Here is a 288,358-nt window from a genome sequence, read left to right on the forward strand (position 1 = left end):
TCAAGTACACTAGCAGATGCCCAAAGTGATAATGCATAGAAGAAAAAATCTCTAATCTCTCGAATCTCTCCCAATGAGCGTTCTCTATCTTCAAAACTATGGCCATTCCTCGCAAGCCAAATACACCACATAAGACATAGGGGAGCCATCTTCCCAGTGGCAGCAATTTGATGATTACCCTGGATACCTCTCCAACAAGCTAGAAGACCCACCACCCTCCTAGGCATCACCTAGGCAATACCAATCCCATCAAAGATATCATCCCATAGGACCTTTGCCACTTCACAATTGAGAAGTAGGTGATCCAGGTATTCTCCATTCCTTTTACACACATGCACCAATTGATAGTGATGAAACCACGCTTTCTCAAATTATCCGTTGTCAAGATTTTCTCAAGACCTTTTTCTATGAGTAATAAAGCTTCAATAACACTGCAAAAGGTGCATCCAGGTATACAGTGTATACAAGAGATTCACCTATCTAGAAATAGAAAAAGATATGAAAGTCATAGTAAGCTGGCCAATAAAAGTCAATAGATGTTGTACAAAGGAAAAGGTTAATAAAAAATAAAGTTTTGAGTTCCTCTCCATCTGCTCATGTTTCTCAAAATTCTAGTCATTTCTTTCCCTCCAAATACACCATACCAGGCAAGTAGAGCCATCTTCCACTGCTACAATTTGTGAGCTTCTTTCTAACCCTCGTTCACAGTTTAAGAAAAAAAAAATCTAGTAATGGCCCAAATCCAACCAATCTGTCTAAAAAAGGTCACTACACAGCACTAGCCATCTCGAAAAGAATAAAAGATGGGCAACAAACTCCCCACTCCTTTTATGCATTAAACATTAATCATTCACCACAACGTGTCTTCTCCTCCACACTAATCAGTCATTATGCTCCTTAATGCTCTTCTCACAATTCTCTAAGCTTCAATCATTCTGCTCCCTCCAAATGCACACATTAGGCAAATCAGAATCATTTTTTTAAATTCGCACTATGCTTTCTGTCGAACTGACCTTTCTTACAGTTCAAAAAGATCCCCAGTGTCGAGATACGACCTAATCTGACCCAAGACAAACCTAATCTGACCCAAGAAAAACAGGTGAAGTCCTGATTTTGCCCTTGCCTTTCAGAGACCTGATTTCCAGACAATGAAGGCTAGATTTCTGACTTTGAGCATCTTCCTTCACCCCTTAACCCCTCCCTGCCTGGCAGTGATTTTTGTACAAAAAATGCCAAGAGGTTCTGCCATCACCATATAGAGACCAGATTGGATCAGGTCGGTGTTATCTTATGTAACTATTTTAATTTTTTTTTTTTTTTTATCAGTAAAAGATAGATATTATATATATGGATGAAAAAGGTATAGCTCTTGTACACATGAAGTATACATAAGTGCTCCTAAATACATTCTAAGAACAATAAATTAAAGATAAGAAATCTTGAATATTGTCCCCATGCAAAACAATAGTGGAAAACCAACACATTAGAGTGTGGAGAAAAAAATTCTTCAACTCGGTCATTGTGCGTTCCTTATCTTCAAAGCAACTCGCATTCCTTTCCATCCAAGTACACCACATAATGCACAAGGGAATCATCTTCCACACTGCTGCCACTTGTTGACAACCTTGCAACTTTGTCCAACAACCCAACAAATCCACCACCCTCAAAGGCATAACCCAAGCAACATCAACCCTTTGAAAGATCTCATCCCACAACACCCTTGTTACCTCGCAGTGTAATAAGAGATGGTCCATGAATCTCCATTCTTTTTACACATGTAGCACCAATCCACCAATACACAACCTCTCTTCCTCAAATTGTCCGTGGTCAATATCTTCCCAAGAGCAACATTCCAAATAAAAAAAGCTACTTTAGAAGGCACACGAGCTCTCCAAATATTCTTCCATGGGAACGGAATATTGTCAAGATGCTATAATATGCCTTGACTGTACATATCTTGTGATTATTAGACCTCCACTTCAAGCTATCTCGTTGTGCCATAGGAATCTCCGTAGAATATAATAAGCTGAAAAAAATTGAGACGCTAGGTAATTCTCAATCATGGAAATCCCTATTAAACAGAATATTCCATTGGTGCGTACCATGAGAAAATAACCGCACATCCGCCATTGAAGCCTCCCTATTAGCTGCAATACGGTATAGAGCCGGAAAAACCCTTTCCAATGCCCATTTTCCACACCACACATCTCGCCAAAATCTGATTCGATTGCCCTCACCAACTACAAAACGAATTTGATTTGCAAAGTATGGCCACCCCTTCCTTATATACTTCCATAATCCCACACCATACCCCTCTCTCACTTCATTAGAGCACCAACCACCCAGCCCAATACCATATCTAGCATCAATAGTATCCTTCCACAATGATCTCCCCTGCAAATGATATCTCCAAAGCCATTTTCCTAGTAAAGCTTTATTAAAAGTTCTCAAGTTACACACACCCAACCCCCCATTCACAACTGAGCCACATACAGTCTTCCAACTCACCAAATGAAATTGTTTCTCCTCCCCCATGCCTCCCCATAAGAACACCCTAAAGAGTTTCTCCATTCTGTTCACCACCCCTACAGGCATAGGAAACAAAGATAAAAAATAAGTGGAAAAGTTAGTGAGAGTATTCTTGATAAGAGTGAGACGGCCCCCTTTTGATAAATACACTCGTTTCCAGCCATCCAACCTATTCTCTATCTTCTCCACTTATCTGGGAAATATCCAGGCCTTCCGTTGGGAGCAACTTTCAAGAATAGAATTATTTTAATCTGTGCAAGAACTCATTTGTTGGTGAGGTTTCAGACTGTATTAGTGAAATGACAAGCCTTGAGATTTTAGACCTTTTGGCCAATGAATTTACTGGTCAAGTTTTAAGTTCTATAGGAAAGAAACCTCCAGAAGCTTGCCGGAGTCTATGGTTGATTGTGCAAACCTTGTGGCGTCAGATCTCAGCCATAATTTTTCTTTTTGATTGATGGAAGATCTTTCGGCATGGATTTACAAATCTGAATACAATAAGTTTTGATTTCAAAGGATGAACTAGGTGGGAGCATGAATACTCCTTTATCTTCATCATTTGGGAGCTCACGTGGACAACTTGAAATCTTGGATTTGTCCCACATGCCCTTTTGCTCGCTTTACAATGAAAGGATAACATTTTGCATTATATGTCAACTTCTACTAAAAAAAATTCAGCAACCCACAACGGCTTTGATAGCTAAATTGGCTGTGAACTGTCTGAATGCACTTGCTTGTGATTGTATTTTGATTTTATTTTACAGCAAATGACAACAATGATAGGCATAAGAAAAGTTAACATTAAGGCTATCTAGTTAACCCATATCAATCAGGCAAGTTAATTAACCTGGTGACTTCCTGGTGTCAAGTTGCACACAACTTGAAATACATCATCGCGTCCCTCCACCGGAGACATAGGTATACTTCCTGACCACCTGTTTAGATGATAAACCCAATAAAAACCCCTACCACAGATCCAATATATCTACTTAAAAAACTACAAACAGAAAAAGGAAGATATACTAGTCACCAAGGATAAGAAAAATTTGTTAGTTTTTTATGAAGCAAAAAGAATGTTAGATATCGTCACACGAATAATTCAGATCTGGGTAGTAACATCAAGATCAAAATATGATAATCTTAGCGTCCCACCCGGTGAAAGAACCGCAAAGTGACACGCTTCTTCCCCCATAACGCCACACGAATAACCAGGGAATCAAAACTGGTACCGAAACTGCACTGTTATCATGCCCCCTGTCCGGAACAGGACCGAACATTTCCACCAAAATCTGTATAAAACCGCACGAAACCAGGCCACGAAATGCAAGGTCCAACACCTCCCACTTGATTATCCACCCAATTCGACCACCATAACCATATATCACAAAATTTACGAACCCTCCGATAATCACACCTCAAGTTTAAATCTTTTCTTTTTCAACAGGGATCCTCCACAACTGAGCAGAGGACCCCTTAAGACTTACACATTCAGAGCCTACCAAATCAAAACCAAGCCATGCAAAACCCTATTTCAGCAACCAAACCACCAATCCCCAATCACAGCCTTCAACCCAAAAGTACTGAAAATCCCACCACCAGCTCCGCAAGTTCTACATGCAGCAACCACAAAATCCAACACCTGATAATCCCAGCATTTCTTAACCAGTCATAAAGCTCCACGAGTAAAAAAAAAACCAAATTTCCACACAAAATAAGCCAAAAAAAAAGATTCGAATCTCGGTTGAGCTATGATCTTCACCCAAAACGAATAATTCCCCACCAAATGAATTCGGGAACCCCAAAATTTGAATCTTGGAGGAGAATTAAAAACGCAAGGAAGTTGTTTCTTGTGTAATTGAAAGGAACTCGAGAGGGCTCAAAAAGTGTGACCCAGAGGAAGAAAACCTCAAGGTGTCAGAAAAACAGAGAGGGTGTGTGACATTGTTGGATCCTCAATGGTCTTGTGGGCTCTGAGCAAAGAATCTCTGTGTGCGCGCGTGAGGAGGAGGGGGGAGAGTGAGCAAATGATGATAATAATTAATAATTACAGCAAAATCGTGAGGGTGAAGTGAGAAGAGAAGAGAGGCGTCGTCGTTTTGGGCTCCCCAGAATCCAGGAAAGCTCCTTACCTTTCTGAAAAGTAATTATAGCGACAATTCCACAGCTGAAGCGACCTGACTCGACGTCATATTCTTTGCGGTAACGCTGCTGGGAAGAATCGTACCAAAGAGACTTTTAACGTCGGTTTTTAAGTTGTTGCTCAACTTCGTCATTGCATATATAATTTTTGAGATCTATGAATAATGAATATCCAGAAAAAAACTTTAAACATTTTTTATAAGAAAATAAAATAAACATATATAATATAAGCAAAGAGATGCTTAAAATTACGGATGCATTTGCTTAGCATTGATTTTTCTTTCAAGCTATTTCGTTTCAATTTTAGACAAGGTGGGATGAAAAATTTATAAATAATAATAAAATAATTAAAATATTTTATAAATTTTTAATAAATGTTATAGAAAAACTTAAATGAAAATATTATAAAATAAATATAATTTTTTATCATAATTTTTATTTTGAGATTTAAAAATTTGAATTATTTTTTATATTTTATTTATAAATCTAATAAAATTATAATGATTAATTAATAATTGAATAAAATTTTAAATTTAAATTTAAATAATATTAGAGTCATTTAAATTTAGAGATGAGTTGAGATAGTTTGTGAATAGTAGAATAAAAATTAAATTATTTATTATATTTTGTGTGAGAATTTAGAAAAATTATTTTGAGATTTAAAAAAAAATAAATTATTTATTATATTTTGTATGAAAATTTAAAAAAATTATAATAATAAGATAAAATGAATTGATGTGAATTTTAAATTTAAATAAAATTTTAAATATTAAAATGAGATAAGATGTTATAAAATGAGCTTAATAAAATGAGGTAAAAGGAAAAACTAGCCCACGTTTGTTTGTCCTTAGTTACGTTTTGTGACAAAGAAAAATTAATAAAATAATAATAATAATAATAATAATAATAATAATAATAATAATAGGGGAGGTGGGTGAAAAGGGAAGGCTAAGCAAGAACCTAAACATAGACGTAGAAGCTAGACCCGATGTGTAGGAGTTTATTAGGATGGACGGTGAGGATGTGATGCGCTGGGGGTCCCTGGAATCATGGCCATTTAATGGTGGACCCCGGGGTAAATCGTGATTCCCGGCAGCTCCATCACGATAGGAAGAGAGAGAGAGAGAGAGAGAAATAGGTGATGATGATATTGGGGTTTATTTTTTGGACAATGCCTGAGGGCTCCGCTGGAATTCTAGTATTTTCATGTAGATTTTTAAAGTTATTTTTCATATAGATTTTTTTAATATTTTTAAATATTTTTAAATAATTTTAAAAAATAAAATAAATTTAAAATATCATTAGAAACACTTTTTTAATTAGAAAGTAAAAAATAATCATTAAAAAATACTTCTTAAAAAAGAATCATTAAAAAATACTTCATTAATCATAAAGTAAAATAATAATCATAAAATAATAATTTTTTTATTTTACTTCATGATTAATAAAATATTTTTTAATAATATTGTGATTTTTTTTAAATATTTAAAAGTGTTAAAAAGATCTATATAAAAAATAATTTAAAAAAAAATACATAAAAATACATGCTAAAGCTCCAACAGAAGACCCTGGTGAGAGCTCTAGCATTATTCTTATTTTTTCTGTCTATTTTTTAACTACAAGCAAAAGGGTTTCAGCTTTTTACAAAAATAATAATAATAATAATTAGAAACAAAGGAAGTAAAACTAGAAGGACAAAAATATTCTCAATTTTCATTTGCTAGGTTAAGTTTGGATATTGAGCTCATCTCAAATTATTTGAGCTGATTTATGAATAATAAAGTTTAGATGGTTTTAATTTTTTTTAAAAAGTTAAAAAAGTAGTGAATCTTATCAATAATTAATTTGAGATAAATTGAAGTAATCGTAACTTCCAATGGTTAATAATCTTATACTTTGTTTGGATATTACTCTTAGAGGAAGATTTGGATAGTGAGTCAAAATGAGATGAGTTGAGATGAAAGTTGAATAAAATATTGTTAAAATATTATTTTTTTAATATTAAAATTATTTTGAGATTTGAAAAAGTTGAATTGTTTAGTATATTTTGTACGAGAATTTAAAAAAATTGTAATGATTATATGAAATGAAGTGATATAAGTTAAAAGACTTTTGTATCCAAACTTCTCTTTAATATCCAAATAGAGTGTAAGATGCATGTTGTCAACTTATTTAGTGATTAATATATCTTATAAAAAATATTTAAAATTTTTTCTGCGTATTCATAGATTTGAAAATTATATATGCAATGATGAAGTTGATGCTATCACAAGATCACCTCAACTCCGGTTCCGCTCGGGATTACAGACTGAAAATTTTAGTCTATCATTTTTTCAGATCGGACCAAACTAATTACCCCTAAAGACCAAACCGAACCGTTAGCTATAGGTTCAGTTGGTTCAATTCGGTCCATTATGAGTTAGGAATATCTTTTTTCTAATTTTCTTTTTTTGGTAGATAAATTAATTAAATTAGTAAAATCAAAACTAAGTGAGCTCTTTAATGTTACCTAACTAACTAGTTAATAAAATAATTAATTACAATTATATTTATGATATTAATAGTTACTAACTTAGTTCTGTAGTAGAATATGTATCTACATATAATAAACTATATTATCATATGATTTATTGTATGATATATTAATTAATTGATAACATATATTATTTTACATTTTATGTAGTCTATGGTGATAGATTAGAGAAAATTACATAATTAACTTATACAATTATTATATAAATAATATATTATATATTCAAAATAATTTAAAAACTTATATGTAAATGATTCGGTTGATTTCGGTACGGTCCAATCCAAAAAAGTCACACTTCGAGACTAGACAGAAATTCAAATTTTGGAAATACTATAGACTGAGACCGAGTAGGAATGAATTTAGTCCAATTCGAACTGAGAAATTTTTACCCCTATTTAAGAGTATCCCAAATCATTTATAATAATAATAAAATAATTTATAAATAATAATGAATTAGTCGTAAATAATAAGTTGTTTATAAATAATAATAAACTAATTGAGAAGATGACAAATATATTTACAAACACAACCTAAAAAATTATATAAAAAAAATTAATTAATTAATAATTAAAATAAGTTGGCAACGTGCATCCGAGTGTGTGAAAATGTCTGTTTCATCACAAGCAATGATTTGATATATAAAAATACAAAAAATCTATTAACTTCTTACTATTCACACAACTTCTACACTTCATATTATTTTTAATTTTTAATTTTTTTTCTTTTATTAAATATTTATTATATGAATAATAAATAAAAAATTTGAAATAATTTAAAAAGAATAAACTCAAAAAAAAATTTAAAAAAAATATTAAAAATTTAAAAAATTTAAAAAAATGTAGAGCGTAAAGTGTGATGAAAGTTGTGTAGCAAAGCTCGTAAAAATATATTGGTGTAAAATGTCACTTTGTATTGGAAGGATTTTCAAGCAATTTGGTCGGGTTGTTAGTGAACAAGAAAAGACTCCTGATTAATGCCCCTTTGTACGAAATTCTAATCTCATGATTAGATACCAAAAAGAAATATATATTTTTTTGGCCTCAGAGTCTTGTCTATTCCACAATCATTAGTGAAAACAATGGTGGGCTTTGTATGGCATTCACCATTTTTGATTCACCAACAAGCGTCTTTGTGACTAGCAATGGGACATTTTCTTAGGAAATCTTGTAAAAATATAAAAAAAAAAAAAATTCTTAATATATAATTATTTTAATTTTATTATTAAGCCATGTACAACAAATTTTTTTTTTCCTTTCATTTTATAACAAAAAGGTACACATAATATAGGAGCCACTTTCCCTTTTATTTTCTGCACCCCCAAACAAGTTGATAGTGCCTTTGGATTTTGCAAGTATGCACATACACACCCCCGCTTAAAAGAAAAAAAAAAATCATGACTTTTCATGGGAAAACTCAGAAGTCTTGTTGCTTTCTTCAACTTGGGAACACTATAATCAATGGTACAATGAAAATGTTTATATATACATCTTTAATTTCTTCCCAAGTACCATGTAAAGTTCTTGTCTAATTCATTGCTTTTCCTGTGCATAGACCTTTTCTTTCCACTCATTTCCTTTATCAAAAGCTCTGTACTCAATTACAACCACGATAATTTGTGACAAACCAGTAGAGATTAACAGGAATTACAGTCCCACTCAGAAAGAGAGAGAGAGAGAGAGAGTTGACTTCATTTGTATGTATGCAGCAGCACGATATTATTTCAGCTTCTCCTCAGAAAATCATATGCAATGGCAATATATCACTCTCATTCCCTTGCACAGGTCCAGAAAATAGATTAGGCATCTGGTACTTCAATTCTGCTGAATTTAAGGACCCTTTTAATGGAAAAGATACCCTCTTCGTTGCCTGTTTCTGCAAGTAGTAGTTCAGCAACTGCGAGGCTTCCTTTCATTGCAGCAAAATTTACTTCTTGAGCCTGCAAGAATTTTCATTTAAGGACCTGTTTGGTTTCAGAAATGGTTTCATCTCATCTCATATCATCATTACAATTTTTTCAAATTTCCACACAAAATATAATGAACAATTTAACTTTTTTAAATCTCAAAATAATAATAATATTAAAAAATAATATTCTAATAATATTTCATTCAACTCATCTAAAATAATCTCATATCCTCTCATCTCATCTCACAATAATAATATTATGTCATCCAAATGTCACTGATCTTCTAGCATGCACTGAATTAGCAGTCATTAATCCTTCGGTTGCAACTTTCAATCAATGCATGGTTATTTAAGTTATCCACATCAGAGGCAGATGATGATGGAGATTCTGGATTCAGCTGAAGAATACAGAAGCATACAAAAGTAAATGAAATATCAATAGAAAATTCATTTTAATGATTGAAATCATAAGCATTACATACCCAAGTTTTGAAATAAGAAGAACTCAAAACCCTCAATTCCTTAACAAATGACTGCACTTTTATGATTGAAAAAATATGGGATAACTTCAACACTTTAAAAGGGTTTTCTCTCTACAACTGTGAGGTTGAGAGAGTGAAGTAGAAAACAGAATAGGAATGAAAGTTGCATCGAAAACAGAGGAAGAATTGGATAAAACTGATTTGCTCAGATTACACTCAATAATCACACTACAAATAGACTACTCCAACCAAGAAATAAACTCCCACGCTTTAGAAACCACTTACCCCCAACCAATAAACAATTTGGACAACAAAGTAACTAAAAACTCCAAATTAATAGGATTCCACTCTCATACATCTCTGTAAATCTTGTTTAGCTGCAATAATGGGGAATCAACACCATACCCAGCTTTGTCCTCTGCATATGTAAGTAGTAACATGGCTGCATATATGCCTTTTTATTCAATTGACTACATTCTTGATGACAGATTTGTGCCTTCAAATGCTGCATGTACTATACAGTATGGAAGACCATGAATATATATTAATCAATCTGTAACGTACATAGCTAATCTAAGGTGGTGATCAGAGACACTGATCATAAATCCGCCTGAGTTGTTTAGCCACATCAGTGATTGTTGGTCTATCTTCTCGTTTGTTGGAGAGGCAACTCAGGGCAAGGTTTGCAAAAGTTAGAAACTGCTGCTGATCAACACTTTCTTCCAACAATTCCGGATCTACAATTTCAATCAACCGTTCATGTTCATATTCGGCCTTCACGCAGCGTAGTATATGGCCTTCATTGTACCTGGTATTTTCTGTATTCAACATCCATCCTGCCAAAAGCACAAGTAGAATTCTACCAAAATAATACACATCATCCTTCTGAGTAAAGTTGCCTGTAAGAGAATAGTCAGGTGCAATAAAACCAATTCTCGAGCGTACAACACTATCGGTTGCATGCAACTGACCTTCAGGAATAGGTAAAGAGAGCGAGAAATCAATCAACTTGGGAACATTATTCTCATCCAACATAATGTGGGACGACTGAATATCCCTGTGTACAAAGGGCATGGATAATGCAGTATGGAGATATGCAACTGCATTTGCTATTCCCATTGCAATCCTTAACCTACCCTTCCATGGTATCGGTTGATAAGGCTCGACTCGATCACAAATGCACGCTTTGAGACTCTTGTGCCCTACATATTCATACACTAGAGTCGGCCATTGGGTTTCTAGGCAGCATCCTAGGAGCTTTAGAACATTTTTGTGAATACTCATATTTGATCCAATTACAACGTCTTTAAAAATGTCCTCATATCTAGTAAAAGGCCAGTGATCGTCATCAAATTTTTTAACTGAAACTAAGCGGCCTTCCAGGCAACCCTTGTAATATTCAAAACCACCTGCACGCAGAAAAAGCTGACGTTTGTCATAGTTTTTTGTTGCTATGCTGAGCTCCATGGCAGAGAAGAAACGTATAGGATTGCATTTCCCGTTGAAAAGGGTGATACGCTCCTCTAACAACATTCTTCCATTCTTCATAAATGGCGTCTCCTCTGTGTCTTTCCTGATCTTCAGCTTCAAACATGCATTCATCTTGCTTGTCCGCCAAACCCCGGCCTTAGAATACAGATAGGAAAGAATTTGCACACAGGTTATGGGGAGATAAAAATTATATGGAGATGCTTAATCTGTCTTTAAATGAAGATATTGCAGAATTTAGAGTTTGGAACCAGTAATCTGCAACCATGTAAATTAAGCATGACTCACAAGAACTTGAAACATATTAACTTACCTACGAATCCAGAGACGTGAGAGAGATGGAGATAGCCGTAGCTAGAACCGGTGAAGCTGAAGCATAACAAACTTAAACGATAATGGCGAAGCAGTACTAGGCAATTTTCGAGTTTTATTATCATATTTAATACTAACCAAACCTTTAAATTATAATGACCAAGCTGGAAACTGGGAAGATTCATAGCAATTACTTGGATATTCTCTTCAACTTCGCCCTTTTAATATGTTGACCCAAATCCAATACGCCTGCCTTAATGGACCTCACCTGCCTGAGAATTAAACCAAAACATAACAAGTGTGCAAACAGGTCAAAATTTGTGGTCCAACTTCAGTGTCACTTTTCTTCTCTGGTAGTGAATTTTATCTGTCGGTCTCTGCTGACGGCTCAATGGGTAGGCAATCTAGGCCCCACCTTGAGTAGGCCTCGTAATAAAAAAGATATATATTATTACTCTCAAAATAGATTTAAAAAAAAAATATTGATTAGCATAATAGATGGAGGAAATACTTTAAATGATAAAATTTTATTTAAAAAACTAGTAAATGTAGAAGTTTTACTAAAAAAAAAATGAGTTTTTTTTAAGTACAAGCAGTTTGGCGTAACAAACCACGTACCGATATTGAAATGACTTTTTTTTATTAAAAATAAAAACAAAAGAAGAAAAATTTTAAGAGAATAATGTATTATGTCTCACAAAAATTATTTACGTCTCAATTTACACTGTTTCATTAAATATATGCCTTATATGTCAGTATCGGTGTGCAGTTTAATACACAAACTCGCTTACAAGAAGATTTTTCCAAAAACATATTACCCAAAATGTATAAAATTGTCAAACAACGATGAAATTTGAATAAAAGTGACAAAATAATGCTGTAATATTACTCTCCAATATTTTCTAAGATATAATGTGTAAGTTGATATGGATGGCCTTTATTTGTTTTCAAAATTAAGTATTAAAAGAAGTATTATATATGAATAGGAGATAATATTCCAATTACATAAAAATTAGATTCTCCTTCTGTTTATAGATATTATTAAGCAAATCAATAATAATAGTTGTTTTGCATCTAAAAGAAATTAAGTCCAATTTTTAATAAAATTTCATCATTTTAAATCTAAATATTATTATTATTATTTTTAAATTAAATTAAAGTCTCGTATTAATTGCTATATTGAGCCGCCCAGGTCTCATTTGATCTCTTATGTGGCGCCCCAATAATGACTTCACATGCTCTTTCGTCATGGCGTGCAAATGCGGGCAATTTTTGCCACTAGATCTTCTGTATATTGTCCGTGTGCAAGAGTCGAATAAAACCCAAGTTGGCACAATGTATTGTCAATGTCTGTGGATCTCTCCAAAGGAAATCAATCATTGGATCGAGTTTGATGCCAATTAGCTTTCCGCAATAAAATTTCAATCGACAGTGTGAAAAGAGAGAGGAGTGATCATGAAGTTTGTTGGTCTTGTCTGATGAAAAATCAACACTTCCACATGATAAGTTAGACGTTCCCAAAGGTGAATGAATTGTGTACATTAAAAAGATAGTAGCGAGTGAATCTGTAGTTTTGTCTTATGCTTTGGGCTGTTTATAATTGTTAGGGATAGTTGACACTCTGCCACAGAATTGAGAGCAAATGAAGAAGGAGATTGATCAAAGGAGAACTATGCAGTACACCTACAGAAGACTCTAGAACAATTCTGCAGAATGGAAACAGTGAGGTGTTATGAGAATATTCTTGTAATCAGAATTATATTCTATGAAAGACGTGTCATATATGTGGAGAGTATTCTGTTGTGAAAATCATCTATATAAACATTGTAAAAAGGCATGATTGTGCAGAGAATAAATATATGAATTATGAAAGTGACCCTTTGAGGCATTTCATCAAACACCTTGTCTATCACTTACGATTTCATTTCAACATGGTATCCAGAGCCCAATAAGATTCACGTTGTCCCTTTACAGAAAATGGACTCGTCCATTTCGCCCGAAAATTCAACCTATAACCCATCCCCCATTGTCAATACATCTATCATCAACTCTGCCAACCATTTCGTTACCATTAAACTTACCATAGACAATTATTTGCTGTGGAAAGTTCAAATGGTTCATTTTCTCAAAGGAAATCAGTTGTTCAGTCATGTGCATGGCTCTTCTGTTATGCCTTCTCCCATGATTGACGACAACCACAATCCAAAATACACAAAATGGAGTTTGCTAGATCAACTTATTATTTATGCTATTAATTCTTCTTTGTCTGAAGATGTGTTGGCATAGGTACTTGAGTGTACATGTCAAAACCCCAAGAAAAGTGGCTTATGGCCAAGCTGCCCATGTCTTGGCCATGTCATTGACATGCTAGGACAGCCCCCTGACAGACCCACATGCGCGCCATGGCCCATGTCGTGACACGCACATGAGGCCCAACGAGGTTAGTGGCTGGCGCAGCCCATCATGTGCATGCCCAGCGAGGTCATAGAGGTTAGTGACCGCAACTACACTCCAAAATCTTAGACTTCAATTTGTAAGCCTAAATCAGTAGGTGGTTTAGGAATCAGATTAACTGTCAATTTTAATAAAGCTCTTTTGAGCAAGCTGGTCTGGCACCTGATCTGTGGTGAAAAAAGCATTTGGAAAGAAACTTTGACCAAAAAATATTTGAACAACTCTAATTGGCAAGCTGTCACAGCAAAACCAACTGACTCCAGATTCTAGAAAAGCTTGATCAAACAAAAAGATTTCATAATTTCAAGCATTTGCTTTCAAATAAACAATGGGGTGGCTACTAAAGTATGGACTGATCCATGGATTTCTACTTTAAACCCTTCAGTTCCAACACCAGAGTCTCCTAATATAATGCAAGATCCTAAGCCGAGAGTTGCAAAACTTATTTTAAAAGAACCTAGGAGATGGAACACAATTCTTCTCCATGCTCTCTTCTCCCACAATTCTATTTCATAAATCCATAAAATCCATCTTACACAATATCAGTTTCATAACCAGCAAGACATTCCAAGATGGAAACACCATTCCCCGGGCAAATTCTCAGTAAAGTCAGGTTATGCTACAATCACTCTGCAATCAAATGCTAATAATGCTAACCATCCTTCCCTTGTTTGGAAAAAGCTATGGTCCTTGAAAATGCAGGATAGTCTCAAGTTATTTCTCTAGAAAGTACTGAATGATATCCTGCCTACTAAGTCCTCACTTAGTAAATGTATATCACTCATAGATGATAAAAATATTTGCACTCTTTGCCAGTTGGAACTAGAAAACACTGAGCACCTCTTTCTAAATTGTCCTTTTTCAAGAATCTTATAGAGATAATCCCCCTGGCCTCTGGACACCTCTCTCTTCCTGCAACAAGGCATAAAAAACAGGATCAATATAATTATGAATCCAACTTGTCATCTGAATATCTCAGACATTGAAACACAAAAATTTTAAATTTTTTCTATATTGGCAATGGACAGCATCTGGTTCATTGGGAACCAAGTAATCCACAAGAATAACAGTCTAACAATAGATCAGTTTGTCAAAAAGTTCGTTGTCACTTACAAAGAGCATTGCAAAGCATGAGAATGTAAATCAACAGAATCTACCCCCATGTGGATCCTACCTGAATCAGAAGATACTTTCTCCATTACTTTTGATGTAACAGTTAGAAAGGAAGGCAACACTTCAGCTGCAATTTGCAGACCCAGTAGTGGATCTATACAATTTGTGATAAACAGATTTATATGCAATACTGATCCTAATCAATGGGAGGCAATGTTAGCTTACATTAGAGTCCAAGAAGCACATTCATAAGAGATAATAATTTAAAAAAAAAAATCATCATAAAAGGTGACTTCTCAAATGCCATCAAAAGTATCACACATCCTCAAAAGACGAGCAATTGGGAAACTGAAGGAATAGCAAGAGATACCAGATTTCTTCTCAGAGATTTTGAAGAATGGAGAGTAGTAAAGATACATTGATGCGCGCATTCCATTGTGCAATGGGCACATTCTAATAATGAGTTTGGAAAAATCCCTCTTTATTAAAATCTCATCTTGTCTATTAGAGTTTGAAAGGACTCTCCTCCAATAAGTACATGATCAGTATGATATTGTATTTGGATAGCTTACTTATTATTGTACTGAACTTTTGCTTTTAGTAATGAAGTATATATGTTGAGAAAAGAAGACAAACACAAGTCTCCACAAAGTCGTGAAACCATGTATGAGTTTGACGGCTGCCTAGTGTCTGATGGTCAAAGTAGATGACCTAATGGCAGGAGAGCCGGCAACTGAAGCCCCATTGAACAACGGTCGTACCTATAATAGTCCTAAGGTAGCAAAATTCTTTGTCAGGTAAAGTTCCAGCCCGTATGAAAGGCCTAGCGATATGAGTGCTGTTTCGGAGAAAGGTTGGGTGAAATAGACATATCTATGAAGATGTGGACTACCTAAACTTGGACAAAAAAATCCTATGAAGCTTCACTATTTGCAGGGATTGGCTTTAGGCATTTCCTGCTCAACTTAGGTGGAGAAAGAAGAAAGAGGAATCTTATGTAAATACAATGTAATAAGGTTTGATCCTATTCATTAGGATCCCATAAATATTCCAGTCCAAAACTAGAAACTTTGAAATAATTGATATTATTTTAGATCGGATAAAGTCATGAATTCTACGAAGATTTTTATGAAAGTCTTTCATTTGCTTCTCTTCAATAGAAGTTTTATTTTTCCATAATGTATCCTAACTTTTGGTCTAATTCTTCTTCTACTAATCGATTCAACATCTAATAAAAAAAATATATACATTGGTTATATTTCATCTCTTCAACAAGTTTAATAATGAGCATAACGACCCGATTGTTTTGATGGAGAGAACACCTATGATTAGCTTTTCTAGAAACTTTTGAAGTAACAATTTCAGCAAAATCGATGTTTATAATTATAATTCGTAAAATTAAGGTCTTGTTTGGCAACATAACATATTTTAAGCATTCTCAAATGTTTCATTCCCAATTATCACTCTAACACAAAATATTTTCAATTTCAGATTTTAACCTTTTCATTTAAGTTGATGTTAAGTTACTTCCCAAATGTACCCCCAAAATGGCCCTAGTGCATTTTGTTTTTTTTTAAGGTATTGTCTGGATAGTGAGTTGAGATAAGATGAGTTGAGATGAAAGTTGAATAAAATATTGTTAGAATATTATTTTTTAATATTATTATTATTTTGAGATTTGAAACAATTAAATTGTTTATTATATTTTGTGTGAGAATTTGAAAAAATTATAATAATGAGATAAGATGAAAAAAGATGAGACGAAACATATCTTGTATCCAAATGGAGAACATGTTAAAAAAAACATGTACAAATTCAGTAATGATATTTTTTTAAAACATTTTAAAGAAAACCAAAATACACTAGGACACATTTGAAGAATAATCAAACATTTTCATTTCGTCTGATCATTAGCTAATGAGAAATGTTATTTATCATTCTTATACCTTATATCAACATGTGATTTATTATTTTTATTTTTATATTTAAATACATATATTTATACATATCAATATGTTGTGTTTAAATAAAAAAATGACAATGATAAATAATACGTTGACGTGTGATGTGATGTAAGAGATAAGTAAAACTTTTCTTAGCTAATTATTAATTATTCACCCAATAATTCTTCCCATATCACTTGACATAAAATACGGTGGAAAAAAAAAAAAGATAAGAGGAGCGTGAAAAAGTAAAAGCAATCCCAGGAAAAATCTCTGAAGCTGAAAAGTTTCTTCAGTAATCAATCGGTTCATCGGTAAAAAAAATTGGTTCACTCCTCAAGAGCTGGTATGTTCCTTTGTTGCTACTCCATTGCTACCATTACCACCATTTGTTTCCCATTCGGTTTCCGAGAAACGGTAGGAAAAGAAAATCATTTAATCAAATCGAGACGGAAAATAGCATTTTAGACATGTACAATTATCTTTATGTTAAAACACTCCTATTACTTGTTAGATGTTTTTTTTTATGTGTCAGACTCATCCACGTCTCAGATTTCATCTCTCTCCACAATCTCTTTTATCGAACCCACACTCTCTCATCAGGCTCAAGCTCTCTCTCCCACCGAATCCTCTCTCTTTTTCTCTCTCTCTCTCTCTCTCTAAATTGGTTGGTTTGATTCTCACTTTGTTTTTTCCATCAAATTTTCTACGCAAACTACACGCAAAGGCAGAAAACACGAAGAATCCTGAGTCGGCTTTTGTGTTTTTATATTTATTGATGAATCTAGTTTGGTGTGGAATTTGTAAATCGGCTGATGAGAAAATTCTCTAAAAAAAAAAAAGCACATGTTAGATCACTAACATTGGATTAGCTATCCAAAAGATAAAATTTAGCTAATATGTTGCTTTTTAGTTTTTGGCTAATTACTCAAAACTTGTACTCTATATTGGATTAGCTCATTCTTCATAATGATAAAATATAATTATTTTTTATTTTTATTTTTAATGCAATTTTTTTTATTAATTTAAATATATTTTCTTTTCATTTTGATAATCTTCAACAATATCCAACAATCATTTTTATTTTCACAATCTAACAATATGTACAATTAGCATCTCTAGTTGAGCAACAAATTGTGTTACTTTTATTTTTCATTTTCACAATCCAACAACATAGTTGCTGCCCAAAATTATCACAAAACTCTTTTTTTTTTTTTTTTTTTAAGTAAGAAACTATTATCACAGAAGACATTTTGTCCACATATAACAATAGCATATGGTTGCTGCCAACATGGTTGCTGCTCACATATTATCACAAAATATACATGAGCGTATAGTTGTTGCCCAAAATGTCCAAACAAAAACAGCTATACATATGTCTCAAAGAAAACCAACAGCCTAATTCAACCAGTAAAAGTAAACAAACAAAACCAGCAGCCTAGCTGGAAACTGTAAGACCAAAGTTTACATGCTTATTCATCTAAAAGAACAGAGCAGAAAACATGCACTTATGACATGTTAATCATCAAACTCAAATACTGCCAACAAATTTCATATAAAGAATTTCACCCAAGAACATGAGACATTAAGAGTAAGAGAGAGAAAACTCACTTGTGAGAAGGGCCTTCGGTTTGAGAATGTGGGCAACGGGGACGAGTTGGCGACGAAGTTGTCTATGGCAACAAGGACTTATCTTGGACGGAGTTGTTTATGGCGACGGGGACAAGCTGGGGAGAAAAAGCACAAAAGGAGGGAAGAACATTCACGAGCTGCGGGAAAGAAACGAATGAAGTAGGTTTTCCATGAAATAATAAAAAACACATATGACTTTGCTACAGTGGAAGTCATATTTGACTTCTGTGATGGATTTATTGTAGCTCATATGGTGGATGACTTTAATTTGACTAATCCAATGTCACTCAATTATTGATAATATTAGCTAAATTAATAGCTACATTAGCATTTGGCTAGAACAATGCCAGTGCTCTTAAGATTGTTTGAGTGAGGAATTTGCTTTCCTTACAACTCTGTTCAGTCTTTCAGAGAGAAAGAAATCAATTCATTGGCACCACATCTTATATAGTGGGATGAAAATAGGATGAAAGTGTAATATATAGAATTTTCCATTTCTTTTATATTGCTTCTGTTATGGTCTATGACATAGGTTAAAAAATACAAAGCTGCTAATCAAAGAGCAATACAAGCACTAGAGAAGGTATTGTGCAAAAATTACCCCAATTTTTTTCCTTCCTAATTTGGGGCTCATGATTGTTGCTTTAAGATAAATTATTCTGTTGTTGCTGATTGATTTACTAATTTTTATTAAAGTATGGGGGAACGCTTATGGAAGTTGATATCGATGGGTCTTTGTCATATCCCACACCTCCAATTAACTCAAAAGATACTGGTAAACACTCATTTTGAGAATCACAGTTTTTGTCATTTGCTCGTTGAATTGAGTGTCTCAATGATGTGTGTGTGTGTGTGTGTGTGTTTTTTTATTTTTTCCGGTTTATATTTCTAATTAACCTATCTTTTCAATGCTTCCATTCTTTTCATGTTAGTTGACAAGCATTCTCGTTTAAAACCCCCTAATATTGAGGAAAAGCAATATATGAGAGTGTTCTATGAGAATAAACTTCAAAAAGTTTGTAACAACTTCCACTTTCCTTATAAAATTCAGGTATTGTTTCTTTTCTCTCCCCCACAAAATCAGTGCAAAACTATAGGTAATGACGGGCTTTTCAAATTTCTAGAATCGATTAATGTTTTGCAGGCAACTGCTCTTATATATTTCAAAAGATTTTATCTTCAATAGTCAGTCATGGAACATCATCCCAAAAACATCATGTAAGATTATTTTCGATATTCATTGTAGCTTTTTGTTGGCCACATGATGTGCATGAAGACATATCGCTTCAAAGTATGGTTGTAACCGTGATCAATTATAAAAAAAACATTTGCACATAGTTGGAAATTGTGCACTTCTAGAATTGCTTGGCTTGGTAAATTGTTTGCGGATAGCTCTCAATTGTGACAATATTTATGATGTTAGGTCCTTGTGCTCAGGTTAACATGCATTTACGCAGCTTGTAAGATAAAAGAAAATCACGTTTCAGCCGAGGAGCTTGGTAAGGGGATATCGCAGGATCATCAATTGATTCCCAATAATGAGATGATAGTTTATCAGGCATGAATGTGCCGTGCATTTTAGTGTTTATTCTTTATTGTTTTTCCTTTTCTTTGTCGACGCACATGCGTTTCCTTTGCAGAAGTTTAGACCTTGATCTTAATTCTTTATTTCTGCAGAGTTTAGAATTTGATCTTATTGTGTATGCGTCGTATCGCTTAATTGATGGTTTTGTCAATGAGATGGAGATAAGTTGATTAGTCCATTCATTATGTTGATTTATTGTTTTGGTGATTGGTACCTCTCAAAGAAATATGTTTTGATGATTGTACAAGAAAGCTCATTTGTGGGTTTGCGTGTGTGTTTGTTTAATAAAACTTTAGCTTTTATTCTGTCACAGTTCCTTATTTCTGTTTCTGGTTTCTGGTCTCACTGTGATATTACATTTATTTATCTATCTTGCATATTCTGTGTTGTAATTTGTAACAATTGGTGTTGCTTCCTAGGAAATCTGTCAAGCAAAAGATGATCAACTTCACATGCTAAAGGTGAATTGCTTATATGCTATTTAATCTTTATAACCGTCTATCCATCTTGGTTGCTCTCTGATCCTTGTACTCTTGATCATATGAGTCCTATGCCATTTATGCTCAAATTGAAACTTGAAAAAAAATCTTCACAAAGATGACGAGTAATTTTAATGTCTTTAAGATAGCTAGTTGTGCATGTGCTACATCGTAGTGTATGATTATGACTCCTAGCAGATGTTATTTGGCACTATAGTTCCTGTTGATGATGGTTATGATTCACTTACATTTTCTCACATGGAGGTTCAACTACCTTTTCCTACATCTATTTATCCATTTGCTGCTTTAATGTTTTGCAGGCATTACATGAAACTGTAAGGATGGAAGTTGACAAAATCATGCTTACTGATGCACCTCTTATATTCCGTCCTGGGCAGTCACCAATAACATGATTTATAGAACTTTACGAATCTGTAAAAAATCCATGATAACTTTAATCCTTTTAGGTTACTTATTTTGTTGAGCATCTCTCACATCTTTGGTTCCTATTACTAATTAAAATCTCACTAAATTCAGATCAGATCCCCTCTCCCTTCTGTTTTTAATTACCTTGGTTGACTCTCTCCTATACTTTGCTGGGCTAGGTTGCGGGTTGATCTTGTAATCTATTTTTTCATTAGAATATTAACATTGTTTATTATTTATATGATGCAACTGGCATTGGCTACTTTGCGTAGTTCAAATGAGGTGCACAAAGTTGTCGACTTTGAGAGGTCTAAACCTACATTAGTCTTGCCTCAATATTATGACTAATGTTTTTGCAATACTTCTTTTGTATTTGGTAGGCAAACCATGGTTGTATTTGTTTGCCAAACAATTCTACTGTTTGTGAAAGGGAGGGATCTAGGGATCTCTAGTTGTTGGCCAGGAAAGGAAATTCACATATATTGCCTACAATAATGATTTAGTCACTTAAACTTGCATGCTTCTTTGCAGATACCTGAGGAACATTCTCTCTTGCCAGAGTTCTGCACACACCATTTCATAGCTCATTGAATCACTAAATGCACTAGATACTTGGGTAAAAGTTTGTTTACTTCTTGCAATCTGAATATGACTAGGATGATTTCTTGAACATACTTTGCTGGTTGCCTGCTCAAGGGCATGGGAAGATAAGATTCTGTGCAAGGGATATGTAATTCTAAATTAATGGATGTAATTCAATAGGAAAATGCTACTATGCCTACTAATTTATACCACTCACTTTGTCCTCTTGCTTTTGGTGCAACATGGCTTATTAAAAAAATTTTAAAAATTTATATTCAAAACAAAATGGCGCCCGAAAATACAAAAAGATTAATACTAAAACTCTAGATTCCTTCTACCCTTTTTATGTTTGTGTTTATAATTTTTTTAATAAGCACGTGGCATCACATTGCCTCGTTAAGGAGGCAAAATGAGTAGTATAAATTAGGGAATATAATAGCATTGTCCAATTCAATATTAGATGGAGAAATGTGGTTGTTTCTGTTAGGCGTTATGGTTACTGGTCTACTCTTCTCGTGGCTATGCATACAGGTAAGGAGATACAAGTTCCCGTCAGAAAAAGATTTGAAGCACATTAACCGGAAATTGAAATCTTGTTGGGGTCTTGGCCCACACGACGAGTAGTTTCTAACACTCTTTATTTTACAAAGAAATAAAATTGTTAGTCTAATCCCCTGGCTTATTATTTTCGTACCAAAATCCCTATGTGACTGCTTGGCAGAGTAAGAAATGGGAGAAGAAATCAAAGCACAAATCAAAGAAGAGTTCAAATGAAACGCAACATGTTGCTTCTCTTGCTGAATCGTATGCTCTGCCCTGTTTGATTGAGTTGTTCTTTTGGGTTTTGCTCCACTTTGGTTTTGTTCGGACTGAATTTATTTTCTGATTTCAGGTAATGTTTAAGATCATTTCTAATCGCCACTAGTTCTTGAGAGAGGTGATCGGAATTATCACTGCTAGTCCAGTCGCTAGGGTTGGCCCTTGGCTGCTGGATACCACTGGAATTTGGTCCATGGTTGGGCACTTTTTTTTTTTTCTTCCTTATAAATTTATTTTTTAATTGTTAATTTTATAAAATTGTGTTTTGAGTGTGTGGACTGTGGGTTAGTTTATTCAACTTATCATGAAAAATTGAAAAGACCTGTGTGACAACTTTTGGTTGGAATGTATACAATTGTTTTTACGGTATATCTTATCTTAAGATTAGGGTTAATTTGGGAACACAAATATTTTCATATTTTTCCTTCTAAAATATTATTCAAGTACAAAATATTTTTTTAATTTAAAATTTTTAATTTAATCATTATTTATTGATTACAATTTTTTCAAACTCCTAGATATAATACAAAAAATAATATAATTTTTTCAAATGTTAAACTAAAAATTATATTAAAAACTTATATTTATTTATTTTTCTCATTTTCTAAATCTTAATAAAATATATTAATTTAAACTATTTCATTATTATTTATAAATTACTCCACCACTCTATTTACAAATAATAAGAGTAATTGTAAATATCCAAACGAAAATATGAATAAGAAAGTATCCTGCATGCTTTTTTGCTATTTTAAAAAGTATTAATTAAATACATTTCTTTTTGTTTTGTTTTCTCATGAGCAGTCTCATTTCACAATTTGATAAACTGAAGCCGATGTTAGTATTATTAATATGAGAAATTTTATACATAAGCTTCACATCTTATATATTATTTAAAAAATATATGATTTTATTTTTTTATCTTTATATTTTAATTTAATATAAAATATGAAGATAAAAAAATAAAATTACATATTTTTAAATAGTGTATAAGAGTGTAAGACTTCTGTATAGTATAATTCTATTAATATATAGCTAAACATTGTCTAAAATAGAATAATACCTTTTCTAAAAACTCAATGGATTAAATATTCAAAAATTCTATTTACAGTAAAAAAAATTTCTATTTAAGAGTGACGAAACATTACTCTTAAATATTAATTCAGTAATTTTGTAAAATAAGTGATACTTGGCCGGCTAAAAAGGAAATGAAAAAGAAAAGAAAACTACGAGCATAAATACAGCGGTACAGAACAGCTTAGAACGGCGTCGATTCTTCTAAAACCCAAGAGGCACCAGAAGAACTTCGAAGAGGTGAAAAGCTTCGTCAATGGCGTACTTGCTCTCCGTAAGCTTCTCTACGCCTCTCTGTAATCCACGAATCCAACTTCAGGTAAAAAAAGTTAATAATACCCTTTGGTACCGAAGCATCCTTTCTAAAGTTCCTCTCTCAGACCCCTTTTTGGTTACTGAGAAAATGTCAGGAAAGAAATCTTTCGAGTCTACAAGGAAAAAAGAAAAGAAAGGACAAACTTTTCAATGTATCGAGTGGTAAAAGGCCTGCTTGCCAAAAAAAAAGAATTAACCCAAGTTACAGCTACATTACTTTGCTGGGTTGGGTTTTTTTTTCCCCTTGAAACCGATGTCAAACAAACATACTCGGAATTTTGCCTTTTTATTTTCTTCACATTTTCTCGGGAACCGAATGGGTGGAAAGAATGAGAACCGACTCATTCGGAATTTCGGATGGTGTATTTATTTCTGGGCTCTTTTCTAATGCTTATTGTAGTTATAGATTTCAATCTCTCTGCCTCCTTCCCCAAATGTATCAAAAAAAAAAAAAAAGATATCAATCTCTCTGTAATTTTTCTTGATTAGACTACGTAGTTGACGCGGCAGAATTTTGCTTTCGGGAGTTTCATGTTTGATTAGACTACGGAAAACTTTCTAATTCACGAAAAGTCTAAATGATTTACTCAAGTATGTGTTTTACGATTCAGTTTCTATATCCACATGCTTCGGCTCCTTTCTGCTAGATTTGTGCCGTGGGTTTCTCCTTTTCCTTTTTAGCATATCCTCTGAGAAAATATGTAAGAGTGAGCCATGGATTTATCACATTTAAATCTTAAACGTGAATGCCATTGAGTCTTGCATAAGAAAATTTTCATGTTATTTGTTTTCTGTTTTATGAAGTTGGTGGTGGATCACAAACATTTGGTTTGCATGACCTTCACACAGTAAATCACACTGGATCACAAAATGTCAAATACCAAGATTGGCGTTTTCTATCACCAGTTATGATTCGTCTGCCATTTGTGTGTGTCGGGGCGGTTGACATTTTGTTTTCAGAAAGTTCTTAATATTGCTGCTTAGACACATTGTTGCTTGATGTTTTCTTAGTGGCATAATGTTTATTTGGTATTGTATGCTTATTGTTTGTTGGGACTTGCCTCCAGGAAGTACAGCCAAGGAGATTATCTCCTGGTAGACTCTCAAGACAAGCAAATGCCAGAACAGGTTTGCTTTTCCTTTCTCCTTGCGTTCTGTATATTGAAGCCATTAAAGAATGATTGTTACTTGGTTTTAGTTTTCATCATGTTCAAACCATAGCCGGTGACTGTTAAGATATAAAATAATAAAATCTACATTTTCATATCAGCTTAAGCTTTTGGAACAAAGGGTGATTTCACATGGTATCAAACCAGAGGTCTTGAGTTCAAACCTTTACTTTACACTCTATTCCATTTAATTAAATATTCCACTTGTTGGGCCTACTCATTGAGGGGAAGTCTGGTCCACAAGTGAGAGAGAGTGTTAAGATATAAAATAATAAAATCTACCTCTTCCCATCAGTTTAAGCTTTTGGGACAAGTGGCGATTTCACAATGACTCATGTTTAGTATTGGATGTAGTCAACCCAACCCCAGGTTAGGATGAATCGGTTGGCCATGTGTTGAAAGCACAATTTGTTTGCATAAAATCTGCGTGCACACGTGTGTTGGTTGATAATAGTTTCCCTTATGAAGACATGCACGTTTCTCAGTACTGGAACGTGTGTTGGTTGATAAAAGTTTCCATTACAAAGACTGCACATTTCTTAGTAATGGAACAAGGTGACTATTTTGAACAAAAATCTTAAGATCCAACTTAGGTTGGATTACAACATCTAAAAGCTTAAGCTTCTAAACCATAAATTGTGACAGGATTTTGTTTTCCCAGTGCAAGCCCTACATTAAGTCTAGAAACTTCAGCCCAAGTTTGCCCGCTTGTTGAGGAAGTAAAAATTCTTTCTAGTTAATTGCAAACCCAAGTCCATGTCTTGATTGAATGAGTTCTTGTGAATAATAAAAAAAAAAACATGCAATGCAATTGAAATCAATGACAGAAAGTGTATGGTTTTCTATTTTATTAAATCCTAAAATTGATGACTTATTATTGGTAGGGGAACCAATTTTGAGTTGCAAAGATATTAAAATTGGATTTATTTAGATGCTATAAGCCACAATGTGTAGGATATTTAAATAGAACATTTGAACAACCTTCTCTGTGCTTGTACTTTTGAGCTGAGAGTATCAATCACATTTGCAGCTCCAAAGCTTCTTGCCACGTGCAATGCAAATAGCGGCATTTTGTCTGTGAGTTGGAGTCATCGCCATCATTTAGTGACACCCTCAAGATATGTCTCTGAAATTACTTCCTATCCTTGTAATGTAGGTTATTGTACCCATATGGTGATGGCTGGTTATTGGGTTGGACCTGATCCTGATGATGGTTGGGGCTTTGTTGAAGCTTTTGTCAATCAAACCTTTTGATTTTTGGTTTATTTTGCTTACCTTACTAGATGAATGTCAAATGTGGAATGTTAGGTCATGATGCATGCTACTCTACTCTGGTACACGAAGCACTGCACTGTTACACCATTAAAGAAAATTGTGGTCAAAGATTAGTAGAACTAGCATAGCTTTAGCTATTTAAGTACCTTCAACTGTAACTCACCAGCTTGCAAATATCAGCAAGAGGTATTAGGAGGTGCACTCACAAATTGACCAAAGGATTGGCACCTTATTTAATCTGCTTGATTTAGGCATGCATCCAAGTAATGTATAGGAATATCTTCTAGTTCAAATTAAGAGTATCTGCCATTTCACTGTGGAGTTCATGTGAATCACGACGAGCATGTACCTACACTTGCCACGCCAACACCGCCACGATTAGGTTGCTATGAGCTGCCCTTTTCCATTTCTGCTTTCTTGTTTGCTATGAACCTCAATCAAGTGAGCTAATTTGTACTGTTTAGGTCAAAGTCGTGCCCGGTGCTACTAATAATGGTAATTTCCGAATTATCTTTTGTATCTTTTTGTAGGAGCAAAGTAGTAGCCAAGCTTTTTCTTGACAGCCCTCATGTGGCTCATCGGAGCTGCTCAGTAGGGGCACAGTAAATGGACAGATTAATGTTACTAATAGACAGAATTTCGGAGTTTTCAAGAAAACAAATTTCAAAATCATTATTATTTCTCCCCCCAAGAAAGGAAAACTGCATGTGGATGCATATATGTTGCATTCAAGGCAACTACGATGGAGCTATTACTATACATCCATGATCAGGAGGATGGAAGTAGAGCCAGAGTCAGAATTCTCCTTTAGGTCAAAGCTTCAATGAGCTCGTCCCAAGCAAATCCTGAAATCTATAATAGAAAATGTAAGGTATTTTGTATATTTTCAGTTTATCAAATTTCAACGAATTTAAAGGCCATGGAGAAACATGTAAAGGTAGAGAGGAGGAATAGATTGTTAGGGGAAATTACCAAATTATCTTAGGCAACGATGTTCGATGAGTATTTAGGCCGTAAAGGAATGGCTGATCGAGGTTGGGGTAGGTTTTGGGTTTGAATTTCTGTTATAAAGAAAGGAAAGAGTGAGGTTGATAGCAAAAACAAGACTGAAGTCGTCTTCTTCCTATGCATGAGATCATATATGCTCTGTGAGACTTGGAATGCTCGGATGCAAAAGGTCAATTTATGCAAAAATTGGGCGTTCACTCTCTCCTGCAAGCTCTGATCACCCAATTTTCTCAAGTTATATTCATTTCCATCTGGTCAAGGTTTAGTTCATGATACTTATTTGCAAATTGCAAGCATTGAGTTAAAGCTCATGTACTAACTGATGATCATAAAAAGGTAGTGAATGATATCCCATATTATTATATATATTGAGAAGTTATTTTTCTATAAAATGATTCTAAGAGGCTCTAATTGTAACATTAACTAGTCTGGCCGCCCTCAGTCTAATTTTCAGCTAGGTACATTTGAAAGCCTATTCTATGATCTCACCGATACCATAGATAATTAGATGTACAATTCGCCACCAACTGAAAGTAATTGGGATTAGGGGTGAACCAAAAAAACTGGAAAATTGATTGAACCAGACCGAATCGATGGGTTCCATCTGGTTTGTAACCGGTCCGGTACCCATTTTTATGTTTTGAAAATTGGTTTAAACCAAATTGGACCGGTGTATATTTATATTTATATATTTAATTTTTTATATTATATAATATATATTATATGCTAAATTACTAATTAATATAACATTTGAGGAAAGTTAGACAATTTATACTAGCATAATTAGACATTAACTATACTATTTTAATCTTATTATTCAAGTTTATTAATCTCACTAATAAGTTATACGCTACTTATATCATACTAGTATAATAATATTAATGAATTAGTAATTGTTAATAATAAATATTAAATTCTAATAATTAAGTTTAGTATTGAAATAATTATAATATTAAATTTATATAGTGCCACATGTATAGTAAACTGAAAATTGGACAGAAATCGAAAAAATTGAAAATTTTAATTTTTGTGATGAATCGGTCCATATTGATTCTTAAATTTTCAAAATATGTATATACTGATTCGGCTTCAAAATTTGTCTAAAACTAGACTAAACTGAATCAGTTAGACCACTAATTGGGATATCTTTTTGAAGTGAGATTGCAACCCTCTCTCATTTGTTCGAAGGTTCTAACTCGTTTGTAATAATACCCTTAATTTAGGCTCTTTACTTGCTAGGTCGATCCAGAACTCTCAAGTGGTGGGGATCAAACCCTTGGGCCTTACAGGCTCTCGATCTGCTTGCTAAAGCCAATCGAATAAAACCATTGATATTTATGACATAATGATCGATCCAAAATTTTAAAAAATCATTATTGATCTTGATGGTACGTACCCTTGATGTAGCTCAATGAAACTAGCTAGTAACATATAATATAACCTCAACATCATTATTCAACCAATATTTATAATAGACGTAAGTCAACATACAAATGATTTTAACATACTCATAAGTTGAAGCTTGATTAAGCTGCCAGACTACATTGTCATATCCAAGTAATTTCCGAGCTAAGAACTCAGTCATGATAATAGATAGGCTGCAAGCTGTTTAATTGATCGATGCTGGCTGACAAGGGAAGAAAAGATTAATATTATTTTTGAATTCTTCGTCATCTAATTTGCAATCAATTATCATATTCGGAAGTGGGATGTTATAATCACCAATCCTCCCACCTAATCATCGATTATACGTACCTTTTCTCTGATTAAGTAGTCTTCTTCTTGTCCAGTTTATCACATCATGAGTAGCGATGGTATATATATTAATGTTCAAGCGTACAATTAAAAATGTTCAGCTTGAAATTGCAATTATCATGAATTAAGGAAGTAACTGCATGCGCGCATGGTGGTGATTATGGAATTAAGCTTTAATTGCACGCATCAGTTTCATACTAATTGTTTACAACCTAGTCATGTTTTTACCAGCTTAATTGGTCTATATTTATATTTTAGCTAGATAAGTTCCTGAACCATTTAGGGTTTATAGATGAACGATCATTAGGGTCTTAATCGAAATATTTGATGATTTAGAAGATCAATGAAGCCTTTTTAATTTCGTAGGGTATCATGGTATATACATATATATATAGATCGAAAGCGCTCGTTAGCCTACCTTATAGATCACCATATCCATCCATCTAGTAAACATTGACTGATCTAAGACTTATATCCATGCAACTGATCTATATATCACAGGTGATTTAATAGCAAATATAAGATATCACAATCCTCTCACTCAAATCTCTGATATTGTTCTAGCTTGCATGTGCAGATATATTAATAGGTTAGCTCCGATGCTAGGCTATTTGTTATGACCCTAGCTAGGAATTAATACATGCATGACTAGTCACATCGATCACATTCTATATCAAAAAATCATTTATATAAGTCAGATTCACCAAGCTGTAAACAACTATATATTTCATGTTATTAGGGTACCTAGCTAGCTAGCTAATTCTTGCAATTTGCAACAAACTTATTTTTCTTACAAATGGCTGCACTCATATATATGACAACCCATGAGCCATTTGCCCCCCTAGCTCCCTGGAAAATGAGTGCAATATATAATTGTGATGCAACAGTATCGATTTATCATAGTTTAATGAGATTCACTGTTGCCAAAGTGCCATGTTTGCACTCGATAATTAGCTAGCCATCTGTGTGAGCAGGTTATGAAGTTCGATACCGCAAATCCATGGTCGGAGTCCATGGAAGCAACGCTTATCCGAAATATATCATTCAATCAAGGAAATCGTTGAATAGTACTACTGCCTGCTTATTGTAGCTTGTCCCAATATCTTTGAGGTTTTCGAAATTATTCTATCAAGAAAACCATCAGATTGTACTGCATGCATTGGTATATATAATTAGTCCTAAATTTTGAACTTTTCAAAATTGTCCTAGTTGAACAAACCATGAAACAATCCTAGCTAGCTGCTTTGGTTTAAATGGCGGGACATGACTAGCAACACCATAAAACAAGACTGACTCAATTTGTGCATATATATAAATATATATAGTTGGTCCAAAAGTACTATATATTGAGGTTTCTGAAGTACTTATTCTATCAAGATAAGCATCATCACATGATGCTGCATGCAGTACTACTGATATAGTTGGTTTCGAGGTAATTTTCAGCTTTTGTATAACATATATATATAGCATCATATATATATGCGCTCTCCCTTTAATCTTTCATGCTCATTTTTGAGACAATTTCTCTCTATATTGGGAAACATATAAAGTAGTGGGAGGTCCTTGATCCATACCTTTCGTACCAAACATAATTAGTGGAAGTTTTCAAACCTATTGAATTAAGCGCGTCTTTGAGTTAGTCTTTTGAAAATGAGAGGGAAAAGAATATATATAGCAGATCATGATAGTTGAGAAGTGGTCCCAAGAGCATGTTGTACACAGAAATCCTAGCTAGGCTGCTGCATGCATGTCGAAACCCTAACTCTTACAAAATTTAAATCTTATTAGTAGCACTTTACAGCCAACTTTTTATGGGAAAATTACCCTAATCCATTTGCTGAGAGTAAAATATATATAAGCATGCCAGAGAACTTGTATATATCATGTTCACGACAAATCATGTTATGTAAAGCCACGTGATGATTGTGGTCCCTGCTTCTAGGGTTACCAAAATCCGAAACCTAGTATATATATATATATATAGTCAATGATCTTTAGCTACATGATATTATATATATATATTTGCTGTAAACATTTGTAAGGATCAATTAAAGTTTACTTCGAGGTTAGTTAAAGATGGATCATGCTGATCATCAGAATTACTAATATTATTGTGATCTTAGATGTTTGAATATCAGCTGAAAACTTTCACTTTTCATGATTCTCTTTTCCCTTCTGAAATTGGTCTTGAAGAATGCTCACACACACACAGACACATATAATATTTATGGGAATGAAGAAGTAATTGCACGTACGTACATACAGAGAGTTTAGTTTTGGTTCTTGACCTCTTTTGTGATCAACTGCGCAGATCAGCGCTTGGATTAATTGGCATTATAATCTTCATTAATGAAGATTTGAGTATTGGTTTCGATGTTCGGGAAATATATATATATATATATATATATATATATAGAATTACAAAATATATAGAATGACAAGAATAGGGAGAGCGGCCAATTGTACATGATGAGTACTACTATTACACTCATGATCTGCATGCTGATGTTTAATTCAATGCAGATATTAATTGTATGTCAGTGATTATAATTATTATTATTATATATATGGTTATTAATTTCACGGACACAGCCTAATTAAATTTCTTGATCTTTGTCGATAATTGATCTGCAGGAATATTATTGATCAAAGTTACGTACGGAAATTAGAAGTTAAAAATCATGTATAATCGACCTGCAGTACTAGTAATGTATATAAGTACGTAATATGATTTAAAAATTTCAAGTACTCTTATATATACATGAGCGCCTGCAGCTTGGTGCCAAATTATATATGTTCGTCGTAATATCTCATTTACCTGCATACTGTTCTTCATGATAATTTAATGATCGGCCTTAAGTGCTCTAAATGAAAAATTTTCGAGAATTAGTTCCCCATCAAATAATGTAATTAAGATTCCTCTTTAATTTTATGCTATGCTATGCTATCATGAACTTAACTAATAATTAAGCCAACTTTTTTGTCTCATCAAGTACTCAGAAGCTGGTGTAGTACTGATCCTTTAGAAATTGTCTTCATTAATTTACTGCATGCCCTGTAAACTATATATGCTAGCTCGAGCACATATGCATTCAATGACCGAACACATGAACAACAACAACAACAACAAAAAGTGTATATATATGTGCGCGCGCGCGCGCGCATTCAAAATCAAGAACTGGTTAGAACTATATATAATATATATGCGGTCAGAAAATTAGGATGATGATCTGCATCTCATGCATGTATACTCCGCAATGAGCAAGCTAGCAGAACTATATATATATAGATATTGATGATGACCAGCTTCTACAGATGTTCTAATTAAATTACCATGATCTTAACATTAAGATCTGCCATATATGAACTGAAAATTAAAGTCCAAGAAAAACTACATATATTATTGTTGACCACGGCCTTCTACGGAAGTTCGATCCCCTCCTTTACCAAAACAAAAAAGGAACGAAATATGGAAGAGGAAACATTTAAGTGGCAGCAGAAACATTGATGCAAATTTACCTCAGACTACGTACCCAAGTATAACTATATTATATGAAGTATGTATTGAAGAAAGATACAAATGATCTTTCACATTTTGGCTTCAACCTCTCATGCCTCCATTACTGATATATCATAATATTCATCACCATCATAGAGCAGTAGATCAAACATTAGTTCAAGTCGAAGCAGCTTCTGCTTGAGAGTGGTCACCCTTCTCATCAATAGCTCTAAACTCTAATGGAGCATGAGGATCTTCATGAGTTTGCTTACCAAGTTGGTCATTTCTATAATTTGATTCTTCAAGCTGCTTGTCTTGAGAACTGTTAATTCCTTTGTTTTGGTTAGCTTTCTGCCTTTCAGCCTCCCTATATTTATATAAGTACCGTACAATGGCCTCAGCGTAGTTATCAAACCCTAGAGTACTCAGAGCCCAACAGATGTCATCCCCATTGACAGTCTTGCGATTCTCCTTGTGACACTTGTCAGATGCCTCAGCAGTAACAAAACTTATGAATTCTGTTGCACATTCTTGCATGGTTTGTTTGCCCTCCTTGGAAATCTTCGTTGTTGCGGGAAGGATCTGCTTCATGATCCGACCCACGTTTGCAATTGGCAGCAACCTCTCTTGCTGATCATCATCCATTTCTGAACTTAAAATGATGAAGATCAAACTTGATTTTCTCGAACAAAGGCACGTATGTTGCTCTTCGACGGCCAGCGCGCAGCTCAATTTATATATATACATAGATGTTAGTATGCATCCATGTATTATATATATCTATACGTGCACAAAGCATGGTAGTACTTAATTCCATTTTGTATCCCCAAACTACCTGTTTACAGTGTGTAATAATATCCTAAACAGAGCCGCTTTGGGACTTCCCGGCCAGTTGTTTTTGGGCAAAAAAAAGCCCTCCAACCAGGTGGGTCCACGTGAGAAAAATGAGAGTAGCACAATACATTGGTTTGCAGGTGATTAAATCATTCAATAGCAAAACAGCACCCCCTCCACCTTTTTCCCCACTAAAACTCTTCCCCAACCTTCCCCACTGCACAGACCACTCCACGACGATTCACTACCGAAATCGGCCATCTCCACCACCACGATTAGAAATATTTAGCAGCATGAGTACATGGGATTTGAAAACATCTGCACATACGAAGCAACTTGAAAGTTCTTGCTCGACTTCCTCATTCTCAGATTTTTAGACGACATTTAATTCTACCTGACCTTTAAAATTCTTTCCATGCTCAAGAATCAATTGGACCTTAATGCTGAACATTTTCATCTTTTTCAGCTCCATTCTTTTCTATTCTGTATTTTACAAATTTTCAAGATTGTTGGAAAGATGGTGCTCACTTTTCTACACCCATTGATCTAGTTCTGAAATTCGTCAAACCGTAGAAACAGAAATAATTGTATAAAGCGTTAACACCCTTGCACTTGGGTCTAGGCTTGAAGCACCCATTTTTTAAGAATTTATATTTTGAAAGTCGAACCAACCATATTGCCGCAGGGTTTTGAAATCTTAATTTCGTTGATTGGATAGGCAAATTGTCAAGGCCAACCATAAGTTCTTGACACTAGCAACTTTTTGTAATTTTTCATGAGCGTTGAAGATTAGCCTCTAGATGCATGTCATGTCAAAGGAGAAATACAGAGGAATTTGTTTCATTTTAGTCGTGTTCTATGCCGTCGAGCGCGAGCTCCTTCGAGAGGCAGTTGTCGTGTTCTTTGCCATCGAAAATGAGTGGGGTGTCGTCGAGTTGAGTAATGCTAGAGAGAAGTTATTGTAGCAGTGTACATTTTGTACTCATTATATGACTGTTTTTAATTCTCTACTTCTTTTTTTTAGACTTGTGAGATATGTGGTTTATATGATGCCACATCATATATGCAAAATGATTACTCCCAACAGTAGCTTCTATCTATATTTATTCTGTCGAGTTTGGGTTAGGATGGAGTGGGGTGAGGATAAATTTGGGTTCGAATAGGAAGAAAGCAAGAGATGGGTTGCTGTTCGGATGTAGGTAAATACATGGTAATGGCTATAAAAATGCTTAAGTGGCAAGCTTCTATTGGAGGGTTGGTTTTCTTCTAACAATAGAGGGGCTGATCTCCAGGTTTTCTCTATCCTAAAATATAAAAAGTTGTGATGTGAATCCTAAACAATTAGTAGGTACTTCCACTAATCAAAGTTTTGAATTTTGTACCATACATGTCACTACCGCCAAAATATACTATTTCTGTGGTAGCCGATATAGAGAATGATATAATTTTTAATCGATCAGAATTTCGATCGTTTCGGTCTGTACCGATCGATATTTTAATCATTACTTTTTTTTTTTTCATTTTTTCAAACTGTAAGTTTATTTTTGACCATTCAATTCAAACCAGACTATTTATAATTTATATATATTTATATATAATTTATTCATATACAAGACTATTAAATTAACTAGTGATTGTAGAAGATCTATATAGTACCTTCGATCTAATTGCCAGAGATTAAGGCTTCGTTTGGATGACAAACATCTCTCAATTCATCTCAACTCATCATTACAATTTTTTCAAATCCTAACATAAAATATAATAAACAATTCAACTTTTTCAAATCTTAAAATAATAATAATATTAAAAAATAATATTTTAATAATATTTTATCATCTCAACTCAACTCAACTCAACTCACTTCAACATTCAAACGCAACCTAACTAAGCCATATCTGAATTTTGAATTCACCAAAAGTACCCTAGAAAACCGTACCCATGATTTATAGTACGTACGAATATAATAATGGTCCCCTCCCACCTCCCCCCACCCCAGTAAGACGGGCCTTATAATCTCATGTAAATCTAGTTAATGGTATTAATTAGTATATATATTAATGTCAATATGTAGTAATTTAACACTATTCAAATGAGTGGACGACATTAATTGTGCACGTTCAAAGTTTTGTTTGGTTCCAACCGATCAAGCATTACCTAAAAATAAATTATTATAATAGATTTTTTCTAATTAATTATGTTCGATCGTGCTTTAGGTTCATGATATATCATTTTAATTACATGATCGATCATCATCTGCAAATCTTTGTGTTAAATTATAGCATACATGATTTTTTAAAGCAGGTTTCAAGCATCATCTCCATATAAAAGGATCCTGATAGATGCAAGATTCTTGAAGTCTTTCCAGGATATATAAAATATTTTGAGATGTATAATTTATTTTGGTGTCTCCTCTCTTTCATTGCATGCCCATTTGTTCAACTTCAATTTACTGAGATTCCCTTCACTTCCTTTTATACGATTGCACAGATGGCTGGCTGGCATGTATTCTTTTCCATCTCTCCGATTAATTGCTTTGTTTGCATTTAAAATTAATCTCAACTCATATCTAAATCCAAATCACTGAACAAGTAAGATCATATAAATTTACAGCTTGAAAGTTGAAACGTACAATGTAAAGACATCAAATTTATACTTACAAATACACTACTGCATATTTATATATATCACACCAACCCAGGATGGTTCCAACCGCAAGTACTGTACCTGCTTTTGTTTCTTGGGTAAAAAGCAACCTAATTAATCAGGCACCATGAGAATCTGTTTGTGATGAACTTTTTGGATCTTATTCCGGGATGGCAGGAAGTGATGATCATGGGCATGCTTAATACTTTTTTCTGCTAAGTTTGAGCATGCTCACAGGGAAACCAATTCTATTACAGACACTTTTTTTTTAACAAAAGGATGGGAGCAAGATCAGGTTCTTCAAAGATCTGCATGTTATGGTGGAATTGGAGTCTACCTTCTCTGGTAAAGGGTCACTTGAAACTTAATTTGGAGTAGGCAAGCTGTGCACATTTGATGCAAATCAAGAAAAGTTTTCATAAAGTTTTTTGGTTTTGTTGATACTGATCACTGAAATAGTAGTTGAGTTTAAAAAGAGAATGGTACTCTATATGCATATATACTACCCAAATGGTTTCTTAAAACAATGTGATATTCTTCCCATTCAAGCCCAACCCTGTACATGGTGAATAAAGCCCAAGAAGTATGCTATTATGCTATGCAGGCGACATGGTTACTAACCTTCTACTATTTATTTACTATTTTTTTTATATTTGATTTTTATTTTTGATTTTACTTAATGGTTAAGAAAGTGATTATTAGTACAATTATATATTTTTTTTAATTTTTTCTTAATGATTAAGAATGTTAAAAAAATACTTAAAAAAATGATAAAAAAATAAAAAATTTCAAATACACTGCAAGTAGTAAATGAGTAATAAGTAGGTAGTAACTCTATCACTACCCATCCCCTAAATCTACAAAAACAGATGATATTGCCATTTCCTATTGGTTAAAGCTAAAAAAATATTGGAAGCTCCAAAGGAAATCCTGGGCCTCCTCAGGTAAGCCTTGGTCTCACAAAGTTGGTATCCATTATATCGGGTAAAATCATAGGACGTCCTTCACTTAAATCATGGCCTATTCAGTTCTTTTTCATGAACATCAAGAAAGATGTACCTCTAGCTAGGTACCTTGTGAAGCTTGTCATCATGTGACAGAATAGGAATGGCTTGCCAAAAAATGACATACAGATAGACCGGGCCGACATATAGAATGGCACATAGAGCTGGTAAGTGAGGAAACATACTTATGGGTTTGAAAATTACATATGATGCATTTGGGCATTCCTAGAGGCTGCAATGTGTAAAGCCGAGACGGCCTCACTCGAACGAACAGTCGAGCAGGACGGCATTTGGTTGAATGCAGAAAGTACAAATTCTTTGATGGAAGTCTGTCGCATGGAGATGCATGCCCACTATGCATCTGGATATGCTACCAATTCATAGTTCATACATAAAAAAAAAAAATGGGAAAACTGCCTGGAAGAGAGATTTGCATTCTTCACAAGAATGGGATTTCAGCTTATATTGATGAGAATATGGGACTACTTCTGGTGTGATTCAATGCCCTTTGTAATTGCTACAGCTGTTGCATGTGGAAAGGTGACTCAAGGTTCAAGAAGATCAAACGAATCAGCTATCAGCGTAGTGAGGGGACAATTTTTTTTTTTTTTTTTATCTAAGTAGATCTACGTGTCGTCATTTCAATTCCCAGTCAGAATAAAACAACATTGAATTTTGGCAAACAAAGAGTACTACTGTGGATCACATTTGTGAGATTTTCTTTTTTCTTTTACAGTGTATCAAGTCCACAAACAAGATTGGGGTTACAAACATGTATTTTAACAACATCAGGTCAATGCATGTTACAAATTAGAAAGCAAGAAACGTAATCTGATTAAATGGCTCTTGGTGGTTTCTCTAACACTGCAGAGAGATAGACCTCATCCTTTGATTTGGGACCAACAACCCACTTGTGCTTCTTGTATCTGAACTGCAGAAACATGTACATGTAATCATCTAGATCTTTTCTAGTGCAAAAGAACCTGTCAATCCATAGCAGCCCTCCTGGCCGCAAAACCCGATCCCAATCAAACAGGATGAAATCCATTAACAGCAGGTCAATCCAGCCATCCATAAATCCAGTTGTATGAATCAAATCCATTGTATTATCGAAGAATGGAAGGCGTTGGTTCAATGTCATATGCAGAGGGATTAAACCTCTAAGTGCAATCATCTCGTTGAAAGGAGCCCCAAGGTTTAAAGCAGTTGAGACAATCGTGACATTGTGTTCTCTCATCCTTGCAGCAAAGGTCCCTGTACCAATACCAAAGTCAAGACCTATCCTCATCTCCCCAGGCTTGATTGCCAAAACATCAGATATCAAAAAATCTACTGGAAGTGAGCTATTAGTCACCCATTTTAGCTTTTCCTTCTCCATTTCAAAACACCCAACACACTTAGAATAACCCCGCTTGGGGTTCTTGCTCGACAAGCACTCAAAGTTCCTGCACTGGTAATTGCTCCACCTTACATTTCTGTCATCTGGTAATCTCCATAAAGACTCATTGATTGGATACGGTTTTTGGTAAAGCTTGGAGGCCCGTGTCAAGCACCGTCTTCTAGGCAAAGGATCACAACCATTGACCATAAGCCTCTGAGCTAAGTTCCAATCATCTTTGCAATAAGAACCAATGTCATAATCCATATACTCTTCCAGTTCTTTCTTAAATAAGACGCATGCATGCCCAATCGTGTTGTGTATCCTCTCTGACCCATATATGTTAATCTTCCCAAGTTTATTCTCTTTTGGGGTTATGTACTTCCTAATCTCCTCAATCACAAAAGTATTAATCAAAGGTTCCTCCTTCATCGTCGAGTTCCTAATCCCTTCAACTTTCGGCAGCCGAATCTGTCTAAGAGCAATGTGAGCCTTGTAAAGAGGTCCAATAACTTCCTCTTCCAAATACTTCTTATACTCAAATCTAGTGATATTATTTCTAAACAAGTCCGCTTTGTTTCTCTCCATTTGTTTTACTTTCAACTCGAGCTTTTCTTGCAAGCTTTCCATCCTATTCAGTACTTCACCGACTCGATCAGACAATGCTTTTATGTCAAAACCATCATCATAATCATCCTTCATGCCAGAAAATTTCCGGCACATATCTTCATAGGGTGAGAAAAATCCGGCTGAGTAGAACCTAATGAGACTCGATATGCTTACAATTATAACAAGCCCTCCCAGTACAATCTGAAGCCAGCCCATTATTCTGGCTAACCTAAATTTTGGAAAGCAGCATAACTTTCCCATTTTTAATAATGCACAATGCGAGGCAGTTTTCCTCTCACCAAATGCTAATGTTGCCCTTTCTCTGTTCAGATTTTCGACCTAATCAAAAGCCAATATTCATGCATCATTAATGTTCCTAAATTTAACAATCAAAATATACAGCATACAATCATGCTCTGTTTGTTCCCCCAAGAAATTAAGGGGAAGTATAAGATCTTTTTTTTTTTTTTTTAGATCTTAGACAATATATCATTCTTGACCCCTGAAAGGAAAACTCATTCAACTGAGATTAATACAGTATTTGACTTTGCTGCATAAGGCATAAGGTTCAAACTTTTACTTTCTTTTTGTTTGTTCCCATCAATCAAAGAAAAGGCAAAGACAAGAACAAAGAAAACGAAGTTGAATTTAAACTACATCACAAAGGTTAAAACAAAGCCAACGTTCATAATCAAATATCAAACATACCCAGACAACGATCTGCAGAAACACGCATCAAATGAAGCTGAATCACTCTTTCTCTGCATCTTCAACCGATAAAGCTAGCTCACCGCTTTTCTTAACAAGTATGAACAAAAGGCCCCTTCTATTACTCGAAAGTTCAAAAGCAGTCCGACCTTTCATCCCCATAAGGCGTCAAATACTCTCGAGAATTTCCCTCACTATTCTTTCATATATACTCTAATCCTTTTTCTTATTAGAAACCCTTTTGACTGAAAATTTAAAAAATAATAATAATAATAAGAATTCTTTTTTAAAAATAAATAATAAAAAAAAAACTTCATAAAGATTCCACATTCACCACGATACAGATCTAAATCTAGAGCTGGAAAATATTTACAAAAAATTTTGTTGGGTTTAATTTAATTGAATAAACAGGTTGCTTATTGGTGAAGTCATGAAGAGGGATTAAAAAAATGCACGAATCTCGTTCCGATCAATTATAAATTATATACTAGTGAATTCAGAAATCTAATATAGTTCAATTTAATATATTATGAATGAGCGTTGACCGTTGGAGTGAACGCAATTTGGACGCAGTCGGCAAGGGATCACGAGCTCCAATTCTTCCCACCCTTAAAGACTATTCCACTTTCGACAGTAAACAAAGCTTGTTTTCTCATCACCATCCTCTCCTCTTCACGTCCACTTGAACTTGTATCTTTTTCTTATGGAGTTTCACCAAATTATTCATTTCAACTTTCAATAGTTAAGATTTAATTGACTCAATACAATGAAATATCTTGGCAACTCTATAAAGTTTTATTATAATCTACTAAAATAATTCAAAGGATCAAACTAGTCAACGGCCTTACAATTCTGACGATATTTATCCGTATACCTTATGAATAAATAGGAAAGAATATATTAGGAACAAAGGCATGTGGAAACTCTACAATATTATTTGGGATAGTAAAATGAATTGATTTACGATCAACATAGGTATTTGGATGCGTAATAGAATCACATGCTTTTGAAATGTAGACTCTTTTTGGTATCTTTGAAACCCCAGAAAAAAGAAAAGGAAAGAAAAAAAAAAAAAGCAATATTGAGTCAAGAACGTTACAGTGTTAAGGTAAAGTGACAACCTTTTTCGTCGGTAAATTCTAAAGACAATGGTATTTATGATAGAAGAATACGATGATCATAAATCCAAACACCTTGGCACTTACAAAAGCAAACCCAAGAGTTGGAAACGAATTAAAAACTTCTGAAAATCCTTAAAAAAAATCAAAACAGAGGACTTGGTACTTGGTGCCACTTATAAACCTTGATAGAATTCAAATCACGTCGCGTTTAGATATTGAGATGAATTGAGTTGAAATGTAAATAATAATATTTTATAAGTTTCATTGAGATGAGTTTAACTAAGTTTACATACAATCTCTAAATGGAGACTGTTCATGCAAGTCCATATAGTTATGTTTAAAAAATAATTAAAATTATAATAATATTATTTTTAAAATAATTTTTATTTTATTTTATTTCTATTCATCAATGAGACTGTAAATACAGTCTCCTACTCAAGATTGTAAAATTAATTTTTTAAATTAAAATATATGAAGTAAGTTGAGATGTGTTTAATTTTTTTTATAAAAAATTAAAAAAATAGTGAGTCATCTTGAATGATTAATTTGAGATGAGTTGAGTTGGGTCTAACAACCAAGGACAGCTAAGTGTGATACTTTTCCCTAACATGCAAGAGAGGACTTTTAGCATACAACCATTTTTATTTTTAGTTTGAAATATAGTTTTCAAAGTCTTTGTTTTCAATCACTTGACAGATAGGGCAGGTCAAGGACCCTGTTTTCGGCCTCTTCAGAGGCAATGAAAGGCCTTTATTCATTCCAGAGTTTATTCAAGGAATCAGCCAATAGATTTAAGAAAAGAAAAGGTAGAAAAAATCTTCTAAAAAAGATAAAAAGAAGGATAAGCTCAAGTTGAAAAGTAATGTATGATGATTTCATAAATTGAAGTCAGCCTAACATGATAGTTTCAAGCTTTCGAAGAGGTAATTAGGGGCCTTCTCCACTTCTAATTTATGCTGCTGTCAAAAGTTTCATGCAAGTTTGGCTTTATTTGAAGTACTTTGCACAATGCTGTTTACTATGGTTCGTTTGGTTCCTTAACTCATCTCAATTTATCATTATAACTTTTTTAAATTTCAATACAAAATATAATAAACAATTTAATTTTTTCAAATCCTAAAATAATAATAATATTAAAATATAATATTCTAACAATATTTTATCATCTCAACTCAATTCACTTCAACATCTAAACACAACCTTGTATTCAGTATTCACTCTCTTTTTCTTTCGAGACTTATTAGGTGCAAGCAGTTTAGCATACTAAATTGCTTACTAATACTGACATAATTTTTTATTGAAAAGAAAAATAAAAGAAGAAAAATTTTTAGAAAAAAAGAAAATCTTTTATCTCAAGAAAATCATTCCCATCTCAATTATCACTATTTCATTAAATGAATGCCTTACATGTCAGTATTGATGTCCGGTTTGGTGCACAAACTCGCTTACAAGAAGACTTTTCCTTTTCTTTTACATTTATTTTAATTTTTTATAAATGGATGCAGAAAATTCTTCAAGAGTGGATATAGCAGCTCCTACATGGATTTTCCATATGCTATCTTTGTGGTGCATGGTGCTTGATTTTCTGGGTTTCTGGGTCTGAATCCGTGGATGCAAGTCATTCCATTTATGGCTGACTCGTATTTTATTTACAATAAAATTTAATTTTAAACTTATTCTATATATCACCACCTCTTAAGAACATACACCAAATCATCCACTTTCAAAACTCTTTTTTTCTATTCTTGGACAAATATAAGAATAATATTGAAGATCAAAATGATTTTTATCACTATGTATTCAGGATTACGAAAGGTGAAAAGATAAAAAGATGAGAATGCTTCTACTTCTAGTTTATTTGTTGAATGCCGTCCAATTTCTGTGTGCCTGCGTGTGCAAATTAGAGATCCTTATCTCTCCTTAAATATCTGTTTTAACTCCAAACCTAATAGCAAGATATCCTTTTGATTAACGTTTTTCTTAGATAAATACAGTACTATGTGCAGTTTCTTTAGTCACAAAATGATTATATAAAAATAAATCTACAAACTGATATGACTTGACGTGGTATATTAAATTATAAAATTATTTTTATTATAAAATAAATCTAATGGATTTCATATCAATTTGTAGATTTATTTCGTATAATCTCTTTATGTCTGTAACAATTCTCTTATATTCCATGACCATACTGCAAGTCTGGTTCTTTGCAAGTTAATGACACCCATATCTCCTTTCTTCCTTGCTTCATACCAAAGGAGTGAACATAGTTCTACTGTTGATAGCAATTCCTTTTCCAAGATCACAGTATTTTTGGCCTATTGGCAAGCTACTGTTGTCAAGGAACAGGGCACCTTGAATTGTCATATAATTAAAAACAAAAACAAAACTTTATTGATGGGTGATACAAATTCAATGGTTCAAGCTTAGAAGTCAAAAGTTCTGCTGTATTTAAATTTTTTTAAAAGAGAAATATTATTTTTCAACTTAAATTTTATTTAAGTGAATTTAAGTAATTAAAAAAAAAAACTGATGTGTCATACTTTAAGTGGATTTTTTTATTTAAATGGTTAACTTATATAACCATTTAAAATATGCCGCATCAATTAATGTAATTAAAGATAATAAAATAAAAGACGAGCCGTATTTTTCTTTTTAAAATTAAATACTATAACTGTACATTATTTATGCATTTGACAAGTAACATTGAGACCTCAGGGCTCGTTTGTTTTCAGAGATAAGATGAGATGAGATCAGATGAGATGAGATTAAAGTTAAAAAGTTGAATAAAATATTGTTAAAATATATTTTTTAATATTATTGTTGTTTTGGGATTTGAAAAAGTTGAATTGTTTATTTTATTTTGTGTGGAGATTTGGAAAAGTTGTAATGATGAAGTGAGATGAGATGAGATGTTTTTGGAAAACAAACAAGGCTAATACAAATAAATCACACAAAATACTTCAAAAAAAAAAAAAGAATAACAAGATGTAATGAAACTTAAGATATCATTGGACCAATAAACCTAAAAATCTGTAAGGTTATAAACAGAGATCATCATAAGTGATTCCTCTAAACCACTAATCCATTTAGTTCTTTTAGCTTCTATGGGCATCCGAGAATCTCCAAGCATTCGATATTGCACCGAGTAGTCCTCATTTCGATGAGGATCCCTCGGAAATAGCCACTAAACGATAATGGGATTGGAACATAAGAGGTCTCTATCCACACTAAATTCAATGGGTCTTGGGCTCAGAAAAAAATATTCAATGGGTCTGAAAATCTTTATATGTAAAAGGTCTGCCTTTTGATCCTTTTCTTTCACCCAAGCCTAGTTAGTTGCAAGATATAAAGAGACTTTTTTTTTTTTTAATTTATTTTCTGAGCCTGTAAGCCATAAGGAAAACCATTTACTCTCCCTATGGACGGACTTGGTATGTAGAGAAAGAAACTTTGGTTCGTATAATTCCTTCTCTCTCTCCCTCCCTTTGGCCCCGTCAATTCAACTTCACACCCATCAAAACTTGGCTCTCTCTCTTCAACCAGGTACTCTCTCTGTCTCTCTCTACCTCGTTCTTCTTTTAGAGCGTGCTTGGTACTTGTTTGGATGTGTTTCGTGGTAAAGTTTATAGTTGTTGCTAATCAATGCATAACATGGAAACCCATTTGCCCAGGCTTTGTTTCTCACGTGGGCTTTTGATATTTCAAGCTCTTCCATGGAGGTTAGTGAATGCTTAATCTCTCTGTATCTTTGCTTGACTGCACTACTGTTTATCTTTTGTGATCTTACTCTAGGCATTGGTATTGTTTTTTCATGCGTGTAATGTGTAAATGTTAGTTAATTTTTTTTGGGATCAATGATAATTGATGATACAAACTTTTGGTTCTCAATGGTCGGTTTTGATGTTATCAGGTTTATTGTGATTTGTTTAGTTTTCAAACTTTGCATGAAGGTACTTGTTTGGTTTCAGTATTCCGTTTTTTATTATTTTCTATTTTTATATGCTTTGATTCAGCTGCTAAACATGCTCAATCGTTTTTTATGTTGAAATCTTGTAAGAAGTGGATCTGGGGTTGATTATTTTGTTTTGTGGTGGCCTTGAAATTCGCTGCTACGTATGTTTTCCCTTCTTATTCTTCTTCTTAAAATTATTTTCTGTGCCTTGAGTTCACTTATTTAGAATGTGTCTCTAACAGGGTGATCACTATATGCATGTCTCTTCACAATACCATTGATGGGGCTTTGTGTAAGAGTTTGATTCGTGAATTTATTGGGGGCTCAGGAAAATTGATTGTCCTTGCAATATTGGTTTTTTTAAATTGATAACTCCCTCTAGTTGGTTGGGAAAGGGAGACCATTTACTTCTATGCTATCAAAAGGCATGATTATGGGTGCTTGAAGCAAAGAAAGAAGGATCATGAGAAATGACAATATGAAAGAGCATTTTAAAGTTTATATGATTAAGATATTTAGCTTTGACACAGAAGTGAATATCAGGCATTTTACGGTCTATATATTAGAGTGTACATGTTGAGATTATATTGTCTTGACTTCTCCCACTCATTTCCAAAAGACATTTTTCCACTTTTGGGATTGTAGAAGATAGAATTAGCAAAGTTTCACCCTTTGAAAACTGCCAGAAATTTGTTGAGGATGGTAGAAAATATAGTAGGCAAAGTTTGTCACATTGTCCATGGTGTCCTTTGTAATTGACCTTTGTATGAAGTTTATTTTTATCACTTTTACAGTAATTTATTTAAAAAAAAACTAAGGCCGTAGGACTATATCAGTTTTGTTTGTTTTCTTCATAGATTAATTGGTTAATGGTATTATGAAAAAGAAAATTTTGTGTATTAATATATCATAGACAATACTTTTCTAAATTGAAGAATTCTGTGCGTGTGTGTGTGCTTGCGCTGTCTGTTACAGAACTTTCATCATTTCAAAAACTTGGTTTTTAAATTATTTATGTATGCAATTACTTCCTTGTCTATGATCTGACACCCTCAGGCAAGAATTCTCAAACCCACTAAATTATCATTGGAACATTGTGCTTTCTGTTGTTGGGCACATCACTTGTGTTCCTATTTGTATGCTTGTAGTCCAAATTGTTTGTATTGGATTCATCAGTCTCCTTTTTCTTTGTTTTATGTGTAGCAGATGGAGTCAGTTCATCTGGATGATGCTGGTAATTGCATTGAAGAAACATCCGACAAGCAGTTATTTCCTCCAAGTTCTCCAGATAGAAGTGATATTTTTGGGGATCCACACTTGAGTACACGCGTTGGCGATGATTACCAAGCAGAAATTCCTTCCTTGCTAATGGAATATAAGCGTCTTCAGCCTCTAATGAACCCTGCTGATTCAGGAGTCATGGTTGATGTTTCTCAGTCCTTTCAAATGGGTTTACCAATCCCAATCATGTGGCTTCAGGAAGTGAATAATAATGAAGATGAAACAAGGGAGTTTATTAGTCATCATGATGAGGAGGTTAACCCAAACAGGCCAGTCGGATCAACAAATAGAAAAAAGATAAATATTAAGTTGAAGAAGAAAGGTTCAGCAATCAATACTGACCACTTGAATATTGGGTTGGACAATGAAAAGGAATCAGCAAGTGCAAATATTGAAAACATCATTTCAGGGAAAACAAGCATAGTTGGACTACAACAAAGCAAACGATATTCTCCAGTTCCAGGTTTAAAATGTGACCCCTGGAGTGATGCTGATGTTAATAGTTTCCTCCTTGGTTTATATATATTTGGGAAGAATTTTGTTACAATAAAGAGATTTCTAGGGAAAAAAGAGATGGGAGAAATATTGTCATTCTACTATGGAAAATTTTATGGTTCTGATCACTACCGTAGATGGTATGATTCCCGGAAGGTTAGAAGTAGAAAATGCGTGACCGGACGGAAAATATTTACAGGATGGAGACTGCAGATGTTGTTATCCCGTTTGCTTCCCCATGTCCCAGAGGAATCTCAAAATACTTTGCTGGAGGTACTTCAATTTCTCTTCTATATATGTAAATCTTCAGTTTCCAGTATAATAGTACTTTGATCAAAAGTGAAATACAATGCTAAAATGCTTATAATTGAGATCAACTTTCTTCCCAATTTCTCAATGATTTTATGCATGCTAAAGTTAAGGAAGGATTCCTTGACATGGTGAGATGGCATCTGAATTTGAAACCTCATTCTATGTATCAGATCATAATTCCATCCTCTTGTTAATACATGGTGTGGTTCTGAAATGTAATTTCAGCTTTCTTAACCTGATGGTTTCTAGGAAAAATAAGCTTCCCCAGAATGTGTAATTAGCTATCCTTGTTTGTAATGGCTGTAACCATTCAAAGTTGTTCACCTCAGCTTCTATGATGATAGGGGCTAGAACCTCTATATGATGTGTCTGCACCAGCAATATTCATATCTGATTATATTATTAAAAAAGCGTAGTTGGATCTTTGTTGCAGACAGACTGCTTTTCCAATTACCTTGATTATATCTTGTATGCAGCTATATACTTTGTCATTTGTTTGACAGAGAACTATTATGCCCTTCAATCCTCACGTCCTTGTGACCTATAGGGATCCAAGTCATTTGCGGAGGGAAGAACTTCCATTGAAGAATATGTCTTCTATTTGAAGTCGGCTGTTGAAATCCACACTCTTGTAGAAGCTGTAGGTATTGGTAAGGGGAAGGATGATCTCACAGGCCTTGCCATGGATCCTGGAAAGACCAATAAAATATTTCAAGTTTGTCCTAGCCTACCAACTGGCAAAGCTTGTTCCTCTCTTACACCCAAAGACATATTAAAGTTTTTGACTGGAGGCTTCCGGTTGAGCAAAGCCCGGTGTAATGATATTTTCTGGGAAGCTGTTTGGCCTCGTTTGCTCGCAAGAGGATGGCATTCTGAGCAACCTAAGAATCAGGGTTATGTGAGTTCACAGCAGTATCTTGTTTTTCTTATACCAGGTGTTAATAAGTTCTCAAGGAGGAAACTTGTGAAGGGAGACCACTACTTTGATTCTGTCAGTGATGTTTTGAGTAAAGTGGCATCTGAACCAAAACTTCTTGAGCTTGAAGCTGAAGAAGCTACACTCAAGAGCAGTGATGAGGATGGGTGTGTTCAAGAAGTGGCATCAGACCCAGATGATCCATCCAACCATCAGCGCCATTGTTACCTTAAACCACGAGTTACTGGTACTCCAAATCCTATGAAGTTCACAGTTGTTGATACTAGTTCAGTCCAAGGAGGAAAATCATCCAATGTGAGAGACCTCAGACATTTACCAATTGAACCCAAAATTACTTCCAATGTCACTAATCATTTTAAGGAGTCAATGCATGAGTATGAACTATATGCTGCTCATATGCCATTGGATTTTGATAAAGATACAAGTAAGCTTAACCACAGTATGGGTACAGTTTATAAAAGTGGTCCAAATGGCGTGAAGTTCACTGTTGTTGATACCAGCTTGCTTTATGGAGAAGAATCATCCAAGCTGAGAAAACTTAGATATTTACCAGTTGAATTTAGAAGTACTTCTGAGCGCCCCAGACTTTTGAGAGAAACTGAAGGGATCTCCTCTGAGGATTCACTGAATGCACGTGAGCTCGATGCTGCTGACATGCTGTTGAACTGTGGAAAGAATATTGTATCTGATAGTGAGTACACAGACCGAAAGGTAATGACTGATATTTCAGATACTAATGCAAACAAAATCATGGTTAGCGACCAGGATGAGAAGGCCACTATGTCTGATGACAGGCACCTTAAAATGACTATCAAGCACCAGTTTAGTCGGAGAGTAAAACCTGGTAATTTAAATTATGCATCTCCTGCCATGAAAAGGAGAAAATTAACTGTTTGTGCTCAAAAGACAAACCACATTGTCGAGGACTTATTGGAAGGCATGGAGTCAAATCGAACAGGACTCTGTTTGCCATTGAGTTCACCAGATGCAGGCAAGAATGTCGGTTCTCAAGTGGGTCCTAAAGAGAAAGTGTCTTCGATTACTTCTTCACCTAAAGGCAGTTTGGATGAGGAGACTGGTGGAGGCTTTCTCATTAGTAATTCTTCTGGCATGGACATGTCCTGTGGGGAGAATGAGAAACATCAACCTCAGCCACCACTTGACCTGAACCTGCCCATGGCTCCACTGACATCTGAAATGGGTGAAGCATTAATAATGGAAGTGGAAGACATCAATGGTAAAAATGCTGATAGTTCATGCTTTCTATCTAAGACAATGGATCTGGTTCCTGACACCTTGAGAACCTCTATGGATCTCGATAATGTAGAACAGCAGCCTAATATGATCCCCAGGAGGCATAGCACCAGAAAACGACCCCCGAGCATCAGAGCATTGGAAGCTCTTGCAAATGGGTATTTAGGCATCCAAAGGAGGCAAAAGGGCACAGAATTTCGATCACTGGAAAATGCATTCTCTCGTCCTTCCCACAATGCCCGAGGCAGAGTCAAAGTAACCTCAAATTGTGGTAGCTCAAGTACCAAGACTAATGAAATGGAAGAAAATGAAGTGAATGAAGCCTGTGATGTTACTCTTGATCGTATTGAAAAAAGAGTTGCTGTCAGTATTGGAACGCAAGCAAGTTGCCAAGATTCTAGTGATAACTAGGGAGCTTTGGGACATGCTAATTAGATCACACCAACTTGCCATATATGTGAAAAGATCAGCAACCAGAATGGAGGTTGAATTGCACACTTTCCATTGGCAGTTTCAAGGGGACTCTTACAGATTGAGTTTCTGTGTCTTCTCAGTTGAGCATAATCCTGTGTTGAATGGAACCCATTGTGATGAATGCACTCTTCTTGTGATTCTTGAGATGTTCACTTTTAAAGTACTGAAATTTTCTGTGATTTTACTTTTATGTCAGGACACATTCGGTTTTCCCTAATGCTTATTTGAAAAAATAATGATATATACAACCTCCCCTCCTTTTGGGGTATTCACTAATAGTGCACAGTAACTATATCGGGCTGGCAAGGGCCAAGTCTGTTGGGATTTTTATAATTTGCTTGTAGTATTGTTTATTTGCTCTGATTTACTAAAGCGTTGTATGGAAATCTGTGTTTGCTTTGCTTGAATGCATGGTCATAAATCGAATGGCATTGCATGAAAAGCAACCATGATTCATAAATTCCTTTGTAACCTGATATTATGTGTTACCTCTCTTCCACTTCAAATTCTGGAGTTCAGATACAAATTCTATGGAATCTAAATCCGGCTTGAGCTAGCTTTTGTGAGCAGAAAAGTTCAGTGAGGTTGGGCTACATCCACTCGTACCCATTAACTGAATAAGTTGGGTCTGATTTTTTTGCAGTCCGATTTCATTTGGTCCACAAAGTACTGGAGAACTATGTAACTGTAGCAAGCCATGAGAGTCACAGGCTTTCTTAATTTAGGTCAAGAGCCGAATCTTGGGCTCACATTTTTTAGAATCTATATTTCCAATCACACTTCACTTATCAAACAAACTATTTTAGATTGAGAAATGATACAAGAAATTCTTACATCATACACGTCTACTTAATTAATATGTGATTTGTCATTTTTATCTTACTATTTAAACGAACACTTATTTAAGCATTAAGATATAAGAACAAAAATGAGAAATCAAATCTTAATTAGGTGGAAGTGTGTAGTGTAAAACTTCTGTGAAGAATTTTTCTTTCAGATTATATACCAAATTTGAGCCGTTCCCTTCCTTCATTCTCCAAAAATAAAATAAAATAAAATAAAAATCCCCTAGTCTTAGGAGTCATTTCCTCAAATTAGATTCTAAATTTGCCGGAAATTTAGGAAATCATGGTATTTCTTTTTGTTTTGAGTGCGGATGAGTGTGTTAAAGCTCTAGCAGTCATCACAATAATAGAAAGCTTCATGATTTGTTTACAGGTAAGTGGGGTCGGGGGATTTGAGTAATTTGAGCCTATATCCATACAGGGAACTAGTGATCAAGATGCTATCATATCAGGTCAAAGCTGGAGTACCATTAACCACATAAATTAATAGTAAAAATAATATTTTAGGGTTCAATTCCATATGCTAGCTTAAGCTTTTGCATGTCACTTTTGGATTTGTGAAAGACATACATGCTAATTAATGAGTTTGGTTGATCATGTATGGTAGAAGTTCAAACATGCTAGGGAATTTCATGATCTAAGCTTAGGTGTTAATGTTGATTCTCAAATTGAGAAATTAGAAAATAATTAGAGTTTTTGGGTTATCCGATACCCCAAAATACTATATCAAGACCTTAATTACTTCGATTACTAGTGATTCCGACCTCACGCAAACGAGTTGGGAGATTAACTCCCAACAACAGTTGTACATGAAAATGTTACAACACACATCTATTAATATAAACAAGATTGAATAGTTAGTATAACATAATTGGGACATAAATTCATATACTTAAAACACTTTTGCAATAAATATAGTGTCCCAATACTCCATATCTCGCACCACGAATATCCTCTCAAGTCTTCATGGAAGAACTCTAATGCATAGAGTTCTATAAATTCTGACCATCCATTTAAAACATGAGGAAACAAATAAAAGGTCAAGATGTTATTCACTAACATTGACCAGTAAAAATTCTAAAAAGATCATAACTAATAAAAATAAAAAGGTGGCAGACTATCCTTTTCTGAATATTGATTAGCCATCTCTAAAGGCCGGTGGATGCATGGGGCGGTCGACCCAGGCTGAGCACCCTGTTTGGGAGGGTGGCTAGCTAGTCTCTGCAATGGGTGGATCGAGCCACCCCTTTCTCGGTGGTTCTATGTATGGCCACCCATGCAAAGTGTTAAAACACATCCCAAGGGTACTGTTGGTTCTTCACCCACCCATGCAGGGTGATGATGAGTGCACTAGGTAGGGTTATTCTCCAATTAATCTCGCGGGGCCTGGTGACAAGAAACGTTCTCCATACTCCCTGATTGCCCATGGGACTGAACCCGATGGGCCGACCATTTCAAACCAGGTTGTGGGGGGTGGCTGACCACACTTCCAATGGTGGTGATCGAACTAACCCTTTGTTATATGAAGTCATGATCATACACGCATAACCTTTCTTATAATTTATTTAACTACTATATTTTAAAATGATAGTATTTATATAAAGTGATGTTATTTCTATATTTATTATAAAAATAAATAATGGTAAAAATAATTACATATATATTTATTATTTTCCTTTAAACAAAGGGTCATCTATAAAACGCTCCGCTGATCATTTTATCTTATATTTTAATCATCATCACAAGTCAAGGATCTACAAAACTTTAGGCACTAGAGTTCTCCAACTCTAGGGGTACTACTCCTAGTTAATTAATGATTCCTATATATATATATATATATATCTAAGCCTTAAAAACCAAGGGTGCAGGAATATATATTAGTTACAAATTAATGATCCTGAAGGTACATTTCAAGGTTAGTCCACATCAACAATGTCAAGAGATCTAACCTTTTCCTTGGGAACAAAGATTGAAACATTTCCAGGAAATTTCAGGGGAAAAAGGTTGCCCCTGATCATAGTAGTGTCATTTTTTTCTATGCTTGTTAACAAAGTGATTGACAGTTTTTTTTTTTTTTAATCTGTGGCTCCTCCATCAATTGTAGCTAGCTAGCTTCAATTGGGACCCATTTTCTCTCACTAATATAATGACATTAATAATCCAGCTAGCTTGTCTTTCACGGGAAATAACAGTACCTTGTCAACCATATTATATATATATATATATATATATATATGATGAGGAATGTTATATACTATCATTTATTATTTATTTTTATATTATATATTTTTAACTTTTTTATAAAGTGTGTGATATTTTTATAGGATGTGAAAATATTTTTTATAAGATATAAGGTATTAGATGGTAAATAATAACTGATAAAAAGAATTTTTTACATGCATGTAATCCTTTTGCTTGCTTGCAAAATACGGTTACTGTGTACGTAAGACGCTCCTTCCTATATTTTAATTAATTTCGATCTATTTGATACATGATGATTGTACCAGAAATGTCTCCTTTTCTCTCATGCATGCATGCATGGGTTATGAAATTTCCCATGCTTTCTATGTTCTCGATCTCCACTTTTTGGAATTTAAAACCTGCGCGGCCAGTACTTGATCGATAATTATATAAATTATATTCTAAGCAAAATGTTATGTGTTTCTTTTCAAATAATACTTGTTAAAGATTCAATCATTAATCTAAAAATTATATAATTGTTGGATATTAATTTGGTCACTACAAGAAAAATAAATTTTTGTGATTAATTTATTACAACTAAAAGACTATTCACAACTAATTTTAATTACAAATAGTCATTTTACTAGAATTCATTAGTCGTAAATAAGAAGTTTTCTTATAGTGGATTAAGCATTTAACACTCAAGATCATAACAGTATTATATTGTACTAGATATAATTTTAAGGTATATAAATTCTACGTATTCTTTTTTAAAAAAGTGAATCTTACTATTACAAAATAGGTTTTTTCATATACGTTTCACATTTATCTAATTTTTTTAATCAGAATATGTGAGACTTCATGTGTACTCTAAAATTGGATAAATCAATTGATCCCTTAAAGGATCACATGCGGCCTTGTATCATTCCAGTACTGTATGACATGATTAGAATCTTGGGATCTCTTTAATTCGATCGAAAGTAATTGATAATTTCTTACCGATCTCTTGTATGATTAATATTAACCATGGAGTGATCATAAAGCTAACCTTTTCACATGTGGAAAGACAGACAAATACAAAAGCCCCTAGCTTGTCAACTTTCTAGCAGATTTATGATCAGCATGATGCATGCTTTAATTAAACAAAAGGTTTGTTTTCCTTTTCCTTTACTTTTTCTCCTTTTCCTTTTGAAAGAGGGAGGTAATTAAGAAGCTGTAGTATATATATATAGGAAGACGATCTCTTTGTACAGTCCTCTCCCTGCAGTACATGATCTGGCCAATGAAATATATTTTATAAGAAACACATTAAACAAACAAATTAAGGGCACTAATTTCATGTCTTATAGATGATCTAGAGAATCAGAAGTACTAATAATCTATGCAAGGGATCAGGTCGATTGATTATGGAGTACTCCATTATCACCTTTAGACCAATATCTAAACTAGATTGAAAAAAAACAACTCTAACCATTTTATATTTTATGTGCATGTATGTTTACCCTTAAGTACTTGCAGTACTCGATCTACATATAAGACATTTCAGGTTCATATATAGCTCTTACATACATACATACATACATATATATATATATAATATGTGTATGTGTCAGTATGTATGTATGCAACCAGCAGTACTTAGACTACAGCTAGCATGCATCGATCTCCACATGATGAGCTCATGAATGGTGAATTAATGAATCTTTCTGCTTTTGATCCGGCCAAAAGAAATAATCATTTTGCTTTTAGTTAAATGATTGAAGATTGTCTTTGATCATGATGTTACCTTTCCTTCAATATTATATATATATAGCGAATATAATGTTATCTATTGAGAGAGAGATCAGAGAGAGAGAACTACAAATTTACCGGCGGCCGGCTGGGTTGAACGTACAATTAAAATCACCAACCGTTCTCTGTTTAAAACTCCCAGCTTGCGAAAAGTTTATAATGTGCATGCATGCATATATATATATATATATATATATATATATATATCCCATAATTTTCTATCAAATGATCATGACTATATATATATATATATATATATATGCAGGACAATGAAAATCACATTGAGTAGTACGTACGAATAAACTAATTAATTACTTCTTAATTGAAAAGTTTAGCTACCATCATTGCCAATGCAGAATACAACACACAAATTAATTACGTACTTTAATTCACTCTCTCAACACAGTTAATTAAAAAGGTTAGCTATCTATATATATCTACCTAATTTCTTTCCCTTTTTTTTTTCTACTTAGCTAATTAATTTGTCATATATATTTCGCACCATTAATAATGATTAAAACCCATCTATATAGTGTGTATATATATATATATATTTGAAGGTAGATATATCAATCAGTGGTATATAGTCATTTGTGTCGTTAAGCAATTGGCTTGAACGATATTACGTAACCTAGCTACTTGTTTAGGACAATATTGTTTTTGTTCCCTTCTGTTTAATTGATCGATTTAAAATTCAGCTATTTAATTAATTAATTATCTGGAAACGAAGACGGTCGGTCCATATGTGCTTCTCCAAGCAACAAAACTACAAAAAAAAGTGAAGTCTTTGCAACGATCGAGTACTTGACCATGCATATGATGTTTGACATAATAATTCTCCTTTCTGTCCCCTTGTTGTTTCCTATATATATATATATATCGATCGGCTATAATTATCCTTACAACTTTCATTAATTAATTGTTTATTCCAATTAATATAGTCATGTACGTACACGCGATGTAGGGACAAGAACATGCATGGATATAATCAAAGACTTTTTCAAATATTTATATATATATATACTGCATGGAACAGGGCGCGCAAGTAGTACTTGACAATTTCTTTACTATTAATATACCGACCGATCGTGCATGTGTGTGTGTATCTAAGAAAATAGCACAGGCGCCAAGTTTCGAAGAATGATATTTGACCAATTAATTAATGACACGTACAAGATTTTGGCAAGTTGCATGGCACATCATTTTACTAAACCGATCGATCGACTTTAATTTTGCTTTAATTTCACAGGTTTTGGGTGCTTTTTTATTTAATCCAGCTGATCTTGAAAATTAATTAAAGTGAAGTTATTCATGTCATGATCTCGAAGTACTTGTACATCAAAGGTATAATGCAAATTTTGTTTTGGTAAGATGAAGATCAGTTCATAACGTCATACAAAATAAAGAGAGAAGAGTACTAGGTATAATGCAATTAAATGCATGGTCCGGCCATCGCATGAGCTACAAACTACTCGATTAATTGACTAATGGAAAATTAATTTATTTAAAGGGTATATTTTTAATAGATGATCTCTCATGATCTTATTGCATGATCAGTAGTACTGATCTAGTACATGAGATGGAAACTTCATTTAATACTATTGGTACGAACGTAGAAACTAGTCATTCTGACTACTGATTGATCCATTTCTTTACGAATTATCAATATTGAATATATATTTAAATTTTGAAGAAAGAGGCACCCAATATCGATACTTTTGTGGCGTCATACATGAGATAATTAATTAGAAACGAAATGGGTAGGGTTCATTAAAAAGACCATTTCAACTGCTAATTCGATCACTTTAATTAAACGTACAGTATTAATTTGAGATTTCGTTGCATGCAAAATGGAAGGGAAAAAAAATACAAATATCATGACTTGTTGAAGAAAATTGTACAGATACAGTAATTTGAAAAATAAGTACTACGACTTTGAGGCGTGTAGAATACTATATATCTTTAAGGTGATAATTGCCTCCACTCGAAAGAGTTTGCTACTAGATTACATGCAATTCACCTCTAGGATGCAACAAAGTCACCAACTGCAGATAGCAATTCTAAAGGTTTTCCTTCAGAGTTTCTCCACAAAATTCATGTGTAAGTGAATGAAAATATATGAGATAATAGAATTAATAAATTCATGGGTCTCATTCTCTATTTATAGAGAATGAAGTGGCACCATGTGAAAGGTCACAACTCTTAACTTGTGACTTGTCAACTGGCAATTACTGGTTTAAAGAGCATGATGTTTCATTTAAAGATCAAAGGGTATGAACCTAGCCTAGTGGTAAGCACGCGCCTCCATTGGGATGGGAGGGCAATGATTCGAGTCTCCAGAAGTGTCTTTTCAATTAAATTTATTTTTGAAACATTGCATCCTATCAAAGTGTTTATTCGGACCAAGTGGTGTGACTATTTGGCATTGTCCATGTGCAAGCACCAAAATGTTGTGATTGTTTGGCTCATGTGCAAGGCTTTGCCGGCTTAAGCATTGTGTCTGTCCAAGTCCAACAGTACTTCATAAAATAAATCAAATTGCACTTGTGGAGTTTCAAACTCCTTCCTTTTCATTTGAAACAATACACAATTATCACTGAACCAATACATCTCTTTGAAATAATGATTCACGTAAATAAATAATAACTCACATTCAATAAATTCATATATTTAATATCACAATCTATAATAAATATAACATGACTTGATCAGTAGTTGTTTTCTGAGCAAAGATCGATCAAGGTACGTGTGAAATCACCACTTATCCCAAAAGTTTAAGCTAATGAGAAGAGGTAGATTTTATTATTTTATATCTTGACACTCCCCCTCACTTGTGGGCCATACTTCTCTCAATGAGCGGGCCCAACAAGTGAAATATTTAATTAAATGGGATAGAGTGTAGAGTCAGGGTTCGAACTCAGGACCTCTGCTCTGATACCATGTAGAAAAAATAACACTGCTATTTTTCAATATAAAATCACCACTTGTCTCAAAAATTTAAGCTGATGGGTAGAGGTTGATTTTATTATTTTATATCTTAACAGTATGTACATGGTTGTTGAAACGATGTTTTGAAGTTAAGAAACCCAATGCTTAGGATAGAAATAAGAACGTTTTCTATGGACTAAGCTGGGCGCCGTCGGCATCAACAGCTATGTTTTCACTAATTGCATGCTTTATATATATGCATGTTGTTGAAATCGTGATCAAATACAAGATATATGCTGAGTCATGACGTACGTTATATGGATTATATTATCAAAGATAACCCCTTGCTCACCCCCTCATGACATGCATATAGCATGTACAATATTATTATTATTATTATTATTGAGTACCCGAAAAGATTATTAATTAAGCGCGTTCTCTCGTTAATTATATAATTAAGTGATCCAATTAACAATTAAATTAGTAGGTAGAAGAATCCATGCCAACTCTGAGAAAGATATGCAACCCCAATATTAATAAACCCAAATTAGTTCGATAAGCCTGCTGATCGATCGGGATGATCATAAAGGGTGGACTTTTCTTGCCACCAATTAAAATTAAGAAGAAAACCTGATCAGGTCATGATCTGATCTACTTAATTAGTTTGTTTTATCAAGTCGATTAATGCTACCGGCTAATAGAGTATATATATATAATAACAACTTTTGAGTCTAACTAGATCAGCTCATGTACGGGCCGGGGTAATATTTTTTCGGCGAGAGCGTTCCGTGGCATCAACTGAGTATTTCCCACCAGCGTGGCTCTTGGAAAAAGAACTTCAAATGGGCGTATCTTTTGTAGTGAGGATTTATCTAACAAATAGAAAGGGAGGAAATGGAGAATGCACATAACTAAATCAACAAGGGATGAGTATATTATTTTCAATAAGAGTAGATCCGACCGGCCATAATGGTCCCCACAATGAACATCTCAGATCTTACGAGTGAAGTTCAATGTTTTGAATACCGTACCGGTTAGAATGATCGGAATTTACCTTTTCGGAACAATAACCGGCACGGGGGAGGTAGGTGTTTCGTACTGGGTCAAATATCGATCATTTCGGTACGTTTCAATCAATACCGGTCGATTTTTAGTATGCCGGACGAAATTTATATTCCGGTCCAAGAAGTGAGAACCAGGGGCATGGTTGTGGTATTTTTGTACTTAATGTAAAAATTTTGATTTTTTCATAATTTTTTCTTCAATTCTCACATCTGAAGATTATTTTCTTAATTTTTTAATCACATTTTCTCGAGGACTAAAAATCAAATCCCTACTCCCTAGGCGCCGATTATGTATGCTAAAGTGGAAGGACTTGATAGGGTCACGAGGGTTACCTAAATCAGAAGGGATCAATCAAATGGTGTAGAACTCAAAATTGGGCCCAACAAAAAAAAAAAACTTAAATTGGGTGTCCAGATCATATCAAATCATTATTTCTCATCCAACTTTTCTAGGGATCAAACGGTGATATACTTGTAGTCTTGTTTCCACTAACATTAGCAAATAGCTAGTAAATTGACTTTGCTAGCAATTTTTCAGTGCTTTCTAAAGTTTCTCAATGAAGAAAAACAAAAGATTCACGGCTGAATTTTTGGTGGGGGTGTCAATGAGTGAGTATTGTCTTGTCTTATTGATGAAGATGAGTGATTATTTTTTTTAATAGTTAGATTAAGAACTTAAAAGTATTATTGCGTTTTATAAATATGTACATATTTTTAAGACTTGCATTGATGTTATTTTAAAATATAATTTATATATATAATTAATTAATTTATATATAGACTATAATTAATTAATCTATATATAGACTATCTCAAAATGATATCGATATTAAAATATTTTGTACCAGTATCTTAAATGGTCATCGAACGTTATTCAAAACTTAATTTGGTAAAGATACAATTGAATCTATATTGAATCTAACCTTAATCATCTCGTCTGTCCTAAAAGTTTGATTTCAAACCCCATGGCTTCCACACCAATGATATTCATGATATATAGAGCCTCATTAATACGTCTTATCAATGATCTCATTTTTCATATATATACAAGTGGGTGGGGAGTTTCGAATTCAAGTTTTTCATTTCGAAAATTGGGTCATACGTCATCAGACCTGGCACATTTGGTTGATATATATATATATATATATATGATAAATGACTCGAAGCAAATTATTATAATTACATGCATATACGTACGCACGAGAATCACAAATATTATTGATCAATTATGAGACCCATGCAAAAACAAGAAAAAGACTAAAAGGAATTATATATACGCACACAACAAATTAAGAAATTGGGGCAAACTAATTATAAGCTGGCTATAAATATATATATATATATATATATATATATATATATACAAATATATATCCAAAAAAATGGAAAAGAAGAAAAGATGATCATGTGCAATATTATTATTTTGTAATTTACGCGGAACATACATGATTAACTAATCTTTGCACCTCAAGGGAAAGGAAAAAGCAAAGAGATCAGTACATCATGACTCTTTTTGTTGTGCTCGATCGATCATACCGAGAAGGCCGCCAGCTTTCACATGATTAATACATGGCCATGCATGCATCTTCCTAGAATGTGGCATGCACCCATAAAGTCCAATAACCATGCACACTTCCTGCGTACGTACTACCTACGTACAGTACTACTACTATCATGTATCGCAGAGAGACATTAATGGCCGTCTGAGCTGTACGTGTTTAACCATTCAATTTCTTGCATGCATGGTATTAATTATCATGCACATGCAAATTAAACTCGCAGTACCGGTTTAATTTGAGTTATACATGGTACGTGTATACTATATATCTTTTTTTTTTACTTTTATAAACGAGGGTGTTTGGGTTAGCTTACGTATACTTTGACTAATCTCACGGATCTTAAAGTTAACAACCTGGCGAATTTCTAGTAGCTCTAAAGAGACTCGAACTAGTGACCATTAAAGAGCAAACGCAAGGCCATACCAACTGTGCTACCCCTCAAGGTTAAGTGTATACTATATATCTTCTTATTTCTTTCATTTTAATTGGTCTAATATATATTATATATACATATATCAATCTTTATTATTAATTTGAAAAAAAAAACGAAAATCAGTTTATAAATTATATGCAATTTAATATTGTCATGTAATCACAGGAAGATAGAACTAATTAGCTAGATGAGAGTGTAGATATGCATTTTCATATTATTTCATGTGAAGTCATCACTTATTCTAAAATTTTAAATTAATTGAAAAAAGATAAATTTCATATTTTATATTATATATATATAGCACTCCTGGCCCACGTGTGCTGGCCAGACTCCCGGCTCCACACATAAAATTTTAATTAATTGGTCGGGATGAAGTATAGAATCAATGCTCAAATTTAGAAGCAATGCTCAAATTTATCCATGACTTCTGTTGTGATGTCAAATGAAATATTGTCTTAAAAACCTAAATTGAAAAAAAAAATTTAATTAATTAATTATTTATTTATATTATACCCTTTACATTTTATTACCATTCTTGTTTATGTCTCACAACTTGGTTGGGTTTTTCCTTCTTTTGTTTTCTTTTTTCTCTGTTACTATTGGCTTGGAAAGCTGTGGGAATTAAGTTGTTTCGAAGAGGACAACGTTTATGCAGATAGACATAGACGTACGTGTGGTTATGGTATGTTAGGCAAAGAGCATGTTTCAGGACGAAATGTGTGAGATGAGCTAGCTAGCTAGCTAGGCAAATTAGGCTAGCTAGCTAGTACCTAATTAATTATTAATTAAACTGAGTTGAAAATATACATTTTGTGTATTAATTTATGAAGCACACGTAATGGCTTCAGATTCTATTAAGAAACTTGGACTTATAAATATTCACATGTCACGAATTCCGTTCAAAATTGATGAATGGGTGTCATCCTTTACACCCCACACAATATATGATTTGTCATTTTTATTTTTTTATTTAAATTCATATATATTGATGTATAAATATATATATATATTTAAATAAAAAAATAAATTATATATTGATTGATATATAGTGTAGAAATGATAGAAAAATATTTATCTTATGAGAAATTATATTTATAGTCGTGAATGTATAAGTATCGTACAGTCGCTTTGAAAAAAGTGAATAAATATAGGATTCACATGAAAAGAAATTAATTTTTTATAAATAAATTCTACTTTTTTTTAAAATAACTACATGACATTTATCCATTTCATAATTATACATAACATTACTCTTTATATTATATTACTGGAGGCCATACACATGAATGCCCATAGTTTTTTTTAAAATACTCAAAAATGCCCCCCACCTGGGAAGTTGCTCCCTCGTTCCACGTGAATAGTGGAATTATTGTATTATTGTCGGGTCCTTTTCGAGAAGGATTCGATCAGTGCCCGTCCGTGACAGAGAAGGGTGTTTTGGTCAACTAACACAATGGCAGTTTTGGTATTTTGAGTTCTCATGAGTGGTATTCCTGGAACAAATTAGTTGCTTTTTATAATAACGTCGGCAGAAAAAGGAAGCCTTCAACTAGACGGTCTTCTCCGCCAGCCATGTCTCAAATAAATCAAATTGCGGGAACACAAAAATATTAGGGAGTCAAAATTCAAATGAAATCTGAAATTTAAAAATATAACAAAATCACCAAAAAAAAAAAAACATTTTGAAGGGAAACCTTTTATTTTTAGTATTTTGATGTAAGATTGTTAATCAATTTTTAAATTTATTATTGTAAAAAGTTGAATAATGATACAAGTATAATATTTTAGAGGGTACTATTAATGTGCCCGAGAGGAATGATGGAGAGGATCTGTCAATCCTCCCAGGCATCTTAGCATTTTCTTGATATTTTTTTTAATCTTTTATACAATTATGTAATTAAGTATATTTTTATAAAATGATATTATTTTTATAAATTATTTTATAAAAATATCTCTCGTTTAAAACAGGATTGTGAAAATAGTTGTTTATGTCATTTTCCTTTGAAAGTTTACATAAAGTAACACATATGACAAATACTACATTAAAGTTCCGTTTGGATTTAGAAAGTATTTCATCTTATTTTATTATTACAATTTTCTCAAATTTTCACACAAATATAATAAAGAATTCAACTTTTTCAAATTTTAAAATATTAATAATATTAAAAAATAATATTCTAACAATATTTTTTTAACTTTTATCTAGAACCATCTCATATCATCTGTGAATCCAAACTAGTCCTAATTCGTTCGATAAAATAAGATATAGGGTGAAGTATATATATAGCATAACTCTTGAATGATTCTTCCTCGATCTTCACTCTTTGCACCATATATGTTTCTGTTTGGTAGGAATTATATATTTATATTTATATATATATTTGTTTTAAAGAGGTAAAACAATAGCTAGCCGGCCTATCCCTCTGTCCCATTAGAAAGTTGACGTTGTTTTTATACATGATAATTCATCTGCTTATGATCAATACATAACGTTAAATTATCAAGGCAATTCTAGAAGTTAATTTCATTATTTCTGTAAAAACTAGAGGCATTTCATGTCTCACGTTTCTGACGTATATATAATATTAATCTTCCTGCATGCATGTCTTAATCCAACAATTCAAGGCGCCGGGATATCTTTAATTTAGAGGTGTCAAATCGTATTAACGGGTTGTATTCGTGTCGTGTCAAGGTATGTACATTATACTTAATGGGTTGATACAAACACGACCCGTTAAGAATTTCGTGTCAAAATTCTAAATCCGAACACGACACGGTAAGATACCGGGTTGACACGACACGACCCGTTATAATCCGTTAATGAAAAATAAATAAATTGACACGACGCAACACGACACGACCTGTTCCATTTCAACCCGTTTACGTTAATGGGTTGAACAGACACGATACGACACGACACGACCCGTTTGACTTAATTGATTTTATATAAATATTTAAATATAAATAATATCTATAAAAAATGAAAAACTAACTATAAGTCTAAAATTACAATCCAAACAAATATGATCCACACAATTTATAATAATATTCATTATTAAAATTACATTTCAAATATAATAAACAAAATATACAATGTAAATATATTAATGTACAATCTCAAATATAATAAAAAATTAAAAACACAGATTTAAACAAATTTAGAACTTGAAAAATGAAGTGGAGCGCCCTCCTTAGTCCTTACCCTTTAGGTCTAAGGGTATAAATGTAAATTTAATTTTCTTAACGGGTCATAACGGGTTGACCCGTTAGTGACCCGTTAAGCAATCGTGTCTTAACGGATCAACCCGTTTTGATTCGAAACCGTTAAGGCTAAACCCTAATCCGCTTTTATCGTGTCGTGTTCGTATTGGGTTAATGGGTCGTGACTCGTGTCACATATTACCACCCCTAATCTTTATTGAGTGTTTAATTTTTTTTTTTCCCAAGATAATTGAATTCTAATTTTACTAAAAAAAACTAATATTGCATTTGCAGCCAATATTTTCTAGGAAAAATAAATATTTATAACCGCGCTCAAAAAAACAGTACAAATTGGGGCATACTTGTAGTATATTATATAATCTTACCTATTAATTAATTAAATAATTGGTATGTAATTTTTTGACATTTTTTTTGCTAGGCTCCTTAATTTTTTGATTAAGAGCTAGTTCGGGTAGTGGAGTATTAAGGTCTAGTTTTACTATTATTTCTTATTTTATTATTATTTTTTATGTATTTTTTATTAATATTTATTGTTATTTAATATTATATTATTATTTTTTTATTATTATTTATAAAATATTTGAGATTATCTTACTATCCAAACGTAATCTAAATCATTTTAGATATTCAGGTTTTGAATTTAATTCAAAATGATACACGTGGCAATTCTATTAATTTGTATCGACATGGCACCCTGTGATCAGAGCGCGCACTAGACCCATGAATGATCTGAAAGTACAAATTTGAATCAAAATCATTTACAACAGTCGACTCAGATACCTAAAAGCGCCATGCATGCACCTTCCTAAAACAAAGGGATCTTTTTCCTAAAAGATCGCAAATTCGAGGGACAACATTAATGTATTTAATCTTTAGCTTCATTGGGGAAACCTAAAAGAACTAAAGATCATGAATCATGAATCATCATTGAGGCAATGATCAAATTATAAAGAGACAATATTTGAGGACATTAAAGGTTCCAAGACATGATTTTAATAAATCAACATAATTTGGCAACATTAATCAAACTTAGGTTTTAAACTATTATTAATTAATTTGGAGCTTAATAAATTAATTAGTGAAACATGAAATATTCTTACCAAATCTTAAATGTTAAAGAACATTAATTTGTAGCATTTTCTTTTCGGAACATATAGGTATAAACTGAGTTGTACTTACATCAAATAATTAAAAAATCACTGAATTTTCACTCTCTAATTGGGTTTTCAATTTTTGAACTAGAAAACTTTCATTTGGCAATGGATGCGGCTAGCGGGGCACCGCTAGCCAACCTTATCGTTGGGCATATCACTAGTAGAATTTTTTTTTTTTTTGGTGGTTTTCTTTTAAATATTTTTTTTAACATTCTTCACTAATAGTTATTTCCTTAATAATTAAGTAAAAAAAATTAAAATTTATGAACAGTAATTAGACTGAGAGTACAAACTCATGGGACCATTTAGCATTTTCCTTTTGCAATTAGCTGGTGCTCTAGAGAAGTACTTGCTTCCTCCAAAGATTTCAAAGTCTAATTTGGAAAGTAGTTGATCATGTAGTTCTGAAAAATGGGCATAGTAAAAAATGGACGAATGAAATCTATTTATTTATTCACCAAAATCAATTTCTTCTATTCATTTATTCATTAAAATACTAAATTTTTCATTGAGCTAAAATATATCCATCGTCTATTCATTTATTCATCAATATCGTTCTCATGATCATGACCTCCCCATGGCTATATTTGGTTTGCTTGATCATGCTTAGACTTCATTTTATTAACTAATTAAGCATAACTTGCTCGAGCGGAATGATGAAAACAAAAAAGAAAAAAAAAAATTAGTAAAAAGAGAAAAAGGGCAATTTCTTTAAAAACCTCAAAAGATAGGGGCATATATATAATTCTACATCCCACAGTAACTTAAAAGAAAAAAAAAACCATATTATATATTCATGATTGCGATACAAGGCCAAAGAAGACCAGGTTCTTAATTTGTGTTCTTCTTCCTCCAGTAGAACTAGCTAGCTAGGAACTCTCTGATCCACGAACAGAAATGAAGGAGAATTTCCTGGTTTTTGTCTTCCTCTAGTTCCAACAAATCCCATCTTTCCTGTTTCAATTGCTTGTTTTGTTTATTAGTTTATTGGTTGATAAACAGTCAAGCTTCCTCCTGTTGAGCACCGGCCAAGAACATTAATAGAAAGAGAGAGAGAGAGAGAGAGAGAAACAAGAGAGAGGTTGCAAAAGGAGAAAGAAAGAAGACAAAAATTTTGAATAATATCCAATCTCTTTTCATATTTTTTCTTCCTTCAATGTCGAATACCACAGGTGGTGAGGGTGGGAGCTTCACTACTTCAGGTAATACTGGTGGTGGAGAAGAAGTTCAACAACAAAGAGATCAGCAGCTGAGCGCAGATCATCACTTCAATGGTTCCTCTACTACTAAACAGCAGCAACCTCCATCTCATGTTAAGAAGAAAAGAAACCTACCCGGAACTCCAGGTTATAAATTTCATCTAGTTTATGGAATTACTAATTTGATCATGACTCATATCATCATATCTTGATTTTGAGTATTTCATCTTAATTTCCTCTCCCCTCTCTCTCTCTCTCTCTCTCTCTCTCTCTCTCTCTCTCTCTCTGTGCATGGTGATCTTTTTGCACCGACAGCCATTTGATTCAAATCAATCAATTGGATTTGAAGTGTTGGCCTGGTTTGTTGAAATCAACTGTGATGTTGTAGATCAAATGGGAAAGAAACAAGAGCGTTCCTTGGCTTTTACATGCTCATGAGTCCAGCATGATTTTAATAACTGGACATGTTCTTCAACGTTTGTTTTTCAGTTTTTCTTTAATTTCCTTTTGTAATATTTATTTGGCTTTAGATTTTCCAAAAAAACTCGATCTTTCAGTAATTTGATCCTTTGAATTTCTAGATCATCTTCCATTAAAAAAAATGATTAGATGGGTTTAATTCATAGAATAAAAACAAAAACAAAAACATCAAGCTGCCGTTCTTCATGGCCTGCTGTCACATGCTGCTATTTTGGCATGTGCTTAAATTTCTTGATCATGCGTCTATATTAATTTCTTAGTGAAAGGACCAAAATAAAGACTAATTTGGAGGAAAATTTAATTCAGTTCAAGTAGCCATAAAGGCATGGGTTTTCCCATTTTCTTTTTGTGTAATGAAAATGGTGAATTATTGATGTGTAATGAAGTAGTTGGAAGGGATTCTTCAATTATTGGAGAGCTTGGGATTAGTACAATCATTGTAGTGGACTGTTGGCTTGCCTTGGCCGCCCTCCTCCTTTTTCGATCTTTATCTTGGTTTTGACTGTTTGATGAGGTAAAGAACATCTGAACATCCTTAATTACTACAAAAAAAAAGTGATGATCTGTAGGTTGAAGGTTCCTCTCTCTCTCTCTCTCTCTCTCTCTCTCTCTCTCTCCTCTCAAAGATTCTCTTGTTTCCACCGACCGATCGAGTGCCCAAAATATTAGCTTTGAAGGAGGATTATTTTGTTTCAAACATTGCTTTTTCGTGTCTTGTCATTGTGTAGTACTCTACACTCATATTTTGGTTCATGTGTACGTGTCTAAGCATTCATTTGAAAAAAGAGATGAAAATATAATTAATCACTTCAAAAATACAGAAATTAATTAAATGTTTCTTTGAAAAAAGAAAAAACATTATAATTCGAGTTTAATGCGTTACATACTTATAATAATTTGTACAAAATCTCTCTCTGTATATATATATATATATATGTATATACAGATCCAACAGCTGAAGTCATCTCTCTATCACCAAAGACCCTTATGGCTACAAATAGATTTGTTTGTGAAATTTGCAAAAAGGGGTTCCAAAGGGACCAAAACCTTCAACTGCATCGGCGAGGCCATAATCTGCCATGGAAGCTTAAGCAAAGAACGAGCAATGAAATCAGAAAGCGAGTGTATGTTTGCCCAGAAACTTCATGTGTGCATCACAACCCGGCTCGTGCATTAGGTGATCTTACTGGCATTAAAAAGCATTTTAGTAGAAAACATGGGGAGAAAAAATGGAAATGTGAGAAGTGCTCCAAGAAGTATGCAGTGCAGTCTGATTGGAAAGCTCATTCAAAGACCTGTGGAACTAGGGAATACAAATGTGACTGTGGCACCATCTTCTCCAGGTTTTGATTGTCAATTTATTCATCCATCTAAGACCTCTTTTTCGAGTTCTACTAATTAATACAACTTGTTTTAAGATTCATTACAATTTTAAAACAAGTTAAAACATTAATGTCTCGTTTGTTTTCGAATATGAGATGAGATGAATTGAAATAAAAATTAAAAATTAAATAAAATATTATTAAAATATATTTTTTTAATATTAGATGAGATGAGACGAAAATGATTGTAAAAACAAATCAAGCATAATAGTACTTTATTATATGGTACAATAGCGGATGCAAAAACCTTTTATGTTAATAATGTGTTTGGTATGTCAATAAAAAAAAAAAAAAAAACTTGCAAATTGATTTCCCCTTTTTTGGGTATGGTCGCATATTGATATATGAAGATTATTGTCTAGAGAATACAGTTTTTTTTTCCCTCATCATGAATGATCAATGAGATAATCATGTTCAAAAAGTGCTAGCAGCTTTAGTTGAAATCTTTGTTAATTTGACTAAATGCCCTAAATAAAGTTGTTTAGTTGATCGAAGTCCTTATCTTTCGTTTCTTTAATTGACATGGATCGACACTCGTTGCAATAAAATATACAACTTTATAGAACCTTGATTGCTCAATTAAGGGGGGAAAAATTAAAGGAATTCACTAAAATAAGTATATGTCAAATCTCTCTCTCTCTCTCTCTCTCTCTCTCTCTCTGATCATCTTATTACTTCTCTAAAATTATTATGCAGGAGAGATAGCTTCATCACTCACAGAGCCTTCTGTGATGCCCTATCTGAAGAAAACAACAAAGTAAAGCAAGTATTATTGTCCAACACTCGACCAAATCTACAAGCTGTCCAGGTCTCGGAGCTCATGTCCTCAGTACCCATGATCAACAACATTAATCCAAACCCATCAAGTACTACTGGAACATCCGGATTCGACCCATCTGCCGATACTAAATCTCCATTGTTGCTGCCCCAAGAACTCATGACTTTCCCTACAAAGCCCTTGAACATGACTAGTACTGCTGGAAGCCTCTTTAGCAGTCCCAGAAGCATTTCTTCTCCCCCAGCTTCCTCCCTTCATGAGCCCAAAACGAGTTCTTCTTCAACCATTTTTAAGGGAACTGGACACCAATTAGGTGGCTCACCCCACATGTCCGCTACAGCATTGTTGCAGAAAGCTGCTCAAATGGGCGCAACCGTGAGTAATAGTGGCATGAACAGTAGTACATTGATGCAGAATAACTTTGTTACAAGCATGGCCCCGGCATCGTTTGATCAATCATTTGTAAACCAGTTCATCCAAAAAGGCCAACAAGAAATCTCATCACATGAGTTTCTCAACGCAAATCGCATGCTTGATAACTTGGGAATTATGAGCAATATGGGAATGCTAAGCAATCTCGTTGATCAAAACAATCCATTGATGAAGAACGTAAAGCAAGACATGAACAGCAACAGTAATACCGGATTGCATGGTGGAAACTCAAATGCAGGGTTCAGTACTAGTACTAGAGCATCCGTAAGAGAAGGTAATGGGAGTAGTAGTACTGGGGATATGATGACCGTGGATTTCTTGGGGATCGGAGGAGCAGCAAGACATGGGAGTTTTTATGAACAACAGCAACAAGAAATGGCTTTTGAAGACGGAAATATTGGTCAAAGAATTGATCAGGGATTGAGTCACTTTCATGAGCAACGAACATTGATAGAAAAAACCATGTGGGAGGTTTGACAATATGAATTCTTTTTTTTTTTTTTCCAACTTTCTTGATCATCAACACCTAGTACTCCCTTCTTGCAAAAGGCTTTCTAGCTAGCAAGCAGTCCATGATCATGTAATGAATATTTTCCATATATTTTCTAATTCCCTTGTAACTTTGGTGCCGAAGTGACGTACTTGCGGCCATGCATGAAAAGAAACCAAAAGTGTCTTTGCTAAAGAGTGAGGCATATTGGACGTATCTTAGCTGTCTTTCTTAAAACGCATTTGCAAGGAACAATTGATAGTTTTGAAATTCACAAGTCTCTTGGGGTTGATCATGCGCGCGAGGTCTACGATCGAGCGTTAATCTTGGACTACATGCATTAATTTCTTTCTTTTATCTTTTCAGAGTATATATATCTTCATCCATGCAATAAGGAAAAAGTTAAAACTCAACGCATTTGGAGTACTACTACGCCTCAATGCAGGATTGCGAAAAGCGGAACGTTTCCATATATATATATATATATATATATATATATATATATATATATATATATATATATATACACATATGATATACAGAAATGCTAGGGACAACCGTCCCTGCGTCCCGAAGGGGGAACATCCCGTACGCGAAAGGAGGGAAAATCAAAACAAAAAATAAAGAACTGGATAACTCACGCAGAAGCAAAATAAAGAGCTGGGCGAATTGAGAGTTGGACTAAAATTGCTAAAAACTCTGTAAAACCAAACTGCTAAAAACTCCGAATAAAATTCTCGAACTCACACCGAACTCTGAACTCTATTGGCTCTTTTTATAGAAGCGAAAAGCATGAGGCTTCGTCCGAGTGCAAGTAAAAATGTCTCTAAGGCAAGCCAACTTTTCTTTTCATTGTTTTCCGATTTTATTCCTTTCTTTTCCTTTAAGGCAAGCCAACTAAATAATATATTTCCGGTATCGGGGATGAGCAAGACGTTGATATATGGCAAAAATGAAGGCATAAATGAACTAACCGTATAGATGCCGATTGCAGAGGCGAGCCCAAACCCCAGCCAGTGCAGCTAAACCTTTCTCTTCCTCCTAAACTTAATACCTTTAGAGCAATTTCAAAGTCCAAAAAGTCGAGCCCCCTTCTAATACTAACCCAGTAGCCTCTACTTGAGTCCTTTATCTCAACTTTTCTCTATTAACTTTTCTCTCCCAACCAAACGAACCTCAGCCAAGACGACACACACAAAAAGAGATATGGAATTTAGAGGGTAGGAGATGATGAAGAAAGTACTTGGATGAAAGATCAACTTATCTCTCATTGTTTGGTGAAAAAGCCAATGTAGAGTTTGACAAAATTAGAGATGCCCTCAGATTCTCTTTTCTCACAATCACCCACGACTATCAAAATTGTTGTCCCTCTCATGGTGGTGGTTTGCAGTGGCTTAAAATTGGAAAGCCTAGTGCTCTGTTTTTTGGTGCAAAAACAGGGGTCTCTTGGATGTCCAATGTTGACCCATACCTCTTACCCCTTCGATTCCTTCCCCCTACCCCTTTTCCCCCCAAAGGAAGTATTGTACGAGAATAAGGAACTTTCCAAGATAGAAAATTGTGTATAGAATTTTTGGACATGCTTGAAGTCCTGTTGGCTGAGAGAAGAGTAGATAAATCGTTGGCAGCCTTGGAGGAAACAGAAAGTATAGCAGAAGAAGCCAAAAAGAGGCAAACATTGAGCCAAACCAATCTGCTATCTCCTGTCCTTTTGAGACTCTTTAGGCCCTGCGTTGAACAGGCATTAAACACCAACTTAAAAGAATTGAATAGAGCAGCTTTGCACTTGCTGCCATAGATGATTGGTCACTTGCGTTTCCAGTTGCTGGTATGCATTTGGGCTCAACTGCATCTCTTGGTAGTACTATGAATGCATCCCAGCCAAAGCTTTCAGTCAGTACTCAGAGATTCAATTTAATGGTCCAAGTGATTGTTCCTTGCAAGAAGAGCCACTTTATACGTTGTTAATCTGGGGGAAATGGAGATTCAGAGAAGGAAAGGTGAGGAAGAAATCGAAGGAAAGAAAAAACCAAAAAGGGAAAGAAGAAATGAAGGGGATTCGGTTTACATCAAGACGACGTCGTTTTCGTTTTGCCACGTGGATGCCGATGCCGCAGCGGGGACGCAACACGGTTGTATATAGACTTTTTGTTTTCAAAATATCATTTGTCTAAAAAATTGAAGCGGATGAAAAAAAAAAAGATTTATTTATTTGTATTATATTCTTAACATTCTTCGGTCCTCACATGTGGCCCAAACTCTCTCTCATTTAGTAGACCCAATATGTGAAATATTTAATTAAATAAAAAAAATATAGAGTCAAAGTTCGAATTTAAGACATCTGCTCTGATACCATGTGAAATCATTACTAATTATTCCAAAAGTTTAAGCTAATGCATGAGAAGAGGTCGACTTATATAATGCGACGAAAATGATCATTTTCTATCAAAATGAGTCTATTATTGGTCAAAATAATCCGTCACAAATTATCATTTTTCTTATAGCTAGCATGCGTGCAACTCAAACTTATATATATCTTTCAGTTTTCAATATAAACCATATGTCAAGATCCTTTGAACCAAATAGCATAATAAGGTACGTTCTGGTCTCCAAACAAGAGAAACAGGTTCGAACCCCTGCCCACCCCTATATAAAAAAAAATGTGATTTGAATTCATTCGATAGTTTAAAATCATGTAGTGTGATAAAAATCCGATTATAGGTTAAGATCGGAAAAATTTTACGACAAAAATAACTAATTTCTTAGGACTAAGAACTTGGTCTAGAAAACACATTTTTGACGTACTTGTAGTGATCAGAGTAAAAACATAAGTTTAAAGAAAATTGGAAAAAAAAAGAATTGGGGGTTTGTTTGAGAGGACACGTACGCTATAGTACTCCTAGCCAGAACTCTGAACCAAAAACAATGACGTCCACCAAAACTAGATAAGCTTTATCTCGGAGTGAAAAAGCAAGGCATTATCTGTATATCTCTAAAAGCATTTTGCACCATCGAAAAAATTCAGCCACTTCACAAATTTATTTTCTTCTGAAATTCTTGGCCTGATTAAACTACTCTCAATTTCCCACAGAATGACTAAATAATTCAAATCGTGCATCATGACACACTGCTCGTAGTACTGGTTTTTGTGATACTCAACCACATAAATCCATTATTTGTGTTTTTACACGACAACGATCGAGGAAAAACACATGCTATGTACATATAATGAGCTATTCCGGTCCCAGCCAAACAAGAAAAGCAAGATATGGCACTGCAAAACTACTACTACCATGCATTCAAAAAGGTGCATTTTCACCGGGTTTTTATGACACACTCCTCCGGTGACCAGAAAGAGAGTGTTCAAGAGGTGACAACCCGGCCGACTGGTGGAAGGTCTCCGGCTGAACAATTTGCACCGCTAGCAACGACGTTTGGTCGGCGGCTGGTAGTCGGCGTTGGGTCAGCCTCCCTAGTGGCTCTTGGTGCAAATTTTGGTGGGGTAACAAGTTTTCTTCTCGGATTATCGCCGGAAACTGGGAGGGATCTGAAGCTAGATGTGGTTTATCCTATCGGAGGGTACAATCGTTACATTCAGACAAATGAAGGATTTGGTTAGTGAATTGTACTCTTACAATTAATGTTGTCAAGATTCTTCTTTTGGGTCTTTCTTTTGTTCCCTTGAAGCCAAAAAAACTTTTCCATAATTTTTCTTAAAAATAAAATAAAATAAAAAGAGGACGAAAAATAGAAAAAGAAAATGGCATTCAGATCATGAATGTCCACTCCCTAAAAAGGGCTTATCAATATGATATTAATATGAGTGGACAATATTCCTGGTCTTTGATCGATCTAAATGGTATTATTAGAGATTCCTTATTATATATGAAAAAAGTGCATGTGTATATGTGCATATATATATATATATATATATATATATATATATATATATACAGAGATTAAAATCTGTCAAAAATATGTTGAACTATACATGCAGCTAATGTGAGTTGTTAAAGTGATCTTATAGATCAAGTACTGATATATGCTTCTCTAATTTCGTATTTGTTGTTGCAAAATAAACAGAATTCCTGTACCCAGCAAAATGGGTTGGGGATCAGACACTGTTATATCGAGCACTGGAGAGATTGGAAAGAGAACTTGACACGCCCACGACCGTCAACACTGCCAAGTCCAATAATCGGCGGCGGAGTGTTAGTGAACCGGTCGTTGCATTTGGTCCGCCTGGTACAACCGGTGAGCTCAATGTTAGTGTCATTGTGTCGCCAGTTCCTCAAGACTTCTCGTGAGTACTTCTATACATGTCTACATATATATGATTATGATTTCCTAGTCCTTTTTAGTACAACTTGCTAGTTAATTAGAACTACATTTTCAAATCAAGCCCCAAGTAAAGGTTCTAAAGTGACCCGACCCCATGATTAATTTGGAACATTTCTTTGTAGAATTGAAGCTTTTGGAGGACCAAAAGAAGTGGGAGAAGCAGTGGTTCGGAGCATTACAGGGTCAGGCAGACGCCCTGACGTTAAAGGGACATTGATAGAATCAACTTTGAGAGAGGATCCTGTAAAGAATGTCAAATACTACGAGCTGGAATTCAGAGTTGAGAGCCCCTCATTTCAGCGGCATAATCTTGCAGTTTGTTGCTCTCGTGGTGGTAGGCTATTCACACTAAACGCTCAGGCACCAGAATCTGCATGGTCAAGGGTGGAATCAGACTTCCACACAATGGCTCATTCATTTAGTATTACTGAAACTGCACCTGTTGCAGAGTTTAATTGACCAAACACTGAGACAAAGTTGCATTGCATTTTTCCTTAACAAGGCTATACTTTTTATACTGTCTTCATTGCCTATACCTTTCCATTCTAGAAAGTGACAGACATCTCAGAATTTCAGATAAAGTTAATCCTATATAAGATTTTAATACTGCATCTAACTAAAATTGGAGAGAATGTCAAAACAAACTTAGAAACAAACAGTTCGGGAATGTGATGCGACTCCTAACACACTGATTTAATACGATAGTTCGCATGCATTTATTAATATATACTGCAATGGTTTTCATTAAAGGAGGCATGCAGCATTGTCTATAATCAAAAAGCACCATTGTAAGCGCGAGTCAAAAATTACATATTAACAACACATGATTTAGAGCTGTGACTCCCTATTATAAAACACTAGAATTCTTATACCTAATTACTGTACAGAAATTCAAGCACAAGTTATCTGTCTTCCCTTAACCATCTTTTCCAAGTTCTCTGAAACCATTGCAGTCAAATTAGGATCTTCAAATCCAAGCTCTGCACCAAGTCTGTCATTGACAGAAAAAAGAATACGCATTTCAGCATTTATAAAAAAGGATGGACGGAAAAGATAGCCAGGTTGGGGGGGTCGGGGTGGGGGTGGGGGTGGAGGAGGAGGGGGTAACTGATCAACAAGATAAGAAAATTAAGATGAGATTTGCTTACTTTGGATCCAGGACCAATTTCTGAACTTCTTTAATGGCTGAACTTGCGGCATAAAGTGATATTTTTCCTACCTGTCTCAGAAGCCAACACAAAATGAGAACGTTTACTAAAAATAAACAGAACAAGAATGGTTCAATAGAAAATGGGAAAAAAACAAAACATATGAACAGTATCAAGGTATAAAACTAAAATATAAAGACTGAGATGAAGAAGGAAGGAACTGAATACTTCTAGGGAAAATTTCCTTTGTCTGACCTCCAACACCTGTAGTTTTGCCTCATGGTCATTTGGAAGACAGCGGATTTCCTCAGCCAACCTCACAGCCTCTCCCAGACTTTCAGGGGATAAGAAATCGAGGCCCAACTGAACAGTGGACTGCAAATTTTAAGAGGGAAGAACGTCAATATAATGTTACAAACAAATCCAATTTCACTGGACATCTGGAGCAGCCTCACTAAAAAATAATCTGGAATAGCTTTTCTAAAACTTACAACATATTTTTTTTTTTTATAAGTAAGAAACTTTATTGAATGAAACTAGATGAAGCCCATGTACACAGGAAGTATACAAAAGAAGCACCTAATTACATTCTAGAAACCTGAAAAGAAAACAAAAACCCATGAGCATTTCCTCCCTTAAGAACAATAGCCGAAAACCACTGCAGCAAAGAAGACAAACAATTTCCAGATATCCTCAACAGTTCGCTCCTTGTCGTTGAAGCACCTCTCATTCCTTTCTAACCATAAACACCACATAATACACAAAGGAATCATCCTCCACGCCGCTGCCAACTGAGAGCTTCTGTGCCGCCTATTCCAACATGCTAGTAGATCCACCACTCTCATTGACATAACCCAACTCAACCCAGATCTACTAAGAACCCCATCCCATAACTCCCTAGCCACCTCACAATGTAGGAGTAAATGATCAATCAATTCACCATTTTTCTTACACATGAAGCACCACTCCATAACAACCTTACCATGTTTCCTCAAATTGTCAAAAAAATTACAACATATAAATTCAGGGAATCTCTTTTCAATTGAACCCATCTAGTGGTTATAGAAGTTCACAAAGGAATAGCGTGTCTGCTGAACTTTTCACCCAGGGACATGTTACAACATAAAGCACCTTGCACAGAATGGCATAACATAATATAAGCATTTGAGGACAGCACTTTCGAGGTCTGAAATAAACTTTGTTTTCCTTTCAATTAGTGGGCAGTCCACACTTTTCAGAAATTCATTTCTCCTGTTAGCAAATACTGATAGGGCCCATTTCTCATTAAATATCTAGGTCAACTACTGAGAAACCGATCAAAAAAATACACATTTGAATTAGTTTGTATTAGTAATGTGTTTTTAAATAAAAACATTGAATATTGAGAGTGGAGTCTTGAAGCACCCAAAGGGACCCCTGGTTTCTTGTTGTAAGTAGTAACCGAGATAAAAAAGCAACCTAACCGCAAGGATTGACACACCCCTCCCCCTTCTCAAAAAAATAAAAAATAAAACTAAAAAACAAAAACAAAAGTGGAACCGTATAAGCTTCTAATAAAACATAATTTCTACATCACTCCAAAAACAAAAACAGCAGTCTAAAGCTCTAATAAAGCATAACTTCTACATTACTCTAGACACATGCTCTAACGTATGAAACATCATAGACCCCCATCTTTCATCAAGAATTCAAAATCAATATTTCAATCGCGAGTCAAGAGATGCAACATCATTTCATTCAAACTCAGTAATTTAACAATAAAACTCAGTAACCATAGAGAACTCACCTGGAGGTTTCTCACTTGGAAGGGGCATCCAGCAGGAACAAATACAGCTTGCCCCAAATGCTGTTCAAAAGACCACGGCTCAACTCCTGAGGAAGAGGAACAAACAGGCATTCAAAAAAATCTAAAAAAATACTTATGATCCAATGTCATCAACACGCACATCACAGGGAATAAGAATTAAAAGAAATTGGTAAGCCAACTTAAAAATAAATCTCCACTAGTGAGTGAATCTGAGCATTGCATGACCTGAGAAAAGTGTCCAAGCGAGAACCAACTAGGTTTTAAATGCCAAAGCAGTGTTCTGCAAATTTTCCATCCACACACCATGTCTTCCAACAGTAATGTTGTTTTGAATAAGTTGAACAAAATTTATTTTAAAATGTTGGCTCCACCATAACTTTGTCCAGGCCATTAATACAGTAAATGGTAGCCTTAAAAAGGGTCATATTAGTACCTCCTCCCAAGCTTGAACAAAGTTAAAAAGGATCATAACTTTGTCCAGGTCGTTAATACTATACATGTCTCAAACATACTGCCTAAGTCAAGGGGTCATTTTTTTTTTTTTTTTTTTATAAGTAATAAACTTTATTGATCGAATGCAACTAGGCAAAGCCCATGTACACAGGTAGTATACAAAAGAGACACCTAATTACACTAGCAAGCTGAAAAGAAAGTAAAAACTCATGAACATTCCCTCCCTTTAATACAATAAAAGAAAACCATTGAACCATATTACAACCTCCTCAAAAGCTTGATTAATAATTAGAAAAATCAATTGCTACTTGTCCTTACCAAATTCTTCCTTCAACTTTCTTTTATGATGCTCATTCAAGAACAATGTTTCATCATAAAGAAGCCTTTTCACCTGAGATTTAAAAAGTTTGATAAGAAACATAAAACAAAACAAGCCAAATACAATCAAATATGCTCATTCAATCCAAATAAAGGAGCAATTTCTTTATGAGATTGTGAGAACAGAACTTACAAAGTCATTTGACACAATATCAGTCTTCCCAAATTCCTTCCAGTGAATTCTCAAATATTCAGTCACCTTTGGAACATCCTGCCGTCGAAACACATCCCAGAGGACTCCAGGATGAGTCTTTTCTGAAACTTCTCCACCATCTATGGTTGATTGCTCACAAACATTATTCTCTTCAATATCATTGGTTTCAACACTTCCATCCACCACTGACTCATTTTCATGGGCATCCAATTTTGTCCCACATGTATTCTGCAGATATTGACCATCAAATGACATATCAGGTGACCTATTGTCCAAACCTACTTGTGGATCCTGCAATGATTCATTAGCCTCAGATGCCTCGGAGGATTTCTGTAATTTTTCTGTCTGTGTCCTCTGCCAACCTTTTAGCTTCACATCACATGTATGCACCAATAGGTATACCTGACCATAGCTCAGAGGATGTCAATAAATTTTGAGAGATCACTTTGTTGGCTACATCAGATGACACAACAGAGGATAAGAATAACATAAATCTCAAGATGTAAGACTCAAGGTACACTTAGGGGTTTCAATCAAAAAGTAGATTAGATATGATGCATTTTTAAAGAATTGAGACCAACTTAATTCAAATCATCACAACAGTCTGTCCTGGTGTTAACCCCTAGGGGTTGGCTCAAGTGGTAAAGGCCTTGGGCTTGAGGGTATGCTCCCCCCAGGTCTAAGGTTCAAATTCCCTTGGGTGCAAACAATCTCTAGGGGCCATCGGACTGGGGGATTTTTCTCTTGAATTACCCAAGGTGTACTTGCGAGAAACTCCTTGCCGAAGGCCTGTGCACCCCTGAGATTAGTCGGGACACTGTTTCTGGACACCCGGTACCAATAAAAAAAAAAAAAAAAAAGTCTGTCCTGGTGTTATTTGGTTATCATTTATAAAATACAAACTATTCAATAATGATTTCATTTCAAATAAAAGAGTTTGATCTCCAAAGAACTTATAAAATATAAATTTAAAATTAATTTATAATAGGGCCATCGTAATTATATATAAAAGTAAACCATCAAACAAGAGATTAGAACTTGAGATGCATGCATGATTAAGAGTTAAGGGAAGAAATATCTTAGCATTTTTCCTCATTTCATATTCTTAATATTTTAACAACACAAGTACAAAAAAAACAGCTATCAAGTGCAGTGGTAGGATACAAAAAAGTAGGCACTAAACAGTCAATATAATAAACTATTGGGCAGTGAGAACAGGGAGAAGTAATAACTTACCATGTCACGCATATTGAAATGGAGATTAGTCACTGAATCACCTCTATCAAGTTCTTCATAAGTGCCATAAGAAATAAAAATTTTAGGTCCCACATCATTCTGCAAGGAGTAATGGGGCAACTTTGCAGCAACATTTAGAAGACCCCACTTGGAGTGAATATACTCAAGCAAGGGAAGTTTACTAATAAATTCAGGTCTCTGGTACAATAAGAACTCTTCAGATGCACTGGGGGAAGGCCAATCCTTCAGCTTCAACATTTCGGGCCAACCATTTTCATGAGTTCGTCCCTCAGAGTAGCCTTTGATAAACTGACCAAGTTCGATGTCAACCTGCCATCATGTCAAACCACGGAAACGAAATATAAGGCAAACTAGTAGATATTATCAGCCAATTACCATTCTATCCAATATAAAGTTCTTTGACTACAATCAACAGAGACATGAGCGAAAACACAAAAGCCTTGAACAGAGAATATAAAGAAAGAGCTGTTAGAGCTACCTCAGACCAGTCTAAGCAATCTGTGGCCTTCACCATTCTGTTCTCATCTTTCATTTTCTCATCTGCTGTCTCCCGTACTCCTCTCCATATAACCACTGGATCCCAGCTTGAGGTGGATGAGCTATCAAACACCTGTTTGACAATGAGAGGTTCACCCCTGGCCCAGTGCTTTCTAAAATTTCCAATCCCCTCAGATTTGATATCTTGAGATGTTGGGCAGTACAGGAAATTATCATCGCTGTCCTCCCTATGAGCATATTGGCAGAGTCTGGGATCATCCAACCCAATGTTTTGTGGGCTTCCAGTATCGTTGATCATGCAGCCACTAACAAGCTCATCCACATTTTTTACCAGTTTTGCAACCCAGTTCATCTTAAAAATGCGGCTTAAATTTAATGACGAATAACCGCAGCCACCATACTCCTTTGAAGGACATGGAATACTGCCATCATTGTTGGCTTGCCAACCCGGAAACTTATCTGGTAAAATTAGTCTTAGTTTGGATACTTTCACTTGTTCTGATCCAGTTACTTTCTCTTGACTTTTCCCACTAATCTTACTATCTACAAATTCACCGTTAACACCAGTTGGAGATGCTTCCCGAAGATCTTGACAGCAACTAAGGCACAGATCATATGAGCACTTTGCACAATGCCGATGATAATCTATTATGGGTATCCTGCAGAAATTGCTGCACGAAGAACATCAGAGTGAACTGCAGTCCTCTAAAACAAGAACTCACCTTTATATAAACAAATCACATAAAGAAATGAAGTAAGGGAATCAGAAATCAAAATGAACTTTTTTTTATAAGTAATAAGAAATTTTTATTGACAAGTAAATAGGCATAGCCCAAGTACACAGGAAGTATACAAGAGATGAACTAAAAATTAAAATCTTTTCCTTTCCTGTTGAAGACAAATAACTAAAATCAGATGCAATAATATCATGTTGAACACTTTCCCATAAATACTTTTTGAGGCTTTGATGTCTTATAAACCAATCAATATTCATGCAAAATTCATAAGTGCTCGTAAGGTACCAGCACATCTGCTCATCTGCATTCAACTTTGTCCTGGCAAGATACGAACTTCCTGAAGACATATATGAACACAAATTTTGTCAAGTAAAATATAAAAGATATATACCCAAATAAAAAATAAAATAAAAACTAAATTTTAATTGGAGCATCATAGGCATCTTACCTTGCAACTTTTTTTCTAGTTCTACTTCAAAGGCCTGCTCATGATGAATTTGCTTAACTACTGGAAGCACCGAAGATAACAGGCAGTGGAGATATTTCAACTTGTCTAGAACACGTATCTCTCGAATCCTTACCTGAAACTCATTCATCAGAGTAATAAGATCATAGAATCATGCCCAACGAAACTAGGTATGCATGTTTTGTGAGATTATTGAAACTTAACATGATATCCCAAATTGTGTGATTGTGCTATGAGAAGGTGATGAATGGGATCCACATTGCTTAATCGAGAAGTTAAAGCCCTTCAATATTATTCTAAGGGCCACATTGCTTGAGATGGAGAAGTTAAAGCCCTTCATTATTATTCTAAGGGATTCCAATAGTAATGTTGACTAATCTTTTGACTTATCAAAAAAAACAATATTGACTAATCTTTTGGTGTATGGCCTAAATGTGGCTTGAGCCTTCCTTGGGTCGTTACCAATGGTATCAGACTCAAACCCAACTTGTGGGACTTGAGTCATGTGAGCTATGAGCCAAACCCAACCTATGGAATGTAAGGGGGGAAGATTGTAATACAAAAATTCTGTGATTATGTATCTGAATGGATTCCACATTCCTTGGGAGGGCAAAGTTGAAGCCCTTTATAATGATTTCATGGGACTCCAATTGTAACCTAGACCAATCCTTATGGAGTATGAGCCTAGGTATGGCTTGCGTCTTCCGAGTCGTTACATTTAATGATGTTAAAAAAAGCTTTCAATCCATATATGAAATACCTTTATTGAATTATCCGAGCGCAAGCACACTTTGCAATTACATGTACCACGACATGCAGGACAACTTCTCTGGATTTCTTCCAATGGGATATCCGAGTACCTGAGATATTGACGCATAAATACCAAGTAGTAAAAGTTGAAACAAGAATATTAACTTGTATCTAAATCATGAAACCCTAACCATGTGGAGATACAGCTGTGGCAATATCCTCTCTTATCACATCTGAGGCACCAAATAACTATGTCCCTATCATTCCTTCGGCACTGGTGGCATGTTTGCCCCCCAGCATTTTCAGAGGAATCCATGCTCCCATCCGAGTATTCCTGAAAAAAGCTTGTAAACCTCAGTGTCAGATTATAAAAACAAAAAAAGGTAAAGCGGTGGTAACTAACTAATAATCAAAGGATTATAATACTGAGTTATGGAAACCCCCAACCAGCACTGGCTCACGTAGCATGGAATCTCCTGGGAAAAATCAGTTATCAGTATTGAATTTTGACCTCATGATTCTTACAGATAGACTCTTGATGACAATAATAAAGGGACATATGATGTATCATGTATCCTTAACATCGTGTGGCTTAAATTGTAACTTTCAGCCTTCAGTCGCTCTATATTAATAAGCTGCAGAGAGATCATAACAACAATAATAATTTCCTCATGATTTTCTCTACTCTAACTTTGAAGCTCACTTGAAAACCAAGGTGTCAAAAGGTTTGAAGAAAGGAAAATCATGAGGCTGTCCTTTCTTTCATGGGATCATCTGGCTTGAAAGACAGTAAAAGAGCTGGAGCCAAGGCTGTTGTTATTTGGACATTTGGACATTAACAGCTGTATTGTCATTATGGAGGAGAATTCATCGAGTTTAAGAGAGTGTAAAAAATGAACACATTAAATAAACAAATATTTTAAAAAGGTCCAAGGATACCACTTGTGCCATTAAAAATATGTTCAATTTTATCCCAGATATCAGCTTCTTTTTCTCATACTTACTTTTTTGATAAGTAATCAAGAAGTTTTATTCATAATAATAGGCAAAGCCCAAGTACACAAGAAGTATACATGAAAAATTCCTATCTATAATGTACAATTGAAAGAAGAAAGTCATGGACATTGAGTCCATTACAAACAACAGCCTCCACCCAAGAAAACAAAGTTTTAAAGAAAAAAACTTTCAGCTCCTCCATTGTTCTCTCTTGGTTTTCAAAGCTTCTATCATTTCGCTCCCGCCAAATACACCAACACATACATATAGGGACCATTTTCCATATTGTTGCAACTTGTGTATTTCCTCGAAGGCCTCTCCAGCATGCTAGAAAGTCCAACAATCTGCCGGGCATAACCCATGATAACCCAAGTCAGTGTAAAAAAATATCCCACAGGGTCCTAGCCACCTCGCAATGTAGAAACAAATGATCAACAGATTCGCCATCTTTCTTACACATATAACACCCGTCTAATACCATTAATCGACGTCTCCTGAGATTATTCGTGGTGAGAATTTTATCCAAAGTTGTTGTCCAAACAAAAAAAGCTGCTTTTGAGGGAGCTTTGGTCTGCCAAATGCTCTTCCATGGGAATAAGAGCCTACCCGGGTTCGATAAAACTCTGTGAAATGATCGGACCGTAAATTTACCTTTTTTGGAAGGGCTCCAAAACATCCTATCCAGCATACCCTTAGTCATACGTACTGAATACAAAGCTGCATAGAAGTCTGAAATAACCTCCATCTCCCAATCTTGGGCTGCCCTAGTGAAGTCCACAGTCCATTGAGGGAAGCCATTAGAAAAAGCCAAAAGGTCCGCTGTCGCTGCCTCCTTTACTCATGCTAACTCAAAAATAGCGGGGAAGGTGTCTTTGAGACAACGTTCACCACACCATTTATCATGCCAAAATCTGACGCGAGAGCCATCGCCCACAACAGTATGTGTCTGTCTCCTAAAAGTCTCCCAACCCTTCCTAATGTTTTTCCACAACCCTACCCCATGTGAACCACATACCTCATTCAAGCACCAACCACCCCATGCTTTCCCAACCTGTGCATCAATGACAGACTTCCACAAAAACCCTCGTTCTTGTTGATACCGCCACAGCCATTTACCCAATAAAGCTTGGTTGAATTTCGTCAAATTATGAATACCCAAACCACTCCCAAAAACTGGAATGCATACCGTGTTCCAATTGACTAGATGGTACTTGAACTCATCCTCCAAACCACTCCACAAGAAATCACATTGTAACTTCTCAATATGGTTGGCAATCTTTGCTGGGAGTGAGAACAGCGACAAAAAATAGGTGGATAGGTTAGAGAGAGTACTTTCAATGTAAGCCTACTGCATTTCGATAAATACAACTTCTTCCAAGATGCCAGCCTACGCTCTACCTTTTCAACCACAGGATTCCAAATCTGCTTTGATTTGAAGGAGGCACTCAATGGTAATCCAAGATACTTAAGAGGTAGAGAAGATACCTTACATCCCAAGAGAGGCTAGAGTTGCCACATCAGGAACATTACCCACTGGCACCATCTCAGACTTTGACATATTAACTTTCAAACTCGAAACGACTTCGAAACAAAAAAGTAGAGTCCTCAAAGATTGGATATGCCCAAGATTTGCTCCACAGAATATAAGAGTGTCATCAGCAAACAGCAAATGAGAAATATTAAGAGAACCATTCCCCACCAGGAAACCGTGGAGAGAGCCGCCTTCCACAAGACCTACCATCATCTTACTAAGGGCTTCCATGACATATAGGAAGAGTAATGGAGATAGCGAATCTCCCTATCTCAACCCATGAGAGGAGTTAAAGAAGCCCACTGGAGAACTGTTCACCAATATAGAGAATCGAGCTGTTGAGATACAAAACTTTATCCATTTTATCCATCTCTCTCCAAAACTACATTTTTCAAGTAAATAGAGCAGAAATTTCCAGTTGACATGATCATAGGCTTTTTCCATGTCTAATTTGCAGATTAACCCAGGTTCTTGAGATTTGAGACGTCCATCCAACACCTCATTTGCAATTAGAACCGAGTCTAGGATTTGTCTACCTTTAACAAATGTGTTTTGTGGCTTCGAGATTAACTTCTCCATCACCGTGCTCAATCGGTTTGCTAGCACTTTGAAGAGAATCTTATAGATCCCAGTCACAAGGCTAATAGGACGATAATCACGAACCCCACCTTTTTTGGTATGAGTGCTAAGAGGTGGCATTGAGGCTTCTTTCAAAACTAGCATAATAATGGAACTCTTGAAAAACTAGCATAAGATCACCCTTGATCACTTCCCAACAAGTTTGGAAAAAACCCATGGTAAAAGCATCAGGGCCAAGGGCCTTATCACTAGCCATGCCACGAACAACTTTGCATACTTCTTCATCAGGGCCTCTCCAACCACCCTGCACCCTGTTGATCTAAAGCTAAGAACGTCAACCCATCTGCTAACGGTCTCCAAGATTGTTGTTCAGTTCAGAGATGTTCATAATATTGTCCCATGTGCTCCTCAATACTTGGCTGATCCGAAAAAACTACACCATCAACCATTAAAGTATCTATAGCATTGATCCTTTGACGCGAATTGGCCACCCTGTGAAAGAATTTTGTGCATCTTAAGCCATAAAGCCCTAAATTTCTGTCTCTAAGAGGTCTCTTCCATTAGTAATACTCATTCAAGATCTGTAACTAACTGTCTCTTGCGAACTTTTTCAGCTTCGTTCAGAATTCTTGCCTCCTCCCCCTACAGGCCCTGTAACTCCTCCATAAGGGAACGTTGCTGTAATATAATATTGACAAACACTTGTTCATTCCATAACTTCAAGTCATATTTCAGCGCTTTTAGTTTCCTTGCCAGAATGTAGCTTGGAGATCCTTGGAATTCATATGAAGACTACCATTGCCTGACCCAGTCTACAAAACCGTCAGATTTAAGCCACATATTTTCAAATTTGAAATACCTTCTGCCTCCTTGGATGCCTCCACAATCCAAAAGGATAGGGAAGTGGTCGGAACAATCTCTAGGTAATCGTCTTTGAATAACTTCAGGAAAGTGTGATTCTCATTCTGAAATTAACAAAAATCTATCGATTCTCGACCAAGAAGGGATATCTCGAGTGTTGGACCAAGTATATAAGCCTCTCGTAAGTGGAATATCTATGAGCTCCTGTTCTGAAATGAAACCAGAGAATTCCCTCATAGCGGGAGTGATGTGGGATGTACCTGACCGTTCACTCGGGAAGCGAGATACATTGAAGTCTCCCCCTATACAACTTGGTAATTCCCACCAACTAAGGATTCCAGCCAATTCTTCCCACAATAAGCTTCTTTCTGAGTCAATATTCGGACCGTATACACCCTGCAAATGCCCAACGGAACCCATCTTCTACATTTACAAAAGAGCACGCCACAGTGAATTCACCCACACATTCCTCTACTCTTTCCACCACTCTTTTATCGAACATGATAAGAACACCACCCGATGCACCTTTGGAAGGTAGATACGACCATCCAACATGATGCCCTCTCCACAAACTACAAATTATTTGCCTCGTAATTAGTTCAAGTTTGGTCTCTTGCAAGCAAATGAAATCACCCTGCCTTTGTCGAAGTAAGTTTCTGACTTGGAGTTGTTTGGCCTGCTCGTTCAGCCCCCTTACGTTCCAAGATATAATTTTTGGTTACATAACAAAACCATCGTTGCCCTTCCCTTCCCAAGCCCCCGAGAAGAACTACGCTCCCCTCCATCATCGTTCATATCCCACATAAGCCTCTTGAGTTCTCTCTCTCTCTCTCTTTTTGTCCAAAGCCTACAAGGGACCAGCATTAGTTTGTGTATTTGCAGCTTCAACAGCTGTGACTAATGTCAAAAATTCATCTTCAAAACCCACACATGTAATCCCAACAAGATGTTTGATCTCCATAGCTGTTTGGATTACACAATCTGAGACCCTAGGATGAAACGATTTCAATGGAATGGGTTCTATCCCCTCAACAAGGCATCTACCCCTCACTGCATTCACCCTTCCTTCGATCATCATCTCCCCTCTATTTGAAGAGTCACAAACTACCAAAATACCTTCCATTGCACTGTCCTCTGAATTACCCAGCCTTCCCACACTATGATGGTCCTCCAAACTGAGTTTCACGGCAGCTGAAGAAAGTTTTGGCGCCAAACTCACTATTTGGGCAGTTGAGGACACCAGGGGTCCGCCGGCGAGTTCTATGACTTTTCACAGGGTTTCGACCCACCCAACAGCTCCCCCATCCTCTCCTCTATAGCCTCGTGCGGGATAGTATTTTCCATAGATGCCGACAACGACATTATCGCCATCATGATGACAGGAGGCAGTCCAAAGGGTTCTGTCGCACCCTTCTGTGCCACCCCATGAGTCAGTGATCCTCCCGATGACATACCAGTTCACTCCTCTGTAGCTTCTTGCGGGAAAGTCATTTCCACAGACGCCGGCGACATCGTTACTACCGTCGTGATGGGTGGAGTCAACCCAGAGGGGTCCATCACACCCTTCTGTGCCACCCCACAAGTCAACGAACCTTCCGATAACATCCCCATCAGATGCGCACCCTCCTCTATACACAAGTATGCTTCCGGCCCTAGGTTTCCACCGCAAATATCACCGGAAGCAGTCCCTGAGGACAACGGCGCCGAGTCGCCGATGGTTGTCAACTGCAATTTCCATTGTTGGGCCAGAGGCCCATACGGCCCAATGGCTTTCGGGCCCTTCACAGGTGAAGGCCCAACCCTCTTGAGGCGCCACCTCATCTTGGGTTGGGCCTGGCGTGACCGGCCCAGGCCCATCTTGGCTTTCAGCCTTAATCCAGCCCCCTGATGACCCAATCCCACTCCTAGGCCCAAGTCTACATTTCCTACAAGAGCTTCAATAGCCTTCTTCAGATTACTAAGTTCACCCTTCACGCCTTTTAGCTCCAGTTTCAAATCAAAAAGGGTAATTTGTTCCTCCCTTACAACTGCGCAGGGACTCGACAAAACAGCTCCAACTAATTCTAAGGAAGTACTGTCAGGCCGAGAGCACTCCCCTACACCCCCTTTCTCTTTGTCCTTTTCTCCAAATTGAGAAATCATCTTCTGACATGTAATGCCATGCACCACCACCCTACTACCTCCTCTACCACCACCAACAACCTCGACATAGGATCTAGCTTGCCCACCCACCTCTTTCCCCTTCCCTCCATCTTGACTCACTGCCCGACCCTTAGAGGAGCAAGACAGCATAAGCTTCATATCCATGGACATATTTTTCCACCCATGTCCTTCCATTCCTACCGGAAACACCAGCATTCCTCGACATCCATGACCATCATATTCAGTTACTTCTAGGTAAAGCCCAAAAGAATTAACACGCCGATGAGCAACTAATGCCATGGACCCAGCTCGAAAAGTCTTGTAGAACTCCTTTCTTCCCTCTGCAAAATAGCACTCCTCCATCGTATTTGCCAGCCAGCGAGAACAAGAAGTGGTGAAAGACATCACCTTAAAAAACTTCCTACCTCTTTTAATAATACGAAAGCAGTTTCCCTCCTCCAGAGATAAGATGAACATCTTATTTTCTATGAATAAGTGTTTTACAGCACCCATCTTAACTCAAAAACTATAACAACCTCACAGAAAAAATAATGGGAAAATGATTCCAGAGTTACTATAACAACCTCATGTTAGAAAACAGTACGGAGAGAAAACAGTTACCAAGGAAGCTAAGGGCAAGACATACCATTCATCACAGATGGTTCGTATATAGTTTATCTACAATGGTGTTACCCTCGTTTGAACAATGTATCTTAAAGTAAAAAATACTTTCTTGGGCACTCTTCCTACAAGGCATTCACTCTAGGATCCTTCCATGCTTTCCTTTTCTTTTTTCTTTTGTTTTGATAAGTAATAAATTTATTAGAAAAAGAAGAACAACTTAAGTAGACGGGCTACGCGAAAGGTTCTCCTAGAAAGTTACAATCTAAAACACACGGACAAAAAAGAAATTGAGAATATAAAAATGTAAGTTAATTGTTTTTTTTTTATTGGCACCAGGTGTCCAAGAACGCTATCCCAACTAATACCAGGGGTGCATAGGCCCTCAACAAGAAGTTTTCCGCAAGTGCACCTCGGGTAATTCAAGGTGAAGACGCCCCAGTCCGATGGCCCCTAGAGATTGTTTGCATCTAGTGGGATTCGAACCTTGGACCTTGAAGGGAGCATACCACCAAGACCAAGGTCTTTACCACTTGAGCCAACCTTAAGGGTTAATGTAAGTAAATTGTTTCTATATGGATATGAGTTAAGGGTTTCTATTTACTCTAAAAAAATAGAATATATGCTTGTCCTCAAGAGATGAAGCCAAATGTTTTGCAACTCAACTCACCGTTGTAGCATCAAAGCTCCTTTGTGATCTCTGCTTGGATGATTCCATGGCAGAAGCAGGCGGTGTCTTATAAGACCTCCAGTTTTCTTCAAACTGTCCAGCATCTCTTTGTAAATTTTCATTTGCCTTTGAAGGATTACGTCCGGGTAAACTCCTCATAGGTGGTGTATCAGGTGAATAGCGAAACTGATTTTTTGATACCTTCTCAAACAGCTTTTTCCCAGGGACATGAGGATGATCCTCAACTTTTGTGTTCATAGGCGGTTCATCAAAATCATCACTCTTACTCTCCAAGTAAATATCACTCTCGCCTACTGGCTTCCTCTTGGCTTTCTTTAGATTAGCTCTCATTGCAGAATTAGCTGCCCTCTTCTTTGCCTGGATGTAGTGCTTCTCACATACTGTTTTATCAGGCATGGACATTGCAGTGCACCTCCACTGTTTCCCATCCGACCTCTTGCAACGCAAATCATCTGGAATTCCAACATTATCCTCAGCATTCCCAGATGTTGTTCGGGGATTATCCATCAACTCACGCTATGGTAAACTCCAAAAGGTAAACAACATGCAGAGCACTAGACTAACAAGAGCAACCTGCAGATAATCCTTTAACACTTACCACAAATACTAAATTAGTATAAAGCCATCAAACGATGCTGTACATGTGAAAGAAACCAAACACTAGGAACCAGCTGGCAATGACCAACTGCCAAGGAGCAGCCCTATGCAAAGGTGAAGAAAGAAGGCATCCAAAACCAGCCATAAATGGCATGAGATTCAATAAAAGTGCTATATGCTGCAAGATGGTTCAATGAGTAGACTTGAAACTAGAATTAGTGCAAGGAACACATATAACTCTATGAACTCACGCCATGAGGTCTCCTAAGCCAGAATCCCCCATGATCTGGAGGCAGGGGCGATCCCAGGTTAGGACTATATGTTATAGGGTTAATCTCATAAAAAAAACAAAAATATGATACATGCGGGATTGCATACTCTGAACATCAAAACCCTCAAAATATAATGCACGAAACAAATTGATCAAGCAACCCATAAAGCAACGCACATACTTGAAAAAATAATTCAAAAGAATATCACATGGGTTTAGTAGGAAATAAAACAAACAGCATTTGTCTCCAAATAAATTACTATACCCGGAAAAAAAATCAATCTTAAATCTTGAATAGGAAAGAATTTCTCAAAGGCATAGAGTTCAAGAACAGGCATGCACGCGCACACACCTATATATATTAATTAAAAGAAAAGCAATAAAGATAATACGAGAGAGATGTACCTGAAACTAGGGTTTGAAATAGGGTTGAACAATGAGAAAGAAACTCGGCAACATAAATATACGAAACTACCCAGTGGAGCGGAGATACCCACAAGTTATGTCTTAAAAAAAGTGTAATAAGGAAATCTGGGAATTCCAGAACTCCCTCTCACCCAATTTCGCTGTCAGTCCCAACAGTTCAAAACTCCGTTCTTCTTTCGGCTTCTTCTTATGCCCCCTCTTTCACGCTCACGCTTCCTCTGGGCTTCCCAGACAGTGCACTAGGTAGGTATCAGCAAAATTACCAAAACAAATTTTAAAAATTTACCAGCAAACTGTTTATTTTTCGTATCGTGAAAAAATAAAACAAATCAGGAGCGGTAAAAGCCAACTGCTTCGGAATTACGATGGGTTCCATACTTGCATGTCCGCTCCTAACTCTACCGACAATGCGCACGAATGGGGTGTTGTTAACCTGTTTATGTCTCTTTATCTACCGGAAAATATATTATAAAGGGTATTGTTATTATAAAATTTACCTTCTATTATATATTTTGAAGATAAACTTTTAATTTTTAATTTTATAATTAAATCTTATCATTTAAATTATGTGAATAATTTGCTCTTCACACAAATTTAAAAATAAAATAATTCTATTGTAAAAACTTAAATCGAAATTGAATAATACTAAATATAATTTTAATTTTAAAATATATAACTCTTGCACACTTCATTTAAAAAAAGTGAAGTGCACAAGACTTAAGAAAGTGTGGATCTCAAATTTATCATTTTTTTAAGAAAGTGTGTTAAATTTGCACACCCCTAAAATTACACATATTATTTTTCATAATAATTGATTTATATCTAAAAACAAATATAATAGTGTAAAACTGATTTTAAAATATATTATGAAATTTATTTTACATCAAAAAGTATTTCTAAAAAAATAGTAAACCTCAGTGTACCAAATTGGTGAGTAAAATAATAATGCCTTAGCTAGAAAGTGATTTTTAAAAGTAACTTATAAATTAGCTTAATCTGATGTGTTATGTCAATACGTAAAGTTACTTTTTTTAAAAAAAAAAATAAGTAAACAAATTTTATTGATCAAATAATAGGTAGAGCCATGTACAGAATTCTAAACAGTAAAAACAAAGGCATGCCCTTCACTACGTAGGCGCATTATGGATAAGAAAATCATGAAGGTTCATGTCATTCAAGTCAATAACAATGGCTCAAATACAAAGAGTTATAAAGAATAAATCTTTCAGCTCCTCTTGCGATCTCTTAGGGCTGAGCACCGATTGATTCGGAGTCGGAGGGCCCAACCTCCGACTCCGACTCCGACTCCGCAATGTACATAATCCGCTCCGACTCCGACTCCGACTTGTCGGAGCGGAGTCAGATTTTTTTATTTTATTTTTTTATCTTTTTTAACTTCATATTTGACCCACTTTAAAAAAAAAAAAAAAAAATTTGTGAGCTTTCAAATTTCAACTTTCTCAATATTACAATCTAAACTAAATAGAAAACCTAGACATGCATGCAATATCAATCTAATGTTATCATTATACTAAAAGAACATGCAAACAAAAACCTGCATATCACACCTATTTCAAAGGGCCAAACTTACTGATATTTACATCATCCATCATCCATATCCTCATATCCACATCCAACTAAATAATAATCACTTCAATAAACATCCACATATCACACCTACCATCCATCATCCATCACATATCTAACAAAAAAGAAATCTAAAATGTTCTAAGAGCCAACCAAAATAAATGTTCCAACAACATTTAAATATTTAATTACAAACTTTCAAATGCACCAAAATAAAATAAATTACAAGCTTCCAAATTACAACATTCTAAATGCCCAACAAATGAACCAAAATATATTAAATGTTACAAATTTCCAAATGTTCCAACTTCCAACTTTCAAGTTGTGCCTGAAAAAAAATGAAAATATTAGTAAGAAAAACAACCCAACTTTAATATCATATGAAAAATAAACAAAGTAGAAGTAAGGTCTCGGAAACTTAAATATATATGGACCAATGGTATAAATAAAGTAGAAGTAGATAGCATAGTTGTCTTTGAAAAGTAAACAGAATTTAGCATGAAGCATTTAGTATTTTGGATAGTAGCTCAAACCTCAAAGGCTCAATATGTCAAATTGTCAATCATCTTCACGAAGTAAGTTGGCCATACCAGTGATTAATTCTACATTAAGATGTTAAAGTATAAGAGGTTAGTATCAGAAAATGTCAAAATCAACATATATAACAACTTAAAAAAATCTCTAAATACATTACCTGAGTCTAACTTATAACTCTCCGCATCATCAATGGCATCCGTATAATTTTGACTCAAGCATATAGGAGTTGATTTCAACCAGTTTTGCGTGCACACAAGAGCTTCGACAGTTCTAGGAGCCAAAGAACTCCTAAATGGATCCAGGACACGGCCTCCTGTGCTAAATGCCGACTCAGATGCAACGGTGGTGATCGGAATGGCCAAGATATCTCTTGCCATTAGGGCAAGAACCGGATATTTGCTTGAGTTGACTTTCCACCATACCAAAATTTCAAAATTCCAGTAGGAATCTCAACATCCTCCAACAAATACCGCTCTAGTTCAGACTTACAATCCATCAAGGATGCTGATTTTTTATCTTTATGGAATTCGAACAAAAAGTCCATGGGATCATCATCATTACCGGTACCACTATTACTCCCCATTGATGCACTAGCCTCACCACTCCGACTCCGATTTGACTTAGACCCAGTTACGCGGCCACCACAAAACCCTACATATTGTTCATATAAATATTCCATATCTCTCTTGAGGAGTACAGCAAACTCCTCACCCCTCTCATCCCCCAATGTTTTGTTGAACCAATATGCTTGAGCAACTAATTTGTACCGTGGATCAAGAATGGCAGCAACAAACAACAATCAATTATTTTTTCAATATCACCCCAATATTTATTATATTTTGTCTTCATTCTCAAAGCCATTGAACTCAAGCGTCGATTACTATTGGTACAAAAAACATTCAAATTTTTATGAATATTAATGAGCTATTGGACATACAAATTTGATGTAACATATAGTGTACCAGAAATACACATGGTGACATTATAAAATACATGAAGAAACTTCGAAAAGTTTCTTATGGTCTCCCAATCATCAGCCTTAGGAGCTCTTAGACCCTTTTTCCCATGCCCATCCTCAGATAAATAAACTCTTGAGTAGGGATCCTCATCAAGCAAAAGTTGGAAGGCTTTTTGATACTTCTCAGCCACGTCCAACATAAGAAAAGTCGAGTTCCATCTAGTAGGCACGTCGAGGCACAAGAAACTAGAACATGACACTTTTGACCTATCAACACAAGACTTGAAAGTGGCAAGTCTTTGGGGAGAAGACTTCACATACTTAATCAAATTTCTGACTCTTATGATCGAGTCATCAACATCTTTCAAACCTTCACTCACAACAAGGTTTAAGATGTGTGTCGTACACCTCATGTGAATAAACTCGTGAGCTGCAACACAATCCTCACTTCCTATTTCCCTTGTTCTCAACCAATCAATAGCAGAGTCGTTAGAGGTAGCATTGTCCACCGTAATTGTGAGGATTTTGTCAATGCCCCAATCAAGCATACACTCCTCCAACTCCCTCCCAATCGTTGCCCCCTTGTGGTCACTAATCCGAACGAATGAAATGATCCGCTTCTGCAACTTCCACTCACCATCAATAAAGTGAGCGGTCACACACATGTAATTAATATTTTGGATAGAAGTCCAAGTGTCAGTGGTCAGGCACACTCTTTGTTTGGTGGTCAAAAACATTTTCTTCAAGCTATCTTTCTCTTTCAAAAATAGCCTCATACAGTCACGCATTACGATAAATCGAGAAGGAATTGAAAACCTAGGATCAAGAGATTTAGTGTATTCCCGAAACCCTTGGTCCTCAACAACCCTAAAGGGTAACTCATCCACTATCACCATCCTAGCAAGGGCTGCCCGGATTTTTTTCTCATTGTACTTGGTCATCCCTAAGGTCTTCTCCCCTTGGCCTTCAATTCTTGCTTCCGGGACCAAGAATGTTTGAGTGTTGTCCAACTTACTCTTACGGTTTTTGGGACAAAGTTGGATGTGTGTTTTCATGGCCGAAGTGCCTTGCCTTTTGGGATGGCATTTCCATTGCCTCCCACAATGGTTACAAGTAGCTATAGGCTCTTCAGGATCACAATCGGGCACTCTTGTGAAGTGGACCCATACTAAAGACTTATTCTTAGGAACTCTACTACCAGGTGGAGGGCGAGGGTTAGAACAGAAGGCACTAGGAGTCCGAGTGCCTACCGAAGATTCTATTGGTCCGATGGACTCTTCAACCATGGGACAAGGAGCATCAATAGGCTGTTCAGGGATGCAGGAGAAGATGCAGTTGTGGATGTAGACGTGTTTCTGCCTTCTATATTCATGATTTAAGAACTAACACACAATAAACAAATAAAATAATACGGTTAAGACAATCACTAAAACAGCCAAACACAGCCCCAAAAGCATAATACAAACTCATTAACTCAACTTGTGGATGTTTTACAATCACTAAAATAGCCAAATATATTTGAGAAAACAACATCAAAAATTACATATAATCGGTTACATATAATCACTAAAACAGCCAAATATATCACATATAATCGGTTATAATCACTAAAACAGCCAAGATGTTGTTTGCCTAATACAAATAAAACTATCATTTATAGAATGAAATTAAACACATCAAAATCAGAATCACTGCAACCTCTTTAGCTTTCCATGTTCAAATCCTTCTACATCAGACTATTCGTACAGCTAGGAATTAATTATAGAACCAACAAAAATCAACATTATCAACCTCAAAGATTCGAAAAAATCAACATTATCAACCTCAAAAATTCGAAAAAATCAACATTATCAACCTCAAAAATTTGATTAAAGAACAGAGATGGATTTGGGTAATCGGTTACCAAGAGGAGCTGCGGCCTGCGTGACTCCGTGAGAGGAGGGTTGCGCGAGACGGCGAGAGAGGGGCTCTGCGATTCGGGCCGTGCGAGGGAGACGCTGCGCGAGAGAGGGGTTCTGCGAGAGAGGGGTTGCGCGACAGAGAGGGGCTCTACGATTCGGGCCGTGCGAGGGAGACGCTGCGCGAGAGAGCCGAGAGGGCTGTGGCGCTGCGAGCCTGCGCGAGAGAGAGGGACCGGGTGACTTGCGCGAGAGAGAGGGACTGCAGTGCAGACCTAATTCTAAGATAAATGAATCAATACCCTCCCAGTATCCAACGGTGCCGTTTTTGCTGTAATGATAAATGAATAAGTTTTTTTTTTTTTTTTTAAATTTTTATAATGAATAGTTACTATAGTAATATACTAATATACATTATATACTAATTAATATGAATCTATTTTATATTATATATATATATGAAGATTCATAAAAAAAATATATGATATATATTATTATATAGGGATTTAGTTATACTAATAGTTATATTAGTATTAGACTATTAGTTATTATTAATACTATATATTATACTAATAGTGATATTAATACTATATAATATATATAGTTATAGTTATAGTCATTTAGTATAACTATATTAGTATAAGAATTTAGAATTAGTTGTAGTGTATTAGAATAACTATATATTAGTATTTGCTATAATGATTTTAATTTAGTATAACTATATATAGTATTAGTATTAATATTAGTTATACTATATATTATACTAATAGTGATATTAATACTATATATTATATATATAGTTATAGTTATAACTTATAGTCATTTAGTATAACTATATTAGTATAAGTTATAGTGATTTAGTATAATTATGATACTACAAGTTATAACTATAGTCTATATTAGTATTAGAATTAGTTGTAGTGATTAGAATAACTATATATTAGTATTTGCTATAATGATTTTAATTTAGTATAACTATATAATAGTATTAGTATTAATATTAGTTATACTAGTAGTGATATTAGTTATATTAATAGTTATATTAGTATTAGACTATTAGTTATTATTAATACTATATATTATACTAATAGTGATATTAATACTATATAATATATATAGTTATAGTTATAACTTATAGTCATTTAGTATAACTATATTAGTATAAGTTATAGTGATTTAGTATAATTATGATACTACAAGTTATAACTATAGTCTATATTAGTATTAGAATTAGTTGTAGTGATTAGAATAATTATATATTAGTACTTGCTATAATGATTTTAATTTAATATAACTATATAATAGTATTAGTATATTAGTATTAGTATTAATATTAGTTATACTAGTAGTGATATTAGTTATACTAATAGTTATATTAATAGTTATTATACATTAGTATTATATGTTATTATAAATTTATAGATTAGTGTTTATACATTAGTATTACAATATTACATGTCGATGTCATTATTCATCTTAGTGTTTATAGTATATTATATATACATTAATTATTAGTATTATATGCTATTATATTTATACATTAGTAATTTAGTGTTACATGGTAGTAATATTGTAAATTTGTAATAGTATGATATTTACATATAGTTATATACTAAACTATTATTAGTCAATTTAGTCTATATATTGTAGTATAAATATATTATTTAACTAGTATATTATTGAGTTTAACTAACTATATAAGATATAGTTGTATAAAATTTAAATAATTAATATATAGAAAAACACATATTTTATAAAATATGTATAAACTCGGAGGCGGAGGCGGAGGCGGAGGGCGACTTCGGAGGCGGATGCGGAGGCGGAGGCGGAGGATCGGAGTCGGATCGGAGCGGAGTCGGAGTCGGATCTTCAATGGATCCGACTCCGACTCCGACTTCCAAGAAGAAAAAACCTCCGACTCCGACTCCGACAAGTCGGAGCCGGAGCGGAATCGGAGCGGAGCCGGAGCGGAGCCGGAGCGGAGCCGGAGCGGAGCCGGATTCGGAGTTGGATTGTCGGATTTTTGCTCAGCCCTACGATCTCTCATTGTCTTCAAATGTCCTGTCATTATGTTCATGCCATAAACACTACATAATGCATATAGGGCTCATCTTCCAAACAGCTTTAATCTGTTGCATGCTTTTTAGATTTGTCCAACTGGCCACCATTGCCACCATTGTCTCCAGCATAATCCAAAACAAGTCTAATCTCCTGAACACCTCATTCCATAATACCCGAGTTGTCTCACAATGTAGTAAGAGATGGTTTACAAACTCTCCCCCTTCTATACACATGCAACACCAATCTACAATGATTACTCTTCGTTTTCTCAAATTTTCGATTGTGAGAATCTTCCCGAACGAGGCTATCCACACAAAGAAAATATATACTTTGGGAGGTACATTATGTCTCCAAAGTCTTCTCCACGAAAATTGAGTTTTTGATTCTTGTGTGAGAGCCTTATTAAAAGAGTGAATCGAGAATACACTTTTTCCATCGGATATCTACCACATTAACTCTTTTTACTGAATGCTTGGTTTTATGGAGTACAAAAGGTTGTAAGAATATTCAAAATTGCTCATTTTTTAGTCTTGTGTCGCCCTAATAAAGATGATGTTCCAACGGATTTGCCTCCCAAATATCTCCATGACTTCCGCCACTGAGACATCTTTAGCACTGGCAATATTGAACAGTGAAGGGAATATCTCTTGTAGAGTACTATTACCGCACCAAATATATCTCCAAAATTAATCATGAAACCCTCACCCAACTGAAGTATAGTATAAGGGTGTAACCAGTTCGGTCCGGTCTGGTTTTCAGGTTTTTTTTAAATACAAAAAACATATAATAAAGTGTTACTTCTTATAATAAAATGTTATTAATAATTATATATATATATATATTATGTTTAAAGCATATGATCAATTAAATTTTCATCTTTAAGATTAAACTTTTATTTTATAAATTATAACAACATTATCTTATATATAATTATATTAATAACATATGATCAAACAAATTATAAATGTTCATATTTAAGATTAACATTTTATGTTATAATTTATAAATTATAATATGAAATTATTTTATATATGATATATAATTATATATATTATATTTAAAAATTTAATATATAATTATATATTATATATATAAATATTTTGTATAATATATAAAATTAATTTGTATATATATATATATATATATTTTCAACCAGTCCTGTCCCGGAAACTAAGGAACTGAAACTGGATCGGATTCGACTGGTTTTCATAAAATAGGAATCGGTTCCGAACTGGACCAGTTCAAAATCGGACCAACCAGTCTGGTTTGGTCCGGTCCGGACCGATTTTTCGATTTTCCGGTTTAAATTTACACCCATAGTCTAGTGTGTCTAGTCAAGACTTCTCATCCTCTTCGAACATGTTTCCACAAACCCACTTCATATGCCCCTTACTTCTTTAGTGCACCTCTCCCTATAAACTTAAACTTCCATATTTGTTCTCAATCACCAATTTTCACAGGACTTCTGGTTCCTTATGACATCTCCACAGCCATTTACCAAGTAACGTCCAATTAAAGATCATCATTCTCCTAATGCCCAAACCACCATTAGAAATGAGGCGGCGTACCTTCTCCCACTTGATTAGGTGAAACTTGAACTCCTCCCTCATTCCACTCCATAAGAAATCACATTGGAGTTTCTCAATTCGAACCGCCACACTTATAGGTATAGGGAACAAGGATAAAAAATAAATTGGTAGGTTAGATAAAGTACTTTTAATCAACGTAATCCTACCACCTTTTGACAAATACATCATTTTCCATCCTGTCAGTCTCAGCTCTACTTTCTCAACCAATGTGTCCCATAAAGAAGACGCTCTCGAATAAGTCCCCAACAGAAGGCCCAGGTAAGTCATAGGAAGTGAGGCTATCTTACATCCCCAACATGTTGGCTAGCTGTCATAAATTAAGAACACTTCCAATAGGCACCATCTTTGATTTGTCGAAATTCACTTTCAACCCGGATGCTACTTCAAAACAAATGAGCAAGGCCTTCGGTGCTTGAATATGATTTTGATCACTCTTACAAAAGATAAGTGTATCATCTGCAAACAACAAGTGAGATATGTTAATGGTTCACCTCTCCGGGGTTCTAATCGAAAAGTCATCCACAAAACCATTATTAATCAATGTCGAGGTCATCATACTAAGCACCTACATCACAATAACAAACAACAATGACGACAACAGATCTCCTGGTCTTAGGCATTGTGTGCTATGAAAAAAACCAGATGGACTACCATTTATCAACATTGAGAATTTCACCGTTGATATGCACAAATGAATCCACGACCATCACCTCTTCCCAAAACCACACCTCCCACGAAGGTAGAGAAGGAAATCTCAGTTAATGTGATCATAAGCCTTCTCCATGTCTAGCTTGCAAATGATCCATATTGTGCCAGCCTTCAATCTACTATCCAAACATTCATTAGCAATAAGAACCACATCAAGAATTTGTCTCCCTTTTACAAAAGCATTTTTGGGGTTTTGTAATGATTTTCCCCACAACCTCACTTAGATGATTCGCCAACCCTTTGGAAATTATCTTATATACCTCATTAACTAAGCTTATGGGCCGAAACTCCTTAACCTCCATAGCTTTCACCTTCTTTGGTAGTAATGCAAGAAAAGTGGTATTAAGATTTTTCTCAAAATTTTCAACCGAGAATAGCTCCTGAAACACCCGCATAAGATCTTATTTTATCACTTCCCAACAAGTTAGAAAGAAGCTCATAGAGAAACCATCAAGCCCCGATGCCTTGTCTTTACCCATTTTCTTCACTACATTGTAAACCTTCGCCTCCTCAAAGGCCCTCTCCATCCAAGATACATCATTCAACTCAATGGCGTCAAAAGCAAGACCATCAAGAGTAGGCTGTCATCCCTCCCTCTTAGTTAGAAGCTGCTCAAATAAATCTACTACATGATTGTGGATAACATGCTATTCCTTACACTCAATACCGTCAATTTTTAGCATCTCAATATTGTTGTTTCTCTTATAGGAGTTCACAATTCTATGGAAAGATTTGGTACTTTTATCTTCTTCCCTCAACCACAAGGCTCTCGATTTTTGAAGCCATGATGTCTCTTATAATAATATAATCATTTCAAGGTCCGTAGTCAACATCGTCATTTGTGCTAACTCGTCCTATGTAAGAGGCTGAGTCTCTTGTAACCTCTCGAACTCCTAGATCTCCATCACATTGATTTTCTCGTGCTTCCCTATATCTCCAAAAGACTGCATATTCCAAAACTTCACATCTTTTTTTAGTGCTTTTAGCTTACCCGCTAGAATGAAGTTAGGGGTACCTTGAAACTAACACGAGTTCCTCCATGCAACCCATCTCTATTTCTCCCTTCATGTGTATACTCCAATAGAACCTCCATCTGTCTCCTCCATCCCCTCTCCCCTTCACCTTCAAGTACTAACAAAAAACTTATTCCTCCCTCGCAATACTCTGCCACCACCATATAGCGCTCTCGATTATTTGAGCACTTATGTGCTATAAAACTACGATATCCTTCCCTATTTGTGGTATAAAAATCATTATTTTCCCCACTCAAGCATTCTTTCACTGGTCCTCCAAGCCATTGCACTATCTTTGAATCCAGCAGTAAAGTACTCTCTCCTTTCCACCCTCTCTCTGTGATATGTAACAGAACACCTTCTTTCACAAGTATGAAGAGTTTTGACTCTATTACAATCTCTCTTTTAAATCCCATCATACTAACATTGAGAAAACTATTATGCCATTAACGTATCACCAACAAGCAATGAGAGATAAAAGTGTTTCCACAAAACTAATTGACATTAAAAAATTTATTTTATTATAAAGTAGAATTAATATATTACATGAAATTATATCAATTTATAAATTTATAAAAATTTGTTGTGATTATAATATTTTTCAAGACAAAATCGAAATAAAATAAATGTATATCCTTGACTTAAAAAGCATAACGTCCTGTATCATTGTTAACTTTTGTAATGTGTGTTAACAATAGGGTTAAAATGTAAATTAGGAAAAAAATTAGAAATAACACGAGTCTTATCAAGCGGAATGTGGTAATGCATAATTTATACCCCTATGGATTTTAAAAAATACAAATAATTATAGTTGAAATATAATATTCACCTAATATGTGTCCATCAAATTAATAATGTTATTTAAATATTTTACTGGTTTTTATGTTTAAAGTTCGGTTTCATTATAATTTTAGATGAAATGATATAAAATATTTTGTTAAAAATTGAATAAAATGATATTATAATATTATTTTTATTTTAAAATTAAAAAAGAAAAATTATTTATTATATATAGAATTTGAAAAAAATTGTATTTACGATACGAGGGAGATATTTTCGTTTTGCAAACCGGATTCTTTATGTTTTGATTCGTACCAAACTTCTCATTTCTGTTTGTTTTTTCTTTGGTTTACTGGAAGAATCCATTTCATTGTTTTCCCGTTTTCCGCTCGAAAACTCAACGGGGAGAGAGAGTGAGATCTAATCCAAAGACGAGGCATCCACCCCCAAACACGTTCCTGAATTTCTTTAGCATTTTCCAGCTGCAATATTTTCCAATTGTTAAATACCCGTCGATCTGAGCGCAGACCACAGGGAGACCAATGGCGATGGCGCGGGCGACCTCTGGGCTCCAATACCCGGAGCGCTTCTACGCAGCGGCCTCCTACGCCGGCTTCGATGGCGACCCTAACTCCACCTTCAAGGCACTCACCTCCAAGTTCTCCAAAGAATCCGCTGCCATCCTTTATGGCTTGTATCAACAGGTACCACCACCATAAGCCAATTCTCGTTATCTCTATTCCGTTTGTCACCGATCCGGTGCTTTTCGATTAAACCGCACGCCGCTTTGGTTTTTCTGTTCTGATTTCTGTTCAGATCAATGGAAAATATCATTGTTGGTGGGTGCATTGCGTGTCAATTTGGGGTTGATTTGATTTGCGTGCTGTATTTGGTGCAACGCTGCGCTTGATTCGGTTTTTTTGGATTGTTAGTTTTTTGGAGCTATACGCAGCTTGAGTCTCTGTTGTGCGTGGTCTATATTGGTAATTGGGGTTGAAATGCCTGCGTTTTGTTGTTTGAATGTAGTTTTTAGGTAGATCTGGATGTTAGGGTTGATATCGGCTCCTTGGAAATGGCTGATCTGTGGTTGTGAATCTTGTGATTGGCTACTGCGGAATAAGTGGGGAGAGGGGAGGGGAGAATTTGAAACTCGGTGAATGAGAATTGGGATTAATCTGTATGGCAATTTAAGTGTCGATGATTGAGTAGCTTAATGTTAATGTGGAGTATTTGATCGGTGAATGTTTCAGAGTTTTTGACGAAGAATTGTTTCTTTGATTTGGTGTGCTCGTCACTGAATACTTAATTTTCTGGTTTCATTTCAATTGTAGGCGACAGTAGGACCTTGTAACATACAGGAGCCTAATTCTTGGAAAGTTGTTGAGTATACAAAATGGCAGAGGTTCGTGTCCTTAATCTCAAACTCTTCTTTCAGATTATTATTATTATTTTGATTAGGATCATATTATTGTTTTTTATCCTAGCAAACACTATATTCACTCTTGTAGTGTAAAATCTTTTTTTTTTTTTTTCAAATGAAGTTTCCTAGACGTGGAAATGAAACTATTATCATAATGCTAGGAGAGTGTAGGTTTTGCACTGTTCTTAGGTAAATTCTTCGTTAACTGTTCTTGGTTTGAAAATTAGATGCCGAAAAGTATTTTGTAATTCCTATTCGTTTCAGGCTTCTTATACTACAATACATGATATATGGGACTAATTAGTTTGCAGCCTTAGTGTTGGGAAAGCCGAAAATGGCTCGAGGGAGAAGTTTGAAATGTTAATATAAAATAGAAACAATGCTAATTAGGGCATTTTCTCTGAATTCGACATTTGGTATATTAATAAAGTCTTGTTTTACTTATAAAAAAAAAATATAAAATAGAAACAATGCTTGTTAGAATTAAGAAATCTATGAAATAATCACACCAGTGTTTAATTCTTGTGGAGAGTTGGGTGGGAGTTTTCTGGGATGTGGAAAAAGGTAACTGCTGTGACATACAATGTATGATGCGGAATGTGATCCTTATGCAATTTTAGGCCATCTGATGCTTGGTTTCCTTGCCTTTTTACTTGATGTATGTAGTTTCATTTATCTGTTTTGCTACTTTTTTATTTCATTTGCATAAGGATTTTATTATTTATGCAGTTGGAGTGGGCTTGGAAACATGTCATCCACCGAAGCAATGCGTCTCTTTGTGAAAATATTGGAGGTCCATGCAAATTAGATTTTCTGGGCCATGCCACTGTAATTTCTTGCAGGAGCTTAGCTGATTGTTTTCTTTTCTTTTCTTTTTGGGTAGGAAGAAGATCCAAGTTGGTATTCAAGAGCATCTAACTTTGTTGCAGAGCCTGTAATGGATGTCCAAATGAATGTGAGTATGCAGAACTTGTATATATTTGTGGTTTCTTCTCGTTCTACTTTTAAAAATTGGCCATGGATTCATTTCTCAGTGCCAATTAAGAATTCAATGTTTACATTTGAACATGATTGATGACTTACTAACTAGAGTAAGTGCAATATATCTCTGCTGTCACTACCCATGGACACCAACAATATTACCGGTACCGCAACTGCTGTTGCTGGCTCTATATTTTGGCAAATATCCATTCTCCTTTGTACTGATGCTACCCCGAAGACACACCAAATCACAAAAAGCATTGTACCACATTAACAATGTCTCACTTAGACCTCCATTACCATACCACTGCCACTTCCTACTCCACACCATCACCCTTAACCTCACTGCTTTCACACTTGGCATTGCCTGATTGCGACCCTTCTTCCATCGCCACTGCCAACACCACTACTCAGTTATTTTATCACATAATCAACATCACTCTGTCCTCCATTTTTAATCAACTGGCTTTATTTTGTTTATTGAAAAGTTAGACATGCTTCTCCTGGGTGATCCATTTTAATCCGCCAAGTTTGTCTCTGATGTTTTCTTTAAATGTGAATGTATAGATCTCGATTGTTGGTTGGGCATGTATATACATTCGTGTTTCATTTACTTTTGATAAGGTCCATTCAAAATAAAAAATAAAATCTTCTTGTTTTTGTAAGTATATTCATTTATGTTCTCACTCCCTAGTGTTTGGATCTTCTCCAATATCTGTTTTTAGTATTGTGATGGGGAAAGAGGAATAACTGGTAATTGAATTGCATGTTGACGAGAGCCTTAACTAACATTATACTTAGTTTTGCATGGGGGGCTATAAATCTCTCCCTTCATTGCTTTCGTACTAACTATATGTTTTTCTTGTGTAATTTTCACAAATGGTACATAGCATAATTCAACAGTTGAGCCAGTGGTTGTGAATGGGAATTCTTTTGAGACAAAGACTATCCCAACTGAGAATGGGAGCCTGACGGAAACTCAGGATAAAGATGTTGTCTTGGAAGGCCTTGGTTCAGTTACTGTCTATGATCAATGGGTTGCCCCTCCAATATCTGGTCAACGCCCAAAAGCCCGATATGAGGTATATACATGTCTTCTCTGTAATATAAACTGGTTCTAGGCATTTTCTTCTTGTTCTTCTTTTGTCTGAACAAAGCACGTATTTTCAGCATGGTGCAGCAGTCGTGCAAGACAAGATGTACATATATGGAGGAAATCATAATGGTCGTTACCTCAATGATATTCATGTAAGTAAATTATCTGTACATAGACATACATAGTTGAGCTCATGCTATCTAGAATAGCTTCTTCCATTTTATCTTTTTTCTTGAGCTATAGCCTAGGTGCTGCATTTTCATTCATTATCTCCTGTACATCATTCATATTTGGCTTACTCTCCTTTGTGCTATTAATTTATATACATATATATATATATATATTTTGGGGGGCGAGTGGGGAGGGAATATGCTCTTTCAAATTTTGATAATTGTTGCTCCTTTCAAAAAGGGAAAAGTAAAAGGAGCTATCACTTGGTGACTTGCGCATATAATTCTGTGCTTTTGCAATTCTTAACTTTGTTTCTTAATGTTTTTTCTTCTTATAGATGAAGTCCCTGTTTTACATTCAAAATTTATTTATTTTTTACTTTTACATTTATATGATTACAAAATTTTCTTCCCTAATTTGAGGAGCAATGCAGGTCCTGGATTTTAGAAGTTGGGCTTGGTCAAAGATTGAGGCAAAGACTGGGGCTGAGTCACTTGAGTCATCATCGCCAGTGACATTTTCTCCTTGTGCTGGTCATTCCTTGGTTAGTATGTAGACTTTTCATGAAGATTTATGAACTTTTACATAACATCTATTTTCTTCTGCAGACATTTTCCATTGATAACGCTGATAAAAAAAAAATATTTTCCATTGATGACAATTTTAATTAGTGGTAAAAATATCGTTTTTTTTCTAGATACCATGGGAAAATAAGCTTCTTTCAATTGCTGGACATACAAAGGATCCAACCGAAACTATACAGGGTAATGTCACTGCTACTTACTTCTTTGATATATTCAGAGTTTTCCACCTGTAGAAAATTTCACATCAATAAAAGTGGAAAAATCGTGGAAAGTTTTAAGTTGGAGAATTGTTTAGTGCGAGAAGAGAAAAGTCTTGCAATAAAATGGAATCTTCCCCCATGTCTAACCCAAATTTTCGGTTACACGCCATTCGCCTGTAGAAAGAGATATATCTTCTCAGGATTATTGACAGTGAAATGGTATGGTAGGTTTTATGATTTTTTATTAATTATTTTATCCTAGTCAAAAAAGAAAAAGAAATCGTACGGTTGGCTTGCACTGCAGTTACCCTCATTGTAGTATTTCTAAACTATTGTTCTCTATCATGACAGTGAAGGCATTCGATCTGCAATCCAGCACTTGGTCAACATTAAAGACGTATGGTAAAGCGCCGGTAGGTATCTGGTATTTTCTTATGTTTTTAAATCTCTGACAATCAAGAAATATATGAATCCTTGCCATGGTTCAAAATCTTGAATCAGGAGTGTGCTTATGGTTTTTGGATGTTCCTAAGATGGGTGGAAATTTATGGTCTTGTCCATTTCGGAATTAATTGTCGATAAAGAATCTAGAAAAATCATATTTCTAATTCTCTGTTTTCTCAGTTTGGCGTTACTTTTGAGCTCACTGGTACTTTTAAGCTAAAATTGGTCACTGTTCTGAACCATGGTGCCCCTTTATGTGTCATAAATGTACCTTGTACTCGTGCTTCACAGGCATCACGTGGAGGTCAGTCAGTGACCCTTTTTGGGACAAGCTTAGTGATTTTTGGTGGAGAAGATGCAAAGAGAACTCTCCTAAATGATCTACATATTCTCGACCTAGAAACTATGACCTGGGATGAAATAGATGCTGTGTAAGACATCTCAAGCCTTTTTATTCTTTTGTTTCTCTTTTTTTTTTGTTGGCATGGGGGTGTTACTCTTTATTTGTTAATGGCATCCATACAAAAGACAATTTGCAATTGTAATTAAATCCAATTTTCTGCAGTCTGTTCTTTACTTGTATGAATACTCTTTATCTTGAAGGCTGGCTTATAATAGACAAAGAAGAAACATTATCTTTTAGGCATATACCATGAATAGTTTCATTGTTACATTCTGTGTACTGTCCTCTAGAATATAATAGAATAGAATATAAAGTAGATATATATTGGTAAATTTTTTTATCTTATCATATATTTATTATTTTGCAGGGGAGTGTCTCCTTCTCCGAGATCTGATCATGCTGCTGCAGTGCATGCTGAGCGTTATCTTCTGATTTTTGGTGGTGGTTCTCATGCTACTTGCTTCAATGATCTGCATGTTCTCGATTTGCAAGCTGTAAGATAATCAACTGCCCCTGAATCTATCTTGCTCCCCACTGGAACTGTTAGTTATCTTTCACACATTTCAATTGTGTAGATGGAATGGTCAAGACCCACTCAACAGGGTGAGATACCGACTCCACGGGCTGGACATGCAGGTGTGACAGTTGGGGAGAATTGGTTCATTGTTGGTGGTGGTGACAATAAGAGTGGTATGCAACCTACAAATTTAATATTTGGATATACATCGTGATCGAAATGTGATTTAATATCATGGAGCACAGTTTGATTGAGTTGACTTAGATTCTTGAAACAGATTCTAAGCAGACATTTATTCACTCTGTGGGATAAGATTTTGAAGTGAATGGCCTTAATCATTTCATTAAATGCATTTTGAAGTTATAAGCTTTAGATCTTTCAGCTCCCTGATAATTATCTGTATTTTTTTACTGGGTCTGAAATGTAGTGGTGTCGTATTATCTCTTTTTGAACAGGATATGAGCTACAACTTTTAGCGGAAGTGCTCCATATTTCCCAATCAATTAACTATTTATTTTTTCTCATTTACTTCTTGCAGGAGTCTCGGAAACCGTTGTCCTTAACATGTCTACACTTGTTTGGTCAGTGGTAACTACCGTTCAAGGACGAGTTCCAGTTGCCAGTGAGGTATTTGTTTTGCAGGAATCTTTAATTGTTCAATTAATTTCAAGGCATTGATCAAATAATTTGAAGGGTTTTTGTCAAAAATCGCCGCTGGTTTCAAGCAAAGTCATCCCAGCCTCTTTTGGAGCTTGATATTGTTTTTTCTGAAGTTGTGGGTAACTATCTAATTTTCTTCTATTCAGGGCTTGGGTGTGGTTGTAAGCTCCTACAATGGTGAAGACATACTTATATCTTTTGGAGGATATAATGGTCGTTACAACAATGAGGTGAAGGGTTGCTTTGACTTAGCCGTGGTTTTATTCTACTGCTTTTGCTTCATATTCTTTCTTTATTTTGCTTCTTTCTGTTAGGTTAATGTTCTAAAGCCAAGCCACAAATCAACCTTGCAATCAAAGATGATTGAAACTCCTGTCCCAGACAGTGTTTCTGCTGTGCACAATGCTACAAATCCTACAAGAGATGTGGAGTCTGAGTTTGACGCAGGCCAAGAAGGGAAAATTAGGGAAATTGTTATGGACAATGCTGAGTCAGAGCCTGTGGTATGGAATTCTTGCTAATGTTGAAATATTGTTAATTTTTTGGCTTTTATCTTAGTTCACTGGAAATATGCTGCTATGCTATCTGCAATCTTACTGTTGACATGGAGATCCCACTTAGCAAATACAGGAATGGCTTAGGGTGTGCCTTGCCTCTGATGGAGTCAGAATGCAGAACTCCGAGCAGAATCTAATTGGAGTCAGAACCATTCTTGGACCTTGACTCCAATTCGGAGATAGTTCTGCCCGCATGTTCGGTGCCAGAGAGGTCTCGGAGTTATTGTTTGGAACTGGTTTTTTTTTTTCCTCACGCATTCTCAATACCAATGAATAAAAAAAACTAATTAAAGGAAATATTTTACAAAAAAAATCCTTCCTAGAACATATCCCAAGAAAACCAAAATACACCCACAAATTCTTAGCAAGTCCTGCAAATATAACTACAAAATCACAGATTTTTCCCGCAAATACAACTACAAATTCATAGATCTGTCCAGAAAATACAACCACAACTACCAATTAGGGATCAAAGACTCAAAATATGACTAGGTCTTCGAGACTATAAACATCAAGATCATAAAGACCTTTAACCAAACCACCATCCACAGCGAAAGCCATGGGAATAAATCATTAAGACAAAGACATAGAAAGCCATAGGAACGAATGCCAGAGTGGAGGACTAGAGCGATCTATTGAAGTGACGAAAATCAAGGATGACAGAGAGAGAGAGTGTGTGTATAACTGCAGAACGAAGCTAGGTTTATGTGAATGTGATTAATAGATGGATAGTTAATGATGTCGTTTTAAGCATATTTTTTAGATAATAATAAGCAAAAGAATAGTCAAGGCATTTGAACCCTAGATTTGGAGGTATAGATTAAAGTGGTTTAATAATTAGGCTGCTCAATTATCATTGGTTTAGAATGACACAATTTTATCAGATCAAGTAAATTTTATTCTTTTCTTAAATAATAGTCGGGGTCAAAGTTGAAGTTGCAGAGTTTTGTCGGATTGCAAACTCCAATATTGACTCTTTTAGAATTCAAACTCAGATTCTGAATTCTGGAGATTCTGACTTCGATCTGTTACCACCCAAGGAAAGTTTAAGCCACATTTGAGCATATGCTCCAAAAGGATTAGTCAATGTTACCATCAGAACTCTTCAAATCATTAAAAGGGCAATAACTTCTCCTTCCCAAGCAATTTGGGATCCCATTCATCACCACCTATACTCAATCCAAGAGTATTATAATCTCCCCTTCCCTTAAATCCTTGGCATCGTCATCAGGTCAATTCATCATAGGTGGCATGACTTAGTCTCACATTTCTGGTTAGGTTTAGCTTTGATATCTTTTATAATGATTCAAGGAAAACCCAAGACACTATGTGCCTACACTCCAAGAGGACCAGTCAATGTTAAATTTGAGCTTCTTGAAATCCCTATAAAGGGCAAGAACTTCTCATTCTCAAGTAACGTGTGATCTCATTTATTACCTGAGTGTAATTCGAGCAGAAAGCAGAATGAAGTCGGAGTTTAGTGTTTTTCACAGTCCTAGGGATTACAAACACCAATAGTAACATAAATTTACAAGTGCTTCCACTGGAAATATTTGTGTTGCATTTTGTGAGAGAGAGCTTCTTGACTAAACTCAGTGTTTGTCTCTCTTAGGTATGGTAAATCAATTTTGAGCCTCAGTTAAATGACCTGGTTGTTATATGCCGGATAATTTAGTACATTAATTAATTAATTTTCTTCTGAAATTTTCTTTTCTTGATCTATAAACAAATTTTATTGACATAAGAATAGGCAAGAGCCCATGTAAAATTTCTCCTGAAAATAGTAAATCTACTCTTGATGTTTTATTATTCTGCAGAAGATACATTTTTTCAAGAACAGTAGCTCTTCGTTTCTTGTACTAATTCCGCATAGGACACATATGCCACTCCTAAATTGTTCCCAATATCCATTTAACCTTTGTTTCTTTATGCGCATTCATGTAACTTGTGCTTACTCTCCCTCTCTCTCTCTCTCTCTTTGGCACAACCAATTTCTGTGCTTCACGCAGAAGTCTAAAGGTGAGCCAAGCAATATTCATCTTTTGGCAACCTTCAAGGCAGAGAAAGAAGAATTAGAGTCATCATTCAGCAAAGAGAAGATTCACTCTCTGCAATTAAAGCAAGAGTTATCAGAAGCCGAGAATCGTAACACTGAACTGTACAAGGTAAGAAGTTGCATGTGTAAAACAAATATAAAATTACTTTGTGTTTATTTTTAGTGTATTCTTTGACAGAAGCAGAATCTGTTAGGAGATCTATTTAATGCAGTGTGAATAACACTTTTTATTATCTTTCAAATGCCATTTCAAAGAAAAAAATTGTTTTGAACTTTTGGTTGTGGACGTGAGTATTGGACAAAAAAGGGAAATGGGACTCTGAAGTTAAGGGGAGTAAAAGCTTGCATTTCTTAGATTTGCTTTGATAATTCAAATTGAGAAGTGTTAGGTTTACAAAGAAGATTACAAAAAGAACTTGCAAACTGACGCGGCTAATTCTTTTTGTGGACCGAGCATTTCCCATGTTCAGTAAAATGTTGCATATTTTTGCCCTTCTCCCTATATATGTCCTTAATTTCTTGTATTTTTTCTTGTAGGAGCTCCAATCTGTTCGTGGTCAGCTTGCTGCTGAGCAATCAAGATGTTTCAAACTTGAGGTATCTATGATTCTATCTCATGCTGTTAAACTTGGTTAATTAAATTGGAAGACACCTCTATTACTTGACTTCCACTATTTGAATGAATGAATACCTTCATTCTGAGGAAAGGGGAAAGCCCAACCTTTATGACCGGATGTCATTATAGACACCTTATGGATGTGTGAAGACTGGAAGTCGAGATATCACTTCATGTTATTGAAAGTTCTCACCAGTTGACAGCCTCTAGCTCGAACATGTAATCATTAAGTGGAATAGATCATTGTAAGTGTGACAGTTATTGAAGTAAGTGGTGAGCATGAAAAGCTCAGGAATAAAAATGAACGGTTCAATTGCTGGAATACATTTTACTTGTATAAAAAGATTCAGTCTTCATCCTTGATTTTATCATCCTTAGTCACACCGGTTAATGTGGCACATTTTAAATGGCTCCTTAGGTTCAAATGTGTCACATCAACCAGTATGACTAAGGATGAAGGATAACATTGCTAAAAATAAAAATGTTGGAATATGATTGTCTGCTAATTTACTCTATGAACGGACAGGTTGATGTTGCAGAACTACGGCAGAAGCTCCAAACAATGGAGACATTACAGAAGGAACTGGAACTCCTCCAAAGACAAAAGGCTGCATCCGAACAAGCTGCCTTGAATGCAAAAGAGAGGCAGGGGTCTGGTGGGGTGTGGGGTTGGCTTGCTGGAGCCCCTCCTGGCCAAAAGGCCGATGCCTGAAAATTTGCTTAAGCTTTAGCCCAATTAGTGATTGCAAGATTTGGTTCCCTATTGATCGATACTTCTTTCTCATATAATCATATTTTCAATTTTTTTTTTTTTTTTTTTATGTTTTTTCTTCCCTCACCCAGAAAAGATAACATTTTCTTTCCTGTGACGGAAATAATATATCAGGTTTTTGTTGGTCAGAAGCAATTCCCCTTTGTTTCATGAATGCATTTACTGTAATTCAATCATCTAGTTTTTTGAATTGGACTGTTAGTGTAATATTTTGCTTGTAACCAAAATTTTGTTGGAGTTTGTATTCGAAGTAAAATGTATTATTTGAGTGAAGTAGAGATTTCCATTGTTTATTATAATTTTGGTGCCCCTTGAAAAGATTATTTTCAGATGCTTTCTGTAAATGTTCCTTTACAAATGCTCGCGCACACCTTCTGTATACACCTCATTCCATACATAAATTTTATTGTCATTTTGTAAGGGATGGGAACAGTTTCAATGACCTCTAGTTTCTAGGAATCTGAATAGCTAGTTCCTAGGAACGTAATCTAATTTTTCACTTAATCTAATTTTTTTTTATATAATCCTATTTCTCTTATAATCTAATTTGTCATAAATGCTATTTGAAGTTAGGTCAATTTGTAGACTTATTTTTAATGCTCTTAGACTTTGCCTTTTTTTTAAAACTTCTTTCCTACAACTCTTTTATTATTAGGGTGACAAGAAGAGAGATATTGAGTAAGATATAGAGCACCTCTACAATCTAATTGGATTAGTGTTTGGAATTTGATACGATTGGGTTTTGAATATTAGTTTCGGCCAATTCAAATTCCAAGTTCATTCAAAATCAATTTAATTTCAACCCTAATCAAAACTCAACACACAATGCCAAATCGACGGAAACACTAGGAGAGACAAGGAGATGGAGATGGTAAGAGGCTGAGGCTGAGATAGAGAAGAAGAGGAAGACGGACGAGGAACTTGAGACGAGAAAGCAAAGAGAAATACAGTTGAAACTACCGTAGATGAAGTTACACCAGTTTCGTATCAATTATTGCGGTTGAAGAAGGAAACCATTTCCTACTCCATAGACTTGGATGGGAGAAATATGTTAACTCGAAGTTTTAGGGAAAGTAATAAGATAAGTAGAAACGAAGAGTCGATTACAGTTTCACAAGCCAATAGGCAGTGCATGGGCCCTACGTGCCATTTTGGGTGGCACGTGAATCTAACTCGGCCACAATTTTGCAATGTTGCTTCTTGGTCTTGGAAATTCGATGGTATACATGTAGCTTAGAAGTGACCAGAAGGCAATAAATCAATCATTTTCTGTCTCAAAAAAGAGAAAAAAAAAAACACACACACACACACACCGAAGATTTACATCAATGACTTCTAAGCTAGAGTAGTGTTCTTGCTTCGTATTTGAACCTGTTTGGATTACTCGATTGGGGTGTAGATATTAAAAAAAAAAAAACATTGGGGGAGAGGGTTGAGAGCTGTTCCATAAGCGGCCAATTTTAAGCAAAATTTGGGATGAAAGACGATGTAATTTGAAAAGGTGGATACTCGAAATGTAGTGCAAGTGATAGTGGCATCTTGTTTATCTCTAATTTATTGTTAACGTATCCATCCGCTCACGGAGACTCTGTTTCAGACTCTGTTTTAAGTCCAAGTGGAACTTTGCTCAAGCGTTTTGCACGGCCGGCTTCCCCCCCATCAATACATTAAAGGCCGGCTTTAGTTAGATTGTTTGGAAAAGACTCGCACCAAATGAAATTATAGCCCCCCCATCGTTTTCGTCACGGAATGGGCCTCTAAATGCATTTTCTTTTATATATACATAAAAATAAATAAATAAATGAAGGTGTCCAATCTGCTGCTATTTTAACTTGTAGAAGATGAAGATGAAGATGAGAGGGCACGTTGCTGTTTGCTTTTGATAAGATTGAAAACATGAGAGGTAAAGAAAAATTGAGCCTTCCAATGGTGGGCCCCTCCACCCCACCAAATCCGTAGTCAAAAATAAATAAACGTGGGCTGGTGGGGTGGGGACTTGTGACTCTTAAACAGAGGCATTGTTTTGCCATCCAATTAAAAATTTTCTTTGGGGATTCCTTGCTGAGAATAACGCTCCCAAGTTGCACCACCGTAGCAGTGCGGTAATGCCACTCCCAATCAATCAGTTTCAACTTGGAAGGATTGTGATTTGTGGGCGAATTCCATCCATTCATCCACTATCACCTGCCAAATTCCATCAAATTTCCTTTATTTATTAGTTCTTGAAATTGGCTTGGGTCAATGCTCAATGGCTTAAAGTCTTCATTTTTAAGTATATTTCTCTTTTAGATTTTATCATCTTTATTCACATACATTATGTATGCATGTTAAGTGTTTGATACATGAAATTAATTTTTTTTTTTCCTAAGCAAGCAAGCAAATATATAATTCAGATAAAGGAAATGAGATACATGAGTATGGTTCCCTAACAAACACCACATTACAACAACTCCAACGTAAAAGTGAAAAGAAAAAAAAAATTAGGACCAAATACTTTGTCCTCACCCATACAATACAAAAAGGGTGATGTCTTAAATAATGGTTGTTTACAGTTCGCACAGCTGTGATAACTATAGAGTTATCGCTGGAGGTAGTAGAAGTTGAAGGTGCACTGTGATTTGTTGTTTTAAGATATTTCCTGAAAAGACTCGTATTCATTTCCTCAATATCATCAGTTAGAAAAAATAAAAATATAATAGGAAGGCTAATATCGAAAGAACTAGATTGTGGCGGGCCAAGTTTCTCCACGAGCACTTGTGGTGGCGCGTGAAGACCACGCGCCGATGATTGTGAGATGGAGTGGGGCATATCTAGAAAATCTTGAGGTAGAGAATCTATTGGTGCAGCGCGTGTAGCCGATGGACGCATTATGGCACAGTGACGTGTGATGACAACGCCTGGAACAAGCCGCATGGGAGCGTTACGCACCAAGATTTTTGTCTCGATTCCGCTTAGTCCCATTAGATTGGCGGGGGCACGTGTTTATAGTCGGTCATCGGAGTACAATAGATTTGACCAAAATGAACTAGTGGAAAAGAAATATAATAATTAAAAAGAAACTATCCTGAAAAATATATACTCATATCAATACTAGAAAAAAGAACAGAAAGGAGAATGAGAGACAAGGCTCCACTCTCTTCTCCGATGGAAACAATCGAAAAGGATGACTAGCTTTTCTAGAGAGGAGGAGCTTCTCTTTCTTAAAACGAAAATGACAGACTTTTTAAATTCACATGAAACTAATTTAAATGTGTTATTCAAACAAGTTTGATTAAACACAATATTAAGTTAAACATAAGTGTTAAAGACATAAAGGGATTTTATAAAAATAAGATTTACTTTATAATTTGAGATATTACATCAAAGTATATTAATTTATAAATTTAATTTTATAAAATTATTTTATAGCTAAAGCATTTGTCTAAATTAAAAATCATCGAATAAGTCTTTAAAAGAATAATTGTAACGCCAGTACTAAAGTTTACACGCATACGTTCACATAAATAATCATTAGATTTTTCGGTCATTTCAAAGAAAATAAAGAATGAAAGAAAGAAGAATTTGTATATGCAAATTGCAGGTACACGTCACACGCTGACGAGAAGCACCTTGAAAACATCACGCTGCTGAGGTTTTTATGATATTTTAATGGTTATAAGGAGATAAAAGGGACACTTTATTCCTCCCATTGGTACAGACAAAATACAAGCGTTCCTTACCCGCAAAAAACGCGTCTTCTAATAAATCAGGCAACCAAATACCTAAAAATAAAAGAGAAATAATATTTATAATTGTGAATGTGTAAGTGTGGTGTAATCATTTTAAAAAAAATAAATAAATATGAGATTCACATAAAAAGAAATTAATTTTTTAATAGTAGATCCCACTCTTTTTTAAAATGACTGTACGACGTTTACACATTCTACAATTGTATATAAAATTACTCAAAATAAAAATTATTTAAAATACACTTAACTAAAATATATCTCATCAGCTAAAATAGCTTGAAACGATAATACAATAAACGCTATTTGAAGTATTATTTGAAAATTTTTATATTATATATTATCATAATAGTATAATTTAATTTATAAAATTTAAATTTTAAAATTTTTCTTTAAAATTAAATTATGTTACATAAATAATATGTGATGTAAAGACATTCGAGTAAAACTATTTTACAATAAATATTACTTTTCATCCTCTCTATTTAGTTCTTACTTGTATGTTAAAAATATAGGTTTAGGTTATAAAAGTTTAGTACTCTTTTTAAAAATTAATTAAATTATTTAAAATGAATAATTCTAAATAGCATTATGGATTGTGAAAGCATCGTATAATTCTTTTAAAAAATAGTAGTGTTTACCATTAATAAAAGAGAAAAATAATATTTACAGTCATATAGTATAAATTTATTTTTTTTAAAATGAATGCACGACGTTGACATAATTTATAATTATATCTAACATTATTTTTTAAGATTTACCTTTTTTTTTTTTATGAAAGATTTGTATACCTTATATCTAAACTTATTTAGTTTAATTTCTTTATAAATGTAAATATTTTTCGAGTGTTTTTGTGCGCGAAGCTAACATCTTCCTAAACGGAATAGAGCAAGAATCGATTATAAAGATTTTACGCGTTTTACAGCATTATTATTATTATAAATTTATATAATCCTCCGTCTTTGCAGATTCTTACCCAACGCCAACGCAACTTGCTTTCAACTTTTCTCCAAACAATCACCAGCCCTATATATATTACAAATCCAACCCAAATTTCCATACATAAAAGTCTTTGAATTTTCTTTTCATCTTCTTCTTCCAGTTATGGAGTGTAGGACTTTGGATCTTGTAATCAAGTCCGCGAAGGACTTGAAGGATGTCAATCTTTTCTCCAAGATGGACGTCTACGCCGTCGTCAAGATCGACGGCGACCACAACCTCAAATCCTCTAAGCACAAGACACCCACCGACAAAGATTGTGGGACAAGCCCGAAATGGAACTTCCCTGTCCAGTTCACTGTCGACAACGCCGCCGCACAGCAGAACCGCCTCACCCTCGTCGTCAAGATCAAGTCCGATCGGAGCTTGGGGGATAAAGAGATCGGCAAAGTCAACGTCCCTATCAAGGAACTCTTGGACGTTTTCGGAGAAGCCAAGGAAGCGAAAAACGTGAGCTATAGCGTCACCACTCCGTCCGGGAAGGTGAAGGGCACACTGGATTTGTCGTACAAGTTCGGGGAAAAGTTTACCGCCCCTGAGCAGCATAAGAACAAGCATGCGGAGCCGGCGCCTGCGTACCCGGCTGGATATGCGGCGGGATCTAGTGTGGCCGCAGCGTACCCTCCACCCGGAGCATACCCTCCTCCTGCGTATGCGCACCCGCCTCCGCCAGGTGGGTACCCACCTCCAGCTGGTGCGTACCCACCACCACAACCAGGAGCATATCCACCGGTGGCGGCGGGATATGGAGGGTACCCACCTGGGGGATACCCGCAGTATCCACAGTACCCACCACAAGGTGGATACCCCCCGCAGACCGGGTACGGGTACGGCGGGTACCCGGCACCGGTGCAGCAGCCACAGAAGTCGAAGATGGGTGGGGTTGGGGGGATGGCGTTGGGAGCTGGAGCGGGATTGCTGGGTGGGTTGATTATTGGAGATATGATCTCAGATGCTACAGATGGCGGCTTTGACGACGGCGGCTTTGATTTCTAGTTGTTGTTTTTATTTAAATTTTGTCGTTCAATTTCGTTTCAGATAGATAATGGATTTCTGGGTATCTGTAAATGGGAAGCATGAGTATGGCTGCGTGATAATTTCTTGCCATACTAAATAAATTTGACGTATTTTCCATATCTGATACAATTAGTTGTACATGGACTGATTTAAGCTACCTCTCTGCAAATTAGGCTATTCGAATTCGAATCCGTTTTCTTGAGACTTCTGGCAACAAGAGTTAGTTTGTGAGTTCTCTTTTCCTTCATGAGATCTCAGAAAAAGGTTTGACCAAAAAAAAGGGAATCATACCATTTGGTGGAGGATATCCTATTCATATTCATGCGTTTGCTGTCGACCTCCCAATAAAAAATTCCCTCCACTCTAGCGTGGACCCTACTATTATTACATCAGTTTTTTTTTAATCATTTTAAAATTTAAATTTAATAATACTGTACATCTTGACTCCATATATCAAAGATGTCCATTTGATTTCATAATTATTTTTAAGTATTTTTGAATATTTTATTTTTAAACATTATTCAAATGCAATATTTTTTTATCTAATCATTCCAATTTTTTTAAACTCTCAACATATCATAAAAAATAATATTTAAACAAATTTTTAACTTTCATAATATTTTTTCTCAATTTTTTTTTTCATTTTCTAAAATTCCATAAAACATTTTCATTCAAATCATTCAATAAAATTCAACTTTTTAAACAACAACTTGTTCTCCTCTAAATACCAAAGAAGAAAGTATGCAATCTTCGTCCCTCTCCCTTTTTTTTTTTCCAAGCATTGCTATTCATAAGCCCATACACCACACACCATAATTTTTTTTTTATTTTCTTTAATTTTTTTAAAGTTTTTTTTGGTTTTATTATTCTTAAAATAATTGAATTATTCTACTCATAATTTTTTTTTTGATAAGTAATTATTCTACTCATAATTCATATACCACACATTTGATAAGAGAATAAAATTAAAGAAATCATAAAAAAGATGGTGTGTGGTGTATGAGGTTTAAGAATAGAATTTTTCTTTGTAGAGACATTCTATAACTTAACAAAATTAAACGATGCTTGTGGACAATTAGATTAAGCATTAAATACAATGAGATTCACATATTGTATAGATATTATATAAATTGTAAGAACGTTCAAACCAGAAAATTATAGGGCAATTTGATCTTGTGCAGCAGAATAAGGTAATGAAGTCTGTCAAATATGAATCCAACTCTATATTTAGCTGCAACAAGTCCAAGTAGAGCGTTCTTGTGCAAAAAATGACTTCCCATTTTGCAAGGATCAATGCCAATGAGGCAAAATCCCCCTCTCGCCTGACCTTTTTGACAATTCACCTTTAAAACAGAAGTTTGGCATGTCTACAGCCAGTAATGCTCTTTGGGTAACAAATCAACAATGATTTTTCTCATCATAATCCTAGTATCATAAGCAACCTTAATCGTATGATAACTTACTATTTGACACAATTGCTGATGATAGACAATTCCATACTGAATCCAAAGAAGGTTGGGAGCCAATCTATAATCCATTAAACATTATCCTAAAACTATCTAAAGCAAGTAATCTGATTAAGAAGTACTTGAAGGAACTCCACTGACTGTTAAGAGATTATCTTATACTCAGATTTAACCCTGTACTAGAAAAACTATTAGGAAGAGTTTGTGTGTACTTTTCAATTTAAGTTTGGGGAGAACATCAATGTAGTAGATCCATTGATGTTGATGGTGTAGCAAATTAGTAATGGTGGCACATCACATTCATGAAGTAATCTAAAGATTTATCTTCTCAAAGAATTCTAGTGGATCGTAATCCTATCTGCTTGGAATATCTTCAAACAATTTTGCTAAAGCTTGGCTTGTTTAAATCATGAACATTTATAATCTGTTTTATTGTTAATACTATTTACAATTGTGTTCCAATTACCCATTGTTCGTCTCAATATTTGGTTTTCATTGGGATTTAATGCCCTTCCAATAACATTTGTAGAACATTTTCTGTTTGATTTATATGCTATAAAAATATTCATGGGCATAGTTGTTCTACATGCATAGACAGACTATAAGAAAGAAGAAACTATCCCAATTCAAGCTATGCTGGAAAATTTTCCCCAAACAATAGGTCAACGGTGATGAAGGGGTTGATGTGGGTGTAAAGGTCTGTTGAATACAAATAGGGTTGGAACATGGTACGTTTTCCCCAAATGTTGAGTTGAAGGCTTGGAGTTCTATGCCTAGAGGAGAGGTATGGAGAAATTATATACATAGAGAGTAGAGAACATACCTAGCGTAGGTGCCTGAAAACTTGGTGGCAATTTTCTAAGTGTTGCTTGTGTTAATCAATTCCTACTGATAAATACGTTAATCTCTGTCAGAGTCTGAACTAGAAACGAAAAGTTTTCTTATATTTTTCTCTAAATTTTAAATGAGCCATGTGATTTCCATGTACACTTAGGATGAAACTCATTGGCTGTGAGGAAAACTAAAGACTTAAAAATGACAATGAAATTCACTGGCTGTTTTACAACTTTCAAAATCACCAGTACAAAAAACTATATATCTATATTATCTATGACCAAAAGACAATGTTCTGGAAAGAAATATATTTCACATATCTGGATTGGAATCTTCTGGGATTACAGTCAGTGTCACCAAACTATCATTAGCCCTTTTCACAAGTACCTTCAAAGGTACTCCAACTCTGTCTCCCATTATCTCAATAATCTGCAACAGATTCACCAATCATATAGACCATCAACAACACAATCAATTAAAATGTAAGCATCAAACTATATCACTGAGCCAAATTATAAAAAAGCTAAAGTTTTGAACCCTATCTTTATTTTCAATTGAAATTTTAGCACACCAGATGTCTCGAGTTCTATTTTCTTTCTATATCCTTCGATTTTACATCTCAGTCCATGAGAATTAAAGTCATTCAAATGTAATTAGGGTTTAATCACTAAAATGTGAATGACTAAGGATAATGCAAGAATGATCTACAATGAAGGAATATAGCTCCATAATACTGAACTCTTAAACAGCCATTAGACATTCAAATGTCTTTTTATTGCTAACTGCATAATTTATAACTATGACATCCACAACAAGTGATGATGACGGTGACAATGATGAAGATGTGCCAACTACCTCATTGATGCTTGCAACAGGCTTCCCATCAAGTTCAATAACGATATCACCTGGACGGAACCCAGCTCGATCAGCAGGAGATCCAGGAGTTACCTAGTCAATCAATGGGAAAACCATCAAACAAGCCTTCTCTACGAAAGGTAGCATCATCTCTAATTTTTCCAAGTCTCAAAATTCATGCATAATCCAAAAAATCAAATATCATTTAAGAGGAAAAAGAGAATAAAATTCCCAAATAATATAAAATCAATTCCCATGTCAAGGCAGTTGCATATTAATTTATATCAAGTGGAAAACAAGAAAGTATCATTTTTTCTGACAGCACAGCTTTGGTAGGAAGCCACTCACTCCATGAATCAAACACAAATCTGCATTTGATTGGCGTGAAATAAACTCGTCCATACATTTCTGACCGTGCAAATCAAAGCCAATTAAACCTATATAATTATGCCCAATGGAGTACTTAATCCACATTCTACCAGACAGATCCATTCCTGTTTCTACTTAAAAGACAAGATTGTTATTGAGAAAAGGACACAAAAGGAAGGATGAGGTGAGTGGACCATATGTGGTGGGGCCATGGAAGCACATTAGAAGAGGATGGGATACATATTCAAGAAAAATCCGTGTTGCGGTGGGTGATTGACCCAAAATCAAAATTTGGCACGATGTATGGTGTGGCGGTAAGACACTCAAGGAAGCTTATCCAGAATACTATGGTATAGCAAGAATGAAAGAAGCCAAAATTTCAGACATGCACAAAATTGGGAAGTTGACACTTTTTTGGAATTCTATGATAACTCTACCCGTATGATGGGGAGTTTAAGACAAGATTTTATAATGCCCCTCTAAAAAAAGGAAGTTCACAGCCCACTCTTTCTACCAAGGCATGACTACGCATAATACAAATCCATTCCCATGGAAGAGTATTTGGAAGACAAAGGCACCCCTTAAAAGACATTTATTTATGGGCGGCATCCTTGGGGAAGGTCCTCACACTAGAAAACTTAAGGAAACACTGAATCATAGTCATGGAGTGGTGTTGTATGTACAAAAAGAATGGAGAGTCTGTCAACCATCTATTACTTCATTGTAAGATTGCCATGACCTTATGGAACGAATTCTTTGCTCAGATGGGATTAGCTTGGGTGATGCCGAGAAGGGTGATTGACCTCCTAGCTTCTTGGAGAGGCATTCAAGGCAACTCTCCAATTGCAAGAATATGGTAAGTTCCAATACGTTTATGTTGGCGTATTTGGAGGTCGAAGAATGCAGAAAACTTTGAAGATCGAAGGCAGTCAATGAATGAGCTTAGAAATTTCTTTTTCAATACATTACTCCATCGGTCATTTGTACTTAATTTTAAAGGGATGACTCTCCATGAATTCCTTGTATCACTAAACTAGCTTGCATTGGCGATGCTTTTGTATATGTCCCATATACTTGGACTCTTGCCTATTCTTATGATCAATAAAAATTTTTTTACCCAAAAACAATAGCAGTATACCATGTGACTATAAGCAGGCACAATCCCAGTTTCTAGGAACCAGTGATTGTAGAAAGTCTATTGTTCACTTACCATCAAATGAATGGATTATAACAAAAACTGAAATCACTAAAAGTAGCCAGCACAAATCAATTGGTACAAGAATCAGAAAATTCTGCAAGTTTGCAATGAAATTAATAAGACATATATGCAGCATCGCAGAATTAAAAAATAAGAAAATTTCATCCTGGCAAGAGCAATATATAATATCAGGATCCTCTAGATTTCATAAAGTAATCTATGGGATGAATTTCTCTAAACCCAACCACTACTTCCAAATTTAAAGAGAGTGTTTTTTATGCAACATTTAATGCGACATTTATCACTTTAAAACTCAAATATATCATTTAGTATTTCTCATATTTAGCACATTGAATTTTTACTTGAAGTGGTAAAGCATTCATGTGGCAAAAATCTTACCATTGAATTTGAAAGCAATGGTTCGGAACTTGGGATTTAAAGAAATCCACCTAGTAATTTACCCTAGGAAATCCAAAGGACCTTAATCCATGATATAAGATCGAGGGAAACAATAATTAGAGTACATACCATAGGTACAAGAATTCCCTTATTAACATTTGGGAATGTGGCGTCTCTTTCTTTAAGCTGACTAATAATCATATCATTAAGATCAACCATTTTCAATCCAAGCCAAGGCCGAACAACCCTTCTGCAGAAGATTACCATATATTAAAATTCCTGATAATAAGAATGTTTTCAAATGAATATTTAATTTCTCTTGGGGTCATAGAAAAAGGTTGGGATAGAACCCTTGAGTAGCATGGAACACATGTAATCCTATGTATTAGTAGGGACCGATAGTGAAGTAGTACAAAACTTAAGCTCGGCTTAAACACCTATTGAGAGGGATAGCAGCAGGGTTTGTTATTTATTCAGTCCTAGGCAGCTACAGGTATGTACTGAGTACTTACAATGCACAACTTTATACACAAACACTCTTTTAAAGCTTCATAAGTTCACGCACTAGCACAACATAATCCAAGCATTAGAGGTGCAACATTTTAACACAATGTGCAATGAGGATTTGACACAAGTGCAGATTTTATTTCGTCAACACAACTTTGACAGAAAACACAAGGATATATACATATACGATTTCTTCAGAATTGAATAATTATAATGAATTTATACAGATACCTTTCAAGGTTTCAACTTGGACAATAACTGAAACATTCCAGGTGCAAACTATACATATTAAATTCCTAAAGAATGATGTGATTCAAAGATTAAGATAAGCAGCCTCCTACCAAAATATAAGAACATACCCACTTTTTTTGAAGTGCTTGATAATTTTAGAGACTGAATCGATTGGTACAGCAAAACCCAATCCATCAGCAGCAAGCACTTTCATAATATTTACACCAATTACTTCTCCATCAACATTGACAAGGGGCCCTCCAGAATTTCCCTACACCAGATTAAAAAAAAAAAAAAGAAGAAGAAGAAGAAGAAGAAAGAAAGAAAGAACCAGTATCAAGTCTATATCCATGACAGGACTCGAACTGCAACCACGTGAGAACCACTTCAACCATCTCTTCAACTTTAAACAATTTTAAGACATGTGTTCATGTGCGCACAGAGAGAGAGAGAGAGATTTACTCCATTAATCGCGCAGTCTGTTTGTAAATACTCTCTCTGCATTCCACCAAGGCCCAAGTCACTGCTTTTACGATCAACACAACTACACGCAGAGGGTGAAAAAATATGAGGGAAGCTTCAGTTTTCTTTTCCATTCATCCAAACACTACTATGAGCTCCATCATATTCTACCATGATCCAGTGCATGATATAAGTGGCAACTATACACACACACACACACACACACACATATAAGAAGCAACTGAGTGCTTCCTATACATGCGACAATATCTGGTCAAAAAAATATTGTATTGCTTGAATTTCACACTGAATACCTTACAATACCAGCTGTGATGGTATTCTGAAGGGAAAGCGGACAGCCCATAGCAACAACCCAATCCCCAGGACGGAGCTTACTTGAAGAGCCAAGTTTTGCAGTTGGGAGTGGGGTTTTAGAACAAATCTTTACAATTGCGATATCAGACGGTAAATCAGCATTCACAACAGTACCCTCAAATGTCCTACCATCTTGCAAAGTCACATCAATCTGCAAGAAATAGTTGCTATTATAAATGGATTTTTTTTATAGGTACAAAGAGATAAATAAGCTAATATAAATGGATGTTAACAAATACAAAGTTCTAACGCCATTTAATGATGTCTTAAAGAGTCTAAATAAGTTAAATTAACAAACAAGCTATGCATCCACCACATATAGATTCGCATATGGCAAAATAATGATAAAGAGAGACTGCAGGCGACTCTATAACACATTACTCAGAAGAATTAATTGTTTTTAAATAATCCCTGGACATACAACTAAGAATTTATAGACTGTTTCATATCTACATTCATTTTTTTTTTATCAGTAAAAAAGAGAGATATTATATATATGAATGAATAAACGTAATCCTTGTACACAGGACGTATACAAAGGAACTCCTAAAAACATTCTAAAGGCTAATTAAAGACAAGAATTCCTGAACATTGTCCCCATTTAATACAATATTGGAAAACCAACACATTAGAGTGTGGAGAAAAAAATTCTTCAACTCAGTACTTGTGCGTTCCTTATCTTCAAAAACACGGGCATTCCTTTCCATCCAAATACACCACATAATACACAGCAGGATCATCTTCCACACCGCTGCCACTTGATTGCAACCTTGCAGCTTTGACCAACATCCCAGCAAGTCCACCACCCGCTTAGGCATAACCCATGCAATATCAACCCTCAGAAAGATCTCATCCTACAACACCCTTGTTACCTCACAATGTAGTAATAGACGGTCCACAGATTCTCCATTCTTCTTACACAAATAGCACCAGTCCAATACTATGCATCCTCTCTTCCTCAAGTTATCAGTGGTCAGTATCTTCCCAAGAGCTGCACTCCAAACGAAGAAAGCTACTCTAGGGGGCACACGAGCCCTCCAAATATTCTTCCAAGGGAACGGAGTAATCTCAAGTCGTGTTGTCAAGATGCTATAATACGCCTTGACTGTACATAACTTATAGTTATTAGACCTCCATTTCAAACTATCTCGCTGTGTTGCTGGAATCTCCGTGAAATATAATAAGCTGAAAAATTCTGAAACAATAGATAATTCCCAATCATGTAGGTCCCTATTAAAAAGGATATTCCACAGATGCATTCCATTAGAGAATATACGCACATCAGCCACTGAAACTTCCCTATCAGCTGCAATGGAATATAAGGTCGGAAAAACTCTTTCCAAAGCCTGGACTCCACACCACACATCCCTCCAAAATCTGATGTGACTGCCCTTGCCAACTACGAAGCGAACTTGATTTACAAAACCTGGCCACCCCTTCCTTATATACTTCCATAAACCCACCCCATAGCCCCCACTTACTTCCTTAGAGCACCACCCACCCCAATCTATCCCATATCTAGCATCAATAGTATCCCTCCACAATGACCCCTCCTCCAGATGATATCTCCATAACCATTTTCCCAATAAAACTTTATTGAAAATTCTCAAATTACAGACACCCAACCCCCCATTCACAACTGGGGCGCATACAGTCTCCCATCTAACCAAATGGAATTTCTTCTCCTCTCCCATTCCACCCCATAGGAACGCCCTAAAGAGTTTCTCCACCCTATTCACCACCCCTACTGGCATAGGAAACAAAGATAAAAAATACATTGGGAGATTACTAAGAGTACTCTTGATAAGCGTGAGACGGCCCCCCTTCGATAAGTACACTGGTTTCCAACCAGCCAGTCTTTTCTCTATCTTCTCCACTATCCCATCCCATATAGCTTTATTCTTGAAAGATGCTCCCAAGGGAAGACCCAAGTATTTCATTGGAAAAGAGGCCACCTTACAATCCAATAGACTAGCTAACCTGAGAATATTAGGAACTGCCCCCACAGGAACCATCTCAGACTTGCCTAGATTCACCTTTAGCCCCGACACTGCCTCAAAACAAAGTAACAATGCTCTTAACGTTTGGATCTGGCTACTCTTTGCTTCACAGAAAACTAATGTATCATCTGCAAAGAGAAGATGTGATATGGTGATAGTGCCAACCTCACCATTTCCCACCTGAAAACCGGATAAGAAACCTCCCCCAACCGCAGCCTGCACCATCCTACTCAAAGCCTCCATAACTATGACAAATAAAAGAGGAGATAAAGGATCTCCCTGTCGAAGGCCTCTTGAACTAGCAAAAAAACCAACAGGTGTACCATTAACCAAAACTGAGAAACGGGCGGTAGAAATACACTGACGCATCCATGCAATCCACCTAATCCCAAAGCCACATCTCTCAAGCACATATAAGAGGAATTCCCAATTCACATGGTCATAAGCCTTTTCCATGTCAAGCTTGCACAAAACACCTGAACCTCCCTCCCTTATCTTGTAATCCAAGCATTCATTTGCAATAAGTACTGAGTCAATAATTTGTCTCCCACGAATAAAAGCGTTCTGGGACTTGGAGATAATATGTTCTAATGCCGGGCTAAGCCGGTTAGCAAGGACCTTCGAGATTATATTATACACACTACTAACCAGGCTTATCGGCCAAAAATCTTCAATAGACAAAGCCCCATTTTTCTTAGGAATAAGAGCAATAAAGGATGTATTGATGGATTTTTCAAACTTCTGAAAGGCATGAAATTCGTGGAAAACCTGCATAACATCATCTTTTACAATATCCCAACAAGTTTGGAAGAACCCCATTGAAAAACCATCCGGCCCCGGCGCTTTATCCTTTGCCATGCCAGCTATGACCTTGTGGATCTCTTCTTCAACAAAAGGTCTCTCCATATTACTCACACTCTACGAATCAGTTTCCTCAAAATGCAAAGCATCAAGCTTCGGCCTCCAACTAATTGATTCCGAGAGAAGAGACTCATAATACTGTACTATGTGATTTTCAAGCTCAAAAGGAGAAGATATCACCTGAGATCCTGATTGAAGTGACTCTATGACATTGTTCCATCGATGTGAATTAGCCACTTTGTGAAAAAACTTCGTACATCTACCACCTTCTTTCAACCAAAGTGCCCTAGATTTTTTACGTCATGAGATCTCCTCCGATAGCAAGACCCTTTCCAAATTGGCCATAACCGCTCCCTTCCTCAATAACACCTCCTCCGTATTATCTCCCAAAAGCTCTTTATTCTCAAGTTCTTGCAGTTCCTCCAACAGTGAAATCTTTTGGTTGTCAATATGACCAAACACCTCCAAATTCCACTTCTTCAAGTCTTGTTTCAATGCCTTCAACTTACTTGCCAAAATGTAACTTGGAGTACCGACAAACTGATATGAAGACCACCAACCACTAACCCTCTCTACAAACCCATCTGCTGTTAACCATATATTTTCAAACTTGAAATACCGTCGTCCCCTATGAATACCCCCACAATCCAAAAGGATAGGATAATGATCAGAACTGACTCGAGCTAGTCTTCTCTGGCTTGCTTCCGGATATTTAGCTTCCCATGAAAGAGATACTAAGAATCTATCCAGTCTCGACCAAACCCGCCCATTTGACCAAGTGAATTCACCCCCTACCAAAGGGAGATCCATAAAATCTAGATCAAATATGAACTCGTTGAATTCCTCCATGGCCAAAGAATGACAATAGTGTCCAGACCGCTCACTAGGAAACCGAATAGTATTAAAATCACCCCCCATGCACCACGGCACCTCCCATAAGGAGTATACTCCCGCCAACTCCTCCCACAATCTTCTCCTGTCCCGATCCACGTTAGGACCGTAGGAACCTGCAAATGCCCATTCCCATCCATCATCCACATTTTTAAATAAAGTCGCAACCGTAAACTCTCCAACACATTCCTCAATCATCTCAACCACTCTTTTATCCCACATAAGCAATACTCCTCCAGAGGCTCCCGAAGAGGCCAGATAAGTCCAACCTACATATGAACACCCCCATAAACCGCGCACGAATTTCCTATCAATAAAACGTCTCTTTGTTTCTTGCAAACACACCACATCACCCTTCCACAACCGCAATAAAGCTTTGATTCGGAGGCGCTTATTACGATCATTAAGCCCCCGGACATTCCATGATAAAATCTTAGGCTTCATAAACCACTATGTTACCCCTCCCCCTCGACCGATCCCTTCCACCACTCCCTTCTTTCACATCATAATTAATAGAGCAAGTTAACTTTTTAAGCTCCCTATCCCGCTTGGAGGCTGACTTTGAATGACTAGCCTCAAGTGCTACAAGGAGGGCCTTAAATTGTTCTTCGTACCCTCCAAACGAAATCCCAATGACCTCCTGAATTTCCTCTACTTTTTTGAAAACCCACTTTGACGAAGAACTCCCATAATTACTGGGTGGGAGTGTGCACAAGGGTGTTAGAGTGACCCCCTCTTCAGCATTACTGACTGAAGCAAATAAAGCCAATTCCGAGCCACCTACAACTTCTGATTCGACCCTAGGTTCCCCTGCATACCCCACAGAAACATCAACACTTGGTTCCACTGTGTACCCCTCAGAAACAACCAACCCCTGTTCCAACGAAACTGCAGAACCTCCCTCCCCTACACACAATTGTTTCTGAGCCTCCTCCAACCCCAACCCGTGAACCATCGACAGACAAAACCCACTCGTAGGCTCCTCTTGAACTCTCGGAGCCCTCAGAAGGGAGAGCCCATACTCCGGCAAGTGAGACTGCACAAAAACCGCTGCTGTCCCTTTGTCCACCTCACACGACAGCTTCTGTGGCTCCTCCACTGACAACCTACAACACGACGACGTAGGAATAGTGGGTATCGGCCCTGGCTTAGTCGAAACCATGCCTTCCTCGATAACCTCCCGGCGAGGTGCCTGAACCGGCTCACCCTGATGCTCCTCGAGGGCGGTCGGGAGTTTCTGTGCCGGTACCGTAGCCATTCCGGCACGTATCGGCGTCCCGGGAAGCTGCGCAAGGCATTGACCCGAAATATCGAGTGGTACCCGAGTCGCCTTCCAAGCCAGCTTTGGACCCGCAACCTGACCCGGCCCCTTGGCCCTTTCCCCCTTCGCCAGCCCAGCGAGCTTCCCATCCCAGCCCAGCTTTCCTTTCTTTATACCCAGCCCAGCTTCCCTTCCCGGCCCATTACCCGCATCCTTCACTCCCTTTCCCTTTACACACCGTTTAAGCTCGAGCAACTCTTCCAACAACAGCCCCACTTTAATCTCCATATTACACAGACCCCTTAACAGGAATTCTTCTTCTGTTTCACTGCCTCTGCACGATCTCTGCACAACCTCTGGCACTATAGGCACCGCTCCACTCACCTCTTGCTGCCGTACTTTCTGCACTTGAAGGACCTCACTGTACGACCTTGAGGCATCCACCATCAATGAAGGAGCATCAACCTTGGCTGCCTGCGAATGCCATGGGAGTGCCCTCACTCTGTTACTCACCCCCGAAACAGAGGGATGAGCCATGAACTCCCTCAACTTATCTCCAAATTTCCTCCACCCCTCACCCTTCCTGCCCTCTGGAACCACTAACATTCCTCTCCTCTTTTCATGCCCAAAATCCGAAATGGAGAAATATCTTCCATTGCGGTTACACCCACTCTGTATCATTAAAACTGCATTTCCAGTTCTACGAGTTCTAATAAACTCTGAAGTGCCCAAAGATGCAGCACACTCCCTCACCATCAAACCCAACCACCCCAAAGCCTCATGCTCTAATGAAATGTATTTCACCACACGCCAACTACTCTCGGTGATTCTCCACCACCTATCATTCTCCCTACTGAACACAAATACCTTCTGTTCAATGAAGACCTCTGTGCTCATACCCATCTTCACCCTACAATGCACTATATCGAGAATCTCCAATCTATAACTTAACTCCACTGAACTACATGCTAAACACCACAAGGAACTACCACCATAGACGACCCAACACCAGAAGCAAGACACAAGAAAACCAAGAAAAGAAAAAAGTGTTCGGAGAGAAAATTCTACAAAACCCTGTTGCAAAGATATTCATATCTACATTCATAAAGAAACTAATATCACAAGAGCATGCATAATGGCATGAGGTGTACCATAACTTTTTTTTGATAACTTTTGTGGTGTACCATAACTATAAAGCTCTCTCTTGTTTTTTGGAAAACTACATTTTGCTGCCTCCAACACTCAACATTTTACATTTTGCATACCAACTATCAAAACTGACACATTGCACCCTCAAGCTCCAACCGTCAAGATTGAACCACGTCACTTATTTTCATCCAACATAACTACCAAATTTGTACATGGGTGCTATTTGTCAAATTTGGTAAATGAGAGGTGCAATGCATCAGCTTTGGTAGTATCGGGCAAAGAGTGTGAAAACCAGTTGGGGAGAGTAAAGTGTATTTTAAACTTTTCATGTTTTGCTATAATAATAAATTATAAAAGCACGTCCCTTCTTGCACTTGGGAACCAGTGCAAACCTACCACAGAAAAAGGTAATAGATCCTAAAAGATTCATTTTTTTAATTTTACTATCTTGTTTGCTAGGAGAGATTTAGGGCTCGTTAGGACACTTAGAATATCTTAGAATATCTGTGAATGATAGTGAAATGGTTTGAGTTAAAATGTTTTATTAGGTTTTGGGAAGGGAGAGAGAAAGTTGAATAAAAATATCATAAAGTTAAAAAATTGTTTGAATATTATTTTTGTTTTGAAATTTGAAAGTCTTATTGTTTTTTGTGTTTCGTTTGGAAGTTTGGGAAAGTTGTATTGGGTTTTGTGTTTGGATAATGATCAAGTAATGATTAAATGAAAAATTTGAAATTGAAAATATTTTTTGCTTGAGTGATGTTTGAGAAGGAGATATCTGAAACAATCTAAGAATACCTGAGAATACCTCAGTGTCCAAACTAGCCGAAGATAACTAAGCCCCACCCCAGGCACTAGCACCTAAAAGGCTAAACCAAATCCTAATATAATGACCGTATTGTGGTGTAATATGTTCACCAATATATGTCATCCTTTGGCATAACATACTCATTACATATGATTTCAAGTTTATAACATTTTAAAGATGCTTTCAATATCCACATATCCACCGTATTTCAAATCTCCTATTTGGCTATTTGTATCCTTAATGCTGGATTGAAACTAATAAAGAAAATCAACCAGGGGGTGATTAAGGTTGAAAGGAAAGAAAGGATGGGTCATGCAAGATCAATTAGATGAAAGATTTTCAAGATCGAGTTGGCTGACATTTGCAGGTGCCTGATATTCATGGAATATTCTCTGGTAGAGGGGAGTCGAGGTGGAATTAAATCACTATTATAATGAAATAATGACAGATAAATTTACAAAACTCCAAAACCACTGACCTTCCCCTTGGATAAACCCCGCATTCCTTGAAAATCAACCACAACATGAGCACAAGTTAAAATTGTACCATCCTTATCAATTATAGTTCCTGACCCTATACTTTTTCCAGTAGTAAGCCCATAGAAACCTACCAAACACAAAGGTTACGAACAACTCTGAGGTCCACTTTCTCAAAAACAAAACTTAATTGCAAACACATAAAGAAACCAGAAATATAATACCCTGTGGAACTGAGAGATTGACCACTGCAGGGCCGATTCTAGCAGCCGCATTTGCAATAGTATCTCTACCCAAACAATTGCAACATGGTTTGGGGTCATCTCTAAGTGCCTCAGAGGCTTCTTTCTTTATATCCGAATCTGATGATGGAACCGAACCAATTCTAGAAGAAAATAACGGAAGCAGTCCTACAATTTTAAGGTAGAATTGAACCCAGCATAAAAACATATTTAACTGAAACAAACTTTCAAAGAACAAAAATTGTTACTAATAAAGAACAAACCAAGTTGCCAGGGATCTGATGAAAGAGATGAAGGGCGAGGAAATGTGTCTTGTGTAATTTGCAATGGCAACCATAATGATTCCCGCAGTGGCACCGGAACTTTCAAAGATACAGTCGTTCCTAACATTGAGAATAACAAAAGCATAATTGGAGTTGTGGTATCTTAGGTCGAATGTAAAAGAAAGAAAAACTTGAAACAGACTAAACTTAATCATAGTTAGGAATCGAAGTCCCAATTTTTTTTGTTCATACCAATCAAAGAGAAGATAGAAGAATTCTAAACCAGAGAAAAACAAAATAAGCGAACAAAACAAATGATGCTCACTGGCATTTGAGTTGCTCTTTGAATACAACAGACCCGACCCGGCAGCAGCGACTGCTAAGAGCCGGAGGAGATATCGTCTGTTGCAACCTGAAATATTCCTCTGCCACAAAAATGGTTCATGAAAAAATTACGCCATGACGAATGAAAGAAATTTATTTGAAAAGAACGAAAAAAAAGATGTCCGTGATGTTGTTAGGAACTGAAGATAGGATAAAAGAAGATTACGAGGATTGGTACCATTAAATAACTCATGACTACGATGTTGTCAAATCTTACGCGTCTTTAGGGTTCTTATGTTGGTTGTACTTTTGTCGAATTGAAGTTCTTCAACTCTTCTTTCTAGTCGGCAAAAGGGTCCGGACGTTCTCTGGTATTTCTAGAAACTGAGACCCAAAACGGCAAAACCCAAACAATGTTTAAACATATTAACATTTTAATTAATAAGTCATTCTTTCGGCATGAAAACTCATTCTTTCGGCACGGAAAACTCATTCTTTCGGTAATTTAAAAAAAAAAAAAAAAAAACTTCAATTGATTTTGACAATTTAAATTTATAAATTTCTTCAACATATTGAATTCTACGAAATTAACAATATAATTCATATAACTTTCACAACGACTTATAAATAATAATTTATTTAATTTAACAAAAACACGATCAAACTTGGTCAAAATTATAAATCCCAAAACTTTTTAAGTAGCAAAATCGAATCCATCCATACATAACGCTGTATAAGGCAAAGAATAGATGTGTATATCCAGAAATATTACGGAAAATATCAGAGAAAAAGTTACTTTAGAAATCCTTGATGAATGTAATAAATCACCCCAAATGACACTGAATTGTGGAAGAGTGTGAAATCCTCTCCCTTCGTATTTCGACTTTCACGCGACGTATCATTTGGGACACGTATTGTTTCACCGAGTAAAAATACTCGATCACATCGTAAATCAAAGTAGAATAACGACTAAGCGTAAAGACAACATGAACATAAAGAAAACCGATAGATTTTCATTAACTAGTTTAACTTTAAGCAACTACAATATGCACCAGAAACTTCCAAGCAAAGAGGATACTAAATTAGGATTAAGATCTAATAATAAACAAAACAATCTCATACACAGAGATCATTATACAAAAAGAGGGCTTTCTTTTCTTTTTCTTCCCTTGAACTATCTTTACTAGACTAGGCCTTTTTGGGGGTCTTCTTGGGCGATTTAGATGCTTTGTCAGATTCAGTAGCTGTTTTCTTGGGCAGCAAGATGGGGTTGATGTTCGGTAGAACTCCGCCGCTAGCAATGGTTACCCCCTGTAGCAACTTTCCCAGTTCCTCGTCGTTCCTCACGGCCAAAAGGACATGCCTCGGGTTTATCCTGTTCTTCTTGTTGTCACGTGCCGCATTCCCTGCCAACTCCAGCACCTGCATTTCACCGAACACAAATTAGCGCCTGAAACCGGGGGACAAACTATTAGGACTCGAAAAGTAACACATCACAGAAAATGAATCCAACAACGACAGAATGATTCCGAAAATATGTATTTCATATCCTAGCATCTGGCTCCCTCTCATTTTTCTACATTTAGCGACATACGAAAAAAGTTCACCAAGATAAACTTAAGAGCCATACAGAAAGGATTTACAAACATCATCGAGAATCAAAAAGAAACTGAAGTCCTATCTGATAAAAAGAAAATAAATGGCGAAACGCCAGACATGCTCATCTACATTTCCTTTCTCTCAGTGTCTACATGATCCGGGAAGAAAAAGCGAATACTCCATTTCTCGCTGTTCTATTTCTCAGTGTCCGAGCAACAAACACAGGAGCAATTTTCAAAAATAAAAATAAAAAAACAAACACAGAAGCGAAAACTAGCCACTGGAGATGTAAGATACCAAGGCCAAAAAGATCAAAAGATGTATCGAGGATCTAAAAGTACCTCAGCAGCGAGATATTCAAGAACCGCGGCGAGGTAGATCGGAGCACCAGAGCCTGTCCTCTGAGCGTAGCGACCCTTCTTCAAATACCGAGCAATCCGACCAACGGGGAATTGAAGACCAGCCTTCATAGACTTCGAGACCGACTTCTTCCTGTCTCCACCTCTTCGTCCTCCCGCTCCCCTCGACGTCTTCGCTGCCTCCATTGGAAAGGGAATCGAAATGTTCTTTGATCAGAACTGAGAAATGCCTTGGAGAGTGAAACTTTCGGAGCGCTAGTTTTGAATTTTGCTTGGAGTGGTGTGGAATGGAGAGGGCGGCATTTGATTTATAAGGGGCGTGAAGTTGGAGATCCGGGTTTTTTGTGCTTAGATTGGACGGCTGGGAAGCTTGCCACGCTGGCTATCCGGGTGTTTTGGTTTCAACCAATGGGTTCTTCCTCTATGTACTTCGAATTATGGATGTAAATTGACTAAACGGTCCTCTAAGTTGGATCTGACGGTTGAAACGCCTTCCACGTTGGCAATCCGTGGGTTTTGTCGTAACCAATTAGGTTGTTACAGCTGTGGTAATAAAAATATGCGTCCGGTACAGGGACGGGATGGTCCAGATTTTGGATGGGTCTGCAATGGATAGAGATCTAACGGTATAAGAGGGGACACGTAGGTGACGCATTAATCGACTTAATTTTAAAGTAAGATAAATAATAGATTTACTTTAATACAACTCATCATCTTAATTATTATTATCCTATAATGTAATATTAGATAATTAAAAGTTATTTATTATATTTCACTTATAAATTTATATATAATGAGATGATGAAAAAATAAATGATAAATAGATTTTTTCTCCTATTATATAAGAAAGTGCTAGAGCCATAGTGGCTTTTGACACTGCTCACTGTGAAGGTTAAATGTCTTTTTTTATGTATTTTTTTATATTTTTAAACATTCAAAAAAAAATTTACTATATTATTAAAATATATTTTCTCAATCATTAAGTTAAAAAAAATGGTATTATTTCTCCTATTATATAATATCTTGTTTAGAATTTTGTAATAAAATAATATTATTTTGAATTTTAATTTGATTTTATGGGTTTAAATTTAATAAAAAATATTATTATATTTAAAATTTAATATAAATTGTAAATAAGTAAATAAGTTGTAAATATATATTAAGTGGCAGCTTTATTTCTTTTAAATTAAGTTTTAAATTTTAAAATGTTAAAACATCAACACATATAAGGCATGTTTTTGAATGCTTTTGATTTCATCCCAAATTTCAGAAATTTTTACGAAGATATTATATTTTAGAATACCCTAAGAACATTGGCAATGGTCTAGTCAAATACTAATGCAAGTCCATAATTTGACTATGTATAAAAAAAATATCTACATTAGACTAACTAAAAGCTCAAAACTTAAGACTTCAGCTACAGTAAAATTAGACTCCTCTTTAAACATAACGAGTTACTTATCATCATTGAAACTAATATTTTATTACGTAATCTATTTTCCCTCGTCCATTTCTCTTTCTTCATCTCATTTATCTCATTTTTCATTTCTTCCTCCTGAAACGTGCAAACACCTCGTCTTGAGTCATTCGTCTTCTTCAACCGCAAGCACCCAAGAGACATGCATCTTCTTCAACCGCAAGATGCATTTTCTCCGTCATGAGTCCACGTAGCCGTCGTCTTCCAACCCAAAAGGTAATTTCTCTTCCTCACTCCTCTCTCCCTCTTCTCTGCTTAGATTTCATCTCCCTCTTCTCTTTCTATATTCTCTCATTTCATCAAGTGATTTTTTTGTATTAGGGTTTGCAATGACCACTTTGTCACAAGGTTGCCTTGCCGGTGAATCATCATCCAAAAGGTTACACATTTCCTCCACAAACTAAAATTGAAAATCGCGACTTGGGTATTTCCATATAACTAATTTGTGATTTCAGTATTTCGGTACTTTAGATTTTCTTAATTTCTTAAATTGCCTGTTGGAATTATGTTTTTTGCTATACATTTGTTTCTTCATTTGCGATTATCTTCATACTATGCATTTGGTTCATTGTATTTTCCTATGCATTTGTTTCTGTTGGAACTCTGCATTTGATTATCCCCATACTATGATGCATTTGGTTCTTGATTTGCGATTATCCACATACTATGCATTTGGTTCAGTGTATTTTACTATGCATTTGTTTCTGTTGGAATTATGCATTTGGTTCTATTGGAACTCTGTTGCAGGGCACGAGTTCAGGATGAGCGACAATGCACACATTCGAGAAAGCTTCCTTTTCCACACCACAAATAAAATCTAACCTTGGAGCCATCTTCTACCTCAAATCTTGAACTTTAGTTTTACAGTATTCCTACAATAGTGTATATTGTTATATTCTTGGGTTTAGTGGAACTCCCCCTCCCACAATTATAAGTTGAAAAGAATAGATGATAGTGGATAACAATATTTAGCCAAAAAGAGAACCTAAAAAAGCTGAGAAAGAAAGGGAGAGGAAGCAGAAGTCGATGAAAGGCAAAGAGGTAGAGATCAAAATTGCGTTAGCTAAAATGATAAAGGATAGAACAACGACCATGGAAGAGCGGAAAAATGCTATGTTGAAGGCAAACCAAAAAAGTGAGAAAGCATTTGAACTAAATAATAAGAAGTCTGAACTATAGGAGAAGAAATTTGAACTGGAGAAGAATAATTTTGAACTAAAGATGATGATGCTAGATGTACATGGCATGAATGTCATGCAACAAGAATATTTTCGTAATTTTCAACTAGCAATTTTTGAGGATTCAAAGTCTCTTTCTAAAGGTACATCTACACCTCATTCGACACCTTATGTAGGTGTCTAACTTCTAATATTGATAGTACTAAATTTTTTGAGAATTTAGTGGCTGGGTAGCAACTAAATGATTGAACTGTGTATATTATTTTTGTACTAGAAACTAAATTGTGTTGATAATTTGTGGACTGTTATCAAATCTGTATATATATTATTTTTGTTGAGAATATCTTCTATTAAACTAAATTGTGTGTCTTCATTATTTGTGGACTGTGGACTTTGTTTTAACTTGTTGCTTGTAAATACATTTTTGTTGTAGTTCCCTTCTTAGTATTTTTAGTAGGACGGAATTTTAATGTAGTGGACAGTACAGTCAATTACTAGGTAGAAGATAACATTTGAATCTTTTATTCCTTTTCATGAATGAGAATATAATTTTGTCTCAATTTCTTCTGTATTTTGATTTCCTTTGAAATTTTTACAATATATATTATGTACAATTCTAATAATTTCCTTTTTTAGTGTTCTGGTGTTTTTACTGTATTTCTTTACTTATCTTACTTGAAATCGTCTTTGTTTTTAGGTTTTTCAATACTTTCAGCCATGCTTTGTTGTAGCTTCTCCATTTTTATTACGAAGTTCATGGATACTAGCTATCCTAACGGTTCTAATTTTTAAGCTGCACACTCACTTGTATTGTTGTCTTGATTATGCTCAGCTCTATCTCTCTCACACTATTTTGATGTCTATATTTGCATGATTCATTGTGAGATTTGATTACACTTGCAATTTTATTGAAAGTGATATTATATAGTAATATGGGTGGTTCAGCCATGCATTTGTTTGTATATTAGCATTGTAGTATTCTAATGGATGCGGTTAAATATTTCGGTTAATATTAGTATGAAATGTTAATATTAGATTGTGGAAACAAATAGTTGGAAAACAATATAGATTCACCTGGCCAAAAGTTAATGCTATAGCTAAAACTTGAAATTCTAGCCATAAAGTCTTTCGATTATGATAAATTTTAACTCCAATCAAAACCAGGAGTCTAGGAATAGGGTGAACTGTGAAATTACAAAAAAATTATATGACTTAAACTCTTAAGAATGGTTTAGACTAACTCTTCTTCATATTAATGACAATAAGCTTTTGACAGGCAATTTGGAGTATTTATAAAAACTATTTTACAATATTATGTTCAATCATCAGCTTTGGAGAAAAACTGTACATAATGGACTGAATGAAATGTGCTATGGCCCATGTAATGCAAAGCGAATGTCTTAACCATTTGATATTTGTCAAGATATATGAACCAACCGCGAATAACTTATGAGACGCGTTACAAATTGCACCCCCCACCAAACCCATCTTATGCTTCGGCATTGTGCATGAAAGTAGCTTGGCATTGATTAATAAACTATATATATATATATATATATTAATTAATTTCCATGGGCGCATGCCTCTACTCATAGAGCAGTCTTTAATGGCTTCTCTATTTTGCAATTTTTAGAACAATATGTCAGAATAGACTTTCGTTGGATTATGTAAAATACATATGAGTTCACGTGCTTCTCTATATTTAACATGCACTAACCTCAAGTCGGGCCTTGAGAAGCAGGCCGCCGGCCTGAGTCCTCATTTGACCTATACAACATAATAGCATCAACTTCATCAGGAAAACTGCTAATGATCTTCGTTTGCATTATTCTGAGATTAGCAGCAAACTCCATTGCCTCATTCATGGCAGCTCGAGCACCTTCCAATGCCTCCACAAGTTCCTTATTGGCCAAGTAAAAAGAGCATACTTGGCTTAGAATTCGGTCGTGTCTTTCTTGGAACCTCAACACTCTTTCTTCTGCATGTTCCAAGGCCTCGCTAATGTGTCTTAGTTTCTCTGCTGTGATTTGTTGTCTCTGCCATCTCTTCAAGTTGGACACGCAGAAGAAGAAGGAAGCGGAGAAGCCGATTATGGCAAAAACGATGCGGTCAAAACCCATGAAAATATTGATTTTTTATTTTTCAATTTTGCTGAATTAAAACGATATGGGACAATGTAAAAGGACAAAGACAGTACTGTCTTAAGATTCTTTCCTTTCATGGAGGGGCTTAAGCATATGGGGTTGCTTTGTGAAATTGTCTTCGGTATCGTTCAATTGTTGCCAATATCTTTTCTGGATTCCCTTTTCCCCTCCTACTATCATCCGTGTTCGGAAATAGAGCATGGCAAATCCTATAAATACTCGAGGGAAACAAAAAAGTAAAGCAAAACGACAGTAGCATAGATGTTTTCTTCTACTGAGTGATGATAAAAAGAAGTCACCACCTCCACTCTAGTTAATGACCCTTGCGGTTGGATAGTGAGGTATTATGTGAATAATAGTGAATAAGTAATGAAAAAGTAATGATAAAATATTAAATAGTAAATAAAAGTAGGTGAAAAATAATAATAAAATAATAAATAGTAGTGAAGTATCTTCAGAATACCTGAAAATATCTCAATATCCAATGCTGCTCTCGCCAGCTTCTATGGCATGTTGTGAGCAATTTTAGTCAGAAAACCAATGCTAATAAAAAGAGCAAAGGCAGAACCTTTACTAAACATAAGAGAAGAGAACATAACTTCAAGCATTCCATTCAAATGATTGATATGAACACCAAGATGAAGAGGTAATATTGTTATGTTTAATTTACAGGAGTCACAACCATCTCACAATTGAGCCGCCCACTTCTTGCAACTGTAATTGATTTATTAAAAGGGTACCCGTGATAATAAGAGGCGAAGAATTGTAGGGATGGATTCCAAGTCTAGAATTTCCGAAGAAGCTGAAGAATTCAAATTTCAAACTCATTTGCCAGGACGGTGCAAAGAGATATTGTCTCCGCCTTTATTCACCATTTGTTATATGGTTCTGTGTTCCAAGTAGCTGTGCTCCGCATTATATATCAGCAACTAGGTCAGGCCCACTTTCCTCTCCCACCTAAGGTCCTTGGAGAACTCTGAGAGCGCAGCCCGAGGATCACCGTTGGAAATAGAAAGGTAATATTGAGCAGTCCCATCATCAACTTGCATGCTTCTCTTCAACGAGTCAAGAATCCTCCTCTTCCCTTGTTCAGTAGTCATCCTATTCAACAAGTGGCTGGAATTTCTATTAGTATCACCTTCAAGATAAAACACTGCCACTTCCCTTCTTGCATCGGTATCTAGCTCGATGTAGCATGTCCCATTTACGAGAATGTCAGGATTGCTTATAGGGATTAACAACCTCTCCCTCGAGTATATGCCATGGTCACTCATCATGTTGTTCACACGTTTTATGTCCATGACCTGCTAACACCCAAAAAAAATCAAAATTAAGAATGTCAATGCCTTTGAAGCGACAAACCAGCCTATGAAAAGTGAATCACCAGACGAACAACTCCCCGCAAAGGGAAAGGATTGAGCAAAATGAATAGATGATCATGTGTAAAGCCAAGTCAGCAATAGATTCTACAATTCTGATTTTTGAAGAATGGTTTCACACAGAAAATGTCTTTGGTTTGGTTTCATCGTCTTTTAATTCGGTCTCATCACGTTTTCGTCAAACAACTGGTGAATGGTTCCCCCTGCCAACCTTCTTCTTTGAGCCTCCTATCACGGTGATAGCATAGGTGTGCACAGAAAAGAAACCTCTATATATAGTAGATTGCGTTCAAACCAAAAATCTCCTTGAGAGGCATGATGCACCAAAAGCTACTTACCGAGCAAGCTTCCATAATAATAATTAAAAAAAAAAAAATAATAATTGCAGACACTGGCACAATTCTTCAATAGATGAGTCAATTTTGCACACGTTAACTACATTGATAATCAGCAGTAACATATTGAAACACATTGTAGGGCCTTTTGCATTGTCTAACTGGAAATACTGGTATATCAATAGGAATGATTCAATGTTAAACAATGAGGAAAGAAATTTGAGAACTTGTATATGAATTTAGAGAACATTGCCTCAGACCATTTTGGAGCTTAAGTTGCATTCATAACAATCACAATTCACACTCTTTACCATATCAAACTTGTATTTGCTCATAACAGAATTATTAGACAAATTTTGGGGCTTCAAAACAAAACATTCACTCTCTATCATATAGTTTCGCTTACTTAATTCTCTCTCCCTCTGTATAAGTTTATAACCATGATACAAAGCAGCAAGCCAAAAATAATAATCAATTTTCTTTGCATTGCCTTAATTTTATCAGAAACCAGACAAAGACATTGTGAAAGACAATTTTCAAGTACAATCAAGTTTATCTATATATATATATATAAAATATCAATAGACAGGCCCTAATAAGTCGACATATTTGACCACCCACGCAAACAAAAGAAATAAAAAATGAACTATCCTAGCCTATATATTTTCCAGTAAAAAATTAGAAGAAATGATATTTTCTCGTCGTTTCCTACACTTTCTTAGTGACCAAAGGGTTACAATATCCATACCTGAACTGAATACCTTATAGCCAGTCTGGCAAGGGTGTCTCCCTTGACAAGCCGATGAGATATCGCAAACTTCCCGATCCCATTGTCCCTCCAGAAGCTTCCCGAAACGGGCTTTCCTATAACGTCCTTCAATTTCCACGGCGCCTTGAAGGCTCCGGCGACGATTTCGTGGTCGGAAGCGACCGAGTACCAGAGCCGGCAGACGCAGCTCGCACGGGCGAGGTCGGGGACGGGGAGCTTCTGGAGGATGATTCTTAGTGTGTCTCGGCACGTGAGGGCCGAGAAATTTGAGTTCATCGGGGAGATTGCTGGCGTTGAGAATTCGGAGCTGCTGGGATCGCTGCGGGTTGGGTTTGGGATTGGAGGGTGGTTGAGGTGTGGGAGGAATTCGTTTTCGACTTCGTATTCGTCGCCGCGGCAACCAATTTCTAGAGAGAGAAATGGGAGCTGGAAGGTGGAATTCCATGAATAGATCGGACTGGATGATTGTTAGGTGGACAGGCTACGACGTTAAGTTGGAATAGTAGCTGGGATTTTTATATAAAATAAAAATTAGAGTTAATTATAAAATCAATTTATGTTCACATTTTTATTCGATATTTAAGTTTCTAAATTTTACAAAATTAATATCCAAACTTTAAGAAATTTCGCAATTACATATTTTTTTCAATTTATTTTTTAGATGACTAATATAATGACACGTGTTAATTTTTGATTGGTTGATCGTGATATTGATATTGAAATTAGTAAATAAAAACTCTGTAATTAATTTTCTAACAACAAAAGCACATAATTATGAATATATCAATTTTATAAAATTAAAAAATTAAATTTTGAATCACAGGTCTTGATTTTGAAATTAAATATAAAGATTATAGTCATAGTAATATTCTTACTTTAATTCTAAATAATTTTTAAAAATTTTAAGTTTTATCACTTTTAATCATACAACTTTGTAACATTTTAAGTTAATTTTTACTTAAAATGATTGGCTTATAGTACTTTGTTAAAATATGATATCAATTGGGGTAACTAAAGACAACAAGTAGAGGAGACAATATGTAACACGATCTGTTAATCCAATATAAACACGATATGATAAAATATGGTTAGGATTTAGTCTTAATGAGTTCGAGTCAAAACGGATTGATTCGTTAAGACAATATTTCTTAATGGGTTAATAACGGGGCAACTAGTTTTGACCAAAATTAAAGTTACAATTATACTTTTATATTTAAAAATAAAATTGTTGGGATTTTAATTTCGATATTTTTATTATTTAGATTGTAATTTTGGACTTGTAATTAGTTTTATATTTTGTATAGATATTGTGATTTTAATATTTATATAAAATTATGCTAAACTTAACTAGGTCAAACGGGTTAATTTCGGATATGTTCAATCTATTTACATAAACGGATCAAAACGGATTGACACGACACGAACCGATCCGACCCGTTATATTAATGGGTCATGTTAGGATTTTAGATTTTGACACATAAGCTTAACATATTAAGTTAGGGTTGACTCATATAGTATAATATATATGTTTTGACACGACACGAACACGACTCGTTAACACGATTTGACACTTCTAATAATAAGATATGGAAGGCATTTCTTTTTATTTTATTTTATTTTATTTTATTATCATAACAAAATATGAGGTAATCCTATTATTAAAATTTATATGAGATGAAATTAACAAAATTTAAGAGGTTTTACTGACAAGTGATAAGAAGTTAAAAACGGCATGAAAAAAAGAGAGGTTAATTTCGAACCATTTTGATAAAAAAGAGGGATTTTTATCAAAATCAGAAGATTTGGATCTCCTGAATTTATTAGTTTAAAATGTGAGAGATGAATACATAAAAGGTTAGCGACAAATTTCAAATGAACAAGTCTTACGTAAGTGTTTTTGTAAAAAATAGATCATACTAACACCTTAAGTTTTTAGATCATACTAACACCTAAAAATAGATCAAACCGCTGGTAAGATTTTAGGTGCAATTTGGATAGTGAGATAAGATGAAATGATTTTAGATAAAAATTAAAAGTCGAATAAAATATTATTAGAATATTATTTTTAATATTATTATTGTTTTGAGATTTGAAAAAGTTAAATTATTAATTATATTTTGTGTGAGAATTTAAAAAAATTATAATGATAAGATGAGATGAGATGAGACACTTTTACCATCCAAACGAGATCTTAAAAAAATGAATTTCTCACACTTTTTTATGATCAGGTTTAGTTTTTTATATAAAAAAAAAATTGTGCAAAAATTATGTATTTTAAAAACGAGCAATGCACGTATAATCCCCATTTAGGGACTGCATTGTAAGTTTAGTTAATTTTATCTTTAAATTTTTTCAAAATTACAATAATATCCTTATCAAAATGGTACTCTTTCCTATTTAATGAAGGGCTTACACATGTAGTCCCCATTTAGAGAATACAAATAGAATTTTTCTTTAAAAACTTGAGAAATTTTATTTACAATCCTTAATGAGAGACTGTGTGTGCAATTTCATTGATTAATGTGGGTAAAATAGGAAAACATTCATTTAAAAAAAAATATTATTGTAATTTTAATTTTTTTTAAATATAATTATATGGACATATATGAACAGTCCCCATTTAAAGACTGTATGCGACTAACTCTTTAAACTTATATATATAATTGAGAAAATATATTTACAACCGTAAATTGTGCAATCGTCGTATAATCTTTTTTAAAAAAATGAATAAAAAAATGAGATTTATATAAAAAAAAAATTAATTTTTTAATAATAAATTATATTTTTTTAAAATGATTATATAATATTTACGTATAATTATATATAAAATTATCTTATATAATTATTCAATACAACTCGCAGCATCAAATATCTCCTCCGTTATAACTCCAAGAATATTTGGATAGTAATTCTAGGCCCTAGAATCTTAACAATATCAGTATCCAAAAGAAAAATTATATATAAGCCAAGATTTTGTGTCGATTTGATCAGTTGGGGGCCCAACTGTTGGGCCGCAGAAAAAGGTATACACCAACTACGGAACCATTATATTTTCAATAAGATGATTTTGCGAGATGAAAAAAGCGAAGGTAATTGAACATTTCAGTCCTTGTGAATGGATGAGTTGGAAAGCAATGAAAAATGTGATGCATATGGCCTAATTTGTCTTTCCTCCGTATTATAGTTTTGTGCGGTACAAATTCTTTATTTGCAATTCTTCACGGAAAATATATTTACAACCGTAAAGTGTGTAAATGAAACGAAATTTTTTTAAAAAAATAAATAAATACAAGATGTACATAAAAAAAAAATTAATTTTTTAATAATAAATTCTATTTTTCTTTAACGTAACATTATTCGCATTAATTTATTCTCTCTAACACATAAGAAAGTGATAAGCGTAGCTATTGTGATTCCAAAGAGAAGATCTTTTGATGTCCCCATAGTGAATTTACATTAGACTAATTCAAATGTGCTACACTACCGTATACCTATTGTCACTACAGCAACCCTTCATACGGGTAATTCTATGCATCAGCCTACACACTTCACACACTATGTATTTAATTTTTTTTTTTTTAAATCTCAATACACTAAGTGTGTTAAGTGTGTGATAAATAGTATGCTGATGCAAATATTTTTCCATATATATATAGAAAAATGCTCAATACACTTTTTTATAGAATACCAAGGATCACTCTCCATGCAAGAGATCATGTGAGCTTTCTGACGATAACTTCATCCTTGAATATGTCCTCTGTAATGGAACCCTTTTGATGAGTTCATATTCTTCTAATTTCAGGCAACAATCAAGGTATAAAAAAACACATTTGCAAACCTGCTTATTGATATACTCAATCATTTAAAATATTAAAATATTTGTATTTTAACATTTTTCACAAAGATAACCGTTAAAAGCACTCTTGTTAGATTATGCAAATGAAAAAAGTGATGACTTTTAACTACAGTAAATTAGTTCTTTGGGTCATATTTGATAGTCACTATAAGTTTGTAGTATGACCAAAGGGAATAACAAATATTTTCTTCCTTGCAAGCTCTCTCTCTTCCCTCAGTTTTGGCTTCTACTTAACTCTTTTTTTTTTTTTTCCTCGTGTTCTTCCTTTTCAGCAGCACTTGTGTTTTGTTGTCTTTCCTTTATTTTTTTCCTATTGCATTAATAACAATAATTATTAAACCCATTTTTTTTCCCGGTAGCATTAAGAGCATTAATTGTTGTATAACGAATGATTTTATTAATTTTTGAATTAATATTTGTATCATGAAGGGTTGTATACTGCAAGTCTTATATTATATAACATTAATATTTCCATGTAGTTCTTAATTTAGAAAAAAATAGTTTAATAGAACAAAAAAAATTGAAAAAAACATATTATTAAGTTTATAATATTTTATTATTATTTTGACTAATAGATGAATAATCTAATGTGAGAATAAGTTTTGAGTGAAATAATCAAATACAAAATCATGTCATATTATACAAATTTTACATTTGTATTTAAATAATCCAAATGCTAATTCAAATGTGCTACACTATCGTGTACCTATTGTCACTATAGCAACCCTTCGATATTTAAGTTTCTAGATTTTACAAAATTAATATCCAAACTTTAAGAAATTTCGCAATTACATATTTTTTTCAATTTATTTTTTAGATAACTAATATAATGACACGTGTTAATTTTTGATTGGTTGATCTTGATATTGATATTGAAATTAGTAAATAAAAACTCTGTAATTAATTTTCTAACAACAAAAGCATATAATTATGAATATATCAATTTTATAAAATTAAAAAATTATATTTTGAATCACAAGTCTTGATTTTGAAATTAAATATAAAGATTATAGTCATAGTAATATTCTTACATTAATTCTAAATAATTTTAAAAAATTTTAAGTTTTATCACTTTTAATCATACAACTTTGTAACATTTTAAGTTAATTTTTACTCAAATGATTGAACTATAATACTTTGTTAAAATATGATATCAATTGGGGTAACTAAAGATAATAAGTAGATGTGGTAATATGTAACACGATCTGTTAATCCAACACGAATACGACACGATAAAAGATAGTTAGAGTTTAGTCTTAATGAGGTCGGGTCAAAACGAATAGACCCGTTAAGACAATATTTCTTAATGGGTTGATAACGGGTCAACTAGTTTTGACCAAAGTTAAAGTTACAATTATACCTTTATACCTAAAAATAAAATTATTGGGATTTTAACTTCGATATTTTTATTATTTTGATTGTAATTTTGAACTTGTAGTTAGTTTTATATTTTGTATAGATATTGTGATTTTAATATTTATATAAAATTATGCTAAACTTAACTAGGTCAAACGGATTAATTTCGGATATATTCAATCTATTTACATAAACGAGTCAAAATGGATTGACAAGACCCGACCGGCCCGTTATATTAATGAGTCGTGTTAGGGTTTTAGATTTTGACATGATAAGCTTAACGGGTTAGGTTATAATTGATCCATAAAGTATAATGTATATGTTTTGATAAGACACGATCATGACTCGTTAAGACGATTTGACATCCCTAATAACAAAAGAGGAAAGGCATTGCTTTTTATTTTATTTTATTATCATAACAAAATATGAGATAATCCTATTATTAAAATTTGAGAAATTCTATTTGCAGTCCCCAAGTGCAAGCCCCTTATTAAATGAGAAAAAATATCATTTCAGGAGGGATAGTTTTGTAATTTTAAAAAAAAATAAAAATAAAATTACCTAGGTTTGTATTGCAGTTCCCATTTAGCATTGCTCTTAAAATTTATATGAGCTGAAATTAACAAAATTTAAGAGGTTTTACTGACAAGAAGTTAAAAACGGCATGAAAAAAGGAGACGTTAATTTCGAACCATTTTGATAAGAAAGAGAGATTTTTATCAAAATCAGAAGATTTGGATCTCCTGAATTTATTAGTTTAAAATGTGAGAGATGAATACATAAATTGTTATGGACAAGCTCCAAATGAACAAGTCTTACCTAAGTTTTTTGTGAAAAATAGATCATACTAACACCTAAAAATAGACCAAACCGCCCGGAAGATTTTAGGTGCGGATAGTGAGGTAAGATGAAATAATTTTAAATAAAAATTAAAAATTGAATAAAATATTGTTAGAATATTATTTTTATTTTGAGATTTCAAAATTTTAAATTATTTATTATATTTTGTGTGAAAATTTGAAAAAGTTATAATGATAAAATGAGATGAGATGAGACACTTTCACTATCTAAACTAGACCTAAAAAAAATGAATATTTCACACTTTTTTATGATCGGATTTAGATTTAAAAAAAAAAAGAAATTGTGCAAAATTTATGTATTTTAAAAACGAGTAATGCACGTATAATCCTCATTTGGGGACTGCATTACAAGTTTAGTTAATTTTATCTTTAAATTTTTTAAAATTACAATAATATCCTTATCAAAATGGTATTTTTTTCTATTTAATGAAGGACTTGCACATGTAGTCCCTATTTGGAGACTGTAAATAAAATTTTTCTTTAAAAACTTGAAAAATTATATTTGCAGTTCTTAATAGGGGATTGGGTGTGCAGTCTCATTGATTAACATGGGTAAAAGGAGAAAATATTATTTTAAAAAGAATATTATTGTAATTTTAAATTTTTTTTAAACATAATTATATGGGCATATATGAGCAATTCCCATTTGGGGACTGTATATAGACTAAACTCTTTAAACTTATATATATATATAATTGAGAAAATATATTTACAACCGTGAATTGTGCAATCATCACGTAATCTTTTTAAAAAAAATGAATAAAACATGGAATCCACATAAAAGAAATTAAATTTTTAATAATGAATCATATTTTTTTTTAAACCAATTATGTAATATTTACGTACTTCATGATTATATATAAAATTTTCTTATATAAGTAATGTTACATACAGTCGTGGAATACGTAAGTGTCGTGCAGTCACTTTGAAAAAGAGTGAGATCTACTATTTAAAAATTAATTTTTTTTTATATAGATTCTATATTTATTTATTTATTTTAAAATAATTACATGATATTTATACACTTACGATTATAAATATCATTTCTCTTATTCTATACATCTTGCAGCAACAAATATCTCCTCCGTTATAAGTCCAAGAATATTTGGATAGTAATTCTAGGCCCTAGAATCTTAACTAGATCTGGATTCAAAAGAAAATTTATATATAAGCCAAGATTTTGTGTCGATTTGATCAGTTGGGGGCCCAACTGTTGGGCCGCAGAAAAAGGTATACACCAACTACGGAACCATTATATTTTCAATAAGATGATTTTGGGAGATGAAAAAAGCGAAGGTAATTGTACATTTCAGTCCTTGTGGATGGATGAGTTGGAAAGCAATCAAAAATGTGATGCATATGGCCTAATTTGTCTTTCCTCCGTATTATAGTTTTGTGCGGTACAAATTCTTTATTTGCAATTCTTTACGGGAAATGATATTTACAATCGTAAATTGTGTAAATGAAACGAAATTTTTTTAAAAAAATAAATAAATACGAGATGTACAAAAAAAAAAATTAATTTTTTAATAATAAACTTTATTTTTCTTTAACGACTATATTTAACATTATTCGCATTAATTTATTCTCTCTTGTGATTCCAAAGAGAAAATCTTTTGATGTCCCGATAGTGAATTTACATTAGACTAATTCAAATGTGCTACACTACCGTGTACCTATTGTCACTATAGCAACCCTTCATACTTTGCTTTGTCATTGAAGATGATTCGAGAGACTATATATATATATATATATATATATATATATATATATATATAAATGCTCAATACACTTTTTTATAGATTACCAAGGATCACTCTTCATGCAAGAGATCATGTGAGCTTCTGACGATAACTTCATCCTTGAATATGTCCTCTGTAATGGAACCCATTTGATGAGTTCATATTCTTCTAATTTCAGGCAACAATCAAGGTATAAAAAAACACATTTGCAAAACTGCTTATTGATATACTCAATCATTTAAAATATTAAAATATTTATATTTTAACATTTTTCATAAAGGTAACCGTTAAAAGCACTCTCATTAGATTATGCAAATGAAAAAAAGTGATGACTTTTAGCTACAGTAAATTAGTTCTTTGGGTCATATTTGATAGTCACTGTAAGTTTGTAGTATGACCAAAGGGAATAACAAATATTTTCTTTCTTGCAAGCTCTCTCTCTTCCCTCGGTTTTGGCTTCTACTGAACTATTTTTTTTTTCATTTCTTCCCCCGTGTTCTTCCTCTTTAGCAGCACTTGTGTTTTGTTGTCATTCCTTTATTTTTTTCCTTTTTTTTCCCTGTTGCATTAATAACAATAATTATTAAACCCGATTTTTTTCCCGGTAGCATTAAGAACATTAATTGTTGTATAATGAATGATTTTATTAATTTTCGAATTAATGTTTGTATCATGAAGGGTTGTATACTGCAAGTCTTATATTGCATAACATTAATATTTTTATGTAGTTCTTAATTTAGAAAAAAAAGTTTAATAGAATAAAAAAATTGAAAAAAACATATTATTAAGTTTATAATATTCTATTATTATTTTTACTAATAGATGAATAATTCAATGTGGGAATAAGTTTTGAGTGGAATAGTCAAATACAAAATCATGTCATATTATGCAAATCTTATATTTACATTTACATAATCCAATACTAATACTCTAAGGGTCTCATAATAAATAACGCGTTTACTTCCTCTGAATTACGTGGTCATATAGGATATAGGAGATGTTTATCTTCTTCTTCTTTTTATGTTTTTTTTTTTTTAAAAAAGAAAAAAATCCTAAGCAACTTATATACCTTCATAAATTATTCTGTATAATAAGCATCACATCTCTATCTAGGCCTTTGGAAACCTTCTAGGTAGGTGTATCGATCCCATAGTGTTGGCCTCGCCTAACTATTTAAAGGTTGATTGTTCAAGTTTTCCAACCGGCCCCATAATTTGAAAGAGGAGATCATCAGAGACATTGGTCGTTTCTCAAGGGATCTTGTGGTGTTAAATCCAGGGGGATAAACGCATGCAGCATATCCAATATAAAAGCAAGATCGATCGATCGATCGATGTTGATGGTTGAATTTTCATGGCCGGAAGTAAAGAGATCATAGATCATGATCAGTGCAAATCTCTTTCCCACATGACTATTAATTGATTATTGTCTCCACTTAGAATTAGGCCCACTGTTGTGCCTTATATTCTACCTGTATGTATAATTGGGTATTTGGTTGGGTTTGATAGTAACTTGGAATCGAAAGAAAATGACATTATTAGGTGAAGATCAACCACATATTGGAGTTTGGTTTTTCTGCAAAACTGACTGACTGGACCACACTCATGATGTTGTAATCCATTGACATTAATCATAATTACATGCTTAGTTAGAAACATCTACCTCGACTCAGCTACATGATTAGAGGCCCATTAACTAAGAAATACATAGATATAATCTTCGAAAAGATCATCGTTAGTTGAGACCTACTTTTTAAGCCCTTTTTTTCCCGTTGGGAAATGAACAAGATGGACCAAGTTTTGCACCTTTAATTATCACTACTTTACTTTGGGGTCCCTAGAATCAATAAATTTTTTGTCATGTAATCTACATTCCATGGAATCGTTTTATCTCACAACATGAGTGGTTTCAATTCACCTTTACATCTTGAATACGATTGTCCTAAATATTAAAAAAGGGAAAACAAAGAATTCTCCTCCCTAAAACCTCCGAAAAAGGTTTTTTGGTTTTTTATTCTTTGTTCTATCAAACCCTACTTTCTAGCAAAGCAACAAAAATACAAAAGAAGCATTGGAATTTGGCGGTTGATGGAACTCTTGCTCCGCCAACCACCTATACCTTTGTTGCAAAAAATGATGACAATAAAGTAAAAGTAAATAAAAAATAATCGAATAATCAATCACACGGCATAGATTTACGTGGTTAGGCAACGTGCCTACGTCTATGGAGCTGTAGATGATTATTTTATTATGCTAAGAAATCATAAGATACAATTTGGGGTGATTTTTCACTGTTCAGAACGACCATACTGTTCAAAATAAGCATATTTATAGGATTACATGACAGAAGCCCTAATTTTCAATTTTCTGCGATATTCGCTCAAGTTGAGTGTCGAGCACACATCAAGCGAATTCTCTGTTTGGGCTTCACTCGAGAGCTGAGTCGAGCAAACTTTCTATATGATCTTCACTCGAGCTGAAAGTTAAGCAAACGTCAAGCGAACTTTTTATCCGATGCTTCCCGAGTAAAAAACAGTACCAAGATTTTGTCCTAAGTCGAAATGAACATGGTTGAAAATTCACTCAAAAATTGAAACGAATCATTCATTTTTCTGTAACACTGGTTGACTGGACCACACTTATGTTGTAATCCATTGAGAATCATATATACATACTTACTAAGAAACATCTACCTCGACTCAGCTACATTAGAGGCCCATTAAGTAAGAAATACATATATAAATATATATATATATATATATATATATACACACACTAGCGGTGGTAAAGCACGTTTGCCACATCTATCAAATTGAAGAAAAAAATAAAATGTAACTTTAAATATTAAAATAATCTAATGTATAAAAATAAAATTATTATTTATTTATGTTCATCATTTATTATGAAATTTAAATTATATTAAAAATTCAAATTAATTAGATAATTTTTTTTTCTTAAAAATGTACAGTAAAATTTTATTATTTATTTAACCATAAAAAATTAGTATTTTAATTATCTATTTTATGTTAGTTTAAATCAATATTTATACTTCTATCGTTAGATTAAATCTAAAAATTAAAGATAAAGAGTTGTAATTTAAAACCTATAAACCAATATTTTTCCCCACCTTTCATTTCTCCCTCTCTCATTCCCCACACACGATTGTGATATTACGTCGCACATTAACATTCACACAGACGAACCCAAAAAGAAACAGAAAAACAAAACAAACATGAAAAAAAAAAAAAAAACATCTTTACTGTTCATTGCTGTTGATGAACAGTAATGAATAGTATAGGGATATGCGAAAAAAAAATTATACAACATCTTTACTGTTCATTACTGTTGATGAACAGTAATAGGATAGCCTCTTTTAAGATATAGGTAGATATATATATATATATATATAAATTGAAGTTAATTTTAAGTGTATGATAGAATATTTATATTTTAATTATCTATTTTATGTTAGTTTAAATCAATATTTAAATTTCTATCGTTAGATTAAATTTGAAGATTAAAGATGATATATCACTTTTAGTATTACTCAATAAAAGTCTAAATAACTTAAATAAAAATCTAAAAAATACTTATCACACAAATTTGATCCAATAAATTCAATTACTAAAAGTATTACTTGCTTTTACAAATTCTAATACAATCACTAAAAATTCAAGAATTATAAATAAGAATTAAACAATAATCCGACTATAAAGCAAACATTTGACAGAAGTAATAATTTATTTTACACTTTAGATGAATATAAAAAAAAGTCTATTTAAAGAGAAAGAGGTAATATAAACACTTGCGAAAAAAAACACGCGAAAAAAAAAAAAAAAAAAAACAAAACTCTATACTGTTCATTACTGTTGATAAACAGTAACATCAACAGTAATGAACAATACATGTATAGCGACTTTTAAGTATAGGCAGAGATATATATATATATATATATATAATTTTTGAAAAGATCATCATTAGTTGAGACCTACTTTTAAGCCCTTTTTTCCCATTGGGAAATGAACAAGTTGGACCAAGTTTTGCACCTTTAATTATTACTACTTTACTTTGAGGTCCCCTATAATCATTAACAAGTTAATCCGATTAACTCGTTAGTGATTCCGTTTAGACTTTTTAAATTTTTTACTCAAAATTATAATTATATTATTTTTAACCTAAAAACAAAAATATCATAACCCTATTTCATATTTCCTAACTTTCTCTCGAACCCTCACTCTCTCTCTCTGTTCTCAGTTGAATCAGCTCTCATGAATCATGACCGCCTATTACACTTCCTCTAGATTGTAAATTTGATATTTTTATTATTTGAATTGTAATTTTGGACTTATGTATCTAGTTTTATATTTTTGGGAGATATTGTGATTTTAACTTTTATGTAAAATTATGTTAATTAGGTTAAATGGATTATTTGGGTCAGTTCAACATATATACATAAATGGGTTGACATGGGTCATGTTGTGTCAATACGTTATTTTAATGGGTTATGTTAAGATTTGAAAATTTGACTCGTTAAGCTTAACGGGTTGTGTTCAAGTTGACTCATATCATATAATATATACAGCTTGACACGACACAAACATAACCCGTTAACACAAGTTGATACCCCTACTTAAACCCTACTTTCTAGCAAAGCAACAAAAATACAAAAGAAGCCATGGCAGCCGAGGAAACTCCTGTTTCGCCGACCACCTTTGTCTCTATTGCGAAAAACAATAACAATAAAGCAAAAGTAAATCAGAAATAATCAAACAATCAATCACACGACATAAATTTATGTGGTTCGGTAATGTGCTTATGTCCACGGAGTTGTAGATGATTTTATTATGTTGATGAATCACAAGATACACTTTGGAGCAATTTTCACTGTTCAGAACGACTATACTGTTCAAAATAAACATATTTATAGTGTTAAACGGTGAAAATCCTAATTTTCACTTTTTTGCAATATTCACTTGAGCGGAGTCTCAAACGTGCATCGAGCTAACTTTCTGTCTGGGTTTTGCTCAAGCACTGAGTCGAGCGAACTTTCTATCTGATATTTGCTCGAGTTGAAAGTCAAGCGAATATAGTGAACTTTCTATCTAGTGCTTCTTGAGTAAAAAAAAAATGCCAAAATTTTTATTAGTCCAAGCCAAAGCGAACATGGTTGAAAATCCACTTAAAAATTGTAACAAATCATTGTCGAGCTAGATCATCAAGTCAGACTGTCACAACAATAAACTAGGCTTCACAAACCCAGTAGCCCCTCTTTCCCCTCTCTTTTAAGTCTTGACTCTTCAGGACCTTTCAATTTTTTTTCTCTTTTCCTCGTTTTTCTCATTTTATTTTAGTTTACCCCTCTTCCCTCTCCCAACTCCGCCAACCATCACTTCCATCGTTGGAGATCGAATGGCTTGGCCAAATTCATCACAGCATCGAGCACAAGAAGAATACTGTCTACAAGCAAATCATGGGTGGTCACTGGCCATGATGATTCCCACATGCAATCTATTACCTTTGCACATGTGTTGGGAGCGATGTTATGGCTTCCAACCATCATCTTTCGAAGCCATGGGAGACGAAATGATAATCCCATACATTCTTGCAAAAATTTACCCATTCCTCGAACTGCATATGGTTGTCATGCCCCTTGTCGATGCCAATGGATTGAAAAAAAAAGAAAGTGTACAATAATAATAATAATAATTAATATTATTATATTTAGGATGCTAATGTTTGGGTAGCTTAAGAAATGTCATCAGTGCATGATCAATTGATCTTGTATGTTTGCAGCTAGCATGTGTCATCCTTCTATTCATAACGCGCTTTTCAGCCATCTCGACTCTTACCCAAAATATCCACGCATGCACCACATCCACATCAGTCAATGAGAATAATGCTATCCAATTTAGAATTGTCTATATGAAGGTCGGCATTGGGTTAGTAAAAAGTGGAAACAACCTACGACCCTAATTTGACTACCATACATAAGCATTATTTTTGATTGTCCACGACAGCACGTACGTACGTTTGAAAACCAACCATGCACATCATTCACTTAAGGAAAATACCCTACAGAAATTTCTTACCCAAAATTTCCACCTAATTGCATTTTTTTTTAATTTTTTTTTTACTTAATGATTAAGTAAGTGTTTTTAAAGGAATTTGTGATTTTTTTTATATTTTTTAAAAATATTTAAAATGTTTAAAAAAATTATTGAAAAAAAAAATTAAAAAAAAAAAACATTTGCCTTTCAATGGTCCTCCGTGGGTGTAGCAGTTCCCTTCACTTAATTTCTTGACATTTTCTTCATCAGTGTATTCAAACAACAACATGATCAAGAAATTAATAATAAAGCACATGATGCAGGTCATCAGCTCAGCTTGCTTTTATTAATTGGTTAATTTTGACATGTTCTTCTTATCTGATGCCTGATCTTCAGTATTTTGCGACAAGACTGTTTCACCAAACAGTGCCTCATAATTTTGACTGGTTTTTTGTAGTGAAACCAATTAGAGGCAGCTCGATCGGCTGGTTGTGAAAAATCATGGGTTGATAAATATATATATATATATATATATATATAATTAATGATGTTGGTGGGCCTTTTTCCTTTAGAAATGGAATCCAAAACTGTAACTTCCATTACATTTCCTGGCTTATATTGTCTTCATCTTCTTCATTTCAAACATAAAAGTCAGATCTTTGGGCTAGGAATTCTTCAAGCATGCATAAGTCTTTAAAAAACATATATTATTTGGAAAATGATTTGTACCATTTTAGACCGTACAAATCTTGTGGATTCTATTTAAAAAAATAGATAAATTTAAGACCTAAATGAAAACATTAATTCATTTTTTAATAGTAGGTTCTACTATTTTTTAAATAAGAAATAATACTTACAGTCGTGAGTGTGCCAACGTCGTGTAATTACTTTGAAAAAAGTGAATAAATACGAGACTCACATGAAAAGAAATTAATTTTTTAATAGTAGACTCCACTCTTTTTATAAAAATAGAAATCAACCTTTTGTTCCTACTAGAATACAATTCATGGTTATAATCAAAACAAATTAATGCTCAAGTAGAGAATTCCTTCTTGCACACGGAAAAATAATTGGGGCTTAATTAATTAGTATAATTAGAATGCTCACATGCACGTATACGATTGACCAAACTAATTAATTTGGTCCATAATTCAAAGGTCTCTTATATTTTTAATGACAAATAATCACAACCACATTGAAATTAATAAAGGGATATGTCCATTAATGCCACAGCTTGCTGGGTACATAAATAAATCAATGAAGATTAATGTTGAATTACCATGATCGATCATTGACCACCGAGATTTTAATTAGATGCATGCACGAATTAATTACATAGTCCTTGAACCCCAACTTGGCCCAACTTTTTCTTTGACTTTAAATTTTGGAATTCCAAATTCTGCAGTCCAAATTAGTTGAGGTTTTGATGAATTGGGTTGAATCAGGCACTAACGATCTGCTGTTTGCGTACATGATTAATATATATACTAGCTAGCTACTTGGGATCGATGAACATGAGCGCACTAGGGAAATTTACTCATCTTATTGCTCAACATCATCATGATGGAGTTTGTTAATGGATCACGTTTATTATAACTTTAACATTAAGCTGCTTTTATACATCATGTAAAGTAAAAAGAGTGCACAATTTTTCAATGCTTTTATAACTTTATTAATTAGACTTGAAAAGATGACATCGTTTTCACCGTATCTCGGTGATTATATATATATATAAAAAAAAATAATAGTTACATTCGTTAGTTCATGAGCGTCGTGTATTCACTTTGAAAAAAATAAATAAATACGGAATCCACGTAAAAAGAAATTAAATTTTTAATGAAAACTCTACTATTTTTCAAAACGATTATACGATATTTACACATTTCACGACTGTATGTAGCATTAATTATATAATATATATATTTATGGTAATGCAGTTTGTCAATTGTCATTCTACAATATGTTGATCTTGGTGCAATGGATAACAAAGCAATAACCTGATCTTGAAATATTAATTAATTCCCTATCTATAGAATAATATCGGATTTGGGCCCTTTGGCTGCAAATTGATATATCTTCAAAATATATATGTATATAATAATCGTTCCATTATTGCTATTTTTTTTTTCTCTGAACAAGTGGTGCATGTGTTCCAAATTATTATATCCTGCCGTCATGTTAGAAATTAAGTTGTTACCTCTACTCTCTACAACTCCTATTAAAAAAAGGGTGTGACTAATTAGATTATTGTTATAGTTTTTCAATAAAAGAAATGTTATTTATCATTGATTCATTATTTTTTAAAATGACATCAAATGATTAATTGGAAGATAAAATAAAAATAATAATTAGTTTTCAATCATTTAATATTATATTAAAGAATGTTATAGATCACTTTTTTTTAACTTTTTCATACATTATTTTTTAACATTTTTAAATATTTTTTAAAAAAATAAAAAAATTATAATATTATTAAAAAATATTTTTTTAATCACTAAGTAAAAAAAATTAAAATAAAAAATCACAGTAGTAGAATGTAAGTGAGAGTAGCATTTTCCTTCAAGTAATAGTTATTAAAGCATGCAAGTACTCGGCCAAGATAAGCAATAATACATGAAATGGTAGACATCTCGAAGATTACTAAACTATTCAAGATCTCCTCGAACAAACATGTTTGAATATCATGGGTTGTTGTTCTGTTTTGAAGATTTGAAGTGGTTTCTATCCTAACCACTCCCATTCAACACAATCCAAATGCGCCCCTTGGTTTCTCTCATCTTTTTGACTTCTAGCCTCCTCCTCTCCAATATAAACTCTTTCCCATCCATCCACAATTTCTTACCCATCTTTCTCAATTTTCTTACAAAGTTGCAAACCAAGCAATCATTCATATTCCAGCCATGATTAGAATTTCTCTAAAACATTAATTACCTGCAGGTAACGTCCAAGTCTTTGGCACATCCAGCTTTTCGGGAAAACGTTTTCAAATTTCTGTGCGTTTATGATTTATTCTAGTTCATCAATCTCTGTCTATCTAACTTTCTAAGTTTTTAAAATTTGATCTCTTTTCATAAAATTCTTCACCTGGTACGTACGTATCACTATCCATACGATTTAATTGCCTTCTTAATCTCTCACTAATTTTCTTCTCAGATCACCAGTTCAAGGAGGCCACCTTCAAGAAGCTAGGCAACCCAAGAGAGTACAGAATTCACAACAAAAATGGAGATTCAAGAAAAGCAGAAAGATTCATTTTCTGATTCGGAAAGCGTCGGCGGCAGTAGTACTACTGCTACTCGAGTTGGCTATAGCGGTCCTTTAAGTGGTCAGCTAATCTCCGGCAAAAGAAACAGCAGCAAGAAGAGTGCAAGATTCAAAGACGAAGACGAATGTTACGTAGAAATCACACTGGACGTACGTGATGACTCGGTTTCAGTACAGAACATCAGGGGAGGCGACTCGGAGACTGCATATTTAGCCAGCCAGCTTGAGAAAAGACATTCGTTTGGTTCCCAGCTCTCCTTCAAACTAAAGCAAGTCTCTCAGGAGCTAAAGAGGATGACATCTTCCAAGAGGTTTGATAAAGTTAACAGAACTAAATCCGGGGCAGCTCGTGCCCTCAAAGGCCTCAAGTTTATGACAAAGAATGTGGGAAGTGAAGGCTGGTCCGAGGTTCAAGCTCGCTTCAATGAACTGGCTGTTAATGAGATGCTTCCCAAATCTCGGTTTGGCCAATGTATAGGTATGCAGTAATTTTGGTTGCCGTTTGAACTTTGACGCAAGACAGTAAGAGTAGACACATCTACTTTTTAGTAACTAATCTGGGACAAAACTAAAGCAACTTTTGAAGTGTCTTCTTTTTGGTTTAATGGAACTTTTGAAAATGAAGCGGTTTAAATTACTTTTAACTATGTAAGGACATAGTTTAAGAAATGCTTTAATTTTAAGAAATTATCACATTCATGGTGCGATTTGACGTGATACGTAAAATAATAAATTTATTTTTATGTAAAATAATAAATTTAATATATCATATAAAGAAAATATCAATTTATAGATTTATTTTTATAAGATTTATTAATCTTTATAGTACGACTCGTATAGTTATTATATTTTACTTATCTATTAATTATTTGACATCATCACATACATCATGATAATTATGATGAAAAAAGAATAATAGTTAAAAGAATGATAAATAGTATTTTTATTAGACTTATAACGTGACTATATATGTATGATTAGGGATGAAGGAGACAAGCGAGTTTGCAGGCGAATTATTTGATGCATTATCTCGTCGGAGAGGAATAACATCATCTTCCATAACTGAGGCTGAGTTGCATGGATTCTGGGAACAAATTACTGATCAGAGCTTTGATTCGAGGCTACAAACCTTCTTTGACATGTAAGATTTAATTTATGTCATTCTTTCACCAATATCATACATGCAGTTTTATTGAATTTTACTACGTACGTGCAAGTAAATTTGCGTATTAATTTATATATTAATATTATTATATTCATGTTTTAAATTTAAATTAATATTATTTTTAATAAAATTTATTTTTTGATCAATCATATTAAATAAGTAAACGTATTAATACGTAGAATCACTCACAATTAAACTTTTACAGCTTTAATTGTGATCGACCAACAGAAGTACTTCATGACAATTTAAATAATGGGATAACATTCTTTACATTATCCATATGACTACACGACAATTTAAATAGTAAGATATTATGGAGCTTTCAGTGAAAGTGACAAAAATATCAGGGGAAGTTTATGATTTATTTACACTATACTTTTAGGAAAATGCTATTTCTACGTAAGTTTTCCACCGAAAACTTCTACCGAAAGGCAATTTTATTTTATTTTTTATTTTTTTATTTTTACTTAGTGATTAAGGAATGTTTTTAAATGAATTTATGATTTTTTTATATTTTTTAAAAATATTTAAAGTGTTTAAAAAAATGATTGAAAAAAAAAGCAAAAAAAAAAAAAAAAAAACTTTTACCTTTCGGTAGAAGTTTTCGGTGAAAAACTTCTGTAGGAATAGCAGTGCTCATACTTTTAACTCTTTGATTTGTTTTCATATGAGATGAGTTATAATTAAAATTAAAAATTAAATAAAATATTATTAAAATATATATTTTTATTTTTATTTTAAAATTTTAAAATATTGAATTTTTTATTTTATTTTATTTAAAATTTTAAAAAAATTATAATAAATAAATGTTGGACAAGGGTAGTTAGGCCGGTTGGTGCTAAAAGCCTAAAAGGACAAGTTCAAGTTGAGGCCGGTGGCTTTGATTTATTTGTACAAAATAATTGACAATCGGACAAAAACATGTGATGAGAGTAGTAATCATTCAGCTGGTCTGAATAATGAGGGACTTTTTTTTTTTTTAAAATTTTAAATTACATTTTTATCATAATTTCTGGGTAAAACAAATTCCCATTAATGCAGGGTGGATAAAGATGCAGATGGGAGGATTACTGAAGAAGAGGTGCAAGAGGTAAATAATTAAATTTATAAATGGAAATTAAGTGAAAATTAAGCGTTTAATTAAAATAGAGTTCGTTTGTTAATTTAATTACTTAAAATGTTTCAGATTATTGCCTTAAGTGCTTCTGCAAATAAGTTGTCAAAAATCCAAGAACGTGCACAAGAGTATGCTGCTATGATCATGGAAGAGCTTGATCCAGACAACCTCGGACACGTTGAGGTTTATATTTCTTAATTTATTTTTTTCTTTCTATGCATATAAATTCAGCTACTTACAAATAATTAACACGTTAACACACTACTTTTTATAGAACTAATTACGGTTATAATAAAAATTATCAGGATATTATAAATATTTTTTTAATTCTTCATCAATAAAATAATATGTTTAATATATTAATAAACAAATAATTTTTCTTATGCAATTATGTTTTTTTTAGAACTGTTTTGGAGATAAAGTAAACTCATAAATTGATATGACTTCATAGAATTCATTAGATCTACTTTATAATTAAAATAATTTTACAATCTAATGTATCACATCAAGTCATATAAGTTTATAAGTTTATTTTTAAATAATTACTTTGTGGTTAATATATATATATATATATTTTTTTACGCCAATTTAATTAGGGATACAGGTTGGGCAGGCCGGATTTATCTGTTCAGCCCACATTTGCCTATTATAATCTGCCGGCTCAAAAATAGCCCACCAATTTGGAAAGATACGGGGCTTTAGTTGCCTACTCAAATTTCAACCAGATGGACCTATCTCACCCTCTTAAATGGCCCAATTTAGCCAAAACTAATCACAAAGTTTTGCTTCTTGCAGTTGTTCAACTTGGAAATGCTACTTCTCCAAGCACCAAACAAATCCACCAACCTAGCAGGCGATAGCCGGGTTCTAAGCCACCTACTGAGCCAAAAGCTAGTCCCAACCAAAGAGTACAACCCCATCAAGCGGTGCTACCGGGGGCTCCGGTACTTCGTCGAGGACAATTGGAAGCGGATTTGGGTCGTGGCACTGTGGCTTTCAATCTGTGCAGGCCTTTTCACTTGGAAATTCATACAGTATAAACATAGGGCCGTGTTTGATGTCATGGGCTATTGTGTCACAACTGCCAAGGGTGCAGCCGAGACCCTTAAGTTCAACATGGCCCTAATTCTTCTACCAGTGTGCAGAAATACCATTACTTGGCTTAGAACCAAGACCAAGTTGGGAGTGGCTGTTCCTTTTGATGACAACATTAATTTCCATAAGGTGCATACTTATTGAAATTTTTTTTGCTTAACTTAATGTGAATCAAAAGTACTATAGTTTATGCATGCTGAACTGTGATTTTTTATTTTATTTTTTATTGTTGTATCAAATTCTTTAGGTAATTGCTTTTGGAATTGCAATCGGAGTGGGGCTACATGCTGGTGCACATCTAACATGTGACTTCCCTAGGCTGTTACATGCGAAAGATGATGAATACGAGCCAATGGAGCCGTATTTTGGCGAGAAGCGACCGGATGATTACTGGTGGTTCGTGAAAGGAACCGAGGGTTGGACCGGTGTGGTCATGTTGGTGCTTATGGCCATAGCATACACATTAGCCCAACCATGGTTCCGCCGGAGTAAGCTCAACCTTCCTAAAACTCTTAAGAAGCTCACAGGGTTCAATGCCTTTTGGTATTCCCACCACTTGTTCGTTATTGTCTATGTCCTGTTCATAATTCATGGATACTTCCTCTACCTCTCCAAGGAATGGTACAAAAGGACGGTAAGCATCTCAAAATCTTGTTTCTATTTGGAAATAGCCAACATTAATTTGTTGTGTTTGATCTAGTCAGGGTTGCAACTCTGTTAGAAAAACCAAGTCGGAGTTAATTTGACTAAAATCTCTTACTATACTGATAAATCATCACTTATTTCAAAAATTTTTAATAAATTTATATTCTATCTTATAGGTAACCAATCAACCCCAAGAATCAAACGATCCCAAATCTTTGAGTTCGGCATCGTTTGATTCGGATCTTTGAATGGCCAATAACCGAGTTGCTACCCGGGGTGTAGGATCATTTTCCTAACTTTTGTTTGTGCTACATTGTCACAGACATGGATGTATCTAGCTGTTCCAGTTTTGCTATATGCATGTGAACGCCTGATTCGTGCATTTAGGTCCGGCTATAAAACCGTGCGAATATCAAAGGTAAACTTCAAAATCACAAGCAGAAGGAAAATTAAAAAAAAAAAAAAAAAGATTTATGCCTAAATATTGAAGGAATTAATTAATCTTGTGTTCAAATTTTCAGGTTGCAGTGTACCCTGGAAATGTTTTGGCTCTTCATATGTCTAAACCTCAAGGTTTTAAATACACTAGCGGCCAGTATATATTTGTAAACTGCTCGGATGTCTCTCCCTTCCAATGGTAATTTGAAATTTGAATAATGAATTCCACTTATCCTTATTATTATTATTTTTTAGTAATGTTTGATACAATTATATATAATATATACAAGTTCTGTACATTCTTTTTAAAAAATGGTCAGGTCTATCATTAAAAAGTGAGTTATTCTTTACATAAGAGTCTCGGATTTATCTATTTTTTTTTTAAATGAGTGCGCGAGATTTATACATTTAGAACTGTATAAACAGTTTTTCATTATTATTACTGCGACATCTCAGGCATCCATTTTCGATTACTTCTGCTCCCGGGGACGATTATCTTAGCATCCATATACGCACCTTAGGTGACTGGACATCACAACTTAAAGTCATTTTCTCTAAGGTATAATTTTTCATAACTTGCACCAATTAATGTTTATTCAAAGAAAAATAATATTACTCGTCATATATTTAAACATTATTTTTCTCATCATCTTCTGATATGACATCAAATTATAAGAGAAATAATATTTTTATTTATTTATTATTTATCTCTTAATCATTTAATTAACATCATTAATATATACTCTTCATTAAAAGTAAAGTTTGGTTTTATAAGCATTAGCATTTTCTTTCTTTGGTCTCTCTAATGGAATATTACATGATGTGATTAATATAGGTATGTCAACCTCCATCTGCTGACCAAAGTGGCCTTCAAAGAGCTGACACTGCACAACCAAGGTGATTTATGGCAAAGAATAGTGCTACTATATTGCCTTATTTTATCTTCTCATTTTGACTGTTTATGTATTTAATTCTTTTTCTTTTACTTACTGATTAAGAAAATGACTATTAGTATATTGATGTATTTTTTTTTATTTTTTAAAAATGTTAAAATATGTTAAAAAATGTAAAGAAAAAATTAAAATTTGTACTAGTGGGCACGCCCATCGGTCAAAGTTAGGTAGCACACTAGCACTACCCTATAGGAAATGATAAATACCCTACTCTTTTCACAATTTTTACATAATTATGTTTTAAACAAAGATATTTGAGCAGTGCTACTCCCACCGCTGGGACTCCCGTTAGTGCTTTTGGAATGTTTTTTTTTTTTGTATTTTTTTATATGTATTTTTTTAAAACATTTAAATATATTTAAAAAAATAAAAAAAATCATAATATTATTAAAAAATCTTTACTTAATCATTAAGTAAACAATAATAATAAAAAATAAATAAAAAACTCATAGCGGTAGAAACTAGCGGTAAGAGTAGTATTTTCCAAAATATTTTTATAAAATAAAAGTATTATTATTTTATAAGAAAATCTTCATTAATTTTAAAACATCATTGTGCATCTATTATTACTCATTCTTGTGAACAATTAATGGTCTCCTTGAAGAACAAAACTTCAAAGACTTGAGTTTTAAAGGTTTACTTTTTGTTTGATTAATGCATTATTGTACTGTGGAACATGTACTTACCAGGATGCCAAGACTCTTAATCGACGGCCCCTATGGAGCTCCGTCGCAAGACTACAAAAATTACGACGTACTCCTCCTTGTCGGGCTTGGCATCGGCGCCACCCCGATAATAAGCATAATTAAAGATGTGCTGAATAACATCAAGCAACAGAAGGAGATAGAGGAAGGGATGCAGGGAGAGAGTGGTGCAAAGAATGAGCAAAGGAGACATTTCGCCACAAAAAGAGCCTACTTTTATTGGGTCACTCGAGAGCAAGGGTCGTTTGAATGGTTCAAGGGTGTGATGGATGAGGTAGCTGAAAATGATAGGGATGGAGTCATAGAACTTCACAACTACTGCACGAGTGTCTATGAAGAAGGAGATGCTCGATCTGCTTTGATCACCATGCTTCAGTCGCTGCAACATGCTAAGAGTGGTGTGGATATTGTGTCGGGGACAAGGGTTAAGACACACTTTGCCAGGCCAAATTGGCGTAACGTTTTCAAGCATGTAGCCCTCAAGCACGACAATGAACGAGTTGGTAAGCCACCCTTGATTTTTTATATTCAACTCGATTAAGATTTCGTTTATTTTCACGACTCCTTTTAACTCATCTAATTATTATAATTTTTTTAAATTTTCGTATAAAATAAAATAAACAATTTAACTTTTTTAAATTTTAAAATAAAAACAATATTAAAAAATATATATTCTAATAATATTTTATTCAACCTTTTACTTTAATTTCAATTTATAATCTCATCTTCTTAATCTTTGTTTAGTTGAGCTTGATTGTAAGTGTTTTTGAATTATGGCAGGGGTGTTTTACTGTGGGGTACATGGACTGGATGGGCAGCTAAGACGGCTAGCTCAAGACTTTTCCAGGAAAACAACCACCAAGTTTGATTTCCACAAGGAAAACTTCTAATTTTTATTTTATTTTTTGTTCTTGTATTATAGGTTATGTACCCTGGTGGATATACATGTAATCTAAAGCTTGATTTTACGTTGCAACTTATAGATAATTAAATTGTTTTGCACTATGAGAAATATAATTATTTACGAGGACAATTATTATTGCAACGGTTTATAGCCATCAAAAGCGCCTTAATAACTCTTATTTAAAATTGATAAATCTGCCTATACAAATAAAATGTCACAATCTCGACACAAACTGTAACTAGATCAACGTGACACATAAAAGATAATTATATTTAATAATTATCAATAAAAATTAAGAAACTTGAAAATTAATTATAATAATAATTTTGTCATATATAGTTTTCAAATGGGGTGCTCCTAGCAGGAGTCTTTGGTTATTTAATTCAAAAAATTATGAAAGTACTTATATAATTCCATTCTTAGCATATAGATATTTTTTAGGTAAAAAATAAATATATATAAGTTTAAAAAAACTTATATTTTCACTAAAAGATTTTAATTGTGAAGGGATAACCTTTTGTTTAGCCAAATGTTCAAAAAGCTTTCAATAATGGCTGGTTGAGATTTTCTTATAAAAGAGGTTTTTAAAATTAAAATGTTTGAATTATGGTGGCGACATGATTCGCCTTAATAAGTCTTTAATTTACATATTTGTATAGATAATTTATTTTTATTTCATATTTTTTCTCACTTCATAGCAGTTTTTCATACAACAAAGGCTTAATACATTAATCTTCTTCTCTTAATAAGAAAGCTAGACCTCAAGCCTGTAGGGACCAGAATAGGCAAATCATGCAAAAGATGAGATGAGTTCTCGTTTGTTTTATATGGTTAGATGAGTCGAAAATAAAGTTAAAATATTAAATAAAATATTATTAAAAAATATTTTTTAATATTATTTTTAATTTAAAAAAATTAAATTATTTATTTTATTTTAGATAAAAATTTAAAAAGATTATAACAATTAAATAAAATAGATCAAGACAGACTATAAAAATAAAGAAGACATTATTTTTCTTAGCCTTGTACACTGCCCTTTTCCAATACTGACAATGTACCTCTCAAATTAAAAAACAAAAGCTGCAAAAAAAATGAATTTCATTCTTTTTCTTTTGAAAAGCATTGTGTTAAGTGAGGTTTAGGGAATGCACTCAATCTTGGAACATTTTCATTGGTTTCTTTATAAATTTTCTTATAATTTAGTTAAAAATATATTTTTTAATTTTATTTATTTTTTTAAAAATCTCTTATATCGCACTCCTTATTCTTTTTTTATTCTATTAAAAAAACTATATTTTTATTTATTAATTTTTTTACTCGTTTATTTGTACATCTTTACCTACTTTTTTTTTTCTTTATGGGAATGATTGGAAGAAAACTTTTTAACTTAGTTTTTCACATTTTCGTAATTATTTAATTATTTGTTGTACCCATATTTTCCATTTTTCATATTTAACGGTTTTTTTTAAAACTACTCATCTCTCTAAATGATAATATTTTTAAAATCAGTACTTTTGTAATAATAATATTTAAAAAAAAAACATATTTTCACAATTGGTCAAACTTTTTTTTTTTTTAAAAGTTTTTTAAAAATGTGTTTTTATGGTGGGAGCTGAAAAATTATTAAACTAAGATGGTTCACATTGGCTTAACCAAATATAAATACAAACTAAAATTTGGCTACAATCCTAAAAAATTATCTACATTGGAAGAGGCAAAAGGTAAAATTTTTGCTTGCTAATTACAATAATTCTCTATATTTGTATGGTTACTATTCACTCGTCACTGAATAATTTATATTAATTTCTCTCTCAATTTATAATAAATTTGAATTGCAAAATATGAGAAAAAAAATTATAAAAAAGATTAAATTAATAATATTTTATTATTATTTTAACTAATAGATGAATAATTCAATGTAAGAATCTCTATTGAATAGAACAGACAAAAGTTAAAGAAAAATACTAAACCGCTCATGCAATCGCCACGCAACCGACTCCACGTCTGTAAATGAAACAACTGTATTTCATTTAGATAGCAAGCTATATGAATTTTGTTTTGGGCGGGCGGGGAGCTCAAAGGGAAACACAAACATACACTGCAGGGAGAACTCCACCTCCAGAGAGCACACAAATAGTGTGATTTTAAGGGCTAGTTTGGATACTACTATTTATTATTTTATTATTATTATTAATTATTATTTATTACTATTCAATATTCTATCATTACATTTTTATCATTATTCACAAACTTGTTCGAAGGGAGGGTAATGAGAGGAGTTAACATCACGTCTTCTGTTTCTTTTTCTTCTTCTGAGATCAAACTGAGTTCCTCAACCTTTTGTTTTTGTTTTTTTATTATTTATTTTTTCGGGCACTCTTGTTGCGTTTTGCCACATCAGCCAATTTCACGATGGTTTTCATTCACGATGGTATATAACAGTATTGAAAGTTAAAACATGTATGGGCTGGTTTGGATAGTGAGATTAGAATATATTTTAATAATATTTTATTTAATTTTTAATTTTTATCTTAATCAATCTTATCTCATCTGTAAAAATAGATAAAGCCTAAATCATCAAACTAATTTAGGCTACGCTCGTTCAAATGATGAGATAATTTTAAATAAATTGAATAAAATATTATTAAAATATTATTTTTAATATTATTATTATTTTAAAATTTTAAAAAATTATAATAATAAAATAAAATAAAATAAGATAAAATAAATTAAAAATATTTCTATATTCAAACGTAGCCGTAATTTTAACTTTGCATAAGGCAATGAAACCGCTCTAAAGTCTCATAGATATAACCTTTCCACTCTAAACATTAAACTCTGTTCATCTATTCCTTCGACTTTAATTTTAGGCAAAAGACGCACAAAAAGCAAAACCATGGCATCTTTTTAAGGATTTGTAATTTTGGGGATTGCCAATGCACATTACGCCTTTTTTTTTTTTCCTTTTTCTTGACAGAGAGTTAATTTTGAAGGGAAAAAAAGAAACGAAGAAAAAAGAAAGCAATTATTGTACCTATTGGTACGTGTGTTTGTTGAGAGTCGTATCCTTCAATATTGATGTAATTTTCTCTCTTTCTTTCATTAATTAAACTAACTTAGCCATGAATAAAATGGCAAAGGACATGGCTGATGGCACTCTTTAACTTGTAGAATTTACCTAGACTTATGAAGTTTGACAAATGTTTTATTGAAGTGCATGCACTTCTTAGCCTATGAATGAAACTTTAAAATAAAAAACAAAATCACATCTTTCTTATAAAATTAGACAACTATTATTAAAAACAACAACTTTCTATCTTGAAAAAGTCTATTTGCAATCGGTCAGGGGAACCGCGGGGGCAACACGTCCTACGTGGCCAGTTGTTTTGGAAAAAAAGAAGTCATCTTAAATCGAAGAACTTGAAAACGTTGTTTTCATTCTATTCTAGCCATCTATGGAACTGAGTGACGGGTTTCTTGCCCACTTCAAAACATTGTTCTTATTCTTGTTTGGTTGCGGAGGAAGTGGAAGGAACAAAGACGCTTATGGCGCCTGCGACGACAGCTTCGACCTCAAAACCGAAAAAGCCTTCCATAGTGATGACGACCGGTCGTTCGAACATGGGCCTATCCGATCTCTCCTCAACTTGGAAAATTCCGTCCTTTTGGATTAAAAAAATATTTTTTTAATAATATTTTTATTTTATTTTATTTTTTTAAAATATTAAAAAATCTATATAAAAATTATTTAAATAAAATATATATTAAATAATATTACAATACCAGCGGGAACCCCAGCGGTGACAACACTGTTGCCACCTCCACCAAGCACCAACCCCTAGGCCCTACTCTCTCTCTCTCTCTCTCACTCCCTGCCTTCCCCACCCTTTCTCTTAAAGGCTTCTTATTCCTTCTTAAATAAGCGCTCTCTCTCTCTCTCTCTCTCTCTCTCCCTCTCTTCCCAACTGCTTCTTTCTCCTTCTTCCAATGGCAGCTACAGAAGCAAAAGCAAAAGCAAAAGCAAAGACAGAAGCTAAGGAAGTACCCAAAGAAGTGGTAGCAGAAAACCCAGAACCTCTCACATACAAGGTATGATAAAACATGGTTTCTATGATTCTATCAACACTCACTTGTATTTTTTTTTTTTTCAATAGTTTTTAACTCACATATTTCCAATCTTTTCTTTAGACATGGGTCCTGAAAGTCTCCATCCACTGTGAAGGCTGCAAAAGAAAAGTTAAAAAGATTCTAACAAACATTGAAGGTAACTCCAAAATCATATATTCTTTTAGATGTTTCTTCATTTTGGTTTCTGATTGAGTTTCAAAGTTTTACTTATATTCTCATATGGGTCTTGTTTACCCAAGAAAAAAGGTTGTCGTTCATTTACTCTAGTTTGAAGTTTCATATTCCTTCTATTTAGTTATACCTTTCTTTTTTGATATTTTATTTATTTTGTGGGTTGTAATCCTATGGGTTACGAGCATTTCTCATCTGGGCTATTTGTATTTTTTCTTAATCATGTCATTATATCCGTCTTTTCCCCGAGTTTTCTCCAAAAATGTTTGGTTTATTTCATCTTCTGTTCCCATGTTCTTCCCATTTGGGTCCTTCTTTTTCCCTCTTTTTTAGCTCTTTCCCCTGAAAAAATTGGAAACTTGCTTTTGGATTATCAGGCGTTTATAAGACAGACATTGATTTGAAGCAACAGAAAGTCACAGTAACAGGGAATGTGGACTCTGAGACTTTGATCAAGAAACTGGTAAAGACAGGGAAACGTGCAGAGCTATGGCCTGAGAAAGCTGGCTCAAAAGAGAAAAAGCAAGGCAAATCGAAGAACAAAGAGAAACAAAGCGAGCAAGAAAGCTCTGAAGAAAGCAACCGTGTGGATGACAAGGAAAAAGAGACGGTGAAAGCTGAAGTTCAAGGCCACGATCCTGCTAAAAATGGTGAAGGTGGTGAGGGTTGTAACGTCAAAGTCGGTGAAGGGGGTGCTTCGACTAGTAAAAACGGCGGACAAACGACCGAGCCAAAGAATGAACTGAAGCAAACTGTGACCGTACCGGTCGGTATCCAGTCTCCGGTGGCTGAGAAGAAGGGTGGTGACGGTGAGGTTAATGGGGGTGATCAGAAAAGTGGTGGTGCCAGTGGTGGTAAAAAGAAGAAAAAGAAGGGGCAAAAAGCGAATAACAGCAGCAACACCATTGATGAGGCCGAACATTCTGGTGATGCACCTCAAACTCAAAGCACTGGATCAGCAAATCATGGTCAAGGTCCAATGCCAATTCCAGCTGCAGCCAATGGCAACCCTCCACTTCAGCAGCATGTGTACCATCAATACCCACCAGCCAATTACAGCCCTCAACGTCAGCAGTTATACCATCAATACCCACCACATTACCATGCACATTCAGTTACGAGCTACAATGTTGCATACCCTAGCAGCGCATCATACTATACCTCACCACCACCGTATTCATACGCGTACATGCACCCCGGTCCGGGGCTTGAGACCGATTCGGAGCGGGACCGTCCACCGGCCGACTACGACGGGTATTCGTATTCGTCACATCCGACGACGGATTCGTTTGAGTTATTTAGTGATGAAAACCCAAATGGGTGCACAATCCTGTGACATATATATTGCGCTCAATGGATGATATTGGAAATCTAGGGCATAGACAGCTTATACCATTCGTATGAGCGAATGGGGGATGTAATTTTTGTAATGTATGTAGATATATGAAAAGAGAAGGTGGTAGTTTGAGACTTCTAGTTGGGGGGGAAATAAACTGTGTTTGTTTCAGTGGGTTTTGGTTGGCATCTGTGCTTTAGCTTTATTTAGTAATGTTTTAACTATATTTTGAGGATAAAAGTTACTAGCCTTGTAATGCTAGTTGTTCGTAGGACCCCATCTCTCTCTCTCTCACTCACTCACTCATGCTTCAAATTGGCTTTTTGGTGCATAATTGCCATGGATGGGTCCAAGAAAACCTTGGGGGTCATGGCCATGTAAGCTTGAGGAGGCCCCATTACTTTTTTTTGCACTCCATAGCAAGCTTTGCTTTGCTGTGTGGTTTATCGTGGTTGTAAATGGCTCTCGGGGTTTGTAGGACCCTTAAAATCTTTTGCTTTCTGATGTGTAAAGGGAATTTTATTTAGGTGAGATATTTAATTATTTAGGGTACATTTAAAAAAAGATGGAGATTATGAACTGGAAACACGTAGTTCGATAGTTGATATGTGAATAATTATATTTTGTAAGTCTTATTTAGATATATTTAAATGTAAATAGATTAAGAACAGTATTCAAGTGACTGTTAAGTCAAATTAGTTTATTTATTTATATTTATTTATCATTTTAAAATATTTTTAAAAAATATAAAAAAAATCAATACCATTTTCTTAACTATTAATTAAAGAAAATGATTAAAAAGATTAAAATAAGATGTCAAAATGAGAGAGTAAATTGAATGGATAAAATAATATTTTTTATAAATTAAATATGTAAATGTATAAAATAAGTTGAGGTATATTTATTTTTTATTAAAAATTAAAAAAATAATAAATTCTAAAATAAGTTTGACATCAATCAACCAACTAAATATATTCTTCCCTTTGCAAAGTGAAAGGTCATAGTTTATTTTTTTCCTTTTAATAAAAAAAAAAAAGGGATCGATTCTTGCTTTAAATAGGCTTTAAATTAATTGGCCTCAATTTTGATGAGTTTCTTTATTTTCTCCCTTTTCTTTCGGAAAGCAGTCTCTTTTTCTGATTAAAACTGGCTTTGGACTGTGTGATAGATTGTCACTTTTATAACTTCCTTTCGCCTTGGATTAATGCGAGACTTTACCAGCTCACGCCTTGAATTAAAAGCATGTGTACGGTTGCAGACTAGCACCCCCCTCCTCTCTCTCTCTCTAGGGAAGGGAACCTATACAGAAAGAAGGCAGGCTTGTGGGCTTCTTTAATTTATTTTAATTTTAAATGATTTTATTATTAAACTTCTAAATATATCACAATTTAAATAATAAAAAATAATACTTATAATTGTGAATTCGTAAATACTATATAATTATTTAAAAAAAATAAATAAATATAAGATTTATGTAAAAAGAAATTAATTTTTTAATAATAAATCATATTTTTTTTAAAATGACTATATAATATTTATACATTTCACGACTATATATAACATTACACTTAAATAATTTCAAGAGTAATCAATGTCAAACTTTAAAATGGAGATAACCCTCTCATCATCGGTATTAGTATTGGATTATATAAATGTAAATATAAAATTTATATAATATGATATGATTTTATATTTTGTTATTTTATTTAAAATTTATTTTTATATTAAATTATTTATCTATTAGTCAAAATAATAATAAAATATTATAAATTTAATAATTTTTTTTTCAATTTTTTTCTATTATTATTTTTTTCTAAATTAAGAGCTATATGAAAATACATTAATATAAGTGCATAGCAATATTTCTAAAGTACAATAAATACATTCTAAATATTTAATACAATATCATTAAAAAAACACATCTATCTATTACATTTTTACAAAAAAAAAACACTTATTAATTTTCTTTTTATTTCCAGCTCAAATCCCAGCCCTCATAGCACTAAAACAAAGCACAAATCCCCCCCTCCAAAAAAAAAAAAAAATCTGAAATGATTGAAGGTAGCAATAACAAGCAAAAAAAAAAAAAAAAAAAAGCTTTGAAAAGAAATAAATGGAGCAAAAGGAAATCAAATGAACAAAATAAGAAATGGGGAAATGGTGTAGAAGAAAAACAAATGAAATAATAAGTACTTAAAAATATTTTTTAATTAATTTGGTCTAACTACAGTGACCACCAATCCCAAATTATTGTACCTAAAAGTCATATCATTTTAAAATTATATAATCTATTTTAGATTATTTTTAGAATCTATTAGCCAAACTTCTCGTAGAATTTGTATTTGTATAATCCAATAAGATGCTCCACCACAGTTGGCCATTGAAGTTTTGAACCTTCAATGAACTATCCGAAAATATTCCCCAAAAAACAGGATTAATCTAGGCCAAACTCCACTTTCTACTGAAATTACTAAAATATTTCTCTATTTTTCTTACGTAAGGCGCATTTTTTGACCTTTCAAAATGGTTTTGTTAGGGTCATCTTGGTAAATGAACAAAAATCAGAATTTAATGGGTCCTGCATATCAGCACAGCTTCTCTTTAAAGAGTGTATCATTTCATTTCTTAAACCCGGAAGAGAATAGTTTATTAAACAAATAAATAAAAAAAAAAAAAAAGTATTGGAGGGAATTTGTTGTGTTCATTTTTTCTACGATTTTGAACACAAATTGAGGAAGCAACCAACGCCTCAATTTAATAATAATTATTAAAATAGTAATCTTCTTTCTATCTCGAGAGCTAGAAAGGTGTTTGTGGGTTTTTATTCCCTTGGCATCTTGACTTTCCTTTGACATTCCAAGCATGGAGAACCTTTCTTTTTCTTCTTATTCTTCATTGAGATGCCATAATTGTACCCCATCCTGTTTTTAAAAGGCAATCACAACTCGAAAACAACAAATATGTATATGTATATTGTAAGAGGCACTATGAGGATGGTTACGCGATAAGATATTTTGTTAAAAGTTAAATAAAATATTGTTATAATATAATTTTTATTTTAAAATTTAAAAAAATTAAAATGTTTATTATATTTTATATGAGAGTTTCAAAAAGTTATAATAATTATATGAGATGATATAGTTAATTTTGTGTAACCAAACTAGTCCTTAGTATCCTCCACTCTCTATATAATTCTTTAGTAAAATGATTTGTATAGTCTTAGATTATGTAAATCTTGCACATTTCTTTAGAGAAATACTATTTATCATTCTCACATCACACACTAATATGTGATTTATCATTTTTATCTTTTTATTTAAACATACATATTCACACGTCAATATATGCGTATTTAAATAGAATGATAAAAATGAAAAATCATATGTTGATGTGTAGCGTTGAAAATGATAAGTAGAACTTTTATTCTCTTTAAAAAAAATAAGAACTTTAAGACTCACATACAAAAATTTATTTATAATAATAGACTTCACATTTACACACTTATTTATAAATAAATCATTTTAATTTCTAATGGTGCTTGGAGTCGATATGGGACCAACATGTCCGAAATAAATGCAAGAGTGATGCTAGTGTAATTTGGGTTTGGATAGTGAGATAAGATGAAATGAGATGGTTGTAGATAAAAATTAAAAATTAAATAAAATATTATTTTTTAATAATATTATTATTCTAATATTTAAAAAAATTAAATTATTTATTATATTTTATATAAAAATTATAAAAATAAAATAAGATAAAGATGAATTGATTCTTTAAATCCAAATCTGGCCTGATGGTTAGCATTATTGCCTGCAAAATGCAGCTCACAGGAATAACAGATAGCGAATATGAAATGAGAAAAATTTCAAGTTCCTTTTACAGGTAAAAGAAGCGAAAGAAAAAGAGGGTCGTCCGAAAGAGCAGCTTAAAGGGGTACGATCCAAATCATAAAAGTGTGTAATATGGCATGGGACGAAATGATTCATGAGGGAATCTTAAATCAAGAAACATACGTGTAAATACATGTCAGGTTATATGATATTCAAGTCAATCAGCAGCAACTTCTGTCATAATTTGCGTATTCTTGTCGATCATTTTTTGAGCAATTTTCCCATATCAAAGAAGGAGACGCTATCAAGAACCTGATTCCTTCAATCCAATCCATTATCTTTCCATCCTTGCTTGTCAAGTCTCTCTTCCTCTCCCTCAAGTTGAGATTTCATTTGAAACTTTAACTCATTTTAATTCATCTTAATAAATTATTATAATTTTTTTAAATCTCAATATAAAATATAATAAATAATTCAATTTTTTTAAAATTTTAAAATAATAATAATAATAATATTTTATCATCTCAACTCAATTCAATTCAGCTCAGTTCAATATCTAAATATACACTCTCAAGTCATGAGAAGGTCAGATTAAGGAATAGTTTGAATTCAGGGATGAGTTGAGATAGTTTGTGAATAGTATAATAAAAATTAAATTATTTATTATATTTTGTGTAGAAATTTAAAAAAATAATTTTAAAATTTTAAAAAAATTGAATTGTTTATTATAATTTATATAAAAATTTAAAAAATTTGTAATAATAAAATAGATAAATTAAAATGAATTGAATTGAGTTTTTAATTCAAATGACACCTAAAGATACAGTAGCACTTCTCTTTTCCTGTGCTTGTAAGTATTAGTTCCCACTTTGATTTGTTTAAAGCTGCATCCTGATTGACACATAAGGCTACTTAGAATTTATTTTATAATAAGTATAATTTAAAATAACAAATTTAAAATGGAGAATAGCTTTTTATTCTTTGATAAAAGTGCCTAACCATGAAAAAATTATTGTTAGATATTTCAATAATATGAATGACGGAGTAATTTTTTATCTTGTCATAACATGTCATATAATTGTTAACATATATATATATATATACACATTAAATTTAATTGATATGAAATACTATAATACAATGTGAATATCACGTAACCATGTTTTAAGACTATAAAAACATATATAGCTGTCTACATTAGTTTAGGAAAGATAAATGGAAAAATCTAATTGTAATTTGTATTTTAGGGGAAAATAAATAATCAGAAACTTAACAACTTTGAGGTAAAGTGGTGCTGATCATGACGACAATGACGGCAATTATGACAAATAACAACGATGCAATAATCATCTCAAGCATGCTGAGTAATCAGAGATTAACCATATGTTGTTTTATTTTATTATAAAGGAAAAGATTCATACCTTAAAAAAATGAAAAAGGTTCGCTAAAGTCCAAGAATAGCAAAGTAATTAACATGTTAATGTGTTATTATTTATTAAGAAAACATGTCTCCATAAAAGTTGCATACAAAGTGGTTTTGAGCCAAACTAGAAGGGAAAAGGGGCAGTTATTAATGTTTACCCCATTCGCTTTCAGAAAAGGTGTGCCACAAAGGACCACCTTATTATTTTTTATAGTATAGTGTGTTTGGAACTCGAAGTAAATCTCAACCATGTTGGAAACATCATTAAAAGTTTTACCCATTACAATTAGATGTTTTTTTAAAAGGCCAAGGCATGAAATAAGGTGAATGATTTAAACTAGGAAGAAGATGTTAGTGACATGGAGTAAAGTGGATTTAGATTCTAGAAATATATATATATATATATATATATATATATATATGCTGGAATGCATCATGTTAGCTTGATTTCGTACAATAAATTTCCCTTAGTTCACTGTTTGAGTGTTGAGAAAATAGAGGAAAATATTCTGAGTGGTCTCAAAATGTTATTCTTCACAACAATCCAAGAGGCTTAGGAGGGAAAAAAGATTCAAGAGGGCACTTTCAATTGTCCATGGAAAGAGAGTAGTGCTAGATGTACACATAGATCTTATAAAAGTGAGTTTATACGGTGATGTGACTAATTAAAGCGATACATCAGATTTGATTTATAACGAATAGCTACTTTACAATCTATCATATCATATCAATATTAGGACAATTATGTAAGATTACTGTACATACCAACAATTGATCATGAGAAAATGACATTCTTAAAAAAGAATCTTCGTTATCTATTACATGAACTAATAGGGGATGCATTTAGAAAACAATAGTAAGAAAAAAAGACATAAAAGTTTTTGAATACCTATGGTTTATGGGGATGGCTGAAACAAAGGAAAGCATCTTGGAGAGGGAGGATAGGGGCTTGATTGAATGAAAACTATAGAAGAAACAGACAAAATGGAAGAGTGGGGCTACTCTATCCCCCCACTCTTACCATTGGGCGGTACTTTTATTTTTATATTTTTTTAATATATTTAAATATTTTTAAAAAATAAAAAAAATACATTAATACATTTAAAATTACTTTCTTAATCACTAAATAAAAAAAAAAAAAAATTTGACCAGCGGTCAAATAGAGTGGGCAAAGTGGAGAGGCAAAGTAGCATTTTTCAAAATGGAATATGTAACTGTCCCAGAGGATATGTATAAGGTATAGGAAAAAGTTGCCAAGTAACCTAATATTTGCTTCCTTTTGCTTTCTAGAGTTTTATATATGACTATATGCTATTAGTGCTGTCAATTCCATCACTCCTAACATGATGAACTAAAGATAGACATTTAGGCAGCAAACCTAATTTTATAATGTTGTTTCTTTGATAATTGCATTATCGGATTTTTTTTTATTCAACGTTTTGTTATTATCAATCACAATTTTTAACGTGACACATTTTAAGTGATTTCATATATCAACTACTTAAAATTAGAATCGCTTAAAATATAAGCTGCATCGCATATATAATTGGGGATGACAAATTTAAATGGAGATCGAAGAACGTTTATCGTTTCAATCCTAAATATATGTATGTTTTTGTTAGCCAGTCTAGAGCTCTTGATGGGATAAAAGAAGCTCATATAAAACTGAACCTTGAGTTCATACTCAAATCTTTTAGAGATATTCTCTAGCATGTCCCTATTGTTATACGCCCAGATTGAGCGTACGAGCCTTCGTAATGATTTTGAATGGTGCTAAGGAAGGTTAAGGTACATAATTTGGGATTCCTCTGCTTTTACAGGCACTACTTGGCTTCAGAAACTAGACAAGACACAATAATTAGAACTTATCTCCTCCATCAAAAGCCCAAAATCACAGTTTGCCTTCACTATGAGGATACGATATCCATTGGCTTAAAAGCCAACCGAGTTTCAACATTGTTTTAATCCACCAAAGATTCACGACATGCCTGTTGAAGAAATTTATGGATTTAACTTATCTTGTAAAACCGATTCAATAAAAGAGTATTCCTCATTCCTTAAAAATATATCTAAGACATTGTCTACAGATAATGTGAGATTATTTCTTAACACCCTCCCTCATGTGCAAGTTAGTATTTTTTTATAATTTTTGTCACGAAATAAGTAGTGTGAGCTCTCATTCATCCTGTGACAGACTCTGATACTATGAAAAAAATTTATAGACTTAACTCATATCATAAAACCGGTTCAACAAGAGAGAATTGTTTATTCTTTATAAATATGCAAAGACTTTATCTACAAGTAATGTGAGATTATTCCTCAATACCTGCAAAAGAAGTGTTTAGCTAAAGGTCGAGCATAAAAGATGACATATCTAACTCACTGGTAGGAAAATTAGGATAATTAAGAAAATGTGTTTTTAATACTCGAAATGAAGTGTTTTTAGGATACGATATCCATTGGCTTAAGAGCCAACCGAGTTTCAACTTTGTTGTAATGCACGAAAGATTCACGATATGCCTATTGAAGAAATTTAAGGATTTAACTTATCTCATAAAACTGATTCAATTAAAGAGTATTCCTCATTCCTTATAAACATATCCAATATCTTGTCTACAGATATTGTGAGATTATTCCTTAACACCCTCCCTCACGTGCAGATCAATATTTTTTTATGATTTTTGTCACGAGATAAGTAGTGTAAACTCTCATTCATCCTGTGACAGACTCTAATACTATGAAAAAATTTATAGACCTAACTCATCTCATAAAACCGGTTCAACAAGAGAGGATTGTTCATTCCTTATAGACATGCAAAGACCTTATCTACAAATAATGTAAGATTATTCCTCAATACTTGCAAAAAAAGTGTTTGGCTAAAGGTTGAGCATAATTAAGAAAATGTCTGACTCATTGATAAGAAAATTAGGATAATTAAGAAAATATATTTTTAATACTCGAAATGAAGTGTTTTTAATCTTAACCATGTTGGAAACATAACTAAGAACTTAACCCATTCTGGAATGATATGGCACAGCTTAAATAAATGAAAGCATATATGAGAGGGAGAATGGAGGCATGTAGAGGAGCAATACTGTTATTTATAGTGCAGATAGAAGATATCGTCATCACTATGAAGCCTGTTATGATCACGTGGTTTTGGTTCATGGCTGCTCCAACGTGATAATTGAAATGGATTCCTTCTTGATTGTCAACTGGTTGAAGGAATGTAGATGTAATGAATGATACTTAAAAGATTTTTGAAAGGAGATTTGCAGTTTTATAAAGGAGTTGAGTGTGCGGATTCAACATGTTTTTAGGGAGGGTAATTCTTTAGTTGACTGGCTTGCGCGATTGGATAGTCAAGGATGCACTGTTGAGTTTTTGAATGATACCGTTCCTCATCTGTTGAAAGGCATATTGAGAATTGATCGTAGTGGTTTATCAAATTTGTGGCTCTGCTAGGTTCATGGGTGGTTGGGTCTTTTTTTGTGCTTGGTTTTTTATTCTTTTAATGTTATTGTAATTAGCTTGGTAATAAGGTTATTATATGGAATATCTTGTAATCACGGTATTTTTTCGTCTAAAGTGAAGGTTTTTTTAATAAAGAGTCTACGCGTCGCCTAGTTTATAAAAAAGAAAAGAAAATATACACGTGTTCCAAGTTGCTGCAATGATATCTATAGTATTCACTGATTAGGTGGACTTTCAAAGTTGTCAAGGCAACTTGTGGTGTTATTGTATTACGCCACTAGTCAAATCGTTACGAGAGTCTTGCCTAATAAGATAGTGTAACTTTTAGAAAAAAAAAATTTAATTGTCACGTAACACCATACATTATATATAATTTTATTAAATATGTAATATATGAATGATAAGTAAAAAATTTTAATTAATTTAAAAAAAATTAAAAATTAATAGAATTAAAATAAATATAACGTGTGGAATAACGCTTTTGCTAATCTAGACCATTCATCATGACCTTTGTTTCGGCAGACCGCTTGCCGCGCCCCTTTCCCGCCCAGCAAGTTTGATCTCTCTCTCTCTCTCTCCACTTAACGGAGAAAGAAAGAGCCAGTGAAAAAATGGAGTTCAGTCTTAGTGGCAACGCGCTCAAGACCTTCGCTCGATCCATAACGTGTCTCGCTCGTGTCGGCAACGAGCTCGTCATTCAAGCTTCTCCTTCTCAGGTAAAACTTTCTCGCTTCCCCCACCCTTCCCTTCCTTCTCTTTCGCTTCCCGCCACCCCCCACGAGATTCCCACCTTCCCAAACACTTCTTCGTATCTCCCTTACTCCCCTTTTTTCCACAATTTCATGCTAATTTTAGCCTTTCAATATCATAATTTCTTGTTTATCAAACCGAATGGATCGACTCAACTATTATCTTTACGTTATTGAAGGTTATGTTAAGCACCGGCTATTGCTTTGTGTCTGTTATGATCCGTAGAATCCACTTTTCGGTTCGTTATTGTCAATTGGTGATCAGATCATTTTTTTTAATACCAGAAATGCCATCCAATTTCTGGTAACCATAATTGGGGCTCTAGTATGGTTTGTTAGGGTTTTGGAAAGCATAGATAGGTTTTCATAGAAAAGTTAGTTATATTTTTTTGATTAAGCTTGAGTAATTATTTTTTGTTTTGATTTACAAGAATTTTGATACATATGTGAGAAATTAGTGATTGAAGTTCTGTTTGGTTGGCAAGAACATTAAAGAAAAGAAAAGAAAAAGAGGATGAAGAAAAAAGAAAACAAATGAGATCACCATTTACTAGTAATAGAGAAGGTATTCATATTTTAGTTTGATTTGTTGGGTTACTATTTTTTGCCTGCAGCTTACTTTTCACACACTGAATTCATCGCGGTCTGCCTATCAGTCCATTACATTTAAGCCCGGTCTCTTTGACATCTATACAGTTTCTGGTAACCAAGTTAAATGCAGTGTGCTTTTGAAGGTAAGGTGTTTTCATCTGAAATTTTAGATATCTTAACGGAATTTTGTACCTCTGGCATTCTTACCGACTGAGCATCCTCAGGCTATTTGCTCTGTTCTTAGGACACCCATTGCAAGTATTGATAGTTTGAGCATAAAGTTGCCCGATCCCGATGCATCAAAAGTGCAATGGATGTTGGAATGCTATAGCGGTAAAGTGCTTTTTTCACATTTCCTATGTGTTGATTATCCCATAGACATATTAGTTTTGGATAGAGAGATGCCACATATTGGGGGTATAAGCTGAGATTGATGGGTGCAATGGGTGCTTATAATATTGGACAACGTTAAGTTCATCGGATTATTGATTATAACCAATAAGTGAATGTTTGATTTGTACCATGGCGAATCCAAGTGGAGGATGCTTACAAATGAAATCAACTTTTGGATGTTTTGTGCATAATAGTCCATAGTGGTGTTTGGCTTGAACCTCCAATGGCTTCCTACAAAAAACTTTTTCCTATGCTATGCACTTTAATGGAGGATAGTTGCCACTCAAACCTTACCATCTCAAGTTAGATAGATAAAACTTCTTGTACCCAGCCCAGCCATCATTGAAAATCGGGATCATTTTAAAGAAATTATGCTCACTTGTCAAATGCTCAATGTATGTACTGTTATGCGCCATGCATATGTTAGTTGATAACCATAATGCACAACTTTTGTTCTCAGACATTCTTCTTTTATACGATAATTGAATCCAGCATTGGATTTAAACAATTATATATTGTATGTTTGGCAGGCATGAGGAAAAGCTATTGGATTACCTGCAATATGGAACCTGACATACAACATTTAGCCCTTGATAGGACAAAATTCCCAAGCAGCTTTGTAGTGAGGCCTCGTGATTTCAACAGATTGCTTGCTAATTTTCAGTCATCCCTTCAGGAGATTACTATCATTGCAACAGATCGAGCCTCCTTGCCTTCTGACACCGCAAGTGATATTGAAGGAAAAGCAGTTGAACTCAGAAGTTATATAGATCCAACCAAAGGTAATAAATATATTATTCTTTCTTGCCTGGCTTTATCAGAAATAAGATACTGATGCTTAATTTTTCTACTGTAGAGAATGATTCATCACTGCACACTCAACTTTGGATAGATCCTACGGAAGAGTTTGTGCAGTATACTCACACTGGAGATCCCATAGATGTGACATTTGCTGTAAAAGAATTGAAGGTATATAAATCCAAGCCTTGAAACCTAGTTTTTCCAACATTAATTGAATTTGGGTTTGTATATTCACCTAACATTCATTGAATTTGGCATATGCTAGATGATGTTGAGCCACTAAGGAGCTTTCATAACTTTGTTTGAGCATATTTGGGTCTTTTTTTAACTTACTATGTTCTCATTTGGCATAATTTTGTTTGTCTATCTTTTGTCCTTGTTTCCCATGAATTTTCTAACAATTTCCATTTGTCACTAAGTAGAAATAGATATGGTTTTGAACCTTTTTTTTTAACAAAACCCCTAATCTTTAAAATCATAAACCACCCATCTCTAAAAAGTTGGCAAATAATCAGAACATTTTTCATTGTATTGTTCAATCCAGTGATGTTCATAGTGCTATAAAATTGTTCCTGTTGTAGTCTTACATCAAATTTGGTGTACCTTTAGTTACATTACGAAGGCATGGCAAACAGATGGAAGACTGACTTAGAGATAGCAATATTTGTCATTATCATCATCATTTTTTTTATATCATTTGGGAGAAATACTTTAACATAAAAGACTGTTGAATTTGTAGTAACTCATTTGGTGCATATTTAGCATTTGACAAAATCTTCTATGTTTATTATCAAATGCCAGGCATTCCTTTCTTTCTGCGAAGGCTGTGAAGTTGACATTCATTTGTATTTTGAAAAAGCTGGCGAGTAAGATATATCGAGTTATATCCCATTTATTACTTTCCCTTGGTTTCTTTTATTTATTTTTCCTCCCCTTCTCATCTAATAACTTCATGATGAAATGCTCCTTTCAGCTGGCAAGCATGCTATTTTGTTGGCTTATTGTGGATGCGTAATGGATTTGATAACAAATTACAACATTAGTAGAACCTTTTGTAACATGTTATTGACAGTACAGCTTGGTATGGTCGAGACATGTGAAGGTTTGTACATATAGAATATGGGTCTATCAGAAAGAACGAAACCCAAAAAGCAACAATGAATTTGATAGAATATGTTGCTCCTTAGATTTGATGCACTACTATCGTATACAAGTACATAGATTTATAGAATGTACAAGTAAAGGCATTTAGTGCTACGTCGAATCGTAGTATCTGAGTAGCTTTAGGCCCCATTTGGTTGTTAAACTCATCTGAGTTCAACTCAGTTTAGTCTAATTTTGAGCTAAGTCTAATATCCAAACACCCAACTCTCAAATTACTAAACTCATCTCAATTCAAAACCTCTTTACATGTGGGACCCACAACTTTTTTCAATTCAGCACGTCTTTACACGTGGGACCCACAACTTTTTTCAACTTCCCATAAATACATCTAAACTTATCTTAACATCCAAACACATTCAAACTCATCTTAGGTGGACCTAACAAAACTTACTCTACCATCTCAACTTATTACTATTCATAAAGAATTCAATTCAGCTCAACATCCAAACGCAGCCTTACTTTGCATTTGAAAACATATTGGCCGCCACAGATGCATCTCAATGTTGTACATACTTTAGTTTATTGGTTGTGATCATCTAACTACCCATCTCTTTATATTATTCTATTTTATCATTTGCATTTGTATGTTGATTGAGGTGTAAATGAACTCCCACTAGGAAGTCATGCAATAAATCTTAGGATCAACAATTATGATGGTTTGTTGGACTATCATGGGAACATTTACTACTATCAAATATTAGATTTTTTCTGCATTGCTTACCATTTTGGAGGCTTGATTTCACTATGTTGTGGAAAACCATGTATCTGGGAACAGGCCTATTCTCATGGCACCAAAGTTTGGTTTAGATGATGGGTCTAGCTCAAACTTTGATGCTGCACTTGTGCTTGCAACAATGCTTACATCACAGCTCCATGAAATGAATCCCTTGGAACCTCCACAAGCGGCTGCCACAGTACATGGCCAGAATGAGCATGAGACAAGGTCTCAAGCTCGGTCCCAAAGGGGTAGACCAAATGTCTCTGAGCATCCATCTGATCATACCAGAATTTGGTCTGAACTTTCAGGTGATTATTTTTTCAATGTTTCAATGCTAGAAAGAGTGTTCTGCATCTAAACTGTTGATGACTTTGATGTGCAGGAAGTGCCGCAAGAAGTGGTAGTGGTAGTGAAGAAAGGCAGTTTCAAGGTGAAAGAAATTTGAATGCCAGCGAACAGAGGGAAATTCAACGGATTAGCACAATGCAAATTTCAAAACCTGCATCTGGTAGAGGAAATGAGCCTGCCGATCCTAATACGTATCCTGATTATTTCTGTTTGCTTTGTTATGCCATCGATTCAAGTTTACCTACTGAGCTTGTCATTGCTTTTACTTGGCTGCAATCCCTCCCTCCCTCCCTCCTCTCTCTGCATCTGCAAGAGTGTGTACATGCGAGCTTGTTCCCTGCATTTGTGAATTATTCCTAGTGAAAGACTTATGAGTTACCTTCGTTTGGTTATTTAACCATGACTCTATCGCTGCTACAGAGCAAGTCTGTCTGTTCAGTTCTACTGGCTATATGACATAATGGTCCGAAATATAGGAATGTAGCCTAATAGTTCTCTCTAACAAGTGCAAATGCTGAACACACAACACTCCCTAGAGCCTAATTTGCTAAGGTAGTTAGACCAACATTCTTACATGCATCTCTACATATTGATTATAATTGCATTGTCTTGACTGGTCACGATAGCTGCCATCCTACAGAAAAGGATCATATGGAAGAACCCCAAGGTTGGTTATAGTGCTAGTAAATTGGATTTTTCTAGCGTATATTTCTTCTCTTCAATGGGCAACTAATATTTTTACAATTTGTTGCTTTTAGATAGGCCGGATACTCAAGGTCAAGGTTTTTCACAGCGTCATCCTAGTAACTGGGTCGATGCAGATGAGGACGATGACAACGATGATGGGGATGATCATGAACTATGTGTCCGGTCAACACCACCATACTATGAGGAACTGTAGGCACGTTGGATTTCAATGTTAAAGATGGCTGGATGTTTGAAAAGGACTGGAACAAAGCTTTTGTGAACTCAGGACCATGTTGTAAGGGGACCCCTTAAAGGAGGTGTATCATAAAATTTTATTGATTCTTAAGTCGAGAAAATCCACAGGTTGGACCCGCCGCCTTATGGCTGCCTACCCGTATGTGAATTTTTGCTCCATCTTCAAGGATGGCGTTCTTTCATATTCATCTTAACACAGTCCAGAGATGGGACCCGAGAAGTGAGTTTCTAACACATTCTTTGATATTGTATATTCTCTATATATACTAAGTATGTATGTGCTACCGACGAAAATGAATATATACACAACACACACACATATATATATATATATCCACGAGTAGTTAATATTTAATAATAGTTGGGAGGCACCATCATCTACCTTCCCCTCTTACCACATTACGTAGTTACTTTTTTAATGGTCTCTTCCGTTTCTGTGTCTTTAAATTTTTATTTTTATTTTTTATTCTATAGAAGTTTTATTTGGTTTCGATAGAGATCGGTATAATGCTAGAGAAATTTTAAGCGACGGTAGAAAACCACGAGGAAAGGTTTATTAATAGCGTTGAATATGATGTTGCTTTCAGGGTTTAACGAAAGTATGAAAAGCATTTATGCAGTATTAAGACGTAAGGATCATTTGGCAAATTTGAAAAAAAAAAATCCTATAAACTTTGGAATAGGTCATATTGCAACGAAAAATTGATAATGCAACAAAATTAATGTTAGATATAATTTTAGAGTGTTCAATTTCTGCACACTCTTTTTGAAAAAGAAAAATTGGAAGCCGGATTAATTTTTTGAAAAATGATAGATGCAACCGCCTGGTATAACCATTGTGCAACCGAGATGTCCATGTCATTTAATAAAACGGTGTGTTTTTATCAGTTACATTTTTCTTTTCCTTTCCTTCTCCATTTCGTTCTCTCCCTCCCTCTATCCATCTCCATCTCCATCTCCGCTGGACCTCTCTCTCTTCCTCTCCCTCTCCATTTCATTTGTTCTTAATTCCTTTGTTTGAAGGCCAATAGATTTCTATTTTTAGATCCAATCTCCATGATTTCAGAAGAAGGGGCCATGGTATTTGAGCATGCAGCAAATGAAAGCTTGCAAAAAAAGCTTAATGGCACAGAAAGGGAAATCACCTATGCTTTCGTGGAAAAGATGAAGGGAGGGAGAGACATAGGCGGAGAGACAATCTTCCACCAAGACCTAAACTTCAGCCATGAAAAAAAAGTTGTACGCTTTCATAGAAAAAGTTGTACGCTTACCTTGTGAATCAAATTCCACAATATGAAAAAGGATTGATTTTTTTTGGTATGGAAAGCTAATGGTTGAGATTGAGATTGAATCTGCAGAAAATGATTTTGAAAAAAATCATTGTGATTTTGAAACAAATAGACTTCCAGATTGAACCTGCAGAAAAAAGGAAAATCATTGTGGTTTTGAAACAAATGGACTTCCAGATTGAACCTGCAAAAAAAAGGACTTATTGTGATTTTTTTTGCATACCTAGAAAATCACTCATTTTTCATACCAAAAAAATCATTTTCTGCAGATTCGATCCACAAATTGGAAAACCTCCCAAACCCTCTCTCTCTACCCATGAAGAAAACCTTCCACGATTTTGTTATGTTTCACTCGGTTTTTTTAAAAAAAAAAAAAAAAAAATCTTGGCTGACGTGTCAACCGATTTCTCGGGAGTTTCCCACTCCCGGTTGCATGTAGCAGAACTGTAATTTTTTACACCGCACACTGGTTGAGTTCTTCCATGTCACAGTTAGGTTTCACTCTCTCTACTTAGCTTCTATGCTTTATCAACTGAACAACCTTGTTTCTTTCTTGCAAGTGAATACCAATATAACTTCCATCCGGTACGAATTCTTATCAGCTTTGTACTTGTCTCCCCCAACTACCTTATCAAACCCTCAACCAATTCCTAAACGAGAAGTCTTCGCATCCTTATTTGGGAAATTTGGTTCAAAAGAAAAATGCAGCCGGGTTCGGTATTATCCTTATCTCCCAGTCCCAGTTTCAATCTATATCCACTTCCAAGCGGATTTGTAGAAGTCACAGCCGAAGTTACCGAAGATATTGCGGCAAAGATGAAGTTCGACCCCAGCCCCAACAAGAATACCAGGAAGTTCGTCAATATCAATCTTGTCGAGAGTTTTAACGTTTATTTTCAAAGCAAACCCATCTACGGAAATAAAGTCATGTATTGTTGAGAAATGGCTGGAAAAATGAATGTTTAGGCTCGATACAGTGATAGTTTCATCTTATCATTATAATTTTCTCAAATTTTCATATAAAATATAATAAATAATTTAAAATTTTCATATCTCAGAACAATAATAATATTAAAAAATAATATTCTAATAATATTTTATTCAATTAATCTAAAATCATCTCATCTAATCTCATTTCTTTTAGAATGGTAGACTCTTGAGATAGTTGAACAATACAAATATCATTCTCATTCTAAAAATCACCAATCCAAGTTCACAGCAACACTTATGACCAATAAGCCTGACCAACGTTATCTACAAAATTATCACCAAAATGCTGGCCAATCGCCTTAAGACCATTGTGCCTCGCATCATTTCTCCCCTTCAAATGGCTTTTGTTCTAGGCCACAACATCAAGGAAAATACTTTGATTGCCCATGAGTTGTTTCAACGCCTAAAATCAAATTGGGTAGAAAGGATCAAATGGCAATTAAGCTAGATATGAAAAGGCCTTCGACTACGTAGAGTGGGATTTCTTATTTGCGGTGATGAAAGTGTTGGGTTATAATAGTGGGTGGATAAATCTGATTAAAGAATATGTCACAACAACTTTCTTCTCAATCCTTATAAATGGCTTACCTAGAGGATTTTTCAAAGCACAAAGAGGACTTGGACAAGGTGACCCCATATCGCCTTAGACTTTTATTTATGCACAAAGGTGTTATCTAGATTAATAGTTAGATTGGAAGTACAAGGCAACTTTGAAGATATCCAATTAAGTTGAATAGAGTCCTCCAATATCACCTTTTATTTGGAGATGATTTAATCATTTTTTGAAAAGCAAGTGAAACAAATGCTCAAGCAATCGCTAACAGTTTGGGAAAATATCAGGATTAGTTTTTTCTTAAAATATCAGGATTGGTTAGGAGAAACAATCAACCAAAACAAGTCCTCAATTTACATATCAAGAATACCAATCATGCCACCATAGTTGCAATTTATCTAAAAATGCCATACAAGCTATCATCATCCAAAATGAAGTACTTAGGCCTTCCAACCTCATTTGGCAGAGCAAAAAATGATAGTTTCAAAGAGCTACTGAAGAAAATAAATAAAAAACTTGAGGGTTGAAAATCAAAGCTACTCTCACAAGCAGGAAGAACCATGTTAATCAAAACAGTGGCAAACACAATTGCTTCATACCAAATGTCAATACATCTACTATCAAAATCAGTTTGCGAATCTTTGAAAACAAGTTTTAAAACTTTTTTATGGGACTTTGCCAAAGAACAAAAGGATAATTTGACTTTGAAATCTTGGAGATCCCTAAATAATGTAGTGGAATTGGTTTGAGATAAATGGAAAACATGAATTTAGCTTTATAATTAGCTAAAACGAGATGGAAAATGAGTCAAACAAATCGAAGTTTGTTGCATTCTCTTCTTCAAATGGCAAAATACCTGAACACATCCAACGTCAAATCCGACCGATTCATGGTTATGGAAAGGAATCCTCAAGACAAGTGAAACAAATGCTCAAGCAATCGTTGACAGTTTTTGAAAATATTAGGATTGGTCTGGACTAAGAATCACCAAAACAAGTCCTCAATTTACATAACAAGAAATACAATCACGACACCAAAGTTGCAATTTCTCTGAAAATGCCATACAAGCTATCATCATCCAGAATGAAATAAATAGGGCTTCAATCTAATTAGGTAGAGCAAAAAATGACAATTTGAAAGAGCTACTGAAGAAAATAAATAAAAAACTTGATTGTTGGAAATCAAAAATACTTTCACAAGCAGGAAAAACCATGCTAATCAGAACAGTGTCAATCACAATTCCTTCATACCAAATGTCAATACATCTACTGTCAAAATAAGTTTGCAAATCTCTAAACACAAGTTTTATAATTTTTGTTGGGCTTCGCCAAAGAACAAAAGCTTAATTTGACACTAAAATCTTGGAGATCTATTTGTCAACCAAAAAATGCAGTGGAATTGGTTTGAGATAAATGGAAAACATGAATTTAGCTTTATAATTAGCTAAAAAGAGATGGAAAATGAGTCAAACAAATCGAAGTTTGTTGCATCCTCTTCTTCAAACGGCAAAATACTTGAACAAATCCTACGTCAAACCCGACCGATTCATAGTTATGGAAAGGAATCCTCAAGACAAGTGAAACAAATGCTCAAGCAATCGTTGACAGTTTTTGAAAATATTGGGATTGGTCTGGACTAAGAATCAACCAAAACAAGTGCTCAATTTACACAATAAGAAATACAATCACGACACCAGAGTTGCAATTTCTCTGAAAATGCCATACAAGCTATCATTATCCAGAGAAGTAAACTTGAGGGTTGGAAATCAAAGCTACTTTCACAAGCAGGAAGCACCATGCTAATCAGAACAGTGTCAATCACAATTCCTTCATACCAAATGTCAATACATCTACTGTCAAAATAGGTTTGCAAATCTCTAAACACAAGCTTTAAAAATTTTTGTTGGGCTTCGCCAAAGAACAAAAGCTTAATTTGACTTTAAAATCTTGGAAATCTATTTGTCAACCAAAAAATGCAGTGGAATTGGTTTGAGATAAATGGAAAACATGAATTTAGCATTATTAGCAAAACCAAGATGGAAATTGAGTCAAGCAAATCCAAGTTTGTGGCATTCTCTTCAAATGGCAAAATACCTAAATACATCCATACTACAAGAAAATTGCTTATTTACGACCAGTTATTTTCAGCGAAATAATTATTTCCAATTAAAATGAGTTTGTTTTTGTCGTAAATAGTCATTTTTGTTGCAAAAAATGTCACAAATATCCATTTTTCTTGTAGTGCCAATGTCAAACCCGACCAATTCATGGTTATGGAAAGGAATTATCAAGACAAGAGAGCTACTCTCAAAAGGTACATGCTATCAAATATTCAATGGGCTATATGTAAATGTATGGTCAGAAGCTTGGATTCCAACAATAGGAAATTTTACATCAAAGCCTTTCCATCAAATGAATGAGACACAACCTTTTTTTATGCTCTGATCTGATTATACATAAGACTCATTCATGGAACACCCAAAAAAATGATAACCCTTTTTGAGCAAGAAAGCATCACAGAAATCCAAAAAATTCCTCTACCTCAGAATAATCAAAGAATGGACTCCATGTTTTGGACACCAAGCCACAATGGTAAATTCTGTGTTAAAATACTTAGCATATAAGTGCAAAAAATTCTAGTATACCATTGCCAAAATTTTCAAGCATGATACTGAAAAAACTTTGGCACTTGAAAATCCATGACTACCATAAGTTACTAATTTGAAAAATCATTTGGAACATTCTTCCCACCAAGAGAAGACTAAAAAATCATTCCAAACCTTCCTTCAAATAGTTGTCCACTGTGTAGTGAATGTGAAGAAACCCATGTTCCATCTTGTCATTGAATGTCCAATCACTAACTCTGGAACCAAAGCAGCTAGCCCTTAAATCTCACATTATTGTCAATTAACTCAATGCAGGATTGGATATTGATTATTATTAACCCAGAGCCTATTCTGGGATTAAATTCATTGGAAAAATATCTATTCTAGATATTTGTAGTATTAATGTTAGATTTTATCTGGAGAAAACGGAATGATAGAATCCATAATCAATCAGTATTATCTTTGTGGAAGGCAAATGAATAGTTGGAAATCTCCTACCAAGCATATTTACAAGCATGTAAAGAAAAATTAAAATCTCAAACAATACTGAATTGGCAACCATCACCTCAGAACCAGTTGAGTATTTCTTTTAACAATGTAGTGAGAGACTCATATTCAACATCTTCAGTAGTAGGCCGTGACTTAGAAGGTAAGATTCTAGAAATATGGACATAAAAAATTCAATCTATAAATGCAGTCATTGCAGAAGCCTCTTCAGCCTTGCTCGCAAGAAAGATGGTAGATTACCTACAAAACGTTATTTCATTTTGGAAGGTGACGCTCAATTGGTTATCTCTGCCATAAAAGGGGAAACTTCATCAGCATATAGCAGATAACTCCAATCATTACAAAAATTTATCAATCTCTAAATTAATGTGCGCACTCAGTGACACAATGGATAGCAACCAACTTAATATTTGATTGCATACCTTTAGACAATCTACCTAGATGTATTTTTATATTGATAGTGGCAAGGACCCCTTCAAACATTGAGAATTGTTGTAATATTTCTATATCAATATTAATTAGAAAAAAAAATACCACATCAAGTTATTAAGAACAAGAGGATAATTATTTCCTTCCTTATCAACTCTGACCATAAGCACCTTGGAGAGTTTTGGATTCAGAGATGAGTTGAGATAGGTTGAGATGGTTTGTGAATAGTAGAATAAAAGTTGAATTATTTATTATTTTGGTGTGAAAATTTAGAAAAGTTATTTTGGGATTTGAAAAAGTTGAATTGTTTATTATATTTTGTGTGGAAATTTGGAAAAATTGTAATGATGAGATTAGTTGAGGTGCGTTTTAAATCCAAACCTCTCCTAAAGTTAAAGTCTGACCATAGACTTATATTGTCTCGAAGTTACTTTTCCAATTTACAACCAAGTTGTGGGATCTTTTAACAAATTTAATAACGTTTTTCTAACTGTGTTCACGTCAAAAGTTGGGGAGTATCCTTCAACCTCGTTCTAGAGATCCTTTCTAGAGTCTTTCAAATTCTAGAAAATATTTTTTTGAAGGATAAGAGGATAGTAATTACAAAGCCGCTTCCCAACGGTCCGGCTGTTTTTGTGTGAAAAACAGCCCTCCAATCAAGTAATGACACGTAAGAAAAAACACACAAAAGGCAATATGGTAGACCACAGAGAATCAAGGTAGTTCCTTTGTCATTTGCACCGCCCAAAAGCATTTGGGTTGCTCGCTGCTTCACTGGTCTGTGCACCTCCCTCAGTTCGACCCCGACGCCGACGCAAGCATCTCAGTCCGACGCCGACGTGCAACGCGACGACTCGAAGGCATGACCAACGCCCCTCTCTTGCACTAGCACGACGCGATTCTGGGCCAGATTGCACCACCCCTTTCTTGTGGCACTTGCCAAACATCTCTGATCTCATTTGCACCGCCCCAATCTTAGTTTGATGCCGACGAAGCTTAGAAAGTCCGACGCCGACGCAACCAGTTGCCCACAAGGATTTCATGGCTGACACTCAGGTATGTGTTTGATTAAATGCCACAAAGGGTAGTAAATGGCTGATACTCAGTTGCCCACAAGGATTTCATGGCTGACTCTCAAGATTTCTAGCTTTGTTAAGCCTTTCTTCTTAATCTTCTAAGTAAATTCAAATTTATTTGCATAAAAGGCTTGCAAACAAAGCTATTCTACCTCTGTCCATTAAACCTAATTTCAAGAACCATAAAAAATACGATTAATGGCCTATATAAACCATTATTCTGGCTTATGTAAACCATTCTCCACCTGGCCTATGTTTGCGATGATGTAATGTCTTGTAGCTAGGTGCTTATCTAGTAGTCAGCCCTTTGATGGCCTATGAGGACATCTCTTTGCAGAAAAGATCAACTAGACCAACTGATCATTATTGTCAATAATCTTGCCATCATATTGCGTTTCTCTTTGTTTATTCTAAGTCTATAGTTAATTCTTGACATAAAGCAGGGAACAATTAAGTTTGATGATTTGGTGAACTCTATGTTAGGAGAATATGCAATCTGATTGGTTTGCACCTTTTATTAATTTTAACTATGTTATAGCTGCAACTATACTTGTATCAACTATACTTTTTAACGCACACAAATGTTATGAATAACTATTGAATTTATAATTTCAATGTTTAATGCGGTTGTTTTGAATAACTAATGAGTTTATAATGTGGTGGTTTTGTATTGAAGGAAAAAAATTCTTAGGTTGATAGTGATGAACTTGAGGCTGAAAGTGTAGATGGACAATGTAATGTCAATGTTGAAGATGGGGTGATTGTTGAAGATAACATAAATGTCGAATATTGTGTGAATGTTGAATATGGTTTGAATGTCGAAAATGGGGTTAATGTTGAAGATGGAGTGAATGTCGAAGAAGAAGTGAATGTGGAAGATTCGAGTTGTAGTCCTTTGGAGCCATACATTGGCATGATATTTGACGATGTGGAAGACACCCAAGCATTTTACAAGGCATATGCAAGACGAAAATGTTTTGCAATTCGGACCAATCATACTTGGTTGTCGAGAGATGATAAAAAACTTTGTGCAGTAGACTATGTTTGCACAAGGGAAGGATTTCGGAGGGTAAGTCGAAAAGAAAAAGAACGAACAGTTCCTGAACTTGCCAAGACAAAGATTGGATGTAAAGCAATGATGAGAATAAAAAAAGATGGTGAGAAGTGGATAGTGAACAAGTTTGTGGTTGGACATTACCATGTTCTACTTACACCGAGGAGTACTAGTTTACTTCGTTGAAATAGGAAAGTTACTAAAGTCCAAAAAAAACTTATTATGACTTTGAATGAATCCGGTGTACCGACAAGGAAGATTATGTCAGTGTTGAGTAAAGAATCAGGTGGTGACTTCAATGTTGGATGTATTGGTAAGGATGTTGGATGTTGAAAGTTACTTGGAAAATAAAAGGAGAAAAGTATTTGAAGAGGGGGATGCACAAAGGTTATATTCTTGCTTTCTTGAGCGACAACTCACAGAACCTGTATTTGTGTACCCCATGCAAGTTGATAACGATGGGTGTATGGAAAGTTGTTTTTGGGCCGATGCGCGATCAAGAGCTGCATATCAGTATTTTAGAGATGTTGTTACATTTGATGCCATGTACCTGACCAATATTTATAAGATGCCATTTGTGCCATTTTCTAGAGTTAACTATCATCATCAGACCATAGGTACCATAAAACTCCCACAACATGATTGTTTCAAGTCCTGGATTGCAAACTAAGAGATTCTATAAAATTACAGATAGTTAACAAATAAGCCTCAAAGCCAAGGGTAAGAAACAATCTCTTTTAGAAGAATACAGATGAACTTCAATTACAAGCGCACAAACAGAGCATGTTTTGCCTATTCTTTGAACTTTGATGGTTAACAGAGAATGTAATGTAGCTAGAAAGTACATACAGAACATGTTGATAGTTAACAGACAAGCCTCAAAGCCAAGGGTCAAAAATATGGGGAATGAAAGCTGTATACCCATTGATCTTATAATATTTTGCCCCCTTTATCAATCTCACTCACTAAATATTCTAATACATGATGACAAATACAACATAAACTGGCTAGCCTAATTATAGTAACTTCTAGCTCTATAAATTGGCTTGTGACGCAAAGAGATTCGAGTTTACCCATGTGTATGCCAAACTTTATGCATACTAGACACTGGACTTAGCAAACCAATATGTATTGAATTAAGAGCATTACTTGCTGTGATAATTGACCCCCAGATTAATGTATAAGAAGAAATGAAATTCGAATCTCAGCCTAGTTGCCTATCATCCTGTGTATTCTCTAAGTTGTGGAATTTTGATTCCGGGCTAATAAATAATCATGTATTCAAACTAGTCAAATCATTTGTCAAATGAGAAATCCAGAAATGGGTATACCAATTTTGGGGATGAGCTTCGACGAAGCGGGGGTCCGATGCCTATTTGTGGGGATTTCCTTCGGGTTGAGCTTTGACGAAGGGGGAGTCTGACCGACGCCGATTCGTGGGGCTGAGCTTCGTGTTGAGCTTCGACTTCGAGTTGAGCTTCGATGAAGGGGGTGCTCGGGTTGAGAATCGACCTAGGGGATGCGATTCGGGGTTGTGAACGGGGGTGCGGGTGTGATTCGATGAAGGGGGATTGTCAGGTTGAACTTCGACCTAGGGGATGTGATTTGGGGGTGCGGGTGCGATTCGACGAAGTGCTGGGTTGCGAAGATGAATCGGGGGTGGGGGTGCGGGTGCGAAGGACGATGGCCTGTGCAAGGGATTTTCCAAACAAATTGATTTTATGATGTTTGATGGTTTAGGATAGATAATGTGGATGGCTTACGTGTAAGCTTATAAGTGGGAGGCTGTTTTTATGTGAATACAAACCGGACCGGCTGTAAGTATTTCTCTAGTAATTATTGTTTCCTTCCTTATCCGTAAATTAAAATCGAGAATGTAAAGATGAATATCAAATATATATAACTGGGATTGAGAAAAGAAATTTGTAATCGTGAATTATGTAATCGTTGCATAATCGTTTTGAAAAAAGTGAATAAAATATGAGATTCATATGAAAAAAATTAATTTTTTAATAATAGACCTTACTCATTTTTAAAGTGATTACGTAACATTTACGTATTTTACGGTTGTATATAGAATTATTCAATTGGATAATATGATAGCTCTGCCCCACTCTACGTAATGGCAACTAAACTCTATTAATAGCCCTTCCTGCAAGCCTACACAGCTGTTTGACGGTTCACACAATTCAGTTTTTAAAACAAAATAATGTAAAAAATACACTTTGATCATGCTATTTTTACAAGTTAATAGCAACTAAACCAATCCCAATAATTCAGTAGATGCCCATTATAAGTCCCAGCCATCCAACACAGACTCATTGTCTTTCTTGTTCTACAAACCTCAGTTGAGAAGCAAAAGAAAACACACACAGAAAGAAGCAGAGTTAACGATAGAAAGAAATGAATTCAGAAAAGAGACATAGCAGCACAGTGAGCTTTGTTTCCAAAACAATGCTCAGAATCTTTCATACTTCAGCTGTTCTTGGAATCTGTGCATTGGTCTTGGTTCTGAGCTCATCACACACTGGCACTGTCCATGCAGGTCGGCCTCAACGCCAACTGGGATGGATGCCCGTTGGGTCAACCTGCAAGGGCACCATATCGGAGTGCCTGACCGGAGGAGAGGTCGAGCTGGACTCGGAGATCAGCAGGCGCATTCTAACTGGCACCATCGGCTATCGTGCGCTGCGACAGGACAAGGTACCGTGCTCAAAACGTTCCAATGGCACTTATTCTAGCTACCAGATCTGCCATGGTTATAAAGGTAACCCGTATAGGCGCGGCTGCAGTCCCATCACAAGGTGCAGGGGGGGGTTGATGTCTCTCAATCTCACTCTCTCTTCCCCCTATTTTCTTTAATTTCTTTTATATGGGTTTATTTTTTGCATGAAGAAATTGGAAGCGAGAGACGTTGGTGGTGAAGGGGTCATCGAGCGTTGTCATTATTGTTGATGGAAAGGAAATATTGTTGCTATAATAATATTTGGATGTCTTTGTATGTTACAGTGTTTGTAAAATTAAAATATATAGCCTTGGAGCAATATTGCTATTTAATAAATTTTTTTTGTTATTTCCTATTATATTTATTGAATATCATTATTATATGTTTTTATATGGTCATATATATATATGACAATTTTTTAAAATAGAAAAATTAATAAACATGTCTAAAAATAATAAAATATCTAATTAAAAATATAATAAATATGATTGAAAATAATTAAAATTATAATTAAAATTTAGAATTTTGATGATTCTAGGACTCCTCCCTTCGCAGCAAACCAATAGGGTGCAACTGTGCATCTATTCGGAAAATTAATAGGAAGGTGCTCAATATTGTTCCACTTGGAGTTTTTTTTCCTTGGTCAATAATGAAATGATAAGGTTTATTTAACCATTATTTCATTCTTTTTTAACAATAATTAATCTCCTCTTTATTAATCAAATGTTGTTTCCTATTAAAGATATGATAATTTGATGGGTGTTATGCAAGAGAAATATTTTAATATCAAAATAATTTTATAAAAATATACTCATAAAATGACAATGGGGTTAACTCTTTTTTTTATTTTTTTATTTAACAGACATGGAGGTCAAGCCTCATTATTAATCATCATCTCTTATGGCAGAGGAGAGCAAAAGAACTGTGGTAACAAATCAAGACATTCAACTCCACAAAGGACCAACAACCAATAACCAATGAAGTGAAAAGGAAAAAAATCCCCATCCAAGAAACTAAAATCATTTTCTAGAACGTCGAATATAAGGAAAACCTCCCCTCTCCAATCTAATAATGCCTTTGATAAAAGAAGGAAGATCCGAAACTACATACCAAGCCCCAATAATCCCTTGGGCACCACGCTTTGCTAACCCATCTGTCGCTACATTAATCTCTCTAAAAGAGTGAGAATAGGAAATATTGAGCTTATCTAAACGTCTTAGAATTTCTTCCCAAAAATCTTCCATATACCAAAGGCCACATCTTTTCCTCTTCAGCCAGTGAATAACAAGCATAGAATCTAGCTCAATTTCTACATTTGTCAAACCCAAACTGTCAATGAGCCGAAGACCATGCAATAAACCCATTACTTCTGCATAGTTGTTCGAGTGATGTCCTAAAGACACTGCGAAACCACCTATGAAACCACCCTGAGAATTCCTTATAACCCCTCCTGCCCCTGCAAGACTTGGATTATCCACTGAATATCCATCTACATTTAACTTAACCCAGCTATCCTTAGGAGGCTGCCATTTTACCTTAGAAATACCCGATGTACATGATGAAGGAATATGAAGATTCAAGCATCGGAGTACCTATTTGTCTCACCTACTGAATTGCCTAGCCTCTTTCAATTTAATAGCTGCCCAGGAAAGCCAAAATCAAATAGAACACCATATTGTCTGAATAGATTCAACTACCCCCTCCATTCTCGCCCTGCACCTGCGCCACCATAGACGCCATGTTAAGATCGGCAGCAACAGACCAAGCAGCTGTCCACTGCAAGATGAATTCTTTGCTCTTCTATGCCAACATGCAACTCTATCCTTCCAGGGTTTACTCACCATTCTCGGCACTCCAAGTAACGTAGAGCAAACACTCCATAATTCTTCTGCAAATTCGCCTATTGCAAATACCCATGATCAAGATCTTCATAGGCATGAACTGAACAACAATCACATTGGGACACTAACGGAATACCGATCCTCCTAACTCGATCATCTAGTGGGAGACATTCATGCATTGCTTTCCGCATAGTTACATAAATTTTCTTTGGAAGGTCTGGATTCCAAACCCATCTCGCCAAAGGAAACTCAGACCCCTTCATTCTTATGCAATTCCAAGCACCACGTGTAGAGAAATTTCCATTAGAATTCGGTAGCTAGATTAATAAATCTTTACCCAATTTACCCTTCCAAGCTGTTCAATGATTTCCTCTGCTTTTCCATGCCCAACGAGCCGAGTAAATAAATCAACATTCCAACCCATTGCACACTTACAATCCTCTAGCTTCAAAGTCGACAAATCTACAACCTGTCGCTGATTACATAAAGTCTCATGCCCAAACCAGCAATCATGCCAAAACGAAACCTTGCCATCTTTAATTTTCCATTTTGAATTTGCATGTACTAATGGGACACTCTTCAAAAGCATCTTCCAAAACTTAGACCTTTTATGAGGAGCAACCAGTGAAATTTGTTGATCACCAACATATTTACTAAGAAAGAAAGTCGACCATAAAGACGAGCCTTGACGTAAATTCCATGCTAGCTTCATATGCAATGACATCTGTACCTCATGCAAATTCCGTAAACCTAAACCACCTTCAGAGACATGCTTGCAAATCTTCTCCCAAGAACACCATTTTCTCTTATTTTTTCCATCCTTTGCTCCCCAAAAAAATTAATTTTTTTAAATTTTGTGAATAATTGATTAGGGAGTCTGCATAATAGATAAACAATGCTTTGGTATACTTGCAAAGAGTTATTCTACTCATCTGCCGTTCTTCTCCAACACTACACACCCATGGATGACGTGGCTTTTTTTTTTCTTTTTCTTTTTTTCTCCTAAAAGTGAAACACATGTTTTACGGCTTTTACCCGATCTCTATTTCAAATCATCCTCCATTTCGAATTTTTCCCCTCCCCCGCGTACTCCCTCCGCCCGCCTTCACTCGCGGCGTTCAGGTCACATTTTTCAAACTTAGACTACATCCGGCACCGTCTGGCACCGTTGATGAAGACAACTGACCGAACAAAGTCATACCCAGGTTTTCTCTCTCTCGATGTACATGGCTGGGTTATTTTTACACTTATTTTACAGGTTTTCTCTTCTTTCTTGGATGTGTTTGTGTTTGTTTGTACATGGCTGAGTTCTTATATATCGTGAACATGACAGATTTTATATTGCCCAACTTTGTCTTCTTTGTTTGGGTTTTTCTTAAATACAAAGTAATGTATTTCTTTCGTACCTCTATATAGAAAGATTGGATTTTTTTTTTCTCTGCAATTTGGAAGCTGGAGGTAACTGACCGATTTGGATTAGCAACAAAGATCCTAGGGTTTTTTTATTATTACTAGAGATGGATGGTGGGTGGGGATTGTTTTCGTTGCTTTCGATGAAGCTATCAGAGGTGGGTGGGGGTTGTTTTTCATGGTTAAGTAAAATATACTACATGCTCAATTGTTTGAATTGGATTGGGGCAGATTCTCTTTGATTCATCATTCTGGTATGGCTATCACCTATACTACCGTAGTTTTAGTCCTGACATAGTGGTTATACTGTAATCGTATATGGATCTTGATGGTGATCCATTTGAAGCAATTAAAGGCAATTAAACAAAGGTTGGTACAATTTAAACATGGGACCTGTCTTTAAAGTATCATCTAGATCATGTTTGCAGCTCTTATTGAAAGTATCAAAACCTGTGTTTTGGGCTAATTGCGGTGTACTCAGCACATAAGAAATTTAATGAACTTTCATTCGAATAAAAAAGTATTAGTATTAATTTACACGATTCGGTGGAATTCAGTCCTTGATAAGAGGTAGAAACTTGAAATTGTCTCAACCAAATCATTTATCTATTTTTCTAATAAATTAAAATGTTATGAAAAAAATTCTGGACAACTTATCTTAGGGGCATTGTTTTCCTCCATATTTACTTAACCGTTTAATTGTCAACCTTTTTAAATATTTGATGATGAATCACAGCATGGTGAGATCTTGAAAGCTCAACTTGGTTCTAACGTCGACGATATTGTTGGAACACAGTGTAGTTCTGTCACACTACCAACGCCACTGGGCAATGAGGAAGTGAGGCTGCGGTTGTAACTTAGTTTATTGTTGTGGCTATGAGGCTTTGTGATGAAAGATGCTATGGGTGCGAGACACTTTAATGTAAAGCGTATAATTTGTTGTAAAGAATGTAACACAGCAAATGATGGCTTGTTGTGATTTGTAATATGTAGTTTAAAGAACTGAGTAGTTCACACAGCAATTTTCATTGACTTCTCTTGTGTTTTATAATATGCTGGGTGCTTGTTGAGTTAATTTAGGATTTAAAATCATATTGACAATGTCACCTTGTTGTGCCACTTCAATCCCATTCTCAATAGATAATTGTACCATGCTTTTGGCAGATAAATCATGTATTCTAGCTAACTAGTTGATTGAATTTGTTTTGGTTTTGGGTGCAATATGATATTCTTGGTGTAGCAGTTGGGTGTGTATATATGTTGGGTTAATTTATTTTGCTTGTTTGCACTTGTAAGTAGACAGGTTTGTGGTGCATCTCCATATTTTATTACGCTCGTATGAATATAGCGGAAAATAAGGACCATAAATGATGATGTTTTGTTGACCACAACATCACAGAGAATACCACAAATAAACTGATGTACATTAAAAGGAGATTGCAGCATCAGCTAGCACTGAGCTGGAAGCAATAGCTCATTTCCATGCTAGAGGTGGTTATTGCAGTGTAATTAGATAGCATTTCTACTGATGATATTATGAATTTCTTTCATTTTTTTTTTTACGTCTAATTGAGATGGGTGTGTATACATTATGGCATTTCATCTGACATAACCAATAAGAGCTTAAGAAATTGTAATCATACAAGATGGAACCAGTGACTATGGACACCTTGTCCCAATAAAATCCTATATACAGGTTTTACTAGAAAATGAAGAATATTAATGAACCATAACCACATAATCAAATTAGCAATATCTGTCAGAAACATAGTCGAAACCATTCATTTACAAATAACAATAACACAATACATTTATAGTCCATACCAACACAAAACTAGTATAATAGATAACACTCAATACATACACAATAATATACTTGCACATCTATTCTCTACAATCCGCTTTTGAATTTTATCCTCTTGCTTGTGAAGATCATTCTCTCTCTCAATTAGTTTATCATTTTTTTTTTGAACTTCATACTTGCGCAATAATAAATCACGCTCCCTCTTCCGAACTACATTCTCTCTTGTTAGAATTTTCTCCTCTACCAGTTGAAGTATATCTGTCCATAAGAAGAATTGGCATATTGCTTCTCCCTGCATACAATTCAAGAATTTCAAACGTTAAATATGACAAATTAAAAAGCAATACAAAAATATGACAAAAAAAAAAATGCTTAACTATGTTATACTTCAAGCAAGTATAAAATTTCATTCCAGGAGTTTTGTTAGTTTGGGAGGTCTTTAATGGGACTTTCAAACCACACCAACATGTTAGTGATTCCATTTAAAAATCATCAACTACACATGATAATGAATGACTCGATTCCATAAGTGATCTAAAAGAGACAGTGAAAATATTTAATGCCAAAGTTTACAAAATTGTAATAAACACCGTACTCATGCAGAATAATTGCGACATTTCAGGTCTGCATCAACGTGCATTTGGGTCCATATATCAATATGTCCTTGGCATAGAGTCTAGAGGAAACGTTGTTGTGGTGTATGAACTTAATGTAATTGCACTTGATTGAATAATACTATAGACCATGCATAGAAGCATGCATTCATTACTGCATAATGCTTGTTCTGGAGTCTAGCTGTTCCAGAGCTGTAATCCAATATGGTGAATATACCTTAAATGACAAGATGGCTGATATATGAGTAATTCTACTCATTTAATCACATCTTCAATGAGGAATTATGTCATATTAAATATATATAAGTATGCCTACAAAAAATATACATGAAAGTATATATCATATTTATCAACTATATCAGAACTCGGGTGGAAAAGCACAAGTTTGATAAATATGATTTTGGAACAAGAAAAGAAATTACAGGAAACAAAGCGTGAGGCTCTTGAAACAGTCAGAAGTGAGTTAAATAAGAAGTTCATGGCAAAAACAGGGGATTGAAGTTCAACAACAGGTGGTATGAATGGGGTTCCGCCACCAACTAAAGAATGTATATTCTAAAAGAATTGCAATGGTTTAGAAAAGCAGTCAAGTTCAAGCACAACAATAAGTAGTTAGTTGTTGTAAATGGATGTGAAGCAATAAATGGGAAATGGGAAGCAAAGAATAAGAAAGAAGCATAATTCATAATAACCCACCCCACCTCCCTACCAAAAAACAAAGGAAAAAAAAGTAAAGAAAGAGGAAGAAAAACTGGCCTGCACACCTACTTCTTAGAAAGTTGAACAAATCGGCAACAATGCCTTTCAAAATTGAAACCAGTAAGCATTGGATGTAAACAACATGAGATATATATATATATATATATTTATATTCTTTCAATTATGCATGAGCTGCCCATAAATGCACGGTAAACAAGCATGCCCAACTTAAATATGGTTTTAATATACACCCAATCCTTTTCATTTGGCCCAGATCTTATTTCTTCTACCCAAGACTTAATCCATGCATGAGGTGGAAGAGAAAACCCAAGACCAACATAGATCTGAAGAGAATGAAAGAGGATGAGTTTTCCTTCCAAAATAATGATCTCTTTTTCCCATTATCTTCGGTTTCTTCTTTTCTCCTAGAGTTTCCAAACCAGAACACAGATCGTGATTGGCACAACCATGGACACACACAATGTCCATTTCGCTCAGTAAATCCATCAAACAGTCGATGGGCAGAACCAAAAACATAGTTACATTCAAGAAACGATTAAGAGAAAACAACTTCCATACAAAAAAACACAATAGAAAACCCAACTCAATGTTTCTCTTCTACTCAAGAAACCCAACTTAAACATCGTCACTGTATTGGCGAACCAAAAAGAAGGATTCGGCCGAAAACTTACTGTGATGTAGGGGATGAGCTAAGTTGGACACGCACGCACGTATGTCTTCGAGTCAGATTTGGACGTAGTAGTTTCCTCCAATATGGAATCGAGTCACAGATCAGGTTTAGAGAGAGAGAGTGTACGAAACAGAGAGATGGAGAGAGGGATACAGAAGTGAGAGAGGGAGAGAGGGCTCGAGGCTCAAACGAGAGGGGAAGACGTACTCTGTTGAGAGGCCTTTCTGCGTTTTGCGCGTATGAGAAGTGAGGGTCAGATCTGAGGGCACATCGATGAGTGTAAAATCGTGACGTGGCAATCAGAACGGATTCGCCACGTCACGGTGTGTGGTGTTGGAGAAAAGAACCGGCTTAGGAGGAGAATTTCTCACTTGACATGCTTTAATAAGAGAAGCCGAGCCCCACTAGATAAAAGTCTCGCTTTCCTCCTTCCAACTGATCCTGAATTTTACTAACCATGTCCTCAAAATGAGCACTCAACATTCGACCAGAAACAATTGACACGCTCAAATAATTGAGTGGAAACATCCCTTCCATAAAACCCGTTACCTGAAGCAACATACGCCTTCGAGGTGAAGTAATATGTTTAGAGAAAAAATAGAGGACTTTCTCTTATTCACCATTTGGCTTGACCACTCTTCATAAACTTTCAAAACATTAGTAATAGACCTCAAAGACACCTTGCTTCCATTAGAAAAAAAAAAGCACAATATCATCAATGTAAAGAAGATGAGAGTTAATAGGAGTACCTCTTGGATGATAGAATGGAACCATTTTTCCCAATTCCACCTTTTTTTTTTTTTTTATCATTCTAGTAAAAATTTCTTGTACTAAAGTAAACAAATAAGGTGAAAGTGGATCTCCATGTCGTAGGCCTCTCCCCCTTTAAAAAAACCTTAGGAATACATTCGTGATCATAGAAAATCATGTAGTAGTGATTCATTACCGAATAAGCGAGCAAAACAATTCTGAGAAGCCAAACAACCTCAAAACACACAACAGAAATGCTTAGTCAACACTATCGTAAGCCTTTGCCATGTCAATTTTCATAACTACATTTCCACCATGAATTGGCCTATTAATAGCATGTATCATCTCTTGTGTTAGACTGATGTTTTCAAAAATACTCCGGCCCAAGATGAATGCTCCTTGTTCTGGCGAAATTATTTTAGTTAATAGCGGTGCAAGTCGATTAACCAAAATCTTAGCACAATTTATAAAACACCGAACATAAGCTTATCAGTCTAAATTTATCAAAACTTGTTGGATTTGCCACTTTTGGAATCAGAACCAAGTAAGAACCAGTATAAAACCAAGGGAGTGCCATACCTCTAAAAAACTCAGCCACTGCCACAACAACATTAGAACTAACAATATGCCAACCGGACATATAAAAACCCGAGCCAAACTTGTTAGGACCCAGGCTACTATTTACTGGGATAGAAATCGAGGCCTCATAAATTTACTGCGATGTCGGAATACTACATAAAGCCTCATTATCAACCTGTTGAATCACCTCCTGCACCAGACCCTCCAAATTCGGTTCTACATGAGATGCAACAGCTTCCAATTTTTTTTTTAAATATCGAACTGCTCCTTCATGAATCTACTCTGGAAAGGAGAGAATTGAGCCATCTTCAAGCTACATTTCCTTCACTTCTTTATAATTTCGGCGACAACACGAAAAAACATCGCATTTGCTTCACCATTTTGTATCCAAGTGCTTAGCTTGTTGTGCCAATCTTTGCTCTTCTTTGTCAAGCTAAACTGAAAGTTCAACTTGAGATACAACAAGGTTAGTTTTGACATCTTCCGAAAATGCAGTTTGCAAACTTTCCTCTAATAAACTTATCCGATCTTCAAGTTCCGCAATATGCTTCTCAGTCCTGCCAAAAACTTGTTTATTCCATAATCTAAGAGCCACCTTCAAAGCTTTGAGTTTCCTCATCAAGTTGTCGAGCTTAGAGCCCCTTTCTACGCCATTCCAAGCCAGAGAAACACAATGAAAAAATTGGTCATGATAAACCCACATCTGCTAGAATTTGAAGGAAGGAAACCCGTACTGATCCAACTTTGCATCCAACAAAAACTACATTGGTGCATGGTTCGAAAAAGTCCTATTGAGGTACTTCATATGAGCATCAGGAAAAGCATCTAAAGCTACATCGTTAAGAAAACACGATCCAAACGTGCCCATCTTTTAGAGAGACTTGCATGCCCATTACACCAAGAAAGAGGCTGACTAGAAAATCGCATCTCTAACAAACCACAAGCATCCACCCAGTTATTAAAATCATCCATTGCCATAGCAAGTCTTGGCCGTCCCCCTCGCCTCTCATTATCCTACCTTATTATATTAAATCCCCCGAAACAAACCAAGGAATATTACGAGAGATCAAAGCTGACAAAGAACTCCAAAGTCGTCTTCTCTCCATATAATAGCACTTAGCATAAACAAAAGTGACTAAAATCTCTTTCAAATTATACTTGAGATTAACCGATAAGAACTTATCCCCTATGTTATCCATTGTGAGTTCCGTACTTGGGACCAAAATATCCACAACTTCCCTCCAACACAAATATTTGGGTCACAAAACTCAAAATTCAATTGATCTTGCCATAACAATAAACGAGCTTGATCCACCATTGGTTCCGCAATAACAAGGGCTTTTGGTCGTAACTTTGATACTAACTTCTTAAGACGTCTAGACGAGGTCCCAATACCCTGAGTGTTCCAGAAAAAATAAGGAATCATCATAAATTAAGGCGATAGGGCTTGCTTTTAACCCTCAGTGATCCCTTTAGCTTTGTACCTTTATTCTGCAAGGTAGACTCATCATGAACATCAGAATCAGATACTTGTTCAGGCTTTTAACCCTCAGTGGTCCCCTTAGCTTAGTACTTGTTCAGATTTTTTTGTGATTTGGTATTTTTAACTATTCAATTCATTCACAAATATATATATATATATATATATATATTTATATATATAAGTTAGAGTACAAACAAAATTCGAGGAATAAGTTGACTCAGTTTAATTAAAGAGTATAGACAAAGATTGATAAATAATTCGACTCGACTCGAATTCAGACTCAAATTATTTGAATCAAATTCAATTTGATAAACCAAAAACTCCACTCCACTCCACTCCAATTGTTTACAGTCCTATTAAAATAAGGGCTGCTGATATCACTCTAGTTGATAAAGCGAACCGGTGGGTTTGTAGATTGGAAGAAAGGGAACGCACCGGATTGAGAACCCAACCACGAACAGTCTTTCCAAGATATATATTTCAAACCTGGGACAATTGCATTTCATCTCTTTTTTTTTTAATTGGTCGGTATTATTGCATTTATTAAGAACCCTAACATATATTCAAGTTTTTTGTTTTTCATAAGGGCTTTTTATTAGAGCAATCGAAGTTAAATCCGTATGTTGTTTTTGTTTCGACGGTGATTGTTGTGATCACTTTATGCACAACATATGTTCAATGAAATTCCTACAAATATAAAGGGATTATATAACAAAAATAAAAGTTACTAATTAATGTAACTTTATGTGATATATTATATTTATTTTACGATAAAAATAATTTTACAATTTGATACTTTTATTAAGTGTTACTGGGATTAGGTTTGATCATTTGTGTTAAATCATAAATGTATTTACTTAAAGCCCTTTTGTACCACTTACATTGATATATATCAATGTTCAAACACAAAAATTAATGCAAGCAACCGTCACTAAACGTATACAAGAATTGGTTTTATGTTCGAACGATAATATTATTTCATTTAAACGTAAGACAGACGACGTCGTTTTAGAATGATTACACTCAACAATGTATATTTCGAATGAAATAAAGAGTTTTTATCTCCTTGCGCGCGGGTGTTTTGATAACTGTATTTTTAAAAAGATTATATTTTTAAAAAGAGTATAAATACCCATCCTTTATTTTAAACTACGCATCTCCCATTTGGCTTCCTGTCATTTCATTATTCTTTTTTAACATCAATATAATATATCGTGTATACGTACTGTGGCTTGGTAACATGAATTTAGAGATCTAAATTATTAACTTTTTGTTTTTATTTGAAATTATCCAGCAACGTATATGCACTGTTAATTGAACTGATCCAGCCCTACAAGCAGACATGTTTGGGTAACATCAAACATTTTCAAGATTTTTCATAATTTCATTCTTAAACATCACTTAAATACAAAACAATTTTATATATCAAATTTTAAAGTTTATAATCTTACCTAAGTATTACTCAAACACAAACTTTAATACAACTTTTGTAAACTTAAATACTATACTTATTTTGAAAACAAAAATTCTATGTACATTCACTTTTGTGTACTCTATTAATGTGATTGACTGCATCGTTTTTATAATATAAAATAATTATTTTGACCATTCACATCAATAAAATGTGTAAAAATAGTTGTATGTAGTAGAACTCAAAAACAAAAATTCTATGTACATTCACTTTTGCGTACTCTATTAATGTGATTGATTGTATCATTTTTATAACATAAAATAACTGTTTTGACCAATCACATCAATAAAATGTGCAAAAATAGCTGTACGTAGTAGAACTCAAAAACAAATTTTGAAATACAAACATCCAAACATGCCTTAACATGGACCTGAGGTGATAAGCTCTCTTTATCTCACAATGATGCAGATGCAGATGTAGGGTAAAGTGGAAGATTTGCGAGGGAAACGGACACACAGGCAATCTTGTCATTGATGAACGTTTATAGCTTTTACGGGGAACTGAAATCTCACAAGGTGGTGCTTCCCCACTAGTACACAGGCTGGGTTTTACGCCAACACCGTGATTCAAAGGGCGTGTCATTGAGATTGTATCATGAATTAAAATTATTAAATTTATTCAATTAATTCCTTTATTCTTCTTTGTATCACATGTTACTCACATGTATTTAATTTCCCTAAGTACTGATATAAATACTGGCCTTTGGTCACTGCACACAGTAGTTTTAATTCAATTGAGGCAATTTCTCTAGAAACTTCTCTCGGCCATTGCTATGCTTGGGTTTCATCCTTTTGTTGTGCTAGAGTTTTGCCCCTTTGTATTCTGCTAGGTTTTGCACTTTACATGGTATTAGACGTCCTTTTCTGATTGCTTCATTGGTGCCGTCTCACAAATCCGTCTCTGAGGATGCTGTTTCTCCTTACTTCCTTCTTCCTAATGATAGTCCTGGTGTGCTTTTGGTCACTCAGCCTCTTCTCCGTGAGAACTATCATGCTTGGTCCTGCTCGATGTCCATGGCCCTCTCGATGAAGAACAAGCATGGATTCATTGACGGATATATTCCTAAACCTTTGGACTTGACAGATTCTCTTATTTCTCCATGGTTCCGATGTAACAATATGGTGATATCTTGGATCTTAAACTTTGTTTCTCCTGAGATTTCTTCTAGTATCTTGTATATTACGACTGCTTGTGAGATCTGGTCAGATCTTAAGGAACGATTTTCTCATAAAAATGGATCTCGCATTTTTTAGTTGCAGAAATTGATTTCCTTTCTTTATCAGGATTCTCTTTGGTGAGTAATTATTTTACTTGTCTTAAGGGCCTTTGTGATGAACTTACTAATTACAAGCATGTTCCTGCTTGTTCTTGTGGAGCTATACGAACGTTAAACTCCTATGTTTAACAGGAACATGTTTTACAGTTTTTGATGGGATTGAATGAATCTTTTGCACCTGCTCATGCACAGATTTTGCATATGGAGCCTCTGCCTCCTCTTAATAAAGTTTTTTTCTCTTGTTTTACAAGAGGAACAACAAAGAGAAATCTCTTTTGTTTCTCTGCCCCTGTTGATTCACATGTTTTTGCTTGTCAAATTGACGGAACCAAATCTGTCAAATCCTTTTCTAAGAAGGATAGACCAGTATGTAAACACTGTGGAATTATTGGTCATGTGATTGAAAAATGTTAAAAGTTGCATGGTTTTCTCCCAGGTTATAAACTGAAACAAAGGCAACAGTTTATGGCTAATAATGTTGTCCTTAATGATAGCAATTCCTCGGCTGTTTCTACTTTTTCCTTGATTAAGGCTCAGTATCAACAGCTTTTGTCCATACTTCATCCTTCTAAATTTGTTGATGAAGTTCCTTTTGCTGTCAATGTTGTTGTTTCGAATTCTTTTTCTGGTATTATTTTTCTCATAATAATACTTACTCTATTTTTTCTATTGCTTAGTCTACTACATTTAATTTAAATTTCTGGATTCTTGACATTGGAGCCACTGATCATATGATTCATTCTATTGTTTATTTTACTTCTATTACCAGTTATGTTAATACTTCTATGAAGCTTCCTAATGATCAATCTGTGTCTGTTACACATATTGACTCTCTTTTTATTTCTGAACATCTTGTTTTACATGATGTTCTATGTGCTCCAACTTTTAAATTCAAATTGATTTCCATTAGCAAGTTAACACAAGCACTAACTTGCTGCTTTCTGTTTTCCTCTAACATTTGTCTAATACATGACCTGATTCGTTGGAGGCTGATTGCAGTGGGTAGATTGCAGGGAGGCCTTTATATACTAGAACAGTCAAACCATTCTATTTCTAAACCTACTTTTTTTCTAGTACATATGCTGCTTGTTTACCTAATACAATATATCTACATGTTTGCTCAATTTCTTTCAAATGCGTTAATTATGAGCTTTGGCATAATAGACTTGGTCATCCTTCTAATTCTAGGATGTTGTTTGTGAATAATTTTGTTCCTAAATTGACTGTTCCATGTACTCCTTGCATGATTTGTCCCTTAGCTAAACAAAGAAAATTACCTTTTCCTAATAATGTTCATTTGTCTACTGCTCCTTTTGATCTTGTTCATTGTGATGTTTGGAGTCCATATTCTATACCTAGTGTTGAAGGTTACAAATATATTTTGACTATTGTTGATGATTCAACTCGTGCTACATGGATTTATCTTCTTAAGCATAAATATGAAGTTTCAAATATTTTTTGAGTTTTTTTATAAAATGGTTAAAACACAATTTCATTTAAAAATAAAATCACTTCGTACTGATCATGGCAGAAAAAATCACTTCGTACTGATCATGGCAGAAAATTTTCATTTGCTTATTTTTTGCATTATAAAAGCATAATACATCAGCACAGTTGTGTTGAGACTCCTTAACAAAACTCTGTTGAGGAGATAAAATATTAGCACATTCTTAATATAGCTAGAACGAACATGATTCAGTCTCATCAGCCTATTCATTTTTGGGTGATGCTGTTTTAACAATAACTTGTCTCATTAATAGGCTTCCTACTCCTCTTTTAAAACAAAAATCTCCATTTGAGCTTTTGTTCAAAATTTCTCCCTCTTATGATCATTTAAGAACTTTTGGTTGCGATTGTTTTGCTTTAACTTTACAAAGATCTTGAACCAAATTTGGTTATTCCTTTGGCATAAAAGGTTACAGACTTCTTGATCTAAAAACTAATCATTCTTTTACATCAAACAATGTTATTTTCCATAAACATATTTTTCCTTTTACTTCTCAAAATACCACTGATTTTTCTTCTATTTTTCCTGTTGAATGTTCAAATTTAGATTTTTTAGACGTGCCTTCATCAACACCTTCTATTGATTTACCTCTTAACTCCTCTTCACCTTCTCATTCATAAGATTCATCTGTTCAGTCTTCTTCTTCCTCAATTTCTGTCACTGTACCATTGCCTTATGATCTTCTTAGAAGATCTTCTAGATTCAGAAAGGTACCTGATTATTTGTAGAACTTTCATTGCAATTCCTCTTCTGCACACTCCACATAAGATCCTTCAACAAATTCTGATTCATAAGGTTCTTCTTCCCTTTTGTCTTCCTCTCTTAAATATGATATTTTCAATTTTCTATCATATGCTAATCTTTCCCCTTCACATAAATCTTTTGGCATGTCCATTTTTGCTGATACTGAACTTGAGTTCTATCATCAAGCTGTCAAGTACTCTCATTGGGGAGATGTCATGTCAGATGAGATTGCAGCCTTGAAAATTAATAATACATGGACTGTTACTTCTTTACCTCCAGGTAAGAAGCCTATAGGCTGCAAATGAGTTTATAAGATTAAGTACCGTGCTGATGGTTCCATTGAAAGATATAACGCAATGTTGATTGTTAGGGGTTATACTCAAACTGAAGGATTGGATTATTCTGAAACTTTTTCACCTGTTGCTAAAATGTCTACTATTAGAACTCTTTTAACCATTGCTGCTGTGAAAGGCTGGCATCTTACACAGCTTGATGTAAATAATATTTTTTTGCACGGGAGCTTATCTGAAGAAGTATACATGGTCTGACCTCCTGGTTTTCATGTTAAAGGGGGTCCCGAGTTTGCAAGTTGAAAAAATCACTCTATGGTTTGAAACAAGCCTCACGACAGTGGTTCTCCAAGTTTTCAGCTTCTATACTCAATATGGGTTTTCAATAATCTGAAGCTAATTATTCTCTTTTTACTAAGACTGAGGGTTCATCTTTTCTTGCCATTCTTGTCTATGTTGATGATATTCTCATAGCTAGTAATGATATGGAATCTGTTGAGCGTTTAAAGTCCTTGATTGATGAGAAGTTTAAGCTTAAGGACCTTGGTAAGCTCAAATATTTCCTTGGTTTGGAAGTGGTTCGGTCTTCTGCTGGTATTTCTTTGTGTCAAAGAAAATACACTTTGGAGATTGTTCAAGATGCTGGTTTACTTGCTTATAAACAGTTGCCTCCTATGGAACAAAATATTAAGTTGAGTAAGGATGTGGGAGACTTGTTGCCTGACCCTACAGCTTATAGAAGACTTGTAGGTCGATTTCTTTACCTCACATTAACTCAGCTAGATTTGTGTTATTCTGTTCATAGGCTTAGTCAATACATGGCTTAGCCAAGACAACCCCATTTACAAGTAGCTTACAGAATTCTACAATATATCAAAGGCACTCCTGGTCATGGTCTTTTCTTCCCAGCTACTAATTCATTATCTCTCAAAAGCTTTTGCAGATTCTAATTGGGCCTCTTGTCCAAACAGTAGAAGATCTACAAGTGGTTATTGATGACTTGCATAATTTCTTATATTTTATCACTTATTAACTTTAAAATTTAGTCTAAATACCCTATTATTGGACTAAAATGCTAAAATATTAATAGAAATAATTGAAATTAATGTGTATTTTTGAATTGAGTTTCTATTTACTTTGGGATACTCATGAGCATATTTTTATATTTAATTTCAGAGTTTGTAAAAGAATGCCAAACCCATTCAAATTCAAAGAACTTTCAAGTGGGCAAGATGTTGAAACAGCCTAAGATCTTTCAATGAATGTATGATTCTTCAAATAAGGATAATGATGGGGTTTGAGAGTAATTCGGATTAGAGTCCAAAACGTGCTAGCAGACAGCATGGATATACTTTAGTATTTTAATCATAATTTTCCACTCCAATATCGGATTGATGCGATTCTTAATACGTTTGAAAGATATCTTAAAGGGGCACAAAGTTATCTCTAATAAGGTTTTTCAAATTCAAACTCCTGAAGCACATACGTGGCTACCAAGTTGAGTCCTAAAATTTAGGCAATTTTGTGTGCGGGAATATGAAGATATTATGGTTTCTTTCCTACCCTATTTAAGCATATCATTAGCACGAAATTTGAGAGTTTTTTTAGAGGGGCATTTCTTTGGAGTTTTTCATTTCAGACGCTGCGGCTTGCGAGAAACGACACTGCGGACTACAAGGAGCATTTTCAATGTTCATTTTCTTCTATTCTTCTTCAGAAAAATTATGGTGAATTCGTTTATATTGAATTTAATTTTTAGCATGAACTAAATTTTCTTTATTCTAGAAAAACGATGTAATCTAGTTCTAAACTATACTTGTTTTTCTATGTTAATTTGAAGTAATTCTCTTTTATATTTGTGTGATTTATTCTGAGCTTATTGCTTCTAATTAACTGGCCATTAATTACATGATTTTAATTTTGTGATTTGCTGTCGAAAGAGAGAATTATATGACTGATCTTGGATATTTCGGCATAGGTAATATAGAGATCGAAAGATTTATATGAACCTATGTTGTATTAAAATCATTAGTCTTATTGCTTTCTTGCTTTATTAATTTGCATACTCTTATGTAAAATGATGAATAAGAATAATTTTCAATTGACTGTCGAAAGAGGCTTTTGGATGTTTGTGGAGATTTGCTAACAAACAGAGAGAATTAAATTCAATTAGCTAGATGAGTGAATCATAGTATGGAATTAGGTGAAATCGATTTCCTAGAAGTTTTCTTTTTCATTGATTTGATCTTTGAACAATATCTTATTTTTTCTTTGAGTATTTTCTTTAAATTAATTTTATTTTAATTTACAATTACAAAAATTTTAGTGACTTTTCTAAATAAAGTCGAGATTAGTATAATTTTGATATTTGTCAAAAGTAAGCTACCAATCCCTGAGGACGATACTCTTCTTATCACTTTACTATAAAACTACGATACTGTGTACTTGCAGTTTTGCACCGATCAGTTATTGTATTTTTCTTGGGGATTATTTGGTTTCTTGGAAAACAAAGAAACATACCATTGTTTCTAGATCTTCTGCAGATGTATTATTTGACTTCTACCACTTGTGATATTATTTGGTTTCTCACTCTCTTATCTAATTTTGGTATTTTTCATGCTCATAGTGCTCAACTATTTTGTGATAGTCAACATTCTTTATACATTGCTACCAATCCAGTCTTCCATGAAAGAACAAAGCACATTGAGATGGATTGTCATTTTAGTCGAGAAAAACTTCAAGCTAGAGTTATCAAGACCTTTCACTTGGCTTCTAATCATAAACTTGGTGATATGTTAACCAAACCTCTTGGTTTTCGACAATTTCATTACTTAGTTTCCAAGATGGGAGTCTATTTTATATACTTTCCATCTTGAAGGGGGTATCATGAATTAAATTTATTCAATTAATTATTTTAAATCCTTTATTCTTCTTTGTATCACATGTTTGTTACATGTATTTTATTTTCCTATATACTAATATAAATGCCTTTGGTCCCTGTACACAAAGTAGCTTTAATTCAATTGAGGCATTTTCTCTAGAAGCTTCTTTCGATCTTTGCTGTGCTAGGGTTTCATCCCTTTGCTATGCTAGGGTTTCGCCCCTTTGTATTTTTCTAGGTTTTGCACTTTACAATTGCTTTTAGCCAATGTTGTCCTTGAAGGAAATCACGAAGGCAGCCCGGAAGAAGGGAGGAAATCAAGTTGGAGGGGTTCGGGTCCAAACGACGTTGGCGTGTATGAAGTGGAGAAAGGGAATGGGTTTCTCAGTGCTGTGAAATGGTGGAAGGGAATGGTGTGTATAAGAAAAGAGGAAGGGAAATACAGGGATAAATTTTTCAATTTCGGGCTCAGTCTTGGGCAACTTTATGTATTGAGTGTCAGTGATAGAAGTGTATGAGCTTCTCAATGAATAGTATTGAGAAAATGAGAGAACAACTGGGATGAGAGAATCTCGGTATTAACACGTTTGGATACCGAGTATATTTGGTCACGAAATCACCTTAGATTTTTGTGTTTAACCTATCTGATCTTTCTATTGATTTCATTTTCTCACAAAAGAAAAAGCTCGTTTCGATTTCCTGGTCAAAAGGTTTTTTTCTCATTAGTTAATTGATCATAATATAATGGCTGAAAGAGATTTGAGACATCAAGGCGACTTTCAATTCAGTGCTGACTAATTGAAGGAAAAAAAAAAAAGAAAGAAAGAAAGAAAAAAGGTACGTTTGGATATTGATAGGAGTTGAATTGAATTGTAAATAATAGTATTTTGTTGATTCTATGAGATAAATTTTAAATAATAGTATTTTGTTGATTCTATAAGATAAATTTAACTTTCTTAGGTTGAGATGAATTTTAACTTTTTAGGTTAAAATGTATGAAGCAGGTTGAGATGAATTTAATTTTTTTTATTGAAAGTTGAAAAAGTAGTAGATCCCATCATGAGAAATAATATTTGCAATTGTGAAGTGCGCAAGCGCTGTGCAATTCCTCTGAAAAAAGTAAATAAATACGGGACCCACATGAAAAAAAAACTAATTTTCTAATAGTGGATCTCACTCTTTTTCAAAACGATTGTGCGGCGGTTAAACACTTTACGACTGTATGTAACATTACTCTCCATCAATAATTGATTTGAGAAGAGTTGAATTTGGATCAACAAGCAAACACAATCTAAGATTTGAGATTTGTGCAAGTATGAATCAGAGGTCCGTATCAAGCCATTTATAATGTACAAGCACAAATTGATAACACTTACTAGAATCATTATAAAGCTTAGCTCTATCTAATTAATTAATAAGGAACAAATTTGAGATTTCCACTATCATACTCAAGTGAGGTATTAGGATGAGTCCCCTCTCCTCAAGAATACAACCATGGCTATTTCAAATAGTATTTATTTATATACTTGCAAAGTTGCAACTGTAATTTTGATAAATTAAAATTTCAAAACAATTAGGGTTGACAAGTGAAATGTTCAAAACACCCTCTTTCTATGCTTTATGAATTTTGATCTTTGTATTTATAAATGATTAATTTTATATCTTCCTTTTCCTTATTAAAAAGACAATTCTGCAAGGTACAATCCGTCATGCGGAACTGCCGTGCAACCGGCTGACACGTCAGCATCTGACAGAAAAAAATGAAATGAAAATTGAGAAGCAAGCATCGACTGAACCTAGCGACTAAAACAAGCCCTCCCTCTGACTAAAACAAGCCCTCCCTCACACTAAAATAGTGCTTCGACTGAAAGTATATGTTGGACGAGAGCCTCCTCAGCTCCACAGGCTTCCCTACAATGGGTTGGCTGCCAGATTTCTCTTTCTGCTTGTTTTCGAAGAGGTTGATACGGTCCTACATGCTAAGTCGCTTGGAGGGTTGAGACGCCACAATTGAAGATGACTTGGGCGGAGCCTCATCTTTCTTGTCATTCTGCGCCTTCGGCTCGGCTAGGTCTGTTCCTCCCTCGGTTAATTTTTCTCGTTGAAATCGCACTGAAGCCTCTGAATCCTTCAAGAAGAACTTTAAAAAACCAACCATCGGGTCTCCTAGTTCCTTTTTTGACTTTAAAACATCTACTTCATACTCATAAGCACTCGTCCTTTTCTTCTTCTTGTCTACTGCAATGTAAAAAATGAAACACAACATTTCATTTTAACAATTCTGCTATAGGTACCTGACGTTGGGTACCCGTTGAGGAATCGGTTGACGTGGTTAATGCCACGCCAGCCGATATTTTTTAAATAAATAAATTAAAAAAAAAAAAAGAAGAACCATCCCAGCCAGCACCCAAATCGGTCTGAAGCAAATCAAACCCATCTCAAAATAAAAGTTGTTGGGGTTTACGAAAGGAAGGAATCAAAGGTCATTGTTCTTTCATTTTTACAATACTATTTGGATAAGAAAAAGTCTACTTTCTTATACCCAGGTGATGAAAGCCCCAGATCTACTCACTTTAGACTTCATTCCAACATTATTTCTACCATCAAACTTTGCCTTGCTCTTTCATTCTCTCAACACTTTCGTATACCCATGTGATGAAAGTCTCAAATCATGATGATCAAATTGTTGCCCACGATTACACTTCCACTCTCTTTCCATATTTTGAACAGCGGAGAAAAGAATATGGTATTCTTCTTCTTCTTCATGTTTCTTCTCCACTTGTCTTTTTTTCTATTCTTGTTTGAATATTCTTTGCTTTTCATACTCTGTTTGGTTTTCAATTCATATTCATGGCAGCCATCATGAGTAGATCCTTGATTTCTACCAATCATTGGTTGAAGAAACAATACCAATGAGGCACGACTTGATCAGAAAATAGTGAAGATGAAGTATATGAGAACAAGTACCCACGAACAACTTGTCTTCATGAAGTGCTGTGTTTCATGAGATGAAAATATAAAGAAGATATAGAAGAAGATGAGAGGTTGCTAAATTTGAATGAATCGTACCGTTTTATTTTTATATGTAATCAGATGTGTACGCGAGAAGATATCCCTCCCTGAGTGCAAATAGTTTTTTTCTTCATTTAATGATGTGAAGACTCCCGTCGGTTGCATACGTTAGTTGCAAAAAGTATTTCTCTTAAAAAATCATGTTCATTCCAAACCAAACAAGCACGCGAGTAGCCGCCCAATTATCATCCAAACAACACAAGCTCAACTTGCCATGAACTCAAGCCAAGCCCTCTCAATTTATTCCTTCTAGGACAATCCGCGCGTGAATTTTCCGTCGTTCTAACTGGCAAGAAAACTTTAGCCTTGGTTGGTTGGACAGTTTAGATAATATAAGATGAGAGGTTTTATTAAAAATAATGTAAAATATTATTATAATATTATTTTTAACATTATTTTTATTTATAATTTAAAAAAATTAAATTATTTATTATATTTTAAATAAAAATTTAAAAATATATAAAAATTATATCTAACCAAATCCGTCCTTATTCCTTAAGGGCAGGTTTGGGGCCAAAACCAAAACACAAAATTCTCATCTCATCTCATCTCATCATTACACTTTTTTCAAATCTCCATACAAAATATAATAAACAATTCAACTTTTTCAAATCCCAATACACATTTTTCAAATTCCAAAACAATAATAATACCAAAACTTAATATTTTAAACTTCAAAACAAAACACAAAATTCTCATCTCACCCCCCAAACCTACCCTTAATCTCGAAGTTTTCGTTTTTTTTTTTTTTTTTTATATTGTTTTTCGCGCTTGGTTTTCCATCAACTGCTGAGCGTTGACGGTATCCAGGACCATGCATTTAACATAGGACAGAGAGAAACGCGTTGCTTCACCGCGGTAGCAAACCCAGACGCTACCAGTTACCACTCTACTCGTTCGTCCGTTCCCACCGATATTCCTGCCTATTTCTACAATCACCACAGATTTCTCGTCTCTCCTATAACAACCCATCCTTCGTCCTCTACGTTATCTAATTCACATTTCTAATCTCTCTATTGATTTCCCTTTCGCTCGCGGAGAAAACTCTATTCAATTTACTGATTTAAGGTTCATCTTTTCTCATTAGTTCATCGATCATGGCTGAAGGAGATTTGAGATCGCAGGATGGCATGGTACGGACCTCTCCAATTCAACTCATAATATTCTTCGTTCTTTTGCTTTTGTTTTATTTTTGTTGGGAATTGCAGATTTTAATTTTCTTACTTTCATAAAAGGAGAAGTTATAATTATTTTTCCCTTTGATTTTTGTGGTGGAAGACAAGGGAGGAGGAGCAGATGCGGCTGAAGTACCTTGAATTCGTGCAGGTGGCTACAATTCACGCTGCGGTGTGCTTCTCGAACCTCTACTGTTACGCCAAGGGCAAGTCCGGCCCTCTGAAGCCCGGCGTCGAGACCGTGGAGGGCACCGTCAAGAGCGTCGTCGGACCTGTCTACGACAAGTTCCACGACGTTCCCGTCGAGGTTCTCAAGTACGTCGACCGCAAGGTGAGCACCTATGTCATAGTACTGCTGCTTTTATCCAATTAATTTGCTTATTTATCCGCGATATCGTCACCATTTTCAATAAGAAAACCCTCAAAATCGAATTCAGAAGCTCTCATTAATTGTTGATTTCGAGATTCTATCTTGCCTCCTAACAATTAAGAGCTTGTTTACATGGTCAAGAAAATGCACATGATCTGTGATCTTTATTGCGTGTGAGATTGCATTTTCCAATTTAGTTGTTAAGAGCCTATGAGGAATCTCATCTCTGGCACTTTGAACCAGCATTCTGCATTTACTCAGTTGAATATTTATGATTTTTTCTATATTTTTCGCATCATTGCAGGTGGATGCATCTGTGACTGAATTGGACCGTCGTGTGCCCCCAATTATCAAGCAAGCATCTTCCCAGGCATTCTCAGCTGCTCAGAGTGCCCCCGTGGTAGCTCGAGCTGTTGCTTCCGAAGTTAAGCGTGCTGGGGTGGTGGACACTGCCTCGGGAATTGCCAAATCTGTTTACACCAAGTGCGAGCCAACCGCCAAGGATCTCTATTCCAAGTACGAGCCCAAGGCCGAGCAGTGTGCAGTGTCGGCTTGGCGCAAGCTCAATCAGCTCCCTCTCTTCCCTCAGGTGGCTCAAGTTGTTGTCCCAACCGCAGCATTTTGTACAGAGAAGTACAACCAAACAGTGCGCGACACTGCAGAGAAAGGGTACAAGGTTTCTTCTTATCTGCCCTTGGTCCCTACAGAAAAGATTGCCAAGGTTTTCAGGGGTGATGGTTCTGAATCAGAGCCTTTGGTTTCCAGTGGAAATGAAGCAGCTGTGGCAGCCCATTGATGGTTTTGTTCTTCAGTGACTTTTGTTTGCAGCCCATTGATGGTTTTGTTCTTCAGTGACTTTTGTTTGCTTTAGTTTTTGTGATGATGATATGATATCATGTGTGAAATGAGATGATGATGGTTTGTTTACGGATTTCAATCCTATTTCATGTTCTCGTTTTAGGATAGCATGTGTTGAAGATGGTGTATATTCTTTATAATCTGAAAAATATTACTTAAAATCCTATTTCCAATTCATAGTTTATGCATTTGACATTTTCGACAAAAAAGAAAAAAGAAAAGAAACCATTATTTGTGAAGTTGAAACAAACATAAACTAGCGGTTAGGATATAAATCATATTAATTACCATGGCCACACTTGGGTAGGAAAAAAGCATAAACCCTTTTTTCACCCATAAGAAAAAAGCATAAACTAAAGATCAAATTCAATATTGAAAGATAATTCAAACCCTATAGTCTGATATTCTGGACCAGAAAAACACATGGCAGAATGAATTTGAACAACCTATATAAATTTAATTTGAAGTAATTTTATTGCGTAAGTCCTGGTGCTCATATGGCCATCTCCAATATGATGATTCATGGTCTCATTATTTGTAGCTTAAAGCAACCTCAATTATCTATTTAGAGGACCACCTAGTATGTCTCAACAAAGAAGGAATCAAGATGATCTAGGGCTGAAAACCGACTAGGTCGGTTCGGTTTTGGGAAAAACCGAAACTGACAGATGATGATATTTTGATGATGAAAACTGGCCGAAATTGACTGGTGTTAAGCTGTGAAACCGGGCGGAATCGGTCCGGCCGGTTACCAGTCAGTTTGACCGGTTTGGGCTTTTTCTTGGGCCCTTTTTTTGGCCTTTGTTCTTACCCAATTGGGCCAATTCAACATTTATTTTGGGTTTTTTTTTTTTTTTTCTCAATTCATTATCCAAATTCTTTTTGAGCTTTTTTTTGAGTTGCTTTCATTTTAATAGTAATGTCTTTTATAATTTTCTACTATTACTAAGTAAATAATTATATTAATTATTACTTACTACTTATTACATAATTAAAAATAAATAAAAATAACTTCATTGGATGTTTAGTATTACATAATACATATTACAAAAAAAAAAAAAAAAAATTGTCTTAAGCATACCAAAATGCAACTAAAAAATATAACATAAATAAATGACAATAAATTCGGAATGATCTTCATATTTCTATTTCAACTTCAAGCCTTCAACCTTCAATCTTCAATAGTTGTCACATTTGATTGTGTGCCCAACTTTATATACAAACATTAATAAATATTAATAATAAGAATAAAACATCAAATGCTAGTGAATTTGGATTATAAAAAATACTAAAATTAAATTAGAATGAAAACAAATAAAATATTACCTGATTCTACTATAAAGCTTTCCACATTATCCATAGCCTCCCAGATATCAATGGTTGTTGTCGGATGCCTTAACCAAATTTGAGTACAAATAAGTGCCTCAATGGTTCTTGGAGCCAATGAACTCCGAAAAAGATCAAGCACACGACCTCCCTTACTAAATGCTGACTTGGACGCAACTGTGGAAACAAGTATGGCTAATAAATCTCGTACAATCCTCGCGAGTGTATGATAGTTAGCCTCATTAATTTTCCACCAAGCCAACAAGTCAAACGATGTGGAGAGTGTCTCACAACCATCTGATAAATATCGATCCACTTCTGTTTTGGCAATATTAGATCCTATGGCGGAAGATGCTTTATACCACTCATAGAACCATTTGGTCTCATGCTTGCCATCACCATCATTCATTGTTCTAGATGTTGGAGGGGGTTCATGTTCTTGGGTACTCGTGGTGGAGCCGAATTCTGCATTATATTTCGCATTCAAATCTCTCTATACATGTTTCACACTTGACACCAACTCCTCAGCAGGAAACTCATCATGAACTTTCCTCAAGTGGAAAGTAAGAAGTCCTAACTTGCTTTGTGGATCAAGCACAATTGCAATTAACATGAACAAGTTCAGCTTGTCTAATGACCCACAATACTTATTATATTTTGTTCTCATGTTTATGATCATACTCTCAAGCAACTATTAGGACTCTCACTCAACTCCATCAACTCATTTTGGAGATCTCTAGAAAATTGGTGTTGGCTGTCACATATAAAGACCCAAAAAATCTATTAATGGCATCATAAAACATTCTAAAAAACTTAACAAAAACCTGCACTGTCTCCCACTCCCTAGCTTTAGGAGGCCCCATGTGTCCAGACCTAGGGCCATCATCAAAAGTAAAAGAGATAATTATAATCATCACTCTCCATCTGCCTAAAAGCCTTCTCAAACTTCTCAGCCGCCTCCAACATCATATAAGTTGAGTTCTATCGTGTCTGTACATCAAGACACAACATTTTCTTACAATCAATTTATTATTTTTCAGCACATCTTTTAAATTTGTCTAATCTTGCGAGAATGAATGCACATATCTAACTGCATTTCTAACCATTGTGACAAAATAATTGCACTCCTTCAAACCCTCATTCACAATAAGATTCAATATATGAGTACAACATCTCATGTGCATATACTTATCCCCCAACAAATTCCCACTCAAAAACTTTTTCAAATATGAAATTGCAGTATCATTTTAACTTATCGATAATTACCATCTCTGCAATCGTCAACCTTACAACCTCTTCACTATATTTGTGGGTTACAAGACTCCTTAACATACCATCACTCTTTCCAACCCCATCCTTAGGTGTTGCCTCACCTGTTAATATTTTTTGGTACCTATACAAAGGCGTACGTTTATGAGGATTTTTAGGACATGAAGGCAAATGATTTTGCATTATTGAAGTCTCGTTCCTTTTTGAATGATAAGCGTACGTCTTGCCACAATAATCACATTTAGCCTTTTGATCATCTATAGGACAACCCTCCACCTTAGTATAATGGTTCCAAACAATTGATGGATCATTCACTTTTCGTTCCTTAGGTAATGGACAAGTAGTACAAGTAGGGGTACAAGGGGGTTTTGATGGCTGAGTCTCCCTCAAATCATCTCCCAAGTTAATGGATGGACTTGATGCATTAGCATCAATAAGAGATGATGCAGAATCCATCTAATTTGTAAAACAAAACATAAATGTTACACGTTGTCACGTACATTATAAAACAAAACAATGATTAGCATTACACATAATTTAGTTTGCAACATGGCAAACATCATAAATATAAGACTCTAATCTAAGTTTAGTTCACTCATCTTTCCTAAATGAGAGGCAAACTTCCTAATTTATTTTGTCCAATTCAGTATCTGATAAATATGTAACAACCTGACTTCTTTCATTCTTTTAAATAAAAGCCCAATTGAATGGTTGAGTTTTCACATTTCAAGCTTTAAATTCAAAGACTGCTAAGAAAATAAAATTCCCAGCTCGTATGTTTACTAAAGACCTATGTGTGGTAGATTTAGACGCTGTATGGAATATTTATGCAAAACCACAAGGCAAAAACAGAGATTCACTGCAATGGCAAAAATAGAAACCCAAAGTAAGGGCAAAAACAGAGGAATTCCTTTCGGCATTTCCTCTTCCTCCCAAAAAATTCTTCAAAGAAATTAACAACTAACAAATAAACGGAAGCCATCAAAGATGAAATACAAAGAAAATTATAAAACTTATAGTGGGGATGTGGGCCGTGTGGGTTGTCGGCAATGAGAGAGGAGAGAGGGTCGTGGGTTGTCTGGGTCGTTGTCGATGATAGAGGAGAGAGTCTGAAAGTGAGTTAGTGAGAGTAGATCACTGAGAGGGAGAAGGAGAGGACTGAGACGTCACTGGGTTCAGGGAGAGGGATTCTGGGTGAAACGGCCGCAAATTGCGAAGAAAGAAGGAAGGAAGGAGAGAGGGGGGGGGGGGATTCAAACTCCTAACCTTACCCAAAAAGGATGCCGTTTGGTTTAGACCAAATGGGGTCATTTCGTTTAATTTTTTTTTTTCAAAGGGTTAAGAACAAAATGACGTCATTTTATGCGAAATGGCTTCATGCGAAACGATGTCGTTTTGTATAAGAAATATATATATATAAAATAAACTTATATACTTCGGTCGGTTCTTTGGTTTAGACCGGGCCTAAACTGGAGACCAAACCTGCTGACATCGGCTTTGTTTATTTGCTATCGCTTGCAGGTCGGTTCTCTGCCGGTTCCTGAATCCGGCGGTCGATCTACGTCGGCGGCGGTCAGTCTGGCCAGTTTATGTACACCGCTAAGATGATCAACGGGTGAATACAGTACCCTACCAATTAGAGTCTCAGCTGTGATACCCCATCTATATAGCTTTTGAGAGAATAAAAGAACCTTCCTCCAGCTCAACATAGTTTGTTAGGATTCTTTCTTTGTCATTTTGTACATATAGCCTTTATTCTAGAATGATGTAGAATAGGAATAGGTTGTTTATTCTTTCCATTATTTTGATTGGCTAAAATGGTATTCCTAGAATTGTATGTGAGTCATGAGGCGATGTACGGTTTTATACACTGAATGTGAATTACATCATTTCTCCAATTCCTCCTCTCTGCTTGCGTTCTTCATCTTTCAACATGGTATCAGAGCTAAGTTCTGTGACTGGAGATCATTCTCCTCCTTTCTTTCAATCATTTCTTCATACAACTTTGCTACATCATCTTTTCTTCATCTTCTTTTTAATTCTCATTTTGTTTCTTCACAATGTCGGAAGAAGGTTCCTCTGCTGCCACTAATAACACCAACACCTCTGCCATTTTACCTTTTGAGGATCCGAAGATCCTTTCTACTTACATCATATTGACAATGCCAACACAGTGGTGATTATTCCACCTCTTTCCAGCCAAAATTATCTCTCAAGAAATCAATCATTTACCTTGGCCATCTCTGTAAAAAACAAGCTCGGTTTTCTTGATGGAAGCATGCCTACACCGAAACTGATCGACCCTTTGTATATCTCTTGGTTACGGTGCAACAACCTTATTTTGTCTTGGCTCCTCAACTCAATTTCGAAGGAGATAACATCGAACGTGCTCTACATCAGCTCAGCAAAAGAGGTATGGTAGAAGCTGAAAAACTATTTTGCTCAACCCGATAATGTGCGCATCTATCAACTCCAACAACAACTCAGCTCGATTTTGCAAGGGAATCAAATCGTAAGTGAGTATTTCACTCAACTTAATGGAATTTGGAAAGAAATGCATAATTATAGACTTGTCCCTTGTTGCTCGTATGGATTGTGTACTTGTAAAGCCCTTGAATCAGTACATGATGTTCAACATACAGATTATGTGTATACGTTTCTAATGGGATTAAATGATTCATATGAGCATATTAGAGGTCAAATCATCTTGATGAGTCCTATGCCTTCTCTAGACAAGACCTTTTCCTTAGTTTTACAAGAAGAGAGGCAAAGACAGACTAGAAAGTTGACAGTACTTTCCCTTGAAGTTTTAGCACTAGTAGTCTATAGTAATCAAACAAAGAAGGAGAAATCTGATCTTAGTTATTTTCATTGTGGAAAACCTGGACATACTAGGAAAAATGTTATAGGTTTATAGGATTCCCACCCAATTTTAAGTTCCCTAAATCTAAGTCGAGCCATGGTAGTGGGAATTTTTCATCCACACATTCAACAAACCAAGTTTGCTCTCAAGGTTAGGAATAAGGACTACAGGAGAATCCTCAGTTGAACTTATCTCAGAATCAGATTCAAAAACTCATGGCGCTAATCAATGGACAAATGTCTCAGCTCAATTTCAATGAATCGGGTTATGTTCATATCACTACTCAGTCTCAGAATTTGTCCACTGAGAATACTCCTTCCCTAATTGCATACTCCAACATGGCTGGTATAATTTCCTTGCCTTCTAGCATTTCTATTGATCATGCTGCATCTGTTTTTGCTCGTCAGTGATGCATAAAGCTTCTCCTAATTCTGCCAATGTACCTTGGATTGTTATAATCGTTATAAAGTTTAGATGTTTTGCCTAAAAAGGAACCAATATGAGATTTGATTCTCAATGCCCCTTTATCATACTCATTCACATCTATCATACTTTGTTCTACTCAAAATGAGATTTGCAATGTCCCATTTTGACAACAATGTCTATTTCAAATGAAATAAAGAGTATTTATCTACAGGCGGGAGTTATAATAATTGTATTTTTTCAAAAACTATATTAACACGTGAAATACGGGTTCTTATTATAAATTACAAAGAGATTTGAGAAATTATTATTGCCATGTGGGATTGGGTTAGATAGGGTTGGGCGATGGGTCCTCGCATTTGACCCGCTTGCCCCCCCACCCCTCGGTCCAGCCCTCACCTAGGGTGGGTAGGGACATCCACCTGCACACTGCAAGTATTTGGGCTCATCCAAGTTTTCACCTATCTGCTCGGCCCAGTACTATATATATGTATTAAAAAAATTAGATTTGTAATAAAAAGTTGTTTTCTCCAAAACGACTTTGTTTTGTATCAAGTTTTGTTTCAAACGCAAGTGCCTTGGTGCCGCATCTCTTTCCTCTCTTTTTCATCGGCGATATCTCGTCGTCAGCTCGTCGACGGTTGCTCTCTTTGACTTTCTCCCTCTCGCTGCTGCCCCCAACCCCGGGTATCTCTCTTGATCTCTCGTCATGCAACACCACACGCCGAGCAGTGTTATTTTATAATGTGTAATAGTTAAGGATTTAGTTGTTTCATATACTAAAATGTAGAAACTATTTAAGAAATGTATTTGTCAAAATGTTATAATCTTATGATTCAATATAAGGTTTATATTTGTTGTAAAAAATTCATTAGATTTTGTAAAGGATGTGTTTCACACCACCAACTGTACATATGACTTGTAACAACAAAGATGTGGCACTAGTTGCCCTGGATAGACTCCGATATTTAAGTCAGTAACACAATGTGAGAATAAATGTAGATAAAGATGAAGATGATGTTCGTTACATCTCATAGATTATTTATAGAAGGACATGGACGTGGCATATATGATGGTAATTGACTCTAACGCACCATTCTCATGTGTATATCTTTCATGATCTTACTAATCGAGAGGAGAGATAACTCCTGTTTTATAGGGGTTATCTTCCTTAAGATAATAGTCTTTAGTTGTAAATCAATACTCTGATCTCATGGTAGTTATCTACTGCATAGTTACAGTTATAGGCTCTTCAGACGTGGCCCTCTTGACCCTAGGCTAAAGCTTTGGGCCTGCTTCTTAGTAGTGGGCCTGGATAGTTAGGGGATCCAAATAGAGCTTTGCTACACAATTCCCTCCAAATTTAATATATATATTTTTTATTTGGTATTTTTTAACTATTCAATTCATTCAAAAAAATATATATAAAAGTTAAAGAGTACAAACAAAATTTGAGGAATAACTCCACTCGGTTTAATTAAAGACTATAGACAAAGATCGATAAATAATTCGACTCAACTCGAATTCGGACTTGAATTATTTGAATCCAATTCAATTTGATAATCCAAAAACTTGACTCCACTCCAATTGCTTAAAGTCCTATTAAAATAAGGGTTGCTGATATCACTCTAGTCGATGAAGCGTACCGGTGGGTTTGCAGAGTGGAAGAAAGGGAACGCACTGGATTGAGAACCCAACCACGAACAGGAGTCTTTCCAAGATATATATTTCAAACCCGGGACTATTGCATTTCATCTCTTTTTTTTTTTTTTTTTAGGTCGGTATTATTGCATGTATTAAGAACCCTAACATATATTCAAGTTTTTTGTTTTTCGTAAGGGCTTTTTATTGGAGGAATCGAAGTTAAATCCGTATGTTGTTTTTGTTTCAACGGTGATTGTTGTGATCACTTTATATATGCACAACATATGTTCAATGAAATTCCTACAAATATAAAGGGATTATATAATAAAAAATAAAGTTATAAATTAATGTAACTTTATGTGATCTATTATATTTATTTTACGATAAAAATAATTTTACAATTTAATACTTTTGTTAAGTGATGCTGGGATGAGGTTTCATTTGTGTTAAATCAAAAATGTATTTACTTGAAGCCCTTTTGTACCACTAGCTTACACCATATATATCATTGTTCAAACACAAAAATTAATATAATTTTTTATAAATATTAAAATAAATACAAAAATTAATATAATTTCTACAAACTTTAAAATAAAATATTATTAAAAAATCATATTAAAACCATTTTATAATTTTATAATATTTTTATTTAATCTGATCTCTCATTTTCTAGAAGATAATAATACATCTTAAGTCAAAACATTTTACTACTATTCACAAAATTCTGAAATACTTAGACATGTGCTTGGGTAATGAAATGAGATGAAAAGAAAATTTTGTGAATTGTAATGAAATGATTTGTAAGTAGTAGTAAAATGGTTTTAGTTAATATGTTTTATTGGGTTTTGAAAAATGAGAGAGAAATAATTGAATATAAATATTATAAACTAAAAAAAGTTGTTTGAATATGATTTTTTAATAGTAATTTTATTTTAAAATTTGAAAATGTTGTATTGTTTTTTATGTTTAATTTAGAAGATTGTGAAAATTGTAATAATTAGATAACGACTTGATGAAAAAATTAAAAATTTGAAATTCAAAAATATTTTATATTTAAATAATGTTTATGAGGAAAATTTAAAAATTTTTGAGATCATATGATATGTTTTTGTTTCATCTCGCTTCTAAAAAACAACCCTAGGCCTGGTTTGATTTGAGAGATGAGAATTATGATATGCATATAATTATTATAATTTTTTTAAACTTTCATATAAAATATAATAAATAATTTAATTTTTTTAAATTTTAAAATAAAAATTACATTAAAAATATATATTTTAATAATATTTTATATAATTTTGTATTCATCGGGAGCCCCTAATTTTGTAAAAGTTTGTTTTTAAATTTGTGCTTGGTTTTTCTTTCAGCTGAGCGTTGACGGTATTCAGGACCATGCATTTAAAAAAAGAGAGAGAATTACGTTGCTTCGCCTTCGCCGCCGGCTCAAACCCAGCCTTACCACTCTGCTCGTTCGTACGTTCCCACCGATATTCTTGCCTATTTCTATAATCGCCACAGATTTGTCGTCTCTCCTATAAAAAAAAACCCATCCTTCGTCCTCTACCATATCAAATTCATATTTCTAATCTCTCTATTGATTTCCCTTCCGCTCGCGGAGAAAACCCGATTCATATTTCCTGATTTAAGTTCATCTTTCTCATTAGCTCATCGATCAAGGTTAAGAAGGAGATTTGAGATGGCAGGATGGCATGGTACAGACCTCTCCAATTCAACATCATTCTAGAGATCCTTTCTACAGTCGTTTAAAACAAACTAATGTTAAAAACACTTGGATCATGCTAAGTTTACAAGTAAATATATAGCATACAACACAACCAATCCCAATTACTCAATAGATAGATGCCTGTTATAAGTCCCAGCGATCCCACATAAAGGCTCATTGTCTATCTGGTTCTAAAGCTCGGTTGAGAAGAAAGGAAAACAGAAGAAACCTCAAAAGAAAGCGACACAGAGGAAGAAGCACGCGATAGAAAGAAATGAATCCAGAAAGGAAGCGTAGTAGCCAGAAGAGCTTTGCTTCCAAAACAATGCCCATGATCTTCCATACTTCAGTTGTTCTTGGAATCTGTGCGTTGGTCTTGCTTCTAAGCTCATCACACATCATCCGTGCAGGTGAGCCTCAACACCAATTGGGATGGATGCCCGTTGGGTTAACCTGGAAGGGCACCATATCGGAGTGCCTGACTGGAGGAGAGGTCGAGCTGAACTCGGAGATCAGCAGGCGCATTCTAGCTGGCACCATCGGCTATCGTGGGCTGCGACGAGACAAGGTACCTTGCTCAAAACGTTCCAATGGCACTTATTCTAGCTACCAGATCTGCCATGGTCCCGTTGAAGGTAACCCCTATAGGCGCGGCTGCTGTCCCATCACAAGGTGCAGGGGGGGGTCGATCCCTCACTCTCTCAATCTCTCTTCCCCCTATTTTCTTTAATTTCTTTTATATGGGTTTATTTATTACGTGAATAAATTGGAAGAGAGAGACGTTGGTAGTGAAGGGTCCATCGTGCGTTGTTATTATTGTTGATGGAAAGGAAATATTGTTGCTATAATAATATTTGGATGTCTTTGTATGTTACAGTGTTTGTAAAATTAAAATATATATATAGCCTTGGAGCAATATTGCTATTTAATTAAAAAAAAAATTTATTTCCTATTATTTTTATTGAATATCATTATTATATATATGTTTTTATATGGGTCATATATATATGACAATTTTTTAAAATAGAAAATTTAATAAACATGTCTACAAATTTTTTAGATGGGTTTTTTTTCTGCGTGAAGAAATAGACGCGGCTACCGTTCCATCGTACGTTGTTATTATTGTTTATGGGAAATATTGTTGCTACAATAATATTTGGATAGTCTTTGTATAAAATTGTGTTACAGTACTGTTTGTTAATTACAAGCATTATTTTCTCGTAGATTTTATTGAATCACCGTTCAGGTCCATAATATAGCCTTGGAGAAATATTTTATATTATTTAATAAAAAAATTATTACTTTCAATCGTATTTATTGATATAAAATATTATTAATTATTTTTTATATGGGTCACATATAAAACAACTGTTTATAATAAAACAACTGTTTATAATAAATATGATTAGATATAATAAAATCTCTAATTAAAAATTGACTTGTTAAATACAAACGGTTTGACATACCAAACCGTGACAACGGCCAGATTAATATGAAGAGTGCTCTCGATCAATGATGAATTGATAAGGTTTTTTTAACAAATAAATTACCTCTTTATTAATCTAATGCTAGCTGTTATTTATGTTTTCAAAAGACATGTACATGATAATTTGATGATCGATATTTAAATATATACAAGTTATTTCTTAAAATGTAAGAGCTAATATTTTTTTACCTAAAATCATGGTTGTATGTCCTCGATCAGATGAATATATAGCTAGGGACAATCATAATGACCAAAGCGAGCATTAATTCCATAGCAAGTCAGTGGCATTTGGTCCAACGTTATTGACTCTATCTCAGGTTGTTAGCAAGGCTTCAAATCCAGAGTGTAACCATCCAAGAAAACTCGAAGGACGAAGATACATAGCGTTGCTAGATTGGCTATGGTTACATTTGTGATGATCTAAGAAAAAATATATCATCCATGTTGGTATTTATAATCTAAAAAGATTAGTCTATATCGCAATTGAAGTGTGCATGCTGTAATCGTTATAAAGTTTAGTTTTTCCTAAAAAGTAATCGATATGAGATTTGATATTTGATGCACCTTTATCATACTCATTCAACAATGTCTATTTCAAATAAAATAAAGAGTATTTACACTACAACACAATTGAGTTTTTGTGATGGTTTTGAATTTATAATAATCTTAAAACCGTTACAAACAATATTAAAGGTAAATGAGAAATGATTTTACATTCAAACGATAATATTATTTTATTCGAATGTAAGCCAGACGATTTCGTTTTGGAATGACTACATTTGAACGTATAAAATGTTACGTTTGAACAGTTGATCATGTACATTCAAATGTTAAGTCCACTTACGTGCGAACGTGCTAGTTATTTGTTTAAACGTTCGAATGATAGACATAACGTTCGAATGTGAACTGTTTTAAAATGAAAAATCGATTTTCAAATTTAAAAAATTGAGAATTCAAATACAAAAATATTAAATATATTAAATAATATTGTTCATTACATAAAGTATAGAAAAATAAATATATTAAAATGTAAATACAAAATATGATAAAAGTTCAAAACACTCAAAACGTGTTGTTTACAAATGTATGAAATTTCTCAGTCATTGTATTGACTTTTCCGTTTAGGATATCTAAACGATAACCAACCTTAGTGACACGTTGTTGTACTTGCGCAATCTGTCAGTAGATATGCATATTAATATCTGAGACCATCACATCAACTCAAGGAAACTTCATTACCATATAGCAGATCACTCCAATCATTGATCATATCCGTATAATCTTACACACTAAGAAAGATTGGAGCGTTAAAAAAGTTTATTGATCTCAAAATCAATGCGCACACTCAATAACACAATGGGGATCAACCAACTTAATCTTTGATTGCATACCTTCAGATAATCTATGCCTAAATGTATTTTTATATTGACAGTGGTAAGGACCCCTTTCAAACATTTAGGATAGTTATAATATTTCTATATCAATATTAATTAGAAAAAAAAAATACCGCGTCAAGTTATTAAGAATACTTTTTTTCTATATTCTTAACATATTTTTATATGTCTAGTCTGATTTTTTTTTTTTTTTTTTTTGGTCTTTAATTTGTTGGATAACAACTCTCACCAATTTAAAGTCCAAGATTGACTTATATTGTCTCGAAGTTACTTTTCCAATTTACAACCAAGTAATGGGATGTTTTAACAAATTAATAACGTTTTAGAGATCCTTCAAATTAATAACAAATTAATAATTTTTTAACAATTTAATAATGTTTTAAAACCAAGTTATGTTCCAGTCAAAAGTTGGGAAGGATCTTTCAACATCATTTCTAGAGGAGAAATGATACTTGCAGTCGTGAGTGTGCAAGCGCCGTGCAGTCATTTTGAAAAAAATGAATAAATACGGGACCCACATGAAAAAAAATTAATTTTTTAATAATGAACCTCACTCTTTTTCAAAGCGACTGCACGGCGTTTGTGCATTCTACGACTGTATATAACATTACTCTTTCTAGAGTATTTTAAATTCTAGAAAATATTTAGTTTTTGACGGATAAGAGGACGTTGTTATTTCCTTCCCTATCCATAAATTAAAATCGAGAATGTAAAGACCAATATCATATCTGTCATCTAATTGGAAAGTATGCTCTACCCCACTCTATGTAATGGAAACTAAACTCTACTAATAGTCTTTCCTGCAAGCTGCCTACACAGTTGTTTGACGGTTCTACACAATTCATTTTTTAAAACAAACTACTTAAAAATAAAAAATCACTTTGATGATACTTGTTGGGGGTGTATATGGAGACTGATTTTAGAGCTAAAAAAAGTGTTTGCTTGATTTGCGCTCGAGCTCGAGCAAAGCTCAACCCAAGAGTTTGCTTGAGTATCACGTAATAGTAAGCTCGAGCGAGACACAAACCCCCAGTGTTTGCTCGACCCCCGCTCCACATCCCACTCGAGCCAATGTTGATTTGACCTTTCACTTGAGGGGCGCTCGACATATTGCTCGAGCGAACAACGCATATTTTGCCAATTAGGGTTTCCTGCGTCGTTTGCTATATCTTTGTCATATTTGACTTGTGTGGGATGACTTTCAACATATTTTGAGAGATAACAATTGTCAAGTGAGTGTATATTGTGTGAGAAAGCAAAAAATCCTAGAGAATGTGAGTTGAGATTGAGTACTGATTGTAATCTACTCTAGTTAATAAGATTTATGCAGCTTTATAGACGTATGTAATTTGCCGAACCACGTATATTGTGTGTCATGTGCTTTATTGTAATTGATTTTATTTTATTTGTCATCGTTGGTGTGTGTGTGTTTTGTACAACATTTCACAACATTGTTATTTTTACAAGTAAATAGCAACTAAACCAATCCCAATAACTCAATAGATGCCCATTATAAGTCCCAGCGATCCATCACAAAGACTCATCGTCTATCTTGTTCTACAAGCTCAGTTGAGAAGCAAAAGGAAAAACACACAAAAAGAAGCGAAGCACACGATAGAAAGAAATGAATCCAGAAAGGAGACATAGCAACACAGAGAGCTTTGTTTCGTAAACAATGCCCTAAATCTTTCATACTTCAGCTGTTCTAGGAATCTGTGCATTGATCTTGCTTCTAAGCTCATAACACACTGTCCATGCAGGTCGGCCCCAACACCAACTGGCCAGATGGATGCCCGTCGGGTCAACTTGCATGGGCACCATATCGGAGTGCCTGACTGGAGGAGAGGTCGAGCTGGACTCGGAGATCAGCAGGCGCATTCTAGTTGGCACCATAGGCTACTATGCGCTCCATAGGGACATGGTGCCTTGCTCTGGACGTTCCAATGGCACTTATTATAGCTACCAAAACTGCCAGGGTCAAGGTCAGGGTAACCCCTATAGACGCGGCTGCTCTGCCATCACAAGGTGCAGGGGGTTGATTTCTCTCTCGCTCATGTTTTTTCTTTCTCCTATCTTCTTTAATTCCTTTTGAGAAATACTCTAACCATAAAATGATTATACAAACGTAATCTCATAAATTGACATGATATTATGTAGTTTATTAGATTGTAAAGTTAATTTTATTGCGAATCAGATATGACGGATCACATGAAACCACGTTAGTTTGTGAAATTACTTTTTTGTAATCCCTTTGTGGCTATATCACTCCTCATTTCTTTTAAATGAGTTTATTTTTTACGTGAAGAAACCGGAAGAGAGATATTGGTGGTGACAGGGTCATTATTAATGTAGTTATTATGGCATGGGCAAAATGATTCATGAGGGAATCTTAAATCAAGAAATGCATATACTTGCAAATACATGTCAGGTTATAGTTTTGAAGTCAATTAGGTGCAACTTCTGTAACCATTTGCGTATTCCTTTCGATCATTTTTTGAGCAATTTTCCCTTATGATCAAGAACCTGATTCCTTCATTCCAATCCATCATCTTCATTCCATACTTGTCAAGCCTCTCTCTCTCTCTCTCTCTCTCTCTCTCTCTCTCTCTCTCTCACACACACACATTTCTTCAAGCAGACCAATGAAATTGGTGCTGAAATTACTAGGCCCTGATTTGTAAACCTCACTCTCAAGTCATGGGAAGGTCAGACTAAAGAAGCAGTCGCACTTCTCTTTTCTTGTGCTTTAAAGTATTAGTTTCCACTTAATTTGTTTAAGTTGCATCATATTGACATTCGAAGCAATTTTATAGGCCTGAGCAAAAAGCTCGATGGGCTGATCAATCCGCATGATCCGATTGGATTCACCCAACAATAGTCGGGTTCATTGGGTCCAGATCATCTAACGGGTTCGATAATTCTCATGTCGGTTGAAACCGATCACCGACAGATTTGATCTTGCGTCGATCTTCAGCAGATTTTGAACGAGCTACTCGCAAAAACCCATCTATCTTCGACGGATTCCCCACTGCTAATCAGACCCACCAAGAAATCAACAGTTTTACATTGTTCTTTGAGAATAAATCAAGCAAAGCCTCTACTTCCTCCCGAGGTGAAGGTCGTCGATGATTTCAAAGAAAATTAAATAGATCTTGAACTAGATCTCAAAGAAAATGAAATACATCACAAAGAAAATGAAATACATCATAAGCTTCATTACCGGTGAGGCATCCGACAAGTTCCAGAGGTAGAAGCGACAATCAACGATGATGATCTACGCGCGATGGGCCCTGACCACCCTCGGCTTCGAGGACTACGTGGAGCCCCTCAAGGTGTACCTGTAGAGGGAGGGTGGGTTTGGAAGGGGACAGACTGAGCTGCAGAGGGAGGATGGGTTTCGAAGGGTAAAGGCTGAGCTGCAGAGTAGAGGAAGAGGAAGAGGAGGAACGGACGATGTGGGAGAGGCTGAGTTTGTAGAGGAGCAAGAAAGAAATGAGCATGGGTCTGCAAATGAAGGTGAACGGGTGAGAAAGATAATAAAAAGCAAGACAAACGGGTGCGACCCGATCTGACATTTACGGGTTGGGTCAAGTCGAGCTAAAAACTGGCTTCACTGCGGGTCGGGCCAAGATTTGGTCGGGTCGAGTCGCTGTGCAGCCCTACTATTTTATCGATAAGTGTATTGAAAGTAACAAATTTAAAATGAAAAGTATAATTATTCTTGGATAAAAGTGACTAATCGTGGAAGAATTATTAGGTATTTGGAGAATATGAATGGCGTAATACTTTTATCTTATAATTAAAATTATTAATATATGTATTAAATTTAATTGACATGACATATTAGAATAAGTTGTGAATATGACGACACTGTAATGGCAGTACGCCCAATGGCCCGCTAGCACCACCCATAGGTTTATTCAGAGCACCGTACGCCCTCCTTTTATTTATCTGACAGATCGTTGCAAACGTTGTCTTTTCTGTATTTCCAGCAAATTTTTGCTGCTTCATCTTTTTTCATCATCGCCAAAATAATATTTGCCCACCGCGCCTGAGTTCGAAATGTCAAAAAAATAAAAATTGACTCCATTAAAATCGAAGTTGGGATGTCAATTTCATTTCGAATATTGAATCAAAGTTCATTTCGAAAAAATCTATTAAGTCAATTTTCAGTGAACTGAAAATGAACTCCTTGATTAGTGCAATTCAACAACTCCACAAATCCAAATTAGAGAAAAATATCTCCAACAAAATCTCCATAAACAACTTAAGCATGAAAAAATATTGTGGTGCAAAAAATCTCGAATTTCTTGGTTAACTTCATCGTATCTCATAACCAAATTCTATAATCTCTCAGCTACCGTTCGAAGACGTAATAATGAAATTGAGTCCATCAAATTTCAGGTAATTGGACAATGGACTAATCTATTATTGAATCTTCATTTATTACTTATTTTTAGTCTATATAGACATTCTCAAATCTAGTTATTCCGAAAGCATTAGAAAATCCTTTTGAAAAAAAAAAATCACAGATCAAGACAATAATAATGATTTTTTAAATGCAATACCAAATGAGAAAGAAATCTTTGTTGCTTTAAAACAAATCACAAATCACCGGGGCTAGATGGAATGACTACTCTCTTCTATAAACACTACTAGATCATCATCAAAAGAGAAGTAATTGCTGCAATACAAAATTTCTTTCAGAATGGTAAACTCTTGAGGTAGTTGAACCATACAAATATCAAATATCGTTCTCATTCCAAAAATCACCAATCCAAGTTCACAACAACACTTCTGACCAATTAGCCTGACCAACATCATCTACAAAATTATCACCAAAATGCTAGCCAATCGCCTTAAGACCACTTTGCCTCACATTATTTCTCCCTTCAAATGGATTTTGTTGCATGCCACAACATCAAGGAAAATACTTTGATTGCCCATGAGTTGTTTCAATGCCTAAAAACAAATTGGGTAGAAAGGATCAAATGGCAATTAAACTAGATATGGAAAAGGTCTTCGACTACATAGAGTGAGATTTCTTATTTGCAGTGATGAAAGTGTTGGATTATAATAGTGGGTGGATAAATTTGATTAAAGAATATGTCACAACAAATTTCTTTTCGATCCTTATAAATGACACACCTAGAGGATTCTTCTAAGGAGAAAGAGAACTTAGACAATGTGACTCCATATCGTCTTTCCTCTTTATATTATACACGGAGGTGTTATCCAAATTAATAGTCAAATTGGAAGTACAAGGCAACTTTGAAGGTATCCAATTAAGCTGAAATAGTCCTCCATTATCTCACCTTTTATTTGCAGATGATTTGATCATTTTTTTAAAAGCAAGTGAAACAAATGCTCAAGCAATCGTTGACAGTTTGGGAAAATATCAGGATTGGTTAGGACAAAGAATCAACCAAAACAAGTCCTCCATTTACATAACAAGAATACCAATCACGCCACCAGAGTTGCGATTTCTCTGGAAATGCAATACAAGCTATCATCATCCAGAATGAAGTACTTAGGGCTTCCAGCCTCATTTGGCTGAGCAAAAAATGACAGTTTCAAAGAGTTATTGAAGAAAATAAATAAAAAACTTGAGGGTTGGAAATCAAAGCTACTCTCACAAGCAGGAAAAACCATGCTAATCAGAACAGTGGCAAACACAATTCCTTCATACCAAATGTCAATGCATCTATTGTCAAAATCAGTTTGCAAATCTCTTAACACAAGTTTTAAAATTTTTTTGTTGGGCTTCACCAAAGAACAAAAGCATAATTTGACTTTGAAATCTTGGAGATCTATTTGTCAACCAAAAAATGCAGTGGAATTGGTTTGAGATAAATGGAAACAATGAATTTAGCTTTATTAGCTAAAACGAGATGGAAAATTAGTCAAGCAAATCTAAGTTTGTTGCATTCTCTTCTTCAAACGGAAAAATACCTTAACACATCCAACGTCAAACTCGACCGATTCATGGTTATGGAAAGAATCCTCAAGACAAGAGAGCTACTCTTAAAAGGTACATGCTATCAAATAATCAATGGGCTACCTGTAAATGAATGATCAGAACCTTGGATTCTAGCAATAGAAAATTTTACATCAAAGCCTCTCTATCAAATGAATGAGACCCAACCTTTTTTTAAGCTTTGATCTGATTATACATAACACTCATTCATGGAACACCCAAAAAATGATAACCCTTTTTTAGCAAGAAAGTATAACAAAAATCTAAAAAATTCCTTTACCTCAGAATAATCAAAGAATGGACTCCCTGAAACCAAGCCACAATGGTAATTTCTTTGTTAAAATACTTAGCATATTATTATGGACGTGTTTCACCGCCACCACCTCACGATCACTTGCAACCAAAGAGTAAGATGGCTAGGGGGTTCGAGGGAACGCCTCCAATGCCTAAGTCCGTGATTGAAGATTATTCAATAATACCAGTGAGTGTGATCCATTTTACGTACCTAGGTTCTCCCCTTATATAGAGTTTTTGAACCGTTCTATTGTTTAGATAATAATGGTCATATCCATTATTCAAATTTAAACCTAGATATGGAGGTTCGTCTCTTAGTAAATTTTAATAATAACCGTTCTTATCTCTTGCCACCATTGGATAATTATCCAGTCGGTATTGGCTCTGAGCTGGATTCTCTTGGTATCGGGCTGGGCTTTTCAATAATGAGGCAGGATTCGGGCTTAGCAAAAAATTCTAGAATACCACTGCCAAATTTTTCAAGCCCAATATCCAAAACACTGCCAATTTTTTCAAGCCCAATATCCAAAAAACTTTGGCACTTGAAAATCTAGACTGCCATAAGTTACTAATTTGAAAAATCATTTGGAACATTCTTGCAGGTCTCAGTTATCTCCTTGCGGGTGTTTTGATAATTGTATTTTTAAAATGATTATATTAATAAGTGAAATAGGAAAAACACCCATCCTTTATTTTAAGATGTTTTGTTTTTTAATCGTTCATATAAATCCATTCAGCTTTCCAAGTGTGGATTGGGTTCTTTATTATGAATTTATCTGTAAAAAGATTTGTGAAATTATTGCGGTCTTGTGGGTTAGGGCTTGGTTAAGGCTTGAACTTTTTGATGGAAATTGGCATGTTGTTTGGATTTGAATGATATTGTCAATAATTTTTCTATAGACAGCTTAATTTGAGAAATTGATCCATTTTTTCTTTAATTTATTCCTTTAATTTCCAATGTTTATTTATTATGAAACTGATTATATTAGGAGATTGTTGTCTTCATGTACGTGTAGTGGGTTTTAATCTTCCTCTTATGTGCTGGCTCTTGTTTGCCATCGAGGCAGTTTTAATCCGCGGAGGAACTCTCATGCCAAAGTAATTTTATCGGTTATGTTTGGATAATGTTGAGTATTTTATAATTTTGTGAATAATAATTAAATGATTTGAATTAAGATCTTTTATTGAATTTTAGAGAAATGAGAAAAAAAATGTGAATAAAAATATTATAAAGTAAAAAAATTGTTTGAATCTAACTTTTTAATATTATTTTGTTTTAAAGTTTGTAAAAGTTGTATTGATTTTTATGTTTTGTTCTAAAGTTTGTAAAAATTGTATTGATTTTTGTGTTTGAATAATAATTAGATAAAAATGTTGAAAGTATGAAATTGAAAATTATTTTGAGTTTGAGTAATGTTTGAGAACCAAATTATGAGAATTTCGAGAATTCTTATAGTGTCCAAACATGTCCGACTTCATCTCTCATTGGGATTCCTATCATTTGATCATTATTCTTTTTTAACTCTAATTTTTTAAAATAATTATATCAATAAGTCATAGGCCGACTAAATTCATGTAATATGTAGTACTAGGGGACCGTCCCCTAGTTGAGGAAGCAACTCAAAAATTCTTCTCTCTTTTCTCTTAGGAAAAGAGGTGGAGTGAGAGTGAGTGCTAGAGGCATGTGAGTGAGTGGGAGGTGGTTATAATAGAAAAGGAAATGAAAGAAGGTGGTCCCTGTGGTGCACGGGGAAGATTCGAGTGGTTACTAACGTTGGTTGGCAATAGGTTACGGTGGTTTTGGTGGAAACTGCTGACAAAAGAGAGAACTCAACGACGTATGATGGAGGATTTAGAGGAAAAATGGAAAGGTTTTTGATTGCAGGATTAGGAGCAAGCTGTGATAGAGATAGAGGAGCAAGTGTCGAGTGAGTTGGGTCTGAAGGAACAAAGGTCCCTAATGGGTAAAATTTGCTCTACAAGGATGATAAGTTGAGAACTGGTGGGTGCAACGATGGCAAAGATTTGGAGGATAAACAAGGCTGCTCAATTTACTAAGGTAAGTCCTTATGTCATTGTATTTCAAAATCTGGAGGATAAACAGAAAGTATGGTCGGGTAGACCCTAGTTGTTTGATAACCAGTTGCTAGTTATGAAGGAGTTTGATGGTATACTTCTTTACAGAACATTAGATTTGATTCAGAAGTCTTTTGGATTAGATTACATAACTTACCATTATCGTGTATGACAAAAGAGAAGGAAAAACAAATAGGGGGTACAGTGGGTAAAGTGGAGGATGTGGACGTGAGGGATGATGGAAGTGGGTAGTGGATTTTTTTAAGAGTTCAAATCATGGTGGATTTAACTCAGCCGTTGGCTAGAGGCAAAATGCTGAAAGTAAAAGGAAACAGTCTATGAATTCCCTTTAGTTATGAAAAAATATGCTAAAAATATACTTTTCATGTAGGTTTATAATGCATGAGACTGAGGGATGTAGTAGTGGAAGGGAGAGTATCAAAGGGAAAGAACAACAATATCGATCATGGTTGAGGGCTAAGCATGTCCACAGAAACAAACCATTCTACAATGGGAGGGGCAAGTCAAATGTAGGTAATTGGTGGAGGAAGGAAGGGGGAAACTCATATCATAATGGGGAGAATGGAGTTGAAAAGGAGAGTGAGGAAAGTAAGGGAAAGGGAGTGGGTGAAGCTGAAAATAGTGAGAGTATGGTTAATAGTGAAAAAGACCATAATGGGGAAGAACTAGAAGGGAGAAAAAACAATGAAGGGTTGGGTGAAATAAGGAGGAGTGATGGGAGTGGGGCTTGGTAGAAGGAGTGGGGGGAGTGAGTTTATTCTCCATTACAGCAACAAGAAGAGAATCTGTCCAGTAGGGGGAGCGAGGATTGCAGGAGGTTGCAGTTATTTTCGAGAAAGGAAGTATGGTGGAGGAGGAGAAGCTTGTGAAAAAGGGGGTGTAGATGAGGATGGCTGGAGTAAAATCCAGAAAGAAGGAGACAGAGAAAAAAAAAAAAACAAAAGGCAATGTGAGATGGAAGATAGGGGTCCTGAGAAGTAGAGTAAGAGAGGAAAGGTGGAAGGTGGAGGTAATACAAATGAAAAATCTGGTTTGTTGGCGGCGGCTGGAAGTCAGCCCTACCAAGTATTATGAAAATACTAAGTTGGAACTGCCAAGGGTTGGAAAATCCTTAGACAATTCAAGATCTCTGTTCTTTGTCAGAAAAGAATAAACCCAACTTAGTTTTTCTTATGGAAACTAAGATTAAAAAAAGCTGTTGGAACATAAAAAAAATAAAAAAATAAAGGTTGGCTTGTGAGGAGTGTTTCGAGGTGGAGGCAATGGGAAAAAGGGGTGGACTGATGCTATTATGGGATCAAAGGGTGAATGTGGAAATTGTAAACTTCTCTCAAAGACATATAAATGCAAAATTTTGAGATACAAACATCCAAACATGCCTTAATATGGACATGAGGTGATAAGCTCTCTTTAAAGCATTAGCATTAGCTTCATCAAAATCATCTACAAAATTTAGCTAAAAAGTATATGTTATCCATAAATCCAAAACCATTAAAGTCATAAACTCACATTGGATTAGTCAAAATAATAATATAATATTAATTTTTAATAATATTATTTAAAAAAATCCTACACTAACCATATCTTAATTAATAATTTTATTTTTACTTAAATTATTGTTTTCCAACTAATTTTTTTTCCTCAACCTAATTATCCAACAAACACATTTTACAATAAAACGTGGAAATATTAAAGTAGTTGAGTTTGATATTTTAGAATAAAATATTACTTTTGAGCATGAATAGTATATCTTCAAGACTTCAAATATGAAGAAATACTTAGAAATATTGTAGCTCATAATTGAAGCCACTAGTATTTGACTACTTCAATGCAATAGATGATTTCATCTCTATTTCTTCAAATTTTAAAGATGATTCCAGTGTTTATCACACAATGATGCAGGGTAAAGTGGAAGATTTGCAAGGGAAATAGACAAGATGGTGCAAGTGCAGGCAGCCTTTTCATCGATGAACGTTTATAGCCTTTATGGGGAACTAAAATCTGAAAAGGTGGTGCTTCCCCACCAGCACATGGGCTGGGTTTTACGCCAACACCGCAATTCAAAGGGCGTGTCGTTGAGATTGCTTTTGGCCAGCATTTTCCTTGAACGAAATGGAGGAAGGCAACCCGAAAGAAGGGAGGAAATCAAGTTGGAAGGGTTCGGGTCCAGACGACGTTGTATGAAGTGGAGGAAGGGCATGGGTTTCTCGGTATTATGAAATGGTGGAAGGGAATGGCGTGTATAAGAAAAGATGAAGGGAAACATAGGGTTAAGTTTCTCAATTACGGGCTCAGTCTTGGGCAACTTTATGTATTGAAGTGTCAGTGATAGAAGGATATTGTAAAAGGCGGAATCCCCCGGGGTCAGGCCCAGGGTAAGGCCCAAACTCCCCTTTAGGGGCCGTGCTCAGGCCCACATATAAGATCTTGGATGGGCCGAGTCGGCCCAAGAGGCCCAGAAAGAAGACACAAGGCAAAAAGTCCTGACAAGAGGGCGAGAGACTATGCAACCTAGCACCACGTCTGACCGACTGTCATAGACGTCCCCGACCTTGACACAACAGGAGGGCGTAGGAGGGCGAACGAGCTTGTCCAAAGCCATGCCGCATTCAATAGAGTAGAAGCAAGCACGCCATGACAGGGTCATGTCGCATTCAATGCGTCCTGGGGGTCGACACGCAAAAGATGCCCTTCTGGGTGTCAGTGACAACCCTGGCCAGACCTGGTAAGTCTAACGGGAAGTAGGAGGCTAGCAGGGACACAGGATCCCAGTATGGAGTGGCACACCAGTCACCATCACCTTAGGACCCACCCTAACTAGGTATAAATACCCATCTATCTCTCTCTCTCTCTCTCTCTCTCTCTCTCTCTCTCTCTCTCTCTCTCTCTCTCTCTACTGAGAAGGAGGTTACTTACACCTTTGAATATTTCTTCACTCATTCTCTCTAGCTCTCACTTCCTCTCTTCATCTTCAACCCTGAACTGACTTGGGTGTCAGATGTACCATAGCCCTTAAGCTCCCTTATTTCTCATCTTACAGGAAAGAGACCGAACTCGAGGAGCATCAAGTTGTCCAAGCCCGAGAAACACGACATCAGACATGTATGATCTTCTCAATGAATAATATTGAGAAACTGAGAGAACAACTGTCAACTGGGATGGGATGAGAGAAACTCGGTATATCTTAACACGTTTGGATACCGAGTAAATTTGGCCGTACGAAATCACCCCAAATTTTTGTGTTTAACCTACCTGATCTCTCTATTGATTTCCTTTTCACTCACGAAGAAAGCTCATTTCGATTTCCTGATTCAAAAGGTTTCTTTCTCATTAGTTAATCGATCATAATGGCTGAAGGAGACTTGAAAAACCAAGATGACTTGGTACAAACCTTCAATTCAGTACTGACCAACGTAAAAAAAAAAAAAAAAAAAGACTACTCCTTAAGGCTAACGTTTGGATATTCAGATGAGTTGAGATAAGTTATGAATAATAATATTTTATGGATTCTATTGAAATGAATTTAATTTTTTTTAGGTTGAGACGAGTTTAATTTTTTAGGTTAAAATGTATGAAGTAAGTTGAGATGAGTTTAACTTTTTTATGGAAAGTTGAAAAAGTAGTGGATCTCATTAATGAGAAATACTATTTACAGTCGTGAAGTGTGCAAACGTTGCGCAATCCCTTTGAAAAAAGTGAGTAAATACAAGGGGTAGTGACTACCCTATCACTACCCATTTACTACTCATAGTTCATTTCAAGTTTTTTATTTTTTTATCATTTTCTTTTGATTATTTTTTAACATCCTTAATCATTAAGAAAAAATTAAAAAATAGATATAATTTTACTAATAGTCACTTTCTTAACCATTAAGTAAAATAAAAAATTAAAAAAAAATCCAAATATAAAAAGAGTAATAAATGGGAAGTAGGAGAGTAGTAACCTTATCATTTTTTTCTAAATACAAGACGCACATGAAAAAAAAAAATCTAATAGTAGACTGGACTCCACTTATTTTTCAAAATGATTGCGCGGCATTTACGTATTTTACAACTCTATACAGCATTACTGTTGTGCAAATATGAATCAGAGGTATGTATCAAGTCATTTATAATGTAAAAGCACAAATTGATAACACAATTAGAGTTTATAAAGCTCAGCTTTATCTAATTAATTAATGGATTAGGAACAAATTTGAGATTTCCACTATCCTACTCAAGTGAGGTATCAGGACGAGTCCCCTAGTCCCCGCTTCTCAAGAAATAGTATTTATTTATTTACTTGCAAAGTTGCCACTATAATTTTGATAAATTATATTTTCAAAAGAATTAGGTTTGACAGGTGAAATGTTCAAAATGTAAGAACTTAATAGACAATGGTGAAAAACAGAGAGACCAACTTAGCCTCTGCTATGACTTGATTCTCTATTAAATAATTCAATGTACAGATAAATATGGAAAGAAAATATTACAGCTTTACACGGATAAGTATGGAAATATACAGTATGAAAATCAGGATGGAAATCAGACTATTAGCATGATACAAGGAAAGAATAAATTCAGGAAACTATTGACTACGTTGATCACTGGGATCCTGGAGAAGATTGATCTGCAGCTGCAAGTTTGGGCAGTCCAAGAGTGTCGGCTACATGTATGGAATGTCCATAAGTGATTGGTCTAACACCCCCCCTCAAAGTGATGGGGATTAAGATCACCATTAATTTGGACCTTAGGAAAGCAAACCGAGAGGCAGTGTGTCCCTTGGTGAAAATATCGACAATTTGATCCTTGGTAGAAATATGCTTTACTTGAATATCTTTGTTGAGGACTTTTTCCCGGATGAAGTGATAGTCAACTTCCACATGTTTGGTGCGAGCATGAAACACCGGATTTGAGGCTAAAGCAATTGCTCCAATATTGTCACACCAAATAGTTGGAGTGGAGGGTAGGAGTACACCAAGCTCCTTCATCAGCATACGGATCCAATATAGTTCGGCAGTTGTGATGGCCAAACTGCGGTATTCCGCCTCCGTGCTACTTTTGGATACAATGGGTTGTTTCTTGGCTGTCCAAGTGATGAGATTTGGGCCAAGAAATACACCATACCCGGTTGTGCTACGACGATCATCCGGATTGCCAGCCCAATCAGAGTCACAGTAAGCTTGTAAGTTTATAGCACCGGGAGAGAAATAGAGACCATAGTCAATACTACCCTTAAGATAGCGAAGCACTCTCTTGACAGCAATCCAATGGGATTCACGGGGATGATGCATAAATTGGCACAATTGATTGACATCATATGCAATGTCGGGGCGTGAAATTGTGCAATATTGAAGAGCCCCGACTACACGGCGATACTCAATAGGATCAGATAAGAGCTCACCTTCGGTGGAAGAGAGTTTTGGTCCAGATGTGGAAGGACAGTTGAGAGGTTTAGCACCCACCATCTTGGTGCTCTCAAGCAAATCAGTGATATAACGGGTTTGGTGGAGGTGTAGGCCATGTTGATCACGACTAGCCTCGACGCCTAGGAAAAAACTCAGCTCACCCAGATCTTTAACAAGAAATGAATCTTTGAGAGATAAAATAAATAAATCAACAGCATCTGTGCTAGAACCAGTGACGAGGATGTCGTCAACATAAACTAACAAATATAATTTTACTGAATCAGCAGCATATATAAAAAGTGAGTAATCAGCAGTGGACTCAGTAAAACCATATTCTAACAGAAATTGGGAGAGACGGTGAAACCATTCGGACACGTGGTGCTTGTTTGAGGCCGTACAGAGATTTGTGCAAACAACACACATAATCTGGGTAATTCTCATCAATAAACCCCTGAGGTTGTTCCATAAATACCTCTTCATCCAAAAACCCATGCAAAAAAGCATTGGAAATATATAACTGACAGATATTCCAGTTAAAAGAGACTGCTAAGGCAAGAACCATTCGGACAGTTGTGTGTTTTACTACGGGTGAAAAGGTTTCGGCATAGTCAATGCCATATTGTTGATCAAACCCCTTGGCAACGAGACACGCTTTATAGCGCTCAATCCGACCATCAGAGAGTCTTTTGATCTTAAAGACCCATTTATTTCTAACAACATGCTTACCAGGTGGACAACGGCAAAGTGACCAAGTCCCATTCGCCAGTAACGCGTCAAACTCAGAACTCATTGCGGCACGCCATTGAAGAGAAGAGGCTGCTTGTGTGTAAGTGGAGGGCTCAGTTTCGGTGACTACCGTGGAGAGTACCTGCAGGGGATGCCGAGTCGAGTATTGAGAGATAAAATCTCGGAAAGCTTTGGGTTTGGAGTTACCGGTCATGGAGCGGGTTGTGACGCGATTAATTGTATGGGTTTGACTGTTGGATAGGGTAGAGACTGACGGAATGGAGGGAGGTGGGGAAGCCGTGATGGGGAGATCGATTATGGGAATCTCGGGATTTTCAGGTGAATGGTCCGTAGATGCAGGCATAGGAGACGGATCTGGGTTTTCGGAGGAGGGAACGTCGAGGTTAGTTTCAGTAGTGGGAGGGATTTGAGTTTGTGAGTGTCATAGGGTCGAAGTAAAGGAAAACATGCCGAGCCAAAAATTTTAAGATGTGAGTATTTTGAAACCTTTTTATGGAGCATGAAAAAAATTGTCAAGTGATGCAAGACTTTGGTGGGAAGTCGATTTATAAGATAAACAGATGTGAGGAAGGCATCTGGCCAATATGTATTTGGTAGGTGGGATCGAGCAAGAAGAGTTAAGCCGGTTTCAACGATGTGACGATGTTTACGTTCGGCTATCCCGTTTTGTTGGGAGGTATGAGGGCATGTTAATCGATGGAATATGCCATTTTCTTGTAAAAAAGATTTAAAAATGGTGGAGGTAAATTCACCATCGTTATCAGTTTGTAATTGTTGAATTTTACAAGAAAAGACATTTTCCACTAGAGTTTTAAATTGTTTAAAAATAGGCAAAACCTCATTTTTAAATTTAATGGGATATAGCCAAGTAAAACGAGAAAAGTCGTCAACAAAAATAACATAATATTTCGATCCACCAACCGAATACATATGAGATGTCCATACATCGGAATGAATAAGAGCTAAAGGACGAGTTGTTTGACGAGTTGAGTCACTAAAAGGTAATTGTTTGGATTTCCCCAAAGGACATGACGAACAAAATCTTAATTTATTTGATGTAGAGACATCTAAATGTTTGGAATTAACCAATTTATTTAAAACAGCTTGAGACGGGTGGCCAAGTCGATCATTCCATGTGTCAAGAGTGGTGGATACACCGACTTGAGCCGCAAAACAAGAAATTTTATTTGAACAAGATTTATTGCCTGCAATTGGATAGAGTCAGTTCTTAACTTGCCCTTGGAGTAGTAGTCGCCCCGTGTTGTTCTCCTTCACAGAAAAATCATTTCCAGTCAGTATAAAATAGCAATCATTTTCCAAACAAAATTGATTGATAGAGATTAAATTTGAGGAAGCATTTGGACAATGAAGAACATTGGATAGAGTAAAATTGGAATGATTTGAAGTAAGCGATGTGGTACCCATATTTTGAATCACCAAACCTGAGCCATTTCCAACTGTGATAGTCTCTTCTCCTTCATAAGGCTGTGCGGTAGTGAGGTTTGCCGTATTATTGGTGATGTGGGCATTGGCCCCACTGTCTGCATACCACACTTGTTGAGCATAAGAAGTATTACCTTCAGCAGCCATCGCAGCAAGATCTGATGGGGGTAAGCGGCCTTGATAGGAGAAATTAAAGTGATTATAGCAATCAAGGGCCATGTGCCCCTTTTTAGTGCAAATTTGACAAACGGGTCTGTTGTCTCCAGAGGTAGGTGCATCTGGCCTGGTGCTAGAGGACCCCACATGAGGTAGAGGACGTGTAGTTGGTATAGGCGAACGGGTCTGGGATGAAAAAGGTGGGCCTTTATTATTCTTCTTTTGCGCCGTTGTCTTGGAGTAATTAGCAGCAAAGGCAAAGCTGTTTTCAGAGGGAACAGGGGGGCTAGAGACCTCCATTAACGTCTCAAAGTTTAAGAGTTCGGTCTGAAAATCATCCAGAGAGAAGTCCTTGTCCCTGGTTGCAAAGGTAAAAGCAGTGACAAATGGCATGAACTGCGGCTTGAGTCCACTCAATAGGTAAGTGATGAGGTCTTGCTCATCCACGGGTTTGCCAGCAGCAGACAGTTGATCCGAAAGTAGCTTGGCCTCTTCAACGTAAGAGAGGCAGGAGCGAGTTCCTTGAGAAATTGTTTGAAGCTGTCTTTTGAGAAAAGCAACCCGAGAGCGCAATGCCGAAGAGAAACGTGTTTGAAGAGCGTCCCAGACTTGTTTGGAAGTCTCCAGATTAAGGACGGTAGAGACAAGTTTCTCAGTGATAGAAGCATAAAGCCAGCTGAGAACACAATTATCCTGTTTGGACCAGCGAGTATAATCAGGATTCGGAGGTCCGTCAGGCAAAGTTTTGGGTGGAGCAAGGTTGGTACCATCAACAAGTCCAACCATGTCGTGGCTCTTCAGGAAGACAAGAAACTGGATCCACCAGGTAAGATAATTGGGGCCATCCAGTTTCGGAAACCGAGGTGAAGTTTGAAGGGAAGAAGCCATGAAGTTTGGTTATTTTTGTGCGGAAGCTGGGTATAGGAACGTTGTTGTTGGGCGTGAGCCTTAGCGGGCTGATACCATGTAAGAACTTAATAGACAATGGTGAAAAACAGAGAGACCAACTTAGCCTCTGCTATGACTTGATTCTCTATTAAATAATTCAATGTACAGATAAATATGGAAAGAAAATATTACAGCTTTACACGGATAAGTATGGAAATATATAGTATGAAAATCAGGATGGAAATCAGACTATTAGCATGATACAAGGAAAGAATAAATTCAGGAAACTATTGACTACGTTGATCACTGGGATCCTGGAGAAGATTGATCTGCAGCTGCAAGTTTGGGCAGTCCAAGAGTGTCGGCTACATGTATGGAATGTCCATAAGTGATTGGTCTAACACAAAACACCCTCTTTCTATGCTTTATGAATTTTGATCTTTGTATTTCGAAAAATGATTAATTTTATATCTTCCTTTTCATTTTAAAAGAATATATATATTTGTAATTATAAATTGTGTAATTATTTAAAAATAAATAAATTAAATATAAAATTTATATAAAAACATTAATTTTTTAACTATAAATTTTATTTTTCTTTTCAAAATGATTATGTAATTTTTATTTATTTTATAATTATAAGTAAAATTACTCTTAAAAACATCATCTTCATTCGAAAGCAAACAAGCACGCGAGTAGCCGCCCAATTAGCATTCAAACAAGACAAACTCAACTTGCCATGAACCCAAGCCAATTCATTCCTCCTAGAGCAATCCGCGCCTGAATTTCCGACGTTCTAACGAGTAAGGAAATTTAAGAATCGGTTGTACCGGGAGTGGGAGTGGAAAATGATTTGAATAAAATATTATTTTTTATATTATTATTATTTAAAATTTTTTAAAAAATTAATTAATTTATTATATTTTATATAAAAATTGAATAAAATTATAATAATAAAATAAAACGAATGGATAATATTTCTTAAGAAAGAAACCTAATCTCCAAGTTTTCGTTCTTTTGTTTTGTTTGTTTTTCTTGGTTTTCCTTTCAACTGCCGAGAATTGACGGTATTCATGACCATGCATGTAACAAAGGACAGAGAGACGCGTAGCTTCACCGCCGTATCAAACCAAGACGTCACGACTCTGCTCGTTCGTCCATTCCCACCGATATTCCTGCCTACTTCTACAATCACCACAGATTTCTAGTTTCTCCTATAAAAACCCATCCTTCCTCCTCTACCCTATCAAATTCACATTTCTAATCTCTCTATTTTCTATTGATTTCCCCTTTCGCTCGCGGAGAAAACTCGATTCATATTTCCTGATTTAAGGTTCATCTTTCTCATTAGTTCATCGATCATGGCTGAAGGAGATTTGAGATCGCAGGATGGCATGGTACGGACCTCTCCAATTCAAACTCATAATACTTTTCGTTCTTTTGCTTTTGTTTTATTTTTGTTGGGAATTGCAGATTTTAATTTTAATACCTTCATAAAAGGAGAAGTTATGTTTATTTTTCCCTTTGATTTTTGTGGTGGAAGACAAGTGAGGAGGAGGAGCAGATGCGGCTGAAGTACCTGGAATTCGTGCAGGTGGCTACAATTCACGCTGCGGTGTGCTTCTCGAACCTCTACTGTTACGCCAAGGGCAAGTCCGGCCCTCTGAAGCCCGGCGTTGAGACCGTGGAGGGCACCGTCAAGAGCGTCGTCGGACCTGTCTACGACAAGTTCCACGACGTTCCCGTCGAGGTTCTCAAGTACGTCGACCGCAAGGTTAGCACCTATGTCATACTGCTGCATCTTATTTATCCGCGATATCGTCACCATTTTCAATAAGAATACCCTCAAAATCGAATTCAGAAGCCTCCCATTAATTGTTGATTTCGAGATTCTATCTTGCCTCCTAACAATTAAGAGCTTGTTTACATGATCAAGAAAATGCACATGATCTGTGATCTTTATTGCGTGTGAGACTGCATTTTCCAATTTAGTTGTTAAGAGCCTATGAGGAATCTCATCTCTGGCACTTTGCATCAGCATTCTGCATTTCCTCAGTTGAATATTTATGATTTTTTCTATATTTTTCGCATCATTGCAGATGGATGCATCTGTGACTGAATTGGACCGCCGTGTGCCCCCAATTATCAAGCAAGCTTCTTCCCAGGCATTCTCAGCTGCTCAGAGTGCCCCCGTGGTAGCTCGAGCTGTTGCTTCCGAAGTTAAGCGTGCTGGGGTGGTGGACACTGCCTCGGGAATTGCCAAATCTGTTTACACCAAGTGCGAGCCAACCGCCAAGGATCTCTATTCCAAGTACGAACCCACGGCCGAGCAGTGTGCAGTGTCGGCTTGGCGCAAGCTCAATCAGCTCCCTCTCTTCCCTCAGGTGGCTCAAGTTGTTGTCCCAACCGCAGCATATTGTACAGAGAAGTACAACCAAACGGTGCTCGACACTGCAGAGAAAGGGTACAAGGTTTCTTCTTATCTGCCCTTGGTCCCTACAGAAAAGATTGCCAAGGTTTTCAGGGGTGATGGTTCTGAATCAGAGCCTTTGGTTTCCAGTGGAAATGAAGCAGCTGTGGCAGCCCATTGATGGTTTTATTTTGAAGTAGTTTTATTGCCGAAAGACTTGTGCTCATATGGCCATCTCGAATAAATGTTTCATGGTCTTTTTATATGTAACTTAAAGCAACCTCAATTATCCTTTTAGAGGACCACCTAGTACGAGACCAGAGTTTTCTTAAATTCTTCGTCAGAGGCAGCCGGGAGGGTTGAAGACATGATCATCCACTTTTCTCAATTTTGACCCATTTTCACTTTGTTTTTGGTTGTATATTTTTGGTCGAAGTATGCGATTTTCTCAATTTTAAATCATTTATACCGTGAATGGTTACGTACTTGGATGGGCTGGGCTAATATTTTGATTTGGAGTAATATTATATATAATTTTAGAATATGTAAGTCTTATATATTCTTTTTTTTTTAAATAGAGTTCATGATTAAAAAAATAATTTCACCACTTCTACTTTTTTAAATGAAGTTCGCATAATTTCACATATTAAAACTATAAATATTATTTCTCGTAAAACTCTACAATGGTAATCTTGCATAAACCCCTATCTGTGCACCGTGACATTGACATTGTTAGATTTGATTTATTAGTTCTTCTACAGGCAGTGAAGTTGGCATAGGAATTGCGCAGGGATGAGTTATTATGCCACGTCAACTAAAACTAAAGGAAAAAAATATATATGACAATTGCTCGCGAATTGAACTCGAGAGGCTGAAACTCACAAACACGACCAGAGGTGTTCATCATTCTCTACCCGTAGAAGACTTGCAATCCATTTCTTTCATTCGCGTTCGTCTCTCTCATTCACATTTGTCTCAAAAATACTGATTTTCGCAACCCATTTCAAAAATTCATTCAAGTTTGTGTTACTCCGCAACCCGTTCCTTGGCTAGGTTGTGTTGCACTCCTCCGCCACCCACCCCACCGTCATCAGATTTTTCGAATCTACTTGTACCAGTCATCTGCATCGGCGTCATCTCTAGCAGTTTTGAACATTTCACCTCTTCCACCAGTCGTTGGCATCATCAGTGATAAGTGGATTCATTTCCCCAAAATTTTGTTTTAATGAGGTTGTTATTGCTTCTCTGGGAAGTATCCTATCGAGTCTAAAAAGTTAAAGGATGGTGAAAAGTGTTGGTGATTTTGTCAATGATGGGTTTATCTGTAGTTTAGAATCTAGTGATGGTGGTTCGGTTCAAGCAAACTATGCCCATGTACATTATGGGAATACAATGAAACAGAACTCTCTCTCTCTCTCTCTCTCTCTCTCTCTCTCTATATATATATATATATATATATTTGTTTTTGTCTATCTCCCAATTGGGGTGGGTGCAAGCGTAAAGGTTATAACTGGAGCTTAAGATCTTAGAAGCAGGATAAGCCTTTAAGGTGATAAGCAACATTTTAGGAGATTGTTAATTACCTGAAGTCCAAGTATTGAGACGTAACCCAAAACAGCCATGTGTAGCTTAATCAAGATTAAGGAGAAGATTTTACGGACTATTTCCCATTAGTTGACTACTATCAAACTAGATAGATCAATAAGCAAGTCTATTGATTAGCAACATCTACCGAACTCAACCTTCTCCCTGGACATGTTTATTAAATTAATTTGAGAGATGTTCATCATCCTAATTGGATGGTTAAAAGATTATTGCATGCATCAATCGATTGGAAATATTTTCCTTAAAAGTTTATACTTTGGAACAGAGAGAAAGAAGTTATAAATTACCAGAGTTGAGGTATTTGGAAAGAACCTATGACTCCGCTTTCCTCTTTCTCGTGAAGTATCCAGATGAAAGTAAAAATGATGATAAATTGTAATCATGCACTGAGATCAATCAAGATTAATATATCTAGTTCGACATGCTAATTAGGATGTGGGTAGATGTTGTCAGTTTTGGACATAACCCAAATATTGAGAGTTTAATGAAGAGGCTCCATCTAAATGGCAATAGGTTCTATTTAAGGCTCATTTCCCTGTAATAGATGAAGAGGCTCCATCTAAGAGGCTCATTTCCCTGTCGATCTGTAATTTGGATTTTCAAAATTAATGCTTATACAATTTTGTTAGTTGTATTCAGTTTTGCATCTAAAATTTATTTGGGTTTTACTTTCATGAAGAGGGACAATGGCCCATGAGTTTACTAGATTCTCCTTACTATTCTCTAGATAGATGAAGAAAGGGAAGGAGCACGTATCTACTATAATACCTTCTATCGCAAATCCATCAACAAATCCATCAACCAATATAGTAACACAGGTATTTTGAATATTAAATCAAGTTCATTTGGCTGGAACACATAATGTCTATATTTATATTACTACACATTTGTTTCATAATAATTATTGGTTTCTATGTTAGGTGATACCAATACCATTTTATCCAAACTTCTCAAGTGAAGCATTGGTTGGGATACAAGAAAGTGTTCCCATTCAGGTTTACAAACTCTTCATATTTAAATTATATTTCATTTTTATTTGAAAGTAATCAGGTTACTTTCATCTACTTTTTTGGTATTAGTCGCGTGGAAACATCCCTGAAGTTTTTGACTCTAGTGGAACTCAGTTTGGCAAACCAGTGATTGCGACTCAAGAAAATGTACATAATGATTCCATTTTGTTTCATCTCTACTTCATGTTGTGGTACTTGATTTTGTTTCATCTATAGTTTATAACAACTAAACTTTGTGTTATTATCTTCACAGATGCATCTTGGGATGGATGGAAGTCAGTTGGATAATGAGGGTGGAGCACAGCCAAATCTTTCTAATTTTGGTTTATGATTTCGTGATCTATTTAGTTTATTTTCTCTTTTGGTATTGTGATTGTAAACAATATGTGAGTTTCCCATTGCAATATGTGAATTGTGAGCAAATGATTGTAAAAAAGATGATACATATTTTGTTGTATAAGATTTATCAGTTTCTACAAATGACATAAGCTTTTTTGTGGTTCTATAAATCAACATGTGTCCAGTGACATATTCTCATAGTACACAATAACATTCCAAATAGTCCCTAACATACAATGTACAAAGTTTCCATTAAGTGAGGCTTCATTTTGATTGTCTGAAGTGGACATGCCACCAGAGAGTTCCTCTTTGGCCAACAATGGCGAAGTTGTACACATAAATCTGGCCAGTTTGAAGACCACATGCTTGAGTAGTTTGACTGAAGTCTCTGTCCGCCAAATAGGCAACAGCTTCTGCAGCAGCAATTGCTTTCTTGGCAAATTCTACAGCAGCTTCAGCAGCTGACACAATGTACTCAAAATGCATATTGCCATTTTAGCGGCTACATGTTGATCCAGGTATATAACTAGAAGAAAATATCAATAAAATCTATTCAAGCCAAATTTTTTTGGAGCCCCCAACAAGAAAAATTGATAGAGATCATTGATTCTTCCCATATATCAGTAGGCAGTCAGTCACAAAATGCAATGATAAAACTAGGGCTGAGCAAAAATCCGACAATCCGACTCCGAATCCGACTCCGCTCCGGCTCTGCTCCGACTTCACTCCGACTCCGACTTGTCGGAGTCGGAGTCGGAGTTTTTTTCCTCTTGAAAGTCGGAGTCGGAGTCGGAGTCGGAGTCATTGATGAACCGACTCCGGCTCCGCTCCGATCCGACTCCGACCCTCCGCCTCCGCCTCCGACGTGACCCTCCGACTCCGCCTCCGATTTTATACATATTTTATAAAAATATGTGTTTTTCTATATATTAATTATTTAAATTTTATACAACTATATCTTATATAGTTAGTTAAACTCAATAATATACTAGTTAAATAATATATTTACTATAATATATAGACTAAATTTACTAATAATAGTTTAGTATATGACTATATGTAAATATCATACTATTAAAAATTTACAATATTACTACCATGTTGTTCTAAATTACAAATGTATAAATATAATAGCATGTAATACTAATGTATATATAATATACTATAAACACTAAGATGCATAATAACATCAACATGTAATATTGTAATACATATACTAATGGATAAACACTAATCTATAAATTTATAATAACATATAATACTAATGTATAATAACTAAAGTATTATTCATATAAATTTTATATAACAATATCTTGTATTAATTATATTTTTTGACCTAATAAATTCTCAACATATTCATACTAATACTATTATTATATTACACTAACTATCAGTGATATAGTTAGTGTAATATAATAATATTTATACTAATATTATTATATAGTTATACTAAATTAAAATCACTATAGCAAATATTAATATATAGTTATGCTAATCACTATAACTAATACTAATACTAATATAGACTATAGTTATAACTTATAGTATTAAAACTATACTAAATCACTATAACTTATACTAATATATTATATAGTTATACTAAATCACTATAACTAATACTAATATAGTTATACTAATCACTATAATTATATATAGTATTAATATCACTATTAGTATAATACTATAATATATAGTATTAATAATAACTAATACTAATATAAGTATTAGTATAACTAATATTTATATATATATATATATCAAGTATAAGAGATTAGAGATTTAATATATATATATATCAAGTATATTAGTTTATTACTAATTTTTCATATACGGTGCCTTTTTTTTAATATTCATATATAATAATATATATCATATATTTTTTTATAAATTTTCATATATATATATAATATATAAAATAGATTCATATTAGTTAGTATACTACTATACAATACGACGCCGTTTCTATTGCAATAGGACTTTCTTTTAAATTTTTGAATGCATGTTAGTATATTACTTGTTTTATTTAGTTGTATTTTTTGTTATAATCAAAAGTTTAATTAGTTTAAATTGTAATGTTGAGAAAATTAAAATTTGAAAGCTCACAAATTTTTTTTTTTAAAAAAAGTGGATCAAATATGAAGTTAAAAAAGATGAAAAAAAATAATAAAAAAATCCGACTCCGCTCCGACAAGTCGGAGTCGGAGTCGGAGCGGATTTTGTATGTCTCGGAGTCGGAGTCGGAGGTCGGATTCGACCTCCGACAAAGTCGGAGTCGGAGTCGGAGGTTGGGCCCTCCGACTCCGAAAGCGTCGGTGCTCAGCCCTAGATAAAACCAGTAGTTCACCCACCAGCTGAGCAATAACAAAAGCTGCTACAAGTAAAAATCCAAGTCGCTCAGAAAAAGACCAAGTCTGGGATTGTGTCACAAATATAAAAGCTTCGCTAATAGTATTGACTTGCAGGTACACTGCTGAGGCAAGCTTTCAAAGTCATCTGCATCCTTCTGCTGAAGGCTTGAAACCCCAAATGTACGCTGTGTATTGCAGAATAAGAATCAATTCGAGCAAAAGAAAAAGATAGAAAGTCTTACAGGAAAGAAGAACAAATTTGATGTTTATTTGACTAAAAGGTAGTGTCTTACAGGAAATAAGTTCGTCTTGTATGCTACACAAAAGAATATGATTGTCATCATAGCCAAATTTCTAAGCACCTTGGAGCAACAAATGTTACGCTAGCAATCCCTTCTTTCAGATTTACTGGGCATTGCCTAGACTAATTGTAATACCCCGCTTCCCAAAAAGACATTTTAGAATTTTTGGGGTGCCAGTGTTCTACTACTAAACTTGAAAAAAAAAATTATTTTTAACAACACGCCAGATGCGAAAGTTTTCATAAATAAAACAACTTTAATAAATACTGAAAATCCAAAATAGAGTCTGCAGAAGCACTTATTTTAAAAAATACGAAAGTCTCATGTGCTTATCAAAAAAAATTATTTAAACTTTAAACCATAGAATAATCATAACATAATCTGTCTAGGCCTTTGCCTCGCCTCCCGGGGTCAAGTCCTGTCCTACAGTCTCATCCTCATAAATATCATCATCTGGGATAGTTTAAAAACATAAAAACAAACTAAAATGAGTCGAATACTCAATAAGCAACACACCATGCAGAAAACATAATAAACATAAAGTTTCTTAAAAAAAACGTGCATACTCACAAATACATATGTAATTAATACGAACATGAATATGGACTTATCTTTCACTTATCATAGGCCGCTACCCACTGTTGACCTCTGTGAGTTAGGGTTAGCGAATTTAAATAGATTTTGATTCCGCCCGTGGCCGCGGGTTGTGGAATCCATATATAAGAAAAACATACTGGGTGCATTACCAGCATACACAACCTGGCAATGCAATATGTCCACACTATAGGTGCCGTCTTCATATCATAACATAGGCCGTTACATATTTTATCAAAATCATACTTGTCAATTCATAGATTTCAAAAGAAATCACATACATACTTGTCATATCGTATCATAATTTTCAAAAGAAATCACATACATACTTGTCATATCATGTTATAGATTTCAAATGAAATCGCATTCTTTTATAAGTGTCGTGATACATATTTTCTCACATAAATTCATAACTTTTTATAAATAATTTTATGCATAACTCTCACATAAAATCATGACTTTTCATAAATAATTTTATGCATAACTCTCACATAAAATCATGCATGACTTTCCATAATTATTTTAATGCATAAATTATCACATAAGATCATCAATTTTCATAAACCTTTACATAAAATCATGACTTTCATAAAATACTTTAATGCATAAATTTTTACATAAAATCATGATTTAGGTACGTAAAAATGGGCTTTCAATGGAGGGCGTACATGCATAATATTTTTATAAAAGACATGTCGTTTACTGTACATACGTATAAGGGTATGATCATGCTACTTACCTTGCAGTGCTAATCCACTATTTTCAGCACTTAATCGGTCGCTGAGAGAGGAAGAAGGCAGTCACGATGGTGGGTCTGGTGGCTGGGCATGGTGTCAAATCCTACGAGTGGCGGCTATGCAACACACAACGTGCATGTGGCTTCAGACAGTGGCACTGGGAGTCACTGGGTGGTGGAAGCTAGATCTCCGGTGTCATCTGTTGCTGCTGACGGTGGCGTCGCGGCCCAACAATGGCAGAACGTGGCTCTCGGTTTGGGCAAGGATATTTCCTCTATTTCGGTGCAGTAAAACAGAGTATTTTGTTGGTGTGGTTTCTCAACGGCTGGCAACGGTGGTGGAGGGAAGAGCTACAGTTGCTGCGTGTGGGAAAGTTGGAGGTTCTCGGTTACGCGTTGGTTGAGGAGACGTGAGCTAGGGGTGTTGGAGGGTGAACGTTAGGTGGTGAATTGGGGTAGCCGTGCTGCAGGACTGAACGTGGGGCTGTGGCTGTGGTTTTCTATGGTCGTCACGGAGAAGGTCTTGGGTCCAATTGGCCAGTGTGTGGACGAACTGAGGGGAGGTGGTGGAGGAAGGCTATGTGGGCTGGCAGCAGTGTTGAGGAGATTAAATGTATATACATATATATTTATATATAGGTGATAGAGAACGGTGATAGAGAACGTTCAAAATAAAACCTAGGGAAATAGACGTGCATGCGGAGGAAACAGATGCAATGAAGCCGTGCATGCATAAGTTTGATGCGTGAGGGGAAGGTTCACAGTGGAGGACTTGCGGCTTGCAGTTTTGGAGAGTGTAACGTGTATATATATATATATATATATAATTGAAAACTTAAAGGAAAACCCTAGATAAAAAGAGACGTGAATGTGCATGAGTGAATTGTTTGAAATTCATAGAAGAAAAATATGGTAGGGAGGAGTTTTATTATGAAAATGACTCATGGGCTTGGAGAGAAAATAATAATAATAATAATGATGGAACCTTAATTTAAAAAAAAAAACAATCTATCCGATAAATTCTCTAATGAGCTTTAACTTATTTATTGAGTTTAATAAAATTATTCGTAATTTATTCCTAAAAATATATGATCGGGTCGTTACACTAATTGGACTCAAATCAGAATTACATGTATTCAAGCCTAACAAAGTAATAAATATTTATCGATTCTTTCACCTTTGATTTGCAATTATAGCAAGTCTGGCCACAACTAATTCATAAAAGAGTTTGAAGAACTCATTTGTAGCAAGAACATTCCCATCAAAGACTAAGATCAGAAGCACGAGGTGGCACATGCATTTGCTGCACAAAATGGTAAACAGATGCAGTTATCAAAGTTAAATAAACCAAAACCACATTTACTATAACATGTGAAAGGGCTACAAAGTTGAGAGACTTTTGTTAGGAAAATTAGTAGGAAATGTAGGCAGGCATGCTAGTAGCTTTTAGATCAACTCATCTCTGCATGCATGCTGCTCTCATCTGGTTTAAACATTTCTTCATGGAATTAAAACAAATATTTAATATTTCTTTTGATTCCATATGAAAGTTAGGTGGCAATTAATTACATACCAATTCCAAGCTTTAAATTCATGATGCTCTACAAAATTCATTTCCCACCGTATATATATACACATGAATAGCCTTTCCTAATGTTATTGTTTTGAATTTGCTTCTTCAATTCATTTAGTGTGTAGGTTAATTTGGGGCCCTTCCATAAAATGGTTTTTTCTTTTTTCGGACTTGAGTAATTGGAATTGAGTTTTAATAAATATGAAAGGTGTATCCAAGTACACAGAAAACAATAACATAAAATTCTAAAAACAGAACATAAGAATAATAGATCGACAAATAGCAAATTTGTTGGACCAATAAAAGTAAGAGCAAGAGGCAACCGAGTATACATGATGTGTACAAGAGAAAGCAACCAAACAAACACTAAAGATAACAAAAATTGAGAATTACCAACAGTCCAAAAAGGGAAAAAGCCCCATGAAAACCAGCAAACTTTAGAGTTGGTGAGCAAGAAATGTCAAAGAAACATCTAATTCCCAATCTTTGTCAATGATCATGTATGTTTCACTGAACATTCAAAATGTTCCAATCATTTTCAAGAACTCGTTTGGGTTAGGCCTACAGGTTGGTGATGGCATTGATCATCAACCATGATTTAGGCATGCAACCACTACTATCATACCCTTAATACATCAGTCCCTCCCTCCATTATTTACAAGTTATGCCAGTGCAACATAAATATAAGAGATACATTTTTTGAAAAATCAGGCATGGAATTAGCGTTCCAGGATGTACACAGTGAAAGATCCATCACAACAGAGTTCTAAATTAGATCCCCAACTAATAAAAGGTTGCAATTTAAGCTAAAATCATGAATTAACTTGACCCCTTCGGTCAAGAACAAACAGAATCAACCTGTGAGAGAGAGAGAGAGAGAGTACCTTCGCAGGATCAAGATGGCACTCCGGCTCTCAGGTCACAACATTGAGGAGGGAGCGAGATGGCACTCGGGCTCTAAACCCATCTTGGGTCTTGACTGCACTTCAAAGATTCTCTGACAGTGAGAATGAAAAAGAACTAATGGAGGAGAGTGAGATGGATTTGAAGTTTGAACGGAGGAGGGAGATGGAGGAAGGAAGCTGAATGAATCGTTCGTGCGAAACACAGTGTTTCATTTTCCACGTAGACGTTCCTACCCGATCCCTACACCAACTCTCCCGTGGATATCATTTTCCTTGATTTATTTCGAAAACAAGCACAACTTTTTTCATGTAACAAACTTTTAAAGAAATTTTCAAAAAAAAAAACAAAAAAAAGCTTCGTACAATGTAGTTTAAGGTCCCATTTGGTTGTTAAACTCATCTGAGTTTAAGTTAATTAACTCTAATTTTAAGTTAAGTCTAACATCTAAATACTCAACTTTCAAATTATTAAACTTATTTCAACTCAAAATCTCTTTATACGTGGGAGTTACAACCTTTTTAACTTCACATAAATACATCTTAACTCATTTTAACGTCAAAATACATTTAAACTCATTTTAAGTGGACTTCACAAAACTCACTCTACCAACTTAACTCACTACTATTCATAAAGAATTCAACTCAGTTCAACTCGCCTCAACATTCAAATGCAGCCTTAAGAGCTAGTTTGGGGGAACCAAAAAAAAAACTAGTTTGGGAACACATTTATTTTCAAATATTTTCTTTTTAAATATCACTTAAATACAAAGCATTTCTTAATTTCAAGCCTTTAAGGTTTTTATCTAATCATTACAACTTTCTTAAACTTTCAAATAAAACACAAAAAATAATACAACTTTCTCATATTTCAAAATAAAAATTATATTAAAAATTATATTCAAACAATATTTGTATTCATCTTTTTCTCTCTCCTTTATCAAAACCAATAAAAATAAACATTACAACCATAAAGAGATCTCATTAAAGTAAACCTACAAATTGACATGTTTTCATATGATACATTTAGATCTATTTTATAATAAAAGTAGTTTTACAATCTAACGTACAACATCAATCTACGTCGATTTGTGGGTTTACTTTTATAGAATATTTTTGTGGCTAAAGCATTTTTCCGTAATAAAATATCTTAACTCAAATTAATCATTATTATTCACAAAATATTTAATTACTATTTATAAATATTATGAGATATTCTAAGGGTCCAAACGAACCCTAAATGTCAGCCTAAAGTGAGGGTAACATTAAGGAATTAAGGTTGAATGAATAATTCTATTTGAATGTCTTTATACAATATACCATTTACGTTGCATAATTTTATATTAAAGATAAATTCTAAAATTTCTATATTCCAAATCAAGTTATGTCATGTGAATAGTGTGTGGTATAAACTATAAAGGCTTTGAAATAGTACTGCTCTTCCTAAAATCTTCTATTCGACATGTTGGGGTAAATATACCAGACCCATTATAGTATTCTAAGCTCAATCCATTGGGTGGCTTTTAGCAAAAGTAAGAAAAAAGATGGAGAAAAAGATAAATAAAAAGCTTATGGAGGAAAGTAAGTTAGATACGAAAAAAAAAATGAAGGAATGGGCATAAAGCTAAACTTCTCACCAACCACTGATAGAGCCTCAATAAAATGGATCTAAGATCTGAAGAAAGAGGGATGACTAGGCAACTGCTAGGAGAACACATGGATATTCTTCAACCTCATCAGGGGGTGCCATTTTTATCTTTTCCAAGCTAAAGGAATCTCTGACCTCTATTGTATATAGAGATATAAGAAATCATGAGAGACTGTAAAATATTCTATCATGGTGGATTTTCCCTCCAAACGATCGGTTGACGTAAGCCCTACATCGATTCACATAAATCTGTGTATCATTATCTATTTTATATTTCATGTATTATTTCTCTATTTACTGCTATGGATATATGTACGAGTATTGTACCGACGCCCTAAACTGATACTATGGGCTTCAAAAGACATCGATCGAGACCCAGATTAGTACTGTAGATCAAAAATGATTCTTTCTCCTATTTCAATCTATTCGACGGGTTTATGCTTCAAGGTAGCAATTCCAATAAGAGATAAGGAAGTCAAAATCTTAAGAAAAATGATAGTTGCAGTCATGAATGTGCAAGTACCGTGCAATCACTTTGGTAAAAGTGCATAAATACGAGACCCATATAAAAAGAAAATAATTTTTTAATAGTAAAGTTTACTCTTTTTTAAAACGACTACATAACACTTGTATATTTTATGACTGTATATAGTATTACGCAAATCTTAAATAGATTACCCTTGTGGGATCCATAATCCTCTCTCTTGCATACCGAATTGAATTGACTACAATCCGAGCACGACATTGCAAGAGACTTGAAGTGGTACAATTTAAGTTTTTAAAACTTTCTTTACATAATTTAAAACTTTCTATACATAATCTAAGTTTTTAGCACTTATTAACTAATGTGAAGTAGTACACTCACGAATAGATTTCATAAAGTTATACATATAAATTAACATGATTTTATATAATATATTAAATTTATTTTATAATAAAAATAATTTTACAATCTAACGTATTAGATCAAATTATTTTAATTTATAAATTTATTTTTATAAATTTATTTTTATAAAATATCTTTATAACCTAAACATTTCTAATAATTATATAAGAAAAATACTATGCATCAACTATTATTCATTCTCACATCTCATATTTATATTTTTTTATAAAATATATAGGTATTTTTTATAAAAGGTGTAAGTATTTTTCATAGAATATGAAATGTGGATGGTGAATACTGATTGATGTGAAAAAAATTTCTATAAAGAGGATAATCTATCCATGGAAGAGTAATGATATACAACATCTTCAACCTTTATACATTATATTTTTTTAATATTTTAAAATATTTTAATATTTTTTTAAAATTTATTCTTTTTAAGTTAATTTAATTCTTTTATTTATTATTTATATATTAAATATTTGATAAAAAAATAAAAAAAAAATTAAAAAAATTATGACGTGTAAAGGTTATATGAATAATAAAAAATTGTGTAAATAATAAAAAATTGTGTAAATTTATTTTTCCATGGAATTATGTAATCCAAGTGTAGAACACCCAGTACTAATTGGCCACGACGGATTCAAGCTCCGAAGCACAGCCGTCAGGGCGTAAACCCTATAAAAAGTCAAAACCCTTCAGACTCTCTTTCCTCTTTCTTCTCTCTACAGTCGCGCTTCACCCGTCTCCCCTTCCCTCTCTCTCACTGCCATTGTCCGTGGCCCCCCTCTATTCTCTCTCAAACTCATAATTCCCTCTGGAACTTTCCGTAACTTTCTGAATATCTCGATCGCTTCACGGGTTCTCTACAGCTTTCTGTTTGATCTTAATACTCTCACGTTTTTGGATTGGAATCGTGTTGCAGATGATAGAGCGAGCGGATCTGTGGAAGAGCAATGCCAAAGCGCTTTCGCTTCGGCTTCGGGACCGCTTCAGAGTGGCCGTGGACCGGCACCGCCGCAAGCAACCGATGTTCTCCGGCGATGGTTACTTCTCCTCCACATTCGATCGCTTGCTCCACCGCTTCCGCGATTTCCGCAGGGATTCCTTGCCTTCTTCCCCCACTTTCTATCGGAAAAGAGGTTCAAACACCTTTTGCTCGTTCAATTTCAGCCAAAAAGTTTGAGTCAAGCTTACATATTTTCTGATCAAAGTTTGTGATACTTCTGATCGAGCACTTTTTAGAGAAGAAGAGTACTATAAATTTGGTCGGTGTGAGGGTTCCTGAATTAGTATTCTTATTCAGGATCTTTAAGTCCTCTATCTAGTGATTAGGTATTTGTTTTATTATTGCATCAAACTTTTGCAAAACACAGTATTCACCAGAGATCACCGGAAGGAAACCTTCTCTTAACCTTTCCACTTTCAAAATTAACATGTCTAGATTCTGAATTGTGACATTATTTTACCACAGTGAGTAAAGACTTCAATGCCGAAGAAGAGTCTGTCATTCTTCGCATGCTTCAAGCTGTGGCTGTTCCAGTTCTCGGTAATGCTTGTCATGTGTTTATGAATGGCTTGAATCACGTTCAGGTGTGTGAATGTGTGGCATTCATAATTTCATTCTGCTCCTCAAACCATTATTTCACTTCTTCCATTGGATTTTTAGTGCGTGCCAGAATTGATTGGGGTTTTTGTTGGTTTTGCAGGTTTATGGTTTAGACAAATTGCACGATGCATTACTTCGTAGGCCAAAGGACAAGTCTCTTATTACAGTATGAACTTTCATCTAATTTTATGGCTTTGAGTTAAAAGATGTGTTTGCAAAGTTTTTCTTGAACCCTTTTGCAACTTTGGATTATGTCAACTTCTAACTTCCACCTCAATTCTTCTGCATTTTTATCATGGGATCATTGTGTGGGTGTGGTAAAGGAGTTTTTATCTATTGCTTGTTTCAGGTTAGCAATCATGTTGCTTCTATGGATGATCCACTTGTTATTGCTGCACTGCTTCCTCCACATGTTCTTTTGGATGCTCAGAACTTGAGATGGACACTTTGTGCCACTGATCGATGTTTTAGCAATCCTGTGTTTTCTGCATTCTTTAGATCTGTCAAAGTCTTGCCAGTTGCTCGTGGTGATGGTATTTATCAAAAGGTATTTTTATTTGAAGTTAGGGCCCTTAAGGATATCATCAAGGCAATTTTGTTTATAATATTTGTTTTTGTTTCTTTCTTCAACTCGATGATGTACGATGAGGTTATAGAATAATAGACTGTCCTAGATAAGAACTGAATTTTTCCTCCGGGTGTGTATCTGGGTGCATGCACATATAACAGTATGAGTTACTCATTTTTATGCTCTTTGGCTATAACACCCCAATGGAAGGCCTAAACCACATGGCCTATACTCCAAAAGGACTAGTCAATGATACATTTAGAGGCTCATTGAAACCTTATAAAGAGCAAAAACTTCTCATTCTCAAGCAATGTGAAATCTCATACACCACCTATCCTTATTCTTATTCATATGGGGTTATAGAATAATATATGCTATCCTAGATAAGAACAGAGTTTTTCCTCCTCTGGGTGTGTATCTGGGTGTATTCATATATAACAGTATTAGTTACTCATTTTGATGCTCTTTGACACTCTTGGAACCTTTAGCTTGTATAACACTGATGTTTGGCTTTTTTTTCTGGTGGAATTCTTTAAGGCCTCATTTTTATAGCTATATCAATTCATCTCATCTCAAAATTTCTCATTTAATTTTCTTTCCAAACATTACTCAAACACAAACACTTGGCAATTTCAAATTTTCAATTTTTTCATCCAATCCTTACCTAATCATTACAATTTTCTCAAACTTCTAATTCAACTTTTTTAAATCCCAAAACAAAAATATTTAAAAATTATATTCTAACAATATTTTAACTTTATAATATTTTTATTCAACTTTTTCTCTCTCATTTCCCAAAACCCAATAAAGCATCTTAACTCAAGCCATTTCACTACTATTCACAAACCATTTCACTACCATTCACAAATTTCTCATCTCATCTCAACATCCAAACGAGGCGTAAGATCATATCTATTTGAGTGACGCCAATGCAGTTTGTCATTTGTAAGAAGAGTGTCCTCTAACTCCATTGAAATTTAGATGAATATATATTTAAAAGATTGTTTTTTCTATATTTATAGAATGCCAATTAATGTTTTCATACTTCACATATTTTATGCGAATTCAGGGTTTTTATGCTTTAGTTTTAATCTTTTTTTCTTCTAATGTTGAACTATGTGTTAAATATTCACATGTTCTCATTGTGCTTTCAACTACCCCAGGGCATGGATATGGCTATTGCAAAACTGAATCGCGGTGGGTGGGTTCACATCTTCCCAGAAGGTAGCCGTTCTCGGGATGGTGGGAAAACTGTGAGGTCTTCCAAGAGAGGCGTTGGAAGGTAAGGTCAAGTGGCTATCACATATAATCTCTCTCTCTCTCTCTCTCTCACACACACACACACACACACTGGTCTTTCACCCATAAAAAAATATATATGCCAATTTTACTTATATAAAAAAAAAAAATTTATATGCCAATCTATCTTGTTTTTGGTACATTTTGGCACTCAGATTGCAGCCCTTGCCAGTTACAAAGTTTATTTGTTATTTTATTTTCGTTGAAGCATGGGTATTTACTATTGTACCTTCATACCTGAACAGGCTGGTCCTGGATGCAGATAATATTCCCATGGTTATTCCATTTGTACATACTGGGATGCATGAGATCATGCCTTTAGGAGCCAGTATCCCAAGGATTGGAAAGACGGTGAGTTGGTCTAGCCAGTCATCTTCTTATTAGTGTGTAAGTTTCTGAGAAACTGAACTGAACTAAGGAACGCCACTACTTGTCAATAAGTAGTACTTTGATACACTATAACGGGCCAAGCTGGAATTGAGACTTTTTTACGGTTTTTCCTCAATCTCCTGTCAGTAATTATCGTGGCTACGATATGCCATTTGAATAATACTAACTGCAGCCACTATTTTGGCTTACCATTTCATGTATTCTGCATATGTAGGTGACGGTAATTGTTGGAGATCCAATCCATTTTGATGATTTGCTTAACGTGGAAGATGCTCATGTATCAAGAGGAAAATTATACGATGATGTTTCCTCAAGAATTGGTCATCGTTTACGTCAATTGAAAGTTCAAGTTGACAGATTAGCCCTCGAACAAGCAAACCAATTACACAATCATCCTGTCCAATGCTCAGAACAGACAGCTGGGATTTTGCAGCAGGTTGACTGGGAATTGTTTGGGATTGGAAGCTATTTTTCTACCAAAGATGATTCTTCATCCAGGCAAGAATCGCAGATTCAACTAAAGCTGGATGATAACTACACTCCACGGCCTGCATCTTCACTTGGGCAGACAAAGCTAAATGTTAGTGATTCTCAAGAGCTTGGTTCTCACAATTGGTATTTCAGGATGGGATTCTCCAATGAAGGTGGAATTGTGTCCAGAATACATGGTTATATGGATCCGACCGAGATAATGAGTTTCGCAGCCAGAGGCTTATTTATGAATCTAAGATCGAAGGAAATTTGTGCTACTTGCTGAGAAGTTGGACTCGGGAAGGCATGGAAACAATTTCTGGAAGCTAATGTGTTCCGGCAGTGGAACCTACAAACAAAACATGGTTTTGAGGGTGTTGCATCCTGAATTCAATGTAAATACTTAAATAAATCATTTTTCGGTTAGGGAATGAGCGATATTGAGGCATTGCTAGTTGCATCGTTCCCCCTTTTTCTTTGTAAATGGTTTTCTGGGTTTTACTAGGAAAATTATTTGCTAGTTTGAGAGTTCGGATGACATGGTATTCTCAACCTATCATAATATACTATGACATTATAATTGTTTGTGTAAGTATTCATTTTTAATGTCATGTCATCTTATGATAAATTTGGAGTATCATGTGTCACTCCAGAACTATCTAATAATTACTCTATACTAATGAATTAGACTATTTTGAAGCATGTAATCTTCTTATGTGTAGGAAATAGCCAATGCAAAGGAAGCCATGAAAATAATCAATGATTGGATAATTATATTGTCATGCACTGTACATGTCTTAAGGCAAGTAGTTGCTATGTCATTGATGAAAGGGCATTGCTGTACAGGAGTATCATCCTCCAGTCATTTTGTGACGTAACACACTCTCATTGAAGAGTATTTTTATTATTATTTTAATTTATCATACGCATTCTCGAAAGGAATGGCTCGATGATGACATTTTTTAGGATGATAAATAGATTTATTATTGTCAAAATATTTGTAAAAAGAAAAAATATATTTATCATTATTCGGGCGAATGAACCCTCCCAAAGACAGGATCGAGCCCACACCCACGGGAGCCCATGGGTCAGAGGACAGAAGCCCGCTGGAGATGGACAAAAGGTCAATAGCCATCACGTGCCAACCCAGAGTTCAAACCCGTACGTCACCCATTGCTAATTAAATAAATGATACTGGTAGTCGTGAGTGTGCAAGCGCCGTATAATCGTTTTGAAAAAAATAAAGAAATATGAGATCTACATAAAAATTAATTAATTTTTTAATAGTAAATTATATTTTTTTTTAAAACTATTGTACAGTATTTACACATTCTACAACTATATATGACAATACTCTGCTAATTAACGACGCAATGGACGAGATGGTCATCTGCACGATATGCGCCCTTGAAACTCGCCAAAAGATATTAGCTTCAACATACCGTTCATTTGGCAAAGTTCAGAGGAGATCACGTTGTGAGGCAAGTTCCGGTAGACGGGCGACCAACCTGAATACATAAAGGTCAAAAGGCGCTAGAAGGGAATAAAATCACAGCAAAAGAGCCCACCAAATAAGGCCCTTGAGCCCAACCCAGAAGGGGAAAGGCAAGGGTGGTGCAAAGGAGCAGTTTAGCTCCAGCAAGGCAGGCGTGTCAGAGATTTGGATAAAAATATGAATACAGGATGACAAATTAACTGACAAGAATTTATAGAATATTAATAAATATTAATAATATATTTAAAAATTTATTTTATTAATTATATAATTATTATATATAAAATATATATATCTTTTATTTTTTATTCGGTCTAGTCTAGTCTAAAAAAATTCTAAATCATAAATCGAATTGAAACTTTTCGATCTTCTAAAATATAAACCGAATCGGTCTAAATCTCGGTACAGTCCGCGTTAAATAATCAGATTCAGGATTAGTGCAATGCATACCACAACAAGCATGTCTCTAATTGGGATCACTGTGAAAAGCCCACTTGCACTAAATGATCCGACATGAGAAATCGAGAATATGGCAACTCGGCAAAAGAACATGTCTCTGATAGGATATCCACAAATGGCCACGCCCCACTGAATGCCTCGAGTAGGTACAATCGAGGACACGAGCTTGATGGGTTCGTTTGTTTTTAGAGATGAGATGAGATGAGATGAGTTGAGATTAAAGTTAAAAAGTTGAATAAAATATTATTAGAATATATTTTTTAATATTATTGTTATTTTGAGATTTGAAAAAGTTGAATTTTTTATTTTATTTTGTGTGGAGATTTGAGAAAGTTGTAATGATGAGATGAAATGAGATGAGATGTTTTTGAAAAACAAACAAGGCCATGTGGCAGCATGGTGCAGTGTAGAAGGAATGGACACCCCAGGCACAGGGGAGGAGCGACAACTAAATCTAAAGATATAAGACAGAACAACAAGTAAGGAAGAGGGACCTGACAATTTCTTCAAGAATAAAATAAATTGACTTAGGCATCGAAAGTGTCTCTAACACTCCCAACCCTCTCTTTATTTTCTAATTGCAGATTACCACACAGAGGTTGTCAACTCTACGAAACGCATCCGCAACAATGATGATAGAAAAAATGATAGGGAACATGACAAAATTATGAAGTGTTTCAAGAATGCTATTAAAATTATTTTAGAAAAATAATAATATGATTTTTAAATATGCTCACTTATATATTTTAATTTGTTTTATTTTTTTCTTAATGATTAAGAAAGTAATTATTAATAAAATTATATATTTTTATTTTCTCTTAATGATTAAAGATATTTAAAAAAATACTTCAAAAAAAGAAAAAAATAATTTACATTGGTGTACATATTTGGGGTGCACATTGCACCCTAGCATTATCCATTATTTTTATATGTTCGACTTTATAATAGAGATATTTGATATCATCAGTTTTTTATTATAATAGAGTTAGAAACATAAAATCTAACCCGTTTATTTGGTCGACCGATTTAAGGGATAATATGGTCACGAAGATTGACCCGGATGTTCTATTGAACCAGCCCCACCAATCAAAGGCAATGTCCCTTTACAGATCATACACGCGGTGGGAGCTTAGCAGAGTAACCACCGCAATAGATTTGATCTCGTCCGTCCTAGTGCTACTGGGCCGAACATCACTAGACGGTGCGGATCAATTCGTGATCTTCTTCTTCCTCTATCAAGACTCTTCAAACAATAATTCCCTTTCAAAATCTCCCACACTCACAGTTTCCTTCTCAAAATTCGAGAGAGAGACAGAGAGATAGAAATGGCGGACGTAGAAGAAGCAGAGCTCAGTGACAAGCAGAAAAAAGAGATAGCGAAATGGTTCCTTCTCAACTCTCCTGCTGGTGAAATCCAATACGTTTCCAAAGGTAATGCTCTCTCTCTCTCTCTCTCTCTCTCTCTCTCTCTGTATTCTTTCTTTTTAATTTTAAATTTGCATCAGCATTCCTCTTCTTCTGAAATACCCACTTGCTCCTCTACAGTTCCAGATTCGCATTCGCTTTTTTTCTCTTTCTTTGATTTTTTTCCCTTTTGTGATCGGTTAATTGGTGCGCATTCTTAATGGTTTTTCAGATGTGAAAGCGATACTGAACGACGAAGAATTGTACAATGAGGCGGCTTCCGAGGCCTTTCCCTTGTACAATAAATCCCAAATGATTTGCCTCGAAATGCCTGGCCGAATCGGCGATGTAAGTCGTCGAATCCTTATGGAGACTTTTCTTTTCAATTATGGGATGAATTACTTATTTGTTTTCAGTTGGTATAGAAATGCTTTGGGTAATAGAAACTTTAAGAGTTGCAAACTGAAGTTTTTTCGAAGATTTAAGCTACACGAATTGTACGGACGGACTTACTCGATGAGTTTTCACAAAATGGCTATCGTATTTTTCATTTCGCATCATTACAAACGCCCATATCAGTTTTTAACTGATTGATTGTAAATTTATAGTACGCCTAGAATTGGCATACCTCTTAAAAAGGTGTTATATAATAGATGAGACTAAATAGTTAAAAAAATCGTATATGCCATTTGATTTTATCAAATCAAGCTCTTAAAGTTTCTGTTCGGAATTACGTTGAAAATCCAAACCCAATTTTGTTATATTTAATTTGCTGCCATGGATGCAGGTGCTGGTTACTTCATTTGGCGAGCTCAAGGAGAATGAGTTTCTTGATCTTAGGACTGCTCAAGTTGCCATAGTTGATCACATTAAACAAGTAAATTTTTGTTATCTTGCATTATTTTTTTCTATGGAGACGGCAGGACTTCCGCCAAAATACTAAGGCAATATTCAAACCTTTTGTTCTAACGCAAGGCAATGCTTAAACCTCAATGTACTCGGGCATTATTTTTCTCTTCAACATCGTCTTCTAGGAATTGCAATATGTTATAGCAATGTTATAGCCAAATGTCCTATTCCCTGCATCTCTCAGTGAAGTACTCAGCAAGAGCATTATGTAATAGCAATGTGTTATAGCCAAATCTCTTCCCTGTATCTGAGTGCATGTACTCAGCAAGAGCATTATGCTTATTGTCTCATATACTCATGTTTGCGAGAAGTTGGTGTGTCTTGCTGAAGTGTGTAATTTGCATGCTCTCCCTCCTCTCCCCCTTCCTTTCTTCTTGTCAAGTTTTCTCATCTAACCATTCTCACCTATTAGTTTACAATAACGTGGCGAGCTGTTCAGGTTTGTACAGGGGTGAGACCTGCTCTGGATGATGAACTTCCATCCCCATACGTAGAGGAATTCAGGTATGCTCTGTAATTCTCATAGGTATAGTTTTTTTGCTATATGAGTCTATGTTCTGTTAAGGCTATATATTTCAAAAGATTTGATAGAATCTCCGTGGCTTTGATTTCCTAATTCATGTTAGACATCTATAGATTCTATTGCCAATGATGTTCCTTTCTTTCTCGATAGATGTGCTCTGGATGCCGAAATACTGAAATATGTCGGTGAAGCTTATCCAAAAGGTGTCTGCTCAGTCTACTGTACAAAAGGAAAAGATGTGGAGGGCCCAGGTTCTGATTTTGATCTTGTAGTGGTGATTTCTGCTGCCAGACTTAGTCCACAGAATTTCTGGTGTGTGAAAATTTTCAAATGACAATTTAAAACAATATTCTTTGGAGCATCATTTAGATAGGACATAACTACATTATGCTAACTCTGGGTTTTCTGTCTGTTTGCACCCTACCTTGTACCTCGTCCATAATAAGATTTTTTAATGTTTATTGGCGCATTGTGTAGCAACGGAAGTTGGCGTTCAGTATGGAATATTGAGTTCAAGGATGTTGAACAAATACTGGAACTGAGAGGCAAATTGCAGGTAATTGTTTACAGCTGTTATGACTATTGTTTGCTCTTATTTCTTTTTCTAGGCAATTTGGACTGCATTCATATTTCTTGAGAGCATATAAAGCAACAATAAGATAAATTTTCCTTGTCCTTTTCTTATGCTTTCAGGTGGGTGCCCATTATTTTGAAGAGGGAAATGTGCAGTTAGATGCAAAACATGAATGCAAAGACACAACAGTATTTCAGGTTATCACAAACTTTTATGTCTTTCAACAAGTAATTTTGTAAGTCATTATTTTTGCTGTTGCTTTTATTCTGCAAAAGCTTGATCTTGCGTGATTCATGAATGTCTTTTTTACTTATCATAGATGGTGAGGTTTTTTTCTTGTGTTTTCTGAACAATAGTAAAAATTCTCCCAATAAGAGTATTGCCTTGGTATCTTAATCTGAAGATGTGCTGAGTATATGTGGATGTCGATGTTAAGAACATGGTGATTTGGCAGTGGTAATTGGTTATAACTTGGATGGTTGAGTTATCTAGCCCGCTTGCATTCCCCTGGTAATCTATAAAGCCATGCTGGGCAAGAAGACTACTTCAAGTCTTGTTTGATCAAAGTTTGCTTCTTACATTTGAACGTGTTAGTGAGACCTTTTCCCCTGCTTTGAGAATGTTATAGTTATGGAGAATTTGTTTTAAATAATTTTTAAGCACTTCAGTGCGCGGTTCTTTTTGCTTTTCTTTTATCTTTTTGAATGGTGCTGTGTTGCTATGCCCATTGTAATGATTTAATTTTCACCTTTTTTCATCCAATTCTTATGTTCATATTTTTTTTTTTCAGTCTCCCGATGACTGTGCAATTACCATAGCCAGCATTATTCGCCACCATGAGACAGAGTACTTGGCATCTCTTGAGGTCCTCAATTTGACTCAATTCTGTTGTTAAGGTCGGTTTCTCATTTTTCAGAAGCCCTTTACTAACAGTTATATATTGACAGGCATCCTATTCAAATTTGCCAGATACCACTTTCAAGGTATTCTTTCTCCCCACAAATTTATTGTTAGATTAGTTCTCGTTTCTTAGCACACTTGTTAGAACATAGTTGGATAGCCTCTGATCAGTGATGTCTCTCTTTCAGAGTGACTACTTTTTAGTTTTTACTTGTGTATTAACTTTTATCCTCTATCTGGTTCTTGGGAAATGAAAGAGGCAAAGAAAAGGAAATTGCTCGATTATATAGGGTTCTTTTTAAAGCTAAGACAAAAATAAAGGTTCTTTAAATGTTTTTGTTTTGTTTGTAATAATTAAGAATGGAAATGAAAATTTAAATATGCTTTGTTTTGGACACCCAGTGCCAATAAAAAAAATTCTTTAATTTTGCCAACAAATTGAACGGGTAGAAGTGCCTAAGCTGTCCATTGATCTGATGGGTGTATCAGGATCAGTTGCAGAGCCATGGCTGGACATGTGCTTATCAACACTCACCAGTGACCTAGTTGTTGTGTAACTGAATGCGCCTTTTCCCTTGTAGTAACTATATAAACCATCAGGCACTGAAAATTCAATGTCTGCAGATCTTTAGTAGGTCTTGAGATAAGTAGAAAAATCGTTTGTTGCTTTTTTTTAACCATCCATCTGGGTTCATTTTATTTCCAGAGCAGTCTGATTGTTATGACTGCAAACTTATAGAAAAAATTGTTATGACTGCAATGCAGGATCTCCGGAGGAAGCTTCCAGTTACTCGAACCCTATTTCCATGGCATAACACGTTGCAATTTAACCTGACTAGAGACATTACAAAAGAACTTGGCATTGGAAAGTGAATACACCAAACCGAAATCAAGACCAATGTTTGCTGAAGGTGAGAGAGAGATTTCCAATGACTTACTACCCGTAACCCTATGTATTTCAAGTATGTGAATCCTCCTTAGAGTCGGCCGCCTTTGCAGGAAATGTTCTGTGCCATCAGAGTTTCTCTCCTCAGTTTTATGGCATTGTACTATACTGTTGATTCCCAGATGTGTATAATAGCAGGAAAGGATTGTGGTTTATTTCCATTTTCTAAAGCATGTGACGAAGTTGACTAGTTTGTGGAAAGGATTGTAGTGCGAAAAGTGGCCCCAGTTTGTGCAATTATTTTTTGCCTAAAAGGTGAATGAAAATTGAGAGGGACACGGACTTGAAAGAGCCAATTCTCCTCCTGTTAACAATAGGTTGTCATTCATAACGCGATTGAGTTCATGGGTTTTCGTCTTGCTCTTTTGATTTTTTAGGAAACAAAAATTCACTGTATCTTATCCTATATAAAGTTCATAATTTGGAAAGGGATAGCAGATGGCTCCATTCCACATCAGTGAACACGAATCAGTACACAAACAAGAAGCCTAACAAAACGTTATCACGTCGACAAAGATGGATGCAAATGGCCGACGTGTGGTAATGGATTGAAAGGGTTCTCAATTAATGATAAATACCAGGAGGCATTACGATTCAGATCAAAAACCTCAATTTCAAGTCAGATTACGAAGAAATGAGATGAAAGTCCAAAACAGAAGTCTTTGCTTGGTGAGGAGAGCTCTTAAACCTTCGTTTCATTCAACTTTTGTTCTCAGCTAGCGTTCTCTCTTTCTCTTGGGAATGAAAACTAGCAGAAGATTTATGAGACAGCACGAGAAGAAAGAGCCAAAGCATTAAAAAAGGACGTAAATAAATAAAAGAAAAAGGAATGAATGGTGAGCCAATCTTGCTAACCAGATTTAGGCCCTGAAGAGAAACGTAAAACCCAGATGAAGACAAAGCATTTGTTGAAATGCCTCAATGGGCGTAAACATTTCTGAATGATATTTCCGTAAAGTGCTTTCCTTCATACAGTACATCAGTATTTATAGAAGGCTCAGAATACCAAAACAAATTTACAAGAATATTCTAGAAGATGCTATAGAGGCACGGCCTTGCCATTCTGTTGAGAAGTTTGTTGTGATTTCGGTTGTGGTGGTCTGACAGCAGGTGCGTGCTGTGTAGCTCTGTGTAATGGAGGCAAATATTCTGTTGTGCTAACATCCCCCCTCGATTCAAGCGGCACCTCATGAATGGTGAGGCTTGATCGTAGAAGTGAAAAGCGAGCTGTGGAGAGCGGCTTTGTGAGGATATCAGCAATTTGATCTTTACTTTGAAGGAACTTGACAGCAAGCGCTTTGGCAGCCACGCGATCACGAACAAAGTGATAGTCCAATGCAACATGTTTGATGCGTGAATGCATTACAGGATTAACAGCTAAGTAAGTGGCACCAAGATTATCACAAAATAAAGTAGGAATATCTGAAATAATAATTCCTAATTCTGTCAACAAGGATTGTAACCAGAGAATTTCACAAGTTGTGTTTGCAACAGATTTATATTCAGCTTCAGTTGAGGATCTAGCTACCGTGGGTTGTTTCTTTGAACCCCAAGAGATTAAATGAGAACCAAGATAAATACAAAAACCACCTGTTGATTTACGATCATCTGGGCAACCAGCCCAATCGGCATCGGAGAAGGCTGTTATTTTAAAGGAAGAGATAGGAGAGAAGAAAAGACCAAAGGAAGAGGTGAGGCGAAGATAACGAAGAATACGTTTGACAGCTTGCCAATGAGCTAGACGGGGATAATGCATATATTGACAAACTTTATTAACAGCAAAAGAAATATCGGGTCTAGTAAAAGAAAGATATTGAAGGCTACCAACAACACTACGGTAAAGTTGAGGATCCTCAAAAGAGGGGCCATCAACTGCCGTGAGTTTTGTGTTGGAAGCCATTGGAGTTGAGACTGATTTAGAATGATGCATATTTGTGCGATGTAAGAGATCAGAAATATATTTGTGTTGAGACAGGAATAAACCAGAAGAATTTCTATAGACCTGAATCCCTAGAAAGTAGTGTAAAATGCCGAGGTCTTTAACTGGAAATGAGAGACGTAAAGCCGAAATGAAGTCATTGATCAGAGATGTGTGAGAGGCAGTAACAATAATATCATCTACATAAACAAGAACATAGATCGAAACAGAGGCAGTAGAGAGAATAAACAGAGATGAATCAGATGTAGATGCATGAAAACCGAGTTCTAATAATCGTGAACTTAGTTTAGCAAACCAAGCCCTAGGAGCTTGTTTCAGACCATATATTGATTTTCGGAGTTTACACACATAATGAGGATAATCAGGATTTACAAACCCAGTTGGTTGATGCATGAAGACATCCTCTTCCAGATCACCATGTAAGAACGCGTTTTGCACATCCAATTGATGAAGAGCCCATTTCCGAGTCACTGCAAGAGAAAGAATTAATCGGATTGTAACAGGCTTAACAACAGGACTAAAAGTCTCAGAATAATCAAAACCAATTTGCTGATGAAACCCTTTTGCAACAAGTCGCGCTTTTCGACGTTCTAGGGTACCATCGGCATGTCTCTTGGTTTTGAGAATCCATTTTGAACCAAGAACATTAAATTTCGGAGAAGGAGGAACCAAATCCCATGTTTGATTTCTCAAAAGGGCCTCAAATTCCACGGCCATGGCATCTCGCCAAACCGGGTATTGAGCAGCAATGGTGTAGGATGGAGGTTCCTCCGGAATAGGGGCAGTTTCAGTGAGAGAGGTGGAGTGTTTGGGAGGAGGCCAAGATATTGTTCCATCTGTGTGAATGAGTGGACGAGAGTGTTGGGTTTTTGATCTTGTGAGCATCTGATGGTGGTTGAGGGGTGCTGGGTTGATGGACGAAGAAGGGTTGAGAGAGGGATTGTGCGGCGCTGGAGATAGCGATTTTGAGGGAGAACCGGGTGGGTTGGTTTCGGGTAGGTCTTGAGTTGGGTTATGTTGCTGGGTCGGTGTAGTGTTATCGGGTTGGGCTGGAGATGAAGATGCATGTGTCGGTGTGGTCTCATGAATCGATGTTGAGGGAATCACATGGGTCGGTGTAGAGTAATGGTCTTGGGCTGTAGACGAATTTACACGGGCCGGTGTCTGAATGTTGGGAGGAGAAGGAATAGAAATGGGTAGAGGAAAAGGAGTGGGCTCGGGAGAAGGAGATTGAGCCGAAGAAGAAAATTTTTTTTGAGAGTTAGATGAGTCCGAAACTTGTATAGAGGATCTGGTGGGAGAGAAAGGAAAGTGATTTTCATTAAATCGAACATCACGAGAGACGTAGATACGACCAGTAGGAAGATGTAAGCAATTATAGCCTTTGTGATTCAAGCTATATCCAATAAAAACACAAAGTTGAGAACGCATATCCATTTTATAACGATTAAACGGACGAAGGTTGGGCCAACAGGCACATCCAAAAATCCGTAAAAAGTTATAATCAGGCTTTTTATTGAATAAAGCTTGAAAGGGAGAAATATTTCTTAAGATAGGAGTGGGCATTCTATTTATTAAAAAAGTGGCAGTTTGAAATGCCTCAGCCCAAAATTTTGATGGAGCTGATGACTGAGCAAGAAGAGATAGACCAGTTTCCACTATGTGACGATGACGTCGTTCTATACTTCCATTTTGAGCATGAGAATAGGGACAAGTAATGCGATGAGAAATGCCTATTTTGAGAAGAAGAGAAGAAAATGGACGAAATTCTCCTCCCCAATCTGTTTGAACGGCAATTATATTTTTGGAGAATGTATTTTGAACAAATCTAATGAAAGCTAAAAAAATAGTAGAGACTTCAGATTTAGTACGTAAGGGAAAGTACCAAATATATTTAGTGAAATCATCAACAATAGAAAAATAAAACCTAAAACCATTAGAGGAGAGCACAGGCGCTGGTCCCCAAACATCTAAAAATAAAAGTTGAAAAGCATGAGTAGACCGAGAGGGAGAGAGAGGATGGGGGAGAGTGTGAGATTTAGCTTGAAGACAAGCATTACAAAGTGAAGAAAGAGGTGTAGAGGTGATGGGGAGATTATGTTGACGAATAGTCAAGGAAGTAATTCGAGGAGACGGATGTCCTAAACGTGAATGCCAAATTTGAGGAGTGGTTCTTTCACCAATGAAGGCTTGAGGTTGAGTAGAAGCAGTTGATCCAGAAATGAGCTCATCACTTGGTGGAAGAACATATAAGCCATTCTTAACAGTGCCCTGAAAAAGTACTTCCTGAGTGTGCAAATCCTTCACAAGAAAACCAGAAGAGTTAAATTCAAAAAATACAGAATTATCAACACAAAACTAGCGCACAGATAATAAGTTTTTGGAAATAGAAGGAACGTGAATTAAATTATGGAGAAGGAATTTGCCATTTGGTGTGGGAAGAAGGCCGGTTCCAGTGTTTTGAATGGGAAGGGACGACCCATCACCAATATGCACTTGATCAGGTCCATTGTATGGTGTGGACTCCAGATTCAAGTTGGAAAAATCAGCCGTAAAGTGATTTGTAGCAGCAGAGTCTGGAAACCACTGATTTGACGAAGAGGAAGGAACCGAAGTGTAATTGGCTGTGAGGGATGGAGGTGGAGAAGGTTGATAGTTGTGAGTGAAGCGATGAAAACACTGGAAGGCTGAGTGACCGACTCTGGTACAGATTTGACAAGTCGGTTTGTGTTGATTCTGAGAAGAGAAAAAATTAGGAGACCCAGTATTGGTAGTTCGGGCTCCTCCACGACCACGGCGATACCCGCGACCACGACCTCGAGTAGACGGACTGGAAGGTGGACGAACATTGGTGGAATTAGCGGAGAAGGACGCAACAGAGAGTGTCGTTTGGATCTGATGAGCAAGTCTTGATTCATGATTTAAAAGGTAGCTAAAAACCTGAGAAATGGAGAGAGGTTCGGGTCTTGTGGTGATGGAAGACACGACAGATTCATAGTCGGCTTCTAAACCAGTCAATAGATAGATGATAAACTCATGGGAAGAAAGTGGATGACCGGCAGAGGAGAGGGAGGAGGCTAGAGCTTTAGCTTTGTGAAAGTATGCGGAGATGGTGTCTGAACCTTTCTTGAGTGTAGCTAGTTGGTAACGAGTTTGCATCAAATGGGCAGTGGACTGCGCCGAATACAGATTGGTGAGAGTGGTCCAGATTTCATGGGAGGTGGCACAATCAACAACTTGGGAAAGAATGTTGTCGGTAAGAGAGGAATAGAGTGCCGAAATGACCATTTGATCTTGTAGAAGCCAGGAGCTGTGGGCTGGGTTGGGTTTATCATCGAGGAAGGGAGGAGGAGAAGGGACCGAGCCATCGATATAGCCATAGAGCTAGTGGCTTTTGAGAAATGCAAGGAGTTGAGCTTTCCAAAGAGGGAAATTGTCGGTGGAAAGCTTTACTGTTATTAGATGAGCAGCGGCATTGGTGAGGGAAGGATTCGGTGATGGAGTGGGGGCCATGAGGAAAAAAAAAAAATCCTATGCTGGCTCTATGATACCATGAAGAGAAACGTAAAACCCAGATGAAGACAAAGCATTTGTTGAAATGCCTCAATGGGCGTAAACATTTCTGAATGATATTTCCGTAAAGTGCTTTCCTTCATACAGTACATCAGTATTTATAGAAGGCTCAGAATACCAAAACAAATTTACAAGAATATTCTAGAAGATGCTATAGAGGCACGGCCTTGCCATTCTGTTGAGAAGTTTGTTGTGATTTCGGTTGTGGTGGTCTGACAGCAGGTGCGTGCTGTGTAGCTCTGTGTAATGGAGGCAAATATTCTGTTGTGCTAACAGGCCCCATTTTAGATAGTAAGATAGATGAGATGGTTTTAGATAAAAATTAAATAAAATATTATTATTATTTTATAATTTGAAAAAGTTAAATTGTTTATTATATTCTATATAAGAATTTGAAAAAATTATAACGATAAGATAAAATACTTTTAACATTCAAACCGGCTTTAGAAATAGCACAAATTATTTTTACTTATGCTCTAGCCAGTTAATTAATAATTGGTGTTTTTAAGGGCACTGGTCATATTTTGGCTATTTGGTGTTTTTACGATTAAGATTTTTCTGAATCTTTTTTGCTGTGACATCAACACATATAGGTCAAATGCAGAAAAACGTAAAAAACCTCGAAAGGCAATCAAAATTCCGTTGCCGGGAATCGAACCCGGGTCTCCTGGGTGAAAGCCAGATATCCTAACCGCTGGACGACAACGGATTCATATGTGGTGTAAGCGCTAATTTATATTATACGAACATTTTGTATCTCATACTCATGTCCACCGGACTGGGGCAGTCCCAATAGCCATAACTCGAGGATGATGGTCTTTGACTCTTATGATACAAAGTATATTTTGCCCAAATTCCGGAGCCCCCAAATGAGCATATAGCCCATGTATGATACTCAAAAGAGGTTAGCTGTGTCCCGCTCAATCCCAGCACCCTGCACCCATTGCTGATTTTAAGCACCGATCATGGAATTTAAGGCAACGTAGGTTTTTCGAGGCAATTTGTTGAACAGGGTTCCTCTTGATCTTTTATCCTTTGCAAGTATCATATCGATATTCAAATCTCATTCAAAGGGATCATAACCAAGTTGGCAGACACCACTGGGAACCCATTTTCCAGTTTCCGTGTCTTTGTTCCGCAGCTAGTACATGTCTTTAAACACCTCTATGGCCTTGTTTAGGATGGCCGCTCGATTGTGAAAGGATTTTCCATAATTTGGATCAGTAAAATGGTCTGCCGAGGAACCCCTCCCTCCGCTGCATTGCTCTAAACATATATATATATTTATATAATATAAAGCCTCATCAGGGTTGTCATTCTAAGGCTAACCTTTTGTCATGGAGTCCAAATCTGAACACTAGGCACCTAAATTTGGATACACACCAACACGCTCTCGGGAAATATAACACCTTAGATAATTGATCTGACAAAGAGAAGATACTTGGAGTTGTAGAGTTTCTTTATGCGCTTCTTTGTTGAGCAAAAAGATATCACGTATAAGACTGGAAGGTCTTTGGGGCCATTTCCCTCTGCAGATTCAAGAGCTTGATATAACCAAGTAACAAACACCTAGTGTGCCGTAGAAGAACCCACTTAGGACTCCAATTGCAGCCTAGGGAAAAGTTCAGGTGCTAATCCACATTTCAAGATAATCAACTTAATGCAGCCTGCCAAGTATGTTCAAATTGACAACTACTGATCGGACTACAAACAACGGGTACATATAAATATTGAATCAAGGAAAAAATTCATGAAGAATTAAAAGAATAATCTTTTCATTGATAAGAAGGAAAAAACAAAGATTGAACAATGACACTCGAGAAAAGAAAAAATAATCGATATCTAAATCTTTGTTTTATAGTGAAGACACCATGCTCTCCCCATATTTACTTTCTTCCCCTTCTTCTTCCAACCACCATTATTGGGGAACAAACCCTGAGCCGTTCAACCCATTTTTGCATCTCCCCCCTCCTTAACCCCAAGCCCACCAAAGCTCCCCCAAGACAAAACCCCAAAACCCAATCTTTGGTTTTTCTCTTTCCCAACCACTGAATCGAAAGAACCCCAAGTAGCCCCAAAACCGAAAAGCCACAAAGCACATTGCGCTCCAACTCTTTCCCAAACAAGAAAGCCAAACCGCTAATCACAAAGAACACAAGAAGCATTGATTTTCTCTTGTTATTCCTTCTCCGCCCGTCAAAGCCTCCTCCTCCAAACAACTTCCAGAACCACACGGCCACTCCATTCCCATCTACATGGCCGATTTCCCCAACAACCAAATCTAAGGGCTGCGGTAAGATCTTGGTTTTTGAGGCCATGATTGCTATCAAACCGAACAGTAACTTCTTTGATATTTGAGATCCATTCCTCCTTTTGTTTTTTCTCGCATATATGACTAGCTTGTCGGTCTTTCTTGCACAGATAATTGGGTTCTGTATCTCTGTTGGATGGGAAGCCAAAATCGGAGAGCGAATGAAAAATAATTTTGGTGCAAAAATGGCGGTATTGTAAAGAGATGTAGGCATTATAGCAATTGGGTACGAAAGAAGAAACCCATTGGAGGACTGATGTGTTTTGAAGTAAAGAGTTTGCTGCTGCATTGTGCTCTCCTTTCGCTTTTGTTGGAGATTCGTCGAAGCTGTTTGAAGTTTAACTTTGTTTGGCGGAATTATTGAGAATGCAGTGAGCTTTCCTTAGAGGAAATGCAGTAATGCAATCCTTTCCTATGGGGTTTTGGTACTTGGTAGTGGGCAGCAAGTGGCAATCAAGTAGGCAGATGAAAAAGAGTAACGTAATTATAATTATTTTCTTCACTTAAAAATGTTTTTTTTTTTAATTTTTTAATTTTATTAGTAGCATTATATGCAATTCAAATTTTGAATTCAAATTTTAAAATTTTCATATTTTAATAACTGACACGTAGTATAAAATTAGAAGTATAGACACTTTCCTTTTTCAATATCTATCTCCATTTAAAATGTAATGTAGTTCTAAAATAAGTTCTGAAAAAATTGGAGGAAGAAAGATGCAGCATACTCTCTAGTGACTAGTCTCCCAATTCTCGTCTTCTTGTCCCCAACAGTTTCCAGGTTGCCATTATAACTCTGTAACTGAGATAATTTCAAACTCAAATGTCGTCGTATGCTGTCAAATAGTCATGGTTCAAATGATATTTGACTTTATTTTTTGGTTGTTTACAATTTTTCTTCGTTGCCAAACAGGGAATAGTATGAGACTCGTAACTCTTAACGGGTTATTTCCATTCGTTTTTTTACTGTATACTTTTCTCTGGGTTGCTTCTTATGATGATATGTTTGCAGGCAGCAGGTCCATATAATTTCTGGGTTTTCCTAAATCAGAAATGGTATGCAGCTCAGTTTACTGAGATTTTAGGGTTATTGTTTGGTACTTGGTTCTTTCTTCTTACCCTGTTTTTTAATTTCTCTGGTTTTGGTCTCAGCTTCCTCTTTCCTTACTTCAGAGCGCGCAAGGGCATCCTATGGTGATGATTTCCCTCCGTGAATTTGATTTATGTTTCATATTCTAGCTGCTTCGTTTCCAAGAAATATAAGAAGAGGGAAGAAGTTACGTTTGTAAATTCTGTCATATATGTTAAACAAACAAATCTTTGTTTCCAGCTGTGGTTTGAGTTCGTCAGCCTTAGCTTTACAAAGCTGCATTTAGACGTCATTCTGATATAACTTTCTAAATCTCTGGTCGGATTCGAACCCGACCCAAAGTATGAAAAGTGTTATTTCTCTGAAAAAAAAAAAGATTAACTAATAATTAGCTCAGTTGTCAAAATCTGAAAACTTTGCTGTTTTTCGGTTCAAATTTGTATAGTCGCTGCATTTCCTTGATTGTTCCTGTAAACAGCATAGGAAGGTGTTTTCTGATGCTAACTTGGTATCTTGGCATGACTTTGTTGTCATGAGAAGCCAGTTAAGTCATAAGTTTCATCCAAATTTATATGGAAGATTATATTTTTCTAACTATTAACTTTATGGTCAGTAGCTCATGGGGCTGGAAAATGGGGAGACTTGCAATGGCCATTTGATGAAATGTGACACATAGATGAATATCCATCTTGGAAAAGTCATATATACATCAAAGGTGATTATTTTCCAAAAAAGTTCTGTAGCTTCTCTTGTCTTTTTTTTTTCAATTTTACTTTTTCTGTAATTAAAATTTACGATCTTTAGGATTCTTCATTGCACTTAAGGATGGTTAACATGATGTATGATGGAGATAGGTTTTGGAGCACGCCAGAGTGTCTCATACATGGGAATACAATTAAGTGTCGAATCCAGAAACGACTCCAGAGACGAGGTACTCTCTCTCTCTCTCTCTCTCTCTCATATAAATTCATTTTTAACCTGAAGAAATCTAAACCCGATTCATAGTCGATAACTTTTTTCCCTTCTGCATCTTATTTGTCTGCTTCTTTGAATCTTTTGACATGCTATTATTGTGGGCAATCTTTTAACATCTTAACAGTTCCTTGTTCTCTCTGGAATGATGTAGCTTGCCCGAATCAGATATTGATATGCCCCATAAGGTGTTGTCTTCAAAATTACTTGTCTGCTTCTTTAGATATATTAACATGTTGACTTTTCCTTGTTCTCTCTGGAATGATGTAGCTTAGCAAAATCAGATATTGATATGGTCCATAAGGCATTGCCTTCAAAGCTTGTACTTGTTATTGTAGAGGCAGTAGGCACACTGGATCTCTTTTATACTCCTGACCAAGCATTAGACAATATGCCTTTTGTAGAAGCACATTAATGTGACCTCAAAATGGGGATTGGTTGTTCTGACCAGATTTGGTCCCTTTTCATTTTTTGTTTCGTCTTTTGCTTTCTTTTTCTGTTTTCTGTTTTTGTTTTATTGATCAATAATGCAAGGATATACATCGAAGGCAGCCTTCTTCCTCCCAAATCCCTTCTGTACTATGGGTGACTCAATGGAGAAAAGAATGCAAGAATAAATTGGGCCTTTGCCAAGCATAATCTTGATATAGTTTTTCACACAGAAGATAGAGAATCTTTCGATGCTAACTTGGCATCTTGGCATACCTTTATTGTCATAAGAAGCCAGTTGGGTCATAAGTTTCATCCAAATTCACATTGAAGATGATATTTTTCTAACTCTTACTTTTATGGTGGTAGCTCGTGCAGCTGAACAATGGGGAGACTTAGAATGGGGGCATTTGGTGGATTGCAATTCAAGGACGAATATCCATCGTGTAAAAGTCATATGTACTCAAAGGTGATTATATTCCAAAAAAAATTATTTAGCTTCTTCTGTTTTTTTTTAAATCTTTTTTTTCTGTAATTAAGATTTACAATCTTTATTATTCATTATTGTACTTAAGGAAGGTTAAGATGATGTTCGATGGAGATAGGTTTTGGAGATGCCAGAATGTCGTTCGTGGGAATACAATTGTCCAAGAGTCCAGATATGAGGTATTCTGTCTCTCTCTCATAAATTCATTTGTAACCTGAGAAAATCTAAACCCGATTCAAATTCCAGCACTTTTTTCCCCTTCTGCATGTTATTTGTCTGCTTCTTTTAATATTTTGATACGTTCTTTTGTTATGGGCAATATTTTAACATCATGTTAATTGCTCCTTGTTGTCTCTGGGATGATGTTACTTAGCCAAATCAGATATTGATGTGCTCCATAAGGCATTGTCTTCAAAGCTTGTACTTGGTATTGTAGAGGCACACTGGGTCTCTTATATACTCTTGATCAAGCATTCGACAAGATGCCTTCTGTCGAAGCATATTGCTGTGACGTCAAAATAGGGATTGGTTGTTCCTGACCAGAGTTCTTCCCTTTCATTTTTTCGAACATTTTTCATTTCATTTTTTGTTTTCTGTTTTTCTATTAATCAATAATACAAGGCTATGCATCAAAGACAGCCTTCCTCCTCCTGAATCCCTTCTGTATTATGGGTTACTTGGTGTAGAAAAGAGTGCAAGTATAAATTGAGCCTTGTGCCAATCATAATCTTGCTCTAGCTTTCCATATAGAAGACAGTGAATCTTTGGATGCTACTTTAATTATTTGCTTTTTGTTAGTTGCAACATGTTATTATAGTATCTTGCTGGTAACCATCTATCATGCAGTTAGGCTCAGATTTACCTCTAGCCATCTTCTAGGCTTTTGGCATTCCTTTTAGTCTATAGCAGTGTTGATGTCGTATTTTGCTCGACTGGGCAACTCAGTGCTAGCAGTACTCGGGTAATGACCTGCACAGTGAAGAAGGGGGACCTCGGGGTCCATTGCACCTCCAAAACTTAAGTTAGTTTCTATGTTGGAGATGAAAAGATAAAACTGTATTGAAGTTTCTATGTTGTATCAACAAGTAGTATACTTAATTAGTGGAGAAGGTTGCATCTTGGAGGAACCTATATTGGCATTTTCGTAGCTCTGGAGTTTGGCTGTGCTGTGAAATAGGAAATATGATGTGGGATAAATGAACAAGTAAATGAGTTTTTTATTTGCTTGTGTTATTAGTAAGGTCTCGTCTCTATTTTGTCCTGTATACGGTGTTTTTTTTTTTTTTAACATTATAGGAACTTAGCATTATTGAAAAAAACATTAAAATTAGTTTTAACTTTCTAAATCGATTCACTTCTGTGATAGCTTCAAATTATTGTACATTTTAGTTTGACCTGCATAATATAGCTGGCCCAAATATCCAGAAGCTATGTACTGAATTCCATTCTCAAGACTTCAATGATACCTCTAATTTCTATTTGTTTATTAGAGTTTGTTTTGATGTTCTAATTTCCATTAGAATTGCTTACTATACAAGGTTTGTTGCATCTTGGAGGCACCCACTATCGTCACACGATTTTACCTGCACTGAAGACTGATACTAGCAGCAGTAGCAATTCCAACAACACGGCATGCATGCATGCGTTACCAGTTGCCCCTTACCTTCGGCTAGAAAGCTTGGAAAAATGAGCATGGTGATTTTTAAAAATGCTAATATTACTGTTATATGTTTATAGTATCAATGACCCTTCAATTATCAACTTGTTCAAACTTCAGATACCCAAGACCATAGTCATATTGTCCCCACCTCCTGCTGTAGGCTTTTGAAGCAATACAACATTTTTGTAAGAGCAGTGCTACTCTG

At 35.0% G+C, this 288,358-nt stretch overlaps 24 protein-coding genes, 3 non-coding genes and 1 pseudogene across 42 annotated transcripts; 18 read left to right on the forward strand and 10 right to left on the reverse strand.

The window, feature by feature from the left end:
- LOC109008059 overlaps positions 1-22,498 on the forward strand; it is a 48,608-nt pseudogene extending 26,110 nt beyond the window's left edge.
- On the reverse strand, positions 8,656-11,663 carry LOC109020154 (non-functional pseudokinase ZED1-like). The gene is made up of 3 exons (XM_019002568.2): positions 11,390-11,663; positions 10,153-11,214; positions 8,656-9,137 (listed from the first exon to the last, which is right to left on the reverse strand). Exon 2 carries the CDS (start codon positions 11,188-11,190, stop codon positions 10,174-10,176), a length of 1,017 nt encoding a protein of 338 aa, XP_018858113.1. The 5' UTR covers positions 11,191-11,214; positions 11,390-11,663; the 3' UTR covers positions 8,656-9,137; positions 10,153-10,173.
- Positions 22,499-23,649: 1,151 nt separating the features above from the next.
- On the forward strand, positions 23,650-26,261 carry LOC109020151. 2 transcript variants are annotated; one of them, XM_019002565.2, is made up of 3 exons: positions 23,650-23,814; positions 24,878-24,938; positions 26,010-26,261. In XM_019002565.2, the coding sequence occupies exons 1-3, from the start codon at positions 23,752-23,754 to the stop codon at positions 26,231-26,233; spliced, it is 348 nt and encodes a 115-aa protein (XP_018858110.1). In that variant the 5' UTR covers positions 23,650-23,751; the 3' UTR covers positions 26,234-26,261. The 2 variants fall into 2 exon arrangements, with proteins under 2 accessions (XP_018858110.1, XP_018858111.1); XM_019002566.1 differs by having other exon boundaries at positions 23,679-23,769.
- A 6,432-nt stretch (positions 26,262-32,693) lies between these two features.
- Positions 32,694-33,161, reverse strand: LOC109020155 (nuclear transcription factor Y subunit B-4-like). The gene has a single exon (XM_019002570.1). The coding sequence runs from the start codon at positions 33,159-33,161 to the stop codon at positions 32,694-32,696; it is 468 nt and encodes a 155-aa protein (XP_018858115.1).
- A 4,509-nt stretch (positions 33,162-37,670) lies between these two features.
- LOC109011690 lies at positions 37,671-39,901 on the reverse strand. Its single transcript, XM_018992985.2, has 2 exons — positions 39,693-39,901; positions 37,671-39,323 (listed from the first exon to the last, which is right to left on the reverse strand). Exon 2 carries the CDS (start codon positions 39,243-39,245, stop codon positions 37,833-37,835), a length of 1,413 nt encoding a protein of 470 aa, XP_018848530.1. The 5' UTR covers positions 39,246-39,323; positions 39,693-39,901; the 3' UTR covers positions 37,671-37,832.
- Positions 39,902-44,266: 4,365 nt separating this feature from the next.
- On the forward strand, positions 44,267-49,797 carry LOC109011689. The gene is made up of 4 exons (XM_019003343.2): positions 44,267-44,359; positions 44,488-44,535; positions 45,975-46,817; positions 47,404-49,797. The coding sequence occupies exons 2-4, from the start codon at positions 44,530-44,532 to the stop codon at positions 49,456-49,458; spliced, it is 2,904 nt and encodes a 967-aa protein (XP_018858888.2). The 5' UTR covers positions 44,267-44,359; positions 44,488-44,529; the 3' UTR covers positions 49,459-49,797.
- Positions 49,798-65,494: 15,697 nt separating this feature from the next.
- On the forward strand, positions 65,495-69,654 carry LOC109020195 (zinc finger protein GAI-ASSOCIATED FACTOR 1-like). The gene is made up of 3 exons (XM_019002616.2): positions 65,495-66,044; positions 67,324-67,720; positions 68,456-69,654. Exons 1-3 carry the CDS (start codon positions 65,855-65,857, stop codon positions 69,444-69,446), a joined length of 1,578 nt encoding a protein of 525 aa, XP_018858161.2. The 5' UTR covers positions 65,495-65,854; the 3' UTR covers positions 69,447-69,654.
- Positions 69,655-72,426: 2,772 nt separating this feature from the next.
- On the forward strand, positions 72,427-74,335 carry LOC109003680 (psbP domain-containing protein 7, chloroplastic). Its single transcript, XM_035695480.1, has 3 exons — positions 72,427-73,073; positions 73,543-73,762; positions 73,923-74,335. Exons 1-3 carry the CDS (start codon positions 72,728-72,730, stop codon positions 74,257-74,259), a joined length of 903 nt encoding a protein of 300 aa, XP_035551373.1. The 5' UTR covers positions 72,427-72,727; the 3' UTR covers positions 74,260-74,335.
- Positions 74,336-74,489: 154 nt separating this feature from the next.
- LOC109003678 (lysine-specific demethylase JMJ25) lies at positions 74,490-90,559 on the reverse strand. 5 transcript variants are annotated; one of them, XM_018981927.2, is made up of 14 exons: positions 90,143-90,559; positions 88,849-89,321; positions 81,640-81,782; positions 81,459-81,558; positions 80,681-80,813; positions 80,518-80,569; positions 79,476-80,166; positions 78,977-79,306; positions 77,720-78,142; positions 77,527-77,599; positions 76,735-76,820; positions 75,177-75,323; positions 74,949-75,019; positions 74,490-74,791 (listed from the first exon to the last, which is right to left on the reverse strand). In XM_018981927.2, the coding sequence occupies exons 2-14, from the start codon at positions 89,269-89,271 to the stop codon at positions 74,692-74,694; spliced, it is 2,772 nt and encodes a 923-aa protein (XP_018837472.2). In that variant the 5' UTR covers positions 89,272-89,321; positions 90,143-90,559; the 3' UTR covers positions 74,490-74,691. The 5 variants fall into 5 exon arrangements, with proteins under 5 accessions (XP_018837472.2, XP_018837469.2, XP_018837468.2 ...); XM_018981924.2 differs by having other exon boundaries at positions 88,849-89,442; XM_018981923.2 differs by having other exon boundaries at positions 88,849-89,454.
- An 11,051-nt stretch (positions 90,560-101,610) lies between these two features.
- LOC109012724 (acyl-CoA-binding domain-containing protein 4) lies at positions 101,611-112,044 on the forward strand. Its single transcript, XM_018994517.2, has 18 exons — positions 101,611-101,998; positions 102,626-102,696; positions 103,444-103,507; positions 103,598-103,669; positions 104,586-104,777; positions 104,866-104,943; positions 105,396-105,506; positions 105,660-105,726; positions 106,098-106,159; positions 106,482-106,621; positions 106,961-107,087; positions 107,169-107,283; positions 107,649-107,737; positions 107,917-108,000; positions 108,085-108,273; positions 110,337-110,492; positions 110,921-110,980; positions 111,526-112,044. The coding sequence occupies exons 1-18, from the start codon at positions 101,837-101,839 to the stop codon at positions 111,709-111,711; spliced, it is 2,025 nt and encodes a 674-aa protein (XP_018850062.1). The 5' UTR covers positions 101,611-101,836; the 3' UTR covers positions 111,712-112,044.
- A 4,366-nt stretch (positions 112,045-116,410) lies between these two features.
- LOC109012723 (protein SRC2 homolog) lies at positions 116,411-117,644 on the forward strand. The gene has a single exon (XM_018994516.2). The coding sequence runs from the start codon at positions 116,601-116,603 to the stop codon at positions 117,489-117,491; it is 891 nt and encodes a 296-aa protein (XP_018850061.1). The 5' UTR covers positions 116,411-116,600; the 3' UTR covers positions 117,492-117,644.
- Positions 117,645-119,974: 2,330 nt separating this feature from the next.
- On the reverse strand, positions 119,975-133,442 carry LOC109012743 (putative protease Do-like 14). The gene is made up of 12 exons (XM_035695618.1): positions 133,280-133,442; positions 132,722-132,867; positions 132,485-132,584; positions 132,160-132,279; positions 131,879-132,064; positions 131,657-131,784; positions 124,148-124,359; positions 123,834-123,915; positions 123,500-123,642; positions 122,763-122,883; positions 120,668-120,760; positions 119,975-120,241 (listed from the first exon to the last, which is right to left on the reverse strand). Exons 2-12 carry the CDS (start codon positions 132,734-132,736, stop codon positions 120,125-120,127), a joined length of 1,317 nt encoding a protein of 438 aa, XP_035551511.1. The 5' UTR covers positions 132,737-132,867; positions 133,280-133,442; the 3' UTR covers positions 119,975-120,124.
- Positions 133,443-133,476: 34 nt separating this feature from the next.
- On the reverse strand, positions 133,477-134,722 carry LOC109017111 (histone H2A.1-like). Its single transcript, XM_018999420.2, has 2 exons — positions 134,424-134,722; positions 133,477-133,905 (listed from the first exon to the last, which is right to left on the reverse strand). Exons 1-2 carry the CDS (start codon positions 134,625-134,627, stop codon positions 133,672-133,674), a joined length of 438 nt encoding a protein of 145 aa, XP_018854965.1. The 5' UTR covers positions 134,628-134,722; the 3' UTR covers positions 133,477-133,671.
- Positions 134,723-139,787: 5,065 nt separating this feature from the next.
- On the reverse strand, positions 139,788-142,193 carry LOC109012722 (F-box protein At1g55000). The gene is made up of 2 exons (XM_018994515.2): positions 141,703-142,193; positions 139,788-140,544 (listed from the first exon to the last, which is right to left on the reverse strand). Exons 1-2 carry the CDS (start codon positions 141,997-141,999, stop codon positions 140,170-140,172), a joined length of 672 nt encoding a protein of 223 aa, XP_018850060.2. The 5' UTR covers positions 142,000-142,193; the 3' UTR covers positions 139,788-140,169.
- A 16,054-nt stretch (positions 142,194-158,247) lies between these two features.
- LOC109012719 (respiratory burst oxidase homolog protein B) lies at positions 158,248-166,022 on the forward strand. The gene is made up of 13 exons (XM_018994514.2): positions 158,248-158,520; positions 158,737-159,325; positions 159,829-159,988; positions 161,054-161,102; positions 161,199-161,312; positions 161,925-162,353; positions 162,472-162,858; positions 163,192-163,287; positions 163,391-163,506; positions 163,764-163,866; positions 164,143-164,204; positions 164,950-165,467; positions 165,745-166,022. The coding sequence occupies exons 2-13, from the start codon at positions 158,806-158,808 to the stop codon at positions 165,852-165,854; spliced, it is 2,664 nt and encodes an 887-aa protein (XP_018850059.1). The 5' UTR covers positions 158,248-158,520; positions 158,737-158,805; the 3' UTR covers positions 165,855-166,022.
- A 3,768-nt stretch (positions 166,023-169,790) lies between these two features.
- On the forward strand, positions 169,791-171,773 carry LOC109012718 (heavy metal-associated isoprenylated plant protein 35-like). Its single transcript, XM_018994512.2, has 3 exons — positions 169,791-169,957; positions 170,057-170,132; positions 170,545-171,773. The coding sequence occupies exons 1-3, from the start codon at positions 169,856-169,858 to the stop codon at positions 171,501-171,503; spliced, it is 1,137 nt and encodes a 378-aa protein (XP_018850057.1). The 5' UTR covers positions 169,791-169,855; the 3' UTR covers positions 171,504-171,773.
- An 8,948-nt stretch (positions 171,774-180,721) lies between these two features.
- LOC109012717 (cell cycle checkpoint control protein RAD9A) lies at positions 180,722-186,024 on the forward strand. 2 transcript variants are annotated; one of them, XM_018994511.2, is made up of 10 exons: positions 180,722-180,946; positions 181,594-181,713; positions 181,795-181,903; positions 182,494-182,745; positions 182,820-182,932; positions 183,566-183,630; positions 184,704-184,954; positions 185,029-185,185; positions 185,621-185,661; positions 185,753-186,024. In XM_018994511.2, exons 1-10 carry the CDS (start codon positions 180,842-180,844, stop codon positions 185,893-185,895), a joined length of 1,356 nt encoding a protein of 451 aa, XP_018850056.1. In that variant the 5' UTR covers positions 180,722-180,841; the 3' UTR covers positions 185,896-186,024. The 2 variants fall into 2 exon arrangements, with proteins under 2 accessions (XP_018850056.1, XP_035551411.1); XM_035695518.1 differs by having other exon boundaries at positions 180,767-180,946; positions 185,757-186,024.
- A 5,711-nt stretch (positions 186,025-191,735) lies between these two features.
- LOC118349850 lies at positions 191,736-199,429 on the reverse strand. The gene is made up of 6 exons (XM_035695606.1): positions 199,352-199,429; positions 198,884-198,940; positions 198,275-198,699; positions 195,771-195,916; positions 194,990-195,093; positions 191,736-192,168 (listed from the first exon to the last, which is right to left on the reverse strand). Exons 1-6 carry the CDS (start codon positions 199,427-199,429, stop codon positions 192,163-192,165), a joined length of 816 nt encoding a protein of 271 aa, XP_035551499.1. The 3' UTR covers positions 191,736-192,162.
- A 19,658-nt stretch (positions 199,430-219,087) lies between these two features.
- LOC109020594 (REF/SRPP-like protein At3g05500) lies at positions 219,088-220,786 on the forward strand. The gene is made up of 3 exons (XM_019003088.2): positions 219,088-219,409; positions 219,555-219,782; positions 220,126-220,786. The coding sequence occupies exons 1-3, from the start codon at positions 219,374-219,376 to the stop codon at positions 220,615-220,617; spliced, it is 756 nt and encodes a 251-aa protein (XP_018858633.1). The 5' UTR covers positions 219,088-219,373; the 3' UTR covers positions 220,618-220,786.
- A 30,093-nt stretch (positions 220,787-250,879) lies between these two features.
- On the forward strand, positions 250,880-252,696 carry LOC109012713 (REF/SRPP-like protein At3g05500). Its single transcript, XM_018994506.2, has 3 exons — positions 250,880-251,192; positions 251,339-251,569; positions 251,895-252,696. The coding sequence occupies exons 1-3, from the start codon at positions 251,157-251,159 to the stop codon at positions 252,384-252,386; spliced, it is 759 nt and encodes a 252-aa protein (XP_018850051.1). The 5' UTR covers positions 250,880-251,156; the 3' UTR covers positions 252,387-252,696.
- Positions 252,697-254,510: 1,814 nt separating this feature from the next.
- LOC109012756 lies at positions 254,511-255,233 on the forward strand. The gene is made up of 4 exons (XM_035695349.1): positions 254,511-254,628; positions 254,731-254,805; positions 254,890-254,967; positions 255,074-255,233. The coding sequence occupies exons 1-4, from the start codon at positions 254,542-254,544 to the stop codon at positions 255,149-255,151; spliced, it is 318 nt and encodes a 105-aa protein (XP_035551242.1). The 5' UTR covers positions 254,511-254,541; the 3' UTR covers positions 255,152-255,233.
- Positions 255,234-264,817: 9,584 nt separating this feature from the next.
- LOC118349823 (tafazzin-like) lies at positions 264,818-269,208 on the forward strand. The gene is made up of 7 exons (XM_035695348.1): positions 264,818-265,290; positions 265,623-265,741; positions 265,858-265,923; positions 266,107-266,304; positions 267,489-267,607; positions 267,870-267,975; positions 268,229-269,208. The coding sequence occupies exons 1-7, from the start codon at positions 265,074-265,076 to the stop codon at positions 268,769-268,771; spliced, it is 1,368 nt and encodes a 455-aa protein (XP_035551241.1). The 5' UTR covers positions 264,818-265,073; the 3' UTR covers positions 268,772-269,208.
- A 2,325-nt stretch (positions 269,209-271,533) lies between these two features.
- LOC109012744 (F-actin-capping protein subunit alpha-like) lies at positions 271,534-275,991 on the forward strand. Of its 2 annotated transcripts, XM_035682888.1 has the most exons (11): positions 271,605-271,870; positions 272,076-272,191; positions 272,631-272,720; positions 273,192-273,256; positions 273,426-273,587; positions 273,753-273,831; positions 273,969-274,046; positions 274,640-274,714; positions 274,797-274,832; positions 275,515-275,660; positions 275,749-275,991. In XM_035682888.1, exons 1-10 carry the CDS (start codon positions 271,765-271,767, stop codon positions 275,620-275,622), a joined length of 915 nt encoding a protein of 304 aa, XP_035538781.1. In that variant the 5' UTR covers positions 271,605-271,764; the 3' UTR covers positions 275,623-275,660; positions 275,749-275,991. The 2 variants fall into 2 exon arrangements, with proteins under 2 accessions (XP_035538780.1, XP_035538781.1); XM_035682887.1 differs by having other exon boundaries at positions 271,534-271,870; positions 275,515-275,991.
- A 5,853-nt stretch (positions 275,992-281,844) lies between these two features.
- TRNAE-UUC lies at positions 281,845-281,916 on the reverse strand. The gene has a single exon. It is a non-coding gene; the product is annotated as a tRNA-Glu (tRNA).
- Positions 281,917-283,030: 1,114 nt separating this feature from the next.
- Positions 283,031-283,828, reverse strand: LOC109012708. Its single transcript, XM_018994491.2, has one exon. The coding sequence runs from the start codon at positions 283,805-283,807 to the stop codon at positions 283,094-283,096; it is 714 nt and encodes a 237-aa protein (XP_018850036.1). The 5' UTR covers positions 283,808-283,828; the 3' UTR covers positions 283,031-283,093.
- Positions 283,829-283,909: 81 nt separating this feature from the next.
- Positions 283,910-288,347, forward strand: LOC109012709. 9 transcript variants are annotated; one of them, XM_018994496.2, is made up of 8 exons: positions 283,910-283,998; positions 284,528-284,571; positions 284,668-284,709; positions 285,219-285,320; positions 285,410-285,536; positions 286,376-286,475; positions 286,582-286,672; positions 288,014-288,347. In XM_018994496.2, the coding sequence occupies exons 4-8, from the start codon at positions 285,282-285,284 to the stop codon at positions 288,083-288,085; spliced, it is 429 nt and encodes a 142-aa protein (XP_018850041.2). In that variant the 5' UTR covers positions 283,910-283,998; positions 284,528-284,571; positions 284,668-284,709; positions 285,219-285,281; the 3' UTR covers positions 288,086-288,347. The 9 variants fall into 9 exon arrangements, with proteins under 9 accessions (XP_018850041.2, XP_018850037.2, XP_018850045.2 ...); XM_018994492.2 differs by having other exon boundaries at positions 285,222-285,320; XM_018994500.2 differs by having other exon boundaries at positions 285,222-285,320; positions 288,032-288,347.
- Positions 285,834-285,952, forward strand: LOC118343878. Its single transcript, XR_004797666.1, has one exon. It is a non-coding gene; the product is annotated as a small nucleolar RNA snoR127 (small nucleolar RNA).
- LOC118343877 lies at positions 286,848-287,037 on the forward strand. The gene has a single exon (XR_004797665.1). It is a non-coding gene; the product is annotated as a small nucleolar RNA snoR127 (small nucleolar RNA).
- Positions 288,348-288,358: the final 11 nt, after the last annotated feature.

Source organism: Juglans regia, chromosome 11 (assembly GCF_001411555.2).
Source record: "Juglans regia cultivar Chandler chromosome 11, Walnut 2.0, whole genome shotgun sequence".
In the NCBI taxonomy this organism is placed as follows: Eukaryota; Viridiplantae; Streptophyta; class Magnoliopsida; order Fagales; family Juglandaceae; genus Juglans; species Juglans regia.

Bases quoted from the DNA above. Each gene is read 5' to 3' on its own strand.
- LOC109020154 (XM_019002568.2), bottom strand. From the start codon at position 11,190: ATGAATGCATGTTTGAAGCTGAAGATCAGGAAAGACACAGAGGAGACG.
- LOC109020151 (XM_019002565.2), top strand. From the start codon at position 23,752: ATGGCGTACTTGCTCTCCGTAAGCTTCTCTACGCCTCTCTGTAATCCA. The intron at 23,815-24,877 runs GTAAAAAAAGTT...ACTTGCCTCCAG, and splicing joins ATCCACGAATCCAACTTCAG to GAAGTACAGCCAAGGAGATT. The intron at 24,939-26,009 runs GTTTGCTTTTCC...TCACATTTGCAG, and splicing joins ACAAGCAAATGCCAGAACAG to CTCCAAAGCTTCTTGCCACG.
- LOC109020155 (XM_019002570.1), bottom strand. From the start codon at position 33,161: ATGGATGATGATCAGCAAGAGAGGTTGCTGCCAATTGCAAACGTGGGT.
- LOC109011690 (XM_018992985.2), bottom strand. From the start codon at position 39,245: ATGGGAAAGTTATGCTGCTTTCCAAAATTTAGGTTAGCCAGAATAATG.
- LOC109011689 (XM_019003343.2), top strand. The intron at 46,818-47,403 runs GTACTTCAATTT...TGTGACCTATAG, and splicing joins CTCAAAATACTTTGCTGGAG to GGATCCAAGTCATTTGCGGA.
- LOC109020195 (XM_019002616.2), top strand. From the start codon at position 65,855: ATGTCGAATACCACAGGTGGTGAGGGTGGGAGCTTCACTACTTCAGGT. The intron at 66,045-67,323 runs GTTATAAATTTC...ATGTATATACAG, and splicing joins AAACCTACCCGGAACTCCAG to ATCCAACAGCTGAAGTCATC. The intron at 67,721-68,455 runs GTTTTGATTGTC...ATTATTATGCAG, and splicing joins TGTGGCACCATCTTCTCCAG to GAGAGATAGCTTCATCACTC.
- LOC109003680 (XM_035695480.1), top strand. From the start codon at position 72,728: ATGGCACTGCAAAACTACTACTACCATGCATTCAAAAAGGTGCATTTT. The intron at 73,074-73,542 runs GTTAGTGAATTG...CAAAATAAACAG, and splicing joins TCAGACAAATGAAGGATTTG to AATTCCTGTACCCAGCAAAA. The intron at 73,763-73,922 runs GTGAGTACTTCT...ATTTCTTTGTAG, and splicing joins CCAGTTCCTCAAGACTTCTC to AATTGAAGCTTTTGGAGGAC.
- LOC109003678 (XM_018981924.2), bottom strand. From the start codon at position 89,376: ATGGATAATCCCCGAACAACATCTGGGAATGCTGAGGATAATGTTGGA. The intron at 80,814-81,458 runs GTATTTCATATA...AATGAGTTTCAG, and splicing joins GCTCGGATAATTCAATAAAG to GTAAGGATTCGAGAGATACG. The intron at 74,792-74,948 runs GTAAGCAAATCT...TGTCAATGACAG, and splicing joins AAATTGGTCCTGGATCCAAA to ACTTGGTGCAGAGCTTGGAT.
- LOC109012724 (XM_018994517.2), top strand. From the start codon at position 101,837: ATGGCGATGGCGCGGGCGACCTCTGGGCTCCAATACCCGGAGCGCTTC. The intron at 104,778-104,865 runs GTATATACATGT...ACGTATTTTCAG, and splicing joins GCCCAAAAGCCCGATATGAG to CATGGTGCAGCAGTCGTGCA. The intron at 110,493-110,920 runs GTAAGAAGTTGC...TTTTTCTTGTAG, and splicing joins GTAACACTGAACTGTACAAG to GAGCTCCAATCTGTTCGTGG.
- LOC109012723 (XM_018994516.2), top strand. From the start codon at position 116,601: ATGGAGTGTAGGACTTTGGATCTTGTAATCAAGTCCGCGAAGGACTTG.
- LOC109012743 (XM_035695618.1), bottom strand. The intron at 120,761-122,762 runs GTATGTACTCTA...TTGATTGACTAG, and splicing joins AGGGAATTCTTGTACCTATG to GTAACTCCTGGATCTCCTGC. The intron at 120,242-120,667 runs GTAGTTGGCACA...AATCTGTTGCAG, and splicing joins CTGTTGCAAGCATCAATGAG to ATTATTGAGATAATGGGAGA.
- LOC109017111 (XM_018999420.2), bottom strand. From the start codon at position 134,627: ATGGAGGCAGCGAAGACGTCGAGGGGAGCGGGAGGACGAAGAGGTGGA. The intron at 133,906-134,423 runs GTACTTTTAGAT...GGTGAAATGCAG, and splicing joins TTGAATATCTCGCTGCTGAG to GTGCTGGAGTTGGCAGGGAA.
- LOC109012722 (XM_018994515.2), bottom strand. From the start codon at position 141,999: ATGAACTCAAATTTCTCGGCCCTCACGTGCCGAGACACACTAAGAATC. The intron at 140,545-141,702 runs GTATGGATATTG...GGGTGTTAGCAG, and splicing joins CTATAAGGTATTCAGTTCAG to GTCATGGACATAAAACGTGT.
- LOC109012719 (XM_018994514.2), top strand. From the start codon at position 158,806: ATGGAGATTCAAGAAAAGCAGAAAGATTCATTTTCTGATTCGGAAAGC. The intron at 161,313-161,924 runs GTTTATATTTCT...TGCTTCTTGCAG, and splicing joins ACAACCTCGGACACGTTGAG to TTGTTCAACTTGGAAATGCT. The intron at 165,468-165,744 runs GTAAGCCACCCT...GAATTATGGCAG, and splicing joins GCACGACAATGAACGAGTTG to GGGTGTTTTACTGTGGGGTA.
- LOC109012718 (XM_018994512.2), top strand. From the start codon at position 169,856: ATGGCAGCTACAGAAGCAAAAGCAAAAGCAAAAGCAAAGACAGAAGCT. The intron at 169,958-170,056 runs GTATGATAAAAC...TCTTTTCTTTAG, and splicing joins CAGAACCTCTCACATACAAG to ACATGGGTCCTGAAAGTCTC. The intron at 170,133-170,544 runs GTAACTCCAAAA...TTGGATTATCAG, and splicing joins GATTCTAACAAACATTGAAG to GCGTTTATAAGACAGACATT.
- LOC109012717 (XM_035695518.1), top strand. From the start codon at position 180,842: ATGGAGTTCAGTCTTAGTGGCAACGCGCTCAAGACCTTCGCTCGATCC. The intron at 181,714-181,794 runs GTAAGGTGTTTT...GAGCATCCTCAG, and splicing joins AATGCAGTGTGCTTTTGAAG to GCTATTTGCTCTGTTCTTAG. The intron at 185,662-185,756 runs GTTGGTTATAGT...GCTTTTAGATAG, and splicing joins TCATATGGAAGAACCCCAAG to GCCGGATACTCAAGGTCAAG.
- LOC118349850 (XM_035695606.1), bottom strand. From the start codon at position 199,429: ATGGGTTGGAATGTTGATTTATTTACTCGGCTCGTTGGGCATGGAAAA. The intron at 198,941-199,351 runs GTAAATTGGGTA...TTCATCTTGCAG, and splicing joins TCATTGAACAGCTTGGAAGG to TGGACAGCTGCTTGGTCTGT. The intron at 195,094-195,770 runs GTATACCCATTT...TTTGCAATCCAG, and splicing joins GAAGCTCATCCCCAAAATTG to GACTTGAAACAATCATGTTG.
- LOC109020594 (XM_019003088.2), top strand. From the start codon at position 219,374: ATGGCTGAAGGAGATTTGAGATCGCAGGATGGCATG. The intron at 219,410-219,554 runs GTACGGACCTCT...TTGTGGTGGAAG, and splicing joins TGAGATCGCAGGATGGCATG to ACAAGGGAGGAGGAGCAGAT. The intron at 219,783-220,125 runs GTGAGCACCTAT...GCATCATTGCAG, and splicing joins TCAAGTACGTCGACCGCAAG to GTGGATGCATCTGTGACTGA.
- LOC109012713 (XM_018994506.2), top strand. From the start codon at position 251,157: ATGGCTGAAGGAGATTTGAGATCGCAGGATGGCATG. The intron at 251,193-251,338 runs GTACGGACCTCT...TTGTGGTGGAAG, and splicing joins TGAGATCGCAGGATGGCATG to ACAAGTGAGGAGGAGGAGCA. The intron at 251,570-251,894 runs GTTAGCACCTAT...GCATCATTGCAG, and splicing joins TCAAGTACGTCGACCGCAAG to ATGGATGCATCTGTGACTGA.
- LOC109012756 (XM_035695349.1), top strand. From the start codon at position 254,542: ATGAAGAAAGGGAAGGAGCACGTATCTACTATAATACCTTCTATCGCA. The intron at 254,806-254,889 runs GTTTACAAACTC...TTTTGGTATTAG, and splicing joins AAGAAAGTGTTCCCATTCAG to TCGCGTGGAAACATCCCTGA. The intron at 254,968-255,073 runs GTACATAATGAT...TTATCTTCACAG, and splicing joins TGATTGCGACTCAAGAAAAT to ATGCATCTTGGGATGGATGG.
- LOC118349823 (XM_035695348.1), top strand. From the start codon at position 265,074: ATGATAGAGCGAGCGGATCTGTGGAAGAGCAATGCCAAAGCGCTTTCG. The intron at 265,742-265,857 runs GTGTGTGAATGT...TTGGTTTTGCAG, and splicing joins ATGGCTTGAATCACGTTCAG to GTTTATGGTTTAGACAAATT. The intron at 267,976-268,228 runs GTGAGTTGGTCT...CTGCATATGTAG, and splicing joins TCCCAAGGATTGGAAAGACG to GTGACGGTAATTGTTGGAGA.
- LOC109012744 (XM_035682887.1), top strand. From the start codon at position 271,765: ATGGCGGACGTAGAAGAAGCAGAGCTCAGTGACAAGCAGAAAAAAGAG. The intron at 273,588-273,752 runs GTGTGTGAAAAT...CGCATTGTGTAG, and splicing joins CTTAGTCCACAGAATTTCTG to CAACGGAAGTTGGCGTTCAG. The intron at 274,715-274,796 runs GTCCTCAATTTG...ATATATTGACAG, and splicing joins AGTACTTGGCATCTCTTGAG to GCATCCTATTCAAATTTGCC.
- LOC109012708 (XM_018994491.2), bottom strand. From the start codon at position 283,807: ATGCAGCAGCAAACTCTTTACTTCAAAACACATCAGTCCTCCAATGGG.
- LOC109012709 (XM_018994496.2), top strand. From the start codon at position 285,282: ATGAATATCCATCTTGGAAAAGTCATATATACATCAAAG. The intron at 285,321-285,409 runs GTGATTATTTTC...TACGATCTTTAG, and splicing joins AAGTCATATATACATCAAAG to GATTCTTCATTGCACTTAAG. The intron at 286,476-286,581 runs GTGATTATATTC...ATTGTACTTAAG, and splicing joins AAAGTCATATGTACTCAAAG to GAAGGTTAAGATGATGTTCG.